This window comes from Rissa tridactyla, chromosome Z (assembly GCF_028500815.1).
Source record: "Rissa tridactyla isolate bRisTri1 chromosome Z, bRisTri1.patW.cur.20221130, whole genome shotgun sequence".
In the NCBI taxonomy this organism is placed as follows: domain Eukaryota; kingdom Metazoa; phylum Chordata; class Aves; order Charadriiformes; family Laridae; genus Rissa; species Rissa tridactyla.
Genome location: NC_071497.1, coordinates 36,831,396 through 37,089,277, shown reverse-complemented (window position 1 = coordinate 37,089,277; position 257,882 = coordinate 36,831,396). Strand labels below are relative to the sequence as shown.

Below are 257,882 nucleotides of genomic sequence, written 5' to 3'. Positions count from 1 at the left end.
CTCAAGTTCTTATCTTGGACTTTGAGATTAGTATTGTCCAGAGATGCACAGCTGTAGCAATGCATGGGCTGATTTTTATACTACTATGAGACACAGTGGAAGCAGATAGCCCTACAACAGAATTGCTCCAATGCTTTCTGTACAACAAGACTGGGAGAGCAAGAAGTATAACTTTTCCCTCTTGATTTGCCCTTCATTTTGAAATTCTACAGAGATCCATACCATCTCACAATATCCATGTGAGTATCATGGACTTAGGGCCCACCTATAGGTATTTGACTAATTTAAACATGACAACGTGAAGAGCATTAACCTGCTTACAGGAAATCAGGCTTTGGATAAAGACCAGCTGCTGTGAGCTGAGATCAGGCAGGAGTGCTACTCTGAAAAGGTTCGTCTGAAAGGCACACAGGTCTCTTAATCAAAACAGCTAGAGACCCTGGCATTTGCATACCATGCAAGGACCCCCAAATGCGCTCCTCCAAGTTCAGTGTGCTAAAAAAAGTCATCCCTCCCTGCTCATGAGGAACCTGTCCATCAGGAGATTCATTTCTAGAATAGATGACTGTAATATGGAAGATAGTGTCTGGGGCTTTAACACTTATTGTGGCTGCCTGACGTCCCTCTGACTCAGGCCAGCATAATCAAATTAATCTAGCATTCAAGTTCTTTCTATGGTTTCCACTCAGCTTTTAATGCCAATTTAAGCGTTTGGTTAATTTAGCTTCAACTTCGTCAAAGACTGATTTTTGATGTTGGGCTAATTTTACTCTGGTTGTCTCTAGTTTTTGTTGTTTTCTGCAGCAGGAGATTAGAATCCTAACTCACCATAAAGTGTGCAAGTGCTGCTAGCTCTTCACCCTTTTTATTTTACTTTCTGCATGTTGCTATGTAATACCCTCTGCAATCCTTTCTGTCAGAAATCACACATCTGCATGAACACTTTTGAAATGTGTAATTAATTTCTTCAAGCATATTTGCTTTTTTGCAAGTTGGTGGAAAAAAACATTTTATGGCAATATAAAGCTTGGCCCTAGTACATAAGAAGGGAAGTAGTGGTAACGGGAAGAGGGAAGAAGTGGAGCTGTGTGGGATCACCTGAAACACACCTGGGATGTTAAAATCAAGGGAGTAGTTGATCCTGATAGCTCAAATAAAACAAGCTTCGTTTAGGAAAGGACTAAAGACCATGTTATGTTTGCTATTTAGCATTAACAAAGAAGTACCAACTAGTTTTTATTGGCTAGAAATAGCATCAGTAAGGTGACTATGGAGATAAGGAACTATGAAGAGTATAAAGACTGGTGTCTCTAGTAAATGAACGATGTAGATCTGCAGGTTGTGACTCAAACAGAAACATAAACACTTTGAAGTAAAAGATCACGCTATGGGCTGTTACAGTCAGTACGTTTGACGGCCCACATCAGCAAAGGAATCTAACGGGAAAAGAAGGCAGGAACTCCTGCATACAGATGACATGGCCAGGCAGTAATCTTAAAAAAAAAAAAAAAAGGTAGATGAAGTAGCAAATTAATGGCAGTAAAACAAGGAAACAGACATAGGAGCAGCGTGAGTAAACAGAGGTTGTGGAGATCAGTAAAGATGCCAGAAAGAAACTGGATGCACAGATTAATGGGTCTGGACTAAATGAGACTAATGTCACTACTTCGGGCAAGTTACAGAAGTCAGAGAACTTGACCATGAGAACCAGTCTATACTTTGGAGTGCAGGAAGAGCCTGTAGTAAAAATATCAAAGATGTGGTATAGGAGAACCATATGCCACCAACCGGTGGGCAAGCAAGCACTGGTAGTGTTTACTGTATAACCTGACCTCAGATGGTGGCACATAATAATCTAGTTTTCAGTTAAATTTTCTCGAAGAGAACTGGGATATTCCTTCCATGTTCACTTTTCACAGCTGTGCTTCATGGCTCAAATTCACTCAGTTTATTTCAATCATAAATCTTGCCCATATCCTTCTGTAATTTGAAAAGAATTAGCCATAGGCATTCTGGAAAAAAACCCCACCCTAATAATAAGCCATATCACTGGATGCAGAAATACCACTTGTTGTATTATTCTATATGAATTTAGAGATTAACAGCAACATAGAAGGGTTTTTTCCTCCCATTCTGTTCCGTCTCCTTTCTTCTGTCTCTATTTGCAGCAAATAAAAATAAATCTATTTTAATCAATAAAAAACAAATGTTTGTCACACAACAGTTTTCTGCAACAAACTAAACGAACCCTCAATGTCAACACTTGTGCCCTGACTGACTCTACCAACAAAGCCAATATTTAACTGACTCTTCATATGGAGTCTTTTTATGAGTCTTATTCTATACAAGGTGCAGCAGAAAGAACAAGGGTCATATGTTCCTATTTGCAGAATTCTGTAGCTCAGGAGTACGCATTAGAGAAAACTTCTTTACTACAGCAGGTACAAATCTTTTGACATGGGTATGCTCTAGTACCTCAGTGACTGACCCGTCACCTGTTATCCAGGAACATGTTCTGCTACTCTTTGATTGACAGCCACACTCTGAGTGGCTGTCACACACACAGCCCTCACACTTGTCAATAGATTTAATTTAATTCCTGGCCTCTACAGAGCAATGGCCACACCTCCTCAGTGGAAGAAATGAGATCAGGCTCCTCTGTATCATGGCATATGCCAAGTTTAACTCCAAGGACACCTAAAGAGCAAAAATAAGCTTTTTGAGATTTGTACACCTTTTTGTGGGTCGTGGTTGAATAAACTCCATGAAAGCTAACTTTGTGTAGATCAGATGGGGTTTTAGCTGCACTCTGTGACCACCACATCTGTATAATACTGGCAGTTTTCATACTTAGACTGCTAGCAGGGACTTATGCAGTGAATGCTGCATCAGCACAGTGTTTTCTACTCCTCAGAACTACACTAGTTGCAAGCTACAGTGCTCTGTGTTACTGTTTGAAATGGCCATGCTCTGCACACAGGGCTGGGCCTCACCCAGCCGAAAATGTCGTGTGTTCAGTGCTGGCTGTGGGCTGAGCTGGTAGGTGTTTCACATCCGAGCAAAGCGAGCTCGAGTTTCCCATTGTGAAGCACCAGGAACCAAGGCTTTTATTACACGCTTATTAGAGCAGATGCTCTGTGGGTTGAGCTGCCATAAACTAGTTCTTGACTACTGTTACCTCGCTGCTAGTTAAGTTGTTAGTGTTCTTACTCACTGCAGGCTGAACTTTGGAGCCGAGCCAATTTGGTTTTTGTACTTTCTTCTTAAGAAGCAAGTTTCCGTCTTTCTGTTTCTGATGTCCCTTACCACAAATTCAACGCCTACTCATCTTTTTGACGTGTCTGAAGATGATCTGTCTATGGTTATTGTCATGGCTCACCAGCAGGGCTTTCGGGGAAAGGGACTGTCATAGACGTGAAACTTCTCCAGTTATATAAATATCTGTATGGTGCTTCAGATTGGAGGGAGTCACTAGTATCCAGCTTCCTAGCAGGTTCACAGCAAACTTTGCAATGGCTGGAAGCTGTGAGTCACTCCTTGACTTCAGGAGTGAAGCAGATTAGCCGCCAGTTTACAGCTAGAAAAGCCTCCATAGCACCTGAGGACAGCAACACAGGTTCCCTAACAGCTTCTTTGTCTGACATATCTCTACGTCCTGTACATTTGTACAATACACACATATGTCTGAATAACATGGGTTTACACTCATGAATTTAAAAAATTTATTTGCTTTCTAAATTAATATCAGGTGTGTATTTCCATTTCTGGGCTCTATTTAAGTGTCTGATCGTTACCCATGCACAGATGCCAGCAGTTTCTATTTCCTTTTGCAAAATGCTCAAATAAATCTGGGCATTACCAGCCATCTGTGTTTGTTGCTGAAGCTGCAGTAACATGTGCTATACATGATTGGACATTACTGGGCAAAAAGTCTTCAAGAAACAGGTTCCTATTTTTCAAGGATTGGTATATGTTTCCTAAAATCATACAGGATTCACTTTCAAGGGGTCTTGCTGCTACTATGGAACAAGTGTCAGAGCTGGTACTGCATAGACAAAACTCAACATCGTCCTGGGAACAATTTTATGAGGATGTCCGTGCTGTTTGGCATGTGCAAGGAGAGCTAGCCAGCAGATTTTTATTTTCTGAAGCCTGAGGTGCATACAGAGCCTGAGTCATGTGCAGGGCTTGATTTAGGTGAGTACCTGCCCAGTGCCACGCTGTGTCTGGGATGTGGCACATCAAATTCCCCCTTGAGATGGGATGCCACTAAGCAGCAGTCTCAGCACGGCTTCATTTTTTTAATAAGACACATCCCAGGCAGTATTAAGCACTACGAGGAGATGCTCATCTAGGAAAAGCCAGCGCATGGTCCTTACCACTGGGCTGGAGCCACTGAACCCTGAAGGCATGCCACTGTCTCTGTTTTGCTACTTCATCAGCTTGATCAGCTTTTTCACTCATCCAGTCATCTTTCTTCCTGACCCTCAGCCAAGTATTTGAAGAATAAAGATCATTACACTGGTTTTACATTATAAACGTTATTTTACATTGCAATAGTTTTGAGTTTGATAGAAATTTAAAAAAAGAGGTTAACTAGATTGGTGAGAAAGTGAAAAGCAGTCACATGATGAAGAGAAAAAGAGGGAAGAAGGTGGAGACAAGAAACAGCTGGGATGGTGGAAAGAGATCTCTACATCTGGCTGCACAGGCAACACACCCTGCCCAAACCAAACCTTGCTTAGACCATATATATACTTTCATATGTATACAAACTCCACTGGCTCTATTCACCATTCGGCCTGCAGCAAACTTGCAAAGTAGTTGATATTGATGCAGAGGAGCTTTGAAAGTACACAGCCTGCTTAAGTTGAGTGTATTTTCTGCAAATCTAATGACCGTGCTGGTGAGCAATATTCTGGAGCCAGTTTCAGTGGGAGGACACTGATGTAACGGCACGCATGATTCAGGAACCCCCTGCAATGATAAACTGCCATTTTTATACACCACTGTGACAACTGTAGTGGGGGAAAGCACTATGTGATGACAGAGGTGAGGCTTGAAATTTAAAAAAGGATTGTAGGAAGTTTTCTTTTGTGATAGTATAATATTGCAGCGTACCAGACACAGCGTGTTCTCCCATCTCCACAACAAGAACACGTTAGTAATTTTGACCTTCACACCATGAGCTGCTTAATGTTTCTGCATGTCTGTGTTTCTTAAACATAACCATATTGCTGGTCATGATTTCCTGTGAACCGTGAGTTATTAGTATTAGTACTGCAGCTAGATTAGATGTGCAGAGCTGCTGAAGCTGTTTAAGATGGTGACAGCAAAGGAAGTAACTCCTACTCTCCTTGGACCAAACAAAAGCTTCAAGTAGTCATGCAAGCTCTCTAGTTTTAAAAACACACATGAAGTGCAGCCTTCAGAAATGTCTTCAAAACAGAGGTAAATTTAAAGAAATAAATTGGATTTTTCTTTACCATTTTCTGTGTTCATAAAAATGAAATTGCCATAATACGAACAGCGGGGGGAAAATAAGCAGTGAAAGAAAATCACCATTAAAGCACTAATCGTGAAGCTGACAAATGTATTTTCATAGTATTATTTGAGTTCCAAAGATAGCTCTGAAAAAGGAGGTCAGCCTGGAATTGGGGCATTAAAAAAATGTTGGTTAAAGACGGGAAAGGTCACGACTGTTTGCACAGTGCTCTACTTTCTCCATTTAAAAAAAAAAATACAGTTAAGGAGAGATGATGATTCAGTGCTGGAGGAAAAAAAGCAATGTGTGTGATTGGTGAGCACACTCGCCCCATCTATGAAATCATCTACATGCGTGGCTAGATGAACATCTGCTGCATAAAGTCAGCACTGGTTTCAGTATGCCACAAAACAATTTGGCTTTTGCTTATTTTCTGAGGAACGGTACAGGAAGAATGTATGCTATACCCGAGTAGCTAATAATGTAGCATTTAATAATGGCACCAGTGAGCAAGCAATGCTAATAAAATTCAGTATCTTTGTCTCAAATGTGTTGTTAATCCAACATGATTCAGAAATGGATGAACGGGGGTGGGAAAGTAATCAAGCATACTTGTTTACGTTATTTCCTCTATTCTTTATCAAGAAAACTAAATGCCAGCACGTGATCAGCTCTGACTCCAGCACACTGCATTTGCAATGAATGTTTTAATGGACTGCTCAAACTGATGGCAGAATGAGAAAGATCATCCAATAAATTCAGCATATACATACAATATAAATCTGGCCTGTATTTATCAGTGACTAAGTATGACAGGGAGTAATAGTTTATCCAGGAAATTCCATATGCTACGTGGGCCAGATCCTCAGCTGGTATAAACCAGTTTAGCACCAGTGAAGTACTAGCAGTACAGTAGCGATGATCATAGCTGCCAATTTTGATGCTGCGCCATGTGTGATATTCTATGCCAATTATTTAACAAGCTTATCAGGTATTTGCATCTAATTTGCATATAACCAACTTCCTTTTTGAAAGCCTGCACTACTGCCGTGGGGGTGGAGAGCAGCCCTGCTGAACAAAACCCTCAGCTTAGCTACTGACCAGTCACCACTGGAGGTTTTCATAGCCACTCACATATCTGTAGTGCCTTCCCTGTGAGCAATAGACCCATACTACATCTAGTAACTAAAACTGTTGCCAAGGAATTTGTGTCTATGGGCTGCAACTGAGAGTCCTTGCTTCTCCTATCCTGCTCCCTGTCCCCAGCCCCAAAATCCTGTGCCTTGTAACAGCCACAGAACATCAACTACATGTGAGCAGGTTTAAGTCTACAGATCCAGGTGAGGTTTATGCTGGTAAACTACAGCCAAAGATTATAATCAACAGTGCTCCCAGGCAATTAGTCTTCTAGTAGAGTGCTAGTAACCTTCACAAGGGAGATATCAGGGGTTCTTGTGAAGGTTTCTCTGTGGAAGTGAAGGCTGAGATTTGGGAGCCACCACTATGTAGGCACACATTATTTCTATCACTCTACCCCACCCTGTTCCTAAAAAGGCAACTCTCATCAACCCAGATATCGACAGCAGAAGACGGTATATGCAAATTCACCTCTCTAGTGCAATATTTACATCACAGGAGTATGAATGCTGACATTTACACATTTTTTTCTTTGACTTGGCTTTGGGATGACCACCTTGAAGGTGTTGCACAGTCCTCCTGTATTCTGCCAGCAGAGGAAGTGGTGGAGAAAGTCATGCTGTTATCTGCAGAAGAGCAGCCCTTCGAGTGCAACACCCTTTGGGAGTGCAAATGTTGGGTTTCAGGATTTCCTGGGTACTTGCTTCAGGAGTACATTATAATTTAGCAGTCAGAGATGCTTTGGGGCTTGGGTTGACTGCAGGAAACTAAATTCAGGAGAATTCTTTTCAATTCATAGATCTATCACTTGAGATAAAAGACCGTGCACATTAAAATGGAGACTTATAAACTACTATGCATTGTCTAACCAAGGATAAATACCTTTCCTGCATCATGAGCTTGGCTCCTTACTGTGAGAGGCAGCATGGCAAAGTAGAGGAGAAATAAGTCTACAATGCTTGAGAAATAACTCTCTAACTCCCTCTGTAACCTGTAAAATAGATGAACGGTTACTGGTTTCCTGATTTGGAGCAGGATCCATTGATAAGCAAGATCATGAAGTGCCCAGGAACACAAGAGGTTGTCTTTAAAAGCTGTAGTTTGCTGGCTGATGTCTCATTATACTTTCTCCTTAGGTTACAGAAGGTATGGGAAGAGCCCTCTGTCAGCAGAAGTGAATGGCTGAGTACTGCTAGCAGAAGAGCTAAAACACACTAGTAAAATGTGAAGGTCATATAGGGCCCACAACTTCTAGCTGGTTTGACGAGGGACCAGGCTTTGATATACTCCTAAATGAGCAAGGGCATCACAATCTGACCTAGATAGGAAGCTCGTGTGGGAGGATACCAGGGTAGTGACAACATCCCAGTACAAATGGTTACAGCCAGTATGAACTGAATGTCATACAACACATTCTCTGGAATAACAAACTAAAATAATGTAAACGCAGCAGAGATTTTCTTCAGCTGGTGCTGAGACTGGCTGCTGCTTCAGTTTCTTCCTTTGGAGCTCTCTAGAAGTATCCCACAAAACCTAGGTCTTAGGCAGTGTTCCTCCTTCTCGTTTAATCCTTTTTCTTTTGCTGTGTTAATTTTCACTGTGTCCCTTCTTCTGGCTCTTCATTCATTTGAAAAGCCAATATCAATACATTTTGTCCCTTGCTGTGCAAATACACGCCCAAGGTGTGCTCAGCATGGTATTAGCAATTCCAGCTCCAGCACCGACATTAGCTCTGTCAGTGCAGACATCAAATTGCAATACATAATCTTAATGCAACGCTGTCAACTGGTTACTTCATTATACCTCCTGTATAGTATTCACAGGTCAAAATTATATTAATAATAGAGTTAAGACAGTGAGCATAGATTAAAAATGTAGTCAAAATTAACATTATTAGCATTATCCCCAAAACAAATACTAGAAACTCCTAAGATTCAAAGTTCAATTTATACTAATAGAACGTCACAGTAAGGTCATCGAAACAACCTCAACTGTGACAAGTAGCAACAGCCTGCAATAAACAAGCAAGTTAGCCTTATAACAGCAACAGCTTCAGTAGCATGAAATATTCCTACAGGTTTAAATTAATTCTTTCTTCCTTATATGTTCTCTTTATAGTGAATTTATATATGAACAATAAATATCAGTAGTTTTGTTTAACAGTGTATGTAGCATGGCTTTCTTCTAAAATAGAGTGGAAAATACAGTAAAAATGGTTGTTATGTTGGACATACAAGCAGTTTTGAACAAAAGCCATGTGTTTTAATGCAAAGAGACTCCAAAAAAATTTAGTCTTAGATATGATATAAATCAGATCACCTGCTTTTACAATGTGTCTTTTGCCTTGCATTCATGGAGTTCATGGCAATAAAATAACATGCATCTTTAGCATGTAATTACATGTTCAACTGCCTACAGTGTAAATAGTGTGCCTTTTAAAAACAGTTACTGGCGTATAACTAATTAATGAAATTATTCAGGGTTATTGCCCACATACCAGCAATATTCGTTACAGAACAGTTTACATTCAGGTTTAACCAGTTTGCAGCCCTGCTGGCTTGCCACATTATTTTCCATGATAATGCTTTTATCTGGTTTAAGAAAACCGCATTTTAAGGAAAAAACAGTGATGGTACAAAATAAGGCTGGAAATAAATAACACTGAGGGCAAAATCCAGTCTTGGAGTCATGAAGCCACGTGCGGCTACAAGGGAAGAGCCTGTAGTCCACCAGGCTGCAGGCAGAAAGGGTGAGAGCAGCTGCTTGGGGAGGAGGGGGGCTGGGGGGCACACATGCTTGGCAACATGCTTTGAGAAGTTGCGTATGATCTCCCTCTGGGTCCTGTTGGGAAAGGTAACATCAGCTGAAAGGAACCAGGAGTTTCCCCCACAACCTGTCACTCAGGGTAGTCCTTGGCTGGAAAAGGACCCTGTTCCTGCGCGTGTTGCTCTGCCCTTCCTCTCTCTGTCTGAGTTCAGACTGGCAATTTTTTTTTCCCTTAACACCCAAGCCCCAGCAATGTGAGCTGAGGTTATGCCGTTGGCCCTAGAACTGTGTTTCCTTTGTTTGCATCGGTTTAAGCAAATTCCTCTTAATCACTTAATGTAATTTAAACATATAGTTGTGGGCCACATGGGTGTAAACAGGTCGGTACAGCACCAGAAGTGCTCGCGGAACTGCCTTTGCTTACACTGAAGGCTGAATTTGGTCCAGTATTTTTGCACAGAAAGGCAATGTGTAATGTTACTGCAACACATTTTCTCTGGCACTGTCTCACTGCTGTTGGCACAGACACAACTCTTTGATATTGAGTAGGTGAGTGATTTTTCTCGCCAGCTTTCTATCTGTAACTTTGACTCCCGGTAATATTTACTAGCTGCCATCAGTAGGGCAGCTTTTAAGTTTCATTTCAGTCATAGGCCAGCCGTTAAAACAAAGCTAGAGGCGCTGCCTGTCCTGACAAGTCATGATACTCTGTGGTGATGCACTTCTGCGTCATCTCACAATGACAGTACGTGCCATGAGGAAGAAAAGGAAGGGGGAGCAGGCTTACGTCTGCATTTAGCAGCAAGCACAAACACACATTTCTCTCTTCTTGCCTGTGAACAAAATTCATCCACAGCTCTCTAGAAAAGAACAGACTGCAACACTGTAAAACAGTCAATAAAATTGGTTGGGGGAGGCTGGGTTTTGGGATGGGAAAGGAAAAAGGTGAACAGTGACGAAATACCAAATTTTACCTCCTACACCTTACATATTTTAAGACATTAAAGGAGGATAGTTTCACACCAACAACTACCCATAAGACACAGGAACCAACTTGTACTTTAACAGCAGCTTGTCAACTGCAAGGTATTTTCTATCAAAACATCAACAAATGTGATTCAGCCTGTAGGGCTGACTGTACAAATCCTACGTAATTTATTGCCTCCCTTCTTCTCTATACTGATAGCATACTGCAAATGCAATGCCTCCTTGAGTGCCTAAAAATAGAAATAATATTCTAATAGTATTACACATAAAATTCTAATCAAAACACGGGAGCTGAATTAGAAAGGTGCAGTGTTTCCCACCTATGCAGAAGCGTGTGCCTCACCAATGGGAGGGGGTTGGTGCAGGAGAAGCAAGGGTGATATTTGGCTCCACATGTACATGTGCTTTGCTCGATGTGCAGCTTCACACCACAGCCAGCTGAATGCAACTGTCAGATTTGTTCACAGGAACTCCTGCTCCTCGTCCTCCCTCCCCCATTTGTTCACTTGCTCCTGCTCCTATCTCCTCTTGCTCTCAGGGGTTGCAGGGCTGGCCAGTGAGCAGCTTGGACAGATGGTGGATTAGCCCTTGCATTGGTTCAGTGAACTGAGCCAATGCACCCTTTGGCAGAAAGATCACTGGATCTGATGTATTTCTTACGCCTGCGTATGTGCTAGAGCTGCAGCCACCTCTGGCTCTACCTCAGGGACCCGACAGATGAAGTACCTTGCAATCCTGTTCCACCCCAGGCAACCACACGTCTCAGCTGGCTCCTTACAAAATGCTTTGAAGATACATGGAGCAACAGAAATACTACTAAGTTTTGTTACTATGAAATGTAACTTTCACCTTCTCAGGAGTAGTGCAAGGGGACGTAGGTTTACCCACCAGTCAGATGCCAGAGGAGGACAATGCCAAGCCCCAGCTGAAAGGCAGCAGCAGGGCATGCTGAGGAGCCGTGGGACAGCTGCAGTGACCCCAAGCCTCATCTAAAGCCAAACAGCTAACTTGCATCTGTGGGGCTGGCAATCAAGCGCCTATTCCCAGCCCCTGCTAAATTAAGTTAAACAAAGACAGCTAATTTTGTAATTTAAAGTGACGGTGTTGACGTTACACCCAGTGCGGCTTTTCTTTGAATGCTGCCCGCCAGCCTGCCCTACTTTCTGAAGGTTGTGGGGATGCTGTAATGAAAGGGATGCAAATATTTCATAATACTAGCACATCTTCATAAAGGCACTATTTCTGAAAATTGCCAATCACCACTTGGGGCCTGTTATTGCGAGCAGCACTCGGGGCTTGCAGCCCGAGGAATGCCGCTGCCACTTCTGCACTTTTGCACAACTTGTTTGTCCTGTATCCTCCACGTCCAGAACGTTCTTCGCAGGTCAGATTGTAATCTTGGGTGAATTGTAAGCAGCACCGTGAACCTGGAAATGTCTGCAGAGATACATGATTATGCATGCTGTGTGCCCGAGATTAGAGCTTGGCCCGGCACCAGGAGTTAGGAAACCAGACCCTACCCAGGAGTTAAGAAACTCGCTTACATTTGTTGTGTACTATTTTAAACGTAAGAACAAAGAGGAAAACACTCTGCACTGATCCTTGCTGATGTGGAAAGTCAGACTAAGACACCTATTTATGTTTCACAATGTTGAGGAATATCTATTACTTCAGGACAACAGTCGCGCTGAGCCTGTTGTGCAACAGGGATTTACAAGAACTTCTGCAAACTTACCCTCTTAGGTACTAAATGAACTTAAGCCTCCCCATGTTTACTACACAAAGTTCATTTTAGCACTAAAATAGTTCATGGCACTGTTTGTCCCATACTTGCTTCACACCCTTCAGCAAGTGGCACACCACGCGGGGCTGGAGGCTGATCCCCACTGACACAAAGGGGATCAGCCTTTGAGCCAAGAGCGGGGTTCCTTTCACAGGATTTTTCCACAGGTTGGTTGTTTTTTTTTTTCCTTCGTTTCCAAAGGGAACAGAATAAAGCCAATAAAGCCTCAGTTTCCAGGAATGCTGTTTAAATGGAGCAAACACTTTGAAGCGTCACGTCTCTTATGTGAGCAGCTCAGGGGGGCTCCAGGGGTGGCGTCCGGTGGTCCCAGGTCACTCAGAGGCAGACGATGGGGTCTGGGGAGGTGGCCTGGGAGCAGGCAGCTCTCAGGGCTGTCGCTGCAGCCTTGTGGGGCTGCTGTGGCTGAATCACAAAGAGCAGCTGCGCACCCACAGCCTCGCCGAGAAGTCTTAAAAAGGTAGATGGGGGGAACCCCAGTGTGCCAGAGCGAGTTTCCCAGGCTGAAAACAGCTGTCAGGGCCTCCACTCTGGTCAGCAGTGAGCGCAAGCCAGAGGCCCAGCTTTGAAAGGTTTCTGGGCAAAGTGACATCTAGCCCTTGTAAAACTAGGTGCCGAAGTTGGTCTCTTACAGCAACAATTAGTTGCTTACATAAGTGACCTGATTTTTCAAATGCGCTGAACATCCGACAGTTCCCATGGACTCCAATTAGGGCTGCTGGCTGCTCAGCAGTTTTGGAAATCAGACCATTTCTTTGGATGCCTAAATATGGGCTTGGGGACGCTGGCTGTAGCCACTCCAACTTACAGATTCTGGTCATGCTGTTTCTGTAGCAGAGGCAACCCTAAATTAAGGTCAGCAAAGTTAGAAGTCATTTTAGAAAAGGACCCTGACTGCACTTTGAAAATCTGTCTGGTCTGCTGACATTATTAAGTAATTAAATAGAAATTCATGTATTATTTATTGATAATCATCTATAAGATAAAACAAGAGTGCACACATACTCCATCCTTTGGTGTTTGCTGTTATGCTTGCACTTGGAGAGGTGCTGCAGAACACCAGAAACTGATTTTAAAAAACTGTCCATTTAGTTCCAGTTGCCCATCACAAAACACAACGTACTTTACCATGAAGAAAGACTTGGACTTCCTTTCATAACAAAGAAAAGAGAACAGTGATAAATAAAAGGACTAGCAGGCAGCGGTCAGTGTTGAAACTTGTTCTCAGGTTGTTCTGCAAGACTTCCTTCCCTTTGCCCTCTCCTCCTTGCCCACCATGGGGAGAAATGCTCAGGGTGACAGGGAGCAGCAGGCTTCAGAAACATTCTGACAGTTACAAGAAATTTTGTGTTCACCTTCAAACTTCAGACGATCCAAAGGAAGCTCTTGTTTGCCATCAATAGTATTTAATAGTCATCTAACAGTCAGGTTAGCCAGGAGTGAAAGTATGCAGCACAATCTGAGTTTGCTCAGGTTCCTTGTAGCACTGGTGTGCATCAGACAAACTGTTCAAGATAGTCATACCTCCGTTCCTTTCGCGAGCTTTTTCTATATACTTCTTGACTTCCAAGCCACTCTGCCAGCTCTCTCAGCACTGTCTGTTTAATGTGCCTCCACGCTAAGCTGGAAATGTGAAAATGAGGTTGTGAGCCATTGCAAGTTGTCTGAACAGTGACAGAGAAGTGCTCTTGCTAGAGTACTTGGCTTAAGCTTCTGTATTTGGGCCTCCAAAATAGGCATGCTTGGCAGGTTTGATGTTAAATGAATTACTAATACTGGCTTTCAGCAAATTTCCTGTAAAGCTTTTACACTGATTTATTCTCCTGGCAAGATTTTTCTAAGTTCTGAAAATGTATTTAGATATTATCACTAACTTATGTAACACTTACAGAGAGCATGTCAAGTAGTATGGAAAGGGAGCTAATTTTCATTTGTGTAGCTGATAGAATCACATAACTATATGTTTGCCCACAGCCTGTTTGCATGCTGATTCCTGTCCCTGTAATTTTAATATAATTATGTAGAATCTTCACCATGACTCACATAGGAAACTTCAAAGACAATGAAGTTCATGTGTTTGTGTGCTATGTATTTCCCAAATTTAAACAGGAAAGTTATCATCACAGCATCCCCCAAGGGGAGCCCAAGTGATAACAGTTGCCTTCCCTTTCCCTGTAAGTACTACTCAGAGTAGTAAGTAACTTTCTCACGGACATTCCAGAGAGGGTAACGTGTAACCTGCACCTTCACAGAAGGCAAAGAAATCCTTGCTCACCTCCTATAATGGATCTCTGCTGAATAAAGACAATTCGTTCTTAAACATATTTACTTTGAGGTGACAGAGGCATTTCATAGCCTGTAATAGCAGTTTCGTATAAATATCCGTTTGCACCGGAGAGCTTTCCCTGTGGTATTGGAGGCAATGCTGCTGGTAACACTATTTGTCTCTCTCTTCTGTTTGCATTCCCCCTAAATGTCTAAACACCGAGTCCCTATCTTTTGGTGGGTGTTTCTTCTAAATAAATAGAAGAAGGAATAGTACTCTGGGGTTGGCTGGCATAGAGCTGTGTTCTTTGAGAAAACCCCCATCATTCCAGTTTTTGATCATCTGGATGAAGGGGCCTGGGCATACTGCAGAAGAGTTAGCCGTATGGGCTGCCCAGAAGCTCCACTGCAAGGTGTTCAAAGGACACTCTGGCTGTACGGTCTGGAAAAAGGAAAGATTTTTGTTGCAGAGCTGAGTGGATCTTACTATTCAGCATAGGATAATTTCTGTATTTTTTTCTTTTGGGCCCTGTCCCATCACTGCAGTTACATTTAGAATTCGATTTATTTTTACTGATTGCTGATGGGAAGGGGGATATTTACTTTTTTTTTTAATCAGAGAAAAAGAGAGAATGCCACTTTCACAAGACAACAAGAAACTGGGCTGCAGATCCAGAAGATGCCAGTGGTGCTACACATAGGCCTATAATTCATTGGTGAAGTGATGTTCTCAGATAGGTGGCAAACTTTAGAGACTGAGCCACTGACACCTGAATTTAAAAGGCACCTTCACTCCCTGAACTACCCTCACCTCTTTCTCATCTGTCCTTGCCTCCACCCTGAATCCCACAGCAGTTCTGTTGGTTCAAAGGAGGCCACAGCTGGTGCAAATTTCCAGCAAGCAGGTAATAGAGACGCTTTGCAGGTAAGTATGGGCTATGCTTGTTTACAGAAAGATCTTATCTCCACTTTGATTGGAGGCCTTGAAAACATATTAATGGCAAAATTATTGCTTCTCCAGCTCCTGCACAGATCAATGTACTTAACTTTAGTAAACATATTAAATGCAATTCCAGTTACTGACTGTTTAGAAACAACTGGGTCAACCAAACTCATCCCAATAAAATCTTTCTGTCAAATGTTTGGCATACATTTTCTTTGTAGATTATACTTGTATTACCCACAGAAAGCTCACCTTAATACTGTTCTTCTAAAAGATGACGAAGTTAAGCATTCAGGATTTAGGAAATCCCAGTGTTAAGGCCCCTTGCGCAACCTTAATTCAGCCTCTGTTGTATATACGTTTTGTCATCATTTATGGTGACACAATCACATAGAGGTTTCTTCTCACAAGACCTCTGCCTCATTCAGTTGCTTAGGAAGGACAGTGCCCTGTAGGTGTTTAATATTTTATTCTTTCCTTGTTCAATACACTGTTACCTAATGCGTTATTCATCGAACACTATTCAAGGCTGCTCTGAAAAAAAGAATATAAAATTTCCTCGAGGGCTTTTCTATGGTGCTTACCATAACAGTGCTGGAGTGATACACAAATGTTAATGAATCATTTCAAAGATTTAGAAGAGAGGCAGAGATTTTCAAAGTTGGTAAGCAATTTTAAATGTCTGCAACCTGTTTCTTGTGATTATGTAGCATTGTATTTTCAAAGCTCAGCTTCCACTAACTACAGCTGCAGTTGTGAGCATTCAGCATTTTTGCAATACAGTCCTACAGTCTCAAGTCAGAAAACCAAGAAATATGGGGAAATAAAACTGGCCAGGCCTGGAAAGTCACCTGGAATTCGCCTAGTTAGGGCTCCTTCCTGGAATAAGCGAGGTTTACAAAACTGGTCTGAACCAGCCTTAAATAGAATCTCTCATCATTACGATTCCAGTCTGGACTTGAGAAAAGTTTTGTCAAAACTGGAATGAGTACATTAGTGTCTTGATTTTGATAGATTGGCATTTTGTGACAAAAACATTGTATAGAAAAATTCCCGAACAGCTTCAGTTGCAACGAAGACACACCTGGAAACCAAATTAAGGTTGCCTCAGCAACATTCATTTTTTGATATTTCTTAGCTTTTTGAGTGGTTTAGAGTACATCCTTAATAAAAATCTTTTACCAGTGTGTGTGCGCAATCTAGTTCCATATCAGTAAATGCAGACATGTTCGTATTTACATATGTGCACAGGCATAGATATGCTTGGACACGGTACTACATGGACTGTCTTACTTCCATTCGCACACTGTGATTAAGCAAGATAGGAATAGTATATAAACAAGCAGATAATCTGCTACTTCTGACATTTTATTTTTTTTAAACAATGACATGAAACTGCCTGAAGGTTTAGCTTACGCTGGAGGATCTCATTGCTGGTGATTTTCACAGCTATAAACAAGTGTATAAAGACAATAAATAGATTTCCAAAATATTCTTGTATTCAGTGTTGCTATATTATTTAAATCTCCAGACAGGTTTCTAACTCATTCAGGAAGAATATTATGTGGGGGTTTAGGAGATGGGGAGGGAATAGGCTATACTTTTACCATAGATGTTATTCAGAAAGAATTTTAATAAAACCACCAATTGTATTACATCAGTGCATCCTCTTAAATCCCATGGAGATTTTCCTAAACAGAGCTAAGCCATTTGCTTCAACCATCTTATCTATTTCTGTCACTACACAAATCCCCTAAATATTTCAGTCACTGCAAGGCCAACTGAAATGGTAAATTACCTCGTATACTAAAGGGAAAACTTGAATAACACTAGGTTCAGATACTGCTGAAAATGAGACTGCTGGGATTGAAGACAACTGCAGGAAAATCAGAATTATAAGCAGTATCATCCCCATCCAACAATTACACTATTGCCTATTGGTAACATTCCTTTATATTTCTCCTTGCTTTGCTTTTGTCTGATGAGAGATTCTGTTATTTTCCTAAGCACATGTTGAAAGACAACTGACAAAGGATGGCCTCACCTATTATTCTTTGTAATGGAAGTGTTTGCAGACAGGTCACCAGAGGCTACTGCAGCTTTTGGAAAAGCTGACGATAATACAATGAAAGCATTTCTGAAACCTAAGGCTGCCACTACTGTACTTTTACTTCTCCATTTCACAGTGTCAAATGCTTTCCTTAGTGCCCCTTAGCTAATTCTGGAAGCGGGGACTTTTAGTAGATGGATGGTTTAACCTGGGAATAAAGGTAGCAGCACCAGGGGACAGACCCAAGTGGCTCAGATAAGATTCAAATTCACTTACAAACTTATTCATAAAATTCTACAATGAAGGACAAATCCAAAGAACAATTAGCTTCTGCCACTACATGAATTATCTTTCTAACATAACCACCAGAGCGTTAGCTGTGATCTCAGGAACTGACAATTCATGATGATGACATCAGCCTACAGAGGGAATACAGAAAGAAATGCATAGAAAGGATTATTATCCCCCCTTATTCTCTAGGATTATTACTTATGGTTTGTGGTACCATTACGCTTGTGACACAGACATTCAGTTTTAAGCTTTGCCACTGGCTTTTATTTAAGACATCCTTATCAGGAAAAGACATAAGGATTCTATTTTCAGAAAAACAGCTCTTTAGTTTTGTGGCTTTTCCACAACCTTTGTAGGCAGTTCTGAAGTTTAAGTGAAGTGGGGAGGCAAATGACATCTTTACTAATGGAGAGCAGATCCAGAACACATATCTGTAATTCTCATGTACTTTTAAAGCACTTATGGTTGCATATTATTAAATACAGAAAGGACAGTTCAGCCACAAAAGGATGACTGATCTTTCCAAATTTGACCTTATTTACACTAGTAAACAGCTTTCTGGCAACTCCAGTGTAAAATCATGTAGGACACCTTCAGGAAAAGGCTGAGCATACACCTTGCTGTATATGCCAGTAGATAGGCATCATTAGTGCAACCCCATCCCAATGCTTTGAAGGTGGTCCCAGTGCTCTGAACTTTTCAGAAATCCAAACTGCCTCAAATCATGTTAGTTCTGGCATGGTCATCTCTTTCTCCTGACCATCTTCAGGACAACTCCTGTACCACATTAAACCTGTACCACATTAAACACCTCCTCTTCCCCTTCTCATTTCTCTGTCCTGCCCCTTGTCCCACCAGTGCTGGCCCCTGTGCTGCCCTGCTGCTCAGTGATGCAGGGAATTTGGGGTCTTCCTCTCACATCAGGGCATAATCTCCGGACTCAAGCAGCCCTACACCTGGCTTGCTGCAATGCCCTTCCTCAGGAAAAATGCGTGCGTCGTCTGTTCTGCTCGCTGCTCGTATAACAAAATTGCCCACTGTTTGCCAGGGACTGGCCTCAAGAGCTTGGAGTGTTGCCATCCTGCTGTCAAACACCCACACTTCCACCCCTGTCTTTGTTTTCATTGATGTCTAGTACTTTAAAGCATTAAGTCTGCCCAGATATGATTGGATATCAAGTGGGATGACAGTGTGGCAGTACTGTCACAGAGGAAAATTAAGACTGTATTTCTATTTTGGCAGAACCCAGTTGCTCACCTGGGACTGCAATCTCATTGAGTTGTGTCTTGTATCGTTTGCACCTTAAGGACATGGACAAGATGCCTGATTGAACACATGTGTCTGCTTAGCATTTAAATTTTAAGATACAGCTACATCTTCACTAGCAGAAATGCATATTTTCATGTGAACTGACTGTGGTGCACGGATTCAGAAAATTCCCTGTTGGGCTTTTTAAAGAGGCTGTTGTATTTACATGCCTCCAAGAAGGAAGTTCAAAAAATTAAAAATAGTTCTCTCTCGTACAATGATGACATGATAATACCAGTATTTTTTCCCTGTTCTGAATCGAAACTTGTGCTCAGGAGGAAGGGGAAGGGAGCCTTCACCTCTCTTTTTTGGAACTCTGTTGAAGGCTGACACCAAAATGTAGTTATACTGGTTGGGCACATTGTTTTTCCTGAAAGAGGTCAGAGGGGTGAAATCCCAATTTCCTCTGCCTTCCCTGTGGAAAGAGGCCACAGCATATTTCTGCTGAGCAGCACTCTGAATGTTTTACTTTTCTTGGGAAATGTCTTTCTTTTTCTTCTTTAAACAATTTACGGCATTTTCTGAAAAGCGAGGGCAGCAGCAGTATGCTCAGATCAACTTAGAAAGCTAGAGGTTCACACACACCTCTGGAGAAAGTTTTCCAATGGACATTTTTGAACCGAAGTCAAAGAGGGAGGTCTAACCCCAAATTTGGTTGTATTTGGTTTATAACTGTTTGGAAAGCAGTGGCAGCCTCTCCTCAAGTGGAACCTGAGTAAAAGATGAGGATGAGGAGAGGCTGTAATTTCCATATAATCTGTGTGCACCTGCATGCACACAGGCACGCTCTGTGTTTTACAGATGAGTGTCTCCAACTGCAGCATCCCAGGTACAGCACCCAAGGGCTGCTCCTGATCTGTGCAGGTTGAGAGAAGTGAAGAGGCAGGTTTGGTGTTGCAACGAGCGCACGCTCTCCCAGTGGGCGAGGGTTGCCCAGTGACCCCTGTTCTCCTTCTGGTATGAGTGGACTCTGCAGCCTTCCTGCCGTGGAGCTCTTTCTCAACATCGTAGCCAAACCACAAGCCTGGAAAGCAACGCTGGAATGATCACAAGAGGGAAGAATGTTGTTGCCAGGTACTGCTCAAAGCCACTTCAATCCACTATAGAAAAGATTGCTGTTTGTTTGAAAGAAAAAGTGTACTGTACCTGTATGTAAAGAGCTAATTGAAGTCAGCAATAAAAGATCTGTGAAGTATTTACTGAACTCCCCCAGCTACAGTATACAGTTTCCTTGAATTCAATATCTTAATTGTGTCCACAGTTCCTTTGGACACAAAATGAAAATGCAAGACTGCCATATTCCCTGGTGCGCAGGCTGACATCAGCTCTGAGTCGGTGCCTTCATCTCTTCATCTAACCCTCATAGTACAGAACAGTTGCTAGATACGGGAGAAAAGAAGAAAGGCGTGATTAATACTTGAAGCTGTTTGCTAGTTTCTTGGCAGAGGCTGTAGCAGCAATGATCAGATCGGTGCTAGCCTTCCTATACTGTGGTTTGCACAATCAAAGTCCCCTGAGTCTGGGTGCAATCTACAAAAATCCTGGAAGGCTGCACTTGGACCATTGATTTCTGATGTTGCCCATTTCTAATGTTGCCTTTGGCTAATCTATTTTAAAATGGTTTTGGTTTTATTTTCAATAGGATCATTAGGAGTTAATACAACTGTTCACTCACTATGGGCTGTGCAAACACTGGAACAAAAATTCAGCCTGAATACTTTTCATTCTAGTGCCACCTTCTAGTCAAAGATTTCAAACCATTTTGCAAAGCACTAATGAAATAGCCAAGACTCATAACCCTCCTTTGAGACTTTTACATTTTCTGATGGTTCCTTTCCTCATAAAGAAGATGAGACACCACAGTTATAAGTAATTTGCCCAGATTTTGCAGCCCAGGACAACGGAATGCTGTCTGTGAAGACACATGCGGAAAATGACAATAGAGCCCTATGCTCCAAATAATACTCATGCTCACTTGTCCATGAATTAATTTTAACTTATTCCTGATAATTATCACTTGCACACAGGTTCTAAACTACAGACCCATAGGAATTAGTAAGACTCCATATCAGTTTATCCAAGTTCCTCTCTACTTCAGAATAAAGTCCATGTTGTTATTTTTAGACACCAAGCAATAAAATGCTTCAAGTATTCCTCCACCACCCAGATGTCATTAAAAATGGCTCTTCAACTATTTGATTACTGACTGATGAATATAAGAAAGAAAAAGAAAGGCAGAGTAAAACTGTTCAGCAACATCAAAAAATAATGAAAGCAAGTCTCTCATCCAATTTAAAGACAGAGATTTCTTTGGAAAAATAATAAAGCAGACTTGACAGTTTAGAAAGAAACAATTGCAGTTAAGAATGCCAAAATACAACAACAACAACAAAAATACAGCAGAAGAACAAAGTCGGCTAATATTGAGGCCACCAGACTAAACTTACACATTGCACAAAGATTATATTTTTTCCACAGAGAGAAATACCTCTCTACATCACTCTTGATAGGGAAAATCCCTTCCAAGTTAGATGTAGCAGCTTAGACAGGAGACAGAAATTCTGCATCAGGAAATTAGCCAGGTAATTAAGTATTTGTCAGCAGGAAAAAAAGCTACAGGCACAGATGGATTCCCAACTGAGATTTTTAAGCTTTTGGAAGTAATATCTTCTCCTAAGCTGTTTAGAATCTTTAATGATGTTTTTAAGTCAAGGGCAGTTAAAACTGAATGAATCTGATGGAAATATTGTCCCCTTTAATGAAGACAAACCAGTAAGTCTGTTGCCATTTGCCATGCCATTTGAATATCAAAAATACCTTCAAATAATTTGGCACACAGGTTGGAAAATCGCTTAAAGCTCTCGATTACCAGAGATCAGGTTGGTTTCAGTACTGGCAGGTGGATAACATCTGGTAGTTTATGGATTGAGTCAGTAAAGGAATGAAAGTGACATCATTAAATGCCATAAAAGTTTTTGTTACAGTAAATGGGGATAATTATTGTAAGCATGGCAGATAATGGAGGAGAAGCAGATCTGAATGGCTAGAGCAGTGAGATCAGGCCAACCATTTTGCATGAAGAAAGGATTTGTACACTTTTGAAGGAACAGGTAGGCAACACTGACCTCTCTCTTCCACCTCTGCTTTTCAACCTATTAGGAAAGGACAAGTATAGCAGATCCAGAGAACGATAAATGAGGAAACAGTAATAATTAGCTAAGCCAGAGGAATGGCTAACTGCACCAATGCAGGCATAACAGTTAGGTTAAATTAAAGTTTTGCAAAATCTGCTAACAGATATCTACTGGTGGCTGACAGAAATATTAACAAGCTGCCTTTTTTGGAGTACTAGCAAAGGACATAAGTATGTCCATAACCCTAACACCTGACGTGGCTGAACTGCTCCAAATTGTTTTAGGCTGATGTTATCCAAGATACAAAAACACATTGGTGACTAACTTACTATCTGGCAAGTACATCTTGATTGGATGCAGCCAATGTTGTCTCCATTACTGTATCTTTTGTCTGCTCATATTCCCAAATACTTTTAGGAGACAAAAATAATTTTTGGAAGTGCAGAATTGGTGAAAGAAATTACCAAATATTTGCTAAGATACCAAGGACTCTTTGATTACCTTGCTTTAACAAGCAAGAGAATCCATCTGTGGGATTCTCAGGACGTCCCCAGAATCTGTCACAGTGAGCTAGGTGGGCAACAATGCTGAGATACCAACTTCAACTCACCTCAGACACACCTCTGCAGGCAACAAGAGTGACACAATTCACTGCTAAGATTACACAACATGTACCATTATAGACACCCCAATTTAAGTTCTTCTGAACTCCTAACAGGCCAGATACAGATAATCCATCTCTGCTATTCTGGTACAGAAAGTCCTAAAATATTTCATGTAGAACAAACAGTATTAATGGGCATCTTCAGAGGAGCCTAATGGAGTTAAGTGTCCAGATCCCATAAACTTTTCCGCCTAACTCTGATAAGCTCTGAAAATTCCAGCAATTTGTATAGACAGATGAAAATTACTTTGTTTTCCTAGTTTCATTTAAAATTACATTGCATTTCAAACCCTTCAGCTGAAATTCCCCTCAAAGTCCAAGAACTTTACAGTCATTCTTTCAGCATTTAATTTTCAACCAGATTTAATGTTAAAACACAAACATTATATTAGCTACAGTTCAGTCCTTTCCTAAAGAAAAGTATCAGCACCAATATAATGAGGATATCCAGGAATTTTTACCACAAACATGGAAAGAAAAGGCTTAGTATAAAATCTTTTACTTTGGTTTTTCATTTGTGGTTTGGGTTTTTTTTCGCATTTTCTTTAAAAAAAAAACTTTTTGGGGATCAAGATATACAAGACAAACACAGAGGACTGTAATCGCAACTCTTCCTTTTCACTTTAACTGCAGGGTCCAGTAACGCCTTAAACAATTCCCATTTCCCAGATGATAGTAAGCCTTTTTTCCCCTTTTCCCCCCCTTTTTTCCCCTAGGAAAAAGCAGTCCTCCAAAGCACAAGAGAATTAATTGAAGGAAGGAAAGTCATTGGACTTTGAGATATTACAAAAGAATTCATATAAATTTAATTTGAAAAAGTTGTTATTTCAAACCTCTGAGAAAGGGTAGAATTTGCAGGGCACATGCAGAGGCAAAGAGGTGATAATTAATTCTATGGAAGGTCCAAGGGCAGAATTTCAAAACACAGCAGTGAACTTAGTAAGCCTGATACAGAAGACAAAAGTTAATTATATGAGTAAGTAGGGTAAAGCTTCTGATAAGGAAATTTCCATTGTATTTTGGTCCCTTAAATTGAAGGAGGGTGGCTCTCTCTTCAAGATTTTTTCCTAGGGGTAAAAAAAATTCATTAAACGTTATTAATTCAGAAGCATTACAACAATTTCTTCTTTCAAGATAATATACAGAGATGTATCACTGGCTAGGAGAGAGGGTGGGCTGAAAGGTAACTGCGTACAGATATGGTAGACCCAACCAGAACATATGGACATTATTAGATGTCTAAAATGATGTAATATCAGGTAAAAGATGAAATTACCACTTCCTGTATAAGTACTATAACAAGATTCATGAGTATATGCTGTAAAAAGAAGTACCTTTAGCACACCGAAATGTGAGTAATAAGCCTAATTTTATTAATTCTGGTCAGTTATCGTGCATATTTAAAATCTGGATACATAGATGGCAACTTCAAAGCTTTCTATTACAGAATAAAAAAGGTTAGAGCCATACAGGCTTCCTCTAATATTTTGGTGACACAGTAGCAAGTTGGGTTTTGTTGTGGGCATATGGAATTAGTTTGCATTAACAGAAGAAATATGTGCAGTACACCCAGAAGTGGTTTATCCTGCTACTGGAAGAGCAGTGCACATAAACACATGGAATATCATCATGACATCCACACTACCCAGGCCTCTAAGCCACTATTAAGACACATATTGAGCTGACTCAAAAAGAGCACAGCAAATACAGTAAACCAGCACTGTGTTGGAGTATCCTAAACCAGATTGAAAATGGGCCAAGAAGATGCCAGCCACACTAGCAAAATCCTAGGATTTTATACATGTTACCAAAAAAATATTTTTTTTTAATGGTACAAGCTGTAACATTCTATTCTTTTGCTTCTGTGTTGCAATTTTATTAAAGAAATTTGAAGATATAAGAAAGATTCAAGAAAAAGAAAAAAAGAGGTCAAATACTGAACGTACATTCATTTAAAGAATCCATTGGTCTTGTAAAACAGTTACTGTTTTTTCCTCTTTGTCTTCCAAATAAGTTTATTTGTATTTGTTTCACTTCTGCCTCACAATTTAGAGTGCACTCAAAGAATTCCAGCATATTCATCAGGCATAATGTTTATTTCAGACACCCGTACAGCTTGTACCTCTCCACTGAAATATTTCTAAGTGCTCATAACCCTGGTCTTATTCAATGTTTTCACCCTCTTCAGCTCAAAAAATATTTAAAAATGTGTCAAAAGACAACACAAAAACCAGAAGCAGCTCAGAAAGAACTTTCTGATAAAGTCAGTCTGTCATCCGTACAGCCTAGTATGTTACCAAAGGAAGTTCAGAAATGGAGTAAATTGCTAGTTAATATCCCTGTGACTCCTTAATCCCAGATCTAGGTTTTCATTTCACTTTTGGTTAAACCAGGATTCACACACCTCCTTTTGCACAGCTCACACTTGGGAGTGAAGTACAAGATTTTTTTATGGAGCCTTATTTGTAGGCTCCACTGGGGAGAGTGGTTAAAAAGACATGAGCCTAACAGGCATGGCTGCCATATAGGCAGCAAATGCTTCAGCCATGCAGGTTTTCTGCCTGTATGACAGAAATGCTCACAGCTACTCATAAACTTTATAGACTCCAATATAAAGCACACCAGCTACTCTTTAAAAGTTTTAAATAAGATCTGTGATTCTTTGTCACTGTAGTCCTTGGAGCACAAGAAGTAGTCCTGGAATTATTCACCAAGCACCCTCATTATCCTCACTCAACCCTCTCCTTAAATTTTCCCTTTTCCATGCTAAGCTCAGAATTCCACTGTAAATGATAAATACTCCGTATCGTGCCACTCAGTGCTACCTTGCACCTCCCTGTGCTCTAGCTCCAATCCACTGCACACACCTGCATGCTTTTTGGATTTCAGGTTTTGTTTCATTGGATCATTCCCAATAGTTAGGATGATTCCTTTGGCTTTTGGCAGACTCCACAGACTGAGGCTATTTGGCCCATTTTATTTTCTCTGGCTAGCTACCAGTTTGTCTAAGAAGCTCCAACAAATGCAGGCACATTTGATAGTGGTCCTGTCTTATCAAGAAAGTCAGCACACAAAGTTGTTTTTCTTCAGCTGATAAATACTGCCTACAGATCAGCACATTATTCAAAGAGGCCTGTCTTATCTTCTCTCCCTCTCCCTCTCCCTCTCCCTCTCCCTCTCCCTCTCCCTCTCCCTCTCCCTCTCCCTCTCCCTCTCCCTCTCCTTCATCTTCCTCTCTCCCTTCTGCAGTGGATTCCATCCTGGTGGACACTGCCTTCTTGCTTTCCATAAGACATTCAGTAGAGACATGTGAAACAGTATTTTAGTATTTCAAGGGTAAGTTTCTTCCCCTGTTTCTAAGAGCACTGCCTGACAAATAAGTCTCTAAATAGCAACAATCAAGCTGTTTGCCCTGAAGGGGTCTGAAGACCAAGCAGAGCTGTTGTCTAGGGTTTTTGTTGTCTCTTCCCAAGCAGCTGAAATCAGTCTTGATAATAGGCACGGGCAGCAGTGCCTCCTTTTTTCCAGGCCAGAAACATCCCAAGGAAGATCTGAATCATGGAGAGAGGTTTCCAGCAGGTGATTTAAACTCTGCAGTTTCTTTCCATGATCGTAAGTGCCAGAAGGACCTTGGCTCACAAACTGAAGGTCCCTTCCCTTTCCAGCACATGAAGGACGCTGACAGCCACAGCACCCTGCAAAGACTGTCCCCTCACATTCCCAATTCCTGAACTAAAATGGCAGCTAAGCAGGGAGGAGATGCATGTCCAGATGGATGATGAAGTCCTCATAGCCTGCATTCCACATCTGGGTTCTTTACCAAAAAGAGACTTTCACACAGATAAGACAGAGGTATTCAGAAAAAAAAAACAAGAACCCTGAAAGAAAACCTCTTTTCACATGATGCCTATTTTTTTTTCAACTTCTTTTGTTTCTTTACAGTCTCTCCCACATAAAGGGGCAGCCTCTGAGATGTGAACAAGCTTGGACCTAAATTTGAGGTGCCTGTAGCATGCCTTCACTATCAAGACTTTAAAGAAGTTGAGTGGGGAAACAGAGAGTAACTAATATTGAAAAGAAATTCTTCTTGGCCTCTGTGCTATTCACCACCTTCATATTTGCCTGTAATACCCCAGAATCTGTCACTAACTGTCATAGCTACCAAGGGGGCAGATTTTCAAAGTTAAGTGCACGACAACATCCATCAAACAGAAAGATAGAGTAGGTCTTAAATCTTTACTTCTTTTTACCAGGAGTTAATGATGCAGCCAATTTGGGCATCGCAAGGAATAGAAACAATAAAAATATAATGATTTAAAGAAAATAAGTTATGACAAGGCAATTTTAAAAATGTGCTTACAGTCACCGATCCAACCCAAAGCAAACAAAAACAATCATTTCACAAAACTGAAGTGTGTGCCACAAGAATGTACTGCTGGCTGGTGTTTTCAAAAGAATTCTATTGTTCAAAGTAGCTGACATTGCCAAAAGATACAAACATTTTATTACATTGGCTTAATGAACAGTAAACTCTGTGTACCATAAAATGGAGGAAAAACTGCAGGATTTTGAAAAGAAGCAAAATCTGCAAACTGAAACATTTCAGCTGCATGCTTTGGCCATGCAGCTGAATCAGTCCAAAGGAAATATTAAATATAGAAATGAATGACCCAAATTTTACCAAAGACCCAACACCTAGCTGTTTGTTTCTACAATTAATTATCTATAGACAACTATAACAGCTGAAGTTTGGAGATCTGTGCTTAGGGTAATTAGAAAAGGCATGTAAATTTAGACAGCTAGTCAGTGGAAAAAAAGGATGACATGATTAATCAACAGGATTAGATAGAAAATTTCTTTACATATAATCGTAAGGAGGAACTGCACTTTAATTGTAGCATTGAGAGAATATGTCTTTCAAATGCTAAATTATTCATCGTGTTAGATACTTGAATGATCCTTTCTTAAATCTTCATATATGATGTAAAAATTCTACAGACAATACTTAAGGGAAGATACTGCAGGAAAATTTATATGAAAAATGTAGAAGTCTCTCATCTGCCTAGACTAGTAAATAGTAAACATAAAAAGGGGAAAAAAGTGAAAAGAAGAAGGAAAAAAACCCCCAACCTTAAAGGAGAGCCATGATTTGAGAAGCCTGTTTCTTAGAACAACAAATAGTGAGTCATCATAATAGAGAAAGAATTAGTCATTCTTTGCAATGCTACAGTACATCCTCTGCATGAGTTATGCAGAAGATATGCAGAATATGGACTAGACTCTAAATCAGGACATAAATGGATGATTTTTAACAAAGGTTCAGAGAACAATCAGCCAAAGGCTGAAATCCCATGCATTATAGCATTCTGTATACTGCAGCATCAAGCCGTCAACAGAATACAAACTGGACTCAGGCAGGCTGATCAGAGATGCGGTTAATCACAGAGCCTAATCCTAACATCTCACACAGGGAAAGTTACCCTGGATTATAGCAAGAGATCTTGCCACAATGAGGATGACAAGAACAAGATTAGGCATTCCTTGCAGAAACAAGTTGACTAACAGTTGACGTCATCTATAAGGATTACCAGTTATCTGGCTCCCTGATGCTATTTTTATAGGCAAATGGGGAAAGATTGGGCCAAATCATCAAATCTTTTTTATGTGGGAAGTAGTCCAGATTAAAATGTATAAAACAGAATATTTTATTCTACCCCAAAATATTTTCATGTGTGAAGTTGTGCAAGTATCTTTACTTTGGGAATAAATACTCCAGTTTTACTCTTGAATAACTTAATGTGGAACACTGACCAATGAATGAAGACTTTTTAAAAAAACCTGCCTCTAAAAGGCAATTACATTAAACTTGAATGAGACATTCTTATTATGCTTTTGCATAAATGCTTAGAATATATAGTATCTTAAATTTAAATTTTACTTGAATCCTAGTTAACTTTCAATGTAAGTGTTCAAGGCCAGGCTGGATGGGGCTTTGAGCAGCCTGGTCTAGTGGGAGGTGTCCCAGCCTATGGCAGGGGGTTGGAACTAGATGATCTTTAAGGTCCCTTTCAATTAAGGTCCCTAAGCCATTCTATGATTCTATGTAAATAGAAATCATGTATTTTTACTTTTTAGATTAACCTGATTCGAAATGATACTGAATAAAAACCTGCACTTTTAATGGAGGATAAGTATGTCTATATAGAGATACATGAAATATTTATAAGGCAGTATATCATCACATTAATATAATTCTTAATTTCCACATGTGGACAAGACTTTTCTGTCCAGAGACTGACAATGCTACCTACATTACTTCTGTAAATAAGGACATTTGTACTCATTTGTAGAAACAATATCATAAAAGTATGCCAACAAAACACAGGATCAAACAAAACCCGAAATATATTCAAAAGAAGGAATGAGAGAAGCAATTCACTGCTCTGTTAATGAACAAAAACAGGTTTGTCTGGCTGTGGAATGCACGTTACATCTTGCACTGCAAGCATGAGCTCAATAATATACAATTAAGGAATCAGAGAACAGTTGTGGATCCATAATGGACAAAGGACACCCCAGAGCCCCCAGTCTTCTCAGTGGAAGACAGACAGTTGCCTTGTAGGAATGTGTTGAAAGCCTCCTGCCTTACTGCACTTTTACTGCCTCTGAAAGGCCCATATTATTTCTTCCCATCACTCTCTGTTAATGTGCCAATGTTTTCTGTTTGTTTCCACTACAACTAACGAAGTCCACAAACTAAAATGCAGCTGACTCAGTTGGACAAGGAGTGCTTTTTCTAAATTGTGTTTATATTTATGGCATGCTCAGGTTTATGCTGTGCTCGGTATCTGTTCCAAAACATTTCAGTTTTAAAGAAGAGCCAAGTTAGCCAAAAGAACAGTTTATCTACATAAAGAAGTTATACCTAGAAATCCTGCCAAGTGAGAAAAAGGTCAGCTATTTAAGTAAGCAGCAAAGCTAACAAGTAGCCCCTCCTCCCCAAAGCCTGTTCAGATCTATCATGTGTGAACTGTACGTCTGAAGAGGGAAGAACTAGCATTACCATTGTCTTAACCTGACCATTCCACAGCTGACTCTTTCTTTCTTTTTTTTTTTTTAATGAGGGCTCTTTGTATGGTGGGCACATTTTATTCTTATTTCCTGAGAAGTTTCATAATCTAACCTAGCTTTTTCTACAAGGACAATGGAATATATCTAAGGGGACTGAAGTGCCCTTTCTTTATAAAATGTGGTTACTTGAATGAATTTATAATCACCCAATTTTTAAGAAGAGAACTGTGTCGGTATTTAGGTAGAGCATTCAAGACACCACTGTTTGGGTTTGGGGCTTCAGCTCTGGACCTCCCAAGCTCAGGTGCCAGTGAAGACTGGAGCTGCCCAGCATCTGATTACCGCATTCCCAGCTACCTACAACAGCAACTCCATGGATGGCCAGAACTGTCCATCTTTTTTGGTGCCAAACAACTGCTGAAAAAAGTAACAAGAATTCAAGAACAAGCTGTGTTTCTGCCCAAGCCCTCTGGGAGATGCACATTACAGTGGGTACTCTTAGAGCTCACCTAACCTTTGGCAACAAGTCACATTACAGTATCTTCTTACAGTATTTCTCTTGTTCCTAATGCTTCTTGTATTTCTTGTTTTGCAGGAGAAAAGCTTACACAGGAAGGGTGGGGATTGCCTCCAGCCAGCTTCACAGCTACCCTGGTGCTGACAGGACTTTCCTAGGAGAGAGATAGGAGATAAGGTTTTTGACAGCCTCAGGCTGAGGAGGGCAAGTAATTCCTCTCTCTTGTTTCCTAGGCAAAAACTCCAACCACTTTCTTAACCACTTTTGCTTAAGGCAAGCCCAGATACCATCTTCCTCCTCCTCCAGCCCAGTTTTGAGTCCTTTGTAAACAGTCACTTGTCTCTTGACTCTGGGGACAGCCCCAAACTGCGAATCTGTCAGGAACAGAAGAACTAGGTGCTTGAATAGCACGCCTTCACTCCCTGCACGGGCATGATTTCCAGCATCTTGCTTTTTTGCCAACCTCCCTGATAGCAACTTGGTCGGGAGTAAGGCTGTGATTTTCTCCCTGTGGCTCTGTCAAATCCCTGCTTCTCAGCACACACCATGTGGAGAGCTTATATGTGTTAAGTAAAGTCAAGTCATGTGTTGTTTTTCCCAGACCAGCCAAGCTCCACTGCTGGGTGTGTGAGGAGATCACCATCCCATGTCTTTTCCCTCTCTACCCATTTGCCTGGCTGCCGCTGTGCATTTTTCCAAACCATGCCATGCAATTGCCATTGAGCATCCTTCTCCATTAGAACTGAGGTGTCAGCCTCTAGGTCGTTCAGCTAAAATAAGTGGTGCTACAGGAGCTATCCTCAAGGCATTTATGGTCTTTTTTTGGATCTCACGATTAGGAGAGTTCAAAATATGTTCCAGAGTTCAAAGCCAAAAACAACATACAGAAAAAATCCTTCACAAATTAAACTTCTCAGTCTGACTTTGATATAGCGTGCAACTAAAAACTCCGCCCCCAAAATAGTGATTAGGTCAAATTGCAGTGATTTGATAAACTTTAGTGGACTTGATACTGGTAAATACTGGTTCAGGTTTTCCCCTAGACAGCATGAAAATATTAGTCAGAGCACTTTGTTGGAAACTAGCTAAACTTTTTTTGCATTTGTGTGAAATAGGAAATATTAATAAGATTTTGAGATATTGGAGAATTAGATTAAATTAAATCCCTCATAGAAATGTTAGTGCCCACTGTGGTCAGGGTTGTGTTCCAGATTCAGTATCAAATTCAGTACGATACACACATTCCCAAAAAAGGATGCTGATAACTGAAATCAAAATAATAATAAAGGAGCTATTCACTTGCTTTCTGATTGGGACTCCAAATTCTCATCAAATCAGGAGCAAATACAAAAAGTGATGCTGATCACTTCTATTTTAGGATTTTTTGATTTGTATTCAACATGCAGATATGGAAAGATGTTTTCTTTTTTCAAAAACATGCCTCGATTTTGTTGATTGTTGAAAATTAGCTTCATGAATATTTCAGTAAGGAAAAAGCATTTCATCAAGTATTCACCGACTTCACAGAGCTAATACACAATTGACTTAAAATAACTTATGTTTACAAGGCTGTATTACATGGAAAAAGAGCAACTTGGTTGGTCCAAAGCTGAGTATTATTCATCCCAGATATCAAGGCAAAAGATCTGCAATCCATTTGGATGCAATCAGAGTGAAAAATATTGCAAAGGGCAGTCCTTTCCAGGCTATATATTTTTATCTGGGTCAGGTCCAGAACTTCTGAACTGAGTGCCTCTATTTTGCCTCCTTAATCCATTTCAGCATTTCAGTGAATGGACTAGACAAATTCAGACAAAACGCTGAGAATTTTTATGGATTTAACAATACTGAAAATCAAAATCACATTAATATTTCTGATGATGCATGGCCTGTAGCAAGATTTCCTTGGGAAATCACAATTTTGTGACTGAGAAACAGAACAAATTTGACTAGCAGCTATGATAAGTAAGTACAAACATTCCTCTCTGACAAACTGGCTGGAAGCCCATTTACTAAAAACTGTCACTATCTTTATGTTGGTTTGCCAAACACAAGGTTACAAAAATTCTGTTGGGTGGGTTTGAGTTCATACATCAAACCTAGAAGGCATACAGACTTCAAATACAAAGTGCTCTTGTCACGTACTTACTGCTATTTTGAAGACACATTTAATAAACGTCATCAATAACATACGTTTGCTAGGCTTTTTAAAGAAGCAAGCCACCATCCAATCAACCAGGGAATTCATGCTATAATGGGATTGCTTTGAGCCTTGATATAAAAGGTAAGACTCAAAAATAGTAACAACCCTATGTATAGTTTCTTAATAACAAATCTAATATTCCCCATTTATACTCTGCATTTTCTGAGTGGTAATAAACAGTGCAGTCTCTACGAACATCAGCAATACTGTTTTTAACTGCTATGCTTAAAAGTTTAACACTTTGGCTTGTTACCTCTTAGATTTCATAGAAGGGAGGATGTCAAAGAAACATTTTGCTTATATACAACACACTATGGAAGGCCAGGGCACTCTCCAGAGACCTGAAGAACAAGTGTAGAGGTAGTATTTAGGCTTATGTTTTTGGATTTATGCTGTTGAAACTAAATGTAAATATATATAATTAAATTTTTACCATGTAAATCATATTACCTAAAAGTATGGCCATCTCAGGAAACCAGCTGATCTTACAATTTTTGCCATCTTTTAAAAAAGATCTGTCTAGAAAGATATTCAACTGCTGTAGGTAAGTAAAGATATGCCAGTTCTCGCCAGAATCTGCACTAGCTTGAATGGATAGCAGAAAAAAATCTCCTGTTGGACATACAACCCAGACTCTTTGGGTAAACAAATTCAGCTCAAAACCAAGAATTATGTTAGTTCTAAGGCACTAGTTCTGGAACAAGCTCAGGCTACAGATAAATGTCCACTCTTAATTAGAAGGTTATATTGATACCTGTATTAGATATCATATTTGCGTGACACTTACAAAGACACTCACTAAAATGAAGGCCAACTGGTCAATTACAAATGTTTCGTATAGTCTATCTGCATGCTAGCTTTGTCCAACGGAGTCTGATTCTGCAACCTTTTTAAATGAAAAGTATATCTTATAGGCCTTTACACAGACTTGTAAGTAAACATGTTACCCCAGTTGATTTTATCTGCTGAAGTTTTAAATGTTTTCTGTATTGAAGCCCTGCAAAAGTCTACTGATTGATATCAATGGTGTGGCTGGCAATTAATATATTTGAATTCTTATATTTCTGAGATGTGTCAAAATTTTTCAATTGTAATCTTTGACTAAAGCATGTGACTTTTTCTTTTTCTAATTGAATTTGAGAATGATTTTGGAGAAAACTCATTATTCCCAGAGCATATTTGGCAGAATGACAAACAAAAACAATGCATTTCCCAGATATACTTCACAACTGGTGTTAAGTTGTGTAACATGAACTCATCTGGACTCAATATCAGAGACAAGTAATTATCTCCCTCCTTCCCCTACTGCTCCCCCGAAATAAGGGAAAATTCATGCAATCAGCAGTGACATGACAATACAAAATGGAGTCTCAGGTATACACACATGCTACCTGAGAAGATCAAACTGCTGCTATGTGTCAGCGTAGATTTGCAATTAATGCTAACATGAAGATTTTTCATACCAAAAGAATGCAATTAAACACTGAAATGGTGCTGATTTGAGATACCATTGACTAGTTTGTGTCACAGAATGCCTTAATGAAAATCACTTTCTTTCATAGCAAGCTGTAAATGTTATCAATCAAAACCCAGTTGCCTATGGATGTGGACACCCTTCGAAACAACATGCTATCAGGATAAATAAGGACACTTCCATTTCTCAGCGTCAATGGAAAAGCGCTCAAAGCTTTTGGCTGCCTGTTTATGAATTTTAATGAGGCCTGGATTTGTCTCAGAAGGAGGCAGCCTTGGTTTTCAAAGTGATTCAGACAAGTTATTAGAAAACAGTACAAAAGCATGAGCGATAATATAATAAAGCACTTTGATGAAGCTATGTTCGGGAGGGGAAGCCGGCTTATATAAAATCACCCCTGCTGTTTCTCCTCCTAAACTACAAAATTACTAACTTTGGATCTCAGTTTCCAACGTCATTTTCACCTTTTGTCGCTAAATAGTTTGTGGTATGGAATGAACAGTACAAACAGAGGCTGATTGTTACATTTTAGTCTCAGAGGATGATTTGACACTTTTCAGCCATCAGGCAGTCACTGGGCAGACTCAAGTTAATTTTGGCTTTAGAAAATGTTTGCTTACTTGAATTACTTTAGCAGAGTATTTAAACCCAGAATATGATTTGTCTTTAGCAGAACCTAATCCATTAGCAGGGCCTTTGAGGTTCCCAGTCTCACCTCTGCTCCTCAAGTCCCCCAGACACATGCGCATCTCTATGTACCACAGCAGCCCTGCAATGCCTTTGTCCCAACTATGGCCATGAATGGAGGGAAAAGCTGCCCTGGCTGGGCCCAGGAACCTATTCCAGCCTCTTTCCTCACTGTATTTCTTATATTTACTACATTTCCTAGCTGTGGGCAGGCCTGTGCATTGTTTTCTTATATGCAAAACAGGGAATATCACTGCCCACTCGTTTCTGCAGCAGCCTTGATTTCTTCCACAAGCCAGCCTTCAGGGCTCCATGAAAACCTGGGTTCTGCTGGCGTGGGCTCAGGAAGAAACAATAGGTAAAAAAAAAGTCAATATTTGACAAACAGAAAAAGCCAGGTCCTGCATAAGGTTTCCACAGCCTAGTGAGTCATGTGGAGTGAGAAAGGTCATGAACACTGGATTCATTAAAATCTAGTTGCTTTAGTAGCATGTCATGGTTGCTACAGAAGGCCAATGCTTAGAGCAAAAAGCCAGCCCCAGGGTAGTTGCCCTCTGAGCAGTGGATGAGCTATCAAAGGCCCCAGAGCTGGGAGGAAAAAAGGTACCTCTCCAGTTGGTGTAAGAAAAAGCCAACCCAGGAACCCCACGAGTTGGGAGAACAAACCAATTTCTCTCACTCTCCCAGGTCCATCACCTCATCCCTCAGCATGAGAGGCTCCCCTCCATGCTGCCCTGTCCCTGTCTCTCCTGCTGGAAAAACATGGGGTGGGAGGGTCCCTCATTCACACTCCCTTCTGCGGTTCTTCCTGATGGAAAGATGGCATTTCTGTAAGATCTAGCTGGAGAGAAAAAATAAGTGGCATGACAATTCCTATCTTGATGATAGGGAGTAGAGTATGGGGCTGTTAAAAATCTCTCAGGGAAGACTTTTATTTGTTCTCTCATCCAAGTTATGTAGCACTTGCTGTACAAATCTTCAGGATCTCCACTTTGCTTTCTGAAGGCAGACACTTAAATGCAACAGCGAGTGGAAATCCCAGGCTTGTTAGGAGTCTATGTGAGTTTTCACATGTTCGAAAAAACTCTCAGTTCCTCCTTTGACCATACTGCCAGTAACTTCTGAAAACACCGTTCTGCAGAAATGAATTAGAATCATGTAAGCTCGATGCTGCTCTTCTTTTCATGTTGCTATGCTCATTTTCTTCTACCTGCTTGAATTATTCTCATATTTACCTACTGGAATTTTTTCTTCTCCAACCTTATTCCATGTTCTCATATTCCTTGTTCATGCCTCTTTCTTACGCAGCAGTTCAAGACCATAATTAGTCTTCTATTTTCTTTTACCTTTCATGTTCATTCTGCTGCCTCTTTCTTCAAATGGCTTGCTTACACTGAGGTCCAGCTCTCAAATTCTTTTTAATTCCCCTGCACTTATGCGTAGTGGCACGCCCCATCTGATATTTTTCATCTCTGTTGCGTTTCCCTCATCTTTCCCATACTTGTCCTTGTTGTGAAAGATAGAGGAGACCGTATTCTGCATTGCAAATAAATAAACGGAACAACTGAGCCTTTGGAAAAATCAGTTTGTCATAGCCCCGAATGGCAGAGTCTAACCCAAGTTAAGTATTGTGGTAGTATTCTTCAAAAAAAGGGTGGAAGTAGGTGGGAAAAATATGGTTCAATCCTAAAGTCCTAACGGGTTACTACTGTATGAAAGCACATGGTATGTTATATTCATCACACAATTAATGAACTCAGTTGAAGGTATAAAGCGAAGTTAGGAAGTGGTAAATTCATGTAATATATAAAATGCTTTATTCTGGCATTTAAACACTGCCACACCCAGAGGAAAATTTTTTGCTGCCTTGCCATATGTTAACCATTAGCCTAACACTAGAGCAGTTGTTAACTGACTCTGTTTACTGTCTGGGCAGGTGATAACCACACCTCTCCATGAGGAAAGTCATTAACATTTTCCTGAAAGGGGCATAAAATAGTTTGGAAATATGAAACTTTTACCTGTTGAGGGCTAGGGCATTGCTACAGCCACATAGGATATATTTGGATCATTAGCAAAAAAGCTCCCAAATCCCCTCTACCATCTGTAAATGGAAAATATAAGGACATATAAGGACTCACCCAAGAACCACAGACTAAGTCATGCAGGTGTGAAACATCACAACCAGCTATCAGCCAGACGATATCAAGTAAAAGACACTTTTGGATCTAATCTAGTACGTAGGTAGGTTTTATTCTCTTTTCATTGCCGCTCACTTGCTTCTGTAACCATTGACACCTTGTGACCTACATTTGGATTCTATCAGAGAAATTATTTTATATTCTTTTAACTTAGTTTTTCTTAGATCAGTTATAGGGTAACCGGCAAATGCGAAGGTCTTTGTAGGCTTTGCAACAGTGAGTTTTTAAGCACATGGTAGTGTGCCAGTTTTTCAGACAGATCACAACCCTAGCACATTGCCGCAGGACATCTAAAAAGTAAGCCTGAATTTCTTGAATTTGCAGTGTTCAGACTGTAGATAATAGCCACATCTCTTCCACATTTTTAATTCCCATTAATTTTTACATTATCCTGGTGCCAGGGAGTCACAGTAATGGATTTGGGTCCCCTATGTGCTGGCTTGGGAAGCAGCCTGTAAGAAAACCACAATCAGTGCCTCTGTAACCCAAGTATAAGGAAACACGTTCTGACCCCAGCCTCCCAGTGACACATTTTATTGTCCACCAATGTATACTACAAAGCCTCATCTGCCAACAAGAGTTTATATATTAGGTCAGAAGATTCCCCTCCCTAAATGTTGCAATCACCCAGCTAAGCCACGTGAAAGGGCTGCAAGCTGGTCCAGGGGACAATTAAGAGAATTTCTGTTTACATGAGAGCCTTTTGCTCAGGATTTCCAATCTCCTGACAAAAGGGCTTCTTAAGAATGCAGTAAAGATTACGAAACCGGATAAGAACGTACAAAGACTTTAAACAGGGTTGTAAAGATAGTAATATTTATTAAAAACCGGGTCCTCATGCATCTCAGGGCACCCCATCTAAGGAGAACAATCAAAACATTTAACAAGCATGTTAATTTGGAACTCAGGTACTTCCTCAAATGTCTGGTGCTATGTTAAAATAAAAGTGGCATTTGTTGCCCAGTAGATGGACAAAACATTTGATACCCAAAATGGCAATTCAGTTCATTGAAATGCCCATGAGATGTGATGCCCATTTTGCTACGAAAGAAACAGAGGGTTTAAAATTTATGTAATGACATGACTTTCCATGTCCAAGCCATGGACAGCATTTGTAGTATCTGGCATTAAAGGTTAGGCATTCCTGGGTCCCAGTCCCAGGATGAGATTTGTCAGCTTGTTTCCACTCACCATAGAGTAAGCAGTGACAAGAAAGAAGTGCTTGAATATAAAAACAAGCTTTAACCTCATCAAGTGGGAATGAACTTCAAAACAGGAAAGCATAAAGCAGTACAAGCCCTAAAGCCACATTCTGTGTCTTGAGATGGAAGTTACGAACCACAGAAATCCTGTGTCAGCAGATCTCAGATCATGGCAGGCATGCAGGGAATAAAGAGATTATCAAAACTGGGATGAGCTAAACCCATGACGTACAACTCTGCAAATGATCTGCTATTCAACAGATGCCAGCACAGGGCTTTCAACACTGGGGACAGATGTTTGAAATGCTTAATGGGAGCAAGAAGCCCTGCCTCTGCACGTTGAACCTGCTCCTGGAGCGTCTGCAAGCACTTGGCCAGGCAAGTACAGCGGCAGTTTAATTTTCTGCTCCCAGAATGATGACTTCCTGCACAGACTGTTAGAGACCCTGCTGCAGATCTAGGTGAAATGATCACGTATTATATTTTCAAATAAGCAAGTCTCTGGCAACTGCATGAGTTTTGTTTGTTTTTCATACATACAAACACAGCAATTCTAAGCACTGCAGCTAAAAGCAAACATGAATATTTGTTACAGAGGATGTGAATTCACAGACTACTAGGTACTCATAAATCCAGTCTCACAGTATATTAGAAGAAAATAATGTATTTAGTGAAGTGATCTATATCTTAATAAAAATACAGTGATTAATATTTCCAGCCACTGCAAACAAACAATCTTAAAAATATCCTCTTCGGTATTGGGGAATTGTACTTTTGTCATCATGCCATTTTACTGATGAGAAAATCAAGACCGCAGCTTCTTGCAAGAGGAATCTGTCATAATTTACATCTGATCTCTGAGGATGATTCCTCTGAGAGGAATCCTATATAAGCCCCTTTTCAGCTGTAACTCAAATTAGCTTTACTGCTGCTTTGCGTGTATGTGATTCTTTCAGGACCTCGAACTGGGAGCAGGACTATTTGAGATAAGGCTCAAATGATCAGCTAGCATAAATAAGCAGTCTGTTTGACTAGAACAATGAAAATACAAGTAATTATATGATCATCCTGTTTCATTTTATGGTAGTCTGAAAGTATTAAGCACTTCAGATTTCCCTTTCTTAATAATTACCATTAGGAGAAATTGTCTAAGTGGATAATGGCATCAAAACAGTAAACGTTACTGGCCTATAAAGTCTGTCTTTACTGACAACTGATTTGTTTTTCTTTGTTATATCCATTGCTTACTTTTTTTTTTTTTTAAAACGATTGCTTTTTTGTCAGATACATAGAATTATTCTAAATACAACCCTGGGTTGAGGTTTTATTCTTTGCTTCATAAATTCTGAGGTTCATTCACAGATTTTTTTCTCTTAATTTGGAAAGGCTTATGGCCTGAAAGTGGAAACACAAAGACCATACAAGCATTGCCCTTACCTCTCGATTAGGTATCAGTCTGCCTGTTTAGCTGCCCTCTGGACACTTTAGTTTATGGTACAGATGCTGGTAGGAGAACAGAGAAACCAGGAAAAATATTTCTCTGTTCAGAAGATTTATACTCTGTACGTATGAAATCCAAATTCTCCATCAATGGAATCTTTGGTCACCTTTTCCCATCACGATGAGTCCCAAATGAAAATGGCACAGCATGAAAGAAAAATGGACAGATGGATATTCTCCATACCTGTATAATGAACTTCACCTACAAAAAGGCTGTAACAGTGGTTAGGCAGAGAGGACATCATTTGGTCTGGCACTGGAACAGGTTGCCCAGAGAAGTTGTAGATGCCCCACCCCTGGAAGCATTCAAGATCAGGTTGGATGGGGCATTAAGCAACGTGGTCAAGTTGGAAGTGTGACTGCCCATGGCAGGGGTTTGGAACTAGATGATCTTTAAAGTCCCTTCTAACCCGAACCATTCTTTGATTCTACAATTCTATGGTCTTTTGGAGGTTTGTCTCCATGTTGTGGTTTTGGCTGGATTGGCCAATCAGAATGACAGATGGCCCGCCCCACCCCTCTCCTCAGCGAGGAAAGGAAGAGATAATGAGATTTACGAGTTTAGAAAAAGAACTAAACTACTTTAATGAAAATAATAATAAATAAGAAAATAGTAAATAATAATAGAATAATAAAAATTAAAGAAAAAAAGTATACAATATATACAAAACCATATCCAGCTCCCAGGATGATGACTGCATTGCCAGCAGACACAGGGGAAGTCCCAAACTGGAGTCAGTGATGGACAGGAGCTGAATTCTGGAACTAGAGTCAGGAATGCTAAGATTGGGATCAAAGGCAGATGAACAGACAGGGTCCTCCTCAGACGTCGGCCCTTGAAGAAAGAGCAAGCCACAGCCACCTTGCCCCTTTGATCCCTCAGCTTTTATACTGAGCGTGATGCATTGGGATGGAATACCCTGCTGGTCAGTTTTGGGTCACCTGTCCCGTCTGCTCCTCCCTGCAGGTGGGACCCCTCTACGCTTCTCCCCTTCCCACCCTCTAATGGGGCAAACAGCGAAGTTAGCTGACCTCGGTTGTTATAGCAATAAGTCTAAGCAAGAGCCTCTGTGCATACCGTTCCTTGGTATAATCAGGTCTTATCACTCTGAGAGGGAACAGTTTCTGAACAATATGCTGTTAATTTCAGACTTTAGTCAGTTAGAAGAGGTCCAGCTAAAACGTAAAATTACAAATCAGAAAATTGTTTCTGTTTTACCTCAAACCAGGACATTCCACCCCTTATTCCATACCATTTGCATCATGCTCAGATTACTGTCACTTCTGTTCCATCAAATATATACATATATATAGATACATAGATCTCTCACTTATGATTTTATCTTTATACACCAAAGTTCATTAAATTAATTTAGTTCATAATTGCAGGTTTTCATGTATCATAGCAGACTCTCAGGGCAGAAAAGATGATGTAAACTTCATTGTGGTCCATGTCCACAGGTAGAATGTCCATCCTGAAGAATTTGCTGGACACCACTTGATGAAGCTGGCTCAGGTCTCATCACCACTATGTTATCCTGAAAAACACTTATAGAACGCTGTTAGTATTATATAACAATTAACACCATACAACTCAGAGTTGAGTATTTTCACCAACGGCTAAATTTCCTTGAGGTACAGACTGAATTTCTCCATTCTGCATCATCATCATCCAGGTCCTTGAGCAAAACCAGTCCCACGAATGGGTTTGCCTTTGCCTGAAGTAGAAGAAATCCAAACAGCTTTCCCCAGCATATTCCTTTCATGCACCACAGGGACCTTATCCCCTTCTATATTATGTAAAAGGTCTGATTGAGCAGGACCAGCTCGATTAATGGATCCCCTGGTGTTAACTAACCAGGTAGCTTGTGCTAAACGCTTGTCCCAATTTTTAAAGGTTCCACCCCCCCATTGATTTCAGGGTGATAGGGGATGTGATATACCCACTCAATACCATGTTCTTTTGCCCAAGTGCTTATAAGATTATTTTTGAAATGAGTCCCATTGTCTGATTCAATTCCTTCTGGAGTACCATGTCGCCACAAGACTTGCCTTTCAAGGCCCAGGATGGTATTCCGGGCAGTAGCATGGGGTACGACATAGGTTTCCAACCACCCGGTGCTTGCTTCCACCATTGTAAGCACTTAACGCTTATCCTGACATGTTTCAGGGATTGTGATATAGTCAATTTGCCAAGCCTCCCCATACTTATATTTCAGCCATCATCCCCCATACCACAAAGGTTTTAACCTTTTAGCTTGTTTGATTTCGGTGCATGTTTCACAGTCGTGGATAACGTGCGCAATAGCATCCATGGTTAAATCCACCCCTCGGTCAGGGGCCCATTGTATGTTGCATCCTTTCCTTGATAACCTGACATGTCCCAGGCCCACCGAGAAGAAAAGGGATGGACAAAAAATGCTGGATTTTTCCTACAGAACTTTCTGTGTCTAGTTTAAAATGCCACTGAAGCTACAAACTGCCTTGGATATTCATAGGACAGTCCAGAAAACTCTCCTCTGGATATTTGAACAGAGGTGCCTAGGGATCTTGGAATTTATTTAAAGATTATAATATCTGCACAATGAAAATAATTTTTCAAGCTTTCAAGGTTTTTTTCTAGCTTCCCACATTTCTGCAGACTTGTGATTCCAAACTACAGTCATCATTCTTTCTCCACCCCTTAAAAATTGATGTATTAGGCTGATTCACGTTCTCTGTAATTGAATGTGAATTACATTCCCATTACAGAAAAAAATAAATACAATTGTTTCTGCCTGAAACATTCATTTTCCCAGTAAGCCACTCCTCCCCCCGTCCGACGCTGCAATGTTTAAATCTGATAAACATGGTGAAGAATCTTAGATTTTGTGGGATGCCAAGGCATTAGGGAATTAGCAACTGCTCTCCTTGTGTGTTACAGCAGTGCTAATAAAATAGGCAATTGCCAGAGATATTTTGTCCTTCTTTGTAATCAAAGGCAATTGAACATTGTTTACTGTGTGGTCAGTATGAGCCTGAATAATATGAATTATAATCACAAAAGAGCTTTTAGGCGAGTGGGAAATAAAAGCCAGGTTTTTTTTTCCCCTTAAAAAAACAACCAAACCCAGGAACACAACAAACACAATGCCAATTTAGTGCATTTCTGGGAATACTTAATTAGAACTACGTAGCGCAAGTCAATATTAAAGCTCCATAACAAATTTATACCTTTTAAAAATTCACTGGGATTCAAATCCAAACAAAGGCTGCTAAGTGACAGAGAAATAATAGAATTACTACTGTATGCTAGGATACTGGTTATAACAAATAATCATGCCATTCTCTGTTGTCAATTCCACAGAGGTCCAAGTAGAAATTATTCCCCTTGTGCTTTGAGAAAAACAAAAATAAAAATATTCCCAAGCTTGTTCCCTCTGTACAGGTGTTAAATACTTCCTAAATGGAGTAATGGTCAGACAATTAAGAGGAGCACATTCCATACTCCAAAAGATCAGTACTTAGAACTAATTTATCTTTTGGTTGTTTGTTTTAAACTGTCATACAGGATACAAATGTCAAATAACATGCTGAAGTGCACGTTAAAGCCGTTAACAATCAAATTTTTAAGAGCTCCATGAGCTTTTCCACCACACATCTTCATCAGCAACAATACACCTTCTACAGACACCTTTCATTTTCCTAATCATTGTTCCATTTCATCTCAATGCAGAAACGCACTAAAATTCATCCAGCTTCATGTGGCGACAATCTAATATTTGTATTACAAAGTAAGCTGATCTCCAAAAAATTTGGTTCCAATTAATTAGGTCTACAATTTGGCTTCAGGTTTTCTCTACATGATAGTATTACAATATAGAAACATTTTTCTTCTTCACCCACACTCTTAAAAATTGTGTCCAGACTCTTTTTTTACAGGTCAGGCACTGACAGATCTTTCTCTCAGCCCTAGACAAATGCTACAACACACCTTCCACATTCATCACAGCCTTTCCTTCTGACCTACCCATTTTGCTCACTGACTATTCTTCACAGCTGCTGCAGCTTTCCTTCCTCCTACACATCAGCCTAAGCTGTTCTAGCTTCTGTTGGTCACCCATGGTCCATACTCTCCCCATCCGTTCCAGAGGCTGACTCCTGCCTCCATGCAGCCAGCTTCACCGGTCATCACTTTTCCAGCCAGTGCCATCCAGCTTTTCCAGGCGACACTCTGAGACATGGAAAGAGTGCCCACGAAAGGGGCAACAGCCACCTCTGCTGTGAGGATGCTTGGTGAAATATTTGATGTGGTTTTGTCCCAGCCACACTTGTCAGTGTTTTCTCATCAGTACTTTCTTCTCCAGAAACTGCTGATTTTCAAGAAAGATTTAGTGTTTGACATTGCAATATCCTGCAAAATCATTCTGTCTTGCGTTGGTGCAGCAACTTTTGGCTGGTGGATATCCCCAGCCCCCCAGAACCTGTGATGTTGGCATTACTGTATTAACGATGAACCAGAGCAGGGGGAGCAACAATCCACGGAGTTCAGATCTGACTTCTTTAAAATTCCAACTTTTGGCTTCCATTGGTCTTATTTACTTTTTAGCATCAAATAAAGCTGTTTTTTAAACCTGCTGACATTACAGGGCCATGGGAGAGAACTTATGAAAATAACTATTGGTGTGCTACATGCTGTACAAAGTACTCTAAGCATGACATTTGCATAGTGCTTCTGCAGTGACTGGATGAGCAAAGGCATGACATACAGTCTATGTTTATAAAATCTCACATAACCAAAAATTTTGTTCAAGGAGTTACGTGGAGGAAGCATGAAAGGGTTTTAATATAAAACAAAAACACCCCATAGCTTTGATTAGTACTTAGAAGTGAAACCTATCCCTAGGCCATCTCTTTGGCACACAGGCATCAGGAGAGCAGAACAGCATCTTGTTAGAGGGAGACCAGGCAATGAAGGTGCTAAATGAGAAAAAACATCTTTAGAGACCCTTAGCATGCAGCGCTTACTAGAAACCCAGTAAGTGTCTCAATCAGCGTACCTCCACAGACAAACAGGATTTCATAGTCTGATGTTAATTACCCCTTCCTTTATACTAAATTCTACCTCAGTGATCGTGCTGCTCTTCAAAGGAAATGTGAATAAGTAAAGGTTTTGCGTTCCTGGTAGTATTCATATTTCATATACACACTAAAGTCTGAACACATTTTTAAAAATTCAAGTATAACTAAGATGTGACAAAGCAGACCATACATATTAAAGTGCAGTGTGGATTGCATATGCTAAAGTCCTTGTATCTATCTAGGAACATAGCCAGACACCAGCCTCTTGTCAGAAATGCTGTGACTAAGCACATGCATCCTAGGTGTTTTAATATTTTGTGGTGTAGGTTTTCACCCTTTAGGTTTTGGTGTGTGAAATTCGTTTTCAAAATAAATGTTTGTGGATTAGCTTCGGTCTACAGACTACAATTTAGTGCATGGATGAAAATGAGAGAAACTCAAATCTAACTCACAGTATAAAATGCAGCTGGATGTACTGAAGTGCAGCTGGGGTGCACAGGCATGGATTTCGTTGGTGGTTACAAATATTCTGAACTATTTGGGCATTTCCAAAGGCAGTGAATATAACACATATTAACTTTTTCTTTATGAAATCACATTTTATTTTTTCGCATTCCATGTTGAAGGATGAAAGCTAGAAAAATCTCTTTTAAAATGCAGCCCGTTTTGCCTTGCCCAGCAAAACATTTCTTCCCTTTTCTAAACAATTTGTGTTGAAAAGAAATTATCAGACTGATTGGATTTACTTTTTTACACACACCATATATCAAGGCAATCCTGAGATGAATTTTATGTTCCATAATCCTGTCCATAAATATTTTTATCATTAAATAACTGCCCCCTTGAAATTCAAATCTATAACACATAATTGACACATTAACTCTAGAATGGTAACAGGATATGTAGAACTATTTTCAACTGCTATCAGTTGTACATGGCTGTGCTTCTGAAGCGCTTAGTGCACATGGATTGCTGATACATTTTCTGAAGGGGGTAGGCTTTGTAGAATGATTATTTCTGTAAAGAGATATATTGTAGGTTTTTGCCTTTACTTTCCATAGTGCACACAGTAATCTCCGTGAAAGTTAAACACATTGTAAAAAAAGCAGACCATATAAAATAAATTGAAACTGTATTTTAATCACATTTTACACCAGCAATGACATTGCTTTATATATCAAGAACACAAGATGCACAAATATTTCTTCATCTGGCTCCTGAGTTGAAGATGACATGACTGGAAAAAATTGCTTATACAACTAAAATTTCATCTGAATAGTTGCGTGTGTGATTCATGCCATTCTATTCAAAGTATAATTTTAGTCTACTTTCACTTGCCCTTGAAAATCTTTTCAAGAGAATCTTAAGAAACTCTGAAAGGGAGGGAAAAGATTGGAGGTAAAAAATATCATCTTTGTCCTCGCTGTATTAAAGAGGCACCAAAATACCTTATTGAGGTTATAGGCCATATCCAGTAAGAAATGTGCCACAATGAAATTCAGCAAGAAATTAGGTGTCTAAATTGTGATCCTGAGAGCCTTTGCTGCCCAACTCCACTATGTATTCCTTAATGACTTTGAGGGTACATCTGAAAAGCACTGAGCTTGTTGTTACAGGGAGCAACCTGGCCATAGCAGCAGGCACCTTGCTTAGGGTGGCACACTTAGGCTTGGTGTCTCTTCTCCCAGCAGTGAACAGCCTTCTGCCACTTGTAGCATCACCAGGCTGTGTACCCCTTTTCTGGGCTTCAGCTAGGCCCCAAAAGTCCTCCCCTAAAAGGAAATCAAGGCTCAATTTTCTTACAGATTGAAAGAGTGGATGTACCCCCAAAAGAATATACTAAAATACACAGAATCAGAGAGTCCCACAGCAAGGTCACGAAAGGAAAAGTTTTTATGATGTGATGAGAAATAACCCCATCTTTCAGTACAGCTGTGCCATGTCTCCCCCAAGGCACATACCTGACACAACCAGTCAGAAGACCAAGGTGGTGCCCATCATGTTACTAGCTCATCAAATTCCCTTGTACATGTATGCACACCTCTCAACAGTTGAGCCAGTGACCATTTCAACACATTTCCTTGTCATCTGGATTTATTAAGGAAGGGCAAGTTGAGTATTTTCAGCTTCTCATATGTTGAAAACTAAGGCCAAGTCCTAAGCAGCGTAAACTTACCACCTGGTCATCTTTATGCTTAAAGAAACACTGACTGAACTATCATCATGATCTGTGCCTATATTCTTGGTTAGATCCTGCCTACCTTTCGCATAGCATCAGTCCACTTTCCAAGGAAAGGAGTTGCTTGTGCTTGTACTCCTGCTCTGGGTGGTATATCTACATTAAAACAGACATTATACTAGCAAAAGATGTTTTTAGGGCTACTACTCTGCAAAGTACATATTAGAGGTTTCATATACATTCAGCACATTTTTGAAGATCAGTTTTGTGAACTGATCAAGGAGCGCCATCAAGGCCTTATACCATCAAGGAGGGCCATTTGGCCTTTAAGCTCTTTAAGCAATAGAAGCAATAAAGTCCAGCTTGCCATGACCAGCAAAATTTTGTACCTGTTACAGAATCTTCTTACATACTGCTCTCCTGAGTCTCTTTTAACAGGCCAGAGACGGGACATATCATAACTGCTCATCTGGAGCTAAGGGTACGCTTATGGTACCAGGCAATCTACACGTGCATGTTGATTGACTGGATCACTTCTGCCAAATACACAGTATCTTTGCAGCGAAAAATCACCTGTTACAGTGACTCAAGGCTCTCTCTTCCTACCCTCCCTGTCTCCTATTTAGAAACTGATTTCGACAAACATTATAAGAAAACATCTTTGAGACTTCTGTTCCTCCCAAGATGGCAAAAATTGGCCAACAGATTCAAAGTTCTCAAGTAAAAAGGAAGACAGACAGACAAGTAGAGGTTGCATAATCATAATTTCCTCAGGAAACCATGTTAAAAACAGATTCCTGAGCCCTTAGATGTAATAATTACAGTCATACCACATAATATACTTTTCCATTAGCATTAACTCACTGAATACAGATAACCTTCGGAATTTAAAGTGGATAACGCCCTTTTTTGGTCATTTAAAAAAAGAATTAACTCTGAGGCAATTAAGAGTCATTAAAGTAAATGATTCATGGAGACCCAGTTTTCAAATCTGAATGCCTAAGGTAGCAAGATTTCCACGTTTAGATGTTGAAGTAATATGCTAGAGGATATTTGTCACATACCCAAGTATTCTGCTGGAAATTTCAAAAGCCAGATATGGTCTTGGTCTCCTTACTTCACACAAAAAAAAAGATTGAATGGCAAATTTGTAACACATCTGTATTGATTTTTCTTACTACACAAATTCTCAACTTGAGGGTCTTGGTCTAAATAACTATACTGTCTGCCTATGATGATGCACATGACAGATCAGACAGGGCATATCATAATTTTCATGTGATCACAAGCAGTGGAGATGTATTGAATAATTATTCCCTGTTCAAAAGCTGGTGAACTTCATATGAAGCTAGTACATGGCAATTTCAAAGCAAACTTCTTACAGCATGTATGAGTTGAGGGGTTGAATTTCTTGCCATGGGATGTTGAAGATGCTGTCACACAAACTGACAAAGGAACACACCAGTGACCTGCAAACTACAAATCACTGGAAGCCAAAGGATTATTCTGGAAAAGTTTCTCTTTATATCTTGGATGTCTGCAGCTGGCCACTATTTCTTAACGTTTCTTTGGTTTGTGAAGAAACAGGATTTTATTCAGGCAAGTATCATATACCTGTCAGGCATCCGGAATCCATACACACAGGAACAAATTCCCCTCTCTGCTCTTATGCCCTATGGTTGAGGCCCAGGAGATTGCACACAGGTAGTTACTTGTTATTACAGCATGGAAAACATTCAGACCATTGCTGTTGTCCAAATGTCGAATTTTAGCAAGCAAGCGGAGTTAGGGGAAAAGGGACTTTCAGGTTCAAATCAATTCTCATGTTTTTTCAAGCTGAAACCTCAGCCTATGAAAGACAGGCCCCAGTCTTCCTGACATACTGCGACCTGCTACATAAAATGTTGAAAACAAACCACAGTATATTTCAACATCACTTTTAATTAGCTGTTTTATAAGAAAGGAATATTTTATCTTGTTTTTTATTTTCATACTAATTGTTTTTGTATAATTTCTGTTGTTATTCAGAAGCCTTGTTTTATAAGGTGTTAAGTATATTTCCTGTTAAAAATTAGCACTTTTTTAACTGCAAAAACCACAGTGGTCAGAAGGCATCAAAAGCATTTTTTCATCAGAAAATATTTCATTCCTTAAATACGGCTTCACACAGACCTTTCATACTAATGCTTTATAAATTAACCATCAGGAATGGATGCCAAGTAGGTTATACGTTTTCTTGGTGAAGGCGAAATGCAAAAGGCCAACCTCCTATTTGCTCTGAAACAGACTCCTGTTTATGTCTTGTTGCCTATTTAATAGAAAAAGTTACATTTATATTTTCAAGGAAGTTCCCATGCTGCTTCTATGTACCTAGTATGAGACACTTTCCCAAATTAAATACACTTACGTTGTCCTTGTTTTGAAGCATGATAGTTAAGAGTGCATTTATAAATATGAAGAACATCCTATGCCCATAGTTTGTTTGCACAAAGTAAATTACGCTCACGCAAATCAGGGTAGCATAATACAATGCACTTCACAGGAAATACCAGGGAACATTTTGTCAGATGAACTGCACTGAAAAATGGCATTTCAGATTGATGATGATTGTACAAATGACTTCAAGCATAAAAAACAGCAAATGCAAGAGATGTTGAAATTTTTAAAGTGAATGTAATAATTCATTTTTTTTTAACTTGAAAGAAAACTTTTATAATTTGAAATGAAATTAAATTGCTTGTCAAAGAGAGGATTTCATTTGTGCAGGAATTATTTTTATTTTGTTGTCCAGACACAAAATTGTCACATTCTTTATCTGCAGATCTCTGCTTTTAGGTAAAGTCAAAACGCGATGTTTGTGTAAAATTACATAGAGATTACTTCATAAAATCCCGAATATTGCCAAGATAAACTTCTAAGGCCACACTTATACAAAAAATACTTAGAATTTACTTGTTTAAAAGCCTAAATCTTACTTAGGGTTCACTGATTTACCTAAAAGTTGGCCTACATGACAAGTACACCTAGGGAAGGTACTTACACTTGTCGAAAAATGTATGCAACTTCATGATACCCTGAAGTCTCTATAATTTTGGGATTCAAACATGCATGAAATTCATATTATATGAAATAACTTTAAAATTTATCTAATACAAATTACATTCAAGTCTACACCAAACCAAACACAATTTCTTCCACGTTTACATTCGGAAAGGCAGCTTTTATATATTGTGAAATCAAAACAATATCAGGAGGATATCAGAATTGTGAGGAGAGTGCACAGAGAATTGCAAATTAAAACACAATCTAAATTCCCTTTTTCAAGAAAAAAACAATACCTGTTTGCTGCCAAAGCTTTAAAGACCAAATTGTGGAACCAGGCAGCTCTTGTAATCAGACTGGAGTGGTGAGATACTCTTCTGCCAATACAGAGAAAACACTTTCTTTAGTTATTCAACTAATTCAGTCTAATGCACATGGATAGCCTGAATGAGATATTAAAAAAACAACACCAAAACCTAGAACTTCTTCTGTCCCTATGAAACTGGGCCGAAGAACCTGAGATTTACCAGCAGTAGAAAGACTTGGTGATCCTTTCATTTCTATTTCTGTAGATAATGCTTTCTTGCTTGACCACATGCATTAATTTAGTATCTAAAACATACTTTAACTTTAGAAAATGGATTGCATATCCAACACGCTTATGATAGTGTACTGGTTAATAAAAATGCTTTTTAAATGTCATTTGTGTTCATTTTAATTGAATTCCAGCTCTGTTCAAAAGCAAGCTGACATCAATTGTAAAGAAAAGAATAATCACCGAATAAGTTAAAATTGCAGCATTGACCAATTTTAACACAATAAGTTGCAAACTCCTTAAATAAACATGCACAGGTATATTACAGGTTTTTTGTTAGCCTTACATATAAATCTGAATGCTAAGTTTATTAATTTGATGATCCAAATGTTTTGGTTCTCACAGTAAATTAATGTTCTTTAAGAAACTAAAATTACTATTACAAAACAATAAAATAATTTCTATTAAGTTTGCTTCCTTGTTAATGTAAATCAATCTACCTGGATGAAAAAATGCCTGGGACTACCTTAAAGTCTTGTGAGATGATTCTTTTCTTTCTGCAAAGGAAGATTCTAATTTTCAGAGAAGCCAGACCACGCAGATTTGTTGTTCTGTAGGTGCAACAAAATGATGTTGAATCTCCTGTGTCTTAGACTGGTCTAAAATAGGGCTGTTATTTAGTATGTTTTTCCGATAACTGACTCTTTATAGATGAATCATAACATGATGCTGGAAACTTGGCAATTACATCAATGACTCTGCACCATGCATTGTACGTGACCTGCATACTAAGGGAGAAGAGTACAAGTAGAAAGGAATGCTTTTGGCAGTTGCTGAAACTCACCTCGTCTCATTATATCCTTTGTGTGCACAGCCTGACTCTCTTAGAAGACAGATGTAAAACCAGCAGTGTCCTACAATCCACACGTTACTTGCTGTTACTGCTTGAGTTCCCACGAAATGCTAAAATAATGACTAAATATCCTGAGATATGCAGCTGAAAAAACTCCAGAAAAAAATATTCTGAGACAGATTCAGATTTGTAGTACTGCTTACAAGATATTTAAAAGATTCAAGGGAAAGTTTTGATTGTGTGAGAAAGTGCAAGTGAAGTACCTAAGCAAAATTGGCCTGATTTTCAGAGACACTCGGCAGTTTGATCTCCCATATAGTTCATCTCTAAGATTATACAAAATAGTCTGTTTGTATAATCTACAGCCTTGAAAGAAAGGTCTCTTGTGATCTCTCATAAAAGAGTCTTGGCAGATAAATGTGAGTAACACAAAAGACGTTGTCTTTCTTTCCTGAAAGTAAGTGCCATAAGCCCAATAGGTTTTCCAAACACATTGTTACAAGCACTTTGTTCTAAGAGGATGAAACTATCTACAACACTTTTAATGTTCTTTTTTCATTAAAGCGTGTTTCTATTTGGTGGCTTTCATCCAACTTGTTCCAAATTGCTTTCTGAAGTGATGAAGAGTACTTGATGGAAATAGGAATAGCAAATACTACACAGAAAAGACAACAATGTCTGGGAACAGAGAAAAGAAGTCCAATCTGTTCCAAAGTGGAATTTTGTTTTCTTTCTAGCTAAAGAGAGAAATGTCCTGCTTCAGCATGCTTTGCCTGAAAAGGACTCAACGTTTCTAGGTGTGCAAATATCTGCCTCAAACACACACTATAAAAGTACATATACGGATAAACATGCACACACCTGTCAACACAGACACATATGTATGTACAGTATATTAGTATGCATATATATTCACTTCCTACCAAGTGTAGTTTATGGTTTACTGCTTCGAAAATTTTCATTTTTACTCTTACTTCCACATTGTCGTTTAAGAAATAGAAGTCACAGTCCTTGCAGCGCAGAAAGAATAATGCAGAGTGCACAGACTCCGAAACTCAAGAGTTGGTTTTCTCTTGCTACCATTAAAAGACCTGTCATTAATTAAAGGGCTAGGGAATTACGACAATGTCTACTGGCTACACAGACCATAGATACAAGTTAATTTCCCACCTTCACTCTCCCCTTGGACCCTTTCCTGTAAAGGCAACCTGCAGACTGGAAATGGAAGTGTACCATGTCTCACCAAGGGAAGACCATGTGTAAATACAATAGACGGGGCCTGTGAGGGAGAGGCATTACTATTTGTCCCCTCCTCCTCTGGCATTGCATGACTCCGCAGGGCTTGGGGAGCAGTAGAACAGCTATAGCGCAGGCAGTGCTCAGGATGCCAAGGCTGCGGCATGGGTGCCAGAGATTATGGGCTAATGTGCCTGTAAAACCTCTTCCCACACAATGCCTGAGGCTATGGGTTTACCTCCATCTTGTGACGTTACACTGAGATTAAAGACAGAGTGTGTTAGAGAGTCATCTGGGCAGAAATCAGGTCAGCCCACAATTTGCCACCACCACAATTAAGGTTCCTTTCTCATAGGATGGGCCAAGACTCAACCAGAGCTGTTCCCAAAGATCTAATCTTTATTCTACCAGCTGATAAAACTAAATGAGAAGCGTTAAGTGACTTGCCCAACACATCTTAAATATGATTTAACACAAAGAGGCCATGAATATTTAACTACTGGTTGGTACTTTTCTTGGAGCAACTGGAGAAAAATTCAATTCAGAATAGCTTTAAGTTAGAGCTCCCCACTGGGCCATGGGAGACGGATGTCAGTCTCTGGGTCACAACAGGCAGAGGAGGAACTTGATCGTGGGTGGAGCAGGTCTCAGTATTGCTGTCTTTTTTATCAGAAAATGAAAGAGCACAGGGGAATTCAGTTTTGTCATGCTGCAGAGGGGAAAGGCCTGTGGAGACCAAACCCTTGCTCCCCTCCGCCCTGCCAAGGACATTCTCACCAGTGAGAGCACTACTACCCAGTGCTTCCTCTCTGCCAGGTTTGCTCTCAGACTTTGTAATATAATACGTGTAACCGCTTTCATATGAATCCATATAGGAACACAGTAGAATGTTATGGTCTAATTTACTTTTGTAAACGCTTATATAAGGGCAGATAGAGAGACTGGATGACAGGTTCTGTCCAGAACCACCTTGAGCCCAAGATATTCTGTACCCAGTCAAAACAACACCCAGCTTGTATGATCTGGAGCTGTGAAATACAGATGGAATGAATACAGCTAGAATGTGCTTATTCATATAGCCACTTCAGAAGAAAATACTTCTAATAGAATGTATCCTGAGTACTAGATAAGACGAATAAGATTTCCCCAATGACTACTTTCAATCTTTGTTTACAACATGAAAAAAAATCTGAGACTCAATTATTTATCTATCCATTATTTATTCATTCACCTACTAGTATCTCAGTAAACTAGCATGTGGTTTGGCTGCTCAGTTTCCCCTAAGGACTCTGGCCAAACACTCCTGCACAAATGAAAGCCGGGGAGTATTTTCATCAGAAAACACAAAGAAAGCAGCCATATCTTTTCAAATCTCTTTCATTACAGCTTTAACTGGTGATGGACATATTCCAGACAGTCTGGTTCAAGCTTAGTTAAAGTCTTCAAATGTTTGGAGACTTCTGAAGGACTCTTGCGCTTTATTGTGCTCCTGAAAGTGGCTCCCAGAAAAACCTCTTATCTCTGAAATACACTGAGAAGGTGTATTTGATTACACATTCAAAACATAGAGGAGAAGAAATAAATGTAGGCTTACACACACACACACACACACACACACACACACAAAACAACCCAAACCCTGTCACTGTAAACTGAACTAGTTTATTTGAGGATATTGTTATTCTCAGAAAGTGTAACTTGCAACTCCAGCAGGCTTGCTCGGTCTCATTCTAAGTTCCCCTTTCTTGCTTTTTGCCTCAGAATTAGAGCTCCTACCCTCACTATGCAAAACCTGCTGCTTTCAGTTCACATTATTTCCCCGAAATTCATTCCTCTCTATTGCTTCTTTCTCTTTAATGAAGAAAAAAAAATTTAAAAAAAATCAGTCACAACAAACAAAGAAAGTGTCAGGTTTTTATATCATTATTGTCAAAAAAGGCAAAATCTGTGGGGAAGGAAGGATTTGGGCAAAATTTGGTCAGGTTCTAGTGAAGAAAAATATTCAGAAAGTGGTAAAATCCTTCCATAAACCTCACCCAATCTTCGTCATTAAAGTATCTCACATCTCTGTCTTAACCACACCATCTTGTAAACCATTTACAGCTAGAGTTCAGCATTAATGCAACAAAGCTCAGCCACCACAGTGACTACCTATTAAAGTAAAAAAAGAGAGGAAAACCAAACAACCCCTAAGTCTTCAAATGAAAAGTGCCAGGAGACAGTGGCTGGAGGAAACCAGGTCTCGGTGTAATGAATGTAGCGGGAAGGGTCTGAGGGGCAGGAATATACCTTCTTTACTAAAGGAGAGAGATGCTAGGAGGCAGGAAACTCTAAATGAACTGAGGTAGCATAGCAAAAACCAGTTTGGGGGAAGAGTGAGATTTGGGGTGAGACTGAGTTGTACTTTACCACTCACTTAGGTAATCCATATTTTAAACACAGTTGGTATACTCTGAGGAGAGCTATGGTTCACTAAGACTATATTATCTGGATATCTAGAAGCTCTGAAGTGCTAGAAAACTGTATCAGTCGCTGTAGTTTGTAATAAATTTTATCTATTAAATGGGATATAAAAATCCAATAAAAAAGGTTATAAATTGGGTTTAGAAATGGAAGCCTTCACAATACTGAAAGATAGAGCAAGACAGCATACTCTATGATAAAGTGGTTTAACTATGACTTTGTAAAGCATGGCTAAAAAAAAATTTGTTTTTTTCAAGTCATCACCTTCACAAGAGGAGAAAATAAATATTGTGGGAAGGCACACAGAGGGTGTTGTTTTCATTTATAGCAAGACAAATTAATCCATCTCCATTTATTGTGACCACTGTCACTTCACTTCCTGATCCCAAGGACTATTTGTAAAGTTTTTTAAGATCTCAGGAGGCGGGGTAAGGCACCCCAGTCCAAAGTACTACAACATTATAACACTTCATTGAGAATGAAGTTCACCCCAACTATCATTTAAATCAGAATGAAGCACTGAGTCCCATACTAGTGGAAAAAAGATTTTGCCTTGGCTTTTTGCCCAGGGCTGAAATTTTCTTTATTGTATATTTATCATAACAAAAGGACTATGCTCAAAGAATTCAAGGAATTTCAGTTTTTATAATAAAGCAAAACCTCTCTAATGACTTTGTAATTAATGTACTGTAATTCAGGAATATGAAAGATCTAGAGTTTTCAATAAACTGAAACACTTCACTGCATTTGCTTTGGTTCAGGCATGTCCTGCATTCACTTTCTCAGTAATCCTCTTTAGACAGGCAATTTACCTAAAACTAGCATAATTGAGCATATTTGTAATAATGCACGTGGTAATATGTCTCACTGAAGCATGTAACCTAAATTTTTTCATGTAAAAAAAAAAAAAAGACAATAAATGAATTATGGCACTTCAGGACTCTAAGTCGTTATAACATACTCATCCACCTCACAATATGACATCCACTGCCCCATATGACATCATAGTGGTCAAACGTAAGCCATGACAAAATTAATTCCTAGAGAGACAGACACACTTTTGCTATGAGCTGACTTATTTCTGTAAAAACCTCTATCAGTAGTATCAGTGGCGTCAAGGACACTTAGATGGCTCAGTATGCAAAACAATTTTAGAACTGGAATATCTGGCTTCTGCAAAACCAAAAATTCTTATTCCAGCCACCCCATTTATGTCCTTGTGCTTGTACTACACGTAGCCCTGCAAAGCAAACTGATAAAAGCCTCTGTCATGCCATTGCCCAGTCTTGCTACAGTTGCTCTGGCGTGGAACTAAACAAACCACCATAAAACACAAGAACTCTAAATCACAAACTGTGAGCAACATCTTAAGGTCTCGTGTCGCATTCAAGCTCTGAAATCAAACCAGCATTACCAGCAGGAATTGGAAAGAAGGAAATAACTCACTACTGGATCTCACCTAGGCATAGATGAGACAAAAGGAAGGTTGATTCCTCTGTCGACATTGTGGCCATTTTAAATAGGAAGAATAGTTGCAATAAAAATATGCCATAAAAATATTTTCTGTAAGAGAAGAAAGTCCTTTCACAATCTGGAAAATGCAGAGGTGGACACTAATGTGCCAGGTACTGATGGCTGCTAAAGACAAGACTCAGACTGGCTACTTCACTTCAGAAAGATTGGAGAAAACTTGATCGATATGCACTTGTATCTCTCATGGATGCCCTTTAGGCCATGCTTACATGTTTACCTGTTGTAAACTGTACTTTTATCAAATTCTCTATTATTTCTTAAAAAAATTCCTGATTGACAGGATAGACTGTGACATTTCATGGTATTGAGTTATGCAGGTATCTTTTAGTGGAACTTGCAAAAAATTCGGATTGAAACGCCACTGCCTATCCTTTTCCTTTTATTTTTTCATAAGCTTATTATGTTTAATGTTTCAATGGAATTCACCAGGGATTTATTATAAACTTCAGTATCTTAGCCACATGAAGAGGGATTGGTTTGAGAGGGTTTTTTAGGTGTTGTTTCCCAGTTGAGCATTACGTGCCCATTGTAGCACCAAGTCCCTCATGGTGTAATAGATGCCTTTGTACTTTAATTCATGTGACTTCCATGAATATTTATAAATATTAGTTAAAAAAAATCAGCTACAGTTATACTGTTCTATGTCCCCTAGTCAACAAGTAAGAAGAAGTACTCCCCTTGCCACATGCTTAACTCTCAGTTATTAATGTACAATAACAAACTTGAAACCCTCAGCTGGGAACATTATATTGTAATTGCTTAGTAGGCTATTAGGGCATACCTGTCTATCAGACTCAAAATACAGAAAATAACACTGCTGTATGGGAAGAGAATGATTGATTTCTTGTGCCATCTCGTGGAAAAATTATTAATTGCAAGACAATCTCAAACTATTTCACATAGTTATGTATAAGCGGAAATGTCAGTAATGTGGTTCAAGCCAGCTTTGCTTCCTACACAAAAAAAATCTTTTGCCTATAAAGTAGTAACCTGGTTTGTTAACATCTTACAGTCAAATATTTTTGATCAGTCAACTTAAACTCAGTGGCGTACCTTTCTGTATGCCTTGTGATTGTGCAGTCTCCATCATAAAGCTCTGATTTATCTTCCTTGCTACAAACAATATTTAGATCTTCCTTTATGTTCAGCTTTATATGGAAAGATAATATGCTTCTTTTAAAATTCATTGCACAACAGAAGTACTTATTCTCACCTGGACTACTGGTTGGAATAGATTTTTTTTCAGTAATTTTGAAAATTGCAAACTAATTCTTCTAACAATAAATATTCACTGATTGCTTGATTAAACTTATTAAAATGCAAATTGAAATCCCAAACCAATGACAATAATTAAAAAAAGAACACATTACCAAAATGATGAAAGATCAGATTTAACTTTTTCCATTATCCAATATAATGTTGATTAAGTATAATTGGAAAATGGGAAAGCACCAAAAAAGTCTGAAAACAGCTTTTGCAATGGAAACTTAAACAGGACTGTGTTACCTCCCACCGAGCTCAGAAGAAGACTATACAGTACTATTTTGCCAGGGGTTTAGGTCATCTTGGTGTTCTAAGTCTACTTGCAGTCCATCAGAATTTGAAACACAAGCTAAATCTTCTTTCTGTCCTCTCCCCTCCAGCCATATGATATTCCATCTGTAGGAAACCTGAACACTTATCTAAATCCCATATCTTTAATCTATACACACTTGCTAAAGTACATTTGCAGAAGAACATGATGATAAACTCTGCAAAAACCCAGCAAGATTGTGGTGGAATAACAGTAATGCTTGAGGATTTGACCATGCAGCTCTTTTAGCATTAATGTGAGTCAATAAAGTTAATTTCTATATTCCACTTTGAAACTACATGTGTGAGGGTTTGATTATTTCATTTTATTTATGGTTATCCTTTGATAATGCTTTAGCATATGAATAAAACCAAACAAGATGACAGCAGAGCTCAGCACCATTTACTCATTGCAAAATGAACTAGAATTGCCTGGGTGCAGTCTAATCCGGTACACATTTCAGGGAGTGCTACATCCTGCTCTCTCCTCCCTATCTCTCAGTGGAGGAACTGCATGCTGTTTTGCTGTATTTCTGCATCTTTCTGGAGCAGATGGTGCTCTCTTACACTACTGCATGACATATTCCAATCGGTCAAGAGTCCTCCATGGACAATGTCAAGACCAACAAATTGAGCAATTATTTAAATAAAAGCCACTTGACGTGGCAAGCTACTGTGCTAACATATTGCTGCATCAGCCTTCAAATTCTACTATTTTAAATTCTTCTGACGTACTAAATGCCCTTCCTGCTTCATTGTTGCTGCCATGGGGCTATAAAGCATGCTGAACCTGCTAGAGGAAAGTCGGTGCTTGTGGAGGAGAGCGGTTACTCTTTTGGCTGTGTCAAGATCTCATCACATGTGGGTCAATCACAATACGAAGAAACACAGAAGCATCTACTGTTTGTAGAAAAACTATAGCTCCACACAGCTTTTTGCTACAGCTCTGAGCCCTAAATCAGTGGCATAGAGTCATTGCCTGTCCTTCTTCTTGGCCACTTTTCTTAATCCACTGCTGTGAGTGGATCCAGAAAAGAAACAAGATGCAGCCCCAGTCCCTGTATTACCCCAGTCTCAAGCACGCTGTGCAGTAGGAAACTGGCTTACGCTCCTGGCCGGCTATTCTCACCACCTTTGCTGCGTGCCCTAGTTTCTAGCAGCCTTGCAACTTCAATAGCAGGGTTGCAAATAACAAGGTGTCGAATTACGATCTCTCCATACAGGCCTAGTCCACGCTGATGTGAGAGCTGCCATGAGCCAGTTTTACTCTGACACAAATGTTTTTCTTCTTAATGTGGGACACAGTTTATATACTGTTCTTCATAACATAAGCCTACATAAAGATTTGCTCCAGTACCGTCTTTCATATCATTACCAAAACTGGACCAGTTGTGGCTGTTTATTGTTGACATTTTTTAATAGGAGCAGAACTGAAGTCACATTTCAGTCATAAAGAAATTAAGGAGACTATAAAATCTAAGTGCTGACAAAGTACAAACAAGTATGCTCTCTTCCTTTCAGAACGTGTAACGTACTTTCTTTTGTAACAAGAATTCGTGTAAATGCAGTTTCCCATTTGTTTTTTGCTGCTGCTCTATACTGCTGCAAATAGCATTGTTTTCTGGTAAAAATCTTCCACTTAGGATTAAATTATGATAGTATAAACTGATGTCAAAATTTTACCCCTGCTATCTTCTCAAGTAACTTTCCTACCTTGCCTGTACATGCTGAGGATCCTCTTCCGCTTCAGCATCACTTCCAGAGCCCAGGTCCATGCTCTCGACCGTGTGGATTTGGACACCTTATAGATTGGGTAAGACAACTGAACATCTGGAGCTTCTTGTGTTGCTAGACTTAAGCACGCAAGAACACTATCCACTGAAAATTACAAGATTTGAACAAATAAAATTGAGGGAAATGAACTTTTATCTCGTTTTTGAGACTTAGAAGTTCTGTTGAATCTTGTTTTCCAGGTTGTCTTTGAAGAATGAAGTACTGATACCATTTCCTGCCTCCGGGTGCAGTGCTTCAGAATTCTGCCAGATAGTATCTGTGTGACCTGGCAATGCTGTAGCTCCTGCTCCCCATTAAAAATTAAATCTAAGTACCCTAAGCATAGAGAATACAATAAAGATTTCTGAGTTCAGGCCAAGTCATAGGACAATTTGGTAACTGTGTTAATGGATCCATATTCAAGGAATTGAAGTACATAATCAGCAGTAATAATGATCCTGCGTGACAAATTAGATGGTTAATAACATGTAATAAGAATCACAGTTTTCTGATTGTGTCATTAGTAATAGCTGTGTAACCCCAATGCCGTCAGAGGGAACGCGCGTACAGACCTAAGTGGAAATTGCCAAACTGTCTTGTTGATAGAGAAGAAGAGGAGGAGAGGTGGTGTGCCCTCTCAGCTGTGTTGGCTCTGCAAGGTTAACAGGAGTGGAAGGTAGTACAAACTTAATTTTACCATTGGAAAACCTGCCAGTTTTGCGTATTCACATTTCACTGTATAGCTAATGATTAACTTTTCTTCTCTACCCTCTTACTTGCTGTCAGGCATTTTCTTTTCAGTACATTGATTCTTGACATGTTCTGTTTCTCCTATTTAGTCTCCTTTTACATAAAGCAGCAGTGGTGTGCACAGTGTCAACCCTTGGCTCAGAGAGGACATGGCAGTGACTTTAGTTTCTCTAGTCCTTCTACAAGGTTCCACAACTCACTTTGGTCCTTTGTATCTAAGTTGTGTGTGTAAAGCAGAGGGTATGACCAGCTGCGCCCCCATGGACGTCGGCCACAATGCCCTTATCTGTTGCAGCAAAACTGGTGTCAGCTTCAATGTTAACAGTTCTTGTTAATGTAAGTCTATGCAATGGCACAACAGTAATGCATATTTACAAAGTGTTTTGGTGATTCTTTCTCAGACAGTTATAAATGATTTCTTAGATGAGAGCTTTTTACACTTGATGAATAGCAGATGATTGTCACTACTTTACTATTTAATTTTTAAATTAATTTGAAGTATAATTCTCCAACTATAAAGTGCTCTGAGACTACTAAGAAATGAAGCACATTAAATGAACTTCATTATAAATCATCATCTTTACATGACACTCGAAAGGATGCACTGGAAGAAATTAACGCATCAAAGCAGGATTCTCAATGTTTCATTTAAACAGCAAATGCATTTCAGACTTAACTAAAATGAGAAAACACTAGGTTGGTATTGAAATTGTGTGTAACTCCTATACCAGAGTTACATAAAACCCAAGCTTATACTTAGTAAGAACATACCAATTTGTAAACCCTGTGAAATTTTACACTTATGCATTGGTTTCAGCTTCATGTTATTAAAAAATTCAAAAGAGGGTTACAAATCTGAGCAGTAACCTACAGTCTTATACCACAAATGAACTTTCACTAATTGTGTTTAAGAACAAGAAAAAACAGTAATGCACAAAAGAAAGCAAACAAATGTTGCATTACACTTTCTACATAAACCCACAACATCTCCATATTGAAAAGAACACCACCAAACACACAAAACACAAATATTAAACTTACTTCAAAACAGTCATTAAACTACACTTCTTGGGGAAAAAAAAACCAACAAAAAAAACCACCACCAAAATTAAAAGCGACACTGTCAGATAAAATATGAAGTACATATTGGAAGCTGCATTTTGTAACCACAGTTTGGTCCAGTCCTTTGGTATGAGAAGAGAAAAGAAACAAGCTAGCTCTGAACTAATATGGAAGCTGCTAATTTTCTATAAACATATAGATATTTGCAAGTCTTTAGTGCAATAACAGTAACCAAAGGCATCAGGTTGAATATCCAACCTATTCAGCTGAGGCAGCCATGCAGAATATTTCTAATGAAACAGAAAACTACAAATTAAGAAAACGTAACTATTTAGACTGGTGTTCAAATCAAGTTTTAAATTATTTCAAAACAAAGCACAGAGGGTTTAAACTCTAGTAGAAGGTTTCTTGGGTTAGTCTTTCTGCTAAATGCTCAACCATTTAGAGGTACCATGTATTTATCACAGTGGCCTACATTAATCTAGGGAGACCACTGTTATGATTAGTTTAGGAACTTGTCTCTGCTCTACTCGTCCACTTTTTCTAGTACCTGCTACTTGTTTACAACACAAAATAAGAATGGAAAATACAAGTCTGAACAGTTAAATTTGTAAATTTTTCAAAAATTTGTCAAAACCAGAAAAAAGTGCTGAGAATGAAATACTACAGTGAAATATTGGAAACCAAAACAACTTAAATTTTAGACATCACTCACCTCTTCAGAATTATTATAAAGAAACAGATATACAATATGCAGATTTAAAGCTGCAATTGAAAATACAGTATTAGAGCACTTTTTACATGAAGCTTCAGTGTTTTATTAGTAAAAAGGTTTGCTAAGGTTAGCCATGTTGAAGGGAATGCTATTTTCTGCACATCTACTGAAGAAACAGAAAAGAGAAGGCAAAATAAAAATTACCTAGAGCCATACTAACTAGATTTAAACTTAATATACAAGCTAATTCTCAGATTTCAAAAAGGATTTAGCAAAGAGTTTAAAAAATTTTAATCCAGCTGTTTTTTGAAATTTCAGGGAAGTCTTAGAATTATTGACAAAGACTTCCTGTAACAAACCCAATGAGCTTTCCTTGTTGGAGTTGATTCACTAATGTGTCCTCATTGTAAAAATGTTTGGGGCAGAGGGGATTTTATTCTTCTGTGCACTTATTTGCTACACATGAGCAGACATTTTATGGTCAAGAACTGAGAGCAAGAAAGTATTTTACAACCCCAGACCAAAACCCCAGAAAGGTAACATAGCTGCCCTTGACCCTACACACCAGAAAGAAAAAAAGAAGGAAAAAAAAAAATGTGGTAGAGGGACTGCCTTTATTTTGCTGCAAAATAAATGTTTACTTGCATTTTCAAAGGAGAGAGGGGGGAGGGAAGGAAAACACTGACTTAATGGAGCCTAAAAGGAAAGAAAATTTGTTAAGTTCCTACATTTGTCCTTCCCTAGAGAATTATCTCTTTTAAATGCAAGACCCAGTCATGAAAAATGGCAAAAATAAAAGCTTTGTGAATGTAGGCGTGAAAAATACTTATACTTGCAGTAAACAGTGATGAGTCAATATCTATTTATTTGGAAGATTGAGTTGATATAGTATATAAACATAGGTACTTATTAAAGCCTGAGCCTCTGCAAGCTGACAAGCACCACACCTTTACTGTTTCTGTCCATGATAATCCTGAAGGGAAACATTTCTGTGCAACAGTTAAGTGTCCCTAACGTCATTATGTAGTTTTTGATTATTTTGTTGGGAAAATGGAGCATCACACATTTATCTCTGATGTAAATGTAGTTCAGTAACATGGAGTTATGAGTGACCTTTCCTAAAACTAAAAAGGAAGTGAATACATAAGAAGGAGTGGCATATTCCACTTATTCCACAGTATTTCAGCAACAAGACAGATCTAAACCAAGATGTACAAGTGAATGTGATAATGCTGTAAGTGCACTACAATAAATAATAAAAACTACAGATATAAGCTGAATAGGGACATAGCTATTTTCTTTCTCTGTATATGCCTTTGCGTTATGTTTTCATTGTTTTCTAGTTATACTTGCCATCTGCACCGAAACTGCTTAAAGAATGGTCTTTCGTCACTAAAGAAACAATGTATCATCAAGATGCCAAAACACAAATTCTTTACTTAAACAGAAGTAAATGGTAAAAATAGTGCCTTATAAGTAAATCTGCTGAAGGTACAAAACAAACTGTAGAAGAAACATCAAGTGCAATACGGATTACAAAATACGTGCATAGCTGCAATTGAAATTTATGGGAGTAGCAATAAGGGCAAATATATACCAAAGCGCCATCTGCAATAACAGGAGCACTGTCACTAGCATGAGATACAAAGTACAAAGGTGGAACCTTGGAAGACCAGTGTCTTGGTAAATCAAAATTACTGCTCAAATAAATGTACAGAGCTTCATTTTACAGGAGATGAACTAGGCAGTAAATGACCAACTCAGTTACCTAGTTTTAGATAAGGTTGTCAACACAAGATATTTTGTTGCATAACAAAGGATTCCAAATTAGCTCATAGCTACAGTGCCATGATGGCTAACACATCTTAATACTCTGCTATTGGCAATGCTATGCTCATACAACACTGTAACCAAATCAATAAAAACCTTTGAGAAAGTGTGAAATGAAGCATATGGGCAAATCTGTCTGACTATCACAACTCCTTGGGATATTCCAAAAGGCATCTGCCTCATTCAGTGTCCTTAATTTTATTAAACCTAGAGGTTTCCAGTGGCCTTTTTTTAAGATTAAGATAAATATAAATATTTGGGTTTGTTCTTTTTAACAACAGTGCCTGCTTTCAGGGTTACTGGTAATAGACTCATGTTTCTGAGAAATATGCACAAAGTTTGACCTATTAGAAAATTTATTGAGGGCCTACTGGTAAATCAAGGCATGCTGATGCACAATTGTATTAGGGGCTTTATCACGAGTTTTATCACAGCACAAGTTTATCAGTTCTCAAGGATATGAAAGTACATGTGCAAGCTGAATTTCAAAAGCACCTCAATGAAACTTCTCATTATGTATCTCTCTTGTGCCATGTCACACTTGTGAAAAGAGCTGGTGTATTTCTTAGAAGTCTTTCTGTGTCTATATAATGTCTATAATCACATTTTCATTGTTTATACAGTTACTTAATGCTGTCCTTTTTCAAGTACACTTTCAAAAATCTACCTATTGCAGACATACGAAAATATTCAAATTATCTCTGTATTTCCATGGAAAATAGTTTCAGTGAAACTTTTCCCTTGCCCCCTGAGCCGCATCTCCACATTTCAGAAGTAATTATTTAATTAATTTAATAAGACACACACACACATGCACTTCATTTTATAGGCAAAATATCTACCATCTCCACCTAGGAATCACAGGTCAAAGCTACATTTATTGTTGAAATGCATCTTGTTCACATCCTCCAGTGATTCCAGAAGAAAAACAAAATGTTGTTAAAGAGGCTGTCGTTGTCTCTAACTGCACATCTCTTTCCCCAAGTATGCTTATGTGACCAATGGTCCATGAGGCTACCTATGGCATGATAAGCAAGGAAGTCCAAGACAGCGCTGCCATTTCCTTTAAGAAGTCATAGTTTCTGCACTGGCATCAATATTCAGTAATACATATTCAGTAATCCACCAAGGTAATGGAGAAAATTATTTTCTTAAACATGACTCTCGGGACATTGTACTCTTTGATTACAGCTCTCATTTTTGAGGTCTATGTTCAGCATTAGTCACAATAGCCTCAAGAATCATTTATGTGCCTTATGTTAAATATAGGCTTACAAGTCTTACCAGATCTGGGCTTATATGGAAAAGAATAGCAAAAGAATAGCCAAAAACATCAAACATAAAAAGGAATCTTCTTCTTCCATATCCTTTTTCTTGTAAACTGAGACCTACACGTGGGTTTGGTGGTACAGTAAGGTTAACTCATTAAATAGAAATCCCCACTCTCTTGAAAGTGTCTTCTATCACAACTTTTGGCATTATTTTATTTCTGATATGCCAACTTTTCTCCTGTTTAGCATTAACTGAAAATCTCATTTCTGTTACCTAACAAGACCGTTATACAACCTGGACATCTATAGGCCTGAAATGTAAGATGTCTTAACAGCTGTGATCCCTTAGAAAAGATATATTTTGAAGTACTGCTGTTCAAATCCTTTTTTTTAAATTTTTTTTTATTTTACTGTGATAAGTGAAAGTCAAGACAAAGAAGAGAGCAAGGTCAGAGACCAGGAGCAAGCCGGTTTTACACTGACATTTTTATTTGATTTTCACCGCTTGCTGGAACTTGAATTGCAATCAAGTGAATCAACCTAGTTTCTCTCTTCTATGTTCTATTCTAAAGGAAAGTAAGTTTTCAAAAAGAAGATTTTTAAATTATATCTAGATCAATGCCAAACCTTGTAACAAGCAAGATTCTCTCCAGAGAACTGGTGATACAGCATCTCTCCCTGACTTCAGCAAAACCAGCACAGGTCTGGCAGTGTTTATCAGCTCGGTTCACTGCTGCATCTCACTTGCTCTTTCAAATGGGGCTGGGAGTTCTTGTGGGGATTGGACCATGGCACAAGCAAAACAATGTAATAAAAAAGAAAAATATTCCTGAGGTTGATTCTGAAATGAGCTGGGTGAATTTGTACGTTCTAATCAACATAAGTGCAGAAAACTATGCTGGACAGAGAAGTTATGACACACAAAAGCAAGAGACCAAGTTGATAATTTACAATTTCCTTCTTTTATGAAAATTTATAATGCCATGTGAAATGTCACCCTGCTTCCCAAAACACAAGAAATTCTTTGCCAGCAGCTCACTGGATTCCATCTGTGAAACAGTGGGGCTAATTTCTCACTCTTTTTTCCTTGAACCTTTTCCTGGGATATTGCTCTATTTTAAAATAAAATTTAAAAAAGCGTTATTTTTAAAATCCCTTTTAAAAGGTGCTTAAAGTGCACCGTTTGCCAAAACAGCATTTATTTGATTGTGGTATGTGAGAAGGAGGTTCAGTTCATTTAATACAGCTCTAAAACATTGGGAAATATTGGCCAGTTTTGCAAATATGTATTCATTCAATAGTCTGTTCAGCCTATGTGAGAATACAAAGGTATACACATGCATGTGTATACAGCAGGAATCTAAACAATTAAGAATTTAAAGTATGTTCAATTCACTTCAAGGTCAAGTTTAAAATTATTTCAGCTTTAATGGAATTTCCGTGAAAAACTGTTGAAGAATCAGGTCTAGCATTTCCTCAGAAAAATGCAAACTAAGGGCTTTCTTAGGAAAATATCATACCTTCATTATGTTGACATGACATGAAAGCCAACTGCATCCTGGGCTGCATCAAAAGAAGTATGGCCAGCAGGTTGAGGGAGGTGATTCTGGAGTACACTGGAGTACTGCGTGCAGCTCTGGAGTCCTCAGCACAAGAAGGACAAGGACCTGTTGGAATGGGTCCAGTGGAGGGCCATGAAGATGATCAGAGGGCTGGAGCACCTGTGCTATGAGGACAGGCTGAGAGAGTTGGGGTTGTTCAGCCTGGAGAAGAGAAGGCTCCGGGGAGACCTTATAGTAGCCTTCCAGCACCTAAAGGGAGCCTACAGGAAAGATAGGGAGGGACTCTTCATCAGGGAGTGGAGTGATAGGTCAAGCGGTAATGGTTTTAAACTGAAAGAGGGGAGATTTAGATTCGATATTAGGAAGAAATTCTTTACCATGGGGGTGGTGAGGCACTGGAACAAGTTTCCCAGAGAAGCTGTGGATGCCCCATCCCTGGAAGTGTTCAAGGCCAGGCTGGATGGGGCTTTGAGCAGCCTGGTCTAGTGGGAGGTGTCCCTGCCCATGGCAGGGGGTTTGGAACTAGATGATCTTTAAGGTCCCTTCCAACCCGAACCATTCTGTGATTCTATGATTCTCTGACATTGCAATGTTTAGCAGAAATAAAAAAACTTCACTTACAACACAGTATTCAGAGAAAAATCACTCAGGGAGAAATATTAGGTGAAAGTATGTACACAAGAAAACACACCCATAACAGTGCTGGAAAAATTGTAAGTGAAAACAAAGCAAGTAGATAAATGTGGAAGTTACATTATTACCAAATTGCTACATTAAGGACTACTGTACTAAACCTGGTGTGTTAAACCCACATAGAGAACATGTAAATGGATTTTTATACAAAAACAATTAATCTAAAACCTGGACTGAACTTACCCAAAATGCCTTCTGGGACTCCAAAAATCTTCTTCTCCCATCACTATGGTGCATGTCCCTGTTTTCAGGGGCCGGCCAGAAGCACAAGTGCTGGACTCAGTGGGAGGAGGCCTGCAGGGCTGCACTTCGGTCCTGGAGAGAGGAAGCGCTAACAACTCGGCCTGAAAGCCATTAACTTTCATTAACTTGCTGACAGAGCATATCCCTGACAAGATGAAGACAAGTGCCGCCTTCTTGTTGGTGCTTTTTCTGGAGAGGGCCAGGTGAAATCCCACCAGCCTTCAAGATGGGGTACAGCCCCCACACCCCACAACGTCTCACTGTGGCCCTGAGCAGCTGTTAGCAGCCAGCACCACCTTTCCTAGAGCCCCGTGGAGTTGCCACAGGAGCCTTGACGTGCTCAGTGCCCTGGGACAGACCCCAGGTAACAACCTCTTGGAAGAAGGGAAGAAAGACCCCAGAGCTGGGGACAAGCAGGGAAGGCACCAGGCTGTCCAGGGGACACTCAGCTGGGATGTGGCTCCAGCCTTGCCCCCAGACTTCTTGACCCTCAGACTCCTACTGTGATGTTGGCGGTTTTCAATAAATGCTGCCATGGGGCAGAGCAAAATCTTGCTCTGATCCCACTCTCTCTCTTGCTCAGGCACGCTCTGTCAGATCTGCACCTCAGGCTGGAGGTGGACCCTTTCCAAAGCAGCAATATCGCAACTGTCCAACCCCCCCTACCCTAAAAGCCCCTCATGTGTTAGCAGGGTTAAAAATACATGAACAAAATACGTATATTAACTCACACTTATTAAAAGCAGATTATTGCAAATATGTACGCTGATTTCCAAGCAAAGCCACAAAGGAAAAAAAAAAGAAAGAGGTTTTCATGCATGTTATTTTGGCAAATATTTTTCCCAAGGGCACAGGCTAGCGAACAAAATGATTACAAGAAATTACAGTATGTACCATGAATACTTTTTGGTATGCACAGAACAATTTAAGGTGTTATAATGTCACACTGCCACATTAAAAAAAAAAAAAAAAAGAAAGAAAGAATCTCAAGCTTTTAAAGTTATTCAGAAAAGAATACAATGTTCACTCTGTGTTATAGAAGCTATTAAAGAAAAAAGAGATTTTCAAACCATGCTTTAATAACACTGTGATTACAAGTTGGGGAGTGTTTATCTAAAAGAACAAGATGAATGTTTCTTCTGGCCTTAATCCAACACCCTTTGAAGCTGAAGAGTTTTTCCCAATTACTTCAATGGGCTTTGGTTCAGGCCTCAAGACCATTTGTCATTATAAGATTCACCTACTCATTTCAGACCAATGTCCCCCACAGAAGTTTTTCATCTGCACACAGTATGTCTGTAGTTAGAAAGCCTGCACTTAAGCCCAAGAACCCTTCACCCAGTTGATACAACAATCTTCTGGGGAGCAGAAGATGCCTTTTTGTAATGCTTTCGTGCCATATTTTCGTGCTTGAAGAGCCACTTCGTGCATGCAGTGTAATCTATTATCAGGCTGGTAAACTTGTCTGCAGTATGACTTCTCTTGTTCCTCATGATTTGCCCTCACAATACCTGTACAAAGCACCAGCAATTTTGTTGTTTACAGGAGAAACAACAACAGAAGCCTAAATAACTTACATGGGTCCCACATGGTGCCAGTGGCAGAGGTGGGCACTCAGTCCAGAGTTAACCCCATTTTTCAGACAAACAGATTTAGGACAAACACTCGGCCTTACTAGGCCTCTAGTTTTGAGTCTACTTAGGGCAGTTTAGAAGACTACCACCATCAGCAGTTCAGGACCAGCTTTCAGCATAGGGCTCCTGCCTCATAAGAGATCCCAATCCCCTGACCTCCTCCAGCACTAATCAGTGGCTTAGCACCTCCAGTGTGGAGTCAGCTAAAATGACCGGCTTAAGATTGAGGCAGGAAACTTGCACCATTCCCTGCTGTGGCTTTTGCCAGGTGTACCAGAACTACAAGGAGGCCTGAGCTTAGAGAACCCCACCTGTTTTGGAAGTGAATTCCACATTGGCTTGGGCGGATTCACTTCTTTTAAGGGGGGGCAGCTCTTTCCACAAATGCAGCCTTACAGATACCAACAGCAGAAGACTGTTGAGTTGAACTGCTTACATCAGATAACTTGATAAAAGAATGAGTAGAGGAATTACAAAAATACTCATTAATTATAAGCAAAGACATTGCAAAATGTTGATGAAAAGCCAGTACTCACATTTTACAGAATGCAAAAGTGCAGGCCACAGCAAAGTCAGCAGCAAACTTGTGCTGAAAGCCAAAGACCTTGCTTCCATATTGGGAATGTCTGAGTTTGCAAGTTAGTGAAAAACAAAATCCTCAAACTCTTACCACTGGATGCTTTTCAACATGTCAAGACTGAGATCGCTCATAAACATACCTCTTTATGAATATATGAACTGTGTCTTTTAGCCTGCCTTTAGAGAACAGTATTTCAAGTAGAGGAAATGTACTAGTGAATGCTGTGGCTGTCTTTTGAGAAATACCTAACAGAGGGCATGGGCAAGAATGTGTTAAAGGAACAAGGAACACAGAAAGCAAAGGCAGCATGAAATACCTTCGCTTCATAAAGAAACAAATTCTTTATTCCCAGTTCTCTCAGTGTTCACAGTGTAAAATTTGAAATGCTTCCTCAGTAATTGGTACCAAAGTGATCACCACTAAGCTGGAAACAGAAAGATAAGCTGATGATACAAGCATTTTTTGTGGAAAAAAGACAGTGGGAAAAAACTGGAATACAACATGCCCATCTTGGTATGTAAAGCACATAGCTATTAGCTCTTTTACAAGATGTTTCTCCCAACATTCAAGTTACATCTCAGTTATATATTTAATTTAAATCTGATATAAAAGTAATTAAATGGTAAACCACATCTAATTATGAAAAAAACTTATTCATAGGATTAACAATAGAGGAAGACAAAGATCCATACTGTAGCTGTAAAACCTCAGACTAAATTGGGAATAATCAGCCTCAACTGAAATCATATTATATCTAAATTAAATTAATGCTATGCACCTGACGTGTTTCTGTTTTTCAATGACTTGGAGACAGTGCCTATGTAGTCAATTACTTCTTTAGTTTGCCACCTGTTTTCCTGCCCACCATCCCATCTGTTAATTGCAATATCTTTTGTCATTCTGAAAGGAATTCCTGTTATTTGTTAATGGTGGTGTATATCAAATAGTTACTTCTAAAGCAAACTAAGAATTAGAGCTGGAGTTCTTCATAAGATTGTTAAAACTGATTGTTATGAATGAAAATTACAACAACTCCCAGCATCCCCAGTGACTACTTTAGTAGTTTGAAAAGAAACTTTCAAAAAGTCTATGTGGAGGGTGGCTCCTACAAAAAATATCTTATTCAGTAACAAATATAAAATACGTGGCAACAAAAGCACTGCCTTTAAATCTCTGTGATGATTATTTATTACTTGGTGTAGGGAAACAAACATTCAGTTAAATGAATGAGGTAATTTTAATCTAATTTTTTCCCACTAATTCCACCACTTTTAGAGTTAACAAAGAACCTACTGAACAGATGAGTTATTTCCAGTTTTAGATGCAGGTCTTAAAAAGGACAGTTAAACCATCAGGTACACTGCAATTGAGATAAAGTAGAGTTCCTCTTTCAGATCAATAGAAATGAGAAGTAGCTTCATCGGATTCTGTGTTCCCTCAGTATTGTGTTATTTTAAATTCCGACTCTCCCGGAGATTTACAGCCCTGTGAACCCCATACTATTTCCAGCTCCTGCCATAACCTCAGTTATATTACTTCCCCCTGCTTGTGCAATCTTGCAGTATTCAGCTAAGATTTAGAGCCCTGTTTTTTCATTTAAAGCCCTGTTTTTTCATTTAAAGCAACTGGACAGGTCCTGGGTCAGGGAGAGCACTGAGACGCTCAGTGTGGCTGTCGGAGGCAGACCGGGAGCTTAACTGTGACAGTGACAAACCCTTCTGCAAGTCCTACCCAGGGGCAGCACACCATGGGTGCTGCTAGGGGATACCTTGTGCCAGGCTCGCCCCCTGAGTCCTCTGTTGCCACTGCCCCAAGTACTGTGACAGACTGGAAGCAGTGCCAGGGAAGGACTTCACTTTGCACTAGGAGGAACTGGGTTTGGTTTCAAAAGACCTCACACAGCCCTGGAGCATGTCACAGAGAGGGAAAAGGGAAAACCACCTCCCAGTGAACTGTAATTATCTGAATATGCATTGCCTCTTGCTGTTTTTTATCTGTATGCATGCGTGTGTACATACGTGTGTATGTGAGTACACATTCACACATTTCATTTGACCCTGAACACAGAGCTATTGCCTTATATTCCAGGATATTCCAGGTCTTCCAAAACCATGCATGCATACACATATGCATACACAGGAGTTGCCTTCTGTTTGAGGCCACAAAGTAAGCCAGGGGCCCAGCCTGCTGCAGTGGGAACCCAGCGTTAGGAGTCCCCACCGTGTATCTGTCAAGGAGGAGCAGTGTCTATAGAGTCCAGACACTACAACTCTTCAACATCAAAGATAGGGCAAGACAGGAATATTAGGTGCAAAATGTTTTTACAGCATTTTTCTGGAAAGGAAACCCTGCCAAACCAACTCTCCTGCATTTATCACAGTATGTTCTGGTCTAGAGAAACATCTGCCTGACCAGAATATCATGGACTTCGTTTATCTTGCCAACTGAGCACATTTAGTCTTGCTCGATGGTCCCTAGATTGCTCAGACCTCATATTGCTGATTGAAGAAGCCAAAAACTTGTCATATCTGCAAGCTAGGCAAAATGGAAAGATTACACAAGATCACTTTTGAAAAAATGAGAACAAGATTCAGTTTTCTAATAAGACAGAACTAAACCTTATTCACTGAGCCATGTCATTGTTCAAGCTCTATGCTACTACTCTTCTAATCTTCTAATACCCCTTTCCCAGTGTCTGCAAAAATCCTCAAAAGTTGATTCCTGCCATTCCACTAATATTTCATAGATTTATTTATAGAACAGTAACATACATTTTTCCTTATAATACGAATTTAATCCCTTTTCTCAAATAGAGGATGGCTTTACTAGTGGATTTTTTTCTTCATATTTTGGGTAACTGAAATGTTGTTTTTGAGAACAGCTTGTGGTAGAGTTTGCCTGACTAGAAACAGAGAGTTGCTGTCTATGCAGGGTTAAAGTATGACTTAAAACCAGTAAAACATGGCTTTATTTGAAGGTACAACTGTGCTTGTAGCTAGGTGTTTCATCCTTGCATCTGACATCTTTTGAGAGTGCTCCAATACAAGTGTTCCTGACCTCTCTCCCAGAAAGCGTCGGACCTCTTCCCTTCATTCCCACATGGCTGATGTGAGATGATTTCTCTGAACACAGAAGCAAGTGAAATCTAATGAACTCCTTAGATAATAAGTGAGAAACAAATTCAAATTAATATCTCTACTAAAATTTTTAGGTACTATTACTGTGAAGTAATTTCCCTTTGACTTACTATAATGTTCGTAGCTAAGGCAGATACAGAAAACAAAGGGTTCATATATCCACAGCTAGCATGTCCTTCTGGATCAGACTTTAGGGAAACCATTAGATGAAACTAAGAGTAGTGACATTTAGATGAAAATGAAGGACTGAAGCTGCCCATCTAAGCTTGTAATAGTAAGGTCTATTTGTACTTATCAGTTTGCACGGAGGGTGAACCCTCTGTTCTTACACAGGTGTTTATACTGCACTGTTTATAGTTTTGTCTTCCCTATAGTTACCTATGGGTAAAACAGTTGAAAACTCCCCACAATAACCCAGATCTCGGGTAATATCAGAACAGGATTCAGATTAGTGTTCTTGCCAGGCTGCAGTAACATGGTGGGCATACCTATGGTTACTCAGTTTCCACACTCAGACTACAAATCATCCCCAGTCTTCCCTGCCCTGTGATTTTAAATCCATTCCCCATCTGCCCCCATATGCTTTTGCAAACAGGGACCACACTTGTTTTCAGGCACAGGCAGATGCCCAGTTGACCAAGGTGCTGTGGGATCCTATAGACCTTTGATTCTTTATGCTCTGGGACACATGAACCCTAACAAAGTCCTGTCATGGATCAGGACTTTATCTTGGCACTTATGACTGTGCTATACCCAAAGCCCTCCTGCCTCATGTTTCAGCTTCTCCGTCCTCACTTCTTTCTCACGAGGACTCATGAATACGGGCAGTGCAGACCTTCCGATTTGCTGATGCTGGGCTAATCTCCAGCCCTGGGAGGGATCCGTTCAGCACAGAGGTCCTTTGTCCTGCCCTGAGGTGAATCCCAGGAGCATTTTCGTGCTCAGCAGGCATAGGCTGCACATAAGAGAAGGGGCTGATGCCACCAGGTCTCCTTCCACCTCTTTCTCCAACAGCTCTTTCTTCACAACAGTCTGAGACAAGGTCAGAGACCTGCACCATATCAGAGAGCTAGACTTGAGAGAGGACCGCTAAACCAGTTGGGATGGGTGAGGGGAGGGCATGCACCAGGTCCAGTGTCATAAATTACTGGAGACAGGGAAGAGGCAGTCTCTCTCAGTCACAGCCTCCTGCATATCAGTGGGCTGCTGTGAACACTAACAATGCTCTATCCACTTTTCCCAAGGTCAGTCCCTGTCTTCTTAGGAAGATCATATTGGCTGAAGCAGAGTAGGCAAGTAGCAAGTGGCAAGAGAAAACTTTTGAAACATCCCATACCCTTCTCAAAAACATCTTGCCTTCTTTTGGTCATCCAGACCTATATTTCTTGTGTAGAGAAGTTGTTATGCCACCAGGACAAACTCCAGCTTTGCTAGCCCTGGCGGGAAGAAGTAACTTTGCATGCCCTAGTGAGCAGCATTGTGCTGGCTTTGCTGGGCCCCAACCCCAACCCTTCCTCCCTTATTCCCACCTTACCACCTTGTCCCATCCACATACCGTCACATCCCTTCCTGGGTTGTCCTTGGCCTTGCTTCCAAATCTTGAGGAAAGGAGATCCTGACTCTGGCTGGGTCTTTGCAGCAGACATCATGGGGCAGGGAGTAGCCTGGGGAGTTGCAGAGCAAGAAGTTACTACCAATCCATATGACTTAGATTAGCCACTAATATGTGGGTAGTGGTGCAGAGGTGGCCACCTGAGCCGCAGATGAAATGTTTGCACACTGTCACGGCTCTGACTGTTGCAGCTCAGGGAAGTGCGTCCATATCAACTGATGGGAGAAAGCCCCTCTGTGGTACTGTGTGCATCACCAAGCCTGGCCTAGAGAATTGCATACTGCAATACTCTACCATCATTTTGAGAGCACATACACATCTTAGTGGGGATGGGAAAGTCAGTACAGGAGCCTGTCCTATTTTTTCTGACTATAGCTATTTATAGGCTGGAATTTATGAGGCTTGAAGAAGGGAATTAGGAGTTTCCCAAACTGCACACAAAGCACACAAAGTTGTAATGCTCTTTGACTGTTAGAAATGGGCTGAACTTCAGACAGTGCTGTACAGACACTTCCATTGACTGCCACTTATAAGTGTATTGTATCTCTTCTCTCACTGATGCATGTGGTATAACTGGACTACTTACTCTCCATTTTTCAGGCAGTAAATTAGCAAAGGAAGTCAGTGTAGTTGATTAATGAAGTTCATTAATCTGAGAACATGAAACCTAGAAGAGACAAAGAACTTAAAGTAAATAAACTTCACATTTTTTTTATTTATTTATCCTTTATTTAGTAATAGCACCCAAAGCTGCATTATATTAACACAAGTAATAAAGCTTTCATATTTTATTCCTACCAGTGCATTTCCAAATCCAGGTGAAATGCTGGAAATAAGTAATGCTGCCATACCATGAACACAGGGTGTAGATCACAATGATACACAACTTACAAGTGAATCCCAAAATAATAAAATAAAAAGTTGTAGTTTAGGTACGAAACATGTAACATAAGGAACTGTGGCCATTTCTATTTCCACAAAGTACCATAACAAAACAGCAGCTGTAGGAACTATAAAGATAACATACTTAATCATATTTTTTGCATCACTTTATTGAATAGTCCATGTTGGATGTACAACTTATAGCTATGGTGTGTGTTGACTACAATGCTACAATGAGAATGTGTATTGCTTGTATTACAGAAAGGGTCATGAAATGTATGGACCTGTCTGCATGTTTAACAAAATGAAACAGCAATACAATAAAACTGCACCACGTGTGAATATTGTAAATGGTTAAGTTATGAAGGCATTCATTCAAAAATCCAAATATTTCAATGAAAAAAGGTATATAAAATGTAGTAAAATATAAATTACATTTAAGGGTCTGTACATGATTCATCCTGCAAATAGAAGCACAAAACCAGCACTTTGTACAGTATTGGTTATTTTGGTCTTCTAAAGTTCAAAGGTTCATTTTCACTAAAGAGGCAGGAAAAAACATGGTTTCACATGCAATCCAGCAGTAATTGCAGTAAATCAAGTAAGTCTATAACCCCGCACAAACCCCAACACTTTTACAATGTAGGAACATATATGTGGAGCCCTTTTCTATACTTGATAACCAATATGCAATTAAATTTGGATTGTTAAGTTAGTGCACACCTACAATATCCCCTACAATATCCCCATTTTTGGTTAACAGTGTATTAAGGCTGCTTGCTGCTGAAAATACGCAGCAGAGAAGGAATACTTTCATCCACAAATGCAGTCAGATGATCTCATCTGGAAGCTTCTGTCACAGTCATTCATTGGGAATGATGAAAGCAAGCCATCCTCTCTCCTCTCATGTTATTCCACAGGATGTTGTGGATGCTATAAGTTTATGTGGGTTCAAAATCATTTGGATAAATTCATGGTAGAAAATTCCATCGAGGGCTATTAAACAGAAAAAAGTTCCACTTCTGGCTTGGGAAGTCCCTAAGCCACAAATTGCTGGAGGCTGGGGAAATACCCTGGGGAAATTCTACAAGGGAAATTGCCCTTGCAGTCTCCCCTGGGCAGACATTATTGATGGCCTTTCGAGACATGCTACTGGGCTGGACAGAACCATGGTCTGACTCAGCACAGCCAATTTTATGTTCATTTTCCCTACTTTTCTGGTTACCATAATAGAAACACGGATCAGTATTCTCAACTTGTTATTTTTTTCAGACTCAGAAAGAAAACACCAATCTTGTGTCCATTATCAAAGAGATAAATACTATAAACTAAGCTGTCCGTCATATCCAGGGCACTTCTTTATGCTCAGAGCAATCCTGCAACCATAGTTGGATTCCTTTTTGTGTTACTGGTTTAAGCATAATTCACTAACATTACACTCACATATCATGATATACATGATGTGCAATGCTACTCTGCAATACGTTGCACAGCAACAGTACATAACTGAAAAGCAGCTTCCCTCAAGAACTGTAGGACAGTAAAAAAGATTAAACCCAACAATTCTATACCATCATATTTGCAAAATCTGATGGTTGCAATGGTCAATAAACCCAGTATATCATTACTGCTGCACTTTACATGGGTGTAGGTGTTTTAGCTTTGTTTCTTTTAGTTAGATCAAAATCATTGCCGTTAAGCCTAAAGATCTATAGTCTCCATGCATGGAAGTGATGTGAAATTCTTAGTAATGAGGCCAACTTCCTTAGGCTTCTGATTGAATTTCTGCTTCGTCCATCTGAAGTGTGTCATTATCACCCAGCAATTCTGTTTCAGGCACGGAGCCCTCCTCTTCCTCCTCCTCCTGGACGGGATTCTGGGCAATGTCTTCTGTTCCATTGTGTGTGTCATCTGTGCCCTCTGAGAGCAGAGCAGCCCTGTCAGCCACCGATGCATTGGAAGGTGCTGTTGTTACATAGCCTGTGCTGGTGGATCCACTCCCGCTGTGGTGGGAGCCTGGTTTGGGAATGATCTGGGGAGGCATTTGCTGAGGAGCCATTTGCATTGGAATTTGGACAGGGTAAAAATTTGGCAAGTAAGCACCATAGGCAGGCATTGGCTGGTAACCATTGACTGGAATGTAGAGCTGAGGAGGTGGGACCATTGGTCTCATCTGCCCTTTCATTTGTATGAACTGTGGTTGAGGGAAAGCTGGAGTTTTCTGCTTTGGTCCAATGTACCTGGCATTGCTGACGTTGCTAACAGGGCTTGTGCTGAGAGAACTTGTTTGCGTGGTGTTGCTTGCCCCAGAAGTTTGCGCTGAGCTGTTGTAATTAGAAAGGTTTCCCCATGTTCTTAGTCTGTTGTGTATATCTTTAAATCTTGGTCTTCTGTTGGGAAATTCATTCCAACACTCCAACATCAAAGTGTATATCCATGTGGGGCAGTCGTCAGGACATGGCAAAACCTGTCGGTTCCTGATCATCTCGATGACATCCTGGTTAGAATAACCACAGTAAGGCTGCAGGCCATAGCTGAAAACTTCCCACAACACAACTCCGTATGACCATATATCCGAATCAATAGAAAACTTGCCATACATAATAGCCTCAGGGGACATCCACCGGATAGGAAGAAGGGAATTTCCCATCAGTTTGTAGTAATCAGCAGCGTAAACTTCCCTGAAAAGGCCTAAATCAGATATTTTCACATTCAGTTTATCAAAAACCAGTATATTTCTAGTGGCCAAGTCCTTGTGGACAACATGGTGGCTTGAAAGATATTCCATTCCCGCAGCTATCTGAGTCACGATGTGGAAAAAGTCTGCTGGTTCCAGAGTGGATTTTACTGTCTTGTCATCGTCAGTGCTCCCAACGTCTGAATGTGGAGATCTCATCACCAAGAACTCATGGAGGTCACTGTGGGAACAATAACTGAAAATCATGCTTATGGGTTGTTCCTTCGTCACTATTCCCAGCAAACAAACAATGTTTGGGTGCTGTAATCGTGACCTCATCATTGCCTCATGTTTGAATTCTTCCCGAAGAGCCAGTTCTGCTTTGTCTTTGAGTGTCTTGATAGCAACAGCCTGTGTCTGTTCACCTGGTGCTGTACCAAAAAGATGCCCCTTGTAGACTTTGCCAAACCTCTCCTCTCCTAGTTCCTCCATAAACCGTACAGTGGACAGGTTGATTTCTTTAAGTTTAGCCTGAAATTAAGTAAAGAAAATAAGTCAATAAAAAGTCCCAATGTTTTGTAAACAACAGAGTTTCTTATGAAAGAAAAGTTCCCAGTGGTTAAGTGCTCCAAATGGAAGATAAATTGGGCCAAAATTACTTCTCAGCTTTTTGTGTATTCACATCAGCATATTGATTTTACAGTTAACCTTGAAATGAGTTATACTATTATCAGAAGTGTAAATTGAATTATGCTGCAAGATGATGAGTATAATTATTTTTTCAAAGGAGCAACCATATTTCCTGCAAGCTAAATGAATAATCAGTTCAGAGTAAATCTGGCAAATGATGATGTCTGTAAACTGCAGCTGCACTTGCCCTACAGATCTGCCCAGAGGTGCCCACTGGACATGCGTCAGAAAAGCTGTGGGCACTGACTGAGGAGGTGGCAGTCTTGGGGTGAACTGAAACATGCCTTCCAGCAGAAGATGGAAAAAAAACCTCTCTCTTTCAGTTCTACAGTGGCAGATATGCCCTTTCTCCTCCATTGCAGTACAGGAACAGCCCCCACTGAAAAACCTCGTGCTAGCTTTGATGAAGAGGCGGGTAGAAGAGGAGCAGAAGGGAGAAGGAATTTCTCTCTGGTACATGAAGGAATAGGTGGCAAAGCCAAGAGTGAGACATCCCCAGAGCCTCCCTCCTGCAGCTGGTAGGGAGAGCAAGAGAGTTTGTGATGGCGATCTAATGGGTTCGTCCTGACCAGCATGGGCTGGAGGAGCCCCCAGCCAAGACAGATGCAGCTGGCAGAACTTCACACATAGTGCACTGGAGCAGGAGGGAGCAGGGCAGGCTGGAAAGAGGATTTAACAGGTGATTTGGGAGCAAGCTCTGATTTTGGTGGCCAACAGACTATGGACTGGACCAGACAGTTTCCTGCTGTTAAAAAAGTTTCTTTGCCCTAGATTTCCCATAGCAGAGTCTCAGGCAATAATCCAATAATCAAAAGAAAAAAATAATAATTTATTTGAGTGGTAGAGCAGCAACGACAGCCTGCTCTGGGTGCCTCTGGAAGAGGACACAGAACCAAGAAATTGCTGGGCAATTATACCCTGACAATCCATGCATCTGCCCCTCATGTGTTCTTCATTCATGCCCCCAGGTAATTTGTGGTCTGAGGTCTTCTTATTCCTTATCAGATTCTTTCTCTGTCTCTGTTAACTGTTCTTATCTTGGCAAGTTGCATCCTCCTCTGACAGTAGCTTCCTTATCTCCTGGCTTGTACCAGTCTTAGGGCCTTCTTTTATGTAACTAAGTAGAAGTTTAAAACAAGTTGAACTTACCTAGTTCAAGGTGAATTTCACAGTTTGCGGCCTAAGGTTTCAGCAATTTTAGCTACATACGCTGAATGAGTTCTATATAAGTAGTACACCAATGCAGCCTAGCACTAAATGATTAACTCTAAGTGATTAATTTTATTTAAACTGAACCATTAATATTCCCTATTCTTTTACACAGTCCAGACTCAGCCATTCAACCTCCCCCTTATCACACAATTTGTTACAGTTGGTAATATCCCAGAAATATTCTACAGCTTCCTGAACAGATGTTGCCAATTGTTCCAAATAGAGCATTGTTTTTTAGAGCTTGCATCTTGTAAATGCTGTGATTAAAAATTCAACATTAGCTCTGAACAAGATTTTAATGTGGAGATCAGTTAGTTGACCCAGAAAATAGCATGCAGGAGCTGAGGTCTGTAGACAGAAGTTCAAAGCCATTTTCACTTCACCATCCTTTGTGATACACAGCCTTAGAAATTTGTTGCACCCTGGCTCAGCTCCCTGCTCGGTGGTGGTTCAGAATACCAGCAGACTGAGCCGACAGATTAGACAAGAAGCCCCACCGTGCATGCTGCTTTAAACAAGCAAACTGGCCACATCGTTACCAGGAGAGAAAAAGAGCTGCAGGCTGAAGACTGGATCAGAAATAACATTTCCAGTCACTGGGACTGCAGGCAGAATGAGGACTGACAGGTAAAGGCAAATGTCATAAAGTACTTTGTCCTGAAAGCTGTTGCCCAAGGCTAGGATTTCTCGATACAGCTAGGGAGTGCAAGACCTAATTTTCACTGAAGTAGATGGCCAGCACAGTATGAAAATTAGGTCCCTTACAACATGGCTCAATTTGAACACCAACAAGCTGAGACTCTGAAACTCAGGACACTTTGGAAATATGTGACCTAAGCAAACTCTGGAAAAAATACCTGTTTATGTTGATTAATGAGTGGCATTTCCATGTCCTGGCTGGGAGATGCCATCAGCTGGCGGCGCTGTGGTGTAGCAGCAGAGGCCTTCTGCTTGTTTCGGCACATGCAGACCAGAAAGAAAAGGCAGGCGATAACCAGAGGGATGGCTATGCTGGGAACCAGGATATACAGGATTCCCATTTTACTGTTGTCACGTGGACCTGTCAGGCACAAAAATGTTCATTGTTTACAATAAGTATTTTTAATGCAGTCAATAGAAAAGCAAAAAACCCCAAACATCCAAAACCAGTATGATTATTGATACTATATTTTAAACAAAAAGTGAACTCCTACAGCTTGAAAGTAGAAGTCACCTAACTGTCTCCCCCTTCTTCATAATTTTCCATTAAATATTTCAAAGAAGTTTGAATGGACAAAGCAACTAGTGGTATGAACAAAACTAGGAGCCCCATATTTAATGTGTTGACTATAACAGTATGTGGTTTATTTCACTTTATTTTTGAGGCTTCTTGTTGTGGGAACTGTGGAACATAGACCTGAGTATCATTGCATTATCTTGTTCAGGGGATAAAAACCAAATGAGTAGTCTTTTTATCACAGTATATAAAGCAATGTGATAAACCACAGCACAGCATTGCCATCTGGCCTTCTCGCCCAACTTCAGCCATTTCATCAGCACTTTGTCCACTTTTTACTTCCCCTGGTACTACTTCTGCCCAGAATAAAATAAATCTAATTTCTCACTGGCAGAGATATTGTTTGTTTTGTACTTAATAGAATTAAAGTGTTTTTACGTTACAGTGAGACAGACATGAAAAAACCATCAAAACACTTAATAAGACTGCTCTGGAAACCTCCAAAAAGTCTGTTTTCTTTATACTTAGAGACCCTAGGAAAGCATAGTGATGTCCAAAATGTTCATTGGAACTGCCTGGGATGTTTTCTGCAATCCGCGGTTTTGCTATTTGCGGCTACTGCTTTCACCACAACCACATCCCAGTGTTATCTTTATACCATGTTACGTGCAATGTAGAAATTTATTATAAATGTCAAATCATGTTACTGTAAAAAAGTGAAGTAACTAAGAAATGTCATATCAATTTTGAGTGCTGTTAAATACCCAGGCAATCGGTAACAAAACCACTTTTATGACTTCTATGATACATCTGTTGTTGCAGGAAACATGCTTTTCTTCCTAATGAAGCACAGTATTAAGTTGCTTTGTTGCGCCCAAAGACTGTTACCACTATACCAGCTCTAGAGTGCAGGCTGTACTAAGGCAGGGAAGTGTGTGGGACAGTACTAAGCCGTGAGAGCAGTGCTTTTTATTTTTGCTATCAGTTGTGTGGTTCAGAGCTGCTAGCAGATAGTGTAGGACTTTTATGATATGATCATGTGTTTTATGACATCTCTGCTTCTGCACTTCACGTGGTTTCCTTCCGATCAAGCATGGTGCTGTATCTCCCTCTACAGGATCTGAAAATCCTTGCTGCCTGCAAGGTGCCATACAGGTCAAACACAATATACCATTGAGGAGTGTGAGCAAACCAAACGCATATAGGTGATAAGTACGTCAAGTCTGGCATTTGACAAGTTAGAATACAAACTGCAGCAGTATCGTTAATTATTATCTCAGCTTAAGCACCCAATACATAATAAAAAACTGTCACAGTATCCCAGTTACACTCTCTGATTTCCAGAAAATATTAAATGCCTACAACACAAAACAAGGGTGCCATATTACAGCAAGTGAAACATTTAAAAGCATAACCCTCTTAAGTGAATTGTACTTGTAAAAATAGGGAACATTCAAAATTGCACAGGATTCAGGATGGTAGTAGGGGAAAAAAGAAAGAGAATACATACTACAGGAAGGTATGTCACACAGTTCCATGCGTACGTTTTTATTCTTTGTAAAACACCAGGGCCCATCCATCTGACCTCCAGGATTTCGGCAATATGCATGTCCTCCACCTAGCTCTGGGAACTGTGTGCTTGTCAGATCATGGCTGTGGGGACTCTGAGAGTCCCAGAGTTGGCAAGTGTGGCCAGACTTGGTAACACTGACCGTCCCTCTGTAGTCTGCTCCAGAACCATTGTAGCACTGATGATCTGCAACGTAGGGTTTGACAAAACATTGCAAATAAGAAAACAATCAAGGGCTTACAAGACCAAAAGGGTGGAAGTGCATAGACTATGTATGCAAAAAGTACTTGAATTTAGGTACTTCAGGATTTAAATGAAAGCTGTGGGTTTTGAAATAACAGTTCTGCAAGTATCTGTACTCTTACACCCAGTTATTTCTGGATTCTGCCCTAGAGTATCTCAGCTCTATGGCTATACACACCAGTATTTGGTAACTCTGAATGAAAGTTGATATTAAGGAGTTGGGGTTGTTCAGCCTGGAGAAGAGAAGGCTCTGGGGAGACCTTAGAGTCCCTTCCAGTCCCTAAAGGGGCTACAGGAAAGCTGGGGAGGGAGTCTTGATCCGGGAGCGGAGCAACAGGACAAGGGCTGATGGTTTTAAACTGGAAGAGGGTAGATTTAGATTAGATATGGGGAAGAAATTCTTTCCTGTGAGAGTGGTGAGACACCAGAACAGCTTGCCAAGAGAAGCTGTGGCTGCCCCATCCCTGGAGGTGTTCAAGGCCAGGCTGGATGGGGCTTTGAGCAGCCTGGTCTAGTGGGAGGTGTCCCTGCCCATGGCAGGGGGGTTGGAACTAGATGATCTTTAAGGTCGCTTCCAACCTAAATGTTTCTATGATTCGCTGATTCTATGACCCTGCTCCTAACTGTGGGTTCAGGCAATGGATATTCAGAATAGTCTTGTCACAGTTTGAACTTTAAACATCTCTTGGACCTTTCTTATAACGTTCATTGTAGGGGGTGGTGATTAATTGCTAGGAAACAGAGTAGGCAGAAAAATTGTCAGCACATAATTACTGAACAACAGAACAGCCCTTCTACTCATGGGATGCAAATATAAATTCACAGAAGTGAGATCAGTGTTTTCACCCATCCTATATGGGTGAAGAAAGACAATTACACTCCATGCTCAATTTACAGGAGTGGAGTTCCTTATAGAAAGAATGAACATTAAATGTTTAATGTCTGAACAGTTTTTTCCAGTGAAGCTTCCACAGCCTATTTGAGGTTTATTGATAGGTAAACAGAACTCACAAATAGCTGTATGGGGGGACTCATCCAGAAAGGCAAGGACTGAGCCAGAGGTGGGGGCAGGCATGTGGGAAGGGAAGCCTGCAACGCATTGCTGCCCCTCGCAAATCTGAGTCATATTGGTTGTGTGCAGAGAGTTTTGTAGCCCAGAATGGTTGATATAACCTTTTCAGTACTAAGCAGCATCCTTTAAACTTCCTTGCCATCCTAACTATACCCTAAAACAGTGCAAGGTTATGGTCAGTATTAACATGATCAAAAGTAGTAGCATCCAGTATAGCACTATATATCTATATATCTCTATATCTCAGTACTTTCTTTACATAAAAGAATGACTGATAAAATACTGTCTCTCAGACCAAACCTGAGGAGGTAACGAACCCTACTTTTTCCCAGCGATGACACACCCAAACTTACATCGGCTGAGTCTCTCCACGGGGATCCCAATCCTTATGCAGTTGGCAGCTTCCAAGGTGTCAGGTCGTGGGAGATCCTCACACTTAGGCAACTGTAGCTGCATCAAGATGAGGGGGTTTGACCTAGCGATGTTGTATTCCTGCCTACAGAGATCGTTCTCCAGAACTTCACATTCATCCCGGCACAGCTCCCGTGGCTTAGGCGTCCGAGAGCGCTCATCACACAAGGGAAACACAAAGTGGCAGAAGGATGGTATAGCAAACTGTGAGCACTGATCAGACAAATGCGTAGAAGTGCCAATCATGGTAAATGCAGCTAGAAAGGAACAAAAGTACTGCCTTAAGTATTAATTAAAAAAAAAAAGCATGAGAAACAACAAAATTTCCACGTCATTTGCCTTTTATAACTTTCATCTTTTCTTGAGGGTCTGAAAGCCTACTGAGCAGCAGGGAAATAAGGCAATTTCTGCTGTAAAGGAGAGCTAACAAATGCATAAACAAACCCACCATCCGTCTCCCTCTGATGTCTGCATAGAGCTTGTAGTACCTTAGTTCTTAGCAAGTTACCCAAGTGACTAGCATTGAGCAAACTGTCAGCACTTGCCTAATTTTAACTTGAAAGAATACAGAGTGAAAGCAAGATACACCTGCCAGCATGTTGACATGTATTTCCAATGTTCCTAATTAGGTAAAATCTGAATGAGGAACACGTAGATTCTTCCTCCTGTAGACATTTTGATCAATAAACAAGGCAAGTGTTTTTCAAGTCTTGAAAGGCAAAAGGAAGTGTGCCATTGGTATATGAGGAGACATTGCTATTAATAGACATGAGAAGACTAACAGGCAGCAGTTTTGGCAAAAATGAATGTAATCAATCTCATCATACTGACCACATTAAGATGAAAGTCATAATGGATTAGGAACTTAATCCTGCCCTTCAGCATCTACACACTAACATATATCTGAGATTTTTTTTGCACATTGCAAAGAAAAGACAAATGTGCATATGCAGCATCTATCTGGGGATGAATGAAGCTTTAAATGCAGAAACATTCACTCCCACACTAGAAAGCATCATCTGTGAACGAGGTTTGCTAGACTGCACATTCCACCAACACACACTATTAAAAGAGAGGAAATGAGCAGTTCAAGTCATTCAGCAGTCTATTTACAACATACAAATTAATTCTTTCCATCTTGTCCAGCTCTCTTCTTTCAACCATCTACTTCCTGCTGCCACCTGCTATCAGAGAGTCTCCTGTCTCTTCCTAAACACGACACATGCAACGAGCAGCCCCAACTCCAGCCTTTTGTACTGTTTACACCTTTGCTTGTTTTAATACAGGGATATTAACACAGGAATATAACTGCTTGTCAGTCATGTAGGGAACACTGCATGCAAGGATGGTATCAGGCCTCAAATGACAGCTGTGACACGTGCTTGTCCTGAAGACTAACAGGGAAAAAATAAACCGGGAGGGGGGAAGCAGGCACTGTTGGCTATTTGAAATACCACACTAATTTTTGTGAAGGCATTACAGAATTTAGATAAGCATGAGTGAAGAGTGCACAATTCACAATCATGTCCTTATTTTGATGAGGGCTGCAAAAGCTGGAAGGATGGTGCGATGGCATCTAAGGGGTTTATTTTTTTAGGTATTAAACAGATATTAAACAGCACAACAAAGACATTGCTAGCCACACACACCCAGAGGTCAGGGGTCAGGTCTGTGCACTCTTTATTGTTGGCTTTCCAGTCTTTCAAGTCATGTCTCAAGTTTTTCTCCAGAAACGTCCTTTTTTTTTAATAGAAGGCTACAATTCTCACCTTACCATGTGGCCAGGACCAAACAGCACCAGGGGCCATTGAGACAAAAAGAACGTCGTCAGCACGGCAGGGAAATGAAAATCCAGAGTGAAAATTCCCCATAGATGTCGCCTGAAACCTTATTAAATTTTCTCGGTGTCAGGCGGCAGGTGTCACTGTTTCCTACGCACAGCCTCCCCTTAATGCCCTACGGCTCTGGGCACAAGGGCCTTTCACCAAAAACGGCACTTAGAAAGTACGGGCAAAAGCATAAGCAAAATCTCAGCAGCAGTTATACAGCACATTTATTTTTTATTATCTAACACGTTACTGCAATTTCAAAAATACCCTGTCATTTGGACAGAGAACACCCAGTCTTGCAATACTTGTTTTATGTGTAAGAAGACTTGTAAGAACCAAGTAAATTGTGAAATCCTCAGGATTATTTTGCATGAAGCATTTAGTATGTCCTTCAGATGTATATAGTTTGAAAATGCCATTTTATTGATGGATTACCATTACTGCCTAGCTAGGCACTAGGTAGCTCTAAGTGGTGGTTCACAGAGTTTTCCTGAAAAAGAACAGTTCCATCAGAAATTCTCTTAAATTCTAGGACAGACAGTACCAGCCCCCAGCCTCCAAAAATCTAACTGATAATCAGTAGTATTAGGGATCCAGGAGCCAGATCCATCTATGTCCATGTGGTATGTTCCAGAAACAAGTGTAAATTGATCAATAAACATTTTGTGGAATATATCACAGGTTTTCTTGGAGTTTTGTGTTTTGTTTTGCTTTTCTGTTTTGGTTTTTGTTTTTTTGGTTGTTTTTAAAGGACATTATGAACCTGATTCATGGAGTTACAAATTTAATCATTTCAAATAGCTGAACATTTCTGTATTGCTGAAAAACATCCAAACAGGATAGAGATTATGCTGTAGAAAAAAATTTCATCAATAGTATGTATTAATTAATGACATAATGGTAACAGAGGCTGGAATTACAACAGAGTACAGGAGAAAGAGGGAGGAGAATGAGTTGCAATAGCACAAGGAAAGGTCAGCACCTGGATTTTACCAGTCCAGGAATCTGATCACCATCTCAAGAACAGAAAAAAACGTGACCTGGATTTCAGGCTTGACAATTAGGGGCTGACAAGTGAAGTCAAACTAGGTATTTTGGCAACTAGGTATGTTAAAATGGCAAATTCAATTAGTTAACCACATGTGGCCAGACACAAATAAGCTCCTACTGGACTGAGTTAATTGCTCATATATTATGAGAAACAGTTTGATCTATTTCATGGATTCATTTGCTTGCTCTTCTTCTGTACATCAGAGTCACAGCTGCTAACGTCAGCTAACGGAGGTCCAGTGAAGAAAACCCATGTTGATGTACAGCATCAGCAGGGGCAGAGCACAGAAAGGTTGACTCTTTTTTTTTTTTTTTTTTTTTTTTTAATGTGAAATCCAGACTCTGATAAGATTATACAGAAGGACAGGAAATCCAAGGGAAAGGCCACCATATATTTTTCAAGAAAATCAAAACCCAGTGATTTTATATTACATCACAAATTGAGTTTTTAAAAAATCTTCCATTTGAATCCATCACAAAAAAGCTCCAGTATAAACTATGAGCTGTTAAAAAGTCCATGCTCTGACATTTTAGTTAAAGACATGAAAAAAGCTTCTACGCATGAGAGCAGTAATTCATCTTCCTTGCTCCAAATTTTGCTAACTGCATAGGTGGGAAACTGGCTTACCTTCTCTAAACCTTAGTATAAGGATAAAACTGAAAAAGATGCTAGCACTATTTATACCTAAACTGGATACTTTCATGGATGTTTTTTGCCCTGCTACAGAGATATATAAGCTTACCAGTAATTCGGTTTTCAATTTCCCCTTGCATCTGGAGGGAGTCCACATAAATGGTCCTGTTTCCAATGATTCGTGCACACGCAATTCCCCTGTATGGCTGACAGAACCCATCTTCATGGTAATCTTCTCTGCAAAAGACAGGTTAGGATTTTATAAGCAGCAGTCTAGCTGTCCCCAAAGATTTTTTGCAAAATATATTCTTATAAAAGGAGAAAACCCCTAAAGACTGTAAACCTGAAATTGTTCCGTTACCCAGGTGCAGCTTTCTCCTCCCATTCTCTCTACACCACCTTAGAAGCATAAATGAGGCACCCTGTAAGTAGTTAATTAGAGAAAGAAGTAAACCAAACCCCAAGATTAATTTAAAAATCACATGCTAATAGTAATGGGATTTGACAGATGAATCTATCAAAAAGCTGTTAGATTGAGACAGCAACATAGATCTTGTTAGATCTAGCTGCACCCAGTGCAATTAGGCAAACAGTTGGTTCTCTTCCCCCACCTCTCTCTCCATTTCTTCATTTCCTGTAGCGAACAGCAGAGGAGACATTGCCAAGCTTTAATTAAAACGCAAAATAATTTTGAACTCTGAATTAAGTAAACAGAATAAAAAGTAACACAGGTTTTAACCTCTTTTCCTGTTCTCTCTAGCCAGAGTCAATGCCAAATTCCTCTTCTAACATGTATTTTAATACGTTTTTCAATTCAATGAGGTTTTGGGCCAAATTTTACTCCCTTACATCAACATAAATATTTTGGCATAAAAGCACTAGACTAAAGGCTCAGTGGTTCAACACATCATCCCTAAAGCCCTGGTAAATAATACAGAGCTGATCCATAGATCTTAACTGTCTGAGCACTGAAAGGGGGCTTCAGAATGAGAGCTCTCTCAGAGTTAATATCTAGTATGTTGTGTATTTCCTCTGGCATGGCACAGCCTCTGTGCTAGGATTCACTAGCGTGATGGATTCACATCATGCCATCCACTGCATAATGGACCAAAAAAGGCTTAAAACATAATCTAGAAAACCATGATTCTAGACTAACCTAATCCTAGGACACCCGAAAGTTTAATCGGCTTTTGTAACTTAACAGTCACTTGAAAAGTCTAAGGTACCTCTCCCATACCAGTGATTTTCGAAATATTACTTCAGTAGTCTTCTGCACTTTGTACTGTATTATCTTTGGATATCAATATCTGTTTTGTCACCCATGTTTCCACTTCTCTTACAAATACGTTCACCCTTCCTTCACATGACACATGAGCAGGACAAAACTGTTAGTGCATATGTGTAAACCCACATAACTTCATCTGGGCCAAATTGGCATGAAAACCTGCTGCCTAACAGCAGCTAGCCATGCTGAGCACACCACCCAACACCTAAGCAGTGCTGAGTGCAGATCGTTATTTCCAATATCTTATTCTGTCTTAGGAACCTCAGTCTGTCTCCCTGATAAAGCTCATCTCTTCAGGGAAATGTTACCACTATTTCTTAAAGTATTAACTCTTTGGCAGTGGAAGGTTGGACAGAACCGTCCATACAGTGTAGCCAAAAGCTGGAACCATTGATCACCACTCGAGCAGCATGTGTCCCTTTCCTCCCAGAAAGAAGACAGGAGGTTAAGGTCCTGCCTTAACCTGACTCAGTCCGTCACACAGCTGCTAGAAACGGTGATAAGAAGTGTCTCGTGAAGTTGTTGTTGGCCTTTATTTCCCATCACAGTATGATCGTTAAATATTCATAAAGCAACATTTTGTCTACAAACTCTGAAACAAGTTCTGCTTCCACAAAGATATGTAAGTTTTTGATTATAGTGGATAAAGTCAAGGAGGAGTCTTTCAGGATCAGTTAATTTCTGCAGTGAATTCTTTCACTCCCATAACAAAACCTTTAATTTTACAACAATTGAATCATGCCCGAAGGGACAAAAATATCAAAGCACCTTTTCTGTGCCTGTTTCATGATCCTTGACCACCTCACTAGGAAGTCAGCAATTCCCATAAGGAACTCAATGAGTATGAAACCCCTATTTGACCTTCTTCTCAAGAGTAAATTCATACGCCTATCCTGCAGAACAAAGTCAGCAATGTATCTAACTGAAACCATACATCACACTTCAACTCTCAGTGCAGGGCTATCTTGCCAGCACAAAAAAACCAAAAACAAACCAAAAGCCCCCCACCAAACCTCTATAAAAAACAGCACTTCAAACAGCATGGGTTTGGTGTCAAAACCAGTGTGATCTCTTACTTAGCTCAGTTTATTTATTTCTGTCAAGAACTTCTAAATACAGCTTAGATACCATATATACACACATATGCTTCCCTCTCCCATGTTATAGTCAACTGCTGATTAAACTAAACTGGATATGACCATTACCATGGATGCAAGCAAAATTAAACAGTAACCTGATGTCAGATGCTCTGGTAGAAGCTGGGCTGTTATTCTACATGCATCTTTGCCAGGTCAGGGAACTCAGTGAGTACAGTTTGAATACTACTAGTGATCAAGGGGACAAAATTACATTAGTCTTCTTAGGAAAACAGTTGATTTCAACAAAGCTGCAGAAGTGACAGCAGTTAAATCTCCTTACAGATTACTCTTTCCTTTGGCTACATGTGAACTCAGCGCATGGTAAAACGTCTACAGCAAAAAGCAAGCTGGGGGGAATCTAGTAAAACAGCACAGAAGCAGCATCATGCTCAGTTCAAACAGGAGTTTTTGGAACCACGTGTGGCTTTGATTTGTGTTCCAAACCATATGCCAGCAATTTAGTTGCTGATCAGAGCAAGAGTTAAAAGCTGTTGAAAATAGGCAGAAATACTGACTCTTCAATTTCCTGCTGCTTGAGCTGTAAAGTCAACTGTGATCAAGAACCCTGGTAAAAACAGAAATCTGACTCCACAGGAGTAATCCAGAAGAGTTAAATTTGTTTCACTTGCAGAAATCCTACAAGCTAACAGCCATAGGTACTTTTCTACCTTTCTTCTTTATTGTTTCTTTCTGAATGCTTCAAGGTGGCATAACTTTTTCTCACTAGTGATTTTCTTCCATTTTTACATAACTAAAAACAGAGTCAGAGACATCCTATGTGTTGAACTTATTTTTTCACCTTTGTTGGAGGGGGGTCTCAAACACAGTGCACCTGGAACATGAATTTTCTGACAACTCGATTAGAGTGGATGTAATGTATATTCTCCTACTGAGAGAACTCTCCTCTCAACTACTTGTCAGATGTTTGACCAGAGTTAGGATTTAAGAATTAAATGGTAAAGAATCTGTAAAGACAGACCTTCTATTCCTAGAACTGCAACTTCCATTTTTTAGGATAAACGCCATTAGTTTTCCAGGCCCATAAGGTCATCTTCTGCCAGAACATAAAAGTTAAGAACTAGCCTTTCTAATATAAAGCTAAGCAGGAGAACCTTTTATTTTGGGCATGCACAAGTAAAACCAAAACACTGATACTTCTTTTATGTACAATGTGGGGTGTCTCTAATATTGACCAGATTTTCCAGGTCTGGAAACATCTTGAAGAACCAAGCACTGATAAGAGATTTACAAGTTCCTTATCACACATGCACTGCACCATCTGATTAAACACAGCCTGCCTTCAGGTTTGTGGGCAGAAGTCTGTACGAAATGGAGAATTAAGCAAACAAGCAATGTAGAAGAAAGATACAGATTCAGTGGCATGCTGCCAGTTGACTCTCCTCCCACTGACAGAAACCATAATTTCCAGGGACATCTGTGTCTACAAAGGAAGCACTAGAAGAACCAGGTGCCTCTGAATGGCAATAAACTCAGCATGCATAAATAGGAATATGCCTAGGTGGAGGTCATGCAAGACTTCCATAAGGTAGATATCTCCTCTAGAAGCATATGGAGAGATTTCTAGGCGTACTGCATGTGCTGCAAAAACATACTGAACATCGCCATCCCCGCTCTCGTGTTAAGCATTACTTTAATTTCACATGTGACACAGAAAGAATACTGAACAAAAGCCTACAAAAGAAAATACCTAGGAAACAAAGAGGCTTTTTTTAACGGAAAATCTGAAATGCTGAAAGAATACGTCTGGGCACAATACACTGTATGATAGCTATGTAACACAATCTATTGTATGCAACTGGCACAGCTGAACAGCCCGGAGGGCATATGAAACAAAAAAAGTCCCAGTAAATAAAAGGCAACCATGGAAACTCTGTTCAGTACTAAAATCACCTTGTGAAGCACATAAGTCTGATGATAGCTTTCAGTATGTATTTGGTGCCCCTGAAAACATAGCGAGTGCAGACCTAGTGGTTTTGCTGAAAAGTAGAGAAAACACATGAAGGCGTAACAATCTTTAGCAAGGGTTGGTGAAGGGAGTTGAGAGTTACTAGATATTTATTTGCTAGTAAGATACCTTTTCTTCTGATTTCATCCCAGAAACTTAACTTATAAAGAAAATAGAAACTTGTAGGTTAAATCTATTTTCCTGAAAATAGAAAAGGTGCAACAATGAATCAGCCATCAAAAGAAACTCAGAAATCCTCCACAAAACTCAGAAAGAAAAACTGTTCTGAATGGATACATTAAAAAACCCAACTAATTTAACAATAACATACCAACCTACCCTTGTAATAAAATGAACAAAAATGTTATTTAAAACTATAATTTGAGAACACTTTATTTTAATATATTTAAATAATAAATTTAGAAGTTATTTGGAGGTATACTTCCTCAGCTTACACTTTACCAAAGTAAACAATACTAAGCCAATTCATAGAATATAATGTAATATTCCTGAAGTTAGTTTTAAAAAAGATAGTAGAAACTGTGTTACGGCAGTTTCCTGCAAGCAAACTAAATGCAGTTAAAATTTCCTATAAATTTTCCCACAACAAACAATGAACTTGAAGTTTTGACTCTCTTTCACCTTGTCCAGTGATTAAACAGCTTTTAAATAAAAAATGTTAAATACTAAGAGAGGATATTAGTACTCCCCTTCATATTCCATTACAAGTGGAGTTTCAAAGCAAGGAAAAATGCACAGAAAACCACAGTTAGTGACAGATGAAGGAAAGGACAAATTATTTATATCATCTTTTTTGCTATGGGTAGATAAATGCAACGTTTGGTATATGGTCACTCATCTTGAAAGAAAATCTCAGAGTTTTTGATAGCTACAGCTTGAAAACTGATGGCAGAAGCCGCATAAAGCAGACAGTTATAATCAAGAGTAAGATCACAGAGAAAAGGACAGGCATCGTATTTCAGATTCTGAGTTTACTCAGCCTGGTGTGTGGCTACTTCATAAACATAGAGCACACAAGTTAAATGACCTGCAATACAAAGAATTAAAGGAATAAAGGGTTTACGTTTAATCAAACAGAAGCAAATAACTCTGACTTGTGAAATGGGCATTATAAAGGGCTACACTAAAAAAATCAGGATTTTCTGTTTTTAATATACATATGTATTTATGGTTTGTTTATACTGCATCTCAAAATCAAGACCTCTTACAATCTGGCCTTACAGCCCTTGTAATTTGTTACCCTTACTCTTAACATGTATCATATCGTAATGCCAGGGAGTGAACTCAACTCACAAGGGGATCACTTTTCGATGGCTAAAATGAGTTCATGTCTCCAAATACTCACTCCCTCCCACTGAAACAGGTCACAGAGAAGATCTGAGAGGAGGGAAACATACTGCCCTTGTCATATGCCATATAACATCTATAAAATTTGCCTCCTGTCAAAAATGTAGTGAACTTATATTAATGTTACTATAGAAAAATACCTGATACTTTCCAGTCAGGTTTGTATATTTATATATGTATTTGTGTATTTATATATGTATATATTTGTATATTTATATTCCCTTTCAGGGAAAATATCAAATAAAACACTCAATTTCTCGTGTCACCATGAATTAAAATTTGTCAAGAGTGTTGTCATTTAAAGTAAAGGTTACAATAGGCGATAAAATTGCTTCTTCTCATAGGCCGCCTGTTGTGGACAGGAGATCAATGGAAGTTTTACTACTGACATTCAAGGCAACAGGACTGGAGTATAAATAGTATAAATATTTGATGGAGGAAAACAATGGGATTTTTCAAAACCAGTATTGCCTGAACTATTACTGTTCATCCGTTGAGAAGGTTTGGGCTAATGCCAGGTGCTCCTGACATCGCCCATAACTTCTGCCCATATAGGGCAGAAATTCAGTACTACGCATAAATAGGTTGGAGGTTTTAGCGAAGTTTCCAAAACCCAGGTGTACAGGAAAACCTCAAAAAAACTCAACCCACAAACCATAAAACACCAAAAAGCCCACACTTGCACATCTGTGTCCTGCCTGTTGAAGCCAAGGATGGCAGGGACAACTTCAGTGCTGCATTGGTGAAGTTGCCTGGATGGAGGCACCCTGTGCCTGCGTCTTGGGAGAAGGGCACAGGCTTCCTGCCCTGTCTGTTTCCATGCTCTAAACAAACAGTTTCATTCTCTGACCAAAGGTTTATCTGCAAATAACCCACCTTTCCGGCACTTAAAATCATTTGTTTGCACATCTTTACCCACGTCTAAAGATCAGCACTCCTGGGATATCAGAAAATACCCATTGAACCCATGGGTTAACACCTCAAAGACAGACTTCAATAAAATAGAAGAGGGATGTAAAAACTTTTCATATACACTAAAGGAATGTAATAAATAGTAGCAGAAAAGAAGGAGAGTCTAGTGTTAAAAAGTCAAAAACTAACAGGCAGGGGAATTTGTATGAATAGTCATAGCTCAGTTGAAGTCAATGGACCTATGACAATTTACACTCACCAGGGATATGGCCCGTGAATTTTGCTACCAGATGCTCATCGAGTGTAACAACAGATCCCAAAAGCAAGATTCCCTTAAGTCTAGCATACAACTCAGATAAATATTAACAAATAGCCTTTACTTTTATGTTTTTATCTGAAAAGTAGCACATAACAGAATCCCTAAAAGCAAGTACTTAAAGTCACATTTACTGAACAGAGCAATTGTCCTGCATTTGATTTGAATGTTTATCTGCCAGCTCCTAAAAAAGCACGTTGTGAACTGAAACTCCAGATTCAATATCTAAGATCAGCAAAAAATAACAGTTGATCTTTATTTTACTGATTCTACTAAATGATAAATTTCTAAATGTTAATCATAGGATTTGACATACCTTTTTAAGCCAGGTATAAAGTAATTCATTGAAATGTCACTAGTAAAAACACAGCTGCAAATTCACTTAGTGTTTGTCACAAACTAGAGAAACGTAAGTTGTTTGTCAAAGAGCAACTTGCAAACAACAACCTTATTTTTAGCCTTTTGCAGTTATTTCCACAAGGGATTATAAAATCAGTATTTTTAAACACAAAATTCAGGCTCCAAAGTCGGTCTTTAAAACATAGTCCAAATAACGTTTTAAACATATATTCCGATGTAACCATGAAAGGAGGATTCTTTTAATGCAATGTATTTTAAAAGCATTTAAACAAAAGACACAGGGAGAACATCAATAAGGTTTAAGCATATAATTATGAACCAAATTGTTCCACTTACTAGGCATTGTCATAAGCGGCTGTCAGCTCTCCTAGCTGAGCTGTGTCCTTGCTAAAAGATATCACATTCAATTATTAAAGTGGATGAAATCACCGCAGAATGATTGCTTTTGTTTCTTTCACAGTATCATCCTTCATCAATCCTATAACGATACCCAGCACAGCCCTCACCAGCAAAGAAGTAAGAAAGAACCGAACTTATAAATAACTGTGTCAGGATGCTCATTAGATAACACTACATGCTGCTGTGGTTTCATGGTATCACAGGCATTCACATACTTGTTATTGCTTTACATATTTAGAAAAGTTTTCAGAGTAACCAAAGCTGTTGCTGTTCCCAAGTACAGTAATCACGGGCAGAAGTATAGACATGGGTGGCAGGATGGATCTTGCTACAGTAACCTGTGTAAAACAGTCAAAGAAGTAAAGCTAAACAAGGACATCTAAGTCTGCAAGGAACAGAGGTTTGTTCCTGAAGGTATAACCAGCCATAATCCTCTGATTACTACACGTAACTTCAAACAGATGATTAATATTACTTCTACCTACGAACTCTCTCTTTCAATTTACTCAATGACATTTTGTAAATTCTCCCTCAGCTTTCACAGGTGTCAGCGTGTTTGGATGAAATATTGAGATCAGGTGAGTCAGCTGGCAAACCAGGGAAGGCTGCAGGTCTGTTTTGCTGAGTGTCAGATATTTTTAACAGAAACATCTCTGTTACGATCAGGGTTACGGGAAAATTGGGAAAAAAACCCCAACCCTTCAAAAAACTAATTTCAACATATGGGAACACAGGCCTCGTCATGCAGCATTCCAGCTTCTCGCTCACCAAAGGAATCATTATGAGTCTCCCTCCCCACCCCTTTTTTTAAAGGCAAGTTATCCCTCTCAGAGTGTTACAACTGTCTAACAAATTGTCTCCCTCTGACACTCTGAAGGAAAAAAAAACAGGGCCAATGAGCCCTCTGAAGAGCCTCAGACAAGCAGTTCCCTATTCCCCCAGCTGCCAGAGGAAAGCAAAATTCTTCTTTGCTTTTATCCTTCCTTCTCCTGCCATGTCACCCTGAGTAAGTACACACAGGTCAGCTCCAAAAAGGTCTTGGAAAGTTCACCAGCTGAAAATGTTATTATAATTGCTGCTGTATCCAGGTAGCAATAAAACTGGTAGGGGGCATCCCAGGCAGGGCTTCAGCAATAGGGCTGCCAGTCCCCTGGGGTCAGCTTAGAGGATGGAGGGATGTGACTGAGAGGGCGGAGCTAAGAGGCCATGTTGACTGCCCAGGGGGATGAGAAAGCCATCGAGGTGAGAAAGAAGGAGCAAGGGCAGCTTTGATGTCTGTGATGCCATAGGAGGGAGGGATATCAGGGCTCAACAAGGGGGCTGCTTCGGGGATAAGTGTCCCTTTTTATGCCTGGGAGTGGGTGAGAGAAAGGCAGCCTGATCTTGCCTAGCACAACCCTCAATGCCCCTTCTTAAAAGCCACCCAGGAATAAGCATGATATAATAAATTCTTTAAAAAAAAAAATCCTTCAAGTTTTCAGGTAGATAGTCATGCATTGTGATTCACCTACACAGGCAGATTTTTATGCTGAAATAGAAATTTTATTGTTATTGTTTAAAATCCATTGATGGATTTTTATACGTATGCCAGGAAGACAGGTAGGAGATAGAAAGTCTAGAAAGAAAAGAAGACTAAGGAAGCATCTTCAAAAATAGCCAGTTATGTAAATCCAAATAGAAGGGGTCATTTCACGAAAGACAAAGGAATAATTTAAAACAAAAAACTAAATCCTATGGAAGTGCCTCAAGCTTTCCGTTAGTTTTTGGTTTTCTTTTTTCTTTTTATTTTAATTGAATGATGGAAAATATAAGTTTTCTGTAAAATGCTTCCTAGCTTTTTGGTAGAGGTTAAAAAGCTAAGACATTTTTGTGAAAAAAAAAAAAAAATGCTTAAAACCCATTATTAATTAAAAATTATTTAAGAATTAAAAATGTTTTAACTAACCATGTCATTAAAAATGCAATCACTTATTAAAAGTATCTGAACAAATGAAAAAATTAAAATAACTACTAGTATAATTTTTTTCTATCTTCTTTTTTTTTAACATATCAAAGGCAGGTTTTCTATTTCAGCTAACACAGAGATTATACACCTGATAGCAGAGAGCTTTGTAAACCAGCCAGAAATTATCATAGCATCATCTATAAATTGGTTACATAATTATATGTACATGCAAGTGTTCATATTCAAAGTTTTTCATAGAACATTTTTATTAAAACTACAGAAACAGCAACTGTTTATAACCTTGTAACACTGGAGGGTTAGTTTCACAGTAATCTTTGCAGTCTTAACGAAAAATTAGTGTATTCCGTTTATCAGAAAACCCCAGCATCAACTAAATTACTTCATTAAAAACGTCTAAGCAACAATATTAAATACTTGTTAGATTTTATATTGCTTTTTATAGATAAATATGAACTACTTATTCTACACAATGTTACAGAAAGTTACAGTTTGTGAATACTTCCCAGTGTTAGAGGCTGTTTTCATAGCTGCTCTTAACTTTGTAGAACTTATTTTAGCTGAAATTTTCCACCCTTCAAAGACGATTTTTTTTTTAATTAAAAAAATGGTTCATGTATTTCAAAAGATGAGGTAAGAGAAAATTACCATTTTTCTCTTTGGAAAAAAAAAAATTAGACCAAAAAAACCCAAAACCACTACCAGGAAAAGTAGCAGCCATTTTGTTGTGATGCTACCATGTTCTCCTGATTTTGAGCAGACACCTGAGACTTGCTGGAACACAGCTTTTGCTGTTCCCATGAAACACTACCCAAATTTGTCCAGCCTTTACGTCGTTTCCATCTTCATGTGCTCAGTGCAGCCTACGAGAATGTAGCTGATACATTCTCCAAATACTCTGTCTACAGCAAGCTTTGCAGATGTGAGAAAATAAAACTGCTTGGCACCCTTATCAGGGCTAGTGCCTAAGGTTAATTGAGGCAATAGTATGAGGAGTTTGCTGAGGGCCCAGCAGGACAGGGGCTATCAAAATGGGAGGAAGAGGCAGGTCAGGGATGTATGAAGGGGCTACCACCAGGACAGCAACAGTCCTCCAAAACCTGGATCAAAAACCCAATGTTTTTGGTGTCTCACCATTTCTTTCTGTCAATAGATGAGTAAGTATATGTCTCCTCTTCTGGGCTGGTCTGTACTGAAGACAGCAGGCTATTATTAGTGCTATCCGCTTGTGAGCTGGCTCCAGCAACAAATGTCTGGGTGGTGCGGCTAAGGAATCCAGAACTCATGAAATAATTTTGGTGTATCATCATAATGCCACGTAATAGGATTGTTGATTTTTTCCAAATTAGGAAAATTAGCTTTTTCTGTGCAGGAAATTCTATGCCAGTTTCAATCAAAGCCTCTGGAGTTCTCAAGAACTGAAATTAAACAGGCACTCTGCTACTTCAGCCACTGGAAGAGGGTAGAAACCAACAAACTCTGGCTCTGCAGCTATCCTTTGTTAGGGCTGGGGGTACTGCACCCTGAATCACCCAAAACTGCTGGGATGCCTGGGTATCCACCCAGCCCTCATGTAATCCTGAATGATAATTTCCCCTTACTTTTCTTCCTTTGGACTTAAAGCCACTTACTGAATCTTTATCAGACCTCATTTCCAAAGACTTATCTCTTCTTGTTTTTATTTTTTTCAGTGTATAACCAACTAATGGCTGAATGTTACATTTTTTAATTTAAATCTTTGCACACTGCTTTGTATCTCAGGCAAAGCAAAATGGTTCGCATTCCAAAATCAGAGTTATAATTTGTTTTTAGATGCCACACACACAGTGCTACGCAAACATTATTAGCTTGAGAGGTAGTGAATGGCAATTGTACCATCACCACAGCTCTGTAAATTAGTCTAATTGGGTTTTATATTAATAAACTCTTCATGAATCAAAACATGTAGAAAACTCAATTGGGAAATCAAATGCTTCTCCAAGTTTAGCATTTCATCGTTCAGTTCTTAATGCTTGAAAACTGTGATCCTGTATATACTGATATAACTGTCAGTCTGAATGACAGAGAATTTAAAAGTACAGTGATCACCCATTGCACAATCTTCCTGAGTGCCTGAGTCTTGGAACTATTGGTTTAGTAATACACTTGTGCTTTTCTGTCTTCTTAATCTAATGCTGAAATAAAAAATATGTAGCTAAAATTTGTTAACCTCTGAGGTTGTCTTTTCCACATTAATTACCAAACACAGCATGAACATGCTACCTTGCAGCTACCAAGAAGAAATGGGGAATATCGCCACAGCAACTCAGAGTCAAAAAGCAGCTGCAGTTTTAGCTTAGTTAACACAGTGCACTCACAAGCATGCTTTTGTTCTAAGTTTCAGGTTCCTGTGTAATTTAGCAGATCTTACAGCCCAGAATATGTTTTTATGCAACATGTAACGTTTTATGGTTTAACTCGATCTTAAGGGTCTTTTTCTATGTAAATGATTCTATGATTTTATGTAATAAACTATAATCTATTGCAGAAGAAAGTAAAAAGACAGTCTGCATTCCTGTTGAAAGCATAGAAGATTTGTCACTATGTGAAACAATATTTTCTTATGCTGCTTGCTGCTGAGACAGACTCCTCTCTGGAGGAAAAACAGACTCTTTCTATTTTGGGGATTGAGGTAACGTTGCATGTGGCCTTTGGGGAGGTATAAGGTGCTCTGGGTGAAGAAATAACTGAATGGCAGGGCTCAAGGAGTTGTGGTGAATGGGGCTACAACTGGCTGGTGGTCAGTTGCCAGCAGTGTTCCTCAGAGTTCAACTCCAGGGCCAGTTCAGTTCAATATTTTTATCAATGATCTGGAGACAGGAGTCAAATGCACAGTTGGTAAGTTTGCTGCTGATAGTAAACTGAGAGGTGCTATTGACTCTCTTGAGGGACAAAAGATCACTTGCAGAGGGATCTAAATAGCATTGGACAACCATCAATGGCATGAAATTTAACAAGACCAAATGACAGCTTCTGCACCTGGGACAGAAGAACACCAGACAAAAGCAGAGAGGACTGGCTGGAGAGCAGCCCTGCAGAAAGGGATCTTGGGGTGTTGGTTGACACTAAGCTCAATATGAGCCAGCAGTGTGCCCTGGCAGCCAAGAGGGCAAACTGCATCCTGGGGTACATCAAACACAGCATAACCAGCTGGTCAAAAGAGGTGATTATCCCATTGTATTTAGCCTTGGGACGGCCTCACCTTGAGCACTGTGTGCGGTTCTGGGCCCCACAATTTAAAAAGGTTACTTTTTCAAGGTTAAGGTACTTGAATGCATCCAGAGGAAGGCAACAAAACTGGTGGAAGGGCTGGAAGGCATGGGGAGTGGCTGAGTCTCTGAGCTTGTCTCGTTTGGAGACAAGAAGGCTGAGTGGTGACTTCATTGCTCTCTACAGCTTCCTGAGGAGGGGAAGAGGAGAAGGAGGTGCTGATCTGTTCTGCCTTGTATCCAGTGACAGGACATGTGGGAATGGTTCAAAGCTGCATCAGGGGAGGTTTAGACTGGACATTAGGAAGCAGTTCTTTACCAAGAGGGTGGTCAAACACTGGAACGGTCTTCCCAGAAAGGTGGCTAATGCCCCAAGCCTGTGAGTGTCTTAAAAAGAGGCATTCGGACAATGCCCTTCATAACAGGCATTAACTTTTGGTCAGCCCTGAAGCAGTCAGGCAGTTGGACTAGATGATTGTTGTAGGTCTCAGCCAAGGGGAACCATTCCATTCCATTCTATCCCATTCCATCTCTACTCACTGTTTTGCAATCTGGAACTACTTTATTCGCATTAGGCAGGTGAAAAACACTGAGTTTTTTCAAGGTAATTTTGCAAAACTGATTCAGAGAAAAGTATCAGGATTTCTATATGCAGGTCAGCCTGCTGAGAGTGTCCCACTGAACTGAAAAGAAAGATTTTCCAGCTTGAAGCAGAGGTAAATGTGGTTTCTGGCCCTCAAATGGAACTGTTAGAAAACCCGGGGTGAGGGGGGCAGGTAGGGGATGGGGAAAAAGTATGTGTATGTGTGTGAACACATATGTATAAAAACAAAGTTTCTGTGATATATCAAACATTGTTTATGTTCCACTGATGTAATTCTGTGTTATTATCAGATTGAGAAAAATGAGAAATGGGACACTTATAATTGACCTTTTTGAGGAGCATAAGAGAGACTGCTGATGAGACATGCTTCCTGCACCTTTCTATTTAGAATACTATTACCTCAAATACTTCAGATTTTGGACTTAACAGAGCAGTACCAATTTAAAAGAGCAGATTTCCTTAGTATAATTTCTTTCTCCTTTTTTTTGAAACAATGTCTTCTATCACTCTTAATGTTATTTAGTTTTGAATGGAAATGTTCAAACTTTATCAGTTTGTACCATCTGTTTTACCTTTTCCCAAGTACACTAAATTAGTTGCAACTATAGTTTGTTTGGTTCTTTCAGACTGAAACAGAGAAGAAAATAATACAAAAGTAGGGAAAAATTAGCCATAAAGTCATAAAAATGGAAAGGATGATTTATGATGTGGTATTACAACATTATCTCATTTTGTTAAATTACCTACTTTTCTTTAGAATAGTGTTCCTTTATCTTTGTGCCTAACTACAACATTCACCCTTTCCCTGTATGCACTTAGAGGCTATTCAGTATCCTAAGGAACTCTAATTAAACCCAATGCGGCGTCAAATGCTGACAGGAAGTCTCAGGGACATATAACTGTCCTTTTGTAGCACATACAATAAATACTTTGAAAGCCATTTAAGCTACTGAACGAAGGAGAGAAGGAGAGGGAGAGAGGGAGGAAGTAAAATCAAAACAAATGAAAGATTGCTGGTTACATCAGGGGTGTCCAACAGCTGCAGTAGCTACTTGCCAAAAGTCCAAGGGCCATTACTACTTTGAATATCAATTTACATATATCCTTAAATGGATTAACAAATGTTTTATTTCGTTTGCAACTTCTTTGGTAGTTTAATACAAATTGTTTCTTTGAGCTGCCCAAATATAAGCATCTGCTCTTGATCTGGAATTTGCTGGAAGAGGGCATGTTGGGGTCACATATTTACAAAGTCAGAGCTGTATTTGGCTTTTTGCCATATATTTCACATCTCAGAGTTGCACCTTACAGCTTGCCTGATAGGATAGCCTGCTGGCTATCAAAAACCTAACCACTGCTCTGCAGAGTAGGAAGCAGGCTCTCCCAGCACAGAGGCTATGGGTAAATTCTCCCTTAAAGAAACCATTGACTTCCTTTAATACCCACCTACAAACTGAATTTCTAAATTTTGGAAAGTAGAACTCTTAGGAAAGAAAGTGTTTGTGTGCTTTGATGTGCTGCATGCTGTAGACCCACATATAAATGCAAAGTGGTAGGCTTTACATCCATTATGCTCTTGATACAAGCCATTTAAAAGTATCTTGACAGTACTGCTTATCACAAGTGGGAAGGTGCTTCCTCACATTTAACCCTAGGTTAGCTTAACTGTAAGAGTAGATGTAAGTGTAACTAATGGCTTCTTATTCCTAAGCTACTCGGAAACCTTGCCCAACAGCAGAGAAGTCCCATAGGGCTGCTTTCTTCTCTTTGCAACCAGGCTCTCTCAGCAAAGCAGTGCAAAGTAGATGCATTACACCATAAGTCTCGGGCATTTAATTTATACAGTAGCACAAAGAAACTAAAGATTTCCTGGAGGTTTATTTTAATCACCTTTGCATATGCTTGGCTTCCCTTTTGTTTTGGGGGGTTTCTGAACAATACGGATTAGCAAGCATAACAGGTTGAAACAAACTAATATCCTTTTTTCTAAATTCCTTGTCAGCTTCTTTCCTTTGTTTTGCCCTTTGGAAAGGAAAAAACGACCACTTGCAAATAGTTTCCCCAGAGAATAAGTTGCAGAAATACAGACACTTGTGTCTAATCCAACATGCTATGGATATTAGTTTAAATACCCATCTGGCTTTTAAAATTAATCAATTTTGTAAGCATATATTCAGTTTATACTTCTATCACAAAATCATATGAAATGCATTAGATTGATCGTCATTTATGTACTAGAGATTAGAAAAGATTTAAACTGAAGAAATAACATATTGTGGAAAAAAGCTGGGATCTGGTGTTGTGCAAAGCAACCCCAACCAGTACTTCCACTGTTTTTTAACCCTGCCTTGACTTACACAGATTCTAGGTTTTTAATGAGAAAAAATCTATTTTTTGAAACACAAAAGTAAGATTAGGATAAAAATTTCCCAGTTTCCATTACAAAATAGAGGGACAACATCTTCTGAGTGTACTCTACAGCTCTGGACAGCCCAGAGTATAATTTTTAGTTATATGTTATTGGTGACATGGTATACTTATGAGCCCTACTAGACTATATCCTACATAGCTAGAGCGAAAACAATAACTGTACTGAAAAATTACACTCTAAAATAGATAATAGAGAATAGAGTATGTAAAATGGTTTAGTGCAGCCTTGGTTTCAGTTCCCTCCTTCGTCCGCAAATTTCCTGTCTCAGCCTGAGAGACTCTCAAAGGACACTTAAACCGATAGCACCAGAAGCAGACCTGAGATTGTGGATCAAAATTCCCTGAAAGGAGCCCCAATCCCACATCAGAGTGAAATACAGCCTCCTCCCAACCTTGAAAGAAAAAAAGGAAACTAACACACAGGGTCTAGGAAGGAATTGTAGCATGTTCCAGCCAGATCCCCCAGATTGTATTGTCAGGGAGCCAGAAAATCTGCCAAGGCAAACTCGTGCTGTTTAATGTAGACCAGCCTGAGATAATCTGTGCCTCAGTTCCTCATTCATAAAATAGGAATAACATTCCATGCTTTACGGGAAGAAAATGTACCCTAAACATTTCAAAGTGATTTGATCCCATAATAGAGGAAGGCAAAAAGTTCCCAAGATCGACCATCTCCATTTGATGTACAAAACACGGAGAGAAAAAGGTTAAACAACTTGCTGCAATCACACATGGAGACAGGAGCACAGCCAGAAATTGAATCCAGACCTCTAAAATTACAGTCCAGCATTTTAATCACAAAATCCTTCTTCTTCCTTGATTAAAACAGGAAACCAGAACACTAAGTATGTGCTTATTCTGTAACTTCAACATGTTACCACAAATATCTTAGAAAAATATATATACTTCAAATATGGTCATCTCAGCCAAGTGTGTACTTTGATGAAACAAAAGGCGTGCATGTCATTCTGGAGGAGGTTGATCATTGAACACCTGGTCCTCATGGGCCTGAATAAACACTGTAACTTCTGAGCTAGGACAACCTTGTATTTGTTATAAAAACATCTATTTATGTAAATTTTAAGATAATCTTGTATAATTTCCAAGAGTAAAAATGTTATCAGTTGCTGATGTGCACTGAAACTAAAAGTGTTTGGCATGCCATCTGCAGAAAGGAGGAAGTTAGAAGGGGTGCAGTTGTATGACCGTAAGTAAAGTGTTCCTCCTTTTTAACGTGATTTTGGGTACCTTTTCCATCTTATAAGTACATGAACATTTGCCACATCATGAAAACATACTTGCCCCCATCATAAGGCTTTATAAGTCCCTGTCACATCATGCAGAAAGTGCCCTTTGGGGTCACAGAAGAGATGTGCTCTGACTATATGAAAAAAGCCACAGGATATGCACGCCCACAGAAAATAAATTGCCCTACCCCTCTCCCCAGCCTCAGGGTTCCTCATCAGAGTTTAAACTCAGAGGTGTTACTAGTTTTTAAAGATGTTCTCTTCTCCATTGTTTGAAAGAACTGGGTTTTTTTTCTCAACTACAGTTCCTTCATCACTTTTCTTCAATGGACTGAATCTTAAAATTTTTGCTGTTATCCCAAGCTACCTGAAGAAAATAAGGTATGAGAGCATGTAAATTTATTCTGAATCATTAATACCTCAAAAACTCCTCCCAAAAATAATGACCAATTTTACTTGATGGCAGTGTTTCTTCTCACCTATTTCTCCTTCTAAATGTCCAGCATAAGGCTGCAAACTCAGAACTGATCTTAGTCGGAGTTCTATAAAACAGGGACTTCTCAAAGGTTCTTAGAAAGCCTGATTCTGCTGCACAGGGATCTGGAAGGAGACATACACCTCCTTGCATCCTAAGCAGACAGTAGAAAGGTCGTGTGGAGAGACAGAGCCAGTTCTCTTCACATACGCTTGGCAAGGGCTAAGTTTATAGTCACTTCTTTCCACCTCTACTCTGTTGTGCCTTCCTCACTTCTCCTAGAGCTTCATCAGATTTTCCAGAAGCCCTTAGAGCCAACATACTGTCAGATATCTTCCATCTCACGTTCCCTTCAAGGTGGCACCACTACAGTCCCAGCCTTAATGAAAAATCTGAACAGCTTCAAAATAGGAATTTGCCCAATGGGTAAAATTCAATCTAACCTTGCAATTCAAGAGAAAAATACATGAGACCAGAGAACAAGTAGTCTTTTAGAATGACATTACCTTGTAAGAGCAACACCTCTAGAAAGGAAGGCAATTGTTTCTGCTGTTAGACTCCAAGAGATTAATATTCACTGCTTAATTTTAAATCATGCTAAAGAAACATTCTCCTATATTTGCTACCTGTTTATTTTGTTTCCACATACTTGTATCTTTCTGAACAGACCGCATGTCTCTCCTTAGAAGGGCAAAAGCTAATAATGTTAATGATACAAAAGGTATGCAGTGAGAGAAAGAATTCAACCTGCTGGCTTGTCCTCTAGTAGAACAGTGCTATAGTAGCACAGTCCTTTGGGCACCAAAGGCTGGTCAGAGACTAGTTTTGTGACTGTGTTTTGATTTTATTTCCTTTGTAAATTAATTTGTACTAGCTATTAATACTTTCAATAATTTTAATACTTTTTATAAATAAAGTAATTTGGATAGATTGTATTTTTCCATTTCTACAGAAGAATCGTTAGAAATTTTTACAGATATGGACCGTCACAGGAAATAAAGATGTCTCCACCGTCTCAAAAAAATTCACAGTAGTTTAAGACTATGTGTTTTGTTGAAAATTTTTATTTTTAGGTCATGGCCCTTTTTTGCAGTGACAAGTCTGACTATATAATGCACATTTGATCTCTGGAAATCTTTAATTGTAGATAATTTCTCGAAATCCACAGCAGAACACATGGACTGCATAAAAATATCTTGCTAGATGGTATCTATATAGGTAATGTTTTTTATCCTTTAATAATTCATTAGGTATAGTTTTAAATCAAGTTACAATGGTTTTAGGTTTCAGCACTTCCACCGAAGCGTGTCTTTTTGGAAGCGTTAATGCCAGGAGAAACAGCTCTCAGGTGGCTCAACACAAGACTGTGCTGTGCAGCCAGCAAACAGAAAGAGCCCTTTGTTCCATGCAGGCTCCTTCAATGTAGTTAGGTATGTCTTTTGCCTTTTCCCCCCTTTCCTGTTTTCTGGCTTACAAATTGACCTGCACGATTTTATACAAAATATTCAGCAAAAAAATCACAGTCAGTTTCTGAAAAGAAAAAAAATAATAGTGCCAAATTACGAGATTTTATTTGAGGGACTAGATAGGAGGCATGGGGCAGAGGAAAATGGGAGCAATTGTGAGGAATAATAGGAGAAAAAAAATAGTATTAAAAGTATTAAAAGGAGTACTAAAAGGAAGGATAGGAACTTGAAACAGGAGCAGGCATACAGTGGGACAAAGATCTATGAACCCTGAAAGCTCCTGGACCTCATAAGTCTCTCACGACTTCTCACTAGACTTTTGACCTGAGCTTGTTTTTCTCAAGTTTCAGCTTTCTCTTCAATCTAGTGGATATTAAAAAAAATTAATTTACCAGCAGCGTACTCTTCATTTCAGCTGTTAATAGCAGGTCCAAAACAATGATGGCACACTACTGCTTCCAGGTCCACCACTGATACCATTAGTACAAGAGAAATTCAGAGGTGTCATAATCCAAATGACAGGATTTTCTTTTTTATTTGTTTTGTTTTGTTTTGCTTTTTTCCTTTATTTTGTGTTCAAAGCCGGCTGACCTGGTTTGAGTGACACAGGACTGATTTTTTTTTCAGTAATTTTACTTTTCAGTAAGGTCTTTTCAAACACTTGGGAAAACTGCATTTTTGGAAGACTTTAGTGCCTGAATTTGTGAAAATGCTTGGTATGGTTTTGTGAAAATAGCTATGGTATATGGGTTCCAAGATCTCAATGTTTCCCAACAAGTCAGATGCAGGGATGAAGATGCGTGAGGCGCGGAAACTTGACCCAAGCTGGCCAACAGGATTATTTCATACCATGAATGTCACAATCAGTATAAATTTGAAAGATTTCTATGGAGTTTCTGTCTTTTATGATGGCTGCAATCTTGAGAACTCCTTGCCCCTGTGCTGGACCCCTGAGGCCTTCCCTTCCTGCCGAAGCCGTAGCACTCACAGTGTCTGACGTTTGCTGTCCACTGCTGGGAGTGTACAGCTTCCTGCTGGTAGAGCTGGCTGAGTATAATCCTTGTACATTTTATATTGGTATCGGGATCAATATTGGTACTTCAGTGTTATTAATGTTAATTATCTAGACATTCTATTAAAACTGTTTATATTACAACCCTTGGGTTTCCTTGTTTTATCCGATTCCCTTTCCCAGGTGGGGACGGGTCATTGGGGGTTAGAATAATTATCTAAACAACAACAAATTGTTGTGGGTTCTTCAAGCAATAACACCAGCAATGGTTGAATAGTCAAGCAGAATGAAAGATGGCTCAGAAACCCTAATTCACTTCCACTTTTGGGGGGTGGTGGTGTTGTGTAATTAAGAAATACGTTTCATGTAGTAATTTTTTTTCACTTTATCAGTTGGAATTTCTTTAATTTAGATTGGTTTCTGTAAAATATTAATAAGTTAATGCTCAGTACAGGAGAAGAGTTTGGGAACTATTAGGGAAACCAAAAGATACAAGGTCAATTATTTGCTCAATAACAAAAAATGCATCAATGTAAAACTTTATTCCCAGCTTTTCACCTTGTGCTCAAAGCTTGCAACTCTTCAGTTGCATTTGAGAGCTGTTCTTTGAACTTCAGTTCAGTGCTTCACTATACAGTTTATTGTCTCTTGTACCAGTCTCTCCCTTCTGATATCATGAAAGATCAGACAGATTCTTGATATCTCACTATTTTTTTCCTTTGTAGAACAGGTGCATAAGACTTTTCTAAAGTGCTGTAAGATCTGAAGTAGGATTTCAGTGGTTACCAAAAATGATTACATTTTTTTTGTACTCTGTCATGAACAGCTGTTTTTAATCTTCAATAGTTAGCAATCAATTTTAAGAAAAATATGAACACTTGTTAAATCCCTATTATGTTGAAATCCTTTAAATTCATTTACACTTTCTGTGCATATAAAATACAAGAATGTGTACTACGTGGTATTATTTTTATATATGCAAGACGACTGAGTGAGGTACTGTGTGGATCAGTGGTCAGCCCTCTGCAGTTCTTTAAAGTGTTTCCATTCAAGCTGTTGTGAGTTCAGAGATCACAAACAATGATCAATAATGTATTTTTGAAAAGCATCCATGTGTCTTTACAAGTTTGCTTTTACTCTTATTTTTAATTATTCCATCACCAACACTGATTTTATACCATTAACATGCAAAAAGGCCTCAGACTGCATTCCTCACTCCACTAATTGACGAAATGCAGAATCTATGTCAAGAAACTATACAAGATGCAGTATTTAAATTAAGACTAACACATAAAGCAATGATGATGAAACAGGGCTGATCTGTTTTCATCCTTATGTCTGGATCAGCAAGTGAGCCGGGGCAACTAGCAAAAATCACCTAATCACCACCATATGTCAAAATGACACTAACAAAATGAGGTTTTACCTAGCTACTCAAAGATGGGATTCTAGCCTTGTTTTATCTGACTTTTCAAGTTATAATAACATAACATGGGTAAATTTACAACCGTAGCAACCTAAGCATTTTACCCATTCATTTTTAACCACTCTTCCAGACCGTACTTGCCCTGTAAACAATTATTGTTCAAACATCATGACTTTGTGGTGTTTTGCTTGTCCAAAATATGAAGTAAGCAAGAATAAGTTGCTCAAGAAAATTTGATCAAACCAAAACCCACTGTAACACAATGCTATCCCTGTCTGAAAAAGTTTCATCTGTTCTGTGAGTTTTCAATCAAATTAGATAGTTTTAGCAAGCAAACTGTGGTTGCAGGCAGTGTTTACTGAGTGCATTAAGTAATTTTCCAAAAAGTACTTACTGAAGATTGTGATTTGGGCTGTTTGTTGGACCTGTAAACATAAAACAAACAAACATTGCTGGCAAGTTTGGCTCAAGGACAACAGCATTTAAAAAGTCAATATTAATCTAAAGGATACTGTCTCTTTAAGGAAGGTTTGTCTCAAGATTCAAATAAAACCCTCTGCGTTCCTGCATATAATTATATATTGCTATTTTCAAAGCCACAAATAAAAATCATATGAATTTTCTTTCTCTCTGCTCAGGCAGTCACTTGAGTGGACTTAATTTTTGTTAGGAAATACAGCACAGGCTGTTAAAAAGACAATGCGTTATCTTGACACATCACTTACCTCTTAATAAGCCCCACCTGAGCCTTACTATCAGAGTTTATGGTAGTACAAAGGCATGCTCTTAACCTTTGTCACAGTGGGAACAAGGTCCAATACCCAGCACTTAATGAATCACTACAAACTAAACTGTGGAGTTAGCTATTTTAATTACAAAATTAGAAGAAATTTTAGGAAAATGTCTCTAGATTTTTTTTCCCCATTGCTTCAGAAGGAAACTAAATAAAAGCTTGCCTTCCAGGCTGGATGATTAAGTGTCCAAAGTGCAATATAAGTACTTCTTGAAAGGTACAGTGTACCTTCAGCTGTCACAGGGCAGAATTTGAGGCCAGGCTTCATGTAGCAGTACAGACGAGGTATTCCACAAGAGTGGGCCCAGCATTATGAACATCACATAGAAAATCACTTATCATTTTTCTTTTCAGTTTTTTTTTTTTGTGAACTGAGTTCAGCAGTAGGGTGAAAACTCCAAGCAATGAAATGTTACCTTTTTCTACTTTATACTGGCACTTCTTTCAAATTTTTTCTTCAATATGTATTTACAGAACTTACCACCTGTATTTACTTTCTTTTATTACCAGTAAACAGGTATCGAGTTCAACTGAGAAGTTCTGCAATGGGGGAGAGGCCCCAGGCAATGGCTTTATTTATTGCCTTTTGTGTTGAGAATTCTTCTTAAACATAAAATTCATTTCTCATTATGCTATTGTGAAAACTAATACCTAGTCTATAAAGCAATCTGAGTAATCATAAAAGCCAGGAACTTACCAAGCCTTACAAACAACACTCCTGTTGCAGTTATTGTCTTCATCCCATTCGAAGCCACGCACTGGTAGTATCCTGTGTCTGTAGTATCCAGATCCTGAATTCTCAGACGCGAACCATAATCCGTTTTCCTGATGATAATCCGTCTTGGCTCCTGAACCACTGGGGCATCATTTTTTAGCCATCTGACATTCGGAGATGGATTTCCTGCTACCTTGCAGTGGAGGATTGCTGTTTGTCCCTGGACTACAGTGATATTGTTTACTGGTTCCAAAAAGGTCAGGAAGTAACCTAAGAGGGGAAAAGGTCAGAAAAGATCAAACTTCATTTGTGTTGCAATAAAAGGCTGCCCAAAGGCACTTTTTTAACAGAGGATCTTGGAAATGGTTTCAGTTTTCTTTCAAGATTATACTCCAAAAAAAATGTAATTCACTGTGCTAGGAACATCATAGCATCCCACTGTACTTTGTCTTTCATGACTGACTTCATGTTTTTTCTTCAGGTAGGTATGCAGATTAGAAGGTCAAGCATGAATTAATACCATTACAATCCTAACTCCCTCTGTGGACACCTATTCTGAAGCAATAATGACTTTTTCTAGTTAGTCTTTTGGGAAATAATTACTGTTATAACAGAAAATACACCCTTATTCCATTAAAGAGGAATCCCGGTTGCAACCATATTAGAATATCATTATAATTTTACCACTTAGTCTTCTTACATGATCATATATTTGTCTTTAAAATAACTAAAACTGGAAAAGTCACTTTTAGGTATTTATTTGACTCGCCAGATACTGCTCTGACAAGAAAATCTTCAGATGAGCCTGATTTGGACAGGCTTATCTTACAATTGAATTTTAAATTTGATAAGGCTCACATTCAATTTAAAGAAAGGATGTCCCAGCTGCAGAAGTAACCTGTGATATAGAGGGCACTTTTAAATTGGTTATAGACTGCCATTTTTTACATCAAGTCCTAAAACAGTGTTAAATTGGACAACGAAAGGTCTGCATGGATATTGAGTAATCAGGTTTCATGGGTTTAGTTTTATAAATGGAAACTAAAAGCACTAATTTGTGGTTTGTTGAAAGCAAAGGGCTTGTCAAGAAGTGTGTATGCTGTATTGGTGATCTCAAGTTATAAAAAAAAGAAATAATTGATGGAAGATCACTGTAAAAACTTGACAATCAGAACTTCTGTATGTTATTATTTTTAAATTTAATTTGGTGTTAGGAGTCCTGCAAGTGACACACATCACACATTGACAGCTTGAAAGTATGTAATCCCACTGAAATAATAATGTAATTGTCAAAGCAAGTAAGAAAAGTATCTAGCTGTCATGCTCATGTGTTTGTTTTGATGAATTCATACCATCCAGACATAGACCATACGGAATACTTCATATTACGTTACATTTTTATGTCAGCTGGATCCATATATCAGATAACTTTGATGGATGTCCACGTGTGTCATTTCCTATCAGTTAAATTGTTCTGCAGCCATTTAATTAGGAAATAGCATATTACTGTGCAGGAATCTAACACCAGTAATGCAATGGTCAACATTCACACTCTAATTGCTGAAATACCTTAAGAAAATTGATGGTCTGCTTTGATAAACCATAAGCATATGACCATGAAAATCAGTTCCTCTGTAATGGCTAGGTGTAGCGCTGGAGAGGTGAGCAGTAGAAACATCAGAATATCATGAATTTGCAAAGCCAGATTTTGCTGGAAAACCGTGTTTTCCCAAGTATTGCGTTGTTCTCTACCATTGGCCTTTCAAAGAAATCCTGCCTTAATGAATAACATGAAAATACAATGTAGGCAAGTGAGAATTTAGTATGTCACTAAATAGAAAACAAAGTAAACCCAAATATATAATGACCACATTATTTTGTCATCTTTTTTCCTCATAAAATAATAAATTATTCTGAACGTACTTTCACATTAGTTTTCCCTATTTTTAGTCTAAAAATCTTTAGTAGACTTTGAAACATTTTGACAAGACACAAAAAATATTTCTTTTTAAATGTCTGATAAAATGGGGGGTGGGGGTGGGGCTTGGGAGGGAGGAAGAACATTAATGTTTTCTGCAACAATATGCCACAACAGTATCATTTGTTGTGGTTTGTAGTTACATTTCCCAGCTGCAGAATTAGAATAACTAGGATGACATTCTAGCAGTGAACAGAAAAACAGCAAATTACCTTGTTGATATAAGGAATAAAAGCAATTGATTAAAACTATTACTTAAGCCAACATTTTAGATATATAAACATTTCTAGCAGCTAAAAAGAAAGCACAATCAATCCTAACACAAGTTAGAAAAGAAATTTTCATGGCTATTTCACTTTTAGCTCATTTTTTAGGGAGTACCACAACTTATTTTGCCACTTTTTAATAATCTGTATGTAGTTTATTCTCACCAGCACCACTGAGGCAGAGTACACAGTCAGGAAGAGAAGAAGTAAGCGCATTTATTTGAAATATGTTTGAAAAAGGGCTGTCATACTCAATAACACCACTCAAGTCAGAATAATCAATTTATGAAAAGAAGTGGAAAAGTGGAAAAACTGAAAAATTCTTCTAATTCTATCAAAACAGCTGGGGCATTGAGGAAGTGCAAGAACATCTGGTCATGGTAATGGTTTTGAGCTATCAGGTGGAAGAGGAGTGGAGCCACAATGTGGGCCCTTGAAAAGACCAACTGAAGGAACAGTTCTGGCAAGATACAGATTGGATGTGTGGTCTGCAAGACAGGTATGAAATTGGCTCACAGGCCACACTCAGAGGGAGGTGATCAACGTTTTTTACTGAGGCTGGCAGCCTATCACAAGTAGGGTCCTCCAGGGATTAATACTGGGCTCCACACTGTTCAACATGTTCACACATGTCTTGGGAGATAAGATCGAAAGCACCCTCACCAAGTTCTCTGATTAGACTAAACTGGGTGGTGATGTGGGCAGACGGGAGAGCCATGTTAGACAGAGACCTGGACGGGTTGAAAGAGGGGGCAAGCAAGAACTGTATGGAGTTTAACATGGACACGTCTAAAATCCTGCACCTGGGTCAGAATAACCAAAGGGCACAGTACAGGCTAGGATCCATGTGTCTGAGGAGCAGCCTTGCTGAGAGGAAGCTGAGGGTCCTGATGAATAACAAGCTCAACATCAGTCAGCAGAGTGCAGCTGCAGCAATGAAGGTAAATCAGATCCCAGGCTGCATCTGCAGAGGCATTACTAAGAGATAGAGATACGATCATCCCAATCTATTCAGTGCTTGTCAGGCTACACCTTCAGTATTGTGTCCAGTTCTCATCCTCAAAATTCAAAAATGACACAGAAAGACTGGAGAATGTTCAAAGGAAGGCCACGAAGCTGACTAAAAGGATGAAGAACCTGCCCTATGAGGAAAGACTTGAAGGAGTTGGGTCTCTCATCTCCGGAGAAGAGAAGGCTCAGGGAGGATGTCATCATAGTTTTCCAGCACTCAAAAGGTGTCTACAAAGAGGATGAAGACTCTCTCTTCACAAGGAGGCACATGGAGGAGACAAGGGGCAATGCATGCAAGTGGCATCAGGAGGGGTTTTATCTCAATAGAAGAAAGATATTTTTTGCAGTGAGAACAACTATGTGCTGGAAAACAACCTCCCCAGAGATGTGGTAGAGTCCCTATCACTGGAGGTTTTCAGGATGCAATTGGACAGGGTGCTAGATGATCTTGTCTAGGCTCCCTTTCCCAAAAAAGGTTGGACCAGATGATCTTTTGAAGTACCTCCCAACCTGGGCTGGTCTGTGATACTATGGGCCTATGAGTCAGCAATTCTGGGTGTGGTGTGAATGTGTTCATACAAGGGAGGCAAAGGAGACGGTTGAAGGTCTTTTTTGAGAAAAAGTTGGACCATTTCCAGCACGTAGCCAGCACAGAGTTACAATCATCTGTCTCAGAGATGCTCCTGATTCCTAAGAAGTGAAAGAGGTGGAGAAGATGCTTTCTATAAAGGTAGGGTCAATTCAACACTGTAAGTTGTCTGCCAGGGAATGTGGTTTTCATGTGCCATTTGTCCGCTTTTGTGCCATTGGTCAGCTTATAGTTTGCTCAAACACCACTATTTCACTTTTCCTGATTTAAAATGTGCCAGGTTAAGTCTTCTCTTCAGGTGAGTCAGGGATATTACATTCAAATAAATTTGGATGAAAACAGATACTAAATTTGCTTGTTAGGACCAAAAAATGTTACTAACTCAAGATTAAATCCATGTTAGACTTTTGGGTTTTACCAGTTAAACCAGACTTGCTGTAGGAAGTAATTTGGTCCATAGCTTTTAAGCAATCCAAAGTATTTCATATGAATTTATAATCTGATTCTTTTAATAGCTAGAACAAAACTATTACCACCAAAAGCAATGCCAAAGATTTATGTATGAATTCAGACCCAGTGTGATTAGATACACTTTCCCTGAAGTCAGTATAACTGAGTCAATTTCCTGCAGGTCAGAATTTGGCTTTAGTTCATTATTTCTTGTGCCAATTTTACAGGCATTTTTTGCAGTGTTTTATATTACCCTATATACCCTATATCAACTAATAAATATTTTAACCTACTGAACTTTGAAGCACTTGTGTTTTCTTCTGGAGCTGTAGGGCAACTATCCACTGTCTCTGTCCATACCCTGAAGTGCACACTCCCTGTTTGCTAGTTTCATTTCCTCTTTGAGAAATGATGAAGAAGTCTGGTGTTTATATACTCACTGAATCTGAAGTAATTGTATGACAGGGCAGGCAGCCATTTGTTGGGCTGCTCTGTTATTTGGTGTCCACTTTAGATAACCCATAATTGCAAATCTTTCAAACAAAGTGGAAAATATAACCAGCTATGTTCTTAAGAATGTTTTCCTTATTTATTTTCTGTGATGATAATCAGCAGTTACTTTTTGTGATGTATACCACACCACAAATATTGTGTGGATGCCAGTTTGATGCAATGGTTTGGGGTGAAAACCAAACTATTTCCCAGGATAAAGTCAGACATTAACAATGTGCAGAGCAACTTTTTTTCCAGTGTAGTTCTTTTTCTCTGTTAATAAAGATTCATTTGGACAGGTACAGAGGAAAATGAAACGTGAAGGTACTAGAAGTTGTATTTAACTTGTGTCCTATGTTTTGTGATATGCGTCAGTCAACCAGTATTTTTTAAAACTTGAACAGATTTTTTAATGTGTTTTAATACTGACATACCTTTGAAACAGAAAATAAATACTCTCTATAAAATATTTTGGGCTTGCTACTTATAAACAACATTACTAAACTTGTACATGTCATATTATAAACAATTATATTTCTCTTGGGATGTGGATATTCAAATAGAATTTTTAAAAAATCTGAGTATAAAGGCTTGCAATTTTCTGTGTCACACAAATACTATTGTTATATACTATTTTCTATACTCTGGCTTGGTTCCAAGCGTCACTGAAATGAAGGAAAATGCTTCCTTTGCCTTCAATGGTCTTTGGTTTGCCTTAAAGTACTTCAAAGAGAAAAGTTATCTGGTGGATATTTCTGCTTTTGCTGTAGGCAAAGGTGCTCTAAATTAAATTTCTCTTTTATTATGGTTACTAACATAGTGTACAACCAATACCAATATTTATTTTGCTTGAACGGAGTAAAAACTGTTCTGTCAAGAAACTATGAGAAGATTATGCATCTTAATCTATATATTATGTTATACTATCATAGTCTATGCACGCTATGAATAAAGTAGCTTAGGGAAATGATTGACATGAATGCCGGCAAAACTCTCTCATATTTTGAAATGCCTTTGTTAGGTTGCCAGTACTTCATATTTTTTAATGGAATAAAAATAATGTAAATATATCAAACAGAATCCCACAGCAAATCAAAATTAAGTTGACAGGTCTATTTTGCTTGTTTTGGCAAGAATATAAAAATAAACTTTTCCCACATGTGTCAAATCATTGTCAAGATATGCACAAGAGTATATAGTAAGCTAAAAACATAAAGGCTGCAACTATCACGGAGACCTCACATGCATATTATTTTGCTTAGTTTTATTTATGTTATTCTGGCACTTAAATGTCCAAGTTATTAGCTCAAACCATATGTGCTGTGCTTGGCATATGCACAATACAAAATGATTGCTCTGTTTTTGTTATTTTAAGATCTTAGCTGTGATTTTGAAGTTCATTCTAAAAAAAATATTTTAAACCTCTTTAGTTACTTTAGATCAAGTTAATTATGACTTAGCTCTTTGCAATTCAAGTTTTGGTTTCTATTAATTTGTTGTTGTTGTTGCTTCTTTTCCCTACATTATTTTAAAAATAACTATGCATTCATAATTTTCAAACCAGCTTCATGATGGCCTCCATGAATAGCAATTATTAAAAATAAGCAACTTCTTTTATCTCAGAACTTCTAAGTCATTTATGAATATTGAAGTGTCATGAGATGGGAAGATATCATCAACCTTATTTTCCAAATGCAGAAAGTAAAGCAAAGGAAGTTAAAGTGACTCCCTAAATTCACACATAGATTAAGTAGTAATATGTGTGAAACTATACTGAGTTTCACATCTTTCTGTGTTCCTGAGATAATGAGGTTATGAGATAATAAGATAATCAGCCATTATTGTGGAATAGTTGATTCCCTTTTCTTTCTGCATTGCACAAGGGAAACAAACACTGAACGTTCAATTTCCAATTTCTGAGAACAAGAAAGGAATATTTAAGTAATCAATTGCTAGACACCTGAAGACACAACAATCTCTTCAGAGCAAGTAGTAATTACATATATTTTTTATAACTTTTTAGAATACATATTTCTTGATACAACTTATGTATGTATTTAAATAACTTTAGATCCAACAGTCAAAAAAACCCATAAGCTCATCTGTTCAGTACTACAGAACAAACCACAACTTACGGCAAGCATTAGCTTTAGATACTCAAAATTTAAAATCAGCATTTAAAAAAACAAAAAACCAACCAAAAAAAAACCTAAAAAACACACCAAACCCTTTTTTTTCTGTGTAAATGTGTACAATTTAAAGCATTTTCAGATTCATGGCATAAAACTTTCCAATGTTCAAAACCACTAAAAGCATGTATATTATGACTTGTTTAGAAAGGAATGTGGGATTATTTTTTTTCCTCTCAGCCCCTTGCTTTTTTTCCCCTCCCTCCCCACTCCTTTTTAATTTTTGTCTTCAAATAACTTTTTTTTCATTTTCTTAGATATAAATAAAAGAACATGGTCTTTCTCACCACAACTCTTTCAAATTACAACTGTCTGTGATGGCATTTGAAGACTAACATAATATTATATCCAATACAGATGATTTGTTTTGGAAAACATTTTGAGTATTAATCTAATGATATATCGATTAGAGGCAAATTCATAGTTTCCCGTAATAAGACATCGTTTTTCACCTAGGAAGCATACTTTAGCTTATGGAATGACCGATTATTAACAAGGAATGATTTGAGGAAAACAACACTATGTTTTCACTACAGTAAAAAGTATAAAGTGTTCACAGAAATGACAGGTAATCTATAAAGAATATCAAAGAGTTGCAGAATGTTCTGAGCTTATAAAAGAATTGAACACTATTGTAAGAGAAAACAAACACGAATGTTGCTGAAATTCAGAGCATTTATTTCTAGAGGTGTGTATAGCAACATTGCTGTAAGTACAAGAGTTTAGGGGACCTGGATCACACCATCACACCTTAGCTGGTGGTGGGAGTCCAGTAAAGTCACTCTTTCCACTAGTAAATCAGAACTGGAAATATATTGAGAAACACCATCCTAATAAGAAGGGGAGAGAGAAGTATAAGACTCATGATTTCTTGCACAGACCATTTTCCTAAATACAAAGCAGTCTTACCAGTTCTTCGTCCCTCTGCTTTATTTAACCACAATACGAAGATGAGCAATCTGCAGCATATTGGAGCCAGGTTAGGAAATGGAAGGGATGTTGGCAACTCTCCCAAAATACATATGAGCAGTTACGGAAACTACACTGTTATATCCTGCCATGTAATGTTTCCAGATGAATTAATTGATACCTTTATAGCCTAATTTAATCCCATTATTTGCACCCCATCTTCCATACTATTTGTGATCTCAGTGTACAAAAATGCAGCCAGAAGCATGTAAAATAAAGTGATTTGGATCACATGCACTTCAAATGTACTTTGGAACAAATTATAGCCAATTCAGGAATGAAGCAGAATTTGCATTCTATACTACCAAAATGTGCACTTTGACCCCCACACTGAAATCAGTGGGCTTAAATTCACTTTTTAGCAGAAGAAAACCTCTTTTTGAGCAGTATTTTCTCATACTTGAAGGACTGAAGTTCTTACCTAGCTCAGGAATCCAATTCTACGGGATGGAAGGGTTCTGGGTTTGGTTTTTTTTTTTTTTTATTTTCTGAACTCTCAAACTAGACTGTGAAGAGGCAGGTACCACCTGTCCTAGGTTACTGCACATTTAGAAGCAGATCTTTAGGGGTAACAGCAGTGCAGTTAGGATGTGGACTGTTCTTTGGGTCACCAGTTGTGGAGATAAAAAGCCACCACTTTTAGAATACATACAAATGATCCCTGACACGTTACCTTATGTCAAGTCAAAGCAACCAGGATAGTCCAGTCATAACTTGGATTTATCATATAGGTACCCCTTGAAACAGAGTAAGTTTCCAGATGGACTTGTGTAGAAACCACAGTTAAGGTCAGAACCTTGAGACATCACATCTCCTGGAGCAATCCAACTCAGTCAATGTCTCAGCTATTGCAGGTTGCCCTTACTCATGCATTTCTTTAACTATTTAAGTGTTTTGCTCTAGTATTCCCACCACCAGACATTGTTTATGATGTAAGATTTTACTGGGAACTCATCTATGCATGAAGAGATCATATTTTACCCTTTAAAATCTTCCCCAGGCTTGTTTTAAAATTATGAGATTATGAGCAGTGAACCTCTCCTTCATGACACACCAGCAGTGCTCAGCACCAAAAAAACCACTTGGTTGCAGCTTGTGCCACAACTCTTGCATTTATCTTTGATTAACAGATATGTTCTTTTTCTTCTCTGGCCTTCAGAAAGAAAAGCTCCATTGTTCTGGCCAATCCTCTGTTGCAGTGAGAGGGGGAACTTTGCTCCTTCCTCAGTATCACCTCCTTCCCCAGCATCACCGTCAGAAAAATCTGGGAGGAAGGTGGGAAGAGAGTGCAGGACCCACCAGGCAGTAAGCCTGGTTGTTTCCAGAGAGGATCATGGAGCTGACACAGTTCTGCCTCTTGAGCGCGGGAAAGAGACCTTCCCAGGGAGAGTTTGTTGCAAACAGAAAGACATCAAGAGACACTCCATTGAAATCAAGATTGGGGAAAATGCGATCTTTACAAAGATTGACAGGCCTGGGAGGAGATTTGTGTTCAAATCCTTTTATTTTTAATGCAAAGCAGACCTAAGTTATTCTACACCAAATGCTCACTGTTCTGCTCTGTTTTTCAGCAAAATGTTGCTCAGAGGCAGTGTCCTTCTGATGGTTCAGGTGCTCAATCAAAGGAAACAAGGGAAGATAAATTCTCCTCAAAGCCCTAGCTCCTCATGATCCTGTTCCATCAACTATCAGAAGGCTAGCTTCACTTGTACGGAAAGACATGCAACTTATTTAAAGTGCACATTATTAATAATACCTTGTTTAACCTGATTACTTCTTTAGACACAGAACCATTTTTCAGGATTTCTGGAGGATTTAGAGGAGAGGGTGACCTATAATCTTAGTACTTCTAAAGTGGCTTTAACAATGCCCAAAGTTATTTACTACTATTTTCATACATGTTTTTTGTCTATTCTACAGTCAGTAAAAAATATAGGTCATAAACAAATCTGAAGAGCTAAACATTTCTCAAGAAAGGAAAGAAAGTCAATGTGATGGAAGAAGTTGAAGAACTCTTTGCAATGGTCTCAATGGTATGCACAAACTCTGAAGTAGAACCTCCTGATGATTTTTTGAAACCAAAATTGTTACCTAACTATGATACAGAAACACGTGTTAACGTTGCAACCAAAGAAACAAAAAGTTTCAATCAAGGAACTTGTGCTTATTTGGAGAATTTTGTAGCCACGAAAATAGAAGGGGAGGAAAATGAGGCCATTTCCAGACCAGGTATGCTGGAAACTAACAACTGATCCTATACCAATGAGTCATATAAGAACAAGGGTGTCTTTTTTTTCTGAAGGAAATACAAAATCCTTATGATGTAGAAATGTTTGAGATGTGATTAACTACTTCCTTAGACAGGTATTGCCTGTGGCCGTTAAAAAAAAAAAAAAAGAAATAACTAATAACTGCAACTCCTTTCTCAACAAGAATTTAACCAAGTAATGTCACCTGAAAAAACATTTTCTTTTATGTCTGTACCCTTAAAAGCTCAGGCACAACAAAAGTGGAACCAACTTGCCAAGTAAACAAGCCTGTCAGGTACAGTTAAAGATTAAACATGGACCTTTTCCCATCAAAAGTAATGGGTACATGGGATAAAATGACTTTTGAGTAGTTTGAGGAGTTTGAGAAGGTTTGAAAAGAGTTTGAAAGGTTTGAGGAATACAGCAAGTCCTGCTCACAAATGGGAGGGGCATGGTCCCACATTGATGATCAGTGGGAACGTTCTTAGAGTTATGCAAATATAAACATGTCTTCTTTTATCCAATTAAGGATAGAAATTCATGTAAGATTCTGGAAAAAAGCTTCTAGTAAGCATAGTCAAGATAAAAAATCTAACTAGCATGCAGGTGAAGCACAGTAAGGATTACATGACATTGTATATCTATGAGAACAGAGACTATATTTGAAAGTATACTCAAAATTTATGTTCCTTTTAAAGTGAAGTAGCAAGAAGAACATTTGACCAGCACCTCAGAGCTTTGTAGGCTTCAATATGTGTTCATCTTGCTGAAAATGCTAGTGATAAGGTAGAAAGCAACCTGAGCTCTTCATATTAACAAGATTATCTGGCATTTTTTCTAAGCATAAGGGTTGACTTCTATCACAGTGCACTCATACAAAGAGAAAAAATCTGTACTACAGGTGAGAAAACATGTTTCTTCAGGTAGAACACTGAAAATGTCCTGTTAGAGGAAGCTGCATCAAATTGGAATTGGAATCACAATTTGCAGTAAATATGTGTATTTTCAGATCCAAGAGTAGCATTTGTATTTATAGTTTAAGTGATAACGTATCATAAAAAATTCTCATAACATGTTCCTAGAAATCCTGCCATTACACTGTGTTTAAAAAAAAAAGAAACCACTAATGCTCAGAGCTACTTTAAAAGTAAGTATTCATGTGTTAGAGATAATTATCTCAAACCAAAGATATTTAGAGATACCAATACTTAAGATTTACCTATAGATGCCAAGTGTGGCACTGTACAAAATTAAATCATTGTCACGGCACCAACGTGACAGAAAATATGCTAGGAAGGTATATAATAGCCCTTTGTGTTTGGGTCAAACATCTAATCCCTCAGTGTGGGGGGACCGAACATGCTTAAAAATTAATTTTATAGACTCTTGTAACCTTACTATCCCTGCTTAGAATCAGATGTATTAAGTTACACAAGGCTGCCTTTCTTACAGACTGGTATTCACAGGTAAATCAAGTGAACATATAATAACAGGATTTTGCTGGTCCTTTATAAAGTATGCTTATATTTGGCAGGGAGAAGAAAAAATAACTATAATTAATTTTACCTTTAGGCGTTGGAATTGGTCTCTCAAGTCCATCTGCATGACCTAAGGGGTCATTTGAATCTGGAATTTCCATTTCACCTAGGAAAAAAAAAAAGAAGATTTTTTTGAATTGAGGTTTTGGGTTAATCTTTCTCTTAAACAGCATTATGACAGTGAGTTCAACAAACTCATTCAGTTCAGATCCTGGCTCCAGAGTAGCACACAGGAAACACCAACTAGCAAGGTCAGCATTTTTCCATTGTGGATTAGAAACCTTTACAATAATTTACCTTGTGGACTTACTTTGTGCTTGGCAAATGTGAGTAGCATTAGAAATCTCTTTCTAGGTCTTACCAGAATAAAATTCACACAGTTTAACAAAGAATGCAAACATTTCCTGAAAGCAGTGCTGGCCCAGCAAATTAAGCAGTACTTGAGCTTTATTGACAATCTCAGTTACAAAATGGCATAAATCTGCTTTTGAAGTTACATTACAGTAATTCAGATTCTATTTCCAGAAGTCAGACTCATCATCTCTGCTGACTTTCTCGTCCTATTCTCAGCCACCTCCCTAGAAGGTATGTCCCAGAAATGAAAATATGATAACCATTAGCCAAGTATTCCAAAGGGTGATGAAGCGGACGAGCATCTTTCTGTGTGCCCTACTTGTTTGTGCCTAGCATATATCAGAACAAGGCAGAAGCAATGTTTAGCCAGCAGTTGCTGCAGACAGCAGACAATACTTACATGTTCCTTTGCTTTTTTGCAGATCTTACAAAACTTTGACTATTATAAAATGGGAGTTCACCTGTCTGCCATTCCTTTTGAAAATATGATGGTGTGAGGAACAGAGCTGAACTCTGAATCAGATAAAGTTATAGGGGTGCTTTTAGTAAAACAACTTTTCAAATTATATCCCCTATATTTTTGTATTTCCTAACTTACATTCAGTCGTCCAAATTCCTTATCACCTTGGCATATGACCAAGAGAGCATGCAAATCTAAGGTCATCAAGATCCAAAGTTAAAGATCTTGGGTTTTTTTGTTGTAGATTTGTTAGGGGTGTAATGTTTAGGGTAAAATGAAACTAGGGAAAAGGTCCTCCCTGTTCCTTTTGTCCCCATTCTCTTTCCTTCAGACTAAATCCTACAACACTCTGACTACAAGTCACAGTGATGAAACACAAGTAATGCCATCCCTATCTTCCACTACATTATGAAAGAAGAAAAGAATTGAGACTGTCATTATTTTTCATTTTTCCTGTATGCTTTTAACCATTATCTGAGAACAAAAGATCTAACTAACTGACCTTTCAGTTTACAAGGGGAAACACAGAAACCAGAGACATCCTCTACCTCAGGCTGGGTCTGAAAGCATTAATTTTGTCACAGTACTGACACCTTGTCACTACTTCATCTCCCACTGCTTGAGGTTCCTAGCCTGGCAGTACTATTGATTCCACTTGATTTGTGTGCCCATTCCCAGACATCCCAAATAGACTGATGGTAAAGACGGTGCTGTACCCCTGGTAAGACACTCTCAAATTGGAAGAGTGAAGACTTGAGCAGACACCATCTTCTGCCACTCCCAGCACTGGCAAACGGAAAGGGTAGATAGTCTCCATCTACAGAGTAGAGGGAGAAAGGGAAATGGGTGGCCAAGGTGTCGGCATGCTAAATTGCCATTGTAAATCCTGTGACAGTGTGTCTTCACACCCCTGAGGGCATGGTGCAGACTCAGTGCCTGACTTTTTACTTTACAGAAGTTTTGTTGAGTTGTTCGATTCAGTGTGAACTGATGAATGCCTGTTGTGATATTTCTGTTAAATTTCAGCAGAGAAACATCACATCTCATTTTTACCAAGGGGCTTCAAGGCAAGTTCAGCTCTATTCCCTTGCTTCTGTTTGACCTCCTCTATGTCGCGCAAGGAATTTAGAACAGGACAGCAACATTTACTGGCCATAAGGAAGATAAAACCAAGATGTGACATTGGAGTAAAAAGAAGAGTAGGAAGAGTAATTGTTCTTGCAGTCACAAGCACCTGCACTTGGCTTGTTCTGGTGCTTATAATCCAGCAGTACTCACAGGATGAAACACTGTTTGTAGAAGCTCATTCTTAGGACAACTGGTGCCTTAACACTCAGACCTCCAGAATCCAAACTGCCTAAGATCTGGGTGGCACTTTTGTTTAATACCACGTGTTCAACTTTAAAATAGTTGTTTCCATTTCTTCAACCATTTAGTGGGATTCACAACAGGAAAAAAATATTGTAAGCTCAGTTAAATGAGCACAGAAATGTCTTGCTCTCTCTTCCCTCCTTCCCAGCCCATATCTCTTAATTTTTAAAAGCTTTGCAAAACAAAGATGGAAAGAAACAAAGTATTCACTGGTTTGAAAATGTTTAAGTAAGTTTTGTGTGATTCACTCATGCTTGATATGTTTATGTCTGGAAAAAACATTAAGCTCCAGATGTGCTTTGCCAGAGAACAATTAAAAACCATAGACACCACCTACCAGCAAAGTCTCCATAACTGAGCAAAGTTAAAACTGAAAATCTGTTGCGTACATTGTAAATTACAAATACAAAACAGATCTGTCACTTAAACTTGCTTTTATGAAAGAAATATGTACCTTTTCTGTAATCTGCAAAATTCCACTTGTACCACATTTCTTATGATTTCCAAGCCTTAGCCCTAAAGTTTCTGTACCTCAATTTAAAACACCAAAAAGTTATTACCAATATGAAATATTAAGTTTTTTACATCATAAATGCTTCTGGATCAGATGACTAACTAGTCACTACAACAAAATAAAACCTTTTCCTCTTGAGTTAAACAGAATTAATTCTGCAGACAAGAACAAGGAAAAAGCTGTGTTTTCCTGTTGATTATTTTCAGTGCTTTCTGATTTTGCATTAATAACATTACATTTTTCCTGCTGTGAGTAAATCCGTGGTGTATTCATAGAATGGTTATACTTGGAAGGGACCTTGAAGATCATCTAGTTCCAACCCCCTGCCATGGGCAGGGACACCTCCCACTAGATGATGTTTCTCAGAGACCCATCCAGCCTGGCCTTGAACACTTCCAGGGATGGGGCAGCCACAGCTTCCCTGGGCAACCTCTTCCAGTGTCTCACCACCCTTAGAGTGAAAAATTTCTTCTTAATATCCAACCTAAATCTACTCTCTTTCTATTTAAAATCATTTCCTGTTGTCCTATTGCTACACTTCCTGATAAACAGTCCCTCCCCATCTTTTCTGTAGGCCCCCTTTAGGTACTGGAGGGCTGCTGTAAGATCCCTCTGGAGTCTTCTCCTCTCCAGGCTGAACTACCCTAATTCTCTCAGCCTGTCTTCATAGCATAGGTGTTCCACCCCTCTGATCATCTTCATGTCCCTCCTCTGGACTCACTCCAACAGGTCCATGTCCCTCTTACGCTGGGGACCCCAGATCTGGATGCAATACTGCAGGTGGGCTCTCACCGGAGTGGAGTAGAGGGGTAGAATCACCTCCCTCAACCTGCTGGGCATGCTTTTTTTTATGCAGCCCAGGATACAGTTGATTTCCTCAACAGATGATAATTCCTGTTCTCATTTTTATTTAATTCCCCTCAATGTGGTGCAGATACACTCCTGATTATGTGCCACCACAAACTCTCTGCAGTCTTATTCTTCTTTTAAGACCCCTACACAACTGTGCTCCTGTCCACATTTGATTTTTAACTTATGTCCCTTTTCCCACTTTGTTTATTCAGTATTTCAGTAAGGGTATCCCAATTTGTTTTTTTAATTCCTACTCTCTGTATCTTTTCCTGGCAGCAATTTTATGTGTAGTTCCACTATGTGAAGGGGAGAAAAATCCACAAGATAATTCTAGGTGTCCAGGTCTCACTGTAAGTCTTGATTAGTAAGCAGCTACCGCTAGAAAAGATATAATTGTTCACTAAACTGGTTTTAGATGCGACACAGATACTAGTCACATCTTTTTTTCATGTTTATTACAAATAAAGCATTGTCATACAATGCTAAGAATAAAGGTATACCTGCAAAACACAAAACTGGCAAAACAACAGCACCTCACAAAACATGTGTTATTAAAAATGGATGAGAAGATAAATGCTCAATGTTGGATCCTTACTTGTGATATTATTGACTCACACCGGCAAGAAGTATGCTAACTAGCATGCTACTACATAAATATGTAGCTAACTGAAGACAAATCAATCACCATGGTGTCTGAAAGTGTCTCAATGAACATATCCGCATTGGTGTCTGAAGAACCCCGCCAGCAGGCTGGACAACTGTGCAGGTATGTACAGAAAACAGATGCACAGACTTGTACAGTCCAAGACTAAAACAATTCCTGGCAGAGGGCTTTGGGTGGCCCAAATGTTCGTGGAATGGAGAAGACAAAAAAGAAATGGCTAAAGGGTATACAGGCTATCAAACTCTATTACTCAAGACTACTAAAGAAAGCAAAGCAGAGAAGGAATGGGAGCAAACACAGACCTGAATGAGAACAAGGGAGACAAATGGAAAGAGGAGCACATGGGGAAAGCTTATTCTTAATACAAGATTTGTTCAGAACTGACCATGACTTCTGAGGACTAAGATCTTGACCTCAAAATAGTTAGTTCATCAAAATGGAACTTAGTTATCAAAAGCAGTAAGGAAAGCAAATCCAGACAGTATTGGGTATTTCTAGGAAAGGAATAAAGAGTAAAACTTAAAGCATCATTATGCTACTGTGTTAATCTACAGCCTGCTCTCACACATTGAACATTCCGTGCTGCTGAGGTCCTCTCATCTCAAAAAGGGTACAGAAGAGTTGAAGGAGTTTCAGAGAAGAGCAGTGAGAATAATTAAAGTTATCGACCAGGTTTTGTACAGCTGCTAGGATTTTTCGATCTGGGAAGATGGCTGATGTTAACGACAGTAAAGGTCTACGGAATCATGAGTCTTAGAGAGGATAGACCAACCTCTCAGTAAAAGAAATGGCAGTATGGAGGGAAAATGACAAAAAGCAATTTCAAAACAAAGCTAAAACAAGGTCAAGTTTTCTCAAACAGGATGTAGTTAGCCTGTGGGCAGAGTTCACATGGGCTACACAGGATATCAGGCAAGTTCATGGAGAAAAGTCCATTCAGATCTAAGTAATTCATAGAAATCCTATGTGGGCAAGGAAGTCCCTGAGCTCAAAATGGCTGGAGGCTAGGTAAATACCCAGCATAAAGTAGTACTATAAAGAAGTATGTCAGATGACTTCTTACACGTTTACTTCAACATCTCCTTTTTGCTGCCATCAGAGCCAAGATACAGTGTTACACAAATTTGTCATCTGCTCCACTATGCATTTTTCACTTGCACGTGTCTCGCTCAGATATTAAATGTATCACAGCTTATTTCTGAACACCTACTTCTTCAATTTACATATGCAGTGATGGTGTCAGCTAGAAAAGATCACTAGTGTCTGTAATCCTTGTACATTGCATGACCAGACAAGAACAACATAACCAGAACTCAGCCTGAATGTCAATTGCCAGCATGGGACAATGTATGTGCCAGAGGTGCCACATGTCAGATCCCCAGGAATATCCCTCTTTTCAGGGACCACACAGTCAATTAGAACGCAGATGTTGTAGAGGTACTATTTAGTACCTCGTTCAAACTGCTTACCCTCAAAAAAAAAAAGATTTCTTAACTTTTTAGGGCAATAATGGAAGCTATTTGAATTTAAGGAAAATCTCAACTGCAAAAGAGAAACCATATTTAAAGTCCATGTTTCATATTTCTCATGTACAAAATACATTCTGTTCCTTTGACTTACTACAGCAAACTGCAGCAAGAAAACAAGCAGTACAGAAAATCATTTTCCAAACTGAATATAAATAATTATTGCTTCTGTTGTCAATTCCCTTCTCCTAAAAATATGAGCAAAACTTGCTTACTGACAAATTTCAGTGTATGTAACCCCACTGCTTCATTTTAGGCACCAATGACCAACAAAATACACAAGCAAACACCCAATGCTATGGAGAAAGGAATGCCCTTTCACACATTCGGAAAATAAATTGCCCAACTGATCATAATGCCAGCTCACCGGGTATACACCATTCATCATAAAAGAGCTAAATTTTTCCCTCTGAAATAGTTATGAGTTCACAGATCATTCATTACTTAAGAGGTAATTACAATAAACAGATTTCAAAATGCATATGGCCACAAGCAGACATCAAAACAATACATTAATCTTCATCAAGAAGCCAGGCACAAGGAGGCAGTTATCATAATTGATACCAGGGAGACAAACCAAGGCCTCAGCCTCACACAGGAAGAGAATAACAAAGTCAGGTATTTTCAACTAGACTGGGCTTGATTAGTTTAGAGCAGTTAGGGGCTGGCTAATGCAATGCCATGCAATGTTAATAACTGTCTTTCAGTTCTTGCAGAGCACAGATGAAACCTTAAAAGAGAAATTGCACAAATAGTTACTATTATTTATTAGAAAAGGATAAAAAGGAGTGCCAGAGAATTATAGACCCATCACCTTAACTTCAATTCCTGGAAGAATAATGGAACAAAGAGGTTATAAGCAGTTGCAATAAAGCAGCAAGATGAGTAATAACCAACATAGAAGCCAACACTGAAGTGTCTTACATGGATTAGAACTGAACGTAAGTCAACAATCTCAAGCTACTGCAAACAAGGTAAACGTCATACTAGGACACATAAACAGCAGTTAATCCTTCTAGTCCACTCAACACTAGTAAGGCCCTGGAGTGCTTTCTCCAGTTTTTTGCATTCCATTTCAAGATGGATGTGGGTCAAACTGAAATACTACAACTAGTGCTGTGAGGATGGTCCACAAAACATGACCATGACCAACAAAAAGAAAAAATGAATGACAGCTATGCCTGCTTAGTCTGAAGGAGATTAGGCATGAACTGAGAGGTAGTATTCTTTAAACACGCAGGTCTCAGAGAATGAAATTTTCCAGGGTGGCAGGACAGGCAAGCATATACTGCACATGATACTGCACAGATACAGCTAATGCTTCTTCTCCCGGGGTGAAACAGGACCTCCTAAGACCTTTTCCAGTCTCATGATTCTATGAAGAAAACAACCATCCGTCTACCATTGTATGCAAAATCCCAAAGCTTAGAAATAAATCCTTCAACACTAACAATTCCATATAGCTACAATTAGGGAAACTGCAGATTTTTGTTCAGCCATTCCTTCCACTCATCAATAATCCTGTTTCTGGCGCTGAAACTATTTTCAGATTTAAACAGCAATATGCAATCTTTGCTTCCTGCGGCTGTAACCTTTGACTCAGGTTCTAACATTCTTCCAATAACATAAAACTCCCAAACTCCCTCTCTTCAGCCTAATAATACCCTCTAATATTCTGTTCTTTTCTTCATAAAACTTTGTTGACCTTATGTCAATTACTAACCTCTACAGCTCCCAAACAAAGGGCCCACTGTACCCTTTGATTCAGCTGCCAATCTGATTACTTTGGCTGGGGGAGGCAGGCTGCTTGGGTTGCTGAATCAGGGCCTTTCATTGAAATTTCTCTTTTCCAACATCTGCAGCCCCTGGCAACCAATTGCAGAGTGGGCTTGGCAGACCTGTAAAGGGTGGTGAATAGGCTACAAAAGGTGCAGTTTGTAGCATAAAATCAGTGCACCCCTTTCATAGTGATGGCAGATTAGAACCTCCACAGCACACATTGCTTAACTGCTGCAGCTTCACATAAAAGTAGCTGAAGGTGGGGGAAATAACCTGCACTTTTTGTTGCATTTGCTCTACTCAGACAAGTGTGAAGTCTGAAAAACAGGCATTTCTCACCTTGCTATCAACTTCCAAAGCGTACTGTTCACAGGACAGTATGTTAACCAGTTAATCTAAATTTATTCTTTAGCCATCCAAAATTCTTTAAAATTACTTTCAGCTAAATTCATAGTAATAAAAAGCTGTCACTATGAGATCATTAGAAAGGGAGTAAGCTTTTCTAAGCCTGCTCTGTTATAACATCAAAATAACATTAAATAGTATATTTAAAGTAAAACTAACACCAGCCTGCAAGTCACAGAACCTTCAGAAAGCTGGTAGAACACAGAGACAAGAAACCTTTCACAAGAGCCAGGGTTAAGTTATACAGAATACATTCCCACAATTTATAAGCATTCCTTATTGAAGCAAATCTCTTGTTCCACTAGTGTGAGTTGTCCCTTCTTTATAGTTGTGGGGTTTTTTTTGTTTTTGTTTTTGTTTTTCTTCCTATTTTACCTTACTAGGTTTGAAACAGTTTCATTTCAGTAGGTATCAGGAAAAATATTCTGTTGCAAAATGTGGGAACTACACTAGGGGACAAAGGCAGACCTGAAGTTTATGATCTGTAGCAATGAAAAGGGCTTAATTATTTGTTTTAGACAGAAAATTTATTATTGACTTAAAATAAACATAAATGTTAAACCATCTTCATTATGCACAGTGAGACCTCATTCCTCAAAACCATCTTAACAGAGATTCAAAATCCTATAGTTTTACATATTTTTATCAGTTAAATGCATAAAGAAGGCATCTGCATATTGCATTAATCTCTGTTACTTTTGAATGTTTGTGTTCACAAACTGATCCAAGATAGACTGGTTGTCTGTTTTGGAAAAGTAGTAGTCAATTGCATGAAGAAAAAGTTGCTTTACAAATTTCACAATGTTCCGGCAGGAACTTCATTATTTAATAAAACAATCCTTATTAATCTACTATAAAACCACTCTAAAACACAGTCAAAGAAATCAGCTGGCCATCAGCACAAAACTTCAGAGAAGGAATGATTCTTGATTTCCACACAGAGCTGCAACAAACCTCCAAAAGTATACTGAAGAAGAAGTATACTGAAGATGCAGTTTATCTCCTATAGTCATCAGCCAGGCGCCTCACCAAGTGCTATGAAGTCAGTGTGAAAAGAACAAAATCAGATAAGACATTTAAATTATTATTACCAGGGATTCAAACACAGACTTCAATGAATACATTGATTTATTTTAATGCCTCATACTGTTAATGCATATTTTACATTAAACCACACAGCTGCATTTTCAAATGCACTGTCAGTCTTTACCCTTTCATTATACAGTCCTCATCATGGAGCTTAGCTATTAAATAACTTAGATTCTTCCTCCTGAAACTCGTATTTAACACTTAAAATTAGAGTGCAGGAATGTAGTGAGACAAACCAAAGATAAAGATTTATTCAGATTTCATTCCCAGAGGAACCTTCATTAACAGCCATTACAACGTTACAGTAAACCAAACAGAACCCATGGAAAAGAAGATACTCAGTTTAAGTCATCGTTTTCAGTGCATAAAGAAGTTCTGAAGATGATAAGCTTTGGATTACAAATGATTCCATTAGTTTACAGCTAAAGCACTCTTTTGATAAAGCTACAATGAACTCCAGCTCCTCTTATTTTACAACACAAAGCGGAGATCATTAAACAGGAACCCAGCCTGTACAAAGAAATATCCAAACCCTACTTTCAATTCTTAGGACTTCCTGCAATGTCCTGGCCAACTCACCTTAGGCCAAACTGCTAAAAGTATTTGATGCCAAAAGATGCAGACAGATGTCTACCAGGATTTTCAAAAGCATGTGGGCACCCAAATCTCATGTCTGCAGTAAATATCCCTTAATCTTTTGTACCTCAGTTGCCCAGGGGCTGAGAGAGGGAAAGGTTAGCTCCCTGATGTTGTTCCCAGTGCAGTTGCTTGAGTGTTTGAGTCAGCACAAGCATGGAAGCAAGAAGCTGGGGCAGAGAAAAGGCAGGAGGAAGTTTTTTGATGACTGTGGTGATCTAAGCCACTTTGAACAGATCATGGAATTCCAGACTTAAACTCTATTCCTGCATACTGCAGCAGTGAAACCTTGCAGACACCACAGAGTGCTAGCTTTGCTCCTAGTAAAGAAAGGCAAAAATTAAAGCACTATTCGGAAATAAATTAAGATGTAATTATGCCAATAAAACTGTTCTGGGTGTTTAATAAATAAGAATGAACTCTATGGTATTGACAGCATAAAATACTTGAGGCTTTTTAAACCACAAATGCATTACAATGTCATTTCTAATTCAGCAACGGTAGGACTAAGTCTACTAGCTATCACAAACATAGCTTTTCTGTACAGCTATATGTTGAGCAGTCCAAGTCAATATACTGAATATAAAAGCTTATAAAAGCCTTGAACCATGGAAAAAGCACGAGGCATTCTGGATTTCATAACAAACAGTCTTTGTAGGCATTATGCTAAAAAAAAAAGTAAAAAATAAAGCAATTGTGGGTACATTCCAAAGCTCTTCACCACCTCAGCTGTAAAATCACAGTTTAAACACAACCAATAGAGGCTCTGAACACACCTGCAGTAGCTCAAAGAACACCAAGCAACATAATAATTATCCATGGCATTATTACGTGATTGATTATTTTACTGCTTCTGGCTGTGAAAACAGAATAGTCTCAACCAAAAGGTTGAAAATAATCATGATTTATGAGTATAACACTCCATCAACTGGGATAAACAGTGCTTTTTTTTCTGAAAAATAATTTAGAATCCAAAAATGCCGGTCCTGTTTGCAGCCTTAGGCTGAAATCTTTAAGACTCCAATTCAGAAAACACCCCTAGTCAGACAGACACTTGAAATTGAGCTTATTTCTAAGCACACTCTTAAATGCTTTCCTATATTTGAAAGAAAAAATGACATTAATCTCCTTCTGTCTAGGTGGTAATATAAAAACCGCACAGACCACAACTGAGTGCAACAGAATATAGTAAAAGCTATACTAGCTATCCTAGTGGTTATTTTTACTGGGTTGAAACTACAGGCAGTGGAACAACTGTAAGTGTAAAAAAACCTTCCTACAGTTTGGTTAGTTTTCACTCGCTAATTGTATTTCAAAAGCAGAAATTGCAGCACCAGTCTTGGAAAGTAGGGCAGTTACAGCCAGCCATTCTGCTCTCTGGAAAACAGTGAGAGTAAACAGCACATTCAGACTAATCAGAGCATTTTTTGAATGATAACAGTACTTATGGGTAAGTATTATAGCTATCTTCCTGACAGAAAGCTTACAGTGGAAACCAAAGAATAATCAATTCTCAACCCTGCTGCCTGATCCTACACACTATTTTGAGGAAACTGGGCACCCAGGCAGGAAGCCTGGTTTATAAGTATTCTAAGAAACAAAGGCTGGGAAGTGATCCCATGATGTGGCAATATTCATCCTTAAATAAAATCATTAAATAGAAGCTCATGTTCTTTCCTGTCACCAAGCATCACAATTTTAGAAATGACTCAAGTAGATAGAAAAGTGTGCTTCTGGCTATCTGGAGCTCTACCTACCCACTTTGGATTTGTCTCAGCTAAGTCACATTAGAACATGATTTTACAAAGTTATGCTAGTAACATACATAACACCAGATACTGTGTTCAACGAGAACACAGTATTTAGTCATTAGCCAAAATTATTTCTTTCTATAGGTTTTGCTCATGACTAGTTGGCATAAAGTTAAATATACCAGATTCAGTTCTTAGGGAGGCCAAATTTCTGTTTAACACAAAGTATCTTGGTTTCTAGATCAAGTGCTTAAAATTCTCGATTTTCTACTGAAAGTCCTCTTTATAATAAGTAATTAGTTATGGTCCATATACAAAAAAAAAAAAGAGTAATTCATCTCCCTCTCTAACAGTTCAGCTTGTACTGATGGCCATGGAGCAAGTATGGAGAGAGCAAGTCACTGTGCGGGTGATGTGGCCAGGCAAGTCACATGTGAGCACCCCAAAAGATTTGTGACAAGATCAAATATTGGTGGTGGTTAAACTCTGTGTGTGTGTGTGTGTGTGTGCATTTGCGCATGCACATTTGCCTGTGTGTGTTGAAAGTGGAGGACAAAGATGAGAAAAGATGCCAGATATGAAGGAAACTAACATCTGATCTATATTTTAGCCATTGAAAAATACAAACCAGTTATTCTAACTGAAAGTTTTAAAGATAAGTTATTGATTTGTTTAGTAGGTTTTTCTACATTTCCAGTTACTTATATAGTATTATTTATTAAAATAACATTTATAGTAAAGTTTAAATAATATTTGTATTTATTCATTTCAGACTAAATGTCTAAATCACACAATATTTCTGCTAATGAGCTGCTTGTCCAGTCTAGATAGGAAAAATCTTTTTCTTCCTACTGGAGAATTTGTTTGACTTCTTGGATTATAACTGAATGCATACAGTGAAGTCAAAATAGTTGTCTTCTCTGAAACAAACTCCCATTTCTGTTTCTCCTGTTGTTTAAACAACTTTCACTGCTACAGGGAAAAAAATAGCACAGATGCATAAGTGGACTTTGGTACAGTTGGTCCTTGTTGTTTGTCTTTAATTGACAGAGACAAGCAACACTTTTCTGCATGAAAAGAGATGGGATATTATTTGCTTATACTCTTCTAAAAAACAGTGATAAAAAAGAGCAGAGCCCAGAGGTGGAAAACAGAGTGAGCAGAGTGCTTCCAGATGTGGATACATGCCGTTTTCAGTGGGTGGACAGTGAAAGCACTAAATGAAAACCCGGTCACGGTCCCACTGACAAATAGCTAACACGGCCATTTCCAAATGACATAGTGATGCATAGGAGACCCTTTTTGCCATATCTGCCTGCATGCAAAGCAAGGAGGGGCTTCCCTCAACCAGCAGTTCAGAGGACAGCCGGGCATGCACTCACTAGCAGGCGGGCTCAAAGCTCTTGGCAGTTTCCACGGAACTGCTACATATTTCCCCAAACCAGGCAGGGATTTCCTGAGCTGCCATAATCATTCCTCATTATCCAGTTTAATGATTGTAACTGATGCTAATCACGAGATCAGCCTTAACTATTTTATTACAATTTTGTTTCAGTAGCAAGATTCAAGGCTGCCACACTTTTTTGCCACACATGCCATTTTAATGAGTCCTGAAAGCAACATTTGTGTAAACTGCACTTTCAATGCTGCATTTTACCATCAAAGAGCTTTGAATCTTCCATGTATAAACTCCTGTTTGGCAAACCACAAACTTTCCCACCTTTTTGTTACTGTGATGGCAGGACTGACATAAGTCGGTTTTGCTTCTACAACCATAAAAAATACTGTACCTGTAAAGCACCTGTTTTCATGACATGTAAGTGAGAAACAACACAAACAACCTAGTTTTAGATTGCAAGGTTAACTCATGGCACTGAGCCATGACCTCAGATTCTTACTTATCTATTTAACAAATCTTGCCTGAAAGTCACATACAATCACAGCTGAGATTTCATAGTCGTGTTTTCAGAAAAGCACTCACTTGAAGCAATAGCTTCTTATTTTTAACTAATGCAACAAAAAAAAGCTCACATCTGTGAGTAAACTATTGCAGTTATAATCATAGATGAGAGTGGAACAAGCTGAATGGAACAGCAGCATTTACTGCTTGAAAATTGTTTGGTTGCACCCCAAAGTGAGAACTGCACAAAAGGCGATGGCTACTCCAGCAAGTGCCAAACATGCTGGTCTTCATTCCTAACACTTCGGAGCCATAATGCAGATCCCTTGGCTTTGGAATTGAAGGAGATTGTGTTTTAAGGAAGAAGAACATTCTTCACAATGAGAATTAAAATTGGAACATACTTGTATTCTGTTTTCATGCATTTTATTATGTTTCAACGCTTCAAAATATACATAGCAGGTATTCTGCTCAGATCCAAATGTTACTTCTATATTTGATACATTCCCTTGCAACCTCTGTTTACTTAATCCAAGTGGACAGCTGTGGTGTTCATTATCCTTAAACAAATATTTTCACAAGTATTACTTACTTGTGTTATACATTACCATAAAGTTTTGCAAGCAAAAGCCAACCGTGCCAATCTAAATGTCCTCACATATGAACCTTTTGAAATGAGTGTGAGCAATTGCCAAATAAATTGTTTCAAGTGTATAAGGAGTTGCTTTCCCTCATGTTAGTTATGGACAGCTTTAAAACTACATTAGCTCCAAAGTATAGAAGGACTGCTAACACTAATAAGCAGGAGAGGATGCTAGAATCAGCATAGATCTGGATATACAGCAATCAAAGCAGCTGTCATAGCAGAGAATAACGTTAAGAAATTACATGATTTTAGGTACTTGTAGGAATCTAAGACTTGTCGATAATGAAGCTTCAGGGCTGTGTGATGTACATGTGTGGTGTACATGGAAGTAACTTATGCATAGTTGGCACTTACTGCACAATGGAAAGACAGAAAACCGATGATCTTAATGAACAACTTTTTAATTGCAAATGCTCTTGCTTATTCTAAGATACTAACTGGGTTTCCTCTGGTATTAAAATAGAAGTAGAATAAAATCTTTCCATCCTTGCTTGCACAAGTAGTCAAGCCACTTTCCTTGCACTATATGAATTTCCCAGGTCTGCTGGTACAGAGCCCATCAGATAATTACCTGAGCTACTGAGCAGGCTGTGATCTGTGGTATTTGGCACAGCAGCTGATTCAGAGAGGGAATGGCCAGAAATGGAGAAAATGACAGTTTGAGCTCAGCATGCGCAAATCAGGTCCTTAGTCAAGATCGAAAGGAGTCAAGCTATATAAGTGACAACAACCTACCCAGCCAAACAGAATGGAAGAAGGAAAGTCACAACAGTACAAGACAATTGTTTGGCAAGATGACTTCAAAGCAGAGTGCATTTCTTCTCACTCGTCTGACCATTTTGACCATTTTGCTGCACACACTAGTCAACATAATATGAGGCCAACAGTTTGTTTCCCATCAAAAGCATAGATTTCCTGTTATGAAATAAGCCCAGTTGCTTTGACCTGACAAAGCTCCACAGTAAGAGAAATGGTTTTCTGATGGCTGCCTGGGGACTCAGCCTCATTTATAGTAAATAACATTTACATGACAAAAGACTACCATAAAAATTAGCAACCACAAGCTATCTTTGCAAGCAGTCACAAAGATGCCATCATTGAAGCGGTCAGAGGTACCAAATACCAGGAAAGTTTATTACCTCTGCCATCAATTTCATGAAAATAGATCTTTTTCTTCTCTGGTACTATCATTAATTTCTCAGCACTTACCTTTTTGAAATGTTTGTTATTTATAACAAAATTCAACTGCAGCCAAATTTTTAAATCTTGACAGAGTACCTGCATTAGGTAGCCGTTACTATGTTACTAAAGGTTTGGGAGGTTATTTTTCCTGGTATGTATGCATGTTCCCATGCTTTGGGAAAATATTTAGGGAATTCTGTTCAAGGCACGAAGTGAAATGCTGACTGCAACCTAACCATTAGCTGTTTTCAAAAAAAATGCATCTTTGAAAAGACTGGAGTGCACCGCACTTTCTATCACTAGACAAGAAATTAAGAATACACTGGGAAAAAGCTTCTCTGGATCTTCCACTACCTCAATTACTTACTGCTTCTTAGGTTTTCTACAAAGCAGCCAACTTGAAAGAGACGTGGTGATTTACAGCTCTATCAATGTAGATAAGATCTGGTCAAAGATCTAAAACAAAACAAAGAACTCTGTTTTACTCTTGGAATGGCTTCTCAAATATTTAAAACTACTATGACCTAGAAAGCCAACCAATTGATATATTGCCCTTGTCATTCTTGGCTAGTTTGTTTTTCACTAATCTGTCTCTGTATTCTGTCTTGTATATATTAATCTGAAATACCTAACCTCATTTGTTTGATAAAGTAGGCACTGTGCAGATAATAGGTTGTTAAGTGCTCTGCTCAGTTACTTGGCTGTCCATGAGTATCTCCTGATTCTGCAATATGGCAGAGACATCTTCTTTGCTAGCACGACTTTTCAGAAGAAAAATATCATTATAAAAACCTGCTAAGATGCCTCCTAGGATAATGAAAGGCATACCTGAAAAATATTCTAAGAATTTTTATTTTCTTTACTTATGAAATTAAATTATATAATATTTGCCTTTTCTTCTACTTGGAAAAAAATGAACAGTAAATTACTTCATTCCTTGAAAAATAAAATTCTCTGTATATTTATAAACATATGTATCTCCAATAAAACTAAAAGTCAGTCAAACTGCTAATGCGGGAGCTCTCAGTTACAACAAAAGATAAATTAACTCCATTTTCTCCTTATACTTGTCTCACTGACACAACATATAGGAGTCTTCATAACATAGAGAAGCAGTCATAAACCTGAACATGGAAACATGATGTGTCAATCTAAATATAATAAATGAACACACACACAAAAAAAATATTGTGCATATAGAAGAAAGTAAACAGGCTGCTCTACATATACATATTTCTCCCTCCTATTTTTCTCCTTTTCAGCACAAAAAAAAGTCTAAAAAAATCCAAGCCCTCCCTCCAAGACCTGTAAAAGAATCTAAATTTCACAGCTCATGCAGAAATTGTAAGATAAGTTAAAATTGAGTATCTGGTGCTGCAATTCTTGCATGCCTAGAATTCCTAACAGGAGTTTGAGAAAAGAACAATAACAGATTAGGTCCTTAGTTGGCATAAATCCCTTTCCAGGAAAAAGTTTTGCAAAATGGCAAAATTAAAAATAAATTATAATGATGAAGTAGGAGATTCATAGAATGCAAAAGTCAGCTTTGAGGAACATATATCCTTGCCACAGCACGGCAACTCAACTTTTAGTAGTCACAGAAGGACTGAATTCCTTTACCATAATCCCCCTTCTACCCATCACTTTCCATGAGACAAAGGCTACCGCAAACTTTTAGTCACTTGTTTTGGCTGGACTTTGTGAGAGTACTTCATAAGCAAAAGAGGAAGCATACATACTGTATTACGTTACTGTAACAAGGCTTTGAAGCAGATTTGAAGTGACCTTATTGACCTGAGTCATAAAATGGTAATTCTTAGTGGACCTATAATTTATGATAAAATTTGACTTGAGCAACAGCCCCTTGCTGCTTTAGCTACTGCAAAAGGCTATATCGCTATATTTTTATATTTAAAAAAAAAAGAATTATAACAATGGTATTAATAGAGGTCCAGTAAATTAATAACAAGCAAGTCAACAACTTTTGCATTTTTCTTTTCAAGTACAGAATTTAACACTCAACACCAATCTCAAAGTGCTAGCGTTTCAACTACAAGTATTATATCAGCTAGGTTAGTATAAGATCCAATTATGTCATTTCACTGCAAAAGTGTGCCTAATGAGGTATACCGAGCAAAATCATTTATTACAGGACACTAGTATCATTGAATTTCTGTAGTTTTCCCACATTCCAGTGACTAAGCATTCAAAAGAAGATGCTTAGGTGCAGTTGTGCTTAAGAGAGAATAATAAAGTAAGACAAAGCCTTTATGTTAAATTGACATTTTCCTCCACAGACTTTCTAGCTAAGGTTTGTGAGACAAAGAGCCCAGGGAGACTAAGCACAGGTTGGCAAACAGCAGCAGGAACAAAGGCTGTAATTACTACTCATCCCACTTCAGTCAACTACAATATAAAAAAGGATGATCAAAATTTAGGCTTGCTTGGAGGACATCTGGAGACTAAATTATAATTCAGTACCAATAGGAATGAAATTATTAAATTCAGCATTACCCCAGCCTTCTTTGTAGTACTAGATGCTGCAATTTTCTGAGAGTTGTTGATATTTTAGTTGTGGGAAATCTTTTCAAGAGTAAACTTTATGCATAACTGATTTGAAGATGATTACAGGACTCAAGGATAGAAACAAATAAGCTCGTGTCAAAAAATCACGTATTAATTCTTTGCCATACCCTGTGTAATGGGCATACAGAAGCATGCCTTTAGGGTGGGAGTGTTGTGTTAGTTGTAAATGTGAGAAGCCCTTGAAGTTCAAAGTAGTTTAAAAAATCCACACCTACTCAGAAAAGGATTTTTTAGGAAAAAAAGTTTTTTCAGATTTCAAAGTTTTCAAAGATAAGACAAGTTAAGAAATGCACTTGTATTTATATTGTCTTTCAGATATTGTAGACCAGAAGTGACTAAGACATAAATGTTTAAAAATCCCAAGCATTTGAAAATGTGTTTTTTATTATATTACCAGAAAGCAGTTGCTACACCTAAGAGAGTGTTCAAGTTTTTGTTAGTAAATGTTTTTTTGCTTTTCTTCATGGGGAGAATAGGGGCATTAATCAAAGTCCATGCTGTCACCTCAAGCTGCAGCTTATCAGGTAACCTGGTGTAGTACTTCTTGTCTCTGCCATTTTTTCACCTTTAAGTCTTCATTTCAATCCAGAAAAACAGAGACAAAAATGCTTTACCTCCTGTTTGTACCTGTGATCCCCTCGCTACGGTTGAGGTGGTTAGACATTATTTTTATTACGCATAGAAATAATTAAAAATTCTGTTAGTGAAAATAATTCCCTATATGAGCTCCTTAGAAGGTGACATTAAAACACACACGTTGGGTAACATTTTTGAGTAAGGTAGGGGTGTGTCTGAGCCACACTGCACAATGCAAAACACCACAGTCCTTGCAAACTGTATCAGTGACCTGTGTGTACTGTAAGGCTTGCTGCTGTTGGAAATGAAGAATCAAAGCGGGTATCACCATCACATTGACCACTGCTCATGCAAAGGACCTCTGAATTTGCTACTTACCATTCAGAAGCACTTTAAAAATCCCTGATATCACTAGAATTAGTAAAGCCAGTAACAAACTGATTGCTTTCTTCCCACTTGCATTTCCCCACTTTGCTGTTCTTTTCCTAGAAGCGTGAATGCTTAGGTAGCAATCATTACCCCAACAAACATGGGTGGACATTCTATTCGGAAACAGCAGTGTTGCTTTCTGTGAAACATACCGCTATTGTATTGCAATAAATAAAGTGAAGGTTCATCAGTCTAATCAAAGTAGGTAGTTTTAAAAAAATAGAACATTTATGGAGAAAAAACCCGCCTTGTTAACTAACACAGATTCTCACTGTGACTGTTTCAAAGCAGGCAGCTAAGAAGAGTGCCCTGCTTTAATTCTGTGCCTTCACTCAGTAACGTAGCACAGCAGCTGGGTAGTTTATGATTGCTTGTGTAGTCAAATTCTCAGACTAACTGACAGTATAGACTACAGTGTTTCTGTAAATATTCTGGGTAAGAGCCATAAAATATGAACCATTCTCTGTTTATTTAAAAAATTCCCTGTACCAAGGATACATTTCACCTTGGTGTGCTCATGGTCAGTCTGCCCTCTCTCTCTTTCTGTCCATCTTTCCCTCTTCTCTTCCCTGCCTCTCTCGCCCCTTCTCCCCACCTCAAAGAAAGCTCTTCGCTTTCCCAATGTTTTACCTTTACCAGTTTAAGCCAAAGGACTTGCAATAACCCTGGTGAAAATATTTAATTTTGCTGACTTAGAGTTAGGTTTTACAAAGTTATGTTCTTACCAAAACTGACTGAATTTCTGAGGTGTTGGTTAAGCCATTTTCCACTGTGGTTCACTGAAATTACAGGTGTGTGGTTAACTTTAGGGTAGAGGGGAGAATGGAGTTGCCTCCATTTACAGCCTTAGATATGGGGACTTAAAGGCTCAGATCCAAAAATCTTAAATCTCTTCAGCTAGCTAAACATAAGAAAACCCAAACTTTTTAGATTATAATCTGATTAGAAGCACACTTCTGACTCAACTATCTTTTAGTATTAAATTAACTTTAAATCTTAACATGTGAAGGAATAAATTTTAATTAGTATCTTTTACACTCCTATTTTTCTTTTTTCTTAGTTTTATCCAGGGAAAAGATGTTTATAACCAGACTTTTCTAAAATGTTGACTCATCACTGATCATGCAATAGAGCACTGTAGTCTGTTTACGGCACTGCAAAACTTAATGCATTTTGTGGAATTTTTTTCTGCCAGATGTTGCCCTATTCAAAATTTGTACACAGCAAAAGAAGCATAACAGTGAAGTCCTGCCTTTTGGCAAAATGACAAAATAGACATACATTAAATGTTGGCTTTCCAGAGTTTACATCACTCACACCCCTCAGTCTACAAGGACCTACAAATTACAGCTGTCGAAGTTTTTGCATAACCTAAACTTTCAGCTCTAGAGAACTCTTACTTGTCTACATTTATTTATATTCTTGGTAATGGAGTGGTTCATTATTTATACTAGCTGTTTAAACAGTAACTGGGTTGTTTTAGGAATTGTGCGTTTCTGCAGAGATGGACTGTGCATTTTATGTATCTGAAGAAAATCAAGATTCATCAATGAAGTAATTTGACTTAAATTTTTACAATCATAAGAGTAAAATATTTTTCCCTAAAATCTTCTGCAATAGGTTTTGCAAGCAAACAATGCAGATTAAATTACTTCTCACATCTACTATTCGTGTTGCTTGACTGTTACGATTTAACATTGTTAAATCTATAAACAGACATTGCTATATTTTCAAGTCTCCTTTCATTTTTAAAAATGTATAAGTTTGCTCATGTGTAAACAGCAGCTCTGGAGACATGTGTTACGGAAGACTTATTACCTACATACTAAACAATCTCCTAACTGAACTTAAAACTGAGACTGGTGCTCTGCAGACCTTCAAAAATACAAATGGGCAAACCTTTTCAAATAGCGAGCCTTTTGATCTTGGAAGTTCACAGTACGCACAGAAGAAGCAGGAACTCTTGCACTTCTCATCGCCAGCATTTTGAATGCATGTTTCCTTTCAAAATTGACTGCATCAACAGAATTGATGATTATTTGCAGGAAATTAGAAACCTGGACTGTGTATGAATGACAGATAGCTTGCATTATACTGCAAAGAGAGTGTTAACATAGGTAGGAGTATGCTGTATACGTGAATAATTATGCACACAGTAAATAGTAATTTGGATTTTTTCTCTTCTCACTCCCATTCCTCCAGTATCTTTTAAGAATTTTGAGACATATTCAATAATGTAGAAATTCAAGTAATTTTCTGAAAACTAGTTCAGAAAGTCAGTAAAAGAGCATTCCCACATTTCAGACCTTAAAAGCCGCTTAAGAAAGAAGTTAAAACACTGGTAGTGACCATGTACCCAGCACAAAGGTGAGTGTTTATGACCTCAGTGAGATGGGATTTCCATTTCCTTTAATGAGCCAAGACATCAGGCCCGCACTCTTAACTAATGCTTACACAGAAGCAGCCCCTGGGACAATACGTCTGTTTCTGCGGAAGCAAAGGAAAGTAGGTGTAGAGAAGGGGCGGGGGTAGACGGGGATGGGGACTTAGAAGAAGACTTGCGTAACTGAACCAAGACAAAGATGGTAATTGTGGTGTAGCTGATCTGTGTGCCAGAAAGGAGAGGAAGAAAGCACAACTGTGAAGTTTTGCCCTGGGCGTCACTGGTCACTCCTGTATTCCTCAGCTCTGGGTAGCACTGCATGTATTTTTGCTCCAAAGACTGAGCCCATCAACAACCTTGGTCACCACAAAATGCTAATTTCCAATTTGCTGTCTCTAGAACAATGGCTCTGGTTCACAGAGCACAGTGTTTTTTCAGAGCATTTGGATTTTGAATTTGATGGGATGACAGAAACTTGTGTTACCCCAGCTTCCCTGTCATAACATTAATGCTGGCAAAGACAGTAAAACTAAGGTGCTAATTGTACCAGAAACTATACGCAGTATTTAAAGGCAGCTTGTTTACTTCTATCATTCACTGTTTCTTCATTAAGCAAACTGACATATCTCAGACCTACAACATGTGTAAGCCACGAAGTTAAAACTCTGCCTTATCACAACTGAGGGGTAGGCTGTAGTGTTTAGCCCAAGGCTCTCAAAGCATGCAAGCCTCATGAATGGAGAGTGGAGATTGGCCGGTGAGTTACGAAGGGCATATCTGCCAGCTGCACGGTCAACATCTGGCTGATCAGCCACACCCCTTGCCAAGCAGCATGTTCTGCAATTTCGCTGTGGCAAACCAAACAAGAAAGGGGAGAACTTCCATATAGAGATGAGTAAAAAGAAAGGCAGGAAGGCAAAGAGGAAGCAGGGGACCTGGGGAAGTCTGGAGAAGTCTTCAGAAGGGAATGGAGAGCTTGGATATGGAGGGACTGCAGAACTCCAAGGGAAAAGCTTAGATGTAGTGGTATATGCGTAGAGGGAAAAGAGGTCCCAGTGGGGAAAAATAGGAAGCCCACTGGTAAAAGAAGTTCTCAACAGAACACCTACCCACTTGTCTAGTATAACCTTAACCTCCTTTAACCATACCATCTAAGCATCAAGTTTTGGTCTGCGTAGCCTCAACTACTCTAACCTCACTCTCACAGATCAAAAAAGGTTAAAAGTAAACCAAGTCTTGGAAAGGTCTTTGGAAAACTGATGAAAAAAAGAGTTAAAGAGGAAAATAATCCATGGCATTTGAAATACAACTTTGTGGTCACAATTAGAAAGCCCTTGATGAACAAGATATATAACATCAAGCGCACAACTACTTTGCTCAAGGATATTCATAATTTGAAGTCATATATTGCTTTATATTTATTCCTAGTCTGCTAAGATTGAGTCTGCATGAGCACTAGCATTGAGTTTATTTTTAGAAGAATACACTAATAGCTTAATTTACAGGCAAGAATGAGAGACGTTTGGGTAAAATATTTTTTAACTACAAAAATAATTAAATGCTGGATTGCTAATCCTCTTCCTGGAGTTTTTCAATTTCTTAATTAATATCTGGGGAAAGCTATTAGCTGCAGCTCATTTGTTGCAGCTGTAAAGTGCTGTAAAGTGCCAGACTGAGTCATTTCATTAACTACTGTTTTTGAAAGAACAGCTTGCTATCTAATTCTATGAAGTCATTCAACCCCCTGGTAGCACATGTCAGGAAACGTAAACCAACACAAACCTTCTCCGTTCACTGTTTCTGAGAGCAGACTGACAGCAATAGAACCAAAAACAGGGAAAGGGAAAAGTGCACGTGGTTTATATCTGATCTCTTAGCCTTCTTCACAAGAAAATGTAATCTGCACATACAACATATTATGGTCTAGTCAAAAGCCTCATCTTCAAGCAGGGTTTTAGCTGTAATCTAGAAATTCATAAGACCTATGCAACCAAGTCGTTCTACAATCAGAATAATGAAGCTTCTGCTGTTATGGAAAATGGAAACATAACTTTGGTTAAAACAGCCATACAGGTAGCCATGATTGTTTATCATCTTGCTTATACCAAGCAACCAAAGTGCCAGCAGAGAGCCAAAAAGATTTTAAGCAGAAATTTTACATGTCTTTGATTCTTAGCAGCCTACACTTACCACTTAACATGCTGAGGTATCAAGTAGATGCAAGAGTTATGTCTGATGTAAGACACAGGATATTAAATTCAGGCATTTACTCTTCTTAAATCAACTAGTCCAGATCTCTAATGCTACAGATGCTAGTTTATGCGTGAAAAAGTACTACAGACCCTCATCATTCATTGTAATAACCATACGGTCCAAACAGTTATTTTCTTTTGAAAAACAGCTTTATAATAACTAAGTAGTACATTTTAACCTCGTAGCAACTTGCCTCAAAGCATCTTCTTTCATTAGTATGGTTTGTCATTTTACAAAAATATATACTAAGGCTATTTGTATTCTACACAAAGCTAGAATGTAGGACTTGAAACAGAACACTCAACATTTAGGGTAAAATATGTACATTTCAATTCCGAATGAGCCACTAAATCAGCCAAAACTTGCTTCTGACAGACTACTGATGAATTATAGGATTTTCAGTAATCCTCCAATAAACAAAGTGAACACTGTTCTTCATGCAGAAACTGCTGGTTAAATCACACACGACATAGATCTGGTATTCTTGCTGGAAAATATGACATTACTTTGATTGTCAGACAGCCTTCTAGAAACACTCAATTTTCCAGCTTGCCTGTGTATAAGCACACAGTTTAAAAGAAAAATTATGTGATAGAAGTCATAAACATACCAAAATCCTACCTAGCAATATAGATCTTGAAAGAGTTTTCTATACTTTGGATCAAGGGAGAAAAATACTTTCAAAAATGTACTGTGAAGGAAGGAAGAAGGATTACATGAAGCTGGAATTATTTTGCAAAAGAAAATGAAGCCTGTCATCCCTCTCTAACAGACTGTAAAGGTGCCTAACATTAAAGTCAGTTTGTCACCTGTAAGAGGTAGAGTTCTGCATGGCATTTGGAACAAGACTTGCTTTGCAATGGTAAGCTCCCTGTATGTTTGGCAGGGAAAGAGTACCACCTGCACTACATGGCAAAACTTTTTCATTCAAGGCCAAGGTCACATACACCTTGATGAAACATGTTTGTTTCAAACAAGCTTGTGGGGCAAAAATGTGGTGTATGTACTTCTCTCTGCTTTAAAGTGAAATTTTGCCACAGCAGGAATTGTTCACAGAATAATTACAACTAAAACATCTATTCTAACTCTTGGACAAAATAATTAGCTCGTATAAATGGCAGATTAACAGAACAAAATTATGTCATCACCCATTTGTCTGCTTTTGAAGTGATGAGCAAAACTATGTTTAGTGAAGTGCGAAAACATACCAACCCTTTCTATCAAATTTCCTTTCTTCAGAGAGTGAGCTCAGATCTCCATAGGGATCTTGGTGGGGTGGATAAAAATGAGAGCATTTTAAAAATAGCTGGCTTTCAGATGTTGCTGTTATTTTCTTTTCAGTTTCCCCATTTATATTTAAATATGAAATTATTACGTTGTGTGCAAAGTAATAATCTGGGAAACACAATTAAGCCACAAAAATATTCAGTAGTATTTAAAATGTTTAAGAAAAATCAAATCTCTGAAGAAGCGGTAGCCAAACACAAAGCAACTGAAGCTAGAATAAGCTGAAATGTTAAACCAGCTTTTGACAGAAACAGACTATTCCGCAGGTGCATAGTGAATATTTGCTTCATTCCAAATTTCAACTACTTCATTCAAAGCTGGAAAACCAAGTGGGACTTTAAAAGCCAGGAAACCCTATTTTCCCCTTACAATCCATGAATAAAAATGAGGTGAGAGGCTGAGATCCAGTTTTAAAATCTTGAAGCCCATGGTTACGAGAAACAATCAGTTCAATTCACTACTATAGATAAAATTGTATTTACTAAGCCAATATGTTTCAAATTAAAAACATATTTTTGGAAAGTTATTTTCTCTTCCATACGCATGTTAAACAGATTTTATTTTACTATTTTTTCCAAACCTTGTTTTATGCACAAACAGCACAACCATTGGTAGTAAGTGCTTGTACTAACACTGTTTAAATTCTGTGAAAATGAGAAAACATAATAATTGCATATTAACGTACACTACTGCTAAAGTGTACTGCCCCATTACAAAAAAGGGGTACCAGTAACATACTTATGAACCTTTAAACTGTTTGAATTATCAAAGACAACCAACCTTTCCCTAAAAAACAAACAAACAAACAAAAAGATCAAACCCAATAATTTTCCTATATTCCAATTTAAATTATACTCAGAGGCACTTAAGTTACTTTAAATTTTTCTACCCTGCTCTTCTTTGCCTAAAACTTGGAGGAAAAGGGAGATCAGTTACAGTCCTTGGAAACAAGTTAGTTCCTCTACTACACGCATTTCATGTTTCTTTCACAGCAGCAGAGCTGAGATTACTTCTATTGAGGAAGAGCACAAAATTTCATTTTCTTCTTTTGATAAAATCAAAGTGATGAAAATCTAAGCTCTAAAAACATGGTGGAATGGAGCTAACAGCGGGATTTGCTGGTTGGCACCACCTCTCTCCATTATCTGAACTTTAAAAAAAAATAAAATTAAAAGAGCTCATTTCTCGTTTAAGGCAAATTCCCTCCCTTTCTCATAGAATCATAGAATGGTTCAGTTTAGAAGGGATCTTAAAGATCATCTAGTTCCAACCCCCCTGCCATGGGAAGGGACACCTCCCACTAGATCAGGCTGCTCAAAGCCCCATCCAGCCTGGTGTTGAATACTCCCAGGGATGGGGCAGCCACAACTTCCCTGGGCAACCTCCTCCAGTGCCTCACCACCCTCACAGGAAAGAATTTCTTCCTAATATCTAATCTAAATCTACCCTCTTTCAGGTTGAAACCATTACCCCTCGTCCTATTGCTCCACTCCCTGATAAAGAGTCCCTCCCCATCTTTCCTGTAGTCTCCCTTTAGGTACTGGAAGGCTGCTATAAGGTCTCCCCAGAGCCTTCTCTTCTCCAGGCTGAACAATCCCAACTCTCTCAGCCTGTGAAGAGGTGCTCCAGCCCTCTGATCGTCTTCGTGGCCCTCTGCTGGACCCATTCCAAGAGGTCCATGTCCTTCTTGTGCTGAGGACTCCAAAGCTGTATGCAGTACTCCAGGTGGGGTCTCACCAGAGTGGAGTAGAGGGGTAGAATCACCTCCCTTGACCTGCTGGCCATACTTCTTTTGATGCAGCCCAGGATGCGGTTTCTCATCCCCCACAAAGATGTTAAACAACACTGGTCCCACTCACCCCTGAGGAACGGCACTCGTCACTGGTTTCCACTTGGACTTAGAACTGTTGACCACAGCCCTTTGAGTGTGGCCATCATGAAGTGGTCCATCCGTCAGATCCCTGCCTTTCCAATTCAGAGACCAGGATGTCGTGCGGGACAGTGTCATGGCACAGGAGCAGTATTTTCCCTTTGCCTTTATACAGCAAGTCATGGTCTCTGTGGGGAACGATAGAAGGAACTCCCCCCAAATTAAAATACATCAGCAAAAAGGATAAGAGAGACAATAGCCTAGCCCATCTAAGACTAAGAATGCCTTTGCCTTAAAGTCTCAGGGTAGGAGCATAACACTTTGATATATAACGATACCTCCATAATTACTGACACTGTACGGTGAAAAGACTTCATCAAGTTGCTTTCAATTAAGTCATTTGACATTATAAATTTATCTTCAGTTTTCTGACAGAAAGGAATGAGCAGGGAGTGCTACAAGGAAGTGTTTTCTGCAATAGTTGCACAGATGAAGTCAGACCACTTCAAATCCCTAGTATGGGCTAGTTGCCTAGAACAGCTAGCACTCAGATTCAAACAATTTCATACTGAACAACATTAGTAAACACATTGAGGACAATTTCATGAAAAATAAAGAATAAAATAGTGTTATCTTTTTCTTTTCTTTTTTTTTTTTCCATTTGAACACCCAGCAAACTGCTACAGTTGCGTTTACCAACATAAGCAGAACTAGCTTAGCCAGCTTTGTCGTTACCTAAAAACTTGTACCACTGACTCAGTCAATTTGATGCATCCCTGGTTCCAGTCTAATGGCCTGTATTTTAACCAGACAGTTCCATCGCTTAAGTAAAATATAAATTGTTTAAGAATGGAAACGGCAGGTTGTGGTACAACTTAGGCATTCTAGAGCAAAACCACAGTACTAAGGTACTATTTTTTTTCCCATTACTTTGCCAATTTAATCAAGCTTTCCTTCCCCAAGACTGATTTCCTTGCTAATATTGCTTGGCATTAAACTTGACTGTATTTTTCTGTTACACAATTTATTGGCATATATTTAACAAGAGGTTTTCCTCACATTCTTGATCTTAGCACTGCAAATAGTATGTAATAATATATAGTTTATTTAAAGTCTCCCTGGTTCCACTAAACTTCTTCAATACCTTTTTAAGATAAAGTTATTGCTATTCAAATGAAGAAAATCCATTCAGACAGCTACGTGGTAATGCAGAAAAATAAAATCTAAGTTTTTTATTGCAGATGTACCATATAGATATATTGTTGAGACAAACATATAGATATATATCATATATAATTGCTTATGACAATCATATATGCATAAGTTTTAACAATTCCTTTCTTTATCAGAGAAAAGCAAACAACTTATCTTATGAAACTCAATTTTCTCACAAACCAGAATGAGTTACCTGAAAGGTATGAAGCTGATCCGGTTTAACTACGCTGATATAACTCTAAAGTTGCCTGAGCTCTGATACCAGTTTAAGCAGTAAAAATTCTAGAAAATGGATAAAACTGTACTGCTATAAAGATGTTTGTACCCATGACCTTCTTACATATGGGTGGCCCCGTATACATTCTGATTGTCAGTGAACAGTCACCCCATCATTATCCTGTTTGCTTACAAGATCAGCAAAAGATGAAACTGAGGACATAGGAGACTGTATTGAAGACGATTGCAGTATGACAGCAGTAAAAATTCATTATTTTAAGCAGTGTTTCAGCTTTCCAAGCCATTTCCTCCCATCCCCATCATGAGGTCCAAGCACACATTAAAGTACCTTTGACTGCTCCCAGCGTCAGGCATTTTGCAATCACTACATGACATCAGGCATTAACCTCCACTATGTCAGGAGATGGGTCACTAGTAGAACTTGCACTTGGAGAATAGAATGAAGGAACAGAAGAACATAGAAAAGACCTGAGTGGTGCTCTCTGTGGACCCTACCTACTCACCTGGGCTTGCTTTCCAGTCAGAACCATCTTTCCCTTCGTCTTCCTCTACATGTTCTCTGCACTGGCCCCCCACAGGCTCAAGACTGAGCAGATGGAACACCTAAGTCAGAAAACTCTGGCTTACTGGAGTTCATACAGCAGGAACTTTAAGCAATGTAAGACCCTGACTCTGCCATTCACCTTCAGTACTATGCAAGGTGCCTACCTGCACAATGGATTTTCAGAGGCTGGCAGGAATGGGCTTTCAGAGATTGGCAGCAATGTGTTAGATAGAGTTGGAAAACTAGTCAGCTTGCTGAAGAAGTGATTTGTCCAGCCTTTCCTGGGAACACCTCAGTGGTCACAGCACTGAGAAGCCAGTGGCAGGTGAAATGACATCTGGCCTAAAACGGCATGACCAAACATGGCTACAACTACTTGGAGTGCTGGCATGTGTGAGTGAAGAAACAACAGAAGCTTTCTTTCCTGGTAGCTAGACAGAGATTCTTTTTCTCCAGTGTCCAGCAGAGAACAACAGAAATGGTTTTCGGTTAGACCACAAAAAGGAGACAAGGAGCAGGAATACCTGGGAACATGGATCCTGCAACATCTGAAAGCAGATGGGAAGGGCAAAGTCACCTCCAGCTAGGTACAACTGAAATAAGCCCCACACAACCAGTTCAGAAATACAGCTAAATGTTTATTAAAAAGAAACCAGAAGTAATATTGGCTTGATCCCAGGACCTATATAGTTCATATATAGCAGCTAAAGCCAGTTTATGGTGGTTATGTGGCCTGCATTTGAGCCAATAAGCATTCTTCCACTGACCCCAGATAAAACAAGTCGAGCCACTCTTGAGCTGAAATAAAAATATCTGTGACATTCTACCAATTAATGTGTTTAAAATTTATTTTTTTAAAAAAAAACATGTTACTTTCTTGCACAGTCATCGCTACACATTGCTTAAATTGACAGTTGTGGTCAGTGCCCACAGCTGATGTCACGCTGGTCTAACAGTCAGTGAACCATCAGACTTAGATTGTCAATGTTTTCCCAAACATATAAGTACTAAGCTTGTAAACCCTGCAGCATTGTAACTATGTGGTAGCAACAATATAATTAGAATTGTATTGATGAAACAGGGACAGTTCTGGGGAAGAAAAGGAATGGCAAAGAAACATCGTTAAGTAACAAACTAGTAAATACAGGATTCAGCAACTTAAGTGCAACATACAGTGTCTGTCTTCTTCTGTCGTTGAAGCAGAACAGGCAATAGCAATCCAGAAGACCTCACTAGAACTGATTTTAAATATCCTCAATTCAATATATTTAATATGTATTTCAGTGTATCTGGTTAAGGAGAAGTATCTTCTCTTTCTCTATATAAAAATGAATAATCTTAAGAAACAGAAATGAATACTTAACTCTTGGTAAATACTGCAAATGCTAAAGGCTGGATTTTCAAAAGAAGACAGCACCCCTAAACACTCTTTCGCAGAACATTTTTTTCACAGCTGCTGAGCATTGGGTATTTGGGAATCTTATCATAAAACCTTGATTTCCAATTGTAAAATTAAATCTGTGTCTGTGTGTTTGTGTGTGTGTGTAATACAACAATTAGAAAAGCAAAAACTAGGGAATTAGTTCAATCAAACTCTTACAAAAGACTAAGGCTACAATTTAAGTTCATAGTGCCTATATGGAATAAACCTACTGTGAAATAATTAATTTTCTAAAACAAATATAAATTTTATACTGGCTCTGTCTGAGATCCACTGGAGAGAAGTTGGTTAGATAGTACAGGTTGAGAACTCATGCACTCCTTCTGCTCCTGCATTTATAGATGAGGGCTGGAGGATCTAATGATGCTGTGTAATACGGATTTATTGGCTCAGACTGATGATAGACCAAGTTTCTTAGAGGTTGTATAGTCAGCAATGCCACTGGTCTCTCTCTTATTTATACTTTGGATTTATATTTCTATGATTTGAACAAAGTTTTATCTAAATTCTTGAACCCTCTCTCTTTAGCCTAAGTATCTGGTAGTTACAAGCTTTATAACCTTTAACACTTACCACCTCAAGAAATCTGCATCAACAAAGAGAAGAGTCTTGGTTGTTAAAATGTGTTTTCACTGATATTCAACAGTTTTAGAAGATTTATTAGAGATATTTTCAAAAGTTTAACAAATGTATGCTAAAAAGTATCAATCTAACTAAACAAGAACATAACTATTAAATATTTATTTTGTTTTTCTATATTTTTAATGAGAATTTTCAGCACATTTTTGATCATCTGTTTTCTAAAGACCTACGAAAACATTATGAATCCTGTACTACACTACCTCCGTGAGCTGAAGGCAAACAGATCAGCTAACTCTCATGCTCCTAAGCAAACATTTCCAGAGAACCCCTCTCAAACATACATTAGAAATGTTCTTCAGAAGCCAAAAGCAAGTCCCTAGAGTCACATGAGGAAAGACAGACTTGTCATGCCATTAATCCAGCTCTTTCTCCTTGCCTCCTTAGTTATATCTCAGAAAGCGTAATTTAATTAAATTTGCAGTGCCCATCAACTATAGTTATGGACTTAGGTGGAAAAGAGACCTCAAGTTAAAGAAAAATTAATGGAAAGCACGTATCTTCATATTGAGCACTCTCGATTCTGTTCCAAGACCCTGTTAACAGAATTACCTGAAACAAACAAAACCTAGGGCACTATACAGTGAGTAGGTGAGGCCTTTAGCTGATTCAAGTGAATAACAAGATTTTACTACATGACTTACGAAAAGCTTTCTAGAAAAGAGGAGGTTTTAGCTGAGCTGGTTATCCAGGCACCCCAGAGACACTTACTGTTACCCTGCATTCAGAGGGAGGGCATTTGATAAGAGGAGCCCAGTTCCTGCAATGGAAAGAAAAGCAGCATTCTGTTGCCAGCATTTGTAGGGACCAAAAAGTAATCATTCTGTATGAACCAGGTGAGGCCAGCTCAGGCTTACCTCCTGAGATATAGTATGGACTCCTGGCAAAAGGTAGCCAGGTCCCAAGCGTCAGAAATAAGAGGTACCAGAGCCAGCTCTTGGACAAAGAACCATGGTTAAAGACCATTATGCAACTGGAAATACTTGTGCAAGGGCTAGAAAAGCACTGAGCTTATGAAAAAGAGGTAAAGACTGCAGATACAGAAGATCAGCCCTCTTATTTGTGAATCCCCAGCTGGTAGGTTACAGGGGTGCCTCATGCTTATCCACTGGATACGCTCTGCTCTTAAAATAGGTCTATATAGAAAGTTACAGCCTCATTTTTCAGTCTCCTATCAAGTGTCTCTGCCCTTATGCAGTTACTGAAATCCAGAACATATTTGTAATGCATGCATGAGGCACTTCACACTTGGAGATGCAGAAAAGTTGGAATCATAGAATCATAGAAGAGAATCATAGAATAGTTTGGATTGGAAGGGACCTTTAAAGGTCATAGTCCAACCTCCCCTACAATGAGCAAGGACATCTTCAACTAGATCAGGTTGCTCAGAGCCCTGTGCAACCTGACCTTGAATTTTTCCGGGGGTGGAGCACCTACCACCTCTCTGGGCATCCTGTGCCAGTGTTTCACCACCCTCACTGTAAAAAATTTCTTCCTTATAGCTAGTCTAAATCTTCCCTCTTTTACTTTAAAGCCTTTACCCCTCATCCTATCACTACACTCCCTGATAAAGAGTCTATCCCCATCTTTCCCGTAGGCCCTCTTCAAGTACTGGAAGGCTGCTATAAAGTCCCTCCAGATCCACCTTCTTTCAGGCTGAACAACCCCCAGCTCTCTCAGCCTGTCCTCATAGGAGAGGTGCTCCAGCCCTCTGATCATTTTTGTGCCCCTCCTCTGGACTTGCTCCAACAGGTCCATGTCCTTCTCACGTTAGGGACTCCAGACTTGGACACAGTATTCCAGGTGGGGTCTCACCAGAGCAGAGTAGAGGGACAGAATCACCTTCCTCTGCCTGCTCACCACGCTTCTTTTCATGCAGCCCAGGATAGCATTGGCCTTCTTGTCTGTGAACGCACATTGCCGGTTTGATTCCAGCTCTTCATCCACCAAGTCCTTTTCTGCAGGGCTACTCTCAATCATTTCATTCCCCAGCCTATATTGATATCAGGTATTGACCCAACCCAGGTGCAGGACCTTGACCTTGGACTTGTTGAACCTCATGAAGTTCACACAGGCCCACTTCCTGAGCCTGTCCAGGTCCCTCTGGGTGGCATCCCTCCTCTCAGGCATGTCAACTGCACTATTCAGCTTGGTGTTGTCTGCAAACTTGCTGAGGGTGTACTCAATCCCGCCGTCTATGTCCCTGATGAAGATACTAAACAGTACTGATGCCTATATGGACCCCTGAGGGACACTACTTGTCACCGATCTCTATCTGGCCATTGAGCTGTTGACCAGTACCCTCTGGATGCGACTAGCCAACCAATTCCTCATCCACTGAACAGTCCTCCCATCAAATCCATAACTCTCCAATTTAGACAGAAGCATATTGTGGGGAACTGTCTCAAAGCCTCACAGAAGTCCAGAAAACATTAGTTCTTTTAGACCTTTACGCTCAAAATGAAGACAGTAAGGGAGAAGATAGCTATCTGATGTATCTATTTCTCACTAGCTTTATGGTCTCTTCTGTTTTCCCTCAAGCAGTGAAAAACTGTGCAATGTATGCTTTTCTTCTCTCATTTCTCTTGTTGCCCATAATAAATTAAAATTAAAAATAAATAAAGGTGGTGAGAGAAAGGCAGAAAAAGGTGAAAGTAGTAAAAGGTACTCAAAACACTGTAGTTCCCCTAAAAAGCAGCCATCTCTCAATAAACCTGGACATCTACCAGCTGAAGGGTTAACAAATTTGTTTCTAGCTTTACTTTTCTTAAACAGATGTTCCACACAACATTAAATAGAAGCTAGAAAGAGGGGGGAGGCAGAGAATGAACTTTGGTGTAATATGGAATTTTTAAAGGCATTTCCTTCTCCCTAAGAGCCAAAAGCTGTGATCACTTAAGTCTTTGCCTTTTTAAATATATATTCATTTTGTAGCTTTTGCCAAACTAAATGAATCCAGTCTTTGAAAACCTTTTTTAAAAAAAATTATAATTTTCCCAGTCATACTTGAAGTCTGACTTTTTTCCAAGAATGTCAACAAAAATGTATATGAATTTCTCCCTTTACAATGAATTCTTCTTAACTGCTCAGATATGTGCAACAACAGTAAGTTAGTGTTACAGTGTTACAGATCTTAAACTTTCAGATCTAAATAAATTCATTTTACTCAATAATTAGGAAAACAAACACTTATTTCTTCCTGAAAGAAGTTTCTGTACTCTTTATTCTGGGGTTGGGGTTTTTTTTTGGAGGGGGAGTTGTTGTTGTTGGTTTTTTTCTTAATTTGCCAAGGATAATATCAAGTAATGATAACACAGCTGTTGAACCTGAAATTCAAATACTGCTTAGCAGTATAGATTAATATCATCAAATTTTATAAAATACTTTCTAAAACTGCATTTGGGAATATTTTTCTTAATGAACAACTTAAAGTCAATCATGTATCCAAAGAACATTCTATCTTTCTGACTATGCAGATGTTTGATATACCTTACTCTTCCTTTATATGAAGTCCTGAATGGAAGGATAAATGATTCAGGAACACAGACTCCCACATAAAATAGTTCTTTCACTCCTGAAGATTTATAAAATATTTTTAAAAATCAGAATATTTTTAAAACGTTAAAAATCAGAATGTTTTTATTTCCCAAGTAACAGCAGAAAGGAAGAAATTTCTTATCTGTTGTAGTAGTTATACATCTGCTGAACTGTATTAACTACAAAAACTAGAAGTAAAAAAGAAAAATCAATTTCACTAAAATTGTGAAAGCTGTTTTGGTTTCTGAAGGTCCAGAATAATCTGTTTCTGATTTTTCTGTATTGTGCATATCTACATGACACATTGATATCACTTTTCCCACTCGGCTTTCTCATCTCCAACTTCATGACTCTTACATTTAAGAAAAACAATCTTGAAAAACATTAGCCAGTTTTAACAGGCATAAAGGAAGGTAGATGGGAAAAGAGAACAACAGAAGAATACTGATAAATTATGGATGATGTGATAAAAAATTCTTGCTGGGTAGGGCTCCATGTTTATGTGTGTGTTGACAGTGTTCACTGTAGAAACGACCTTTAGTAAACCATCAATAGTAGTCAACTGGACTGCAATGTGGAAAAAAAACCCACCTAAATCAGTTAAGTACACTGAAGAAAAAGACAACCTTAGAGACGTTCAAAACAACCAAAATTAAAGTAGCATTAGATGATTCCCACTCAGTATTGGTGAGGATCCTCATGTAGGTGAGGATTCCCGATGCAGACACCACTTATGCAAAGAGGAGGAAACCAGTGCGTCAGTTTGCAGTTCTAACATAGGAAAGGTATCCGTCCTGGAGGACAAATAGGAGTTTTGCTTTTGCAATGTATAATGCAATGCCCAATCTTTACAGACAGATTTTTAATTCACTTCAATTCCAAAACATTAATGGAATGAAAATTTTTATTATTCATCTGCTTTAATCAAAGTTTGTTGTGTGTTGAGAAGTTCAGTTGGGTCCCAAGCTTCTGTTCCAACAAATGCAGTATTTTGCCTCTTTACAAGCTCAAATACTAAAGATCATTTATTTCTCGTTCTCTGCCATACGTCTGGTATGTTTAGTCACTGTATATCCAATAGCTAAAGTCGAAATAGGGAAAGGAAGAAAGTTTATCAGAATCTCAGTAAACTGAGAGTAAATTGTGTCTTTTTGAAGGCTACACAGTCCAGCACACCGGTAAAAGCTCTGAAGTTCTGTTATGCTACAACTTCCAGCATTCTTTCAATGCAAACTTTTATCAGAAACAAAGGCATTGAAGTCAGTGAGGAACTTCCTGGTAATAAATAGTCAATAATTACAATAATAAATAACATTAATAATTAGCAACAATAACAAAATCAGTTAAAATAACCACTACTGACTTGGCAATATACGGGACACTAGAGTTCCTGATACTATAGTGCTACTTCAAGCTCTACAAGAAGGATAAGCAAAACATACAGATCAGGCATATAGTGAATAAATTTCAACATAAGATATTTTTATGCATTAAAAAGATGTACTTTCCAGAGCTTTTGAAATGTGAGCAGTAATTCAGGGCATATTCTGCAAACAGATGCGATTTGACTGTAGTAGAAGAACCAAGCTGGAAGTCATGACAGAACTCATCTCATACACTCAACAGGGAAACACCCATCTCTTAGGAAAGCCGGCAGTACACAGCCAGCTTCTGGGAGCTATCATAAGAGCTACAGAGACAGTTGTGTTCTTTTCAAACTCTTGCATGTCGTTTTTCTTTCAGTATCTCAGACCTGCAGGAAAGGTGGCCTCTACTGCATCATGTGCATCACACACGTGATGAAAAATAACAGCAACAGAAGAAGGAAGAAGCAAAACACAAGCTGATTCATAGACCACTCATATCTGTGACTGAAAGCATACGCTTACATCTTCAGCAAAAACAGAAGCATACTACTTGCCTTTTAACTGCAAGGAAATCCAGTAATAGCTCAAATAGTCCAGATTTTTCAGCAGGGATAAAATAAAATGGCCCTCACTAAAACAACAGCTTGAATCTCTCTCTCAAAACCCTTCTTGCTGTTAAGCATGTGAAAGTAACTTTGTATTTTCTGGTGATGACAGAGGTAGCTGAACAAATGCCAAATACCGTTAAGAGTTGTTCCAAAATCTCCAGTCCTCCTGAGATTTCGGAAGTAGTTCTGTAGACACCAAAAAGACTTTATGAAGCTGGAGTGCTGCTCATGACAGCACCCCAAATTCTGGACATTTGGTTAAAAAAAAAAATCTTTGGAAATAATCTGTGATATTTTCACAGAAATTAATGAAAATAGTCCTCAGAAGATACTGAACATGATTAAAAATGTAAGTTGCATTCACTTTTCAACAGTGATGTTGCAAAATAATTGTAATTGTACATCTTTATTGTATTTGCCACTTTAGAACAAAAAAACAAAAAACAACAACAAAAAAAAACCAAAAAAAACCAACAAAACCCCATCCCTTGAACAGTGAATAAACAATTATTTACATGTAAATAACTAGAAACTTGACAGTCTTTTTTTATTCTCCTTCTTCTTTCCGTGTTTTGTTTATACTAAACATGACCCTTCTGGTGGAGAACGGTTCACGAGGGAAGAGAAAATGAACTGTGTGTTCAATGCATTAAAACTACGATGTCAGGGCCCTGCTGTGCAGAGGCCAACATTTGTATTACAACCATTACTTACTCTTCCTAAGCATCAAGTAACACTGGAAGGATAACAGAAATACAGAAGATTTTAAATTCTCCTCAAGTTTCCAAACACAGACAGTGCGCTGAGAGAAACTAAAATTAAAATGTCCTTTTCGATACTTAGTAAGGTAACTGCTTTTTCAAAATCTGTTCCCCTTAGCACAAGCTATTTTCATTTAAATATTTTGGGGGACTCACTGCCTGCAGAGCAGCTGTACTTTGTCACAGTTTGATGAAGCAGACCTGCTTTGACAGGGAACAGGGTTACTAAGGGCTGTCATTCATATACGCTGAACCAGAGCAGGAGATCAGTCACTTTCTAAGCCCATGCCCTGCTCTTTATAAATATTCCCATGTGTTTGCAATTAGTTAGTGGGCTGACTATTCCGGCAGCAAAGGTTATTGAAGGCTGTTTTCCAGACATGGGTTGGTGAGTTTTTTTCCCTCTGCACAACTAAGACTCAGTCTTAGCATGTTTAATAACACCACAGCCAAACAGTAGGCTCCCATACACATATATCAAAAAACATCTTAAAAGAAAGAGTTTATCGCCTTCCTTTGCAAAAATTGGATGTGCTTTAGATCTAAAGGGCCACAGAATGCAATTGTGTAGCTTTCAGCAATCTATGACAAGCAACAGAAGCCCTGCAAAGCACAGAATATTTCTGAGTCTGGTTTTAGATGCTGTAGTGTTTAGAGTGCACTGAATATGGGAAAGGATTCAACCCCTGCTGTCTGAAATTTCATTGCGCTAATTGTTTAATTAAGAAATTTAGTTAGTTAAGTATTCTCCTCCAAGATCTGTAAGTATTTGCCCAATTAATGCACTATCAGTTGCATCTCAGTAAGTACATTCAGTTGTGCATGATAGAGGTGCAACCTATAGTTTACTGGAGTAAATCATCATGGCGTTCAAAAACAAGTGGCGTGACATACCACACATACATCAAAATATCACATTTCTGTTTATTCTCTTACATCAGATGGTAACTTCAGTATCAACCTAAATGCCTGTATCTCTTAATTACAAGTAGAAGGTTTTGCAAACAATAGTGGAATAACAGTACATAAGAAACATCGTCAACCAGATACAGCATTAAGGGTTATTCATAACATACCGCTACAACACTAAAAAATATGCTGGATTCAGAACTAGCACTGAATAAAGAAATATAGCATGATTAAGTTACTTTGTAAACAATGCTTGCATTTCAGTAGGCTGTCTCTATTGTTCACTGAAATGAAAATCACAGTGCTTAGTTTAAAATCCTTGGATACAAAAGGTGAAAATAAACAAAGTGCTATAGTGCTATAGTCTAAGGCTTGACGGGATTACAAATTTACTAACCAAACCATCCTTTATGGTTTATGTGGCTCATGAACTTAAAGTAAGCATTGAAGCTGTAGCATAAAATATGGGTTCTGCTATTTTGTGACAGAAATAGGTGTCTCATTTCTGACACATGAGAGAGGTGACTCATAGTACTGTCCTGTGATGGCCAAGAGCATATGAAGAGAACAAGAATAAACCTAACATTATTGCTAACATAAGCCACTGTTTCTTGTCCAAGTCATCTTATTGTTACAGTCTGCCTGTTTAGTGCATTACAGAGAAAGGCAATTGAGTCAATACGAAGCATTAGATGCACAGTCAATAGGAGCAGCAGTTAACTCATGTGATTTTCTTTGTTACAAGAACAATTTAAATATACAATAAAACCGCCATTTTAATTTGTTATGGAAATTGAAGGGAATTTAAAATATATCAGACTACGAAAACCTGTGCTTGTGGAACTATTGAAGTCAGGACAACTACAACACATTTCACCTTTCATCCTTCTACATACAAGCTAGACCGGCAACATGTAATCATAAAGAGGATAAAATGGATTGTTCTTGTACAGCACCATTGATACTTATGCATTTTAAAGACAAGGATCAGGAGAGAACACAGTCAAAAGAGTTGACTCTGTGAAGGGCTTTCACATTGAGTTACAATCAGTGGGATTATTCACATGACTAAATGCAACTCATGCTATGAATTAGACTTTAAATTAAGAAAATGTCAGGGTTAGCTAACACACAAGAAGGATGACAAAAGGTCCGGATGAAAGTGAGGAATCTAAAATTATGCAGTCTTCAAGGAAGGCAGCATACCATGTTGGTATTTTAAAAAGTCTGTTTAAAGGGAAAATTATTAGATGATTCTCAAATTTCATAGCTACACATAAGCCATAACCAATTACAGTCAAACCGTATCTCCATATTATATATTTAATACAGATGGGTTAAAGCGCAAGACTAACATCTAGTCCTCTTCAGTGTCTGGAAGGAAATAAGAGTTTGATCCAAAAACCAAATGCAATCTAATTTTTCCAGTACTGTGTCAAATACTGACATAATCTTACAAGATAATTTGATTTCATGATACTTTTACCATTTGGGAATAAAACAGCCTGATAGCAGCTTCCAAGAATTCATCATAATTAAAGCCAGGCACAATCATAACCAGGATTTGGGCATGAGCCCAAATTATAGGTGAAATTTCATTCAGATTTGCCCTTTAAGTTTATCTCCAATACCTGTACTATTAAATACGCAAGAGAAACAGACCTGAATAGAAACATAAGGACATTAAATGAAATTGTACTTTTAAACTTTTTACTATTGCAAATGAAAAACAAAATAAATGCTTTGATTACATAATGAAGGAAAACAAAAGAGAACCAAAATGAGATCCTCATGCGGACTGCTTGAAAGGATCAAAGTCATTTGATCAGTCATTTACAGTCCTAGAGTACCAAGACTGACAAATATCTGTACTCTACAGAAGGGTGAAAGTCTGTATTGCTGCGTCAGTACAGGATTATACCTTCCTGTGTCCACTCTATTATGAACAGCATAAAGGATACAAATCATTTCACCATTGTCCAGGAAACTAGTTGAAAATTCCTGTCTCAACATTTTCCAATGACCAGCACCTCTCTGTACACAAGGAAGTTCCCTTTATATGCAGATAGTGTAGTTTAACATTGTTATAATACTCTGACCACCAATGTCAGTTGCTTTCCATAGCTAACAAGTTTCAAGCCAGCACAGTATCTCATTCACAGTTGACTGTAGTGAAGGAATGCTTGCAATAAGAAGGAACAAACAAGCAGATAAAAAGTAGTAGGCAGAACCAATAATATGATTGCACAGCATACTCTGCATTTATTTTTAATTTCCCATCAGAAATTCAGTTGTGGTCTTCAACTGCATTTGCCACCTACGATTCACAGTTGCTAAGAGATGTAAATATGTAACAGATCAGTCATTCATCTTTCTGCCAATGGAGAATTGCTGCATACAGTATGTTTTCTAGTGTTTATCCAGCTCAGTTTTATGATTTCCAAGAAATGGAACCTCCCTTGAGAAACTATTCCTGACAGTGACAGAAACCTTCTGATGATACAATGCATTATATTGACAGGTAAAAAAAAAAAAAAAAGAAAAAAAAAGAAAAAAGAAAAGCTTGCTAAAATTTACTGTTCTTCATTATTTTACCATACCCCTTACTATCAGTGATGCTTACACCATGTAAGTATTTCTGTGCTTGGCCCTTCCTATGCCATCATCACTTCTTCAAAATGTTCATATCTAGCCAATCCTCTTCATATGTTTGTACGCGTATATACAGGGTTTGATTATTTTTGTTGCTTTTCTGCAAGATTCTTTCCTTTCATTATCTATTAATGGCAAATTCACATTCACAACAACCTAGCAAAACATTTTCCCATCTCACAGAAGAGACTGTTTTCCACAAAACTGTTCCTATCTAGTCCTCTTGCCAGCCCAGCCCTTCTCAAGTACATTCAGAGACCTTTCCTTCAGAAGCCACACTGTCTTAAACAGTCTTTACCTCCCCTGCCCTGACAGCTTTTTCTCAGTATGTCTATGATAGCAGTGTATCTGTTTAAACAGCCATGCTATGACGTGGATCAAGCAACTAACCAGGCTAAAAATAACCCTGCAAAAGAGAAAAATAAATTATTTTTAACACAAATCAGTTTTCTAATCCACTTCACTACATGGGTGCACACCCAGTTGTACCGGTTGATAGATGGGTTCTCCAGAGACTGGAATAAGCAGCAGAGAGCAATGGCTGCAGTGCAGAATAGCACTGTCAGAAAAGGATACGGCCATGAAACTATACCATTTTTCCGTGAAGAACATCTTGACAGAGAGTGCCTGGAACTGCACTTCATCGCCTGCCCAGAGCCCTGTGCTGTGATGAAGTGCAAGGAAACACTTGTTGGTGTGAGATACAGGCGAAATCAGGTGAGAGGATCTATTTTTATTCTGTATTCCAAATAAAGCAATGTATAACTTTAAAAGTAGAATAAGGCAGTATATTTTGGCCACCAGTGAAGTTAGTGTAAGGATTTCTATCCCTCGTCTCCACAGAAAGTTTTTCTGCTGCTTCAGCTATGCTCATGCAAGCGTGATCATTGATACAATGGATAAGAAACTTCCCAGGTTTTAGAAAACAGGTTCTTCATTTAAAATCTCATCTTTTAATAACTATGAACTTCAAAATAAAACAAAAGCCTTGAGAGAAAAAAAGAGAGGAAAGATTTCCCATGGATTCATTAAAGTAAGTATACATTGGTGAGATATAGAGATATATATATATGCATAGATATATTGGTATGTGTGATGTGTGTGTATATATATACATACACATATATATACACACACCAATATATATATAGAGATATATAGATATATTGGTAGATAAGGGGAGAGCAACTGACGTCATCTACCTGGACTTACGCAAAGTGTTTGACACTGTCCTGCGTGACATCCTGGTCTCTAAATTGGAAAGGCACGGATTTGATGGATGGACCACTTGGTGGATAAAGAACTGGCCAGATGGCCCCACTCAAAGGGTTGCGGTCAACCATTCTAAGTCCAAGTGGAAACCAGTGACGAGTCGCATTACTCAGGGGTCAGTACTGGGACCGGTGCTGTTTAATGTCTTTGTCAGAGACATGGACAGTGGGATTGAGTGCACCCTCAGCAAGTTTGCTGATGACACCAAGCTCTGTGGCGTCGTCGACATGCTGGAGAGAAGGGATGCTATCCAGATGGACCTGGACAGGCTTGAGAGGTAGACCCCTGTGAACCTCATGAAGTTCAACCAGGCCAAGTGCAAGGTCCTGCACCTGGGTCATGGCAATCCCAGGCACAAACACAGGCTGGGCAGAGAATGGCTTGAGAGCAGCCCTGAGGAGAAGGACTTGGGGGTGTTGGTGGATGAGAAGCTCAACATGAGCTGGCAATGTGCGCTTGCAGCCCAGAAAGCCAACTGCATCTTGGGCTGCATCAAAAGAAGTATGGCCAGCAGGTCGAGGGAGGTGATTCTACCCCTCTACTCCACTCTGGTGAGACCCCACTGGAGTACTGCGTGCAGCTCTGGAGTCCTCAGCACAAGAAGGACGTGGACCTGTTGGAATGGGTCCAGCAGAGGGCCACGAAGACAATCAGAGGGCTGGAGCACCTCTCCTATGAGGACAGGCTGAGAGAGTTGGGATTGTTCAGCCTGGAGAAGAGAAGGCTCCGGGGAGACCTTATAGCAGCCTTCCAGTACCTAAAGGGGGCCTACAGGAAAGATGGGGAGGGACTCCTTATCAGGGAGTGGAGCAATAGGACGAGGGGTAATGGTTTCAACCTGAAAGAGGGTAGATTTAGATTAGATATTAGGAAGAAATTCTTTCCTGTGAGGGTGGTGAGGCACTGGAGGAGGTTGCCCAGGGAAGTTGTGGCTGCCCCATCCCTGGAAGTGTTCAAGACCAGGCTGGAAGGGACTTTGAGCAGCCTGATCTAGTGGGAGGTGTCCCTGCCCATGGCAGGGGGGTTGGAACTAGATGATCTTTAAGGTCCCTTCCAACCAAAACCATTCTATGATTCTATGTAGGGTAGGTTAATTGGGATCGAGGTGTCTATGGATTGTATTGGATACAGCAAACCTCTGACAAGGATTACTTTTTCGAGTGACAAAACACCAAAACTATAATACATCACACTGTTTTTATTAACTTTTTGTTACCTGGACTGAGAAAGACCTGAGAACCTATAGGTTTTCAGTTTTTTCTCATCATGGTATGGTTAAAAATGTAACCTGAAGAAACAAAATGCAAATTTACTGCTGGAAGAAAATGTCACTTATATGTGTTCTCCTTTGGGACATGACTGGTTGCCATACCCTCTCTACCTCATGCCCTCCTCCAATGGGAAGGCAGCTACCCTGTTCATACTACCTGCCCCAGCCTCTCATTCATTGTGCTGGACTTCTCTCTTCCCTTTCACAGCCCTCTAGCCACTATATTCTCCCTTATATCGCCCTCTTTCTGCTTTGCTATCACTCTTCTCAAGTTGTCATTCTGGATTCTCATAGACTCTCCGCTATTGCTGCACATTCCATCTCACCATCTGTGGCCCTTTCTCCACAGTCTTCAAAACAAAGGTCAATGCTGAGAGGCATTCCCCAGAAAACGGAACCAGATTATTAAGTGTCTTCTTTACATCGAACACTGAATATTTTTTACTGTATAATATGCAAGTTAGCAATTTTATTGGTAAGAGCATTTTATTGGGAGCATTCTTTGACTGAGTCATAATTCTGTCTCTCCCCTTTAGATCCTCAAAAGTGACTGATTTTACCTTTTGCTGTCATAAGGATTTACATTAATTCCATTGCTATGACATCTCATTTCACTTTCTGCAGACGAGAACAGTACCAAACTTCCACTGAGATGCAGGGAACTTTATTACATACTCACATGAGAAGACCCAGCTTCCTTAATAGGATCTTCAAAATCTTATACTACTCATGAAAAGAATTTCAAGCAATTCCAAAGTAGGCAATTAAAAGCAAATTTGAACTAATACTGATTTTAAATCTTGTAGTGGGATAAAAAGCCTTGCTTTGGTCAGACATGCAGTCCAGTGATCTCCAAAGCAGAGATACAATAACTGTTCAAGGATAAATGATGCACTACATGAACTGGCAGCCTGTAATAAAAATAGATGATCAACTCAATGAAATACATACGAAAGATCAATGAAAAGTCCATGAACTAAAGAACTACATTTTGCATCAACTGAAACAATCTTCGGTTACCCTCCAGGTAATAAAGGCATGAAATATATCCTCATCCACCCAAAGATGAAAGAATATTATGGAAAGAGCTTTGTGATTATTCAGTGCAAAGTATACTACGTCATAAAAATATGCCTGTGCTTGTTGCAAAACTTTTTCTATATTATATGGAAAGGAAACACTATGAACCTAAACAGTGCAGATAAATCATACAGTAAAGATCTAACCTTGTCTTCATCAAGGTTTTCAACACAGTCTCCCACAGCATCCTCATAGGGAAGCTTAGGAAGTGTGGGTTAGATGAACGGTTACTGGGGTGGATTGAAAACTGGTTGAAAGATAGAGCTCAGAGTGTTGTGACTAGGAGCACAGAGTCTAATTGGAGGTCAGTGACAAGTGGTGTTCCCCAGGGATCAACACTGGGTACAGTCCTGTTCCATATATTCATCAATGACCTGGATGAAGGGATAGAGTGCACCCTCAGCAAGTTTGTTGATGACACAAAACTGGGCGGGGTGTCAGCAGAAGGCTGCACTGCTATACAGCAAGACCTGGAGAGGCTGGAGAGTTGGACGATGAGAAACCTTATGAAATTCAACAAGGGCAAGTGTAGGGTGCTGCACCTGGGGAGGAATAACCCCATGACCCAGTACAAGTTGGGGGCTGAGCTGCTGGAGAGCAGCTGTGTGGAAAGAGACCTGGGAGTCCTGGTGGACAACAGGATGACCATGAGCCAGCAATGTGCCCTTGTGGCCAAAAAGGCCAATGGCACCCTGGGGTGCATCAAGAAGAGTGTGGTCAGCAGGTCGAGGGAGGTCATCCTCCCCCTCTACTCTGCCCTGGTGAGGCCGCACCTGGAGTACTGTGTCCAGTTCTGGGCTCCCCAGTTCAAGAAGGACAGGGAACTGCTGGAGAGGGTACAGCAAAGGGCTACCAAGATGATTAGGGGACTAGAGCATCTCTCTTATGAAGAAAGGCTGAGGGATTTGGGTCTTTTTAGTCTGGAAAAAAGACAACTGGGTGGGGACCTTATCGACACTTATAAATACTTAAAGGGTGGGTGTCAGGAGGATGGGGCCAGGCTCTTTTCAGTGGTGCCTGGTGACAGGACAAGAAGTAATGGGCACAAACTTGAAATTCCATCTAAACATGAGGAGGAACTTCTTTACCTTGAGGGTGGCAGAGCACTGGAACAGGCTGCCCAGAGATGTGGTGGAGTCTCCATCTCTGGAGACATTCAAAACCCACGCTATGCAACCTGCTCTAGGTGACCCTACTCTGGCAGGGGGGTTGGACTAGATGATCTCCAGAGGTCCCTTCCAACCCCTATCATTCTGTGATTCTGTAATATATCATACTGATGACAATTTCAGATTAAAAAGGCTGCAAAGGCTTCATTGCTGGTCCTACAGAGGTAGCTTCAGCACTTTCTTTTGTGCTCCTTGTTCCATGTTTTGAAAATGCTCTTAAGAAAACTTAAAGATCTCATTGCATGTGGCTCCTTACCTATGCATCACACTTCTGCCTTCTCTACTGCCTTAGCACAGTAAGTGAAAATTCATTTTGCAGTTCTGGCAGGGTTACCTACACTCCAGGCACCTTTCTTCCTTTCTTTAAAGGACGGGAGAAAGGAAAACAGCAATTCAAGAAACAGCAGACCAAATAATTGAAGCAATATCTCAAAAGACAAAACAAAGGCAGCGCCACAGAGCAACAAAACCCTTTCTATGATCAAATTTATTTTGGCAATTATTACTGCTCCCCTTCCTTTTCCGAATGGGAGGAATGACAGAGGGGCCTGCAATTACCCTTGCTGTATAGACTTGGATAGTGTAGGAAGGGAGGTTGCATTTCTTCTATGATTTGGATTTACCTTTATGTATACAGGAAGCCAGACATAAAAAGCTAGGTGCAATGCAAAGATAAGCAGAACAAGAGGCTCAGCTCCACTTGAAAATCTGGGGAAACTGTCTTCTCTGAGTAAGGTTGGCATGATTGAAAAGAAAATCAGGAAGATAAGAGTACAGCAATAGGTAAATCAAATCATTAGGCAGAGGATGGAAAGAAAGGAGAAAGTGCTAATAAAAATGAGAAAAGCAGTTAGGTATGAAAAAGAAGTAATTGATTGTGCCTTATACAGCTAGAATTTAAAGTGTAAACACTCAGAAGCAACCAAAATGTGATCAAGGCATTTGCATGCTGGGATTCATTAATGGGCAAGGCTTCAGAACAGATTTTTAAGGAAAGAATAATTACTATACAGGTAAATTGCAAACAAAACAAATTATAATATAGGATCTATAATAATTCTATCAGTTTTACCCAATATCCTTCTCTAATAACAGCACTGATTTTACAGACAATGTCTTCTAGCTAGATTAAGTAAAGCAATTGATATATGGAAATTTATACGCAGTGTCGGATGAATGATAGAGTACTACAAGGGCAAACCAAAAATGAGGTTGTAATAAGTACTGATAAAATGAGTTTAAGACTGGCATGAGAACATTAGGGAGGTCCCAAACAAATTGGTGCTTGGACCAATCTTGTTTAATATTTTTACTGATAATGCTGGAACAAATATCAGAAGTTTGATGATGAAATCACTTAATCACAATGCAAGTGATGGCATTGTAAAATGCCTAAGAAGAATGACCTTGAGGTCTGGATTAGAAAAATGGAATGAATCAATATAAAAATCATGAGATCGTGGAGTTAGAGACTAACATAAAACTCCATGGTATACTGGGAGCTCATCAGTTAATTGAGGTGAAGATGTCTGAATGCACTGGTAAAACACAGATGTGAAAGAGGAAAATAAGCTCCTTAAACATATCAGGCAAGACATTACAACACTGCAGAACTAGCACTGTTGTATATCTTATATAGAAACTTGAATTAATATCACATACATTGAAGAGTGAAGCAGAAAACAGAATACATGCAGAGAAAGGAACTGAGAGATAGTACTTACAGAATATGTGGAAACAAGTTTTGCTTGTTTCCCATAGCAAAATAAAATCAAAGAGAATTCATGTCTGCTCCCCATGGAAAGTTCGAGGAAGGTAACCCCACAATGAAAAATAACTACTTGCACAAAAATAAATAGATATAAACAAGAAGTGGACAAACTTACACTCAAAACTGAAGATTCCTACCTGTTAAAGCAATCAAGTGCTGAAACAGCCTTTCCAATGGGAGTATCAGAGGCAAGAAAACATTAGCTGTTTTTCATACAGGCTTCGATAAGTTTAAGAAAGGGCTTATATGGCACAGTGCCTTCAACTGCAGAAAACTGCTTAGTGATGCAGGAGGTTTCTTATAGTCCTAGGAAACCTGCTTTTTTCCTCTTGGGTTCAACAGCTCATAAAGAATTTGGATTTCCACTCTTTCCCTTCCAGCTGATCCCTGTTACAACTTATTGGCTGTGAAAAAGAAGTCCCTGAGACAGTACAGAATATGACCACCAAGAGCCACAGTGATTAACGCCAGAATGAGGAGGAAACAAGAAGCCAGAAATGTGCTTCACACTTCATCCTGCAGATGTGGACTGACCCAAGCAGGATATACCCCAGATGGGACTTGCCTGACCGAGAAGGTGACAGGCATGTCACCCGAGCCACAGGGTTCTGGTTTGACTAAGTTTCACATGAGACTCTGGAAAAAATGTTTGTCCAAAACAGCACCAGAGGAAAACAGCTGTGGACAGAGGGGAATGTGATTGCCCCTTTTAGCAGCAGCAACGTTACATCAGCTTAACTGTAACGTCAAATCTAAACGTGCTGAATGTGAGCTAATTCAGTGCAAGACCAGCTTGGGTGGCTCTGCTTGGTGCTTATAGCACTGGAGCTCTGGGAAGTGTTATCTGAAAAGTCACAGCTCAGTCCAGCTGAGATTGTTAGTGGATCCCAGCAATCTTGGTGCAGATCTAGCAGCAGTGAAGACACACCTGAAGATGAAGATCCTTGGCTGAGTGTGATGGCTTTTGGACATGGAGGTGAGGAGGCTGAAGACGAAAATCTAAACTCTGTGAAACTCAAACACCACTTTTTTTTTCTCAGCTAGGCCACAGCCCCATAAATCCACTTCTCTAGAACACATAGATCATAGCTTTTGGTGTTGTAATTAAAGCTGTATACAGCCCCTTTTTCTTTCTAAAAGCTTGCAGCTTACCTTTCAGATACACATATCACATAATTCTTAAACCCATCTACCAAAGCAGCAGTAGGCTTCTGAAATGGAATTAGTCTTTTTTTTCTACTTTTTTAACACATTGTTTTGACAAGAGGCAATTTCTGAATTGAAAAGAAAGTGATTTCAAAATTAAATAAAACATTTCTCCCCAGTCCCATACTTCATAAAGGCACAAACGTTTAGATGCAGTGCAAGGGTTTACCTAAAATTTCCATTTCTCTTTACTCCCACAAGGCCCAAGATAAACAGTACTCTAATAAAAGTTGATAGCATGGGCTCTGTTCAAGTGAAACCACTTTATAACTTGACCAAGTGTGTTCTCTGCCAGGAAATGATTGCTTTTCCAGTTCAACCCAAGAATGTTGCTCTGTCTTATGTCTGCTGGCAACAACTTCTCTGTTTATGGTTGGGCTAAAAAAAGGAGGATTCAAAGGCTAAGTTTAGGCCTCAGATAATGGTGCTAGGATTAAGATTTGGTCCTAGATTTTACCATACCTATCATACTGGTTTGTGAAGATGAGCAGACAAACAAGGAACATACCACAAGTTACATCGGTTACTAAGCTTCTGTTTTTCTTCACCTTATACTTATTAACTACATCTCAATTTAAAAAAATCAGATCTACAATAATGAAACCACAAGCAAGTATGATTTATTTAACTTCCTATAGAAAGTTGACAATATCACATACAATTATGTCAAAGCCACTGTATCAGAGATTTCTTGAAAGAAATATCCTTGTACTTTACTGCAGAAGATCCTTCCTGATCAGTGCAATGCAAAACCAGCACTGTAATTGGTAAATATCTTGCAAGATACCACAGCATCAACCTTTAAGGAACAGAAGGAATTTGGTTCCTCCCAAAAGAGAAAGCCATTCAAGTCACGTAAAAAGTACTGCTGCAGGTCACCATGCAGCGCTCTCACCAGCGAGACTTGTGGTGGAACATGCTTCCAGCATTCCATGTATGTCTAACACAGAGAGTGAAAACTAAAATCAAACTATCCCCTTATCTTGCACTCAAAAGCAAAGTACCCTAACATTAAGCTACATACTGTAAATGCATTCATGGGAATTTCCCAGGCTTAAGGAATTATGAAGAAAACCTAGTATAGGTCACAGCGCTAAAGAGTTACACTTCACTGCCTGAAACTCTCTGTAAATATCAAACAGCCTACACAGTCAGACTCCATTTATTGTTCTACCGATACATTGACTTATTCACTTGGAGAAAAAAATTATATATTTTTTTCAAGAATAAAATCATGTTGCAGGGAAAACTGTCTAGAGTTGGGGAATTTTACTTCAGTTGCTGTGCAACACAAACCTCTGATCACTGATTTGGGCATTGAGAAAAGGGACATAAACTATTAAGCAAATGCTTACATAAGAAATATCCTCTTCCTTCCCTAGTCTCAATTTACCTAGTTTTCACAAAAGTTTAAACTCAATCCATTCACATGGCTCTGGCAAGGCAACAGGCAATATAGGAGGTCGAAGGGGTGCACATAATGGATTTTGTCTCCTACCCTGTGCTTAGGATTTCTGCTGCTGTATGCTTAACAGTTTGTTGCAGCTTCACATGGTAGTTTCTACCCTTCTGTTCCTTGGTGCCCCAGCAAGGGCTACCTGTGGGCTGCAGTCCCCCAAGAGTGTTCCTGACCTAGCCTGGGTTGCCCGTGGGCTGGTGTCTTTCGGGAGTGTCCCACTCAGTGTGGCCCACCCACGGGTTCCCCAGGAGTGCTGCCCCCTGCCTACTTACAGCCTATAACATATGTACATTCAACCTATTACTCCCAGCCCTGCAAAACATCTTTGACACTAGGTTACACAAGTTAACACCGTAACAGTCTGGATATATTTTCACTAAAGACCTTTTGGATCAGAATAATTTCAGGAGGGAATGCCAGAACAGTTGCAAGAACACTGATGGATGAAAGAAATAGTCATCTACAATGCAGCTATGGAAAATTTTGATGGATATGTACAAGCAAGAAGGGTAGAGTAGGGGGAAAACAGCTTAAATGAACACCTACAAAGAAAAGCAAGATGATCAGAGGGCTGGAGCACCTCTCCTATGAAGAAAGACCAAGTGTTCAGCCTGGAGAAGAGAAAGCTCCAGAGAAACTGTAAAGCAGCATTTCATTACTTAAAGGGGGCCTACAGGAAAGATGGGGAGGGACTCTTGATCAGGGAGTAGAGCAATAGAACGAGGGCTAATGGTTTTAAACTGAAAAAGGGTAGATTTAGATTAGATATTAGGAAGAAATTCTTTCCTGTGAGGGTGGTGAGACACTGGAACAGGTTGCCCAGAGAAGCTGTGGATGCCCCATCTCTGGAAGTGTTCAAGGTCACGTTGGGTGGGGCTTTGAGCAGCCTGGTCTAATGGAAGGTATCCCTGCCCAGTGGAGGGAGTTGGAACTAGATGATCTTAAGGTTCCTTCCAACTCTAACCATTCTATGATTCTAAGATGTGAACATATAAATTGAAATGTCCTATTACTAGGCTGTCACAAAATTTTTTTTATACAAGGCTCAGTTGTTAAAAAAATTCCATGGCAGTAGGCTTACCTTCACAGCCTGAGCAAAAAAGCCAAGCATAATTACAGACCTTCCAACAGTTTCCAATAGCTTCAGCAGGGAAAGCAGAGCAGAGTGAGCTTTCCATCCCCACAGCTCTTCAGGTCACACTCAACTACTCACAGGTGACGCAGATGTGCAAGTCTATCCCTGGAAAGAAACACTTCCTACAATTTAATACAGCTGCAGAAAGACATGTGAAACCATGCCTCGTTAACAATTTATCCATAACTGGGAACACTATTAGAAGTAGTCTAGAGTTGTATTAAATCAAAAAGGACCAGAATACCATTATGACAAATCTGTACCAAGTTATAGAATTGACCTAGTTTATAACAACTGTGTTTACAATGACATAGCACCAGAAAAAAGCCACCTAGATTCTTGAAGTACTAGCACAAAGAACGTAACATGTATTTGGGAGATGAATGTCTAACACACAACTCAAACGAACACCAGCCTTCTTAAATTGATACTTGGAGGCCTTCATTTACCTTAAACAGTTTACTTCCAAGTCCTTCTGCATTACTCACGGAATCACGGAATCACGGAATCTTCAGAGTTGGAAGGGACCTCTAGAGATCATCTAGTCCAACTCCCCTGCTAGAGCAGGATTGCCTAAAGCACATCCCTCAGGGCTGCATCCAGGCGGGTCTTGAAAATCTCCAGAGAAGGGGACTCCACAACCTCCCTGGGCAGCCTGTTCCAGTGCTCTGTCACCCTCACTGTAAAGAAGTTTTTCCGTGTATTTGAACGGAACTTCCTATGTTCTAGCTTGTGCCCATTGCCCCTTGTCCTGTCGCTGGGAACCATTGAAAAGAGCCTGGCTCTGTCCTCCTTAAATCCACCCTTTAGATACTTGTAAACATTAATCAGGTCCCCCCTCAACCTTCTCTTCTCCAGGCTAAAGAGTCCCAGCTCTTTCAGCCTTTCCTCATAAGGGAGGTGCTCCAGTCCCATAATCATCTTGGTTGCCCTACGCTGGACTCGCTCCAGTAGTTCCCTGTCCCTCTTGAACTGGGGAGCCCAAAACTGGACACAGTACTCCAGTTGTGGCCTCACCAGTGCAGAGTAGAGGGGGAGAATGACCTCCCTCGACCTACTGGCCACAGTCTTCCCTATGCAGCCCAGGATGCCATTGGCCTTCTTGGCGACAAGGGCACAGTGCTGGCTCATGGATAATTTGCTGTCTACCAGGACCCCCAGGTCCTTCTCCTCAGAGCTGCTTCCCAGCATGTCCGCCCCTAACCTATACTGGTGTTTGGCATTCTTCCTTCCCAGGTGCAGGACCCTACACTTGCTTTTGTTGAACCTCATTAGGTTCTTCTCTGCCCAGCTCTCCAGCCTGTCCAGGTCACGCTGGATGGCAGCACGGTCCTCTGGAGTGTCGGCCACCCCTCCCAGCTTGGTATCATCAGCAAACTTGCTGAGGATACACTCTGTCCCCTCATCTATGTCATTAATGAATATATTGAACAAAATTGGTCCAAGTATTGACCCCTGAGGGACACCACTCGTTACAGGCCTCCAACTGGACTCTGTGCCGCTGATCACAACCCTCTGAGTTCTGTCACTCAGCCAGCTCTCGATCCACCTCACTGTCACCTCGTCTAGCCCATACTTCCTCAGCTTCCTAATGAGGATGTTATGGGAGACAGTGTCAAAAGCCTTGCTAAGGTCAAGGTAGATGACATCTATGGCTCTCCCCTCATCCAGCCAACCCGTTATAACATCATAGAAAGCTATCAGATTGGTCAGGCATGATTTGCCCTTGGTAAATCCATGCTGACCACTTCCAATAACTTCCTGTTCCTCTATGTGTTTGGAGACGACATCCAGAATGAGTCGCTCCATTACCTTCCCAGGGACAGAGGTGAGACTAACCGGCCTGTAGTTCCCTGGGTCCTCCTTCTTGCCTTTTTTGAAGATTGGAGTGATGTTAGCCTTCCTCCAGTCCTCAGGCACCTCTCCTGTTCCCCATGACTTTTCAAAGACGATGGAGAGTGGTCTAGCGATAACATCTGCCAGCTCTCTCAGCATTCGCAGGTGCATCCCGTCAGGGCCCATGGATTTATGAATGTCCAGCTTGGCCAAGTGGTCTCTGACCCGGTCCTCCTCAACTAAGGGAAAATCTTCCTCTCTCCAGACCTTCCCCCTTGCCTCCAGGGTATGGGATGCATGAGGGACGGCTTTATCAGTGAAGACCGAAGAAAAGAAGGCATTCAGTAACTCTGCCTTCTCTGTGTCTTCCACCACTAGGGCACCCGTCTCATTCATCAGTGGACCTATATTTTCCCTAGTTTTCCTTTTTCTGTTGATATACTGGAAAAATCTCTTCTTGTTGTCTTTAACTGCAGTGGCCAAGCTGAGTTCTGATTGAGCTTTGGCCCTTCTAATCTTCCCCCTGCATAGCTTTGTTATATCTTGATAATCCTCATAAGTTGCTAAGCCCCTTTTCCAGAGAATGTAAGCCTTCCTTTTTTTTCCTGAGGTCCAGCCAAAGCTCTCTATTTAGCCAGGCTGGTCTTCTTCCCCGTCGGCTCGTCTTTCGGGACATGGGGATGGCCTTCACCTGTGCTTCTAAGAGCACCTGCTTGAAGTATGACCAGCTTTCCTGGGCACCTTTGCTCTTCAAAACTGCCTCCCAAGGGACACTCTCAACCATGCTCCTAAACAGGCTAAAGTCTGCCCTTCGGAAATCCAAGGTGGCAGTTTTGCTGGCTCCCCGCCTCCCTTCACCAAGAATTGAAAACTCTATCATTTCATGGTCACTCTGCCCAAGACGACCTCCAACCTTTACATCCCCCACAAGACCTTCTCTGTTAACAAACAGTAGGTCCAGTAGGGCACTTCCCCTAGTAGGTTCCTTCACCAGCTGTGTTAGGAAGTTGTCTTCCACACACTCCAGGAACCTCCGAGACTGTTCCCTCTCTGCTGTGTAGTATTCCCAGCGGACATCCGGGAAGTTGAAATCCCCCACAAGAACAAGGGCAGATGATCGCGAGACCTCTGCCAGCCGCTTATAGAATACTTCATCGGTTTCTACATCCTGATTAGGGGGTCTATAACAAACTCCCATCACGATATCTGCCTTGTTGGCCTTCCCCTTGATTTTTATCCATACACACTCAACACTGTCATTCACACTGTTGAGTTCTAGACATTCAAAACCGCCCCTAACATAGAGGGCCACCCCACCACCTCTCTTCCCTTGCCTATCCCTTCTGAAAAGCTGGTAGCCATCAATTACAAATACAATACTCAAGTTGGCAATGCACACTACACCTGGGAAGCTACCCTCATACAGGTTTAGGAGAAAGACTTTTTCTAAAACAAGCTCTTAGAGACACTTCTGCCAGTATCTTGTCTCGGTTGTTACTAGAATTTTTTAATTGTTTGCAACATGAAGCTTTTTATTGCAAATGAAGAACAGGGATAAAATAACTTTGGATAAAAAGTCTATTTGTTGAATGAAGAAATATTGTAGTCTTGACCTAAGGAGCTCAGGATTTAGCACTAAGCAATAGGCAAACTGCACAAATATCTTCAGAGAAAGGAAGGCGTAGAGACCTAAAAGAAGCACAACTGCCAGAGGAATTATTACATCAACTCCATTTTTCTAGAGGGTTTTATATACAGAATAACTGGACAAAATGAAAGGAGACTTTCTCAAGCACAGGGACAAAAATATAGCAAAAAATATACTTGCAGGGGGAAAGAAAAACAGCAGAGTAGTAATATAATACTGACATTTTAGAGACATGAAGGTAAAGGCAGAAGAAATAATACTTCTGGTGTATGAAAGGTTTTTAAGGCGAACAGAATATTCAATCTAATTTTTTTAAAAAGCCACTTAATGGACTCAGGAAAAGGTGGAAACTACATAATCTTAAAATTCAACATCTTCTAAAGACAGAATGCAGCAACATCTCTGGAAAGTGATGCAGAGGACGACCAGAAAAGATTTAAAGCCAAAACTGAGGAGAGGGGGAAAAGAAGGGGGAAGAGAAAGAGGGCTGTTGAAGAGCAATTACAAGGATTTAAGAGGGAAAAATGAGGCCTTATTTTAGACAGTTGGCAAGGGCAGCAGGTTAGCCGTAAGAGATGTCAGAAACACTGTTCTGGAAACAGAAGCAATCTGATCTGATGACCATATTAACAATACTAGCAAATAGAAATATTTAGAAAATAAGTACATTTCTTAACCAGAAAAATAAGTGAAAGTTTCAGGAGTATTTCAACAGAGCCTTGCGATACACGAGGATTTTTAGTTTATTTTTAAAAAAATGTTATTGACATAGCTATGACTGGGTTAGTTGTTGAAAAACTGGACCTTGTTACTCTATGTCTACTCACACTTTAGTCACAGGCAACTTCCGTAAGGTCAGAGTCAGTACAAAAACCTGTAGTTATAGACATCGTACTTAATCTCAACTTCTTCCTGATACATTGTTAGAGCCTGCTGGTTGTTGCAGTCAAGCACCACATGTCCATCTATACAGCCCTGATTTCTGCAGCTAGGAAACATATAAGGATATTGCTGCCTGTACACCTAAAGGACTTACCAAAAGTAGGTGGCACAATAATTTCTGTTAGAAAGTGAACTGATGAAACAGCATATATACACTGTATTAATACCTATATAGCACATGGGAGTTATCACATTCACCTATTCCTCCCAGGTGAAGGATGCTCAGCTTCCTTATGTTCCATGAAAGCAGATTATTATTTCTCCAATTAATGGGTATAGAAATATTCCCAAGGTAAGAATTTGTGCCTGGTGTGAACAGTACCATGGTGATGCTGGGGCCTATATTTGATCCACAAATACAGTATGTGCTATAAACAAACTGCTATGTCACAGAAGCCATAAACATTAGCCTAAAAGCAGCTACGCAAGCCGAGGAAGGAAAGCGGAAAAAAAAACTTTTTGGAAGAAGAAAACATCCAATAAATTTGGAAAGGTATTGCATGTGCACTTGAGAGGTGCTGGAAAGTGTCCAAAGAAGAGCAACGAAGCTGGTGAAGGGTCTAGAGAACAAGTCTTATGAGGAACGGCTGAGGAAATTGGGGTTATTTTTCTAAAGAAACAGGGACTGAGGGGAGACTTTATTGGTGTCTACAACTACCTGAAAGGAGGTTGTAGAGAGGCGGGGATTGGTCTTTTTTGCCAAGTAACAAGTGATAGGACAAGAGGAAATGGCCTCAAGTTGCATCAGGAGGGTTTAAATTGGATATTAGGAAAAATTTCTTCACGAAAAATGTTGTCAAGCATTGTAACAGGCTTCCTGGGGAAGTGGTTGAGTCGTCCCTGGAGGTATTTAAAAGATGTGTAGATGTGGCTCTTAGAGACATGGTTTAGTGGTGGACTTGGTAATGTCAGGTTCATGGCAGGACTCAGTGATTTTAAAGGTCTTTTAGAACCTAAATGATTCTACAATTAACCTCTTGTTAAGTTTTGCTATTCAACAACACACAGACTTCACAAAGGACAAATGTCCATTTTCTAATCCTTTTCTGGTAGAAAATAAAAAATATCCTTTTGTTCTGAAATTAACAAGCTGCCCCTGAAATCAATGTATTTTTCATTTCTAGAATGGTTATTTAATTCTGCTTATCTGAGGATAAATGCCATTTCCACTAGGGATCTGAAATTCACAAGCCACATTGACAAACCAGCAAAGACGGTTATGAACATGTAAGAGCAATGTTCATTGAGCTTCATTTGCTGCCTATTCATTTCAGGATGAATTTAAAGTTCTGACTTACACTGCTCTCAAAAACTGAGTGAGAGTTTAATGTAAAGAAAAATCATAACCCCATTTATCAAATATTAAATACTACTTCTAAAACTCTATGTCGCAGGAGATTGTCCAGTTACATCGTATTCAGATCTAAATACAAGAGCTAAATAAAACATTCTTTTATAATTGCATCTTACCGTAAGCATTAAAAGTCAAGTGAAAACAGTAAGGAGGAAGGAGACAGCAAAGAAATATGAAAGAAGGACCATATACACCACTAGACAAGGTTCACAGTAACTTCTTCTGTGGGACTGTAGTTAAATACAAAGATGCTGGGCACCTTTTGGGCATATAATACATTGACAATACCAATTGGCTCTTTTGTAGGGTGAAATGCATTTGTATCACTTAACTTATTTGGGAAGCATAAGATACAGAGATGCATTCTATTTTCCATGTTTTCCAATTGGTGTACATTGGCACATGCCTATTGACTTCAACAAGGCATTATGTCAAACTCATTCAATCTGAGGATCTCTTCTGGGTACAGGTTCTCACCAACAATCTCTCCAGTCACAGAGTGCAAGACAAGTTCATGGCAGACAGAATCACAAATGAAGCTTATGACCACACATGATAAAGCAGCATTGAAGGAAAAGATGATCTTTGCTTTTCTTACACAACCAGATTTTTCAAATTCTGGGTAACATAAAAGATGAGCAATTTCTTCATGTAAAAGAGTGCAGCATAAAAAAAGACAAGGATTCCCATCCCACCAAGCCCTCTGCAGCTTACCTTCCTACACAAGAGTATTGTTTGTACTACAGTAGCTGATTTTTTTCTGCAGAGATTTGCAGTAATGCTAACTCATTGCATGCTGATGCCTAGAAAAGGAAACATAAAACTTTCCATGGGACTGATGTTTGCATGGGACATCATTTCACAAATTTAAAATGAGAACCAGTGCAAGACTAGTTTGTAACAATGTCAAATCTTTTGAAAAACAGTGAATATATATGTCTTTAAACAGTGTTTTAAATATTTCAAGACACAGGATCTCACAGAAAGAATGTAAGACAGAATTTTTTTTTTTCATTTGAATTATTTATCTTTCCCCCAGTGTCTGCTACTCCTTTCTAACCTCGCTTCTTTTGTTATTCTTCTTTCTTTCTTTTTTCTTTCTTTTTTCTCTCCCACCCTCCCTCCCTCCCTTCCTTCCTTCCTTCCTTCCTTTCTTCCCTCCCTCCCTCCTTCCTTCCTCCCTCCCTTCCTTCCTTCCCTCCCTCCTTCCTTTCTCCCTCCCTCCCTCCCTTCCTTCCTTCCTCCCTTCCTTTCTTTCTCTTTCTCACTCTCAAAAACATCAAAACCATCATAATCTGGGACCAAGAAAATTTGAAAAACATGGGACTCAGATAAAAATTTCAGTCATACTATACATATGGGAAAAAAAAATCATATTCATAGGACTTTTTCTTTTTATTGTGGTACCATGACAGGTGAGAATAAGTTTTGAAACTTGACTTACTATAAAAAACTTATTATAACTTCTGGTGCATCCTCCATAATGAGGCCTTTCTCCTGCAATATCACAATGTAAGCTAATAAAAACAACTGTTTGCAGGATCGGGACTTAAATTCTTCCAAAAATTTTTGTACTGTTAATTACATTCATGTTTACATCTTTATATCATAAAGGTGTTCAGAACCTAGTAGTAAGAAAAAACGACATGCTGATTTGTGCATACCATAACAATAGCTGCTAAATTTAACTGTATATTGATAACTTCCATCTGTACCAGTGAATATTAAAAACACAGGCAATCCAGAATGAAGCAATTCTGTCTCTGGCAAGTGTTCAAGCCACCCATAACAGAACAGAAAATATTCACTAAGGGTTGCCTTTTGAATTAAATCTACGTTTTCAAAAAGCAGCTTTTTGCTTGAAGAAAAATGTAGAATTCTTAATAGGAAACCCCCTTCATCCTCCTCCCATGGATGCTCATTACATGAGCACACCTTGGATATTTTTAAAGTGCCTCTTCACTCTACCTCTTCTCACTAACTAAAATAGGCAAACAAAATACCTAAAACTAAGATGGAAGCTGCTACCTCATTTCTGTTGTCTTCTTGACATCAATCTGTGAATCCCAAGTTTTGCACAGGGTCAGCAACATTGCAGATCTGTACAGCATGAGCAGCAGACTCACCAGGTATTGTGGAACCCCTGCCACAATAATAGACCATGTTTGACACACAGCCTACAGTGAGTTATGGTCTTCTCTCCTTTGAGAGGCAATTATTATCTGTAAATCACCACAAAGAACTGAAGATGATACATTCTAATTCCTCTTTCTCATCTAAAATAGCTTGCTACACTACACAGAACTGGGGTACGCGAAGCATTCAGGATCTTCAGGATACAGGGACTTATCTTCTGCTTAGCTTGCAAAGAAGGCAAGAAGTGGTAAGGCTCACTGCTCTCCCCTCTTCATTTGCACCTTGAAGGAGCAGTAAACATTTTTGGACTTGCATTCAAGATACAGATATTTAACTTTTAAATTACAGTCTCCTAGAAATATAAAATATATTTTTCTGTAGCACAAGAAAAATTACGTTATTAATTATAACAAAATTTTACATGGAATTCCGTGGCTGACTTAGCTAATTGCACTGTAATCTGTTCTTTTTTTTCCAATGTAAGTTGTAGAAGCATTGTCTGAATCTCTCTATATGGTGATGAATACCCTTGATTACTGCCTGTCATCAGCAAGGACTTAAGTATGGCTCTATTCTAAACCTTAACAGGTTTAGATCACAGTGTTTGTGGTCTTCCCCACAGCTTAGGGGACATTTTAATTCAATGACTTAGTTCCTAGGGTGATCAAAGACTTGCTTATGAAACAACACAGCACAGTGACCAGTATAAAAATCATTCAAGCCAGCATGGTATTGCTGATGCTGGAGGTGGGGGAAAGCAGCTGGAAGAATTCCACTGCCCATGGCCGTCAGGGCTGCCTGGGGTGTTTCTGTACAGCACTGCATGAGGTTGTGCCTTGCAGGCAGGTGATCACAGCCTTGTTCCCTCACACTGGCAAAGAACATAAAAACTCTTTTTTTGAGCTCAAGCTATCCCTGAAAGCAAAGCCGGAAGGTGAGTTTTGTTCTTTAATGCCCACCAAACATTTATTGACTACCTGGTAATAAGTAAAAGGTGGATCAAACATTAAAGACAGTGGGGTTATATAGATGTAGTTGCAGCATAATACACCATTCTCAATAGCACATAAAATGTAAAACCTATGCCTCGATCTAAATCCAGAGCCTAACTTACAGAGCTGGTAGATTTTCGTGTGTGTATGCATGTGCACATGCACTTGTGGTGGGGTGTGCATATGTGGTTTGGGAGGGTGTATGTATCTGAATGGATGTAGGTGTGTATGTAGGGTGGGTTTGTGTATAGGAGGGTACGTGCACAGGGGTGTAGATGAGTGGGTATTTGCAGATAAGCATGTGCAAGTAGGTAGGTACAGGGGCACATGGGTATAGGGTTGTACATGTCTGTAACTGTATGTGGAGGTCCATGTGTGTGTGTGGAGGGATGTCTAGGTGCGTGTGTATGTACATGCAAAAGTGTGAAAGTGTATGTGAATTTCACAGAATGGGTTGGAAGGGATCTTAAAGATCATCTAATTCCAACCCCCCTGCCATGGGCTGGGACACCTCCCACTAGATCAAGTTGCTCAAAACCCCTTCCAACCTGGCGTTGAACATCCACAGCTACCCTTAGCAACCTATTCCAGTGTCTCAGCACCCTCAGAGTAAAGTATTTCTTCCTAATATGTAATCTAAATCTATCCTCTTTTTGTTTGTGCGAGTGTGTGATGGGTTTTGTGTACAGTTGTGCACATGTGCATAGGAGTGTGTGTAGGATGTATGTATGGAGAGGTCTGTGTTTCTGTGTCTGACCAGTGTGTAGTGCAGTATGTAGGAAATATGTGTATGGGGTGTCATAGGGATGTGTAAAGGTGTGCGTGCAGGAGGAGAAATACAGAGGTGTGTGTTTGTGCAGGGGTTTGTGCTGACAGGTGTCTATAGGTAAGAGCGCAGGGGTGTGTATGTGGGCACAGTATAATCCAAGCATATGTAACATAGTATTTAATGGAATATAGATTTTCAATATAGAAGTCCATTTTCAAATAAGCACTTTTGACAGAATTTAATACCGAATTATACTTAAAGATAATTCAGACTTTGCTGGGATTTCCATGATGTTTACTTTACCACAATCTGAAGAGTTAAATATGCATTTGGAGAAGCAATCAGTATACAGGCTGAGTATTTACAGGTTATCCATTGACACTGATTTCTTCAATTGCACAAGGAAACAGTGACTAGTCAGTTTCTTTGAGAGACTTCGTAGCCCCAGTGTCTCTAGTTTAGTGTCTTGCATTAGCCTTGGATTTACCCATAAAGGGGATCTTCTACATTTTCCAGCACCAATGTCATTTTATACATAACTCAGCATTTTATAATATATTACCATGGTCAAGGGAGAACTGTCTTCTGAGAAGCTATTACATTGTGTCTTCTAGTTCGATTTATTAGACTGCCATCCATCATGTGACTGAGATCTTACTATAAAATACATTAAACTAAGCCAAAGTTTTCATAATTATTCTCTTTAACATACAGTAAAAGAAATATTTGCATTTGAATTCATTTGATGTTACAATTAAACTTCATTTCTAGGCTTTAAACATAATCACATTTTTAAAAAATCACCCATCAAAAGGGGTGTTCAGGAAGAAGTACAGTATTTCAGTACAGAAGGAAAACAAGAGTACATAAGCAGGACTTTTAGCAAAAGAGGTTATCTGTGTACTCAAGAAAAAGAAAGAGAAAAAGACAACATTGAAGGCAGCGCTGCTCCCTAGGCCCACATTTTTCAAAGAGAAGAAAATCAGAGCATCTGAAACTGAAGATGCATTTCTAAAAATATGGCTATAAGATCCTTGGCATGGTACGAGAGATGAACATAGGAACTATGCTGTAACTGTCAGCAGCTAGTTCTACTTGCATCTCTTTGGGAGCTATCAAAACTTATATACATCTTGACTAAATAGCGCAAGGAATTATTGACCTGAGTGACAAGGCAGAAAATTTACCCTATCTTGCTTTATCCCCTAAATGTTTCAGTTGTCAGGCAGTTCCTGCTAAGTAATAAGGACAAGGACAGGATGTTTACCACAGAACACCTGTAGCCACTTCAACTAGGGTTACTTCATAGTATTACCTCAAGGAGCTCCAGGTGCAAAAAGATCCACTCTGCCTGAAGTACGTTGCTGTGAAACCTCCACACTATACAAGCTCCAACAGCTCTCTAATAAGGACACAGGAATGGGACACTCTTTATAAGTGTGCCATCTAGACCTGAGAGATACTAACTAGCTAGTCTTCCCTTCCCATGTTGCTGATTTTCTCACTACTGAGCAGTGGCAAGTATTGCAAAGTAAATACTGCTCACATAATCTATTTTCCTTTATACTGAGGATCATGGATCTGATATCCTGACTTTGAGCAAATTCTTAATCAAGATTATTTTTCTTAATTGACAACCAACATTCATAAGGATTTGTTTGATGATGAAGAAGGAAACGAAGCAATGAAATAACCATAATGCAACTTCGGTGAAAAAAAAAAAAGGCAGGTGGGTAAGAACATTCCCGACCTTCTTAATAAAGAAGGAAAGGGCAGATAAGCATCACTTCTGCCTTTCACAAATGTTGTGTTTCCCTAGGCAAGCACTGTGGGTGGTTACCCAAGTTTGGGGGAAGGAAGTGGTAACTTAACAGGAAAACAAAGAAACACTCTTTCTTCTTGAGAGAAAGCTCTTCTCCCTCAGCCCATGAATGTGTGAAGAGTAACAGAGAGTTGTAATAGATGAATTATTTACAGTGAAGAGTAATGGATTTACCACTACAAAAAGAATATCACTAGATAACGCTGCAGTTTCTTTCACTCATGAAAGGCAGGTAGTAATTACATACCCACATAATTTTTTTCATCAGAAAGTTAAATCGAGGGTCAAGTTAGACACGTAAGATATAAATTTTTAAACTACAACATAAATGGCTATCTTTCTGAAAGCACTTATTCCATTAAATTTTACATACAGAAATTGTTGAGAAGAATTCTTTTTTTTCTTATCACTCTGGTACATATGATGGTGGTCCTGACAAACTCTGTCTTTGTTGTGGGTGCTTTGTGTTAGATGCTTTTCAGTCACACAAGAAAGCTACAAATTTTTTTTCTGAGGACCATAACTAGGACTTATTGCTGAGCCCACATGAAACCCATGCAATTATCACCACTAAGGCACTGCTCAGGTACACTCTAACAGGAAAGACCAGGCTCTGTCAAGCGAATGATCCATCTCCTCCAGTACCCAGTCTCCCACAATGGTCTATGGCAGTTATCTTGAAAAGAGTATTAAAAAATAAAGGGGAGTTTATAATTGTGTCTCCAGTATATTCTCACACCCTTTAGCTGCCTGCAGCTGGAGGTCTTCCTGAGCTAAATACGGTTTCTTGGTGTTTAATAGCTTCTGGAAATTCTAATGACCCCTTAATGTGCAGACCTGGAACAAGATGTATGACTTACATCTTTGAGAGAAAATTGATAACAAAGACATGAAAACATACAACTGGCCACGTTGCATAAGATCAAAGGACCATTTAGCCCAGTGCTGTGTGTCTAAGAATAGACAAAACCAGATTCATATATAACACTTCCCCTTAATAGTCTTCCAGCTTCAAACTGTTTTCAGGCTCAGGAAGTTCCTGAGGTGGATGTATGCTCAGAAACCCTCAACAGCTTTCTCTTCCATGACCTTGACCAAAGCTCCGCCTGAAACTACATTTTGGCAATCAACATCCCCAGCATCCTTTGGCAACTGGTTCCATAACCCTATTATCAGGTCCATGAAGACTCATAGTCCTCAGCTTTATTTGATGCCTCTTAGATATTCCAAGCCCTGAATTAACTATACTACTTCAGATGTTTCTTTAAAAAGTGAAACGTGGACATGAAGAATATCTTTCAGGAAGAAAAATTAAAATTAATAAAGTGGATGTGGTAAATGGCATTTTGATATAATTACAGAAACCATACCTGTAAGTTGCTTTTGCAAATTAAATAGGCACAAATATCATGTTCTCAAACAAATGAGGTGTATAAAATAACAAGACCACGGCACTTTTGCTATAAGAGCACTTCCCTAAAATGAGAGAGAAGGTGAGGTGTCTGTGTGCTCTGAAGTGAAAACTAGATTAACTTCTGTAAGAAAACCCAATAAGAAAATCCTGGGCAGAGAGTCAAAAAATACATTAAAATACAGATACAGAAAAAACACACAGGATCCTGATGGTAGCCATACTTCTCAAGAACAAGGCATACCTCAAAGCCCATACTGGTTCAAATATGGAACAATAGCACTTAAAGCTTTAATGTAATAAAATATCAAGTAATTTTTAGGGAAAAAAAAAAAAAGAAACAAAACTCCCTCCTCCTTTGGACTGATTCCTGGCGCCACTGGTTGAACGAGGAACCACAGGCAAAGCATATTTACAGCAAGCTTTCCAGATTGTGCTGCAAAAGCCAAGAACCTTTTCTGTAAACTGAGGCCTCAATCCACCCCACACACTTCACATTGCAGCTATGTGCATTTAATAAAAGTTCACATTCACATTTTTATTTTTCTCGTTACATTGTTTATATTACTCTGCATTAATTTCCTCTTTGTAAAATCCCCTAAACTGCTCATAAAACTGCCTTAAAAAGAAGTAAAATGATCCAGCTTGGAGATCAAGGAAGAAAAATGGGGCCATTTTTCACTAGAGATGTAAAGAACAGAAAAGAAAAATAATGTATCACTGATTGCTGTACAAGGCCTGCCAGCAGATACGAATCTGGATTGTTGTATTCCAGGATTTATCCCAAAACGGTACAGGATGGTATTTGAGAGAAAGCACCTATATTTTAAAAGGTATTTCTGAGCATAGAAATACAGGTATGCGTGATCCTCGTGGAAGTTCAATGGAAACAGGAAATCCATATACAACCAAATTTCAATAAACCTCACAGGTTTGAAAATCAGGTCCTGAGTTCCCTTGGTAGCTATGAAGATGTATCCCTATGTAACCTGAAACGAAGACAGGGTCACTCATGTGGAAAATGAGGTGAGATGTAAATAAGTAACATGTTGAAAAATAACTGTCACAATCCAAAAATCAAGAGGAAAAATCTTAAAACTTAGATTTATCATAAAGGAATATACAGGCAACAGAGATGACTGTTCTCAAACAGCTATTCCATATAGGGATTTATACTTAAGTCCCTATTTTCATAAATCTAGTTAAAAAAAAAAAAAAAAGAAAAAAGCTTAGGCTGATGACAAGGCCACTTGGCATGAGCTGCTATAAATATTGCAAAGTTTCCATTTCTTCCTCTTTAAAAAAAGCACAAATATAGTCCTTTTATGTTCTCATTTAAGTAATCTCTTGCAGGTTCCACACAGACCCATCCCCATGAGTAAGACTTAAAGTCTGCTATTACGAGCAGAAAGGATAAAACTGCCCTTTGGCAGAAGTATTGTTTTTGTGTAGTCAGACTTTTGGATTTCTACCACTTCCCTTGTTGGCTTCCATTCTTCCCCCCATTCCTGCTGCACACATACTGGACCTTTAACTTGTGCTGCCAAACAACATCCCTCCAAAGAGCACATCAGGGGAGAGAAAAAAAGAGTGGGGCAGGGTGGAAGGGGGGCCAATTTTGCTTTCCGATGTTGTGTAACAAACAACCCACAAAAGGATTTTGAATCAGCAGAAGACAGTAGGGAAATTACTGTTTATCCCCTAGAAATGATCTATCTTCTGCCCAGAAGGGAAGCTAAGACACCCACTGGAGTTCTACCTGTGCTGCTCTGGCTTCATTGATTAGCCTTGGTTGGCAAGTCACCATACGCATTTGATGGGAACATTTACAATTATACCCCAGAAAGCTGTTAATCAGAATATTGTTATTGAAAACTTGCCATAGAACACAAGTCAATCTGAACATTATCAATCATTCAATCTGAACAATATCAGACATTCAAAAGCCAATAATCACCAAAATAAATTATTATCAAAACTCTAGCTTTTGCCTCCATCCATTCTGACTCACTCTGAACTATGCCATTGGATTCTTAAATCATAATTGTTTTGCAGGAAAGTTAGATAACATTAAAAAAAAAAAATCGACTGGACTTCACTCTAGATTCATAGCTGGCAATTTCAAAACTAATGATGCTTTGAAACTTTTGAATAATCACTGGGACACATTCTAAGGAGGCCTGAGTTTTGGCAGACAGCACTCAGCAACTTCATGAAACTGGGTTCCTTTGAAGTGCCCCTATCTGTGTATCAAAACCAACTAGATTTTTCAGTCAAAACATTTTCTGAGGTCATAAAGAGATAACAGGGAGAATAATAGGGCAATATGCCCTATTTGACATTTGAGATGTCTACGTAGAAGTGTCCAAAGTCAGGAGAATAAATAGGAAGAACTTTCAAGTCTTTAGAATCAACCAAAATTACCGCTGAATCCACATCACAAAGGCTGGGGATAAATCTCAGGGCTGGAATTGGTGTGTAGGGGTGAAATGAATTTGCTGATGAAATACAGCAAGGTGAAAAGAAGCAAGAAAGTATTATATTGTAAATAAAGAACACATACACTTGCTCTGAAGTTCAGGAAGAGTTGAGAAGCAGACTTTTAAGTATCTCTGAACAAATACAAAATGTGAAAAAAGAGAGGACAGTCACATTTTGTTGCAGACCTGCTATAAGTGACTCGATCAGAGGGAGAAATGTGTGATGTTTTTCTCTTAAGTAACTAGTAGAGGCATCCAGAATAGAAGAGTTGATAGTAATGGAGACTTCATCAAGAAACCCACAGATGAGGAGGAGAAAAGACAAAAAGGAACATACAGGCAGTCCAACAAGATTTTTGAGAACATCTTTTAGGTGAGGCTGATTTATGTTTAACTCTAAGTAAAGGAGAGATGAGTCAAGAAACAGAAGCCAAATTAGTGGTCATAAAATGACAGATTATTTACTCCATAGGAAACAAAAGAAGATTGACTAATCAAAAAAAAAAACCAGAAACCAACCAACAACCCAACCAAAAACCAACCCTAATGCAATAAAGAATGTTGTATTCAGAAAGGGATACAATAACATGCTACGGATATTGGTAAGCACAGTGCCTGTGGATTAAAATCTTGAGTAAAAAGAAGACAGAATTTGTCCCAACACAGAAGAAACAAGAAGCAGAGGAAGGGACCAATGCAGCTGTGTAAGGCCCTCTTTATAATAAGAAAATATAAAAGGAATTTTTAAACAATCTAGAAATAAGGACTTGTGAAGAATAATTAGTCATAGTACAGAGGAATTATAGAAACACACATGGTTAAAACCAGAAAGACCAAAGCATGCAATGAGTTATAGTCAGCATGGATTCAAAAGACAGTAATAACGTGTTCCCTATAAACCATATGTTTAAAGAAAATATAAAAAGTAAAGTCCATACTTAACTGGGAAAGAAACAAACAAAAGAAAAAGGCAGAAGTTCTTTTCTGAAATTTGTTTTTAAAAACTGATTAATTGTGACTCATATTTTTAATAGAGAAATATGATCATAAGCTTGAATAGACCTAGAAGAAGTAAGCACTATATAAATTGGAGCTATTATTTAGGTCATCATCAGGATCTGGTCTGTCATCCTCTGTCTGACCAAATTCCTTCCACCAAACTCTTTCTCAAGGGCCCATTAGATGTGAGCTGTGTCCCCAAGTTCCCACCTCATACAATGGATAATGTCATCTCAAGGCAGGACCACGTGTGTGCATACAAGGTTAGATGATCAGCAGCTGTGTGTCTGCAGGGTTACATGACTCTCCGAATTGGGGAGGCATGTCTGAATGTCAGTCATGCAATATATCTTGACTAGCTACAGCTTCTGACCTTCTCTTCAAAATAGGGATCTGGAACATACGCAAAACGTATCAGTTAGGTGGAATCACAACTAACTGAAAAACTGTCTGCCCATGGAGGAATTCTCCACTGTCAAACTGGAAGAGAAGCTCCAGTAGGATTTCGCAGGTCTACTGTGTTGGATTTTATTAGTTACCTGAATGGTAGATTAGAGTATAAATGTCAAACTTGTCACTCCCATGCAGTAGGTATCATAAGCATCCTGAGGAATGGGCTCAGAGTCTAAAGTGATACTCACAAACAGGAGGAAGCATCTAACATCAAAAAAAAAAGAACTTTAAAAACATCTGACATATGCAAGATTTAGTAACTTTTAAAAACCACAACAGTACAAAATGAGGAAAAACTACTCAGGTTACAATACTGTTGAAAAAGTTCTGGCTGCTGCAGACAATAAAAAAGTAGACTGTTGGTGCTTAAGACTTAAAACCCAAGGAAATCTTACCGGAGAGGACTATTTTGCTCTATTAGATATTGATGAGGACTGGAAATAATTATTCTGCTGATTGGCTGCCAAGGTCCTTGTCAAACTTTGAGCACCACTGAAAAAACTGTGATCAACAGAGAGATCCAAAAGCAACAGGAAACATGAATCAAAGAAAAATTGCACAAGCAGGTTTAAGCATATAAAGACATAGGTAAGCATTTGTCCAATGTATAAAAGGCTGTTATAAAGAAGACAGAGAGCATCTGTTTTAATTTCTACTACATGAAGAAGGATAAATCAGCTTAATTTGCAGCCCAGAGGATTTGGGTTAGAAACCAGGCAAGCATATCTTATTTTGAGCATAGGTAAGTAAAGGGACACACAATATATTCACTGGAGATATTAAGGAGAGGATAAACATCTGTCAGGACTGGTTTGAAGTACACATAGCCTGCTCTAGAGCATGAGCTTGAACAACATCGCCTCTTGTCTATTTTAAACTTACAGTTTTCCCGAGACCTTTAATTTTCATTTTTATCCTAAAAATGAAATATCTGCAAGGAACTGACAGATTTTTTTTATTTTAAAAGTTACTTAAGCCTTTAACATTTTAAAAGTTCATTCCTAGAAAATTCCTAGATTATTATTATACCAACCTCCTCTTCCCAGGTACAGGCTTAGTAGAAATGAAATAGCTACCAAGATTTGGCTTGAAATTGGTGAAAGAGGAAGGAGAAAATACATAGGTAAAACTTGCTGGACACAAAGTAGGCATCTCATGAGCAAAGGGAAAGGCAAAATGAAGATAATGGACAGAGTAGGGGTAAGCTATGGCTAATTCAAGGGACCTGTGGTACTGGCAGGTCTGAGTCACCACTCCCCAGGTCATGGAGGAAAGCACCCATACAGATTAAGCTTTCATTCAAAGGACACAAGCAAAGCAATGAGTAACAGCTTCTTTGTGCAGTCCAAGCAGACATGAAGCACTTTAAAATAACAAAACAAGTAAGAAAAACCTGGAATTCAACCTTTTCATATTTGAAGCCAATAACCTTCTTCTAAAGCCCTTCTTGATTTAACATGCTTGAATTTGGCTTTAATAGCTGTTAAAGGGGTGCTGTCAAGAGGTGGCTTTTCCAATAAGCAATACTCTGTTATCTCTTCCACTCCTTCTACCTACCTAAAAGAGTAAAACTAATATGCAATTGTCAGTTCTAGACACCCACTGAGCCTAGATTAGGCCTGAAGTCATACTGGCAGGAGATGAAAGTAAATTCTGATCACGGTCCAGAGGCTGATTTAATCTGGGAGAAAGGAGAGGAGATAAGTGGGTGTGTTAATTCCTGAATTTAGTTTTTTCTGTTCATCTTTGCACTGGAAAAGAGGTCAAGCTGGAAATATTTAAAGATGGATGAATATACTGAAAAAAAAAAGGTTTTAGCACATAAGCCAACTTTCATAAAAGACTGCAGGCTTGCATACACTGGAGGAGAGTGAAAACATGACTAAGTACCTTCCTTTCAGAAATGTAGAGGTGGAATATTAGTGTCTCTAATATTTTGCAGAAGAATTTTTCCACTAGCAAATAAAAATGATTGGCAAAGATAATGCAACTAAAAGTAGTAAAACAGAAATATAACAGGCATGTTTATCTTCTGAATAAATGAGTATAAATTTGCAACATTAAATTATTTATATAATTAAATAGCCAAATATTAACATCTAAAAATACTTAACCTGCACTTACATTAATTACAGCCATGGTGGTGTTTTGGTTCCCTCCACAAAAAAAAAAAAAGTTAAATAACTTAAATAAATTAACTTTGACTGCAGCAAAATTTTGTGGTCATTATACAGCCATTATCCTAAAAAAAAAAGAATTCAACGCAAGTCTGTTTAAATTCTGTCCTATCATCCTGTTAACAGAAGTGTTCTTCTGCCAGTTCTTTACTATCAAAACTATCTGTTTTGTAGATCAGATTCCTCCAAAATCTAGTTTAATACTTTTATATTTTCCACACTAACATCAAAATACAACACCAGTTGCCAAAAAAACCCCAAACCCTCAAAAAACCAACCAAAAAAACCAAAAGGTAAAACAATTCATTTCAGTGTTTCTGCACTGAAACTAGCTTTAGGTGATTTTCACCTAAACCTATTAATCTCATCTAAACCTCCAGTAAAAATTTGCTGTGCTGCTCCCAAACCTCAGGAAGCTTCTCCTAAGTGAACCAAACATAAAGAAATCCACACTTTCTGCACATCTAATGATCATTGGGTGGTTCAACTACGTGATAGCATATTCCACAACTGTCTGGAAAGTGGACAGCCAGAACAGGGAGGACATGATCCCTACTAGTCACTATTTTTTATATAATTTATTTCTCTCGGTTGCTAACATACCTTTTGTAATGTTTTCCAGTAGTTTTCTTTGGAAAAAAATTTCTAAAGAGGGCATAGATCTCAATCTGAAAACACTGTATGGAAACATATCTATTTCTAAGAAACACAGTTGAAACACAAACCTTACATGAATCTGAGGATAGCAAACTTTTTCCCAAAAAATATTCTCATATGATCATCTGCCCACCCTTCATCTACTTTAAATGTAATGCCACTAGGAGAAATTCGGTACAGATCTCATTTATCATGAAGAAAATGTTCAGTAGGAAAATTATATTATTCACTGGGTGGGATGTGGGAGAATGTGTGTGTGAGGGGGGTGTGTGCAGATATATATATGTGTGTGTGCGGCATCTGTGTGTGTTATATGGAAATAATCATTATGGTTTTCTTTGTTTCAAGTTACTGGCTTTTTGCCCAAATTTTCTCCCCACCTAATTTGTCAAAGTGGGTAATTATCTCACTGCCATGAGCACTTAATAAACATTCAAATAATTTCTTTCTTCAGTGTGGGTAACCCTGAAATGATGATACACTCTTTTTCTCTCTTCCAAGATTAATCCATTACTTATCTGACCATTGTTTCTTCTTCAGCTGATAGCGTCACGTAGTTCCAGTTCCAAACCATAGAGTCCCAGCTAGACAGTGTATAAGTGTAATCCCCTTCTTAATAAAGAAACTAACTCTGCAGGTTTGCTATGCATTGCAAAAAAGCAGAACAAGTTGAGTTTTTTTAAAGTTGTCTCAACCGTTACTACCCATATATTTTTAGATTTCTCATCTTCTGATGTTGTGAAGATGAAAAAGGTTACTAAGCATTTTCACTACAGTAGCTGTGCTATAAAACAATGATGCCAATATAAGAACATATACAAGCAATCCAACCTTAAACCCCCACATTTTTCAACCAAACTCTATCTAATCCAAAAACTGAGTGCAGTCACGCTACTGCTGTTTTTAGGCCGCGATGCTGCTGCACACTGTCATCAGTGCTAAAGTTGTGCCTCACTTCTACCACTCAGGCTTGTCTTGCCTTGTATTCTGCATTCCCTCCAAGATGGGTAATGGATGAAGCCTCCTGTGTCTCACGAGAAATGATCCCTGGCTCTGCAGCAAAGACCCAGAGAAGTGAAGAAGACACCAGACTGGTTTTCCACTCCTGACAATGAGCAGCTGAAATGTGTATTTATGCTGCTGTTGAATCCCACAGCCAATGGGAGAGAGAGTACACCCCAAAGACCCCAGCAGAACATCTGGGGGAAGACGACAACTCTTAACCCTTTGTTCACAAGGGAATCGGTCTACTTGGGACTGGGAGCCAGTGAACAAGGGAGATGGGAGGAGGAAAAGAGGGAGTAAGACTTATTTTCCTATCCACCTCCTTCCAGAAAGTCATTCACTTCTGGTCAAAAGATTTAATAGGATAGCAATTTTTTTTCATGCATATTATGAAATGTCCAAATGGTATTTCCAGTTACTAATTTTGTCCTCATTTCCATGTCAAATAATCCTGAACTCTAGGGGAAAGAAGCCAGCTATCTTCCTACCCACCCCAGAACAGAACCAAGCGCCCTCTTTATTTTACTATTCTTTTTGGTGGATAGATTTTTGTGTTGTTTTATTATTTTAAGAGATTTATGTGTTTACACAAACAGATGAGACAAAGATAAGGCAGAAGAGTTTTTTTTCTCCCCAAATTGATTTATTTTATTGTATCTGATCATGACGGTGACTGAGACAAAACATTCCAAAAGAAACACAGAACATTTAATTCAAACATGTAAAGATAAACATCACCAGCAGGTGAAGAACAACTATCTGTTATATCACAATATGACCAGAGTAGTCCTCTGTGGGTGAGACTTCCTTTGATGTTGATGGAAACCTGCTTTTCAATTAATTCATAAGAAGGGAAGCACACATATTTTCATTGCAACTCCCAAGCCAAAATCTCACAATAGTATATAAACTCTCTATTAAATGCAGAAAGTTTGAGCTTTAAAAGAAAGTTATTTATATCATGGAATCTTTCAGTCAAACAGTGAACTAATGTTGACTTACCACCAGTCATCTCCCATTAATGATACTTGAGTATGAATATTACAGTTGTGCATATGATGGGAGAGGAAAAAAGAAAAAAACACAAACCAAGAAAATAATAAAACTCTTACAAAAATCTAATTACACTTTTGATCTGTAAATTTTGAAAAAGTAAGTTAAGAACAGAAACAATAAATGGACCAAATTGAAAAAAAAAAAAAAAAAGGAAAAACTTGAAACTGAAGAACAGGTTTGCTTAAGTCTTCCCATTTTTATGCTAATTATGGCTCCACTCTGTGCAGTTTCATAAGACACATCACTGCATTCCAGGGTTATTACCTCAAAGATTTCCAAAGCAATATGCTCAGTTTACTCTCAAGCTCTGCAAATTTGACCTGCAACCCATTCATCAAACCGAGATACTTCCCCCTTGTATAAAAATCAAGAATAAAGATGAGCAAAATTCTGCCATATGTGATACCTCAGAAAAATCTATCAATCATCTCCATCAGCATAGCAGAGATTGCTTTGCTGCTTTGTCAGTAAACAGAGTGAAAGATGAACAATAAGGAAGGAAGACAAAATCAGATGGGATGGATGACAGAATTACAAGTTTACCACGTTATCACTGTAATTGTGTATGTTTTAGTGTGGTAGATGTCTTCTAACTTTAGCTGAAACATCACCATCTCCATCCAGCTCTTCAGTAAAGCTCACTGGTGTCTCTATTTTGTAGCTCAACTGGAGCCACTGACAAGATTACAGAATGCTTGTAGGACACTGTTCAAAGGCAGACAGGTTTGCTCAAACTAATTTCACTAGCAGTACATGCTAAACTGGCTGACTTCAGACAAAACAGGTAGGCAGTGTTGACATGTTCAGTATCTGGAATTTCCCTGGCAGTAGGCAGCTGCAGATATAGTATATGGTGCAGATATAGTATATTGTGCAGATACATAGATTCTTAGTAGGAAATATGTAGCAAACACTGTGTTTGATAAAGAAAACGTCTATCTCCCTTGCTGACACATACAATTTAAAAAAAAATAGGTCTTGACCTGTGAAATTTATGCATTTTATACTATTCTAGGTTGATGGCTTGGAAACTGATAGCAATCACCATAAATACCAAATAAACTGGGCCAACCGAAAAAAAAAAAAAGCAGATGTTTTCTAATTGCTGTTTTCCTGCCCTGGTAACATTTCTATATTAGTGACAAGAAATACTACATAAAATACATTACTTTTAAAATTTATTAACTAGCAGGTTTTTCCCATTCTAAAACCAGTGTGCTAGGACTGGTCAATATGGCACTTTTTTTTTTTTTATTTATTTCTCTGAATACCTAGCTAACCAGACGGCTAAACAGAGAGTTCTCTGCCTGAGTGGGAACACAGTTAAAGAGCTTTCCTAAGACTTGAAAGACAAGAAGATGAGACTGGCCCCTTCCATGGTCAGAAGAGATGGTAGTCACTCCCTCAAGCATCTCTGATTTCCAAGGGATGAGATAGCAGCTGAGCAACCAGCAGTTAAATCCTTGCATGTAAAGCCAGATCCGTCTGTCTTACCTCCAAACAAGACTCAGCTATGTGACTTCTCAGGAACGCTTTGAATTTAAAATAGTAATAATTTGCTACTATTTTTACATGAAGAAAAGATGACATGTATCGAGTCTTTCCCCTGAAGCTGAAGATACAGCTTCAGAAACATTGAGAAAAAACCTATATAAAATGTCTCACCCACACTTTTTGGACAAACCTGTCTGATCTGGTCATGAATTATTAACTGGAATGTCCCTCTGTTATGGGTGTACCAAACACCTATGACCGAGTACAAAGGAGAAACAACCAAAAGTATCAACAGTGGTCCTCACCGTTGGACTTGTACTACTTGTACTTCAAATGCTTAAAAATGAAAGCCCACTTCACAATCCAGACTCGCACATTCATGAGTAGAAACATAGTTTATTATTTCTTAAAGTAATTTTAGGGTAATGTTTACAATATGCTCCCAGACTCAATTTGTAATTTCTGATGATAAGTTAGCTCATATTATGTTGAGAAACATTGTGTAATTGTCATCACAGCATTAGGAGTTGGTAAAGCCCTGATATAGACTAACAACCTTCTACGGCCTGGGCCAGAATGCTTCTCTCTCTAACACTGGGTGTAGATATATATAAAGAGAGAAAATGTATATCAGATGTATTTATTTGTATTTATATTTCCATGTACTAGAAGTACAAAGAATGTAGGCTAAGCTGCATACAAAAAGACTTTAGAATCTGCTATTTATTCAGATCTTCCCTGATTATATACTTGGAAACAGCTTTTCTTGGGTAAAACTAAACACTAATTTCAAAATTTGAAAGAACCACCGGACACAAGACTTTTTTGAGTTACCGTAACAAATTATAATCAAACACAAAAGTTCTATTGTAGTTTTTCAGATTAAAAGTGGATATACTATTTTTCCAGAAAGACTGAATAATCCAACAGTGATTGGCTTACATTTTCTTTCTGGTTTTTAAAGTTGTCTTATAACTTGCTATCCAGTGTATTACTGCCTGAAAGAAACTTCAAATAGGTGACAGCTGACAGCAACAGCGGAGTTTTCTCTGCCAGAAGTATACATTAAAAAAAAAAAAAATTGCAAGCATGCTATGCTATTTAAAATGAGACTCTAAGGCACCACAAGAAGAAACCCTTTATAAATCAAGGGCACACTGTATACAGTAATTCACTTACAGTACTGAAGAGAGATGTTGTTAAATTCTACTAATCCATTTTTGGCATGAACTGCAAACAGGCCAGATAGTTTACAAATACAGGTTATAAGCACTGTTGCTAGAGCTGCCATTCCTGTGATCTCAGGCAAATTCTGAAGCATGTTGCTTCCTTTCTGAAAAGCTTAAATATGTGGCCTTCCCCCACACACCCTTAGCTCTGGACAGTTGAATCATTCTCACAGCAGATAAATCTTTCTGACTGCTGATTATTCTGACGGGGGAAAAAAGGCATTGTGTGTGACAGGGTCCTTTTTGTTTCATTACAGGAACAACAATCTGTTTTCCATTGAACAGAGTTTTTACTTCTCCCTCCAGAACATTTTTCTTTAATTATGATAAAAGACAGTAACTTAATCAGGCATAAATCCTGTTCAACTGAACATAAGAAAATAAAGGGGTTAACTTTGGAGGCAAAAAGTTAGACATGTGACCTCTCAGTTACAACTCTAGATAATATACCACTAAACCACTGACAAGTGAGAAATTGTTCATTCCTCAGATATGCACTAGTATCACTAGTGAAATAATTCAACAAATGCACAATCATGTTTATTTTTATTAACATGTTTCACCTAGAATGTAACTATTTGGTTATAAAATGATCTTGACTTTTACTCCAATAGTGAGCCATATGTACAGCTGCTGACAGAGAAAAACATATTCTTTGTAATATGCTATTTGTTTCAGAAACTCTGGATACCAGCACCTCAGTTTGCCAACTAAGCTGGGAAAAATTAGAGGTTGGGACTGATACCAGTAGGCAAAGACCTTCATAGTTGAGCTATCTGATATGTGTAATACAGGCAAGATGTATATGAAGCCTAGGATCAGCATCCTCAGAGTATAATCAGTATTCTCACTCATTGCCAAATCTGAGAACTGGCACAGCAAGTTGCAGTTTTAACTCAGTTTAGTTGTTGGAACCAAAACTTACCTCAACCAGCTAAACTGCAGCAGAACTGGTCACTATTCACACAGAAACAACCATCAGTTACTTTTTAAGCTGTGAATAGGCTGTCTGTCTTTTAACTCACTCCAATGAAGCATGTTTAAGCAGGACACCACCTCCACCCATCTTCTCAAGGACAATGCCAATATCGCAAATGACTCACCTCTTAGAAAACTGGAAATGGGGGGACAAGAGGGAGAACATGGTCTCAGTGGAGCAAAACGAGAGGATGCACCAGCAAACTTGCATGCGAGGGAGCCTAGAAGTAGGGACAGGTGAGCAGGAGTTGTGAGAAAGACACGGGAAAGTCACAGTACGACAAACTAGAAAGTTAAGGTATCTTTGGGACGGAAGCATGAGACGTTGTCAAACATAGCAGGGAGACAGCAAGGGAAAGAAATTTAAGGGCTGAAATTTGGGAGTCACTGGAAATATGGATAGGACACGAAGAATGTATTCTAGCTGAACAGGCATTGATTGAATCTTACTGAGCAGAAAAGGCCACAGGCAGCTTGTTGGCCCTGAGGACAGTGAAACAGCATGTGTCATGCCCACGTACCTGCAATCTCTCCTCTCACTCCCAAAGAGGCTGGCCATATCAAAGCTAACCCTTGCCAGATGCTTCCCGCACGTTATACTCCTGCACTGTTAGAGTTAGACCTACAGCCTAAAACTATGGCAGAAAGCATGCTCCTCAATAAACCACAGCCAGCTGCAAGCTGGCATCCAAGCTTCAACCTAGATCCTTGTTTGCTTATGATAAGGACTCCAGCCAAAGCTGCTGGAGTAAAAAGATGATAGACATTGCATAAAGACAACAGGGACAAAAGTTCACCTTTAAAGACAACCTAGGGAGTCATAGGGAGCCCCCTAAATATGGAGGATGGGGAAAATCCCACACAAAGACCTTGGTGGGCAGAATAGATGGATTGCATAGGTTTATGCAACAAGGACAGTGTGCAGACTATGCAAAGTACACAAGTGCTCCATTCCTCCCACAAGTAGAAGTAGTTGCCACTACCAATGACAAGGTCCATCGGTCATCACACTGAGCTTCCCCATTGAGTCTCACCGGTCATGTCCGGTTTGTAGTTTATACCTTCTTTGTGTAACTAGCACCAAGGTAGCAGTTTTTAAGACTACAATGTCACTATACGAAAAAGATAGATTTGGTTAATTGATTAAAGACTTTTCTTTGGTTGCTTAAGTTAAAGACATTTCTTAAAGCTGAATAAAACGTTGAATGTCGAAACTACAGATGTCAAAAGGAAGAGAAATCCCTTGGGTTTGGGGTTGGTTGGGTTTTTTTGGCCAGTCTGGAGTGCATTATTTCAGGCAGCGTGGAGCTGCCTCTGGCTATAGTTACAGAGTAGACTTTAAGTGAAAACTGGTGTTGGTCTGCATAATATTTTGTGCACCTGGGGAAAATATTTATCCAAGCAACAAGCCAGATCTGTGGCAACCAAATATGTTGAGGACTTGCACTATGTTCAATGGAATCTTTGAAAGTACCAGCAGACACTTACTGTATTTAAGCTAGCTTCTTCTTTCTAAAATTTATGAACAAAACTTAGCAAAAGAAGTATGTCCTGGTTTGATCATCATTATCAAATTGAATTAGAAACTAGGACATTCACACAATGTGGTCTAATTTGCTACACAGTTAATCTCATAGTATGTATTTTGAATATGATTTTTATAATGAAAATTTGGGTTTATATGGATCACACTTGTAATTAGTTTTCCTGCATTAGGCATTTAATAACTTTAAAGCTTAGGGGTTTAGTATTTTAAATATAAACCTACCTTTTTAAAAATCATATCCAGACTTACTCATGCACATCAGTTTTTTTCCCAGAGCAAGCATTCGTTATATGCCATACTAGCTTTGCAGTAATTCAATGTCCAAATGCTGGACTTTTAAGGGTGTGTGATGCTGTACGGAATCATGAGTGGAACCAGCAATGTTTCCGTATCAGGGAAGCAGACAATTTAGAGTACCAACATTCTTCATTTATATGGAAATCTTAGTATATAAACAAATATACATTCCTATGCTGCCATGCAGTCCCAACATCTCTCTGTTCATTTTAGTGTGTTCCTGCACCTAACTACTGGATTATTTGGGACACTGGGGAAGTTTTAGCTAATGCAAACTTAATCTGAACCATTTCAAGTACAGATCACTGTCTATTTTTCTTTCCTGGAATAAAATAAAATATGACATCCACTTCAAATACATCCAGAGCCAAATTACAGTTTACACTGTCTCTACCCCCATGTGTTAAACCTCTCTTTGTAAAAGAACTCTATTAAAGAACGTTTCTGTCACAGAAGTGCATTTAGATACCTTCCGAATTCTGATATAATGAAAATTTGTTAAGGTAGTAAGGTACTAAGTCTGTAAAGAGTTTAATAAGTAAATGCTCTCTGCGTTCTAGATGACATCTACACAGTTTGCTTTGACATACACAGGCATTTTTCCTAACTAAGTATTCCTTCTCAACAAAAGTAAAAGTGGAATTGATGGAACTGAAATTTATGCACCGGAGCACAGCTGCCCCAAGACATGTCAAAAAGCATCCTCAAGACATGTCAAAAAGCATCCTCAGCACATCATCAGCCCTGCCCTGCTCTTTAGCCACATGCTCCTTGGGGTAATTGGTTTTTGAAAGAGCTTAGACTATAAATTACCTCAGACAAATTGATTTTCATTTTGTCTTCCAACGTAAGAAGACCAGAGATGCCACTTAAAATTATGTTACAGAGATTATTTCTTGTCCCCCAGTGACTACTTTGCCTGGACTATGCCATATCCAGTATACAAGCCATCCTTTAGTACTTCTCACCTGCAATTTATTTTACATCACTAGGTAACCCATGCTGAGACAGAGGAAAATTATAATGGCCACCTGGAAAGTGGGTAACAACAACTCTGCTGTGAAAACCACCAAAATAGCCCATGAGAGACATGCTAAAGCTGCAGGGAACAAATTTGAAAATTAAAATCATAAATAATTCTGAGAAAACTTGATACAGAAGGTCTATTCTGACATCATCTTAATGTGAATATAATTTTTCAGAACACGTAATGTTAGGAATGAAAAAAATATTATGGCTTTACTACCTCAAATCTTTTTACAACCTTATACTCTGTTAACTGAAACACATCTTTAGTCCAGAAACTATGCTGTGTAATGAGAATATAGAATTCTAAGCAAACACATTTATTGCAAATTTCAGTTCAAATTTACAACAATTTTTAAGTACTATTAAATGTATAAAAATCCTTTCAGGCCAATGCATCTCAAAGTATATTATCCATTTATATATAGCCACAGCTAGTTTTAGAAGCCCAAACTAAGCAAAATGAGGAACATGAAATTTTGGCTTATCTTTTTGAGGTGACTTTGTTTGACTATGCTTCACCGATTAGTACTTTTCAAGATGAGGAATGAGCAGGGCTAGACATTACAGTTGAAAATAAAATATTTTTTTTTTTACACCTTCATTCAGTTAATTTGCATTCATGGATTACAAGTGTAGCAAAATAAGTGAAAGCTGACAGACAAAAGAAATATTGGTGTTTGTCCCCACACTTGATTTTCCAAATAACAGGATGAAGATCACATATTTACTTTTACTGCTGAGCAGGATTCCTTGAGTCTTTTTCTTCGTTTGTTATGTGATATAACACACTGTATTCAGAACATGTTTGGTCCAAAATACAAAGCACCAGCTTTTAGAGATAAGTCCTGTTCTTTAATCTCTCTTTAATTTCAAAGGATTTCGGGGCGGGGGGAGGCGACACATCTATTGGCTACTTACTTACGTAAAAGTGATACTACGCAGTCCAAAAGTGCAAAGTTAGAAGTGAGAAGGAGATGCCAGTGAACAATCTTTGATAACTCATTGGGCTAAAGAAGTATTACCAGACTTACACAGCAATATGGATTGCATCCATATAATACGATTATGCCTTTTATGGGAATGCTGTAGAAAACATTTAGCAGAAACACTGCAGAAAGGAGTAGAACTACAAAGTGGGAATGCCTAGGGTGTTCACTTCTTCATCACCTTACCTCACCTCTCAATGTTGCTTAAAGGCTAGACACCAGATAGGCAGCTAAGTCAGCAGCATAACAGCCAACAAGTTTAGTCAGCCACTTTCTGAGACTTCTCAGCAATCAGATTTGTTGAGTATCAGTTGTTTGTATCTGAAACAACACTACACCAGAGCCAAATGCATAAAAAGTATTGTTGATAATAGACAAATGAAATACTGGATGTAAAACAAAAAGGAGCAACAGCTAAAACTGGCAAACCTGAACCAGTACTTGCTGAGGATTCATTCTCAAGAATAGTTGGTAAAGAAATGCTCTTAGATATCCCTAATGTTTTTAATTATCCCAACCTACTTCATACGTGTTACTGTAACAGTTTCTGAAAGATCAGCTAAGAACCATCCAATATTAACAGACTGTTTAGTTGTTTCTCAATATAAATACCAGTCTGCCGCCTTTTCAATTCCTTGTTTAATTGGGGAAGACATCATAAAGATTACGATAACATTTAAATCTGGTATCACTCTTGCTTGTTGAGAAATTGCCGGATTAGAAGGAAGCAAAGCTTCCTTTTTTCTTTTCTTATTTTTATCTTTTTTTTTTCTTTTACTGCCTTAACAATCCATTTGGCAGAAGAAAGAAGCCTTGTTTGTTGGCAGTGAGGAACACAGCCAGAAATCTGTGGTTGGACCAAAAAAAGTCACTAGTGCAATAATGTAAAACATAAACCCATCATTCAAAAAAGCAACCAACAAAGAAAAACAGGCCCCACTTTCTTAAAACAGTGAATCACGTATATCCTCTGTCCTGGAAATTATTTACATCAATTAAAAAATAAAGACTTACCAATATCCCATCCAAGCCTGGAAAATTTGATAGGGTTGTTTTTTTTTTTTTCCTTAAAGTTATAGCCTTCATTTTAAATTGTATTGCCTGTTCTTTCTCCCTCCACCTTCTGCTTGCAAAATGACACCCTTACAGTTGCAAAGATAATATTCCAAAAAACAAATGCAATGTTTTGACCCCCAATTCACAACTGGTATAATACAGTATTAGGAGTCTGAGTAAGTTTACGATTGCCATCTGCAACCCCACAGGCAGTAAAACTACCATGTACGAAGTCAGTTTCCCATAGCTTATAGTGTGAAATTAGGGGCTCAATTTACTATCTAAGGAGACACACCCAAAAGATAGAGGCCGGGAGTAATAAGGGGTTTTTTTTCTGTGTGATCTCGTTAATATCCTACATGATCCAGCTACATGTGGGGAGCTGTACAACCTCCCGCTCACCCAGGTGGATACAGAGTTTCTCCCTGAAAATGAAGAGACAGAAGTAGTGTTTACGATTGTACTAGGAAACCAACATCCAACAGAAGCACCCAGGGTCATGGAATGGAAAGTGATGAGGCTGACAGGAGAGAAAAAGAGGAAGACATCATCCCTCACAAACAGCCTCCAAAAATGTTTTCTATACCTTCAGACACATAAAAGTAATTCCTGCTCAAACTCAACCCATTCAGCTTTTCACAGCTGCAATTCAATTCTCGAACTGCATACAAAGAAAATGGGTTTGAAGTATATGCTGAATGTTCCAGCTCTTCAGAGCCCTTAGCACTTCAGGTCTGAGCTGCTTTTCTCCAGAGTGTGGGGGAAACAAAAAACAATAATAAAAAAAAAAGACAACACTCACAAACCACAAAAAAACCACAAGGTTACGTGATTCTCACTAGATGCAGGAACGATCAGCTCTATGGCAATCAAATCAGACAATCAAGATTTTGGTATTTGTAGTTTATAGTCCACAGATATTCAGAAAGAAATGTTCATACAAAAGAGAAGGGAGGGGATGGGGTGTAGGGAGGTAGGGAATGAAAATAGACACCCCAGTGTAAGAACTGGAAGCCAACTAATTAGTGTTATTTCGAAAAGTCATTAATTCATAATGGGGTGTAAATTGATTAATTCTTAAACAAGAAAAGCATCACATACACTTCTTCACACTTGAATATACTCCCAGTTTCATCCTCTGTTACAAAAGCAAACCACATGTACAATAAATTCAGCAGGCTTAAACAGAATGTACATCAGGTGAGCAAAATAAAAAAATGAAAAGAAAGGTTCAATATAAAGCATTATTTTAAAAATATGTTCAAGGTGTTCTTTGAAAGCAACAGAATCACAAGGGCCTCATTGTTCCTTCAACTGACTTTATGCAACCCTTTCTAAAACATTGTTCTGTTAATTTCTCCTGTGCTGCTTCTGCTTGGCTTCACAACTTCAGCTGTGTCAGACTGACTTAGTTGGTCAGTATGAGTATATGTATATACAGAGTTAAGGCTAGGGCTAGAATCTTCATTAACATTTTTATTTTTTCTGTGTGCAGGTGTGTCACTAAGTGAGCTTAACTTTTCTTTTTTATGAATGGCATTGTATTTTTCTACCATACCTATGTGATGGCTTTCCCCCACCCCCACCCCTCCTATTTGTCCGTATTTTCTTTTCCCTCAATGTATTGTAATATCTGCCTTTACCATGTGATGGTTTTGATCTTGCAAGCATTTAAAATCTTTTTTTAATCTTCCAATCAATTTTTTTATCATCAGTTCAATATGATTAGAAGTATTTTATTATATACTGCACTATATTTGTATCATGTTGGTATGTCTTCCTAAACATAAAAACTGTAGAGGTAAAAATGTGCTTATGGTCTTCCATGTGCACATGGAAAAATGTGGTAGGTACACAAGGTTAGAAAAAACCAGTTTGATATTTTGAAAACTAGAATCTGCAAAATGAAGGAAAACAAAAATATTCCAAAACTGCAAATACTCTCTCTGTGGAAAATCTTATTGAAGCTTTTACAATAGCAGAATTTCTACTTAAAAAAAAAAGTTAGAACTTCATGAAAATAAACTGTTTTTGCCAAGTACTTGAAACCAACACATCTAACTAGTCTTATACCACCAAAAATAAAAATCTTGTGCATGCAAAGACTGTATGAAAAAAAAACCACATACATTATTTTCTTAATATGTTTTCAAGATCAGGTTGGTTATTTTATTTTAGAAAAGACCTTAATATATCCTGATTTTTATGAGTTCATAGGATCTCAGTTTAAAGAAATATTTTCAACATCTTTTAAAAATATTGTAAACGTAGAAGATCATAAGTACATTTTTACCTCCACCTCAGACAGCATTTAAAGCAGAGACATAAGATTACAAACACTTACATACTACCAAGTCTCCAGATCAGACTTCAGACTTCTCCTATATCCTGAGAATACCAAGTTGTTCACTTTTCAGTTGACACTGGTAATTGCATGCAAGCTGCAGGAGGTTTATACATCCATTTTCCCAGGCCCAGTTAACTTTCTGAAATAGCCTGCAAACTGTAATAGAGTTTTCCAGGAATGCACCTTCTAACTCCATTTCCTGTTGCATTTAAAATCCTGCCAAAAGAACATTTCAAAGCAAAACGCAGGATGTAAGCCTATGATGGAAAGTTCATTGAAGGCTTCCGAAATCACAAAAGTGGACATGCTAATTTAAAAATGAGATGCGAAATTGTTTATTGAAGGAATAATGGACTATGATGTTCACGTGGGTCTATGAAATAATGCTAACAGTGTTGCAGCCCCTGCAGACTTGCTTTTAATTTTACATAAAATGTTGTTATTGAAATATAGCACAAGTGCTCCTGGAATTGTTTGTATTCCCATCACTTTGCTCCCTCTAATATCTGGAGTAAAACAGGTTTTGAAGAAAACTCCTTTAAATACTGCTGGCTGCCAACAGCGGCCTGCCCCAGTCCTCAGTGGAGCCACCAGGGAGCTCTCCCTGAGTAGGAGCAGAGCCCGGGGCTGGCCTCCTCCAGCTCCAGTACCCAGCATACGGCAACATCAAAGCGGCACTATTTCGTTGGCCCTGTAACTCACTTCCTGGGGTTAACTGTAAAAACAACACCACAGTGCGTCAGTATGCCTTGTTGGTTTCTTCGTTACATAAACTGCTCAGAGAACAACTGAAGACTCTACTTCAATGGCTTGACAAATAATCTGAAAAAGATATCTGAGGGACCTACGAGGTATTTGCGAGGAGATGTGTTAGCAGTTCTCCTCCAACAGCAGATGCCATTCTTGGAAATGCTCTAATCGCTATACCTTAAAGGAGAACAGAGGCTTTTGGCAACACTAGTGAGCAGTAACTGTGCCTGGGGCATAGCTGTCAGCAACAGCTTCTGAAACCGACAGCATCTTCTCTCAACGTGGCAATGTAGGTGCAGAGCTCAAAATGACTGACACTGTGATCCTGAAACGTGCCAGAGACTCTTTCCCACATAAAGTGAATAATCATGCATTTATACACCTAGGAAAGTAAAATCCTGTCTTATTCCTTGTTTTACCAATACCATTTCCTTCTGAAACCTGCAAACTTGCAGGGAGAAGCAACTTTGCATTTGGAAAACATTATTTTCCAAGTGATTGTGAGCAGAAAGTTGCATTTGGATCTTGGATCCAATTGGAGCAACTTCTGGAGGGAAAAAACATATGCAACAAATGGGTGAATGCAAGAAATGGTTCTGCTACACAGGTACAGACACAGAACAAACAGTCTTCAAAGTACACAAACACAGAAGGAAAAATAACATGGCATGATATGAACATATCACTGACTTCTGCAAGCACCGAACTTGACAGAACTGAGGCTATTTTAGTCACCATAGTAATGTTCAAAATGCATTTAAGAGGTATTGATCTTTTTTGTTTGCTTACTTTACTGTTTTCCACAGTGTTCTTATTTACTCAGAAATACATGAGAATAGCATTCTTCTATGCTTCCCTATTTGGCAAAAAAGATCTGTAGGCACTTAAAAATCTGATTCTGGAGTAAGGGTAGAGTTTTGCTGCAACCCTTCTCAATGAATGCCACCAAATGTAGCCTTTTCATTTTTTTGTTTTTCTTGTGGGAGTTTTTGGTGGTTTTTTTTTTTTTAAGTTGTCATTATCTGTATTTAAGGAACAAATTTTAAAAGAAGGACAAATTTTCTGGAAAAAATCTCCAGAATGGTTAAGGAATTGAATGCAGATGTCATATAAGAGGTAACACCTCTATTGCAATCACAGGTCAGTGTTAGTTCTCCTCCTTTTCCTAGGAAAAATATGTTTTGAATAATGGTACTCATGACTCTTTTTAAAGGGAAATTTATTTCTGACAGCTGCTTTCATTTTACATACAGAAATATTAAAGTCTGTGATTATTACTGAGGACATATAATTACAAAAAATTTAACACTTACTTTCAGATGTTCCACAGATTTCCTCCACCCATCTCCACTAACATGTCACTTTCATGTAAGAGGCAAAGAAATACTATACCATATTATTTTAAGATAGTTTCAGTTTAAATTATACTGGCTTGAAAGCATATATCTTTTTTTTAAAAAAATAATGTTATTTTAATCCCTCTGCAGTTCTATTTTTCTTTAGACTTACAATTGATTAAAACAAAACAATGTTCTCTCCAAACCTGCATATTTTTCACTGTTTTCCCATCCTTCCTTTATCATCCTAAAATACTGTACTCTTACAATATGGAATTCTTTAATCAGTCCTGACATGCATCTAGTTTTTACTTGGACCAGCCCCAGGAAACACAGTCGTGCTCTACTACACATCATTTCTCTCCAAAACCTCTCTTTTCCTTTGGGTAACATACTTCATTTCAAAACACACCTTCCACTACAAAGCAAGACTCTGGGCTTCTCTAAGGGTTAAATTAGAGTTTGAATAATTGATGCACAAGCAGAATTCTAGTTTAGTTGACAAATACTACTCTCATTCAATCTGAATTTTGGCCAAACCGGCTGCAAAAGTAAGCTTTGGCCTGCCTAACCAATTGCCATACACTCTTATTGAAATCTTCAGTGTTTTTTAAAAGACCTAAACTTGAAAGTATGTTCCAGGACCAATGATTCTTCAGGTTCATCAACTCTTATGCGGTATTTAACAAAAAATATTACAAAATAAATCAGTGAAACATCAAGTCTAATTATTTCTTCTGCTACAATGATCACCATTTGGGAACTCAGCCCAACACTGCCATTACGATGGTAGAGAACCAAGAGATAATTTCCCAGTACCACACCATTGGCAAAGCAAAAGATAGACATATACTTTTTAATAATGCTAATAATGATGAGCAGAGGCACATCTTTTCAGAGAGCGAGCCTCCTGCCACAAAAAAAAAAAAAAAAAAAAGAAAAAAATACCCATTTCAGAGAATAGGAATACTTAAAACTATATATAGCTTTCCTAGGCCAATAGGTTTGATCCAAAACCCATTAAAAAGAGTTACTCTGCCTCTTACTTTTGAAGAAGTGCCAGTAGCCTTACCAACATATTAAATTATGTGCAATTTTGGGGCTCTGTTTTTCATCACCGTGATGTAGCCCTAAAGATGAAACTTTAACTTCATGTTACAGCTCTCTTTTCTTGAGGAGAATATTGGTTATACATCTGTTTTGTATACAGAGTTCTCATAAGCAACAGAAATGCCTCCTTCAGCCATCTCCTCCACTCTTTCTGAAAAACTGTTCTGCTGCAGGAGAGACAGCATCCACTAGTTCTAATTTAATCATATTGTGCTGTTTCATACTCAGTTTAGACACAGTCATGTTGGTAAACATACATCACAGTAGCAAAAAGAAACATAGGAAGACTTGAAGGACGAGATTTTGGAAATATCTGATCACAGTCAAAACAGACTGAGACAACTGCCTTGGTGGCAGAGAAGCAGGGAAAACAATTAAAAACAAAACCAACCACAAAGGAATTAAGCCTATGACTTTTTTAAGAACTGGTATAGGAACACAATATGATGTGATCCTAGGCTTTATTCCACAAAAGCACTCTGGTTTGGAGCATATAAACCACCCATACCTTCAGCAGGTCACATGCTGGCAGCTCGTGAAGAGCCGTTGCAGGGCTGCTTGGGACTGGAGAGTTTTACAGACCATTGTAAAATGCAATGGGTGCTCCCTGACATGGATACAAAATGTGCTATTAATCCTTTTTTTCTCTACACCAGAATACCTTTAGTTATACTGGGCATCAAATTTACAGACTCAAGTTAGGATTTTTAAAAACAATGCAACCGTAATTCAATTTCTGCATTACAATAATTAAAATACAAATAAATACATACATATACATGCATACATATATATATACATGAAATATTCATAAGGTCTTAATCTACTCGGGAAACAATGCTTATGAAGCAGTTTTGTGTTTACAAGAAAAGTGGCATCAGAGTCTACTCATGCTAACCCTTACACAACACTTTCCTCCTGTGATGCAGAGCTGGGGGAAGAAATTTTAAAATTCCCTTAAGAATTTTTAGAAATCAGTAAATCAGAGGTCTCTTATACAACTGTATTTTGAGCTGTGTTTTTCCAACAAAAAATATGCAAATCACAAGAGAAAACTTAATCCTTTTTCCAAGGCTCCGGTGTCGAGTCCTTAAAGCATGTGTCTAATACGGTTAAGGCTGTACGTTGTTACTGCAGCAAAAGATAATGTGCGTCAGCCACAGGAACGAGCATGCACATTTTATGAATAATGCAACAGGCAGACAGGTAAAACTGATACCACAAGCTGCTGACAGGTGAGGCAGAAACCCCCTCCAGGCAGCAGGGACTGAAAGGAGAAACTCTTATTTTTGGGCTGCACGTATCCTTTCCTGTAGGACCTCATTCTCCTCGAGACAGGCTGGCAGCCATACTCGCCTTGTAAAGCTGGTACTTCATTTGCACATTAGACACAGTAGCTAGCTGAACAAACAAAGCAACGTTGAGTCAGCATGTCACACAGCCTGGTCAGACTAGGACACATTCATTACCTCGGGCCTGTTTTTTTAACCGAGTAGGATTTGCACAAGAATAGAAGACAGGGTTCGCCATGCTTTACACGGGCATCATTTCTTGTAACATTTTCCAAGATGAAGTTACTTCGATATTTGTCAAGCTAAACTTCAGTCCGCTGCCTAACGGAAATCTCTTTTGATCACAGCCTTTCCACCGGTAACTGACACATTATGGGTTCTCGTTAAGAAAATGAAAAGAATGATAAGTGCTTTTTGCCTTGAGAAGTCAATAAAACAATCTTATCGTCTAACTGTTGTTAAACAACTGTAAATACTTAGGAACCTAGGAAAAAAGGGATTTTTTTTTCATTCAATTATATAAACAGATCAAGGCACACTTCAATTCTTTTGTGTACGAAAATCTTTAATACTTTTTTTTGCTTTGTTGTCAGAGATAACATTTTTTCACTCAGGTTAAAGATAAACTTTATGCCTCTTGTTCAGATAAATTATCAAAATTCCAAGCCTGATGTTTGACCTTAATCAGTAGGACCAGCCAGAGGACTTGATTTTCTTGTGCCAATTTATGCTAACTTTTGCTACAGGGTTTATATAAAAGCAAGTGTCAGTAAAGGCAAGAATAAAAGCTCTATTATATTTGCTCTGAACTATATGAAACTCACTAAAAATTCTGATTAAAAGACTCTCAAAGCAGAACAAGAAAACTTTTAATGCATCAAAATGTGAAATATAAAAGAAACTTGAGTTTACAATATAGTAGGTTGTTATCATGGATAAAAACAGAGAGAAGTAAAAGTATTTTACTACGTTAAGTAAAAAAGAGTTTTGATGGTCTGTTAAACACCTTTTATACTATGGTCAGTAATGCAGTAAACAGGTTTTGCACCTAAGCAGGTTTTCCATGTAACATATTTAAATCCCAGGAGGAGAGTCTGGCCTCTGGCAGTCAGTGTGAATCATCACAACTCCAAACATCTCTGGAAGATTAAACTTTGCTTCCATATTTTGACTGCAAGCTTTTTCCTTGTTCTGTAGCCACCACAACTTAAATAAAAAGAAGTCATTTAAGCACAGCATGAGCTGGTTTCAGTCTATAAATAAACCTGAAGAATTAATGACAACACTAATTATTCTAGGTGGAATGCTGCAATGATTGCCGCAAAGATTTTGGGCAGTTCGGGACTTCCTTTCCTCTTAAGAGGTAAAATACATTCGTATTTCAGTATTATTTTCAAACACTGCCAAATAACACTGTGGGGACTAGGGTTTTAAAAAAAATATTTTGGAATATGTTTAATTTATCATTATCAAATTTATCATTAAAATGTATTGGGCCGTGTTTGAAAATGGAAATGGCTAGCAAGCTTGCAAACTGCCAGTAGTCCATCACTTACACAAATACACACACATTTGTCACAATAAACATGCCAAATTTTCTGTTTTGACCCTAAGCCCATTTATACTTCTATTGCAGAATGGTGAAGGCTGAATATGCCTTTCAAACAGCTCCCATAGGCCATGCGTTATCATTGACTTTAGCTTATCTAGTAACACGGGGAATCCTCTGTGGCTGTTGCCCCACACACCCTTTGGGCAAGAGATTTCTGTCCTAGTGTCCTAGTTGAGCACAGACACTGCAGTCAGATACTCAGACACTGCAGTACACAATGCAGTACACAACTGCGTCTCAGTACACAACTGCAGGGGCAATCGGTGAGGTGCTCAGCTTTAAGTGTGAAGGTTTTGAATGCAAGGTGGTGCTCATCATATGAAGCTTTAGATAGACCTTCAGAGGATCCCGTGACACACCCATGCATTAAGTTTACTTGACAAATGGCCACTTACATTCTCTTTTTCCATTTCCAAGTGATCTTCAGGAAAAAAAACAGGCTTCATTTAGACCTAATCTTAGAGAAACACTAATCCATTTTATTCCCTCATGACCATATCAGCACATATGCTGCCTCATTAACCTCATCAACAACGTTTTAACCAAGAGATGATGGAGGAATCTCATGCTTCAAAAGCATATAGCTCAGTATATGTATTACTCAAACCAAAATAATATTCATGGAAACAGTAAAAGAAAAGTCCAATAAACTCTGGTAACTGAGCTCCCATAAGGCAAGCAGTGCTAAATCTTTTCCTCTGAGGTTTTCTTTAGAAAGTAAGATACTGAGCTGTCACATCTACAGCTGAACACTCACATGTTCCCAAAACTTCAACAACAAACCCAATCAAGATCAGAAAAAAAAAAAAAAAATTTCCAGATCACAGGTGATCTCTCAGCAGAGCAAGCAATACAACTAGTTCAATTGAAGTAAAACTCAGCCTGAAAAATCAATCAGATGGTGTCACAGTAATCTGAGAACTCCAGGAAATGCCAGAGTTGTCAGGCCACCACCTTCTCAGTAACATTTCTCCCAAATTAGAAACTGGATACACTAGGTCACTAGTTGGCAAAACTCCCAGCCTCCAATGATGGCCTGTCAAACAAGAAGGGCAGGCTTCCATCTCCTGCACTACTGCAGGAGGTCCTGAGCAGAATCAGTGCTTCACCACAGAAAAAGAACAGAGACATACTTTTATTTTCTGTAGAGCACTGCATTCCCCAGCAAACTAATTTCTTCAGAATTCACAAAATGAATCTTCTCTTCAAAATGTTCTAACTTTAAGATGTTGGGTAACTTGATCTATTGCTATGTGAGGTACTTCACTGAAATTATAAATTGCAACTGGGAGTACATTAGGAGAGGAGCAACCTGATTAGTGAGGTTATAAAAACCTCACAGTAACTCTGTCAATAATATCTTTTACATGTTGATCCTTTTGTAAAAATTGGGATGGGGGGAGGTGGTGGAAGATGGAGTATTAATAAACGGTCAATAAAGATTTTTCTAATAGACTTCCATGGAACAAAAAAACCAGCTGCTTCTAAGTCAAGTTACAATGTCAAGAATACCTTTGCTCACTTACTTCCCTTTCCTTCCCGACTTTGAGGATGGCCTACTGCTACAAGATCTCCATCCACACATATTATGATAAACAGTGCCACAGTCAAACGTGGACATCTTGTATGCCTTTATTTTAACCAGTCCTTTATTTTAGCCACATTCTAAAATGTTTATGTGGCTCCCAAAGGCAATGTAAGTACCCCAGCCCCTCTAAGAAGCTGATTCACAGCAGGGAGATGTGATCTCTGCTCTTCAACTTGAGGAATGAAAGCTCTGCACAATACCCTGTGGCTGTGAACACCCTGAGTCTCCAGAGCACGGAACTTGACATACGCCTTAACTTCTTCCCTGCCTGAGAGCCTAAGCTTCTTTCCAAAAGGAAACAAAGTACATAGGCCCATTGCATACCCAGTCTCACCCTCACATGGAATCAAGCACCCTGGGATGCACATCGTGAGCCCAGAATGAGCAGGCACATACTGAAATGCGTCTGTCTGCAACATGCAACAGGTCATAATTGAAGACATGAGTGCAAAAGAAAAAGACAAAGTAATTGACACTGCTGAAAATTCAGATAACCTTAACTAGGCTACAGTCCATTTTTACTTACGGAAACTAGGATGTCAAATTTAACTTAAAGTGAGGCTGTAAGGCCTTTTGGAACAGAGATTCCCCTGAAATGCCATTTCACAGAGGCACACTGTGCCAGTGTACTTCAAGTTAAACATTTACTAGACACTTGAGAGAAACAAAACACTAATATAACTAGGGGAAAAGAATCTCCTAGATTCTCTACAAAGGTCACATAAATTAAATGAAAGTCAATCAAATAATTGTTCTGAAAAACAGAAGTATAAAAATCATCAGAAGAAAAACAGAGCATGATACTAACTCACTTTTCAAAATGGAAGAAAACAGAACAAAACCAAAAAAACCTACTCCTATTCTTAAAGGACTGGTTGTTGAAATCTATCAGGATGAATCAACTTGAAAATATCTTTTGGGAAGGATTTAATGGGAATTTTTTACCAGCCAAGCTGAAATTATCACCCTTGGTACAGCATAAAATAGGTAGGAAATAATCTGTAGTACAAATAGCATTTTAAAATTCCCATTAGCTATGTAGGGGTTTTTTTTTTTTGCTTTTAGATAAAAGCATGGTAGCTGCTAGAGACTGCACATAAAACAGAATTCAGAAAATTACAGGATAGATTTATGTGAAAACATTCATGGTTAATTCTTTTTAATATTACTAACATGCCAAAAAGTCATGACTTATACACAAAGTAAAATAAAATACGTACTTATTCAAATGGCAAAATAACTTGTAATAAGTCTTAGTGTAATTTACAGGAATGGCACACGTTCAGGTGTAGTTTTTGGCATCTATATATCTGTGATTTGGGATAAACTAACTTCACTGAAGCAGAACTGGAAGCCAAGCCTTTATCTTGCCAAGCTGATTGAGGAGACAGGAGCACTAGTCTGGCAAACTTAAAAGTTGGCTTTTGATGAGGGAAACCAGGCTGCTGGAGGAGGGGGAGAGGGGAAAGTAGACAAGACTAGGTCGAAATGTCACCAGACTGACCAATTCTGCTAGGAAAAATGGAAGCTGTACATATACATCAACTTTGTGCCTTGAGATCACCTCTCTGTCATCACAGGGACAGCAGTGGCACAAGGAAATACATCTTCCTATCTAAATCTGGAATATGTACAACACCAAGAATTGTTATCAGGGAAGAAAATATTAAGTCACACTTAAGAGTTTAACTCATGAATATCAGCGTATCTGACAAGAGTGTGAGAGGCATCTCACTGCAAAACAGCCATCTCCTCCTCTGAGAGGAGAGGAGCAAGGCTTGCAAGTGGAAAATAATAGTTTGTGTCACGGTATCAAAACATGGACCTGAAGATGAGGTAAGGAGCTACCAAGGAGGCATCTGCTAGCATGGCCAGGCCAACAGGCTGGTGAAATCCTTGAGGCAGCAAGAGCCAGTACCTCATAGGCCACCTGGACCCACCATGGCTTGTTTCCCCTATCAGGGGAATTTGCTGTCCGTACAGGCATGGACCAAGCAGACATGGTTAGCTTCAGGGTTGTGCACAGCACCCACACCCTGCACCACATGGCACCCAGACACTACCATCACCTTTTTGAGGAAGGGTACAATTTGTACTGAAGGTGTTGAGGAATTGCTGTGAGGACAGGAAGCCAGACACAGCCAAAACTGGGATGGACACCTTCAGCTCTCTCTTTTCACATGGCAGCTTGCTGGTGTCAGTGCAAGATCACCTACTACCACAGCAATTCACCTGCTGCTTCCCCAGCAGCTACCCCTGGGCAACACCCACAGCATGGGGCAGAACAAAATCATCTCACAACCTACCTCTTCAGCCTTTCCAATGACATTCTGATGACAGACATCAGTCCAGCAAAAAGTCAGGCTTAAATCAGAAATAACCTGAATGCCAGCTAAAGCAACGTATTTCATAGAATCATAGAATGGTTTAGGTTGGAAGGGACTTTAAAGATCGCCTAGTTCCAACCCCCCCTGCCATGGGAAGAAACACCTCCCACTAGACCAGGTTGCTCATAAACATACAGAAAGACTAAAGGACAAGTATCCAGGTTATGTGGGCAACAATCCTCCAAAATTTAAAACAATGTTGTCAGGAATTTGCATCTTCACACAACATGAACAAACTGTTCACCCAGTATTTTCCAAATGTCATGACAAACAGAGCTAAACTCTAGCAGCATCACCCTATGCCATCATCACTAAATCAAGTATAAATAAGGCCAGTTAATAGACACAAACTTCATTGCAGCACTTAACTTTTTGTTCAGAAAAGTCTGAGCAATTTTTGATTCTTAGTCATCTCTTGACACCCTCCAATAATTAAATATGTTCTGAAGGCCAGCAGAGAAACACCATCCAGGAGACCACAGAGCTATGAAATAATTTTACTTTTGAAATGTGCTTAAGTAATATTTCAGTGTGAAGAGACAGACATCTTTACTGTGCACTACATTCCTGTCATTCCTTCCTGTCCACAGGTTCCTGTTCATGTTCTTTTCCCCCTGTATACAGAAAGCCTTCTTTCTCAAAAGACACATTGCACAGGGAAATTTCAGAGCAAGCTACATTTACAGATGACATGCTTGAAAGTTTAAGTTATTGAAAAAATACTATCTTTAAAGAAAGAAAAAAAGAGCAAGAGAGAGACGTAGACCAGATGGTGTGGGCGGCAAAACAAAACAGTACAAGAGTTATTAAATTGCATCCACTTGGAACTCTTTAACTGGCCAAGAATCAGCAAGACAGGTTTCCAAGTAAGTATGAATATTCAGGGCTAAAATCCTGGGCCTGAAAGTAGCTGCACAATCAATATCAAAAGACTGACACTGTAAACATACCATTGAGGGGAAAAAAAAAAACACAACAAAAAACAAACAAAAAACCCAACCAACCAACCAAACAAACAAAAAAAAAAAACAGAAGACCTTTAGCGTTTGATTTATATGCTTGCCACAGATACAACAGTATATTGGAACTGAGCCACCTTTCTGATAAGAGAATGTGAATGCTGGCTTCTATGCAGAGTAAACTCCTCTACCAAAAATATTCCTTTTGCACGTGATGTGTTACAATGAGAGAAAAAAAGTCTTATAGAATACTTAAAAATTTCAAAAACATACGCTTTTTGAAATGAAAGCTGCAGATACCCTGTACTCATGAAAATGAAGTCAATTAAACTTAACAAGCAATTTTAAACGTCGAAGTGAGAAAATTCTGGACAAACTGCAAAGCATACAGGTGCCAACGTTTCCCAAATTTGCAAAATGCAACACGAATCACAACAGCTCATATTGACTGGAATGCAAAGAACTAGTTTTTCCCTTTCCTTCTTGCACTCTGATCTGCATGACTGTAAACACTGCCCGCTGACAACAGAAAGAGGGGAGAAAAAAAACCTGTTATGAGAGGTTGAGGTCTAGAGTAATACACCTGAAACCATTATCAAATTTATTAGACTTTCAAAGAAACAGATGGGCTAGGAGAATGTTCACCTAAATTATATTAGGCAAATATAATGGCAGCTCAGATCCTGCAGGTCTAGGGCAATTAGGAAAAGGAGTGGTTTAAACAACAAGAGTTCTTGAGGCTAGACAGCACTTTAACAACTCTTTCTGAAATGTAGTTAAAGTATACAATGTAAATAAAAGAATTCACAAAAGGATACATTGCCTGCTAAAGGGAAAGGGCTTAGGTCAGGTATTATCAGTAATTACAGTTATATAACCTCATCTTCAAAGCATTAAACAGGGAGGATACTCAGCTCTCCACTGCGCAGAGTATAGTTCCTATTATGGATAGAGAGAAATTGAAGTGTTGATAGCAACCTCAGCCTGTGAAGTCAGTCCACGTGAAATCAGCACGACAGGCAGAAGTTTGACTCATGCTTTCTAAAACTGAAAATTATGATTTTTGAAAGGTTAGAAAAAAGGAAAGATTAAGGATGCTGTAAAGCAGAACCACTGAAAGAAATGAACAATGCTTTAGTGAAATCGGGGTTGTGTTTAACTTAAAAGGCAGAGTAGTCACAGGGGAAGATCTCCAAGGCTGAGAGGAAAGCTGGAATATCCCAGAGCCCTAAAAACAAAAGAAGGGTGAGGAAAAAAAATGTATATTTACAGTATTTAGTTATTTTCTTCTAACAATCCAAGAAGTTGTGGGAAACGGCAAGGTTAAGACATTGTCTTAGGATTCAGGCTTTCTTTAAGCCTCCAGTAATCAGAAGTTATTTCTGCTGTCAGACGTAACTGTGGATGTCTACACAGTAAGAAATGGTGCCTAGGAAAGCATAACTCCGAAATAAAGCTCAAAAGAATATTTAACATTTAATATTGTCAGCCTTGCTCTGAGCAGGGCCTGGACTGCAAGAGGAACTGAGGTCCATTCCAACCCTACTTATCCCAGATTACACATATTTCCACTTCATTTTTCTGTTCAGTGTCTAGTCTAACTAATACTCTATTGTTTTAACTTTTTGCCATTCCTTTCACTATTAGGTTTGGTCATCAGTTCATCTTGCAACTGAACATCTGTCCCCTCAGGGTGTCCACCGCTGTAAATGAGAATGCTTGAGAGCAGCTCTGAGGAGGACTTGGTGTTGCTGGTGGACGAGCAGCTCAACTTGAGCTGGCCCAGAAAGCCAACCACATCCTGGGCTGCATCAAAAGAAGTATGGCCAGCAGGTCGAGGGAGGTGATTCTACCCCTCTACTCCACTCTGGTGAGACCCCACTGGAGTACTGCGTGCAGCTCTGGAGTCCTCAGCACAAGAAGGACGTGGACCTGTTGGAATGGGTCCAGCGGAGGGCCACGGAGATGATCAGAGGGCTGGAGCACCTCTCCTGTGAGGACAGGCTGAGAGAGTTGGGGTTGTTCAGCCTGGAGAAGAGAAGGCTCTGGGGAGACCTTATAGCTGCCTTCCAGCACCTAAAAAGAGCCTACAGGAAAGATGGGGAGGGACTCCTTATCCGGGAGTGTAGTGATAGGATGAGGGGCAACAGTTTCAAATTGAAAGAGGGTAGATTTATATTCGATATTAGGAAGAAATTCTTTCCTGTGAGGGTGGTGAGGCACTGGAACAGGCTGCCCAGGGAAGCTGTGGCTGCCCCATCCCTGGAAGTGTTCAAGACCAGGCTGGATGGGGCTTTGAGCAGTCTGGTCTAGTGGGAGATGTCCCTTCCCATGGCAGAGGGGTTGGAACCGTTCTATGATTCTATGATTAAATCCAGCCCATCAAGAACTACCCCACACATGGCCATTGGCCAGGCTCTGCCTTTAAGTGCCCCAGCACTCTCAGAAAGACGTCCCTCAGTAAAAACGCAGACATAAACCTGAACATATGCAAATTGCTGTAAATTAAAGCAGACTCAGTACAGAAATGTCCTGTGATACTTGCTCCACTAAGATAAAAAGCAAAAAAAAGATCTAGGTTTAGATTCTGTCTCCACGAGCCTTATACTCATGAGTGAACCTGAGAACAAAAGGTACAGGAAAATACACTGCGAAACTAAGCCAGAAAAATAGGCATTTAGGCAAGCGAACGCTATCAAAATTCAGAGCAGCCTGAGCATCGTTCTAGGGTGGTGAAAAATCTACACATTCTTTAGCATATCTACCAGAATAGCATGAATTAGAGGCATAAAGACAAATTTTTAAATTATCTTTCATTTTAACCAATTTGCCTTTAGTGTCAAAAACAATCTGTACCCTGTTAGCAATCTAAAATACCCCACCTTTCTGATTTACACTTGGGAAAAAACCAAAGCAAATAATGAATGGTTATAAACTGTAATCAAGTAATCCAAACAACAGCATTCAGACATCTTTTAACTAAATATTAATAGAAAGACAAAACCCAGGTATTTTGAAATCCAGTAATAAGCAATTGCAAAGGCATATAAAAGTCCAAGATTAAATCAGTTCCTGTATCTTGATCCATGGCCAGAGGAATGTTGTTATTTACAACATCTATATTGCTTCAAGGGGAGGCCAGTTGGCTTGAACACAAAATTTCTAATCTAAAACATCTTCAGGAACTAGAAACATCATCTGTCAAGTCTAAGAGACTCCAAATTTAATCTTTGTTTGAATGCTTATTAATATCCTCAGTGTGACTTCATTGATTGTAACAGAACCGTGTCAACTTAACAACAGCTGAAGGCAGGTATTACACTTTTTGTAGTATTACCCTGTAGCCCGCACCAGCCTCTATATTCTGCAATCATATAAACAGAAAAAAGGGTAAGAAGAAAAAAAGGAACTGCAGACAAGATGCCCTAGTAGTGTGTGGCACTCCTGTATTCAGCAGTATGCAAAATCCTTCTTGGAGAAAAAGAACTGTCCTGCCACTTCATTTAAAGATGTGCATGTTTCTTCGTATGCACTTCCTCTTGTAAATTAAAAAATATATATTACACACACTTATTGCAAGCAAGATCTTTCTTCAGGCCAGCCAATATCTTCACAGCCACCCTACACATCTATGAAAGCTGCTTCTCTAAACTCCTGATGCAGGTGCTGCTTCCTTTTGACAGCAGCAGGATGGGTGCCTGGGTAACATTTTAGCTTTCTGGTCCCAACAAAGCTTTCCACCACCCAGTCTCTTCTTTCAGACCAAATCCCTGCTCCTATGCCTACGAAATTTCAACTTCTTCCCAAACCTGAAAGTCTGTCGGCCACAGAAGGACATTCAAATCTTTCTATTTACTGAGTAAATGATGGCATATGGAAGCTGGAATTGCCTTTAAAAAAGAAAAAATGCCTTGACAAATTTGCTTTTTGCTGTTCCCCAAATTATTTCAAGCAACTATATCTCAGGAACTTTCTAATCACTAGATACATTGATTTCAAGAACAGTCATTTTCTCCAAACATATACTACAACTGTAAGTTACAGTGGTTCCATGATTCAATTATTCTCGTTGTCCACGTACTTTTCCCCATTTTCTGATAAATCCATTTTAACAAGAGAAGATCTTAGACTCATCTATTTTAGAACAATTCTTAAGCTTCTTTCCAGTAATTACATGACTATTTTTCTCCTATGCTTTCTGTTTTAACCTGCAAACAGACTTTTATACATCTCTTTACAATTCTGGTTAGTTTTAATTTGCTCATGACACTGCTCCAGAAATGCTGTAAGTTTTTGCCATTATGCTATCAATCCCCCTTTTTTAACCAGTAATCATTAAGAGTGAACCACAGCAGTAGGCCAAAGCTATTGAAATGCAGTAAGAAGAGCTTAAATTTCTTATTTCCTTGGATAAAAATGTAAGCAAGCTAGTTGCTTTACTTCTACTTGAATCCAAATCAGCAACAGGAATTTCTGGTATATTCTTACTTTATTTTTTTCTTTTAGCATTTTGATCTGTTATTTTTTCTTCTTAGTATTTTACTAACTTCTCAATTAAACAACATATTGTGCATATGCACAATCATGTCTGGTGCCACATGTTCATGGACACGCTATATGGAAACTTCTGCTCACACAAAAACCTCTGCTCTGAGCACACTTCACATACCTTCTTTCTGCCTCAATTTCCTCATTTATATGATAAATAAGACCATCTCACTTTCTCATGCAATTTGAAAATCAATTAGCATTTATAAAGTTCTTTCACTTTGCAACAGGAGTTTTAGGAAGCGTTGCTGAGTCCACAATACAAGTATCACTGACACCTACAACTGTGTCAGTGAATTGCAACTCCCCGCTCTGTTTCAGATGTTGGACTCTAATGGTTGCAGAAGTAACACAGAAACTCATATCTGGCAAGTGAAATGTCTTTCAATTTTATTTTTACAAAGTTGTACTATAATCATGTGGGTCACATTTTTTTTTAATGTACATCATCTATTCAGGTAAAAACCAATTATTGAATGTTCACTGAGAGAATCTGGTTTCTTACGAAGTTGAGAACTCCTTATTACCTTCATCAAAGAGGTATAAATGCTAACTTAATTAATAAGCTTTCACTAGCTGTCTTATACAAGTGGTAGAGATTGCCTCCAGAACAGCACTGCTGCACATGTAATTGAGAATGCCATTACCTAAGCAACCTATTCCAGTCTTACACAGCATTGCTTTATTAATTGCTAGACTCCTATACAGAGACCTCTGATTTGTCATACAATCTGTATGTGTGCATGAACTTTGCAAGCCACTGGCAAAACTGTTTTATTTATGACACTAATTATGAGATACACATTTAGGAGAGTGTTAACCATATAAGATAACTGGTTTACAAGCAAAATAAAATGTAAAATGTGTTTATAAAACCAGGTCTTATGAAGTTCATCTCAGCAGATGGGTGCTTGGGGGGAAATGGCAGAACAGTCTACAGATTTTAACAAAAATAGTTTTATGTGGTCTTAGTTCTGAACAACTCATGGTTCACATACATCCTTCACTGTCCAGTCTTGTGGAGAGACAAGCAAGCATGGCTTTAGATGATCAGGGTTCACTCAATATTGTATGCCAGATCAATAAAACCATATGGTGAACTAGAAACCATCTTAATGCAAAAACACACATTAGAGTCAGGAAAACATAACTTCCTGAAGACTTCTTTTGTCAGAGCTATAATCATACAGGTGAAAATATACAATAAAAATTGAGACCAAAGCAACTGTTCTACACTACACAAAGGTCTGAACGCCTAGAACAAGACAGAAATAGGGATTACACAGAAATGGATGTCCAGATAACTGAAGCTCAAGTAAAATTAAGCCTCCAAGAAGACAGTAAAAATTGTTTCTGTAAAGCTGAGGTGGCACTTTAGAGATAATTAAACATAGCCAATGAATTAGTGACGTAGTTCACTAATTACTTACTTATCATGTAAGTGCTAGTCTATTATTTATTGTAAAATTCAATACATGACAAGTCATGCCTGGTAAAGTCTGCTGATACACAACTGGGAAGAGAAAAGGCTCACATAAAATTTCTTTAGTACATGGAGAGACACAGAGATAACCTATTACTGGTTCATAGATGCAACTGAAATCCCCAAAAAATGCTGTTTTCAAAACCTTTGACGATGAAGCAGTGGTTCATACAGAAATCTTTAAAAAAAACTGTATTTGTTTCTTCTGCTTAGGTCTTAACTACTATGACTGTAATTGTATTGTTAAACACAAATAAGAACCATGCAAAAATGAGGGAAACATCTGCTGATAACACTGTTGTTGTATGACAGACAACACACTCCCAAGCGAATATCACAAATGCCAGCTTCAAATACTCAGAAGAACTTACCACAGTATTCGGTAAATCAGTCAAATGAGTCTTGAGTACTGAAAAAATGAGCTCAGGAACAGGTTCTTAGTCTTCAGTTATATTTTATAGTTTGCACATAGAAAAAAGAGTATGAATTTAACTTGGTTTCTAAATTAAAAAATTTCCTCCCTTGGATAGCTACTTGCAACATTAATCTATCTGAAATGCTTTTCCTATAGTAGAGATCAAATCACTTAAGTTTCGAGCAGTTCCAGATACTCTACTTATTTAGGGGGTTACTAAAAAATTAAAATTGTTGCATTTAATGACATACAATTTGAAGCTAAACTACTTTATTTGCTAGTTAAATAGCATTTTGCCCCACTCTAAATTTACCACAAAGTAGAGAATTCTTACCACTTCATAAATATCTTGTTAACAGTTAAACTATGAGCTAGGTAAGACACTCCATTGCAAAACAGAACACTAAATCAACTAAACTTATTTTTGTTAAAGCAGCAAAACAAATTGTAGGCTTTTCAGAAGGGAGGGGAACTCTGACGGTTGAGAGAACTATGACTAATAGTATAAATGAAAGTATTGGCTTTTTTCTCTTGGGACTCAGGAAGGATCCTTTCCAAATTATGGTTTTAAAATAAAGACATTTGGGAGTCTCAAGTCTTGGTCCCCTTTGGACATTCATCCAAATCCCTAAACCACGATATATTTTAGAAAAACTTGGCAGCCTCTGTACAGAAAAGCCCAGGACTGACCTAACTGACTCAAAATTACCAAAGAGAGTGGTTCCATCAGTTCAAAGGAGGAAGAAAAAAAAAAGGAAAAAGGGAAAAAAAACCCCAAAACTAAATGCAAACATATTAGAAAAAACAGCACAGAGAAAAAACAAACCAACAAAAAACAAATAGACCCCACAAAGGGGTTGCATACATCAGACATGTGCAAATAAAAAGGAGGTCATAATTTTCAATATTTCATAAGTATAGTTTTGACCTGAAGAAAAAAAAAAAAAGCATGTGTATTTTCCTAAATAACCAGAGTCCACCATTGTTTTTACACTGTTATGGCTCTCCAAGTGACAGGACCTGTAGATGGTAAATTTGTTAATTACTTCTTCCTTCATGCATCTATCCACTTTGAGTGTCTTAAATCGGGCAAGACATTAGAAATATCCAATCATCACAGCAGATGCAACTTCACCTCCCTTCTTTTTCTCAAGTAAAATTTAAGATCTAAAACTTATACAGCTCATGGTGAAAGACATTGTCATTGCTTACATTGTAAGTCCTGAAGACAAGGAAAGTATCCACAGCATAAGACAGGACTTGCCCAAGCACAGTGTGGTGTACCTATACCACCCAGCCGTGTTGGCATGGCAGCAGTAGAAGTTTCTAATTCTCTGCCAGTCTGCACTCATGAGGATGTTAACCTCCCCTGTACTTCCTATCACACATTCTCATAACCCTAACCCCATTTACGCGTGCCACAGACATTTATTTTCCTCATAAACTGATCACAGTCCAGCTCCTCTGCTCAGAGAAGCCCATCCACCCCAGCCCACTCCCACCTCATTGGAGCTGTTCTCCCCATCTCACCCTTTCCTGGCTTTACTCTTCCAACCCATGCAAAAAAAGTACAGGTGCTGATACCAGCAGTTTTCTCAGGCAACATCAGTTATGAAGGAGCATGTTGCTAATGGCTCAATTAATCACAGAAAACCATCTGTTTGGAGGTATTTTTCCTACCTGCTGTTCAGGCATTTTTTTCCAGACAGCTAGAGGCAGCCTCTATACATTGCTTTGTAGTGCTTCCTACCATTGATAGGCAACTACAGCGTATTTGTGAATTCCTAAGATATAAAGTGCTAGGTAATCAGCAAAGAATTAGTCAGGAACAAAACAAAACAAAACCACCCACAAAACAAAAAACCCACAAAACAAAACAAAACAGAAAAAAACCCCACAAAACAACAAAAAACCCCACAAAATAAAAAAAAAAAAAAAACACAAAACAAAAACAAAAAACCACAAAAAAACCCACAAAAAGTGTCAGAATTAAATGCTTTGTAGGGAAAAAAATAAAATCATAGGAAACGTAAAATGAAGGAAGAGGACAAGATAATGGGAGTTACAGGCACCAAGGAAAACCCTATAGAGAGAATGACAGGTGCACATATTTATTCTTACATTATTTCTATAATTCTAAGCCCATAATTTATTTCAGATAAATAGTAATGCTTAAAATTGAAATTATATCATATGCTCCCAAATGTACAGTAGGTTTGGTGAATTGCCTTAGTCTTGCAAAATGAAACTACTCACACAATATGAGATTTTAAAGAGCAAAAGAAGCAGGAAAATATTAACCAGTATGACACTAAAGGATACAACTTCCACCCATTAAATTGATGCAGACACGAAATTAATACATAAAGAGAAACTACTATTTACAGCAAGTTTTCTAATGACTTTGTCTGAACTCAGAAAAAAAGATAAATAAATCTTTGAAAATAATCAGCTCTGAATTCTGTCTTTCAAATTGATGAATCTCATTCTCTGGTACAGTGTGACAACATACCTTACCACAGTTACAGAAAGTTAAGTTACAGAAAGGCAAGTTTTTTAAGAAGAAACCACAGCAGCACAGACTTAGACACGTCACAAGAGTTTCTGCTGGGGAAAGTTTAGCTCCCAAGGACTGTAATATGACAACTCATATTCTGTATTGAATGATAGCATGAAGCTGAGGTGCCAGCGGGAAATGAAGGTGATCACTAGCTTGGGGGGAACTGTCCCACATGACATTCTAACAGGTGAAATACGAAAAAGCTATGTAAAGACAAATTCCAACTCATTGGAAAACTATAATAGTTAACACTCAGTGGTTAACTGATATGATGGAGTTTCAAAGTTTCAGAGCTATGGATACCTCCCCTACTGAACTCCACAGGCAACACTAAACTGTTAAGTGTTGCCAATATTCTAATCCTGGCAAACAAAATAAAATATCAACAAAAAATGGTACGGAGCAAGTGGGAATAAAGATGCACAACTGAGTGAAGACAGGCAGAAGGTTTTGTACTTAAACCATTGCATTGGTACCAAACGGGGACTTGGCAACAATTCCACATGAAAGATCTGGAGCAGATCAGAACTTGAGCAATGCCATCCTGCCACAAAACAATCAGACATCACTCTGGGAAATAAAAACAACGTCATCTGGTAAATATAGGAAATAATCCTCTTCCTTTAGCTAGTCCTGGTGCAGCCTGAGCTGGAATACACCAGTTTTGGTTGTCTCACTTCAAGAAAGATGTTTTGGAGCAAGTCCAGCGGGGAGGAATGAGCACAACCATGAAATTCAGAAAACATGATGTAAGAGGAAAGGCTGAGAAAAAAAGGAGGGGGAAAAGGGTGTCCCAGGAGAGATGCCTACCAGGAAATAAGATAATTTTTGAAAAGTGTGCATTTCAAAGTTTAAGGAACACTTTCAGAAGTCACACACACACACAAAAAAAATACAATTACAAGGGGTAGAGTAATAAATTGTAAGAGGCGGTAACACTCAAATTACAACCAAGCATAAGTAAGCCCTAAGCCTGTGTGCTAGCCTGTGGAAGCCACTGAGTCTCTGTTCCTGTCACCTCTTGAGAATAGGGTATGCTAGCTACAGGTGATTCTGTCTTGAAGAACAGATAATCCGACCTCTCAAGATCTTTTCTGATCCTTTTTTCCCCAATCATACTATGGTTACAGAAGATCCAGAGCTTCCTAGAAAATATCACAGGCATAAAGGCGCTTGAAGAATTTCTACAGAGCCTAACAACGCAGTACTGAGGTTTGATTTTTCTCTATTTCTTTCTAGAAACGATAAATCACATGCCAGTGGCCAGCACGAACAAAGATGACATTTCAAGTATTTCACTGATCACTAAAGACTTGTCTGCAGGAAGAAGTTACTACATCTAGTTTGCTCTGTGGTTTCACACTGAACTAGTACTTTCTAATAACTACCTCTGTGGGCACAGTAAGTGTTCAGTAAACGTGAGTTAACATTTTCCACTTTTTGTAATTTTGAAAATGCGCTGTAAACGGACACCTCTGCTTTTTGCAGTCCTTTCCTGTGTAAACACATCCTCCCCAAGCTCCAGAATCAAAACCACTCCCTAGTTTTAAATTTGGCATTTAGATTACAAACGGGGATAACTTCTGAAACCTGTCTTTCCTAACTCTACATGCTCTTGACTTTAACTGACACCATCCTCTTCAAAGCATTCTCTGCACTTGATGTGTTCTTAAATAACACATTGACAAAAACGTGTATTTTTCTCAAGTGCAACATCATCCAAAAGCTCTCAAGACATAAAATTTGAAAGAAATGTGGGTGGTTTTTTTTTCTTGTTGCTTTGAAAACCACAGTATTATGAACTTTGTAACGGATTCTGCTACCTCTGTTAGGGAATAGATTTCTGAATCCTTTTTCTACATTGACACAGAGAGAAAAAGATAAATGTGAGATCAGCTTTAGAAAACCAGATTGAATTACTATCTACAATTTCAGATATTAATATCCAAATTCACTGCGTCTGCAAAATGAAGCATAAAGAACAGACTCACCCTCTCAAGATATTTATTAACTACTGCTTCTGGTCTGGCTGGAAATACTTCGGAAAAAAAAATTCAATTTGTTGCATTAAATTGCTTCCAGGCAGAGCTAGGAAGCATAGTTATTTTTAAAATTAAAACAGCAGCAGATATATTTTCCTCATGTAGGTTTGGTTCAGATCCTGTTCAAGCTTGTAATTCTATCTACATAATACCACTTTCCCCTTTGTAAAGGTTTCTGGTCGATCACAAAAGGAGTCATCATTAACCACCACTATAACTACAATTTTTAAAATAATTTTTAATGTTTAAGCTCACCCTTCAGCTATTGAGTTGCTAAGGTACCACAATTTTAATTTCTCCTTCCCCAGTAAAGAAATTTCATATATGAATATAATTCTCTGGTTTCTCTGTCACAGGCTCCTCCCCATTTTTTCTTTTCAACTTTATGAAAAAAATCTTTTATGTCTGTTCTAAAGAAGCATGATTTGTATTTGTCAACAGAAAATTGTTAAGATTTAAAAGAGTAATTATGGCTAGATGCCACAAGATTCTTATTTCCTCAACTTAGAATATTCAAATATTCAAATAGCATACTCAAAGCTTTGGCAGATCTCTAGAACCTTTGCAAAACTCTCCTTTTGTCCATTTCATTGTTTGTTGTACTAAAAAATCTCCCTTGTTTTATTAACTTATTTAATTTCAAAAGATCATTCATTCTTACCTAGTACAATGCAATGTACAATTCACTAAAATTCAGCTTAAGAAACAACTGCTGGAGATTCCACTGTTGAAACACAAATAGAAATGACAGAGAGTATTTGTGGTGAGAATAACTACCTGACAAGTAATTAAACACTTCTTTGCAGACTAGACTTTCGAGGCAGGCGAGATTTTTCTTATTTAAACTGCCCAGGTTCAGCTCAGCTCTGCAGAATCCAAATCTTAGACAGCCATCAGTTACAATGATATTGTGAAAGCGACTCTAAAATTTCTAACCCACACAATTATGTTAATATTTCTGCATATCACACTTTCTATCTATGAGAGTGTTGTCCCACGGCAACTTAAGCTACTCAGTGCTAGGTGTAGCTCCCCCTCCCTTGTGCTCCTGCTCCTGGCCCTCCAGCCACCCAGTCTGGTCCCTTCCACACACCAGCATTGGTGCTCCTGGGGACAGGAGGGAAGCCAGTTCAGGCAGCCCAGCCAGCACTGGCTTCGATCTTGCAGGGTTAATTTTTGTCCAGTCAGCTCTCTGGTAGATGGTTTGGGTAGTTTTGCGCTACTTGACAAGTAAGATCTCAGGGTAGGCGCAGCTCAAGGCAACTTTTTATAAAGAAAAATGCTTCTCTAGTGTATCAGCAAAATCTGATCGAACTCAAAATCAACTGGGCTAGCTTAGAGCAAGTGAACTGCAGGATTTTGTTGTTGTTGCCTGAAACAGATTGATGAACATCCACCCACTGCTCTGACAGGAAAGTTGGAAGGTGGTAACATCCTGCAGGAAGGATATCATGAAGACCTGGAGAGGGGGGAGGAAGTAACTTCTTTTAACAGTACTTTTAGAGATGGATGACCACTGGCCATGTGCAAGAAAAAAAGTACAACAGTTACACCTTGTTAAGGGCCTTAGAAGTGAAAGATTAATGTCTTACAAATAGAAAAGTACAAAAGGAGTAACTTTAAGATCTTGCTGTGAAACACAGCTCAAATGCCTGAGCTGTGCTGAGTTAACCAGCACAGAAAAAGCTTAGGAGCAGATTATCTCTGCGCTTGAATTTTGTTCTTTAAAAAAATCTTTTGAGTGTCCTTTACCTCCAAGTTAGGGGTATGAGATCGATCCTGTTGCAGAAAGGAAAGAAAGATCTGTTTGTGCAGGAGCCTGCCAGTTTCATTAGTTTGAATTGGGTAGAGTTCTGTGATTCCTCTTTTAGATTTACATATGATGAACTTATTTTTGTTTACAGTTCATATGAAATAGAAGAAGAGAGTGTTTCTGACTAGTAGAAATTAATTATTTACAATAGTTTTTATACTTTTTTCCTCCTAAAAAACCACAAAATTCTTCCTGTCTTTTGCTGTATGTTATCTGTCCTCTGTCTACTCTATAACTGAATATGTGACTGCATTATTACTTTGATAAGGAATTAGTCCTCTGATACTTTGATTTATGATTCAACTAGACAGTTGTATATGTTGTTTTGAAAAGTAAGACTTCACAATTTTAGGAGAACGCTAACAGAATTTATCCTCTCTTTATACAACTAGACAAGTCATTCTACTTACATACACAATACCACATAAATAATAATGCTAAGGCATTAAACTACCAAAAGCAAGGAAAATCATTTACAGAAGCCACTTCATCTTGAAATAATACTTACCAGATGAACTGTTAAATGAACAGCATAGAGCAGCGTTGATGAGGACAAGGGTCAATAACCTGGAGTTACAGAATTAAATGTTTATGCTGCTCATATAAAAGGAAGTGTCCAAACAGAGCAATTAGAAGATAGAAATCTAAGTTCAGTAGAGGTTTCATACAGTTAATAAATATATAATTCATACAATTAATATATATACAATATATACACAGGGATTTTTCTTTCAAGAAAGAACATCAAACGTGTGTTTGCTGTTTCTCTTTACAAGTTCACATCACTTGAAGTGGAAGTATCAAATGTAAAATGTACTTAGACGCATATCCCCCATGTGAAATCAATGGAGAGCTCAGTGACAAAATATCTATGGGAACAAAATCTAGTTTCCTGATTGGACTACTCACGCTTCCAAACTAGACACTGGCCAAACTGTGGTTTGGAACAGTTCCTGTCGACTTCACTTTGCTGTTCCTGCAAGCAGTAACCTCACAAATTATCTTCCTACTGCTCCAGCAAAATCAATACAGCGGAAAAAGGAAAGGTCTTACTGCTTTTTATCATGCTAATTCTTTGTTCATCTCTGCCCACGTGGTCTTTCACTCCCGCAGAATCCTTTTTCCCTATGATTACTTTACAGCAGAGTCATCTTGCTGATTCAACTAAATAAACAAAGAACTTCAGGTGCCCGTGAAATGATGCCCTCACAACTAGAAAACATTGAGGGGATGCCAGTAGGCTCTGCCTTGGACTCAGAAGGAACAGCTACATAAGACCACGCCCATTCTTCAAATACCTTCTACTGAATCAGCAGTTTTGTGATATCCTTCCTCTTCCATCAGCTATTGTATAACACACTTCTTCTCCACCACAGACAGGCATGCATTGGGACAGTTTATATATCAAAACCAGAAAGCATCAATATAAACGTAGAGTAATTCAACCAGTGGACGGCAGCATAGCCCCTTTCTTTCATGAAACAGTGCACACTATCGATACAATATGTGTGCACAACAGTTCATGCAGGTACACACAAGCTAATTTCAAACCAGCTCAGAAGCATGGAACTGTGCATAGGATACCCACACTGCGGCTTCAACAGGCTTTGCAAACTGCTCAAGACCAGAGCTACCCCTCTGTGAGCTAGCTAAGCCTAAGGTAGGTGGAATACATCTACTTACTCCCACCACAACAACAGCATACCATTAGTGAAATGCATTTCTATTGTGATTTCTTGTTTTCACTGAAATTACAATGCAGATTTGATTATGTTCTTAAATGAAAAATTTTGTCCACTGCCAGTTAAAGGACAAAGTGATACTCTACAGCTAAGGGATCACCCTGACTCTTTGAAAAGCATCCTTTGCTGCCACCAGAAAAGTCACATACATATTTTTTAGTTTCCAAAGGTATTACAGGAAGCATCACTTGGAAAAAAAAAAAAAAAGTGGAAATCCTTTCCCAAAGTAGCTGAGGAGGACAAACAGATGTAAAGAGAAGAAGTTTGGTTGTGAGTCAAGTCTGTGGAGACCATCAGAAACAGTATCTAGCAGGATGTTTGCAAATGAATATTGGTGCATGGCAAAGGCTTGGAAAAAGTAAATGCAAAAAGCTGGTAAGGGACATTTCACTTCAAACTACTTACACGTTTAGACAAAACCAAGAGGAAAGACGATCATTTAAGTTAAATTGTTGTTTGTCCCAAACGGTTATTAGCAATGCTGCAGCAGTCTGCAGTATGAGTAATAATTAAAAGCAGGATTAACAAACAATGCATCTTCTTTCAGTGCAGCAAAATCCAGTCGTTCCTTTTCTTTGAAGCTTTAACTACTTTGTAGTCAGTGGATTAGAAGACTTGAGGACTTGCATACTTTCCAGACATGCTGAGCCTAATGACAACTTCCTTTACAAAGCAACAGCCTCACAATGAATAAACAAACTTAAATAGCAAGCTATCCTTTGCAGAGAGAACATAGTGACAGATGCTATAAATTAGATGGAATACTGTGAGTAGCATTTCTTCCCTCTGAGCAACTGCACAACGCAACACAGAACAACTATAGAAAGATTTATGTACAAAAACCAAAGGATATTTGCTTAATACTGTTTTTTTTGCCTGCAATGTTCAAAATCATACAAAGCTCTTTAAACGAAATTCTCTCAATCAAAAGTATGATTAAAAACTTCAGATGCTGACTGCTTCTAGCTGACATGATATGAATATATTGAATATAAAATGTGAATTTAAGACTCTGAAGATAAGCCATGAAGAGGACTCTACAAGCATTCTGTATAGAAAATTCTCATAGCTATCAAATAAAACTCAGTATTTATTACCGTTTTTTCGTTTTTCATTTTGCTCTCATCGACTAGTGTGCTAAGACTGTCAGTTTTCTAATTCGTGGTCAAATATATTTCCATGCCAATGACAGTTCTGAAAGCTATTCACACCTTACACAAAGTGTAGTGAGTTTAGAGAAAAGATCAGCTTTCCTGCAAACAATTGGAAGCTCTCTAAACAGGATTAATTTGCCTCGTCTGCCAACTGGTCCTTTTCTTCCTGCATCTTGCATTTATATGCTGTTTACAGTAGAAAAGAGATTAAGAAGAAAACTGCAATTCCATCACAAATGCTTAACATAATCAAGGCACTCAAGGGGAAAAAAACATTCAGTGGCAACCCTTGACCGAAGGATAAACTTCACCACTAAACTACTTAACGATTTAATTAATGCTAGAAAAGGTTCGATTAAAGTTTGACCTAAAAATAGTTAATGTAGTCAATGTCATTTATTAAAAGCTATGTGAAGACTTCTTGTATGCAAAGCTGTATCGACTTTTACTACATGACCCATGTGCAATTTCCAGTGCTGAATCTCATTTATTAAAGTCAGGAGGGAGCTATAGCTAAATCTCATGCAACTTTAAAGATTCAAGCATTTTACAACTTTTTGTAGTTAGGCATTTAAAGGCATTCAGAAGTAAGCGGCACTTGTATTCTTTCATCCACTAATATCGTACTCCAAGAAATTAAGGGTTTTTCTGTATAAAACTAGGTAGACGTTTACAAACTTCACTGCTTGCAAAATCATAGCAGAGTTACCATTATGTTTTCATTCCCAGACATTCTGTTGACAGAATTTTTTATTATTTTTTTTAAACCTTTTGTTCTCCATACTTCCCTAGTCATGTGAGTACTAACTTCACGTTGATTAAAAGTCCTTTCTTACTTAATGGCAAGGGGGCAAAAGTCTATAAGCCGAGTACATTGTGCATCACCAGTTTCATGAAACGACCATCTTAGTTTCTGTTGCCTCTCACTTGGTCATCTTGTAAAGTGAGCACTGAAAAGGCTGAAATAACATTTTCAAAAATAAATGTTTAAATGAAACATAGATTACCAAAGACTCGGTTTACCATTAAGCAAATATAATTAAACAGAAGAATACTGCTTAACAATATAAGTACACAAGTATTTATTGCTGTGATTATGGACTCTCAACCAGTATGCTGCACATTTAGTGAAGAAAATGGAGTCTCAGACTCCGAATCCACACTTTCCACAGGTGGTTGAGACGATTATCACAAACCCGTTTACGGGGCAGCATTTAAAACAAAAGAAAATAAAAGACAGTCCCCAATTCCACTTTTTACAGTAGTTTGTGATTTTATACCGCCTCCGAGAAGGTTGAAACGTTCTCACCAAATTTGAAATGTCTCCTGGTGACACATGCAGGCAGAGCGAGCAGTACCCTTGCCCACAAAAGACAGAGATGCGTTGCCACGCTCGCAACCCGAGCCGCCCGAGCGCTTTTTTGTCCCGTTTTGCCCCGCTGCCGGGGCGCGCCCTCCGCGGGCAGCTCCACGCTTGTCCCAGCAGGGCCCAGTGCCCGCGTCCCCCCCGGGGAGCCGCGGGGGAAGGGGCGGCAGGGAGAGGCTGGCAGTGGCAGATGCACAAGCGTCAGGGTACGCGGGCTGCAGGGGGGCAGCAAGGGGAAGGGTTGCGAGGGAAGGACGGAAGGAAGGGAGGACGGAAGGAAAGCAGCACTTCGGACACCCTGCACACCTCCCTCCCGCTGCGTCAAAAAAAAACAAACCACAGACCCAGCTGCCCGGGGAATAAAGTGGGGAGAGGAACAGAAAGCCCGGCACCCTACTTTGCATCCCACGGAGGGCGACCGCCATCCTCTCCGCGGCCCCGGGAGGAGGCGCTGCCTTCAACCACAGTTCCGACCCCTCCCCTCCCCCCCCAACACCCCCCAGCCTGCCCCCGCCCGGCCCGGCCGGCCGGGAGATCCCCGGAGCCTGGGACCCTGCAGGAGGGGCAGGGCGGCGGGGCCGACCGCGCAATTTGTTAGGGGGCCCCCCTTCAAAGGGAGCAATAAAGGCACTAGCAAAAATAAACGCGATGGGAACTGACCCCAAACTCGCGAGCTGTAACACGCTCGCCTCCCGCTCTCCTCCCGGAAAACCCCCAGACCTCTAGCTTTCTGCTGACCCTCTCCCTTCACGGTAATGCAACAAATGGCAAGACCCAGGACCCCGGAGCTGAATAACAGGAAATATAGGCATCTGTCACCTCCCGGGGAGAGGTAAATGGATTAGCGAAAGCAACAAAGGGAAGAAAAGCCCTTTCAAACATGCAATTGATTAACAAGTCCCCTCTAATCTGCAGCATCACTGTTTTTCTTTAAAGACATCATCGGTCTCCTCCTGCACTTCGGTGCAATTAAGTTAAAGCCAGGAAGGCGGGGGGAGGGGGGGGAGGCTCTGCTTGCCCGCTGAGCTCCTGCGCTGCCCTGCGGGGACAGCTCGGGAAGGGTTACAAACCTGGCATGGAAATGGTGCCGCCTGTCATCCCTCCCTCAGTCCCTGGGCAAAGCGCCCCGCGAAGGAGTTCGCGAGCAAGGTTTATCGGCTGCAAAGGGGGAGAGGGCAATTTTCCAGAGAATGGTTTCACGACAGATCAAAGAGCTGAATACGGCAGCTCCTACCTCCCCGGTGTATTTCACATCCCAGGAAAAACGAAAACGTTAAACCTCCCCTTTTCTGCTCTGAAAGCACCACACATTTTAGGCGTGCGTGGAGAGAGGGGAAAAAAAAAAAAAAAGTTTATGCGGCTTCTTTTACAGGAACTGTAACTCTTACACCATCGCGGCTCTCCAACCCCACACGCTCCCTAAGGTCCCTATAAATCACGGCGCTCGCCTCGGAGATGCCGGACAAACTGGCAACTGTTCAGCAGCCGCACTGCCGCTGCCACGGCGCAAGGTCAGATGTTAATAAGGCAGTTTATTCAACCCTAAAAACAATCGCGGAGCTCGCTGAACCGAGTCCTAGTGTTTCCTGAGTGTAGAGGCTGTCCTCCTGAGTGCCCGTGGATCGGCCAGGCACACGAGGAAATGGGACCCTCTAAAGCTCAGAAACACACAGAATGAGACCCGCTGAGTCTCCATCAGCTGCAAGCGCAGCGACTGCCCCCTCGCCCACTCAACTTTAACCACCACCACCCCCCCCACCCGCCCCTTCCTCCTGGTTCCCGCTGAGATTCTGGCAACACTCAACGGCCCAAATAATAACACATTATTATAACCACTCCGAGGGGAGGGCTGGAGGGCGGGCGGAATGAAGGAGGAGGCTCCACTCTTTGCTACCCACCCCCGGCAACAACAAAACCCCGAACTTTTCCTTTGTTTTCTCCTTCTTTCCCCCTCCCCCCCCCCCCGCCCCAGTGGCCACCATCCAGCCTGGGTGCGCTGAACCGGCGGAGGAGAGGCGCGAAGCCGGAATGCACTTGGGGAAAAAGTTTTAGCGAGCGAGCCCTCCTCAGCCCAGCCACCGCTGCCCTCGTCTCCTGCCAACCCCCGCCCCCTCGTAAAAAACCGCAACATCAATTTTACTTTTTGCCAAGTAGAAAAGAGAAAAAAAAAAAAGGAAGAAAGGAAGAAAGGAAGAAAAAAATCACGAACATCAACCACCAACACGGGATGCTGGCGGCTCCTCCGGTCCCAGATGGATGCGCGCAACTCTCCCAGAGACAGGCGCAGCTTTCCCTGCCTCCCCTCTCCCCGCACACCCCTTCCCCGAGGGCCGCAGCATCCTCCCCTCGGGCCGGGGTCCTGCTCCTTACCTGCCGCGCGGAGGCGGAGGAGCGAGGCGGCCGCCAGCAGGGCCAGCAGGCGGCCCGCCGCCCCCCGCCGCCCCGCCGCCGCCGCGGGGAGCATGCTGCCCGGCCGGCCGCCGCGGCGGAGAGCCCGCGGGGTAGCAGCGCCTGCGGGCGGAGCGGGCTCCTGCTGCTGCTCCTGCTGCTGCTGCCGGTTCCGCGGGCGCTCGGGGCTGCCGCAAACTTCTCCTCGGCACCGCCGCCCCGGCCCTGCGCTCCCGCTAACGGACTGTGCCCGACTGGGGGCGGAGGAAGCCGCCCTCCTTTCCCCTCCTCCTCCTCCTTCTCCTCCTCCTTCCCCAGCATCCCAACGTCACCCGGGGCAAACCCGACAGAGGGGAGGGGAGGGAGAGGCGCGGAGGGGGGGGACAGGACAAGGACAGTCCCTGTACTCCGGCACCCTCTGCCGGGGGCAGTCCCCGCCTCCTGCCCCGGCCCGGGGGGAGCCCGTACCCGCCTTTCCCTCCGTACGGGGCAGGGCGGGCCTGGCGACCCCCAGGAGCCGGCAGGGCTTGGGCCCCCTCTTAAGGGCGATTCCTGGCCCCCGAAGCCTCGGAAGCCTTCAAGCTTTCTCAGAAAAGTCCCCAAAAAGAGTCCAAAACCAAAAATAAGCGGTCAGGCGGCTCATCGACCAAACCCACTGCTGCTTCTCTCCTTTGCCGCATTCCTCCTCGCTGCACAATTGACGCTTTTTTTTGCACCCATACAGCGTTAAGCGGTTGAAAACAGTTACTCCTGTCCCCTAAACGTCCAGGGTCGTCGGCCCGCAGCACATACTCTAAAGGCAAGGGCCACCACCACCGGGACCTTCCCCTATGTGCTCTACTGGTTCCCTCTTGTTAGGGTGTTAAAAGTAAATTTTACTTTCTATCTTTAACAGGCAGATAATCATTCTCCTTCCAGTAAAGCTCAAAACATTCCAAAGTCATTTACTACCAGAAATAAGGGCATTCTGAGCACAATTTAAATATTCTTTTCAAAATCCTTTTTAGTTCATTTTTTGTGCAGTTCAAAGAAATCAGCATTCTAAGATAATGCAGAACTGTGAGCAGCCATCTGTTAACTGTCATCTAAACTCCAAGAACACAGTAACACCTGAATTTGCCATATTTTTTAAGTCATATTTTAACAGCAAATTTAATCAGATGTCTTCCCTATAAATACAACTTTCCTATTGGTTTAGACTTGATTTCTGAAGATTTGATGCTGAGTAGTGCTGAATACATACCAATCCTTTCAAGTTCTTCCCTAAATCAAGCTCTAAATTCACAATTGTCTCAGGAAATTTAATTTTCTATTAAATTTACTTCTTATTGCACATAAGGGCAAACGCTACAACATGTTCTTCCTTCCCTCTTTTACATTGCATTTCTTTCCTCTCAGGTCTCCAGTTCCATCTTGAAAATTCTTCTGGCACCTAAGGATGACAAAGGGAGGTCCTGATCCCTCTTTGACAGGAATGTAGGACTGACTGAATTCAGTCCCTTGCCATCAAAGCAACACATTTTATAATCCCTTTCATAAACATATGAAACCTAATGTAAAAGTAGTGGAGATCTTTTTTATAAGCTCCACTCTTTAGATTAAAGGCTGCTCTTTGATGGTTAGAAACCTACGCTCCTAATTTCCAGCCTATATGTATTCATGACCAGTTTATACTCCTTATCTCTTGTGCCACTTCCCATCTCTATGGTATAAAATGACCAGCATCACACCTCAACTTTTATTTTGTTCCACTAAAAAAGCCTAAATTTTTATATTTCCTCTGAAATGATCAGTTCTGCTTTCCTTGATCACCCTAATCATTTTTCCTGCCACTTTGCTTAGTCCCCCATCCCCCTGTATTTTTGGCAGTCTGATTTAGTCTTTCTGAAGACGGGTGGCTCAAGCTCAGCATAGTTTTGGAGATGCTTCCTTTGCCAGAGCACTTCAGATTTCCTTTCTGTGCTGAAAAGACAAACTGATAACCCTGATGATCACGCCGCCTTTCCAGTTACAGATATTCTATGAAGTGTTAGAAACTCTACATCCTCTCTTTCTTTATAATTTCCAGTGTATACCTAACAGCAGAGAACTGCATCAAAATTTTATGTGTCTGGCCTTGTAAATCCCTCCCCTCCCCTTTTTTTGTATCTCAAGTCATCAAGACCAGTTCTTTCTGTAAGATATCCTGCTCCATCTTTCACCAAGAACACCTCTTGGTTCTGCATCAGCAAAAAATTTTGGCTGCACTTTGATAGTGTGTAATAAGGCTTTTGTAAATAAATTAAATCTATATTAACTATCAGAGATCAACAGTGAAGAGCATCCCTACACCTAATAGTTTGCATTTTAAAATTTCTCATTTTCCTCTCTTCTGTCAGCTCACCATCCACCTTACACTCCACTGAGCAATCTCCACAAGCTCCATCTTCACCCATAACTTCCCATATAGAAGTGTATTGAATGTTCAACCCAATTCCAGGCAAATGAGATCTAGTATGTCCTTTGTTTTGAAAACTACTGAAAGGAAGCTATTAAAGTCACCTGGCATGATAGTAATTTCTTAAATAAGTTTTATTCTATTAACTTCCATGTTGCTGTTTTTTCTTCCAAACTTTGTTCTGGAGCTTTGTAAATTCCTGAGGCCAGACTGACTGATCCGTAGGTATCTGGATGACTTTTTCTCACTCTTCATAAACATCATCTACAGACTGAATATTTCTCTGGGGAAATGGGCAAGATCACATAGCAACATAAAATGATACAGTAAGCATATGAAGCACATGAACTGAGGATAACTACTTACTCTTCAGCTCCTCTCCAAAATAAAGGTGTTACTTGCCACTGGCTATAAGTAGCCAGTGTGTTACTTCCCAGTTACATGGTACTGCACCTTCTTCAGTAGATTACACAGGATGAGTAGGGAAAGGAAAGAAAACAAATGTAACCAGGCCCGCAGTTGAATATCTTCCTTCTCCTTTCCCCCATTTGATAACCACATTTCTTATTAGGTGATGGTATTAGTTTTCTAAAGCAGGGCAACAGATGAACTCAGTGTCAAGAACTATGCCCAAGAAACTAAAGCAGAGACTGTGCTGTGAGTTTTACAACAAAATTTAATTAGTTAAAACCTGTAGCAGTTACCTGCCTAAAACTCTACAAGCTCTGAATTTATGTTCCTCTGGAGCTTATGATTTTTCATCCGAGTTTCTTACCTTCCAAACATAATAGGAGAAAAAACTGTTTGCATAAATTAGTGTACATTTTGCATAATCCACCCAAGAAATAATATTTTGCTTTTTTTCTCTGATGATCTCAAAAAAATCTTATTAAATAACTAGGGTATGGATCTAAGTCACTTTTGCATTTGTGAATAAATTAGCATTTGATAGAAACTTTGTTTGTGAATTATTTTTCTGACTTAGTAGGGGAAACTTGTCATGCTATGAAGGCTAAATGACTAGACCAAGTTAGGTATTGAGAATTTCAGTCGTCTTCATAGCCACAAATGATTTTGTCACTGGCAACAAAAACTGCCCTTTCATATTTCACATTTGCAGGGAGAATCACTTGATAGGACTGAGGTGAAGTCACTACAGTAAAGAAACCACAGAAGAAATTCTTGCTCTGTGTTGTAGGAAAATATGTACACCGGGGAAAGAAGCATGGACAACTGCACATTTCTTCTGAGTTGATTCACCCTATTCGTGTAAGCCATTAGAGTGTTCACTTGTGTTCTGCAGCATATGGTCCCAAACTGCTTTGTCACTATTTGATAAAGAAAAAGCTGTGCGTGTATTTGTTTGCGTGACCATATGGTACGTGCCTGATACGAGTAGTTGAGAGCAATGGGCAAAGCTGAAATTCAGCCTGAACTTGCCTGGAAATCCCTGACAGAATTTGGATGGATTCCCTTTGCCATGTGCATCTGCTTTCATAATAAATATAACAAAAGTAACTTTAAAGAAAATTTAAGATCACATGTGGTTCAAACGTCAAGGTCTTTGTGTCCCTATAATCATTCTACAAGCTTAGATAAGTTAATTGGTGCAATATCTTCATTCAAAAAATTCATTCCACACTGGATCTTTCTATTACTATGATAAAAGCAGTGCAGAAAACATTATTGGAAACATTACCTACATGCTTCAGGTTTGCAGAATCACCTCATGGGCTTTCTTGTACAATGTTAAAGCATGTCCCACAGAATTCTGCTATAGGCCAAAACTGAAAAAGGGATTTAAGTATCTAAAATAGGATTCAGACAGGCTTCAGACACCCAAGTTCAAATTTGTAACACAAAAACGTACTTGTTTAATCTTAAATGTCTTATTAACTGTCTTCTCTTTGGTGTAGACATTCCTTGCACACCCAGACGTTTATACATCACCAGAACTGCCCCAGCCATAGCAACAAAATGCCCAGTTCCACTGAGGTCCAGGAACTTTCCCAGCACAATGCTTAAGGTTCTTGACAACCTGTGACTGATTCTGACCATGCAAATGGTTTTGGTTGCTGTCTTCTGAAAAGCACAGCTCAGAAGGAAATTGTGGTGATGGTACTCAGTGTTATGTATTGGTCCAGCAAATACCAGCCAAACCATGAAGAGCTAGGCTTTTGACCTTTCTCAACATCTAGGCCCTCAGGGAGTGACTTGGCCACAAGACACTATACAGACGAGCAGGGCACCCTCTACCCCTCTTACTGAAGCTGTGCCATTGCATGTAAACAAATGTGAGAGTCTTGGGATGGAAGTGAGAAGGCACAAGGGGAAGCCCAGCTGTGTGTCTCAGCCACTGAGCAAGCTGGGGGAAGCCCATGAGACTGGTCACCCAGGTAAATGTCACAGTTAGAGATTCGTTGAATAAAACCAAAAATAGTTTTGGAGCAACCACTCAAAGAACTGTGTGTTCACAGTGTGCCTGCACATCTCTGATTTTTTTTTTATCGAAACTTGTAACTATCAAAATAAAAAACAAGTTAAAAACATCAGAAAACCTTTTCCTCCACTCGAAGCAAAATAGTATCAAATTTTAATCCACACTTTTAGACCATTATTTATGATGCTTAAAATATACATGACATTGAGATACATATAAGTATATTAAAATGCCACAATAAATATTTTGAAGGAAATATTTTACCTCCAGAAAGACAAGCCCATTTCTAAATGGGTTCAGGAGTCATCTCAGTTCTTGCTTTTGTTTCCAGCTCTACACATGCAAATGTATCAAGCAGTACAGAAGCCTCAGAAGCCAGCCCACCACAGAATAAACAGATCTGACAAGTATTCACATCATCAATGCTCTTTTATAAAGAAGATCACTTAGGGTATTTCTCATATCTAGAACCAAAGGAAACAATAAACACGACTTTTCATTTATTTCTTAAGTTAGGATGCAGACAACACCCAGAGAAATAGAGCTGGTTCCCCTAACTTGTAAAATCATGCTCACCTGATGGTCTGAACATGTAATGCCTTCTCAATCCCCACAGTCATAAAAAATGAAAGGGTGAAAAAGCTGTATGACTTCCTGAAGATCAGAATCTGAATAGAGAACGGGATTTAGGTTTCCATTACACAAATTAAACAAGAACATGAGTGTATGAATTAATTTAATTTAGAGCTCAACTAATCATTGAAATTGTTATTATTACACTAAAGAGTGGTCTTGGCATTTAGTCTCTCATACTCCAAAAAATAAAACTGGTCTTCTTTTTTTCATATAATTTTCATTATCATTTGTTGTTAGTTGTACTGAAATACAACTTTCAGTTGTTTATTCAGTTGTTTAGGTCAGCCATCATCATGGCACTAGAATGCTACAGTTTTTTTAAATAACATATGAACAATTACAATTGTAACTATTTAACTTACGTGAACTCGAAAACGAGTTCTAGCTGTCAAGCTGGAGCACCAACATTCAGGCATTTGATGGATTTCAAATAAAAAAAAAAAGGCGTCTATGTGCCCTTAACACCCTAAGTTACTCGCTGAGTTCATACAGGACTATAAATCCATTACCATGCTCTCAGTACAGGATACTATGCTAAATACTGCAGTTTTAGGCAACACTAATATTGCAATATTCTCTCAGTGAGGCAGACACTACAGTGTAAGTGGATCTAGACACCAGGGAATGGTACACTATGCAGTATGAAAAAATAAAGTTCAATTTCAAAATGCATCAGATCTTCACAAGTCACCACAAAACTATATATTGTTTTATTTTGAAAGGTCACCATCTGGACATGAAGATGTCAGACAAACACTGAACTGAACCAACAGTTGAAGAGTCACACACAAGGGGTATTAATGATGGAGAATGCTCTTTTGAGAGCCTTGATGTGCATGTCAGTGTCTGAAGGACAGTTGAGGGGGAAGTTGGGAGAGGGGAAAGAAAAGGTGAGGATTTTTTCAGTTTGGTGTGATTTGGGGCTTTTTTTTTTAATTTTTTTTGGTTGATTTGGTGTTGTTTTGGGGGTTTTTTTTGTTTGTTGTTATTTTGTTTTGTCTTTAAAATTAGGCTTATCTAGAGAACAGGCAGTTTTCAACATCGGCACACCGGGGTTAAGAGCCACAGACAGGAATCTGAAGTTGTATGCTCTGTTCCCAAGAGCACTTAAGAGTGCACCAGATGGGAGATATCTCATTACAGGCTTGTCAAAAGCGCATCAAAGAATGCCTTGGATTTGCCACAGACATGAAGTTTCTTGCAACTCCTCTGCCTTTGCAGTCACAAAACAGACCCCAAATGGACAACAGTCTAGCAGAAGCGGGCTAAACACATTGCAATCCTGCACTAGGGATCAGCCATGTGGTAAAACGAAATTCCTCTCCTTCCCTTTTCTCCCCCCAAACTTGGGGTACATATGGCATACACACATAAGCGAGCAAGAGCAACCATGGGAAGAACTTCAAAGACAACACAGAAACAGTAATGGGAACTCAAATAGAATTAAAATCCATTTGGTGCTGCTGTATTCTGTGGCATGGAGTAGATGAGTGCTATTGGCTCTCACTATATGTTTTCCAGTGTTTTCCCTTTGGTCTACAACACTGAGGAAGACATTCCTGCCACATTTTTCCCTCCTCTCACCCATAGTCTGAATTTTAAGACTTATGAAAATTCAGCATATTGATGAATATGAAAATATTCAGGATATCATAAGCTAATAATGTATTGTACAGCATACATAGACCATTGAGTTTGAAGAATGGGAACTTAAGAGAGTGACATGGGCTCAAATAGATGACATCCATAAATATAACTGCTTAACACACACAAGCACACAAAAGTAGCCAACAGTAGAGATAACAGAGACTTCACACAGAAGTACACTAAAGAAAATGGATTCTACTTCTCAAACTTTTTAAAGACTGTATAAAACCTTTTCTCCTCAGAAAGATTTGCAAAGCCAGTCAGCTGGAAAGAAAACAACAACTGGGTTCCCAGCTCCCACACGGATCCTTGATTTTCTCTTCTATTAAAAGCAGTATAGTGCTAACAAGTAAGATTATTTTAAAATAGACTTTTTTGTTACATACAACTACAATGTGGCACTGTGTCTGAATCAGCTATCAAATGTTTTTGATCTTGCTGTGCTACTACCTGTTTGGTTGGTTTTTTCCTTCTGTGTTTCACCTTCTCTTTGTTTGTGCATGAGTCCCATAAATATATACTTTATAAAAAATAGAAAACTGAGATACATCTGTTCCCTTAAAGATGCCCTCTACCTCTTTTCATTCCCTGTGCTGGAATAGGAACAATCTGAACAGTTATTCATTACACAACTACAAAAAGAAGCTGCACTTGCCCCCCGCTTCTAGAACTTCTTTTTGTTATTATTATTTTATTATTTTATATTTTATTTTATTTATTTCTATATATTTTTTATTAAAGTAGATTTTTAAATATGTAATTATTCCATCTCCTTTGTGCAGTTACATACTTTAAATCATACAAGTAGGAAAACCTTATCTAAATATATTTTCCCCTTCAAGATCTTATTATCATTCCTTTTACATTCTATGCCTTTCATTCACAAAAGAGACACAAGATTGGAGACTAGCAATAATTAGAAAAAAGATTCATGTTTTCTCTTAGGTTTAAATTGCAAGCTCAGTCAGATCTGCCAAGGGAGATAAGTAATTGCCTCAACCTAGGGGCAGATCAGATAACCCTCCCGAATGAAAAGGTCTTATCTCCATACCCAACACAGGGAGAAGAAAAGGGGCTGAAGGCAGGTAAGTAGTTTCACCTTTTATTCAGGAATCAAAGTTTTTGTACCTGGTCAGCTACTTCTTTGGCACCATGTCCTGTTACACTTCAGGAATCAGGAGAATATACTTCCTGGTTTGAGTCCCATTTATGCAATTGAATTTCTGCCGAATCTGAGGCTCTGCTTATGGGTGTCAGTAGCCGTTGTCTGGCATCAGTCAGCATTCCCCACTTTGAGCAAACAGGCAAGGATGGATTATCAGATCAGTCACTACTGTTGTCCTCTAACAGCTGTAATTTGACCAAGATCAAACAGGAGAGAAAACTTGGATCCTATGTTGTTCAGAAATTGCTGAGACACAAGGTTTGGTGGAGGTTTATCTCACTTGCATAACATCAGCTGCTACGCTACACAAGTGTGTACCTGCCTTATGTGAAAGCCTCTCAAATGAACACTTCTTGATATCTTTCTTTCCCAACCAACCGTAGCAGCAGTCAATTTCTTACAACAAATCTGTAATTAAATTAAATGGCACAGTTAAATTAGACTCAGATGCTCTGAGCTATTGCATAGACTTGATGATATCTCTGAGACAGCAGTGTCATTTTTGTGGAGAAGAGTTCATCTAAAAGCATGTGCCAGTTGCTGCCTTGTGCAACAACTAATGTTAAGCAATCCTGGCCGAACAAAACTCAGACCATGAGCCCAACTGTCCCCTGTCAGGTTCTCAGCAACTACTGAGCAGCATGGGAACCAACCCAGCTAAGAAAAATAGGAAGTGGAGAAACGGGATAGCCCATTTCCAACTCTGAGTTGAAGCCCTCTGGGAATGTCAAGGGTAAATGGGGAAAGTCTGAACAGCAGTTTTTCTCTGGCCTGTAAGTTGTAGATAATAGGAAAAGAAAAGACAATGGAAGATAATATTATTTCTTTGTGTGGTTGGTTCTGAAGTACTCAATATTTAATAATTAAAGTCAGACAAGAAGGCATAGACTGATTTGGCAGAAAAGCTGCTGTTTATTCTGTAACAACAAAGGTGGTCTATTTAAACTTTGCATTTCTACACTTGCATAGCTTTTAATTCAACAGGAAGTGGGGAAAGACAGGGTTGATAACTGTACTTTTGAAAGTGCAGGAAAGGAATCAGGAGGCTTTTGTTATATAGTGACTTACAGAGTACAGGGCTGCTCGCAGTGAAATGAACCTGAATGGAGCAGACTCGGGGAGGGAGGGAAACTGGAACATTTTTTAGCAGAACTGTTGCCAGTGGTGCTGAATGCAAAACCTACAGTTTTCCATGAATGCTAACTTCATTGAGGAAGTTTCTTGGTGAACAAGAACTTGAGTTCCTAGAACACGGAGACTGTATACTGGATATACATGTATTTTATTAATGATGTACCATAGACAAGGTTTTATACTGATGTGCGTATTCTATTGAAATGAAGACCTTTACAAGATCTTCTAATGCAACCAAACACCAGGATCCCAAACCCACTTTTTTTTTTCCCCTTTTTTGTTTAAATTCTTTAGAAACAATGCCATTAAAGGAAAATGAAGAAGATAGAATTAATAATGCAATAAGGAGAATATAACTTAAAACAGAGTTCTGCATATATTCATTCTACTTCTAGTTTCTGTTTACATTTGCAATTTCATAAAATTATTTATCTGCTATGTGCTCTCAGGCAATAAAATTCCAACAAAAATTTAGCCAAAACAAAAATATATTCCTCATATACAACATGACTGAGTTAATGTTAGTGTTACTCATGGAAATCTGACTTTTGCTGTGTACTTTTAGTTTACACCTTCAACATTTTAAATAGCAGAAAAGAAGCAACGGTTGCTAAGAACTCCAGGCCAAAACCTAATAAAAAAAAAAAATCTTGTCTTTTGCATTGATAATGACACTGAAAGACTGTGGTGTTTAAGACCTTAAAGTTAGCCTTCCTATTACCTACAATAAACTCCATGGGGTTCATTTTGTTTATTTAGTAGTATTATTGAGGTGACTTCTAGGACTACTTGAAGCTATAGCTTTTTCAAATTTCATTAGCATTAGTGGGAATTACATACATGCATCAGTGGCAGGATAAACTCTAAAAGAATCCATTTTTAAATCAAAAGGGAGATTTAAAGACAGATTTCTATCAGTGCATTTTACATGACTATGCAAGGATTTTGATTTGATCCACCCTCAGCAGGGGTGCCTGTTATTCAAACCATGTGGTATCCTCTTGGTATGCAGGGTATAATACTGCTGCTGTCAGCATTTGCTTTAAAAATCTAATGCAATATATTACAAAGAAGATTTGAACAATCATAACTAAAATTTGTTGGGAAGACTTGAAACAAAGGATTGAATGAAGTTGAAAACTTATGGAAACAATAAAATCTGAAATGTTATAAAAAGAAACTTAGTATCCACATGGGAACTATTCAACAACCTCCTCGGCAAATTTTAATCAGAGATGCCTAACAAAAGTAATATAACTAACTTCTATATAAGCAAAAACATGCATACCTTCCAACAAAGGGATTAAATACTACAGTTAACATTTTTTAGGACTACCATATATAGGAGTATTTGCTGCAATCTGACGGCACTGAACTTAGAGAAAAATGCACATAAAATTAGCTAACTAATTCCGAATACATATCTGTTTATCAGGTCATCTTTCACTGTTTTCCACTATGTGAAGACTATATTTATATTAACATTTATACAATGTAATTCTATCTGTTTTATTCCATCTACCTTTATTTGGTCTTATTAAACCTCAGGGGAGATTTTTATGTCCAAAACACATACACTGATAACCATAACCTTCACAACCTGCCATATTTAAACTTATTTAAAATTTTACTATCAATGTTTCTATTAGATGGTATTTAGAGAGGTCTGTCAGAAGTCATGAAGGAGTTCAGATGAAACAGTTGTTTCCCAAAGAGATCTAAAGCTTTATTGTAAATTACACAGCACAGTGGTGGAAGACACCAGACTTGAAAATAGAGATTTGCCCCATAATAAATACTTTGCACTACACAACTTCCTTGTTCAGAGGTTTTCAAAGTCTTATGGAAACATGAATATATGAAACACAAAGTTAAATAAGGTGTTTCAACAACTTTTTAGAGGTTAAGAAACTAAAACCCTGGGGAGATTGACCAAAATTTTATAGAAATCGTGACCGTGGGAGAAATAAAACCTGCATCTCAGATCAGGATATGAAAACTCATACCACTCTGTCTTTTAGCCTGTGCTTCAGAAGACTGACCTTCAACTACACAAAAACATCCTTCCTTCTCTACTCAAGTAGTGAAGTCTTCTCTGTGAAACATTACTTACTTTACTTCTAACATATTGAGAGTTAAAAAGTGAGGTGGAAGAATAAGAACACATCTTAATATACAAAAATACAGTGTTTCCAAACAAGGAAAGAACTACAAAAAGGATATTTCAGATAGTAATTTTGCATTATTTATAGTGATATTAAATAAAGGAAATAAGACCAGCACTATAGGATTTGAGTATTTAAGTTGTTATGTGTTGAGTCCTTTTGCACATTTTAGATCATCAAGATCTCAAGAAACAGAAAGGATACTCTTAACTGAGGTAAAGTCATCCTTTTTACAGGTGTTTTCTAGTCTGCTGTAGGCAGCAATCTGATACAAGTTCCTGGGCAGATAGACCTTGATCTGGTATGGTTAGTCTTTTATTAACTGTGTTCAGCAGAAGTTTTCTAGTATCAGCAAGACTAGACTCTACCACCAACTATTGATACACACTTGATTCTGCTTCAGAACAGATTACAGAGCCTTTTGAGATCCTTTCCAAGATATTATTTTTTTTAGAAAAATAAAACCAAACCCAAACAGCAAGATTGGTATTATTGTTAATACAAAAAGTATTAAAAAAAACCTGTGACCACAATGAAATGTTAAATTCCACCATGACATACAAGTGTTTTTCACTGACATGAACGAACACTGAAGTATCCAAATTTGTTTATGGATACAAGAAATTTGAGACTGGACTGAGAACATAGAAAATACAGACTTATTTTTTTTTTTGCTACTATAATTTATCAGCAGCATTATTTTTCAGAGTATAGATTCTATCACAAATCACAAAAATCACTTTTTTTAAGAGACATGTTACTATTAGCCAAAGATAAAGGTTCTGGTGGCAGTACACTTGATTGTTCTGCCAGCAGAAGAAAAACGTATCTGAACTGTGCTTTTGTCACTTTATCTATCCTACTGATTGGCATGCGCTTGCTTATTTCTTCTTCTTTTTGGCTTCAGTATAGCCACTTGTACTTGTCAAGTCTGTGGTATAGCCCTATGGAGATGTACACAAAAGGAATACATTGAAATAGAAAACTCAAATACTTTCCTCAGTTTAACCAATGACAAAGATTCTACAGAAACTTTTCAGTTTCAGTTTTCAACTCTTTCCCTTCCATTTGTATGGATTATTTGTTATTTTTAAGAAAGAAAAAGATGGTTTATTAAAAGGTAACGATGAAGCAACAATAAGAAAACAACAACGTATTAACAGTAAACTCAACCGTGCTTTATTCAATGCTTCATTGTCATCTTAGGAAGCCAGCTTCCAAAGCACAAAAGGACCAGCAAGATGTGGGAATTTTGTACTTTCTCTTAAGAAATATTTCCCCTACCTATTGTATATCTAGACCACTTGCATAATACAGCAGACATTTACTTGTGTGTTAGGCAGATAAATGGTGGTATTAGAGCACAACGTTTATTAAAAAGCAATGTTGTAGGGACTTAATTGATGACGAAGCACAGAACCAACCATCAGACACAGTAGCAGAATGCATAGGTCACACGTGTTTCTGGTAGTAGCTTTCTAGTCTTTTTGACTACTGATCAACACCACCATATGGTAAGAAAGGTGTCCAAACTGTTCTTGCCATAAGCCAATATGTGCAAAAGCAGGCACCGAATTTAATGATAGAGCCTCCATAAGCCATTACTATCTAGAACTACAATCCAGTCAAACACTACAGACAAAGAAAATTTTTATTATATGAACAGAATATACCTAAAAGATGTAAAACTCACCTTATGTCAGTTATCCATTCTGCACCAGTGACACACTTTCACTTGTTTCCTTGCTTTGATGGACCTATGCAAAAAATTTTATTCCCAATACATGACACCTTGTATTTCAGTAGGTTATTCCTTATATCCCAGCCTTCAGTATTCCATTGTCATTTCTAATGACCACAATAAATCATCTAGGGGCAACTATTGTACCCATAGGAGGGCAAAAACTGAGATCTAATTTCAAAGTCTATGAAGTATTTCAGAATACCAGCTCAACTAGCCCAAGCAGGGAGTTCAGACAGGAGTGACCTGTATCCGAGGGATTGTGAGGGTATGTGCAATGGATTGGTTGAATCTACAGCTTAACAATGCTCCACAGTCAGATAGGTACAGTACATTCCTAAATGCTACCACCAAACAAAAATCCCTAAATAAGTGTAAAAGATCTTCTTTCAATTCAGGGGCCTCAGAAGCTGGGGTGGTGGTGGAAGTTGTTCTTTAGGTTTTTTTTAAAATCACAAGCACTGGGAAAAAACTAGAATTGAAGTAATCGTTTGGGGATAAATAATGACTCAGACAACTGGTTTTTATTTTCATTTTTGTTTTCACTGACTGAGAATGTAAATTGAACTTTAGTGCTATTGTGCTTTGTTCTCCCTCTCTGTGAAAATGTGTTCTGCATTAAATTGCATGGATAAACTAGAACAGCTCCAAATATCACCCTTCAGCTTTTGTATAACACAAGAGCCAAGAAAAGATAGAAAATGTGGTTTTATGACCAACAGATGGTGTAATTGGTATCATATATGTTTTTATGTCAGGGGGTCGTAGGTTCAGCCTCCATCTGGAGCCTTCTCAGATCTGCTGTGTAGCTAAATGATTAAAGAAGCTATATTGGGTCAAAAACACAACCACCTGCCTCAGGGTAAAAGTACTGCTTTCTTGAAGTAGCTGTTATACTACAGTTGCCTCCCACATTACAGTTCTCAAGCCAACCAATGCAGCAGTTAATACCAACAGGATTCAACAAAATATTCAACACTAATTTGCTTATATCACCCAAGATTCTAAGTAACTTTTGATGAATCACACAAAAGTAAGTCTAGTGACTTGAGTGAAAAGCTATTCTAACTCAGACTGATAAATAATTGCAACAGGCCAAAACCCAAGGAAATGGAAACAAGTATTCTGGGTAGAACTTTAGAGATGCAGCATTGGTCAGTTCGCCGAGATGGCTCACATCTCCCAATCAGAATTAGACACAGTTGTATTTGTATGTAAAAAGCAACAGTATTACTCAACACAACTGGTTTTAGCTACAGTTTCTGGATTAGGATGAGAATATCAACAAAAATGCTCTAATCCTACAGTATTAGGGTTATATATGGCTTACCTGACTAAAAGGGTAAAGATAGATCAAACCTAGTAATTTAGGCACACAACAAGGCCACCAGTTTATTTCTGATATTGGGCAAGTATTAGCAGTAATAAATGCACAAAGTCAGTGAAACCATGACTTCAGTGGAAACCAACCTCACTTCCATGAGGTAGGGATTCTACATACTCTTAGTATTATTGTTATGTGGTGCACCAAACTTGCCTGGGATACCTCATGATTTAGTCAGAGAGCTTACCTGGCTAACACTGGAAACAAGTAAAATGTTTGTGTCTAATAAAAAGACACATGCAAATTACCATAGTTTCATGTAGTTCTGCCACAAAGCATCCTACTACTCTTTGCAAACTCTGTATAGCTGTACTCCTATACAGGATACTGGACAGAAACAGGGGTCCAGGATCTGAATTTTAAAGATAGCGACACCAGTATGAGTCAAACGCTTTCCATTATTGCATTTCATGGGCTTGTACACAAAAGAATTGTAAAGTCAAACTCTCCTTCAAAATGTCAAAACACTCCCTTGTGTCGTGTTTTAAGGATTCTCCCATGCTAATGAAAAACTCAGTATTTACTAGGACTTCAAACTAAGTTTTAAGACAAATTAAAAGCTAATGTTAATAGACTTGTTTATTTTCAAAATTTAAAACACAAACCAAATAATTTAACTGAAGATAAATACGAAGAAAACAACATGTAATCTCATTACTGGCTTTAAAACTTTCTCTTTCCCTATATGAACAGACAGCCTGCTAGATCGCTGCAAACACTTGCTGAAGCTTTCTCTGGCAAACCTATGTACCTGAAGCCGGGCTTCAAAATAAGAAATTTCAGCTATTGATAATATGCAAGATTATGTGCTGCTTTTTGCAGATTCCTAAACAAAATATACATATACATATGTCTTCAGAAAGCAGTTGCTTATTAATCACAGGTGAAGTTTTAACTGCACTTTCTTCAATGCTAAATATGTTTGGCATAAGGGGTCATTCATATTACACGTGTTTACTGGTATAAGAAAAACTTGAAATACAAGTGAGAAAAAAAAGGGCATCTTTTTTCTCTCATACACACAAAAAATTACACACTTCTATTTATTTTTACTTACCAGAAGCAGTGAAATATTTTCCTTTAACAAAAGAAACATATTCTCTCTGCTTGCACTATGGGAAGGATAAAAAACACCACATCAATGTAATAAAGTACATTTCCATTTCAGTCATCTCTGAATAGTTGAGACATTTCAAGTAGATACCAGATTTATGAAAATGAGTAATTTTAGCTGACCACACCAAAATACTAACATTAGCTGCTGAGCATATTGCCTAGACATTCGAATGCCTCTGAGTGGGAAACATCATCAACGTAATTATTCAGCAGCCAAGAAAACAGGTTTGTTAATTTAAGTACTTCTATGTGAATTTCTATAGCCTGTCTTCATGGATATATTCTGTGCCTTGATTACTGCTCAGGAATATCCCACAGTTTCACGTATTTCTTCGAAAAAATTCATATGAAAATACTTTACAACAATAAACAGGCAGCAAACTGCAAGTAATAAGGCGGTCATACATCCTGAGACCGTTGAGAAACACAGCATGATACTCCTATGTCATCTGAAAAACCTAGCTTGCTCTTGCATGAACTTCAGGAATTGTTTCATGCCAAGGCAGTGGACAATTTCACAGGAAAAGTAATAATGAGAAGATGAGGCACACACCTGGATCTTCCAAGAAAACCTGAAAATTAACCGCCTTTCACCTCTAGGTTCTTTGGGTAAACACATGAGCATTGGTCCAGAAGTTGCTGTTCCGATGTCATCTCTAACACAGATGTTTCAAACTTCTCTCTTTGCCATTAATGTCTGGCAAAAGCTATACTGTGATGTCTGTGAAGAGCAAGAAAACAGGATTAACCAGTGGCCTTTTGGGCTATGTTCTATTGAACAGCAGCACAGCAATCAGAACAAGAGTCTGCTTCCACAGCAAGATGCTCTTCCTCCTCTTGTCTCCTCGAATCCATCAATACTACCTTAAGGGATGATAAACAAACACACAAAGGTGTATCCTAGCAGCCTAAGAGTCTTCTGAAGCTACTCCTGTTTTCTGGAAGTAACAGGCTGTGTCAGGCCCTTAAGACACCAAGTAAGACACTCAAATGCTAAACAGATTGGGTTTTGTGCAAGTTTCATGCTGCCCATCAACATTTCCACATCAAACTACCCCAACGGCAAATGTTCCTGCCATTTTTCCATCTGTGACAACAAGAACTCATTCACCCATGAGTTAAGCTTAGTACATCTTTCTTCTGCCCTGCTGGCTGCACAAAGAATCTCTGTGGCCAAAGGAGTACACATATACCGAACTTCTATTTCTTCTTAATTTTAAGGATTGAATTTTAAGGATTGAAATAGCCAAAACTTGTTCAAACCTTGCCATTTGATACCATCTCTTAGTTCTGCTCAAAACTGGTAAGAGGTTATTTTTATCTAGCTGTTTCCAACTCTTTCTTTAGCCCAGTAGACCAAAACTATTTGCAGAAAGATATATGGGTAGGTAATAAATTCCCTTTATTACATCGAACTCTGCCCCCAGGTTGCAAAGGGTATTTATAACTTCATTCTTTTGCTAGTTTCTATATGATTTCGTAGTTGCATCTAATTTTGCTGTGAGTTGAGTCACTACCACTGATTTTTCTTGCACACTCAAACAGTTTCCAATATGCAACAATTTCCAGTACTCAGAACCAAGTTCACCATTCTCCAATGTGCATGGTTACTCCCTAGACTTGGGTGAACCAACAATGGGTGAGCAACAGTTCTAGTGACAATTAACTTCAGTAACCTAGTCTCATTACTAATGATAGCTAGGATCCTGCTGCCCATTTTCTCCATTGCAGGGCCGCTGCAGCAGTTTGCATTCTTGTATGTTATTACTCTTAATGAGCACTTTATGTTTCATGTTCAAACTGAGGACCCCTCAAATACTACCAAATTCCACCTTTGTAAAAAACATCACTATCTGGCTGTCTTCACCTCATTGCATTCAAAAAACGTTCCCATTTTTGACCTGTAACTGCAGCTGTCATATCTTACTCACACTTAATTCTATGGCTTCAAATAGTAAAAAGTTACTAAAATGGAAAAACTAGCCTTCTGCACTTAGAGGTGATCATTGACACTTGAGTCATTATGTGTTTCTAAAGATTTCAACTAATTCTTCAAACCTCAATGTTGTGGTTTAACCTCAGCCCCACATTGCCTCGCTTGCTCCCACCACGGTGGGATGGGGAGAGAACTGAAGAGTAAAAGTGAGAAAATTCATAGGTCGAGATAAAGACAGTTTAACAGGTAAAGCAAGAGCTGCACTTGTAAGCCAAGCAAAACAAGGAATTAATTCTCCACTTCCCATTGTCAGGCAGGTGTTCAGCCATCTCCAGGAAAGCAGTATGCGTAGTGGTTACTTGGGAAGACAAACGGCATAACTCTAAACATCCCCCCTTCCTTCTTTCCCCCAGCTTTATATACAGAGCATGATGTCATATGGTATGGAATCTGGTCAGTTGGGGTCAGCTATCCCAGCTGTGCCCCCTCCCAATTTTTTGTGCACATTTAGCCTACTTGCTGGCAGGGTGGTGTGAGAAGCAGAAGAGGCCCTGACTCAGTGTGAGCACTGCTGAGTTACTGCTCAGCAGTAACTAAAACACCCCTGTATTATCAATGTTGTTTCCAGCACAAATCCAAACCATAGCCCCCTGCTAGCTACCCTGAAGAAAATTAACTCTATCCCAGCCAAAACCAGTAAACTCATACATGCGTGTATTGTAAATTGCACAGCACTCACCAGCACTAAGCACCAAGGAACAGATGAGCACTGGAGCTAGACTGAATCTGAGTTACCACATTTTCACTGAAATCACCACCTAATAAATCCAATTCATTTGTACCATCTTATTAAACCCCCAATCTAATGCAACTTGCTGCACATCCCTTGTCTCCTATCAGTCAGATAACAGCAACATGCGTCTGCACTTAGGAAATGCAGATATAATCCCTAAAACGAGGTCTACTGCATGCCAAACACTTTTCATGGCTCAAGTAATTTTTAAGCAACCAACAATGCATTTATTTTTGGTGGCTACCCTGGTAAATGAAGGGAAAAAAAGGGGCAGGAAGATGACTGGAAAACAAAGGTGCAGGAAATAGAAAAAGTCACAAGAAACAAGAGCGCAACTTAAGTAAAAGTTCTGATCTTTTAAAATCCTTAAACATTTTAAAATTCTTATTCTCAAGACAGCAATTTAAGCAATTAAAGTATTTAAAATTTGCTTATTAACAAAGTTTGAAAATCAGCACATTTCAGTAAAGGAAACTGCATATGATCATGCCTATGGCTTAACTTCTTTCACATAGTTCTTTTAACCATGAAAAAGTCAGGAAATTTATTATTGCAATTGCTGATTACTGTTTGATAGCAATTTTTTTGTGTAGCTTGATCACAGAAATCTAAGGATGGATCAAAATTATATTTTTCACCAATAAAATATTCTACCTGAACAGTCATGAATAGGAATTTTGTTACCATCGAGTAATCTATAGTACCAGTTACTTTAAAGCCCGCTTAAATACTCCCAGATTTTAAACCTAAAGGCTGCATACAAAGGTAAGGGGTATCATAGTCTGTTTAGATCCTCTAACTATAAAGTTCACATTCACCATTGACATCAAGGCAAAACTTTGCTCAGTACAAATATGATAAACATGAAAACAACTGAAGCTAGCTTATAAAAAAATATCCTGGAGAAAGTTAAAAAAAGTTAATATTTGATCTTTCAGCCATCCATTTCATTATCTCATTATGTGAAAGACAGAAGTCCAAACCTGTGAAAAATTATGATAGGAAGTCAAAACCACCTCTCAGATTATCATGAAGTGCTACTGTTGTGTCACCTTTTTTATCCTCTCTCTTTAGCATCAGTCTAACCTGTACTTATTGTAATGCACTGAGTTTAAATTCTTTTTCTTGCATTCCCCCCAACATCTACTGTGACATTGTTTGGTAACCCACAAATGGCTTACTCCAAAAGAAATCCAATTTTGAGTAGTGCAAGTGTCAAAAATTATTGCGAATTCCTGTCTTGAGTTACCTTGACCTTGAAAGATAGCCTCGTCCAACCTTTCATGGGAAAAGGAGCCTAGATGAGATTACCCAGCACCCTGTCCAGCTGTCTCTTGAAAACCTACTGTGATGGGGACTCCACTACACCCCTGGGAAGGTTGTTTTCCAACAACTGGCTGTCCTTCTCACTGTAAAAAAATTTCTTTATGTCAAGATGAAACCTTTCCCAGTACAACCTGTATCTATTGCCCCTTCTTTTCTCCATGTGGCTACTTATGAAAAGAGTGCCTCTGCACTCTTTGTGGATGTCCTTTAAGTACCGGAAAACCGTGATGACGTCCCCCCAACACTTCTTCTCTCCAGGGAGAGGAGACCTGAATCCTTCAATCTTTCCTTATAGGTCAGGTTCTCCAGCCCTTTGGTCATCTTCATGGCACTCCTTTGGACCTTCTCCAGTCTGTTCTTGTCTTTCATGACTTGTGAGCACCAGAACTGGACACAGTACTCCAAGCACAGGCTGATGAGTGCTGAGTAGAGTGGAATGATCACTTCTCTATCTCTGTTAGTAATGATCCAGAAAGTTCTCATTTTGGGCCTGCCTCAAATGTATGTTAAGCAGTGGATTATACATTTCCAATACTACTTAATTTTTTCCTCCGACTGCAATATTTATT

The 257,882-nt window shown here is 39.0% G+C and overlaps 1 protein-coding gene across 3 annotated transcripts; it reads right to left on the bottom strand.

Annotated features, from left to right (window-relative positions):
• Positions 1–50,156: 50,156 nt before the first annotated feature.
• Positions 50,157–237,632, bottom strand: ROR2 (receptor tyrosine kinase like orphan receptor 2). Of its 3 annotated transcripts, XR_008463748.1 has the most exons (12): positions 237,376–237,632; positions 123,392–123,469; positions 111,615–111,902; positions 110,519–110,549; positions 88,618–88,745; positions 84,938–85,252; positions 83,210–83,455; positions 81,341–81,543; positions 75,609–79,112; positions 74,966–75,074; positions 51,030–51,114; positions 50,157–50,345 (listed from the first exon to the last, which is right to left on the bottom strand). XR_008463748.1 is itself a non-coding variant. In XM_054185152.1 (9 exons), the coding sequence occupies exons 1-9, from the start codon at positions 237,467–237,469 to the stop codon at positions 77,670–77,672; spliced, it is 2,826 nt and encodes a 941-aa protein (XP_054041127.1). In that variant the 5' UTR covers positions 237,470–237,632; the 3' UTR covers positions 75,160–77,669. The 3 variants fall into 3 exon arrangements, 1 of the variants encoding a protein (XP_054041127.1); XR_008463747.1 differs by lacking the exons at positions 50,157–50,345; positions 51,030–51,114 and having other exon boundaries at positions 70,982–75,074; XM_054185152.1 differs by lacking the exons at positions 50,157–50,345; positions 51,030–51,114; positions 74,966–75,074 and having other exon boundaries at positions 75,160–79,112.
• Positions 237,633–257,882: the final 20,250 nt, after the last annotated feature.

What these genes read in the sequence shown, in the direction of transcription:
- ROR2 (XM_054185152.1), bottom strand. Translation starts at nt 237,469, where the DNA reads ATGCTCCCCGCGGCGGCGGCGGGGCGGCGGGGGGCGGCGGGCCGCCTG. An exon ending in AGTGTTGTTTGTAAGGCTTG is followed by an intron (nt 110,550 to 111,614) that starts GTAAGTTCCTGG and finishes TTATGTTTACAG; the next exon opens with GTCCAACAAACAGCCCAAAT. An exon ending in AGCCCAAATCACAATCTTCA is followed by an intron (nt 88,746 to 110,518) that starts GTAAGTACTTTT and finishes TGTCTTTTGCAG; the next exon opens with AGAAGATTACCATGAAGATG.